The sequence below is a fragment of the Lonchura striata genome, chromosome 11 (assembly GCF_046129695.1).
Source record: "Lonchura striata isolate bLonStr1 chromosome 11, bLonStr1.mat, whole genome shotgun sequence".
NCBI lineage: Eukaryota > Metazoa > Chordata > Aves > Passeriformes > Estrildidae > Lonchura > Lonchura striata.
In genome coordinates this window covers 19,013,667-19,302,024 of record NC_134613.1, presented here as the reverse complement: position 1 = coordinate 19,302,024, position 288,358 = coordinate 19,013,667, and the positions used below count along the sequence as shown (strand labels likewise).

At 41.2% G+C, this 288,358-nt stretch overlaps 1 protein-coding gene and 2 long non-coding RNA genes across 7 annotated transcripts; all 3 read right to left on the bottom strand.

Moving 5' to 3' along the window:
• Positions 1 to 46,327: 46,327 nt before the first annotated feature.
• LOC110474476 (uncharacterized) lies at positions 46,328 to 85,584 on the bottom strand. Of its 4 annotated transcripts, XR_002466080.3 has the most exons (8): positions 85,515 to 85,584; positions 85,215 to 85,347; positions 69,592 to 69,688; positions 61,695 to 61,920; positions 60,635 to 60,725; positions 49,668 to 49,786; positions 48,581 to 48,889; positions 46,328 to 47,133 (listed from the first exon to the last, which is right to left on the bottom strand). It is a non-coding gene; the product is annotated as an uncharacterized LOC110474476 (long non-coding RNA). The 4 variants fall into 4 exon arrangements; XR_002466078.2 differs by lacking the exons at positions 85,215 to 85,347; positions 85,515 to 85,584 and adding an exon at positions 76,495 to 76,854 and having other exon boundaries at positions 46,329 to 47,133; positions 60,635 to 60,728; XR_002466077.2 differs by lacking the exons at positions 85,215 to 85,347; positions 85,515 to 85,584 and adding an exon at positions 76,495 to 76,854 and having other exon boundaries at positions 46,329 to 47,133.
• Positions 85,585 to 88,042: 2,458 nt separating this feature from the next.
• On the bottom strand, positions 88,043 to 97,779 carry LOC110474474 (uncharacterized). The gene is made up of 3 exons (XR_002466076.1): positions 97,647 to 97,779; positions 92,851 to 92,893; positions 88,043 to 88,063 (listed from the first exon to the last, which is right to left on the bottom strand). It is a non-coding gene; the product is annotated as an uncharacterized LOC110474474 (long non-coding RNA).
• A 58,196-nt stretch (positions 97,780 to 155,975) lies between these two features.
• MCTP2 (multiple C2 and transmembrane domain containing 2) lies at positions 155,976 to 273,730 on the bottom strand. 2 transcript variants are annotated; one of them, XM_021537921.3, is made up of 24 exons: positions 273,669 to 273,730; positions 259,019 to 259,116; positions 257,646 to 258,239; positions 252,420 to 252,482; positions 251,209 to 251,317; positions 239,948 to 240,090; positions 239,071 to 239,147; positions 237,534 to 237,645; positions 235,595 to 235,630; positions 227,089 to 227,253; positions 225,622 to 225,752; positions 218,992 to 219,178; positions 218,139 to 218,232; positions 214,339 to 214,441; positions 212,568 to 212,670; positions 203,519 to 203,620; positions 202,505 to 202,579; positions 201,609 to 201,728; positions 178,475 to 178,597; positions 175,570 to 175,611; positions 165,319 to 165,428; positions 162,878 to 162,987; positions 160,433 to 160,530; positions 155,976 to 158,195 (listed from the first exon to the last, which is right to left on the bottom strand). In XM_021537921.3, exons 3-24 carry the CDS (start codon positions 258,174 to 258,176, stop codon positions 158,127 to 158,129), a joined length of 2,703 nt encoding a protein of 900 aa, XP_021393596.1. In that variant the 5' UTR covers positions 258,177 to 258,239; positions 259,019 to 259,116; positions 273,669 to 273,730; the 3' UTR covers positions 155,976 to 158,126. The 2 variants fall into 2 exon arrangements, with proteins under 2 accessions (XP_021393596.1, XP_021393597.1); XM_021537922.3 differs by lacking the exons at positions 235,595 to 235,630; positions 237,534 to 237,645; positions 239,071 to 239,147; ... (4 more) ...; positions 259,019 to 259,116; positions 273,669 to 273,730 and adding an exon at positions 228,438 to 229,604.
• Positions 273,731 to 288,358: the final 14,628 nt, after the last annotated feature.

The following is a 288,358-nucleotide window of genomic DNA, read 5'->3' as shown; positions in this document are numbered from 1 at the left end:
AATTTGGTCAGTTTGACTTTTTCTTTTCTTTGCTCTTAAACCAAAAAGGCATTTTGAAAGAAGCTTTTACAACCAAAATATTTGTCTAGCTGTAACTATTGCTGAAAATGACTGCCAAGTGTGAAGAAATTAAGTATTATATTTTCTGTAATTTCTGTTATTCTTCAAGTCTTTGGTTTTGCATATCAGATCTTGAGTTCTCAATTTAAATGTCAAAATACATTGAAATGAAGAGTGACCTGAAAGAAAATATAGATTGGGTTCTGAGCAACCTCAGGTGCCCTAAGGGGGGCTATATTTGTTTTAATGCGATTCTAGTTGTTCAAGTTTAGTTGAAACTCTGAAAACAAACAAACAAAACCCTTTGTAAGTAGAAAAGTAGTATTATTTGGAAATAACCCTTTCACTCACAATCTGAGGTCTATTCTCTTGTCAGAAAAATATTCCCATTGACTTTATGTTTCTATCCCTGAGGTCCCACCTCAGATGTGATGCTGTCCCTTCCAGTCTCTGTATCATTTTCCAGCCATGCTCTCCCAACAGCTCTCACATCTCCCAATCAAAAGCACTGCAACCTTCAATTCCTTGTTGCATCTCTGCCCCAATCTCTCGTTTCCATTTTTCTGCATCCTGCAATACTTCTCTCTCTTTCCCCAACATGCTGTCCTATCTTTTGCCTCCCAGTCACATCTTGCTGTTGGATCACTTCATGCTGCATCCCATTTGCATACTGAATACCAGCAGAGACAAGGTACCAATGTCGTGGGACATGACCCGCAACATTTAGATTGAGACGCACATTTTTGGATCACTCACCCTAATCCCAATTGAGATGAAACACATCTGAGCCACAACTTTGGCAGATGGCTCACAAATCAGGTGTTTTCAAAATCCCCCCCCACAAAAGTGGGAAGCATTTGTGTATGCTTTGTAAACTCCAAAACTCCCCTGGTGACAAAAAGCCTGGTTTTCTCCTCGGGCATTCAGGCTGGGCTTAGTTTTCAGGGAATTTCCCAAAAAACATACCCTCTATTTTCTGCCTTGAAATTTTTTGGAAAGGATTTTGCAGGGTCTTTTGGGGGAGTGCTTTTTGTGTTTTTCTAGTTTCTTTTCTTTTTCCTATTTAATTTTTGGAGCTCCCCTCAATCTCTTGCTCAGTCTCCTGTAGATAATTAGCTTGAATGCCATTTCCATCCGTTGTGCTAATGTGAAATCAGACAATGTCAGGAACTGGTAGAATGGGTTCTGAAATGAGATTGCTTACTTTGTGGGTGTGCAAAGAGGATTTTTTTTTTCCCCTGGACTTGGGGAGCCACTGGGGAGATTACTTCAGATATCTTTTCACTTACTTTTATTAACTACATTGTAGAGAGTTTACATCAAGTCAAGAACGATACACAAATGGTTGAGAGAAGGGAAAAACAACCCTACCCACTCCCTTCACTCAAAAAAAACATCTGTGAGAAGGTTACAAAGGGTAGTTACGAATCATTTGGAAACTCTTGCTTTTCAAACATCTTTGAATAGTTACTTGTCCCCCTGACAGTTGCTGCCTGCCCTCTTCCCAGTGGTGTCTGTATCAGGCAGAGCTGTGTTAATCAGCTTTATGAAGTTTGACCGCAGCAAGCCTCCTGCCTATACTCGGTCAATCAGTGTTTGGACTGATGGTGCAGTTCTCCTCTTCCCTGTTCCACTGGTTGAGTTCATTGTTCCAATATCCTTGGTGGAGTCAGCCAGGAGGAGATTCTGCATGAGGTCAGGGTGCCTCTGTTTCATCCTTCTTGTAAAGTCTGAATGAAGCTCAGCAGAATGACGCTTCTTTAAATAGTGTCTTGTTATTTCTCTTCTCTGAGTTGCCTCCAGATTGCTGGGAACAAGGGGCTTAAGTCTTGCCCAGTGTTGTAAGTTGGAAGGAACAGCCAGAGAGTTGCAGATTTACACAGGCATAAAACAAGTGGAAGTGAAACCAGAGTCTCCAGTTCTTTTATCCTGAGCACAATGCCCTTTTGCCTTTGCTCTGTCTTCCGCTGAAAAGAAAGATCCCTACACCCACCACCGCATTGCTTTCCTACCACCTCATTACTCTTCTCTGAATGCTTCTTGCTTTACCATTTCAATGGGGAGCGGGTCTGAAAAATTTACAACCTCCATCTTGTCTCCATGGGAGGAAAGGAACCCTGGAAGGTGCTGGGTGAGCTCACCAGCTTTCCAATCCCTCCTATTTCCTGGGGAATGTGCTTAATATCTTCTGGGCTGAACCCCATCCTTGAGCTGTGATCCTGTGTGGGTCTCTGCCCTTGTGCTTGTTTGAAGTCCTGTACCAGAGCGTGTCAGTGCCCGTCCCCTGCCCATATCGTGGCTCCAGACATCCAGCGAGTGTAAACCAATCTTCCCAGCGCGTGATGCATGCACAGCAATTTGTTAAATTTCCACATATGACACCTCCTTCCCCCGGCAGCCCTCCCCACATTTCCTCTCAGCGTAGTTGAACTTTAAAAGGCCCAGGAGAAAAAAGAAATAAGACTTTAAATAATTTATTTTGGAGAAACAGTCAGTGAAGAGGAACAAATAATGTTTCACTAAAAGAAGCGGGACCTTTGACACTCCCCTTTTCGCTCGGGTACCTGAAGGCCTAGCCGGATTGCATTAGTGAAATTTTCATTTGATGGCATTTTAATATTCTGCCTTGATGACTTTTTAGCAACATTTACTTTCAGAGGTCTTGAGTGCTCCCTCGGAGGAAATGAAACATGTCAAAGCCCATTACAAAAATCAAAATTTAAATACCTCGGCCACGTTGGGGCTCACACACAATCCCATCAGCGCTTAAACTGCGGCTCACAACTACTCATTCACTTGCTCAGTTGGTAATGAGTACATTTGATGAAGCATTCTGGGGTCATGGAACATACGCTAGTGATCTAAACTTAACCCATTGATTGCTTATACACAGAGGGACCAGGGGAGGGGGTATTTTATTGAAATGTAATGTTAGAATAATTTCCGTCGGCGCTGAAATATCTTTTTTCTTTTTCCTTTTTTTTTTTTCTATTTTTTTTATTTAACAATTGCTTTGATGAACTGGAATGTTAATAAGCATGATGGGAGGACTTTTTATTTAAGGTGGGGAGGAGGGAGCCAGGTTGGGAATACAGAGCAGTTAGCTCAGTTCTTCAGCCACTCAAAGGCAAGTACAACACTGGAGCTTTCTTTCTATGAAACCTACATTTGAACTTCACTAGAAATCTTCCTTGTTTTACCATCTACCTTCTTTTTTTACTGAAATATTGATTGGCGTGATAGAGGGAAATGGAGATGTTCAACATGATATAGTAGAGTGGTAGCAAGAAAATGCTATATTCTAAATATCTTAGCTAGAATTCAGCATTAAAATTTTCCATAAAGTATCTGCACTTTATAAATCAATCTGTAGATCAGTGTGAAGGTTGCATTTTCTTTCAACCATTGCTCTTTTCTCCTTATTTTTCAAGATGTCTACAACAAATGGCTGAGAATGTACATCTTTCCATCTTTTCTCCTCTCCTTTCCCTCAAAAATGGGAAGCCTTTTTCTGCTGTATGCTAACTTCATCCATGAGTTAACTGTGATTTCAGTACCACAGTACCTTTAGTGTCATCAGCAGCTCAGCAGTAGTTCCAAAAGTCATTCCAGGATTTCCATCTCTAAAGAAGACTGGCTTCAAACTCCTCTTTGGCACCCTTGTACAATCAGCACAAGCTTTCTTGGTTTGTCGAGAAATTTGTGTCCTTTCAGTCAGATCATCTCCATCTTCTTCCTTTCAATTCAGTGGTAAAACCAACATTTAGACAGCAAATAGGATGCAGAAGCCAAAGCTCACTTAGATATATAATAGCTTTTTATTCAGGAAAGGCTACACATCATAAAATCATTACAGACAACTTTGCATCCATGAAAACCACTTTCTTCCTGCCAAACACTTGTGTTCCACTGTTTTGTGGAAGCTCACATTTCAGCACTAAATTGGCTCCTGTACTCATTTTAGATTTGCCTCTTGGGACAGTCCTAATAAGATGCACTACTGATAATTTTGAGGTGTTCAGTCTTTGGCACTGGGGTTACAGGAATAATGTTAATTGAGTAATTTTTTGTAACGAGCTGCAAATTTCTCCATGTAAGGACCACTAAAAATCTGAAATCTGGAGAATTTTTCAAATATGCTGAGCAAAATTCAGGACCCACACTGAAGTTCACAAAGCACAATCACCTTTAGACCTGGCTTGACATATGAGTGATAAGATGTCAAACAGCTCTTGAAGATGAAGGAATGATCAAACTTTGGAAAACAGCTTGGATCTCACCTGAATATCAATGACTCTTTGAGCTGATGGGAGCCTTTCTCCCTCACACACCATTAGATAGAGATTAGACTAGGCTGGCAATTCCCAAAGGCAAAATACAATAAAAACATTGTACATGGGGAAGGTTGTAACCCTTCCTTTTGTTGATGAAAGAGTAGCATAACTCTAAGGATTCATAACATTAAGTAGTTGTAGGTATTGTGAGGAGACCACTATTAAATTGAATCAGGGCCTACCACTATTTTGTTGTGGGCTTTTATTGCTAGGAGGAACACAGAATGCAGGAAACATCTTGAGTGTAAAAGCTCTTTCTGGGATTATGAAGGACAAGTGGTTCAGTGCAATTTATACATGCTATAAATGTTGTCAAAAGTCCAGTTGTGGCCTCTTCCCAATTGCTCTGCCTTCCACTAACCAGAGAGGAGAAGGAAAAATGCTGATTGTTATAAACAAATTTTAGGCGTTCCACTATTCCATTTGCAGTCCCTTCAGATATGACACAATTCATTTTGTCCAATTTAGCCGTAAACTATTTTGAACTTTTTGATTTTTTAGTAATCTTCAAGAAATGTGCCTATAATCAATTTTTTTCAATAAAGAATACTTAGCAGGAGCTAGTTTTAACCACATATATTTAGATAATGTCAAATAGCAGCGCAGGCAGTTAGCGAATGGGGAATTCTTCAGTGGATTTTTGTAATGGACATTTTTAACATTCTATGAAGAGAAAAAGGAGGCAAATTCTCAGAACTTCTTACAGATTCTTCACTCGTCTCTGTTGGTAACTGGGTAAAATCAATACAGTGTGAATGAGGGATCCTGAAATCAGGTAAATGGGACAAATACAAGGAGGCTTCTGAAATTCTTATTCTTGTTGAGCAGCATCAGACTTTTTGCTTCTGCAGAATTTGTCAGTATATCCATTACAGAACCAGGGAGCAGAAATTGATCTGTGAGAGCTGTCCTCATCACACAGTAAGAATGCAAAGCAGAGGACCTCATGTGCACTCCAGCCTTTGACGTCTCCGTGTTCAAACCCATAGAAAACAGCAGCCGAGTGATTTGACTGTTGTGTGATAGATAGTCACTCTGAGACAACATCACCACTGAAAAGCAGCCTGGTTGCATTTGCCCTGGTTCTGCCAATCTGACTCAAGACCTGCCTATGAATTTGTTGACCCATTTCTCCTCGTTCTGGTGCCCGCCCCGCACACTGCGTGTGCAATAAATCCATCGCACACGATGCTGCACTGCTCTTCTGTAACATGAATTTATGCTAATGGCTGTCTGCATATGCTTATATCACATATCTATATTAAACTTAATAGTCTGTTACATTGCTTCTTAACCCTGTGTCCACACATGATTAACTTTTCTGATTTCTTTCAAAACCGTTATTAACACAGTGTAGCATTTCACTCAACATGTCACCAACTTTCCCTGCCTGATGCAGGAGTTGGGGTAATTATGCAGCCCTATAGCTCTGTCAAATAACACTGCACACAGAGAGTTAGGAGTTTATTCAGAGATTTGGGGAGCTACATCAATGTGTGCTTGTGTACACTTATTTTTCTTTAAGGACAAGTGGTGGTAAAGGATGATCCTTCAAAACCCACTTTTCAGCAAAGCAATTATTCATTTCATTCAGTTAAATGAGTTCTTTTGGGTCCAGATGTCAAGTTTAGACAAAAAAGCATCAGCATCCTTACATTTGTAGTGATATTCATGGAAGTCACTTGAAAGCTGGAGTATAGAGAATCATTCAGATGCCATGGAACTAATTTGAAAACCTTCCTGGAGACCTACAAGGAGACAGGGTTGAACCACTTTGACAATTGATGATCACAATCATAAATATTATTTTTATGTGAATATCATATTAATAAAAATTAATTTACATATAGCATTAAATATTGTATTCGCTTTTAGACATATATTTTCATTGGGAACTCCAATGCAGCTCCTCAACTTTCTGCTCAAGGGTGCACTGATAGATTTTCTTCCCTCATTCATGGCTCTGATTGTGACTGTTAAAAGCAAAGAAGTTAGAGCTGGAAGGTTATTCCATATAGCATATGTTCTGAAGTCAGAATTGCAGAGAAAACTCTGCAGTTTCATTTTCATGACACATTTTAAGGTTAAAATGCTACTGTCATTTCTAAGCCTCTGAAATCATGAAGTTGTGCTGGAATCCAAAGGCCTTTGGAAAACTCTGCCTGCTGCAATTCACACTGAAAAGATGAATTTGTTATTTCCATCATATTTTATTTGTGGCCTTTGAATTTTAACTAGTTGGAAGATGGGACAGCAAAGAAAAAAATCACAACAAATTGTATATCATCTGTACCTTCATGCAATGTACTTGCTGCATAAAATAATGGGAGTAACAGGCACAGCCACTACTTTTTCTGGATGAGGGTGATTATTACTAAGCAAGATAAAACAGGGGTTTCTGCACCGATTTTTCTGAATTTCTGATTTTTCCAAATCAGCAGCAGGCATGGCAGTCAGGAGTTTCTAGTCATAGACTCCACACCTCTGGTGGATTTCACTCCCTCTACACCCCAAATTCCCAGGAAAAGGAGGGTTTTTTACAGATTCCAATAACAAAGTGAATGTTTAAGTAGTAATTATAATATGATAATATCTGAAGGTCATGCCAATACACAGATATTTATGAGCCATGTGGAAAATCTTTTAGTGTCTCAGCTCTATGGCCACATTTTTTTCTTCATTCTATTCATCATTTTGAACCTCCTGCGTGCTCATCACCATATCTTGCAAGAAAAACAGTTTTAAGACATTTCCCACAAAACATTGCATTAGCAGGACCATAAGGTTTTACAGACTTTTCTAATAGCTGCATGCTAATTTCAAAGTGTTTTTCAAATTTTTTATTTATCTTGCTTTAAAGCCTTTTGACAACATGATACAGCAACACATAATAGTAATAATAACAATAAAAATAATAATAAAACAAATACTAATACTAATACTAATACTAATACTACTAATAATAATAACCAGTAATGAAATTGGTGATTATTTTAGTGGCCCAAAATTGGACTGAATAAGTTCCTGTGGATGTTCATCCACTACATTTAAACTCACTGCTTATGAACATAAAGGTTTCTTATAACTCACATAAGCAGGTGGTTGTTCACTGGGCTGATAAGACAAAGCTGTTTCAAACACATTGTAAACTATCACAAAAAGGATCTTTTTCATCAGACACTAAACAAGGATGAGCTATCAATGAGTGTTTCTGCTCCACAGGCAGCTTTATGAAACTTTCTGAACGTGTGCTTGATCTGTTTTACTTGTCTACAGAGATGCAGATCCACCTCCAGCTGCAGAGTTGGAGCATGATGCTCTCTCCACCACTGCTCCAGAGCTCATTTCTAGCTCATGTAGAGGTTAGGAGCAGCACAGGAACGTTACCAAGGAAATTCAGTGTCAGAGCATTTTTTCCAAATTTGAACATGACAAAAAGTAGTATCAGTTGACAGCGTGTCCTTACATGTACCATTACTCTGCAATTTTTTGTTGACAACTGTTATCACTGCCTTGAACCCACAGAGCAAGTTAGTGTGTTTGTGTTGTCTATCAGTCTTGATAGATGTGAAGTAAGGAGAAAGGAAAAATGGAAACTAGTGGAAAAGTAGTGCAAATAAGCTCTTGCACCCATGCCATTTTTTATTTCTAGTTTAGTTCAGTTCATACAACAGCTTTATGGAGCTCATTAATGACAATGTTATTTATTCAGCCCAATTTTGAAATCAGAAAAATAGCTATTTTCAGAAGATTAGAACCCATGAAGAGAAATAGATGTTTTTGCTGAGCAGAGACTTGGGAGTTGAATGATAAAACTCCTAGCCTAATACAGTGTGCAGCTTCTATTCAAATAAACCTCTCCAATTCCATGGACAGGTAGGAATGGCAGGGGCTCCTGAGGTGCTTTGAAGGAAACAGCCTCTGACTTGTAATACACTCTGCTTGCTGAGTGGACTGGCATTTTTTACACTTACTAAGGGGACAAATGCATAATTTACTAGCTTATGTGCAAATGTACTTCTAGCTTCTGCTGGATCAGTTCTGGCTCACAAACTTCTGCTCCAGTACTTGAACTTACTTTCTCCTTTTGTCTTTGGCCAATAATTTTTTATTTTTACTGGATGACAGTTAAAGTGATAAAACTCTTTCTCTAGCACTATGTAGAGCTTCACTGGCAGCTACAAAGCTATGAAATAATTGTAATCATTCTGCAAAATCACTGTAAATGTTGTTTTTAACTTTAGTCTATTTTATAAAAGCTTGCCAAGGGTATTTGAGATAGCCTAGATTGAATTGCTCAGATGATAGGTCCTGGCTATTCCAAAGGTTGGGATGTATCTGATTCAGATCAGTGTCATGTTTAAATACAAAACAAGTGGCAGCCAAGTCTCTATGAGCTCTCAAAAATATTGAGCTTTCTCTGGTGTAATACATGTAGCCATTATGAAACAGATTTGGCACTAAGGGGGCAAGACCAGAGTGAAATACCAGAGTGCTCTTGGAATTGATTGTACACAGAAGTGAACAAGGGAAAAGGAAAGGACTTTTGTTAGTGAAAAAAAAAAGTCTTGGCAACTCAGGGATATGTTGTAACAAGAACTTGAATAAAATAAATAGGGAGCATTTTCAGGCTGTGGGGGCTGAATGAACACAATCAATCTTCCCTGGGCTGGAACTGCATCAGTCTCACCCACAGCTCCCTCTACTGAATTAAAATCCCACGGTGACTTTAGTTACACAGTGACACTCTGGCACGGGACATTCACTGTGGACTCCATCATGTGTATAATCATATATGGGATTTCTGAGCGGAAAGTTTTGGGGATGTGCAGCCTCCCACTGGTACAAACCCCACAGACCGTGATGTGGGCATGTTCAAAAAATTCAGCAGCCTTTCTGTTCAGACTGGATCTACATCCAGGTCTTGGCATGAGAATAAATTAGTCATCAAATTAATACTGTGCCTTGATTTTCCATGTCTCCTGCTGACATGCCTTACTCTTACCTACCACTTCTTTATCAGTCCTTTAAGTTCTCCTTGTTTTAGATTCATATTTAAATTGTTAGCTATGCTTTTGCCTTTCCTACTTTAAAGGAAACGTGAAGCAAATACCAGAATCTTTGTTTTAGTGCTCCTAATCCTGTATTCACTTGAGTTGTTACTTCACGATTATTTGAAGAATTATTTGAAGAGTCTTGAATTTTGGCTGGGGGAAATGCTTTTCTCCAAATTTCAGACCTCAGTATGTAACTTCTGAGCAGAGAACCTGAAGTCAGTACTTCCAGGTGTAGATTCATCCAAGTGGTAGATGAGTTTTGATATTGTGGTTTAGGGAGGTATTGTACCCTACTTTCTTCATTTGACAAGTGTCATGTGGCTCTTTTGGTGTTTAATTATTATTATTGTGGAAACACCTAATATGAGCCAAGTTCATGCAGACTCTTGAATAAAAGATTTCATTAAAAACCTTTGTGTGGCTATTTATTATGCTGTTGATCCCTGGAAATAGAAGATGTCATGTGCAGGAGTCAGACCTTCAGCTCTGTAGAGTTTCTGCTAATTAAATTGCTAAGTGTGTCTGTTATTAGGAAAACCATGAGAAATGCAGCAAGGGGAGGGAGAGAAGTGCCCATCTTGTCCTTTCTCTGTGGAGCAGCATTTGCAGAACTCCGACCTCCAGGTCTCAGAGAAGCTGGTTTCTATCCCATCTTAGCCGAGGAGAGAGAAAGGTGATGGGCAAAGAGTCAGGGCTGGGGGAAGTGTGTGGCCAGGAGTTCATCTGGAGACTTTGAGGCAAAACTTGCCCTCCTTAGACACACACTTCACCCTCTCTTCCCCCGGCAGCCCCACGCATCTGACATTTCTGTCAAAAGATACCCTGAGCCACCCCTCCTCCCTCCCCCTTCTTTCTCATCCCTCTGCCCTTTTTTTTGCCCCCTCTTCTTTCCCCTTATATGTGAATAGTGAGAAAATGACTGGAAACAATGTGCCAGTTTGGAGCACTTTACACTGAGGCCCTTTTCTCCTCTCCCCTGACTCGCGAATGACTGAGAGTTGTTTTATTGTACAAAGATTCTCAGAGAAAAGAACTTTTATTTTACCCAATAACACAGGAATGGGCAACGGGCAAACAGTCAGTGCCTTGTTCCCAGCTGCCACTCAGACTGCGGCGGGGGAATCGCTAATGGGGTCTCTGTGCTGCTCTCTCCTCTCCTCCGTCTCTCTCTGTCTAGTTTGGCTCGCGCCTCAGTTGGCTGCCTGTGAGCCAGGGCAAAATGCTCCCGAGATAAGCTGCTCCAGCGGGTTTAATAACTCCACCTTTAGTTTCTCAGGGCGAAAAGATGCTGATTTTTTATCATCAAGACTTGGCAGGCAAGCATACAGCGGGGCAAGGCCGTGGATGGAGTGACATAACTTGTGATTTGTCCCTTAGCACCTTGGAAAAGTGGAACATAAGAGAAGAGCGGCAGCACAGGGTGCCCGTGTTAGAGGAAAAAAAAAGTTACAAAATCATTTCACTAATACTTCAGCTGTTGATTCATAGTTGATATCTAAATGTCAGCCTTTTACAGCTTAATCATGACTTTATTAACCCCTCTTTTTCTTAGCTGAAAGGCAGGCTGACTAGAAGGAAAGAATAATAAAGATTGGAGGATGGGGAAGCTGAAATGTGAAGAGTGAATTAGACTTGTTTAGAAAAGAAAAGACTAGACAAGAAAAGACAAGCTGGGAAAGAAGGGTGTGAAAAAAAAAACCCAGAAAACATCATGCCATTGGCTGTCCAAGTGTTTCATATTCTCAGCAGCAAAGTATGATGCATAGTTGTTGGAGACATTGAGAATTTGGGAAAAAAAAAAGCCTCTACTTAATTTCACCCATAATTCTAAAAGCTCGTCTGTCATTTAAAATCCTTCCAACTTGTTATACACCAAGTCTTTGACTATGGATAGGATTTTTAGAGTCTGATGAAGTTAGGTATTTAAACTCAATGAGACATGAATCGTCACATTTCTTTTGAAAATCCCACAGTTCAGGGTCTGTTTTGATTTGTTTGATTTAGCAGGATGTCATTAGATTTGAAATAACAACATCAGGGGCCAAACATTTTTCACAATGGACTAATGTTTTCCTAAAAATTTCTTGTCATATATAGCAGAAACAAAAATACCTATACTTAAAGATATGAAGCACATTTTTATCACAATATTTTACTTTTGCTTGCTTATAAACACTTCCTAAGTGTTTTTGAGTAAACTTCAGGTTTTAATATTAATTTTTATAGTTTATATTTTTCAGCAAAAAAAGTTTTCAGTCATTTTGTGAGTTTGAAAGGGTTTATATTGCTTGCCCAAGTTAGAGAATATTCACTGTCATCTCCACCTAGACACATGGGAATTAGGAAAATTTTGTGGACATATCTTTGATTATGAAATTTTGTCATGTTCTCAGCTTATTTCTTTGTTGGTAAGAAAATCTTAATGCTTTTCCTCCTGTAGTTCCTAATATGAGCTTCTGCTCCAGATTCTCCTGAGGATCCCTTGGCTTCACTAACAGCCAGGTAGAGGAGGGATAATATCATGGAAATTGTGCCAAGAATAATAAATTACTGGTAATGATTATATCTAATCTATAACTAATAAATAATTATGATATCCTTCATATATTAAGTAAAAAATAATTGACTTGCATTTGCCGTAGAGAATTTAAAAATTAGTGTTAGATCTGTTTGAATGTGTTTTCTAAATCCTGGAAAAACTGAGCTACTCTTACTAAGAAAGACCAGGTGCATTGAAATCAAACTTGCACTAGGCCAGTTGAGACCCTTTCTGTATGCAAGATTGTTTAAATATCTTAATCCATTTTTGGAATACAAAGTAGGTCTTCTCCAGTTTGACTAAAGCCTCGTGTGCTCTGTTCTTCAAAGGTTTATATCCAGGAGTGTTCTAGGGGCCAAGTAGGAAATGTTGTGCTTGTCTTTCATTCTATTTCATCTCATTCTCCCTCTTACTAGGGATAGGAAACATTTTTTTTAGGAAATTGCAGAGATACAGGGAGATTCCTTCGAGTTCAAAGGTATCTTTCCTAAGCAAAATGGAGATTTTAGTCAATATCAGCCTGTATCTGGGTGTATTGTCTCTGCCCAGTTTTTGTTGGCATTGCAGAGAAGGGAAATACATTTCATATTACCTGTGTCAGAATTTCAGCAGTGCAGATCCCTGTGTTCAGTGCTAATGTCCCATAGGCTGTATTCAGTGACAATACACTGAAGAGATTTCAGGAGGCTCTTAGAGAAGGGCTGGACAAACTTCAGTTTCAACATCTTTACAGTTGCAGTGCCAAAATTTCTATCTTGGTGAAGCAGAATACAAATATGGTTGTACGTTGGTCACAAAGCATTGGTCAATGCCTGATTGAAGGCACAGACAGTTCAATTTGCCTTCTGCACATCACTCATTTCAGGGATTTGCAGGACCAAATTAATTTGATATGGTCCATATGGGAAAATTAAGGGTGGGGCAACAACATTGTGTGTAGAGAGCCTGTGAAAATGTCAAATTCCAATTAAATCTTGTTGCTTGGCCCATAAATTTCTCCAGGTAAGTGCTGTAGATTGGCTTAGTCTCCCTCCCTTTCCTGCTCACATTTGTGACAATCTCCACAGTGAGTGTGATCTTAGTTAACTGTTGCTCAGGTTGTAACTCAGAAAAGCAATTCAGGCGGCAAGAGCAACATTTCAATTATACGAATAATCAAATTCAAAATGTTATTTGAATAATTTGAGTTCTTAAATTAAGCAAGCACTTTTTTTGCAAGTGGTCTATAAATTACATTTTCCGCTACATTGGCAGTAAACGGGTAATTAATATCTCAACTTTTCCTTCTTAATGTTGATTTAAGAAAAATAAAATAAGCTTAGAACATAAATGAGCTTTGCTTTCAGAGCTCAAACATTACTGTCCCTGCTCAGTTGGCTGTGTAGCTCTGCTGGCTTTCTCATTTCCATAACTGGATTGATAAAAGTCATTCTGTTTAATGTAAATAGAGGAATTTTAGAACTAAAGACAGTACAACTAAATTGTACTATTTTTTTTGTTGATTTCAGAGAAAATATCTCTTCATCTTCAAAACGAAATAATTTAATTTGTTACTTCATGTCCTGTACCAATCAGGCATTTTGGTTCATTTACCCAACATAAATGATTTGAAATTCAGCTACCTTCCTGAGAGAAAAAATGTATCTAAGTTAAACCATTACAATAAAAATTTAAAATGTCATAAATTGAAAGAATATTTTAAAAATATGTCATCTAACTTCTCAGAAAAGTGTTGTGAAAGTGACTTTATTTTTTATTTTGCTGAAATAACAAAGAGTCATTCAAATGGATAACATGGGTTGAATTGTTAATATTTCTCAACCAGGGAGAAGATATTAAGTGGACCACTGGGTGACATTAAGAAGGGGTCACCAGTGATTATATCCATAGTTTAATCAGTTTACCCTTACTATAAATATTATGCTGATAAGGATGTTTATAAGAAATACACTTGCTCAAAGTGTGAAGGTTAAACACATGCTGTTCCCTTTGTAGGGTTAAAAGTAGTGAAGTTTCAGCTAAGTGACAATAAGATATATAAAAGACAGCAAGGGAGACAAAGAGAAGAAAAAAAGACTGTGTTTCCAAAGCTGCACCTAGAAATAATCAAAAAAATGCAGAGAAATAAAACAATTTGTTTCAAAAGAATTTATATTTTTTTTTATTTAACCAATTACTTTTTTTAAAAAAAAAATATATATATATAAAGCACCTATATTAAATAGCTTTGAAAACAGATATATTTTCTATAAACTGTGAGGAGTTCATAGGAGGCTAATGATAATCATTCTCTATTTGATCACTTCCTTTGTTCATCCATCCATCTTTTAGTGAACTGGCTTTGTTTACAAAATTAAAAAAAACCAACTCAAAATTGACTGAATTCAGATTGTTTTTTTCCCCTCTCAGACTCTATTTCCTCAGTCTCTGCCTGGAGCTACAAGCTGAGCCAGGAAGGTGATGTGAAACTAGTGAAGTATCAGAGAGGAACAGTGAAATGTAGATCCTGGATTGTTTTAATAGGGCACTTGGGAGATGAAGAAGGGCAGAAAGTGGGGGGAGTGTACATAACTGAAACAAAACTTCAAAATACAGGAGAAGCCCTGATATATACTCAGCAGCACACAGCCTTGCTATCACAGATGTCTAAAATCTTTCATATGAAAACAGTTTTATATGGTCAGAGCTTATCTAGATGTGTTCAGTTCTCACATTTGCTCCATGAGTGTCAACCCAGGAAAAAACCTGTTGGCTAATTAGAACAGAACCTGAATTCAGTATTTGTTTGCCCCACTACATCTCACAGGGTTTTGGAAGTCAGAATTTGCAGAATCCTTGGCCACACTCCTGTGTTAAACCCCTGCACAACCCCCTGCAAATCCCACAAGGGAGCCACTGTGCTTCCAGCTGACATCCATTTCCACCCCCAGGACTTATGGAATGTTCCAGAGTATTTAGGTGATTTTCTATGTGTTTCATCAACCTAAGGAGGTATTAGACAGGAATTTTTTTGCTGTTTGAGAAGATGAATAGATGACCAGAAATAATTATTCCATCATTTCCTACTGGTCGGAATTGGTAGTTGGTTAATTATTCAACAGTCCCTGGTGTTGCTGCCAAACCCATGCTTTTTTTCTCAGAAGAAGCAGACAAGCTTGTTAGAGCAGCTTTCTTTGGACTGGCACTTTTATGTTGATATGGGGTTTATTGAGATGCCAGCACTTTAATTTTAGTTTATTTCTTTATTCTCTTGTCTCTTATTTCCATCATTAAAAATGTACAATTTTCCCTGCATATTTGTGTTATAGCTAAGCTACATTCATATTACCTTTGTTATAGTGTGCCATTCTTTTGCAGAAATTATATGCAGGGTTTAATGTCTTAGTGGAATTCTAGAATTAATGTGTGCCTCTTTCCTGGTACCGTATGTTGCTGTTTTCCACTCGTATGGAAATGCAGGTAATCTTATGCCCTCCGTGACATGGGCAAGTGCTTTACAAAAATGCATCTTTGACTGTTATCTTTCACACTTTAACATGACCAAAGAGTGAGGCTCTTAACCAGTAGGCCTTGTACTACTTTGGGATTGGACAAAAGGCAGGAGTCTTGTGATAGTAGTATCCATTTATGAGTTTGTATTATCATTTCATAAGGCAAAACAGAAGGTGATATAAGCCCACTGCCATTCCTTAGTTTTTGACGGAACATATTCATCAAAAAAGCATGCAGTCCCCTGAGCTTGCAGCCATATGCTACAGGAAAATGTCACCAGTTAAAGATGTATTCATTTGCTGTTTTGAAAACTCTGTTTGATATTCATGCATTCCAAGTGTTTTGACCTAGATTTCTGTAGAGGCATTAGATCCAGTACTGAACAGGAAGCTAGACAGCTGTTGCTTGTGTAGTCAAAGGAAGAATTTAAAGTAAGAGGGGGGGGGAAAAAAAGAATAAAAAAATGAAAACATTTATTAATGCATGCCAACATTTTGCGCAGCCAATATGTTTAATACTAGATTAACTAATATAAGCATATGGAGATGCATTTGTTGCAAAGCTTTAAAGAAAAGAACAAAGAAAAAAGTTGGATGTATCTAAAGTTCACAGAGAATAGAATTTGCACTTTATCCTATAAATGAAAGCCTGGTGAAATGGCAACATACTTTAATTATAAGCTACTTGCTAATGTCACAACATTTAAGTTTGGGGGCCTATATTGTAGTACAAACCTCTCAGTGAATGCCTTACTTAATCTAGAAACCTACAGGTAATAATAATACTTCCTGAATTTAGTTGCAGTCTATTTTGCACTGAAGTTGTATAAGCAGTTTGCTTGTTGTAATTTTAGGTTCCTTCCCTGTAAATCCAAGTACAAAACAGATATAATGTAATGTACACATCTAATTATTAAATGCTGGCATTCATTCTACAGCTATGTCAAAGTCTCTGCATTTTGTAATTCCTGAGTTTATACTGATACAGTTAATCTGATGCCTATAGGTCCTTGGCCATTGGGTAACAACTGTTAAATAGCATGGGAAACAAATGTTCTCTTTGAGAGGACCTTATGGGGGAATTCATCTAATCCAGCTTTAACCAGCCAAAATTTAGATGTCAAAGCTACTTGTCCAGGTTGTCTCTTCATAGCTCTTCATAGCACCTACTGCAGATGTCTTTCTTGGGCTGGGCTGGAAAGGAGCCTGTTTCTTTCCTTTGACTGTCAAGGGGATTTGGCTGATTTGTCCAGATCAGGTGCCAAACCTTAAGACAGCTACAGACAAGACATTCTCCTTTAGCAGTAATAAACAAGCCCAAGTCTTTTTTAAGTATTAGTGGAAAAATTTTTAGCTATTACATTCAAGCATTTAACTTTTACATTCTCAATGTGTTACCGATTTCAGCATTTTCTGGCAATGGATTTTATACCAAGCCAGTTCAAAAATAGAGAAAAAAAGTGCAGATATTTCTCCAACCTGAAAACGGTCTTCATTTTCCCAGTGAAAAAAACAAAGATGGATTTTTTTTCTCAATTTCTCTTTTGCTAGGTGTTTATCAAATGCATTTTACCTTATGGTTTATTTATAAACAGTTTAATTTCATTCTTCACAAAGGTGTGGAATTGGTTATTTATTCATTTACTCATTTATGACTGGGTGAATTAAACTTTTTAAACTAGGGAAAATGAATGAAGAATAGTGAAGAAATGATGCTGCAGTTCAGAATTAATAAAACACCATATCTAGATGTCATGCAACTGAATTCTTCAATATCTCTATGAATAGTCAGGGTACTCAAGGAGGCCTGTTGACAACTAAAAACCTGGATATTTCATGAGGTTGTTGAGCTACTCACACACAAATAAATATATGCATTTGGTCTCAAATGATGTCCCAAATAAATGTCCAGTGTCTGGGTTTGGATGTGCTGTAGATGGTGCAGCCTCTCCCCCATTAGATGTATGCCCAGGAGGTGGTGACCTCCTTGCACTCTTAGAAGCCACTTAAGGGAAAAAGACTTTTTGGGATCACCAGTCATCAAATATGATCCCACAAGTGGGCAGAAACATCATGCTACAATCCCAGAAAATGGAGTAACACAATGAAGATAGTTAAGAAAGGCTGTGGGAAGATAATGGCTGTGAGGGGATGGGTTGAACAGTGATGAGAAACATAAGCTTTGGTGGTTGGGATTGCAGGATTTTGCAACCAGAGTAAAAAGAACAAGAAAAGTCATAAATGCTTCCTTTCCTGTTGATTTATGAAAAAGTATCTTCCTGGCTGCTGGAGAAATTTCTCCTGTGAAGTAATCAGTGAAGCACTGGACTTTTTGTCAACTGTGTAACATCTGTGTAACATCTCTGTATACAGTCCTTATTTCCACAGAAGTATATTGAAAATTTGTTCCATGCAATCCTGTTCAGTGGTGATTACTGTTGACAGTGGAGTTAGTTTGATACTTTCCTTTCCCAGATCAATCAACAAAGTTTGAGGTTTTTCTAAGCCTAGCTGACCTACTGGACTAGGTTGGGTGCACAAAAGAAATGTTTGGTTAGTTTGACATATGGTCAGCTTTGACACCCACACAAATGTGCATGAATTCAGTTCTGTCTGGATCATCTAGGCACAGGACCAGGATAAAGCTTGAGCACATTTGTCTGGTAATAAGATGTTTCAATCCTTCCACCCTTGCTTTCCCAGTCAGAAGACAGTCTGCATCTTAAAATGACATATTTTCAAATTTTATAGTCTACTTTTGCAAGATCCTTCCATATGGTTAATGTTAAAATTCACAGAGACTATAGATAGCTAGGCCAGTCTTTGTATTTATCCAAAATGTGCCTGGTTAGGGAATACTACCCCTGTACAACAAAACAGAAACAAATAATTGGTTAGTTCTTTGCTAATAGCATACCTGACACAAAATGTCTTGTTATCCAGCCTGAACCACTTAGGAATTAGCAGTTGCATACTGTGCTATAGGCAGTTTGAACAGATGGATTTAGAACTGGAGACTCAAATATATCCCTTTTTGGAATTTGTCTGCCTAATTTACTCATGTTACTGTTACAGAGATACCAAGATAGCTGCTGCTACTGCTCTGCACTGTATTTACTCGGCTGCATTGCCACACAGAAATGTGATTCATAGACTCACAGGAATTGCAGATGGAAGAGCCATATTAGATCATTCAACCCATCTCCCTGCTGATGCAGAATTGCTCGCTACAGCTACAGTGCATTTTCTAGTGGTTTGTCTGTTCTAGATGTAAAAGTCCCCTGACATGGGACTTCCACTGCTTCCCTTGGGAAACTACTCCACTGTTCATCTTTCAAAATTGGCACTGTCAGAGACAGGCTGGAGAACTAGAGGGACCATTGACCTGTAGTCAGTTAGGAATTCCTCCCTTCCTAATCACTAGATGACCTGCATGAAGATGCTGCACCACCAAAATCTCACAGTGCTTGTGGATGTGTCACAGATTTACAGTAATGGACATTTTGTCTTCTCATTTGCAAGATGCACTTTGCTTTTCCAAACCTGCCAACTTCTGCTCCCTTTTTTATCCCAATCCCTCTGGTGCATCTGCCAGCCCCTAATGAGCAATGGCTTGATGCTAATAATCCATCTGAACAACCTCAGTTCCTGTCTGGATCCCTGCACTTCTCATGTAAAGTTCAAGCTTTTCATGCTCACAGATTCCTGGCCAGTTTTCAGTGCAGGACTTTTCCCTTCTCATACCAATGCTATTGTCCTTCTGGTTGCTTCTTTACTACTACTTTACTACTACTAGCCTTTGGTTTATTCCATAAGAGTAAGACAAAGTAATTTTCAGTTTTCATCTTGTTCAGAAAAAGTCTGGGCAAGGAGGTGGGAACTGTTGTCAATCAACACCAGCAAACAATTTCTCAGAATATCAGAAAACCAAGAAATTAGGGGTTGGGGGGAGGAAAGACTTGTTGATTGAACAAAACATTGCACTTAAAAATGTGAGTACACTGTAAGAATGTAAATAAGTAAAGGAAATATTAGAAATGGACTTTTGAGCATCTCTTGTAAGAATAGTTTATTTCTCTGACTTCTTTATGTAAGGAGAAAAAAAGAAGAATAAAAGTACAGGGAGGCAGTTCAGTTATCTGTATGTATACTGGCTTTTCGTTCAGCATCTCTCTTAAACGAGGTGGTATGACTATCTCCCAGCCTTCCTGATTATCTACTTTCATTATGACTTACAAGGCAGGCAGTATTGAAAGATTTCATTGAAATCAGTGGGCTCTCTGCTGAAAAAGTTCAGATTTCTCTACAGTTCAGGAACAAATAGGAAATGGAGACTGGAGGAAAAAAACTTAAAAAATGAAGAACAATCAAAATTTACACAATATAAAATATACATATCTTTTTTGGTCAATTATACTTTTTTCTCATGTTCTGAGCCAGAACTGGATACACCAAATACCAAGTAAAGGGGCAGTTATGTCAGTAATTCTAACCCATCTGGAAGCAATAACTAGAGTCAATCACAGAGTAAATCCTTATCTGATGAGATTTCCAGCCCAATTCTTTTAGACACCAGAGGTTCAGATAGTTCAGATAAGGTTTGGCAACTGAATTGGTATTTGTCCCAAGCAAACCTCCAGAGGTTCACCAGTCACTGGCAATAAATGAAAGTCTTTATCAGGTGATGGTTGTTTTGTGGTCAGCATGTGATAAATTGGTGGTGCCAGCCCAGGTCCTAGGAGACAAATGTCTCTGTCCAAATGCCATCTCCAGCCTATTCAAAACCCCAGCAAAGGCACTGGCTCCTGAAGGTTTTAACGAGCCCTCCTCTAAAGGGCGGGTGGCTTTTGCTTTTGCCCTGAGGTAGAGTGGGAACCCATCTGCTTTCAAGGGCAGCAGCTCCAGCACGTTCATTCTCTGGAGCAAAAGGCTCTTTGAAGGAGACATCAGTGGAGAAAACAAGCTGCTTGGGATGCAATACACACTGTGAGATCCACATCCATTCCATCTCTTCCCCATTAGCTTCTTTGCCTGCTATGCCAGGTGTTCTCATTAGCCATATGTATAAATATTTGTCTAAATTTTTTTTTTTTAATCATTCTGGTACTGTATGTATAGGAAGAAGTGAAGTCAGTCTGTTTGTGAAAATCAATGTTTGAAGATTTTCTCTTGGCTGCTGGTAGCTGGGGCCTCTTTAATAACCCCTGTTGCACTTGGCTGTTATCTCAGAGCCCCTTTCCCAACTACTAGAAATCAAATTAGAAAAAAAAAGAAAGGATATGGATGAGATATTGACCTTCCACATGTTGTACATTTTACCAATAAGTATTAATGACAAAGGCACTAAGGAGTGTAATCTCCCATCAATGAATCAATACAAATCCCATTAACACTCGATGAGGGGATAAGATAGACTTCAAGAGTTACACACTTACTCTTTGTGTAGGACTCCCTCTAAAGGCTCTGAAAGTCCTTTTTGCCTCAGGACCACCAGTATATTGTGGGTTTAGTGAAACGAACAGTTTGCAAAAGGCCAGGAAACTCAGCTGAACACACCTTAAAAATTCCAAGTCTGCTCCATACAAAAATTGATTGCTTATTTGATGTGTGTCAATTCTTTTAGAATCTGAAAACTAAGAAGCCTATGACATCAGCTGTTCAACTTGCCAGCAAGATCAAAAAACAACAACAAAACAAAAAGAAGAAATTAACCAGAGACAATTAAACAGTTTCAAACTTCTTAGAAATACAAGTTATCAGTTTTTAATCAGCTGTCTCCCAGCTTTCTCACTTTGTGTTTTAACTTGTCCCTCCGGTTTCACAAATGATATCAACATTATATGTAAAGATCCACCCTTGACCTCTTCCCTTGTAGATCTACAATCATCTGCAATAGTGATTTAACTCACAGTCCCTGCACTGTGCAATTTCTGCATCTGCTAAAGCAAAAAACTGGAGCTAAACTTCATGGGAACTTGCAAGAGACTTGAGTACATGGATTTAGCTCACTGAAGATAGGCAAGGATAAATTAGTTAAAGAAAGCACTGATGTTACTCAGGGTAATTGGTTTAGCCATTAGACCTACTGGGCAACTTCTTTAAAAAGTTCTTGAAATGCTTTTGACTCCAACACTGTGGTGGGAATAAGAGGAAAGTTTCTTACATATATCTAAATCCTATGGGCAACATTTTCATACCAAACAGTCTTAATTTAGGCTGATAAATCAGAGGAAAAAAAGAAAAATCAAATTCTGATCTGTATGTTTTGATTTGGAAGGATCTTTTGTTTTTTTCTGTCCTGAAGTACTTGGTGGGGTTTGGTGGGGAAATGTTCAAAGCCTCTGAGAGTAATTTGTACTGAATATTAATTTGAGGAAGGGGGCTTTGAAAGGTTTTCCATAAATCAACAGCAAATTTAGGTGCCACCGTATCAGTGAATTGAATAAAGTAGTTTTCCTTAGTCTTCTACTTACCTTTCTTCCTCCACTCTCTTGTTGTATTTATGTCTCTCTGAAAATCTGGGAAAAAAACCCTGCCTGCAATTCCATTCCTTACTCTGTTTTTGCAATTAGATGTGCAGTGTGTGTTACCAGTATCCTGGGAAGACAACCAGGCTGCCTGCCTCCTTCCTGGTTGCTCTGAATTGCTCCAGCCAGCAAAGAAAACATTGTGGGACTTTGTTCAGAACAGTACGAAACTAAATATTTATCTTCCCTCTTATAATTCATGCAGCATGGGATTAATATGGAAAGTACCAAGTCTGAAAGGTCAAGTGAGCTTCCAAACAGTGTTTCACAATGATATATCATTGCACTTTACCATGTCCTGCTTTCTAGAAAATGAAACACCAGTAGCAGTGATGCACCTAAAGAAATTATCTGAACTGTGCCATGGTCCAGTTTCAGTTATGTATTTGTAGGTTTTATTTAAATTTGAAGTAGAAATTATCTTTGCTGAAAAATTTAAATCTGTGTTGGTACCAAGAGAGTCTACACTTGTGCAAGTTTTGCAGGCACCTGCTGATGTTTCAATTATTCAATGGACTGGCTATGGTATGGAGATTTTATGGTAGTGGGATTTTCTGGTGTTGGACCAAGTCAACACAGCCAAAATTCCTACCTCCCACCTGGAGCAGGCCAAGGAGTAAAACTGTTGACAATTCCTGGCTTTCCTCTCAGACATACAGTAGTAAAAACATTGTCCTTTCCCATGACAGACTTTTAGGATGGACAATTTCCCTTTCTCCAAGCTGCTGGAGTCACAATTTTCATATTTGTACTCAAAGGACATTCCCTGAAATTTCAACAATCCTTGTGCCATTCCCTTTGTATGGCCATTATTACAGAAACTTCAAGTGAGGCCAGTGCAAGCCACCAGCCAGGCTGCAAAATACAAAAATAAAAGGGGTCGATCTCTGGAAATTTCAGTTTTCTTTAGGCTTAAGTTGGTTGAATCAGATAATATCAGTCCTTACTATGTCCTTTAAATTATTCACTTAACTGTGCTCTTCTTCTGAGGCTGGAAAAAACCCTGTCCACAGCATTGCATCACGGGTCAGAACAGCACTCTAGTTTCTACTCAAAAGATATTTTAAGTGCCTTGCTTAAGTTGAATGATCCCAGTGGATGTAGTGTGTTCTCCACTTCTTGAAGCCCTCAAATCAGGAGTGCATGCCTTTCTGAAAGATATCATTTAGCACAAAATTATTTATTAGCCCCACTACAGTGGGAAATGAGTGAAATACTACGACTGGAATTATGAAGCCGCTTAGCATAGGTGACCTGATGACCCTCCCTGGTTTTAAAAATCTAACAGCTTAGCCAAGGATCTGAGAAGTGAATACAGCTTTTTTATAGGCATGATGTAAACAAGTTCATGTGGATGTTTTGTGAACCAGGACTCACTGAGGTTTTGCTAGGTCAGATTTGAAGCACTTTAGAGCATAAGGCCATTTCTTCATGAGTACAGAAGTCATAAAAGAATAATTAAAATAATAATAATACCATAGGTGAGAGCTAAATAAAGCAGTGGCTCAAATCCCTCAAATGTCACATTCTTTGGAAGAAGAGAAGTGGAAAATTATAGATATATGGCCAGAAAAAAGGGAGGGGACATGAATCAGAACTATCAGCCATCAAAATCTTCTGGTTTGCAGATAAGAGGGGAATGAAAGACTTCCTGCACAGAGGGAGCAGAGGCCTGGGGGCCAGAGCCAGCTGGGAAATGCCTAATGCTGTTTATAGAAACCCTGGCAAATAAACAGCTCCTGCCTGGCCCAAAAGTCATAAAAAGCAAAGGGACGGTGCTGGTCCCGACCCCTCTGTGCCTGCCTGGCCTGACAGATTTAACAAGTCCAGCAGTCACATCAAAAACACCCAGAGTCTTTAGATGAATGAGCTGTTTGTTTTTCTTCCCGATGGCTTGATAAGAGGTCACAGGATGTGTTCAATTTATTTTCTTTTTTTTTTCTCTCTCTCTCTTTTTTTTTTTTCTCTTTTTTTAATATATAATGAAACAATAGGTTAAGAGAAAAGCCCCAACCCAGTCCCAATAGGTCTCTCCGTCCCCCGTGCTGCTCCATTTCCTGCCTTTTTTCGAAGCAGACATCCCGCTTTTGTTTTCCTCCGGCCCGGCCAGCGCGTGTCGGCGTGGCGGCCACCAAACAAATGGGTTTTGGCCAGTGTCACCTCCTCGCCCCCGCCTGCCCTCCCACCACCGCTCGCCCACGGCCGGCGGCTTCCTGAGGCCCAGCGGGCGCTGCCGACGCTTCGCCGGCCTCGCAGGAAGAGATGGCGCGGCCTTGGCGGAAGGGACGGGAAATCCCTGCAGCCGCCCGATTGCACGCCCGGCCATGCGGCGCACGGCGAGGGAGCCTTCCTGTTGTTGGCCCGGCCGTGGTTCTCGCCCTGACGCGGCGAGGCCGTGGCACGCCGGCTCCCACACGCACGCCGGGGGAAGTGCTGGGAGCTGGAGATAAGCGCTCCTGCTGCTGCTGCTGCTGCGGCTGCCACCCGGCTCCGCCGCCGCGGTGAAAGTGCGAAATAAGGGCCAAGGCGCCTGGGAGATTTGCTGCGCTCCACCAGAACCTGGAAGGGGACATTGGGTGTCTCCAACTATGGTTTTTGGGAAGGGCAGGAACCTAGCAGATCGCTGGACAGGAGAAAGAAAATGCGCTGGGAACCACCAGCCTCTCAGGAGAGGTGTGGATGAAGGATGCTCAGGGTCAGGTGTTGAAGTTTTCACAGCCCTTGCCAATCTGCCAGCCTGTCCAAAAACTGGGATTGTTTCAGGTGTATATGAATTCTGTGGTTTTCAGGGAGTTTGGTAATATGACAACAGGCCTTCTCAAAGGAAATGTGTCCCTAATCACAATAAACAGGACTGGAATTCAAAAAGTAACAACTGCACTAATTTCTTTTAAAGTTCATACACACCCTATTGTGCCCAGAAGGAGTTGAACAGAAGTGGGAAAAGCAAATTTTCCCTTCTGGTTGGAGCTGCCCAGAAAGAAGGACGATGGCATATGCAGGTGTTGGCAGACCCCAGACACTGTGTGAGGCATCTTCAGGGATGAGCTGCTCCTGTCTGGAACTTTTTCCATGTCAGCCCAACTTCTGATTTTGGTCTAAAATTGTAAAAATTGAAAAAAAATTGCATCTTTTAAACTGCTCATTAAGGTTTTCAATTTTCCACCTACCACCTGATGACCTCTTTATAAATCCCTATGTATGAGTGACCTTTTCTTATGCACAGAGAATGCAAAGCTCATCCACCAGGCAGTGCATGAGTTAAAAATATATTCATATAGACAAATTTGAACACTAAAATAAAATTGTCTTCCTGAGGTCATTGTCTCTGTAGACCAAATTGAGGGAGGAAGTGCAGGAATGTGATGCTGATTAAGATACCACATGCTGGGCAGGTATCAGTTTAAACACTTTAGACTGTTACCTGCTCAGCAGGGGAGACCTGAATCCACATTTGATGATTAGACCATATTTATGTCTCAGCTCAGCGAGTTTCTATACATTGGCCTGATGAGCAGAGTGTATAAAACTCACACTGGTGTCTCCATATTCATCAGAGGCGTGAAAAAAGTAAAAGTTTCCCAGGTATGTCAGATTTCTGCATATGTGGGCGTCCAGGGCCCATTTACCCCAGACTGTATTATAGGGAAATGAGATTCCACTCAGTCTGCCCCTTTTCACATTTGGGATGAATCATGCAGCAAACTGAGTCATCTCAAATTAATACTCATTCACACATGCACAGGCAACAAAACCAATAATGTGCTGCCTGAAGAAGGGGGTTTCTAGCACATGGAAACTGCAGATATAAAGACGTACACAAATATATGCACATCTATCTATAACCTCGACATGCACACCTATATGGGACCTATGTATAAATGTTTTGCAACTTTGCATGACAAGCAGTAGCTGTGTTACTTCACATGGTATTTGAAGGTCTCAAATTCTGATTAGCATTCTTGATGGGTTCTTTCAGCATGGTTTACTCAGGAAGCCAGGCTTATGCAATCACAGTCTGTGTATGTGTGTACGCGTCTGTCACCATTAGACATCAGATAATTTACACAAGAGAGAGGCATTATGAATGTCCCTAGACCAGGAAAAGCTTCCTGGAGAAATAGCTGCTGTCAGTGTTTTCACCTTAAAGAAACAGAGTGAACCCAGCTACGAGACATGCCTCCACTAAAAATCTTCGTTAGGCTATATTAAATCCTGTACTCGTGGAACTGTTTCCTCCATATCTAAAGAATTATTATGAATAAGGAGTCACCAAAGAAGGAAAATGCTTCTCATATTTCTTATTAATCTGCTATATTTTTCACTGCAGGAGATGCACTTTTAAAGGTTCTATTTTTCATCTTACAAAATTCTTCTCTTGGCTATACACAAGTAGGTTTGCAGCTTTGGGCAGAGTTCAGCTTTCAGGATATTGCACTCGCACATGACCCAAACCATCTCACATGACACAGGGACTAATATTTCTATTTGGGAGTTAAAGCTGCCTTCCAAATGTTCATGAGTGATGAGAGGAGACTTTAGCCCACATGCTCTGTAAAATAGAATTCCAGATTAAGGTCTGATTAGCACAACTTCTGCTGGTGGACCTGAGTGCTCCTTCAGCAACAGCCCATGAAGATTAAGCCCCATAAGGCCCAATTATGAATTTAGGATTTAATATGGTATTAAATATAGGACAGTGGTTTAATTTCTTTTCCTGGTGTTCCATGTTTTGGGGATTATTATATATATATATATATATATATACATAACCTTGGCACTGGTGTTCACACAAAAAACAGATAATTGGGCTGTGCTGTTGCTTACACAGAAAATCCAAATCAAACAGCTGTGATTGCACCTGGAGAAGTTCTGGCTCCTGCCAAAATCCATCTCTGGGTTGGAGAGTTTCTCTAGTACCCCGTTAGGCATTTGTGCCCATGTACCCACTGCCTTAGCTCATTGTTACAGTTGGATCACAGACAATTTACTGGGGTTCTTTTGGGACAAATAATCCAGGGATATGGAGAAACCAGAAAGAGGAAGGGAATTACGGTTTGAATTGCTGATATTTCTAAAGGAAAAACAGCAGTTGCCATGACAATGAAAATGTGAAATATTCAAAGAGGTCAAAATTAAAATACATGATTTACTCTTCACAAAGAAAGTGCTACACACACACACATAGCTTGTGGATTTTAGTTTTTCAGATTCAATTTTGAATTTTTTTTCTTTTACATTGAAGAGACCATCTCTTGGAGAATCCCTCACTGTTAATACACCTTCAAACTGACCTCTGCTGTGAAACCCATTTCTGAAATAGGTTACTAGTAATTTCTAGAAAATTAGAAAAATGTGCCAAACATCTCTAGTCCATCTTTACATGTGTGACTTAATGAGTGAACAGGCCTGGAGACATGGAAAATCCCTAGCTGGGAAAAGATGAGAGCATTTTGCTTCTGGAATACCAATATGTTGACAAACAGATGTTTTGGGAAGGACAGACCAACAATCAGTGCTTTGTGTTTCTTTCTTTTCAGATTCTCTGGAAGAGGCAGGCTGATTTGTTTTTTTGTTTTTGTTTTAGTTTTAGCACCCCTGTAGCATATTTCCTATATAGCCACCTTGGCACCTCCTTTCTCCTTACTTTATGCTTCTATAAGGAAGACTAGCTTGTACCAGAAGATTGACTCTGTATCTATATAAAAAAACTGTTCACAGGCTCCATCCACAAAATTTCAAATTTGACCAAAAAATCCAATACTTTTTGGAATACTCAAGATACAAAACCAGATCTTATTTTCCTCCTTGTAGTAGCATACTAAAATGAAAGAAAATATTGCCATTAAAACCAAAACGAAATTAAAAAAACCCAAAAAAATACCCAGAAACTCCTCCTTCCAGGCTGGGACTGATCTCTGTTTACCTTGGGGGTTGCAGACTGGCAGGAGAACCTGCCATCTGAGCATGGCACGTGCCAAGTTCTCCTTGCAGCTGAGTCCTTGTGCTGTAATTTACTTTCCATGGAACAGGGAAGTATCCAGAAGGATCGGTGAGGTGTAAACCTTAAAGTGTACAAGGCCTCATTTGTTCCGAGCTAATAATGTTGTTACTCGTGTGTCTTAGGTTGGAGATGTCCACTGAAGAGCAGCCAAGTCTCTGCTACCTTCACCCTCAGTCATTGTTCCAGGCATAGCAGACAGCAGTGTTTTTGTCCTCAGGACCATCAAGAACAGGGCACTTCAGGAATTCACAAAATCAATAAAGAGTAAAACCATGTGTGAGTGGGAAAAGGGAGGAGAAAGGTCAGCAGAGGGACCAGCCTACCTAATGTCTGGGGCTTGTTCAGTGTAGGGTGGGTGGAATGGGGCAAGGTTTTCTCAGAAGCTTTCCATTTACTGAAATAGGTTGAAGAGGTTGAGGTTGAGCCACTTAAAATCAGGTTAGTTTTAGTTCTTTTGCTGTGCTTGCTCAGGAAATGTCACCAGTGACCCTTAACCTGCAGTGTATTTTGAAGAGGATAGATTCTGCTCTCTGTGGTGCTGCTGGAAATCCCAATTGCATTAATTGTGCCAGATTCCCTTTGCCCAGACCCTTACCAAAATGTACATGGATTTCATTCACTGTCACGGGTAAAACCCAATAGCATTAAAAAGCAATGATTTTGTCTGTTCAGCCTTTTTTTTTTTTTTTTCAGTCATGTAGAAGGCTGATTCCTTTTATTAAGAAGGTAACAATTTGCCACTAGAAACCTTTGAACCATTCATTTAAATTCCTGAATTTGGGGCAAAATATTATGTGCACAACAGACTCATCTCTCCTTATCTCTATAGCCTGAAGTATTCCAAGTGTTACCTGCTGTACAGTGCATATCTCATTGCAGTACATAGGCTCTGAAGTGTGCCAAGTAATAAGCTATAAAGAGAGAAGCAGGACTCAAGCAACACAAGGATGCAAAGCAATATTTTCTCTTGACACCCAAGGTCATGGCATAAAGAAACGTGGAACAAGGGAGCGTCAATTTTCATTGGAGAACAGGGTACAGTGCTGCTGTACCAAGCTAACAGAAATAAATTAATGTGATGGAAAACTTAGGGTATCCTCTTAAAATGTGTTTATAAATGTGTGAGTGTGCATGCAGGGAGATGATGCTGCATTGCTCTGTGTATTTTCATGGATAGCAGAAACAGGCAGCTCAGACTTAAAAAGAAACACTTTTTAAAGATAATCTACTCTGTATATACTATAAATACCAACACACAGTTTTGCAAGGAACTCTGGGTTAAAGAGCTGAGAGGGAAAAGTATGGTTTGCTGCCCAGTGAATTACTCATCAATACAGTCTCAACTTGTTTGCAATTCCTAACCAAAATATTTACCCAATGATAATTTTCTAAAATTGATTATACTTATACCTGGGCCCCTGTAAAGCTGAAAAAACTATTGTTGCATTCTTCATTCTCTTGACTCCAAGGTAGGAACTACCTGTGTATAGGGAAATAGAAGAAATATTGTTTATCTGGCTATAAAGTGGAAATAAGGAGTAAACACAGAATAATAGTTGGGTTTCTGATTGTTCTGTGCCCAATTTGTCCTGTGAAAGCAATGGAAAATCTTCTACTGGTGTAGGAAGGGTTTATATCAGTTCTTTAGACATTATCAATCCATCCAGAAGGATTCATAGCATTCACTCTATGGCTCCAACTTACTTTAATTCTTTACCTAACATTTCTGAAATGCAGACTGTAAGGGAGCATTTCTTTATAGTTAGGAAAGCACACGGTGCTTAATTTTAATGGAAAACTCTTTTTTAAACACAGAAGGATCCTGCTGTGTTTGACAAATATGTTCCAGAAAGAAGCTCAATCTAGATGTTATGTGTAACTTTATCTTATTCCCTTTTGAGCACTACTGTTCTTGCAAAGTGATCTCTCAACTGCCCAAAGTCATTACACTTTTTCCCTTTCACATTGTACCTCTGTAAATGTCAGGCATAACTACATTTTTATTTGCAGAGATACCACTGCTATGAATGAGTAAAAATTTCCTGCTCCCCCGCCTCCTTCTCTTTACCCTGTGCGCTTTCTGCTAATATGATTTGTTGAACAAATTGTTCCATTAATCTGGGGCTGTTTGACAGAGTGAGAAAATAAGTGCCAAAGTGAGAAGATTCACAAGAATCGGAAATCTCAGTCCCTCTTTCTCAAGGTAAATAGTTATTATATCAGGGTGTCAGACTGGTGAAATGGATGTACTTTCATTCTCAGTTTGTAAATGTCACTTTTCCTCAGCCCATCAGGGTGACAAATGAGGTGTGGGTTACAGTAAGAGTTCATTCCTTGACAAAGTTCTTGCTGGCTTATTTCAACGGGAAGGTAACCTCCCCTTTCTGCCCCCCACCCAAAAAGCAGGGGGAGGGGGACACCTCTTCAGTCAGGAGAGAAACAAAAAACAAGGCAACTTGGGCTTGAGTAACGCCCAAATTCCTCCCATTTGCTGCTAAAACATGGTGGAGGTTTCTTCAAAAAACAAGTCGCTTTGTTTGCTTTCCTACTCTCTTCTTGCTTGTTGTTTTTAGCAAAGACCCATATGACATACTTTTACTGGTGCTTATGTCAATATTTATTGAACAAGTGGTCAAGAGAGGCCACTTTCTAAGCCCTGTGCTATCTGCTTGTTAATTACCACACTGCAATGCGTTAATGAAGAAGAACACCCACCTCTTCTGACAGGTAATTGATAAGAGATCAGGAGGCCCAATGACTGAGGAGGAACACGAAATGGCTTCTTTGATTGCCCCAAAGATCACAACTAGCAAGGAGCTCACATGGCTCCTGGGGAAGCACAGTGACAGGGAGAAGAGAAAAAGATGATCTAAACAATTTGAGCACCAGGTCTTTGTGATTTCGGAGTCTCTGATTACCCTCAGGAAAATAAGATTTGCAGTAGCTCATGAAATGCCTTCCAAGGCTGAACCATTATCTTCAGGACATAGACTGTGGGTTTTTTTCCTAATGGTTAAGTAACCATGAAAGAAACCTGTTCCTGCCAGAATTTGCCATAGTGGTAATTCAGAAAGATATTTGTTTGATGGCTTCAACTCTTTTTTTCAGCTTGTAGCAGCTCTTAGCTTTTAGAATTATCAGGTCACTCAATTTGGGTTCTCATATTGAGAATGGTTTGTGACTTTACTGTGCTTGGTGCTCATGAACAAAACTGTTTTGAACCAAAAACATGTGATTTTGCAAGAAAATCAGGAGAAAAAAAGCAGGAAAAAAGTAAACGTGGATGGATTTTTTTTTCTTTTAGTTTCAAAATTAAATAAAATTTTCTTTAAAAATTAGGAAAACAAGCAAGCTGAATGGAAAAACCAGAAACAATCAGCAGACCCCACTTGTATTTTCTCAGAAGCTTATCAAAAGCAATATGTTTCCAAGCAACATTTTGCTTTTAGTGAATCAGCATTTTCTGATGAAAATACATTTTATTGCAAAATGTCTGCTCCATTGGCACATAATCCTGCACATGTCATAAGAAATGAAAAGGGTTGAGGGTAAATGGGAACAGGGACCTCCAGATCTGGATCTACTGCTTGAACTGAAAGGCTCCTAAATGAACAGCTATTATAGACTCCTGTGCGTGCTCAAACCCTCAGAGGGAGATATTAATTAAATGCATGTAGCATGTTTCTTTTCCTGACTGATAAAATGTCAGGCTTTGAATTAGCTTGACGATGACAATGCTTATGATTCAGAAATGGAAATTTGCTTTTCATTATTAAGAAAACCACTGTACTCCAACAGTCACTTGAAAGAATCTATTTCTACCAACACGTCTGCTGTTAAATTCCCATGCTAGAATATTGTTAGAAATTAACATTAAAATGGAGACTACACATAATCAAGAAAAAAATCTAATTTTTCCTCTGTGTGTGCATTTCCAATATATTTATCTCTGTAAAATCCAAGTAGCAGATAATAGTGAATTTTGTATGACATCATATGCATTTCAAACAGATCACAGTTTCATTACCATATGATTATCTTTTCCTAACAAATCAGGGACTAAAAGGCCATACTGAAAATAGAAATTTCAAAAAGTAATAGCAGAGTGAATAAAAAAAACAAATCACTTCATACTGCGACTTTATTTTTTCTTTAAAATGTTCTTCTCTTTTTCTCATCAAGCTTGCTCCTGCACATAAATTGTTCTTTGAAGACCTATTTTCTCTAGTACTGGCTAAAATAAGCAGAACGGTTACAGTCAACAGTATTCTGCCCACTTTGCCAGAGCCTTCATAATTTATGTCTAACCTGGATAGGAAAAGCCCTTATAAATTTCAACAAATGTCTCATTAATTAACACCCCATCTCCCTAAGCCACAGAGCAGCTGGTGAAAGGAATTGTGTAGGTTGATTCTGTAGATATAAACTAGGTCAACAAGAGGGATCCATACTCACTATTGCAAGCTGATATTTCTCTGGAGGGTATTAATAGTTTCTCAGATCTTTCAGCTTAGGCTCATAACTATACAAAGTCAACAGTATAAAGCTGCTCAGCCTATGTACTTAAATTAAATAAAAATAAAATAAAAAAACCCACAATGCATTACAAGGTTTCTTTGCAATGGGTCAATTCCTGAAATCCTTCCTTAGGCCTTTAGCCAAGACAATGGGAGGCTTTCTATTGATTTAAATGAACTTTGTATTCCAAATTTTTTCAGGTTAGTACTTGATCATGCAAATTCTTTACTGATTACCCTATATATTCATGGAGAGTCTGAAGTCCTTAGTCAGACAACTCTTTCTTCTTGCCTGCATGATAAATTATCTAGAGACCATTGTTCTCTGCTCATTTCTAAATACTCCTTTAGCCTATTCAGCATGCTAATTTTAGGGTAATTTATTTTTTCTATAACTGTGCATAACTTTAATAAAATTAAATTAAAAATATAAGGCTGGACAGCAAGGAATTAATATTACAGGTCTATCTAATGCAAGGACTGAATACAAGGTGGAAAAACGAGAGGAAGAAAATGCCTGAGAAGCATTTCCCTTGCTATAGATGTCTTGTATACGAAAACCTTGTCTGAAGTCATCTGAGGAGGCAGACAGGCAATTTTCACCTATTCTTAGTGCTAGTATATATTATATCATGATGGGATGCAGGGAAAGGAGAGGAGAATGCAGTGGCTAGCAGGGAAAGATTAGCATACAAAATTTAAGCAGGATCTGATAGCAGGAGGAGGGAGTCAATGGGTAGGCAGAGCAGAGGAAGACTTTTCCACGCTGGCAGACTCATTTCCAAAAGGTGCAGAACCAGGAGTTCAAGACCAAAATAAACGATAGCAAGAGGGTAGGCATTTATCAGAAAAGAGGGAGAGCAAGTAAGGGATGCAGTAGGATGTGAAAACAGCAAAGCAGTCAGGAGTGAAGCCATAAAGCTCCTCAGAGGAGATAATCCTGCCTCTAGTGAAGTCAATGGGAGTTTTGCCATTGACTTCAACAGGGTCAGGATTTCACCCAGGGAGTGTTAATATGATGTGGAAAGAGATAGGAAGACTGGGGAGATACTCAAGAGAGACAGCAACATGGTCATAGCATATAACATTAGCATATTAATGGCTATGGCTGTTTTATTTTACAGCTCTGTATGAAGCATAGAGACTATAGGAACTTTAAGAATACTAATATGTCCCTCATTATTAACGAATGCAATGTCAGGAATCCTCCAAATACAGATCCCCCACCCACCCTTACCTCCCCTTGCAATATTTCATGAAGGAGCTGGAGTCAGACTAATTTTGGTATTAAAAAAAGTCAGAAGAAATATCATTATGTCCAGTAAGCCAAATTTATTGATTGAATCCAAGCTGACCACAAAATTTAATTGCAGGTCCTGAGTTACTTGAGGTTAGGAAAAGTTACATTATAGTTTCTGAGTTAAGCTAAATAGATCAAGACTTTTTGTCTTGTAAAAGAACAACCTACAAGAGGGATAAGGAGGTCAGAGATAGGTCTTTAACATACTGACTGGCCTGGAAATGGCAAATAGATAATGAATGTTCACTGTCTCTATTAATGTAAGATTCAAAAGTCATCAAAGGAAGCTAGCACGGGGTGCATTCAAAATGAACAAGACTTCTGTCTTTGTAGCACAATGGCAACTTGCAAATTCCTTGCAAAAAGATTTAGGGGTGTTTGTATAGCTTCAAAAACAATCTATGGGGAAATTCATGGAAGAAAAACACATTGAGTGCTATTCAATGCATAGGAGAGATTTTTTTTAAAGGAGTTTCTGGGCCATGGGGATTTTTTTTTCTGAAAAATAGCACAGAAGTTTAGAAAAAATATGCTTGCATTGTTCCCAAGATATCTGCTTATATCCAAATCCAGAGAGCACAAAGGTTTATACAACTCTTAGGTCCAACATGGTGCAGCGATTCTCTATTCTAAGGCAACAGAGGTAAATTTATTTACATAAAGTCTACATTTCTATTTTTTTCCATTTTCTTATTCAAATATTCCGGGAGTACCGGGTGAGGGATAAAACTGACTGCAGGTAAAGTTTGGGTTTGTCAGAATAACTCCACTGGGCAGCTCTGGAGGGTTTAGCTCTGCCACTGCTCACTAAAAGGAGACAAGGGTGCCAAGAAATCAGCAGCTTTTTTGGCTGGGATTTTGCCTTCTACTGGAAATTCACTTAGGAGCTAATCCAAAGCCAACTAAGTCAATGAAAAACTCCCATTAATTTTAATGGGTTTGGGATCAAGCCCTTAAATCATATGTAGGCAGCTAAATCTGCCAGTCCTTTAAAGCTGCATAAATTTACCTGCTATTCCCCAAAGCACAACTGCATCCCTCCAACACCTGTCTGACAGAACTATTGCATATAATAAGAAAACCTTCCAGAATCACAAGTAAGCTGTGAACACCAGCCTGCCACCAATCTCTTCTGAAGCTGAGGTAGTTAGTACCTGAGACTGCTAAAAAACCATAATCAGGGATGGGGCTGAGATATGAAATACAAGCATTCCATCTGCTTAAGCTGAGCAGCTCACAAAACATTAGCCAACTGCTAAGTTGCTGCTTTTCTACAAACTGAGTCATCCTCATCACACATTACACTGGGTTTTAAATGATTGACAGGAAAAAAAGCTAAGAGAAGCAGCTATTTCTTTACATTTAGCTGGTTTGTCAGGGCATTTGAAAACTTCTGGATTAAGGTGAAAATGCTTAAGGATTAAGTGGGGAGTGAAGGGAAAGGGAATGAAAACATTTTAGTGCTGTGAATTTAGAAGTCAAGCAGACACGCTCAGGAGAGCTAGCAAGACCTTTACCAATATGCTGTATCTAATCAACAATATCATTTAGAGTTTTCCACTTTATGGAGGAGAAAAAAAGTAATGTTTGAAGGTTTCTTTTGCCAGCACTCTATCTCATCAGGGCCTTAATATACTCAGCGTGTGTTTTGCAAAATGAGATTTTGCAAAAATCAGGGTCACCCCTTGCACCCAGGCAAGAGGTATTAAAAGATATTCATCTTTACAAAGAGTGTCCTGAAATGATGGAAATAACTATAAGTCTCAAGAACTTTGGAGAGAGTTACCAGAGGTTCAATCACACCAGACAGTTGTGAACCATAAGAGATGTCTGGGAATGTATTATTCAGATGGAAGTGCTGATATTGATAATATTCACATTTAAAAGACTATTGTGAATTGTTTTAATGCTCCTCATCACATGAAAAACAGAGAAAAAAGAGGTACCTTTCTGTACTCCTAATTTCTTTGCACTGTGGTAGGCAAATGGTGGCTTGAGGGGGTCAGGAAATAATGATTTAATTCTTTGGCCTATTGCAAGTCTCTGGTAATGCTTTGAGTATTTGGTTTTCTGTGTTTATTTCCCCATATAATGAATGTTTTTGGGCAAGAAATTTAAAAAAGAGAGAGTTTTTACAGAGTATTGGATAATTCTATCACATAGCAGGAGATTAAAACATCTTCCACTAGCTGTGGAAGCTTGGTTTGGAGTACTATAGGAAAAATTAGGGAAGTTTTTCAAATGCTTGAAGTAAGTTTAAAGACCCCAGAGAGGAAAAAGGCAAGTAGGAAGAACAAGAAGATTTAACATTATCACTTGTAGGAAGCTGTTTCTTTTGCAGAGACCCCCAGAGCAGAAAAAAAAAAGGAAATAGTGAATCATTAATTCTCAGCTCAGTTGTTTTCTTTCATGTTTGCTATTCATAGTAAGTATTTTATGCCCATTCTGGGACTGCAAACGTTTATATACACAATAGCAGCAGCATCAACATCATCATAACTGAATAATTTATATTTTTAAAAAAAACCTTGCATATTTTATAAAACAGTATACAGGTATCACTGCATTTCCTCATGTAAAGGTCCACAGCAAATCCCTGCCTAGAAAATGTCCCAGTGTTTAGGGGAAAAAAATTGTACTTAGCTAAAGACAATTACCACCTATAAATAAAAACTCTGAGGTAATTTCAGTTTATTGGAAAGGATTGATTCATGTAACACACAAAAGTAGCAGTTATGATTCAGGTATCTCTGATTATTTCTGATTTTTTTTCCTGGGGCAATATTTGAAGCTACCAGGCAGCTCAGATTTGGGGTGGTGTGGCTGCTAACACCAGGTTCCAAGGAGCAGTGCTGATTTCCTTTCTGCTCCTCGCAGCCTCGCATGGCCCATGGCCCAGTTATTTCAAGGGTCTCACTGGCAATTCTACTCTCAAGGCAGAGATGTAGAAATATGCTTTAAGGAAGATGAACCCTACCCTGAGGATGTCCCAGAGATGGCATGATCACTCTGAAACCTGCTTCCCTTCAAGCCCAAGACAACAAAAATTCCCTGGCTCATCTCTGACCAACACGAGCTTATGGGCACACCATTGCAACAGCATCCTCCATTGAGCACCAGTACAGGGTCTGCTTTTTCACAAGAGAGGATACAGAAATTACACTGATTCTTCTTCCCCAAAAAAAGCCCATCCTGATATCTGTGTATGTCAATGAGTTTGTTGGATTTAATATTTTCAGGTACCTGCTTAAAATAAGAGGGGCAAAAAAAGCCCATACTAGGGGCTTGAAATATTACATAAACTGGATTTACTAATCATCCAGTCTGCAGCCTTCCAAGCCCTGTAAAGTACATGTAGGTTAACATTATTAAATCCCACTTAAAAATAGGTTGGTTTTGTTAAGTGTGGCATGATTTTTACTGGGTGTTCTGCCTCCTGGATTCTGGACCTCGGGAAGCACATGTAGGCACACATGTAGCTTGCTGATGCAGCCGCCTGGCTGCAACCCTCCATTAGGTTCTTAGCCATTCCCACTTATTAGTAGAGAGGATTTTTTTAATTTTAATCTGCACATGCATTTAATTTTACATAAAAATGCATGCATAATTAGGCATAGCAACGATGAAACATTCCCATTTGGAAATGTCCTGCCCAAACCCACACAATTCAGTGTCACATTTGGTACCAAGGTTTTTTAGTACATGACAGTCCATTATCCATTAGTTTTGAATCTCTTCTGTTAAATGCCTTGTTTCGGTTAGAAACTGCACAGTAGGAAATTAAAACATGTTGATAGATTGGAAAGTTATTAAGCTTCCTTACAGTGTTAAACAAGAATTTACAAGAATTCACTCTCCAGATTTATCAGGGATATATTTACAGTACTTGAGTAAGTGTGAATATTACTCACTGGAGATATTTAGTCACATACTGTATCTCTCTGAAGGGAGACCATATTGCATTAAATGTCTCCACCATGTTCTGTAATTTGAAAGATAAATCCTTGAGTGCTGATTAGTCATATATTGATACAGAACATCTATTATTTTGGGTCTATAAGAAGATTTTCATCTCTGTAATATTAATTTCTTGGCTATCATCATGCTTTTTCTTAGCAACCATCTTTCATTATCATAACTCAGGCCACTCGATATTGTTAAATTTCCTCATGTACAGTGCCAGAAATGGCATTGCAGGTGGGGGAGGTAAATCTTACTTAAATTAAATGGTTTGGTGTGGGCTTAAAACAAGAGCAGATATTGCTAAGGTTTTGTGTGAAGTTTTTCCAGTGACACATTTTGTGGCATTAAGGAAAAAGCTCAGACTCACAGGGACTCCATTTCTACATCGGAAAACTGGGCTGTAATGTAATTTCCCAGTGACATGGAGGCATGTTGTTTTTATTCCCAAATTATTATGTAATATATTAGTTAAAATAGGGTCCAATTGCTAAAATCAAAAATAGTATTTAGCACCTCGACTCCCACTGAATTCAAGTATCTGACTCTGCTTGGGTATCTGGTAAGGAAAAAAAAAAAAAAAGGGTCCTCTGTCTTGCATGTGTATTTCTGTCTAGTTATGAAATACAGGCAGCAATGGTGACCAGAATAAAACTTCAATTTACCAAAATAAAAGATAAAATAATTTTGATTGTTCTGTAGGTAGTGAGAAATATCAACTATCTCTGATACACATGGGCTTTACTCAAAGCCAAAATAGCTCTCATAGTCCCATAGCCCAAAGTTAGGAGCAATTTTTAAGCATTGATTTTTGACTAACCATCAGTATAGCACTAGATTTTTCAATCCTTAAATCACAGCTGGGAATGGTATTCTCAAAATACTAAGGTTGAGTAAGAATCGAACAAAGTTCCATGGAAAGTTACTTTTCACAATGCAATATTGTTCCTATACATTAGAGAAATATCAGCTCTCCTCGTCTGTCTTCAGCCCACTTGTCAGGAAAAAAAATTGTCTTGTTTTCAGGTTTTCTCTTTTTTTTTTTTTTTTTCCCTTTCCATTAAAAAGCAAATAAACAAGATCCCCAGAAAAATAACTGCCCACTAACAAAATCTACACAGGGACCCTAATTTACTTGTCTCCAACATAAATATTTTTCAAGTCTTTTAGCAAGAGGAAGATTTTATATTTTTTTATCCTAGACAACAAACACAGCCAAGGTATTTGGTGCCAGATGCCCTGATACTGCCCTCCTAACACCTCTCAGCTGTGAGACAGAGGGACTCAGACCCAGGATCTCATCCCTGTGCCTCCCCAACCCTCGTCTCTCCGAGGCAGAAACCATCACCACAGCGTAGCCAGCCCCACGTCCTTTGTGATCAGAGAAGCTGCTCTAACACCAGCAATTAATTTCTCCTATTGGGACATCAGGGGCTTCAAACAGTCCACAAGCACGGCAAAATAGATGGCAAGACTCCAATTTTCTTCCATGAACTTTCTAGGTCAGAAATCAGGTTTTAAGGGCACAGGAGATCATACTGTCTGGCTTGCTCTATAATCCTGGAAAAGAGACCTGTCCTAGGCTGACCAGCTTGTGAATCGAGGCCACTGTTTTTCTTTAGTTGGCCCTGCAGAAAAAATAGATTTGTCTTTGGGCTGAATGCTCAGAATTCTTATGGAAATAAAAAGGTGAAAAAAGGGAATGGAAACAAAAAGAAAAGGGAAATGGAGGGGGAAGGGAAAGGGAAAGGGAAAAGGGAAGGAGAAGGTGAAGGGGAAGAAAAGGGGGAAGGAAAAGCTGCTGTGTTAAACGCAGCTGGATATAAGCCTGCCATAATTTCACACACAATCTAAACCTTTCCTTCCTCAACTCGACCAGACTCCTGTAGTTCACGAAATGTTATCACAAGCAAGTTGAGCTGGCTGCACACTCACGGCCCTAGGAGCATTCAGACCAGTATGAGACAAACCAGCTGTGCCAAATCCTGAGCTGAAGCACTGCCATGAGGTTCATCTGGTTTAGATCAAAGGGCTGTAGGGCGACTCTCATCAGAAAGTGCTGGGAATAGGAGACCTTAAACCTTTTGATTCCCGCAGTCCCTCAACCTCCAGATAAATTAAAATATTTAATCAAAATCTAATGGCAGTGATCTTGTTTGTAGAAATGCTTTATTATCCTGTGCATTTTAACCACAATCTGCCTGGTTCCTAATGCGACCTAAAGAACTAGTCGGCATTTATTACAAATGCAAGGCAGAAAGCTTCTGGCTCAGCAATTAATCACTGACATGGAGGAATTTCTTCTCTCCAGGTGGGGAACCCATCCAAAAACTAAGAAAAATAATCGGGCTAATTAATTCTTAACTGCAAAGAGCAATTAGATAAATGACCTAAAAACAGGCCTGTCACCCCTAGTGAGGTGCTCAGCTTCTAAATAGAATAATGTCTCTTTGCCAGGCCATCTCTGCAGTGAAATGGAGATCACAGGGAGGAAGGGGGAAAGATGGCATGTGGGGAGGGAATGGACTGATAGGGGAGTAGGTTAATTAGAGCTGAGACCAGCCATTGATATAGAAAAAAATTAAACAAAAGCTTTGCACTTGGGTAGATTTGCTATGATCCCATCACCTTCACAGCTCTGCCTTTGTGCAGCCAGAGGTACTAAAGAGAGTGAAGCCACGTCTCCAAGCTACTTTTGAAGAGGAAAACCACTCACCAGGCTTGTCCACCACTGCATTGCATTTCACCTTGGTGAGTGGCATCCCTGACATAGCATTCTTATTAACTCTGAACTGTGTGTCTGTGGCATGGAATGATGGTGCCAAAGTGAGATGCAGAGTGCTCTGCTTCAATTAGTTTGATCCAGCAGACTTATTCAGGTTTAGTTAGGAAATTTGCAATGCAAAAACCTTCAGGAGTGAGCCAAATTAATCTAAGCAGCACAAGTGAGAAGGCAGCAAGAGTATTTCCACAGTGGACCTTTGGTCATCTCTGTACCCCCAACAAAATCTTGCTGTCCTTTCAGACGTCTCATAGTCAGGCAAAAACCAGGAGGGTAATCAAAAGAGGAGAGAGAGGGCTTTGGGACACATTAGGATAATATTAAGAATTTTTTTTTGCTTTCTTGTTCACAAATAAGTTCCTCGCTCAGTAGCACAAAGTATCTTTTCCCTGATCCTGCTGTTCTGATCACTTATGTCATGACACCATGGCGTGTCCGATGGCAGGAGACAAAGGGACACATTGAAGTAATTGATTCAGGCTTATTGAAGTATTTACAGAAATAAGCCTAAATGACCAGACATAAACTACTATAGCAGTCAGATTAAAACAATCCACTCCAGTTATAGTTAATCAGGGCTTTAGCCTCCAAGGAACTGATTTGAGACTAACAAAGTGTTTTCCAGCTCCCAAACCCCATGCCAATCACGTTACTCCTGCCTTGGAGCTGTTAACAATACCAAATACAAAAGTAAATGCAAGTCTGCAGATAGTTTTACTGTTTCCAAGATCCAAAGCTTCTTACAGTAAAAAAGAAAGACTAAAAAAAATTACTATCCCCAGGGCTGCAGATGCTGGTAAGAGACCTTTGTCTCTGTCTGAAACCTTGTGTGACCAAGGTTCTTATAATTTATACAAAGCAGATGCCTGCTTAAATGCTTTACTCAAAGCTGTCATGGCCTCTACATCCAAGCAGTTAACAATAAATTACAAGGACTAATGGATTAGATTAAGATGCATGAAAACATTGTATATATTCTGAAGAATGATACTTCACCTACCAAAAAAAAAAAAAAAAAACTACCAGAAAAGAAACCCACCCCTGTGAATGTTTGGAAAGGAGAACAGATATATATTCCAGTTTAGTACTTTGCTGCTTGCCTTGGCTGAAATGCGGCGGCACAACAAAAGCAACCATCTGTGTTTAAACACAAAGGAAGAGACAAGCAAGTCTGTGTCAGTTTAAATTTATATTTTCCCTCAATGATGCTAATGTGAGTTTTAAGGCAGAGCAGAGCCCACAGGATGCCTAAGGATGTTTCTGGAAGATGAATGCATGTGTGGAAGATATACAGCTCAGGTCCAGGTGTGAGCTTCTGCAGGACTGGGGTTGTTCTGGGGAGAGGGTTTGCTGCTGGAGTACGATTCCTTCCTGAGCTTGTGTCCACTTCATAAACTTTGCCTCAATTCGAGAATAAAGATGAATAAGTTTCAGTTTGCTCTTTTTGTTGCATATATTAAAATGGACAAGGCTCCAGGCACAGTCTGTTGAGGGGGGTAATTGGAAGATTGCTCTAATAAATATCCTCTCTTCATTGTTTGAGAAGATGCAGGAGAGTTCTCAAGAACTGGAAACTCAGACATAGCTGCAGTCTAGAGTGGATACTTGCTAATACTGCTGCATAATAGAAGTACTGGGAGAATCTGAAAATAAAACAGGAAAAAATGAAATTTGCAGGCCAATTGGTGTTTTCAGATACAGTATCTTTACAAGAAATGCCAGTGGCACATTATCCAAACTTCAGAATAGAAGGATGGAATTATACAAATCAACACAGATTCACCAATAATTTAATTGAATTGAGTAAAGAAAAAAATCAAAGTCTGAAACATTCAAACTGCAGTTTTCCTGCCAAAGTCCTCCCCTTTTATTTCTGAGACAACTTTGGCTCTATCAAGAGCCAAACCAAGGCTCATTCTTATCTTATCTAGAGTAAGCTGACTGCACCATATTGGTAATATTCATGCCCATAGTAAAACTGGAGCTACAAAAAGCTGAAAAATTTGGGGGCAGCTGGCACATCAATGTCCCCAACCCACCGCAAATATCTGCAAGGGCTGTTTCCTCTATATGCATCCTGTACAAGGATTGAGAGTCATGAGAAATATTCTTTTTTTTTTTTTATCTTTCAACCAACTCACTTATGTTTAATTTATACAGAAGTAGGTACAGCCTCCTTCAGCACCAGAGCATTAGGGTGTTTTTAATGAATAACTTACAAGAAACAGTCACCTGCTAACAGGTCAGCCTCCCTTTTGTGTTTCAGTCTAGTTTCATTAGTAAAGAAAAAAGGGTCTTTGATTGGATTAATGGAAATAGAACCACAGGGTTTAAATTATAAAGTATCCAGTGGTTATTTCTAGTAGCTCCTACTTTTAACTGGGATCATGATTTTTATCATCTCAGGCTCAAAGCTTTTGTATTTGACTGCCTTGGACTGCAACATGGAAAGGTTTTGCTTTAGCAGAAATCACATTTCATCTTTCTCTCTTTAGTGATGCAGCTAAACAGCCTCTGGCTTTAAGGCTATCACCCCTACTTGATCCCTGAGCTGCTGGGCTTGCTCTCAACAGAAACTTCTGAGCAGGCTCCCTTTGGTTGTTTGCTTTTTTCTCCCCTCCACTCTCCTCCTCCTCCTCATATCCCTGCACCACCACCTTCCAGCGAGAGGCTATTTTTATTTATGTATTTATTTCTTTCCATTGAAACTGCAATATCTGGAGGTGGCTACAGGCAGGACACAGAGCCATATGCTCTGCCTAACTTATATAAACAGCGTCCTGGGTGACAGCCTTTCCTGGCCCATCTGCAGCTGCCAGGGAATCCATTATTTTTCTGGTCCCTGGGGAGAAAAAGTTCTTGAGCATCATTACTCCTAGGCAAATGTAACTGACTCTACCATGCACCCTAATTTGCTTGCCATAATTATAGGTCGCTCACCCCCCTTTGCTATTTATAAACCTTTTTTATTTATTTTTTGTACTTATCAATAATGAATGGAGGCTAGTGAATCATGGGGCTGTAAATTTGAATATTATGAAAATGCTAATAACAAGGTATCATAGGCAGCAGCACCCAGGTCTTATCAGCTGGTCAGATGCTCTATTAAGCAGCCAGTGAGGAGTTCAAGCAAATTGGTTATGTTAACGTCCTGTAGTACTTGTGGAAGATGAGGAGTTAGCAATCAATTTTTTTTTTCCTTCTTCTTCCCAGGCTGCAAGCCGACAAGGCAAATTTATATTCCTCCTATTCTATGGGACCCCAGCTTGCAAGAGGGGCAAGGTGAAAATGCAAGAGGCTACCAAGAGCTTTCTGAGATCTAATTGAAAGGTGCAACTGAAAAAGCTGCTGGGAGGGCAAAGGGCTGAGCAAGGAACAAATAAAGAAATATATAAATAAGCAAACAAGCCCCAAAACAATGGGAATGAGGCATTCTCCCCCATTCATTCAGCTGACAGTGCTTTTGCAACTTAAACCTGTTTTATTAATTATGTTTGACATTTCCTTAATTAGTTTCATTTACATCCCATCAGCCCCTACCAGACGATTGCCCCATACATCATTTCACCAGAGGACTGAGATGCCTACAGAATTACAAAAACACCCCCCTCACTGCAACCCTCAGTAACTCATCACTGTATATTTCACAGATTTTGAGAATTAATCTTTTCACCTCCTATTTCTCTTCAAAAATATATGGACATTTCATCTTTTTTTTTAATTATTATTAATTTTTAAAAGGAATATGATGTGGGACTAAATTTCTAGTTTCCTTCCATACATATAGTTTGCTTTGTTTCACAGTTCTTGTGTATCCTGACATTGACAAAATATGGACTCTAGTGAAGGATCCAATTCCATGGACTCTGCCTTGACTCCAGAGCCCTGCTAGTAACCCCAGTGCTTTTCCCAGTTAGCTCTAGAAACTCAGAATATTTTAATTTATGGAGCAATCCTTGCGCCCCATATGCAGGTTTCCATATATTGATTAATTTCTACAGGAGCAACGACAGACTTTTTACAACTTTAGTAAGAATGAAAGGATTTTTTTTTGTTGTTGTTGTTTCATGCCATTGCTCAGAGCTCTGGCGTGTTTGTCCTACCTCTCTCTCCATCCCCTCCAGGGGCTGGTGCGTGCGCTGTCACTCTGCACATCGAGCAGCCAGACACAGGACTGGCATTAGAGGCAGGCATTTTAAAAGTACGCACTATTTGAAAATCAGCTTTGTGCAAAGAGCAGAGCACCTCACAGCTTAGCACGAGGAGCATTTCTTTCTGTCTGGGAGCTGCACAGCCAAAATCAGGCGGTGCTGCCTGAGGAAATCCAATCTCCTGGCGGAGCAGAGCCCTGCGTGCCCGACCTGGAGCCACCTGGCAGGAGGCTGGCGCTGCTGGGGCTGTCAGATGTCTGGTGCAGAACGGGGCTCTGCTGCCCAGCACTCGGCACACGGCGACTGCCTGATCCTGGCTGGGGTGAAGTGACAACCTGTTTTTGCTAATCCCAGAACGTGCTACCCGGAGCTGTCATTTCAGAGTCATCACGCGCTCTGTTGATATCGCTGAAGTTAATCATGCAGAAGGAAAAAGCTTGTATTAAAGCAGATAATTATTCCCCAATTCCTTAATAATACATGCAAAGGAAAGTGATTCTTATTGTCTTGGCAGACTGTGATATTTCAGCACATTTTTTGTTCAATATTGATGCCCAGGTATCTTTCCTCCTTTGCACCACCTGGGTCAGGATTGTTACAGTGTCTGAGAGGTTTTTTTACTGTGAACTGCTACACCTTATACTCAGCCCATACTTACATTGTAACATTGGCACAGTGGGAGCTAATTGACACAAGTAACCAGGTTATCTTGATTGATTTGAGAAGTTCATCCAATTAAAAAGGCAGCTGAGGAGATGTTGTCCCTATCCAACCACCCACCCTTGCAAGGGCTGTCCAGATCTGTGGTAACAGCAGTGCAGGGATCTGCCAGCTCAAGCCCTCCCAATACAAATACCAGATGGACTTATAAGCCCCAATAAAAGAAATATTAATACAACATATGGAAATATATTCACTAAAAGAAACAGACTCAAAGAAATATTGATGTGCTTGCTTTCTCAGTGGGACTCATTTGCTAGGGCAGAGTTTGCTGCAGTCTCTTAACCACATTCTCAGCCCTTTTGGCTCTGGGGCCAGGTCACGTGAAGCCAGGCAGATATTTCTGAGCTTTCAACAGGATCCAGATGTCACAGATGCTCCTAGTGCTCTGTCCTCTCCAACCTTCACATGGATGGCCCTAGCCTGGGTTATAACCAACTGTCTCCTCAAATTAAGTCTGCCCAAAACTTTAAGCCTTCACTTTAATAAAATTCTCTCAGCCCTCAACCCTCGGAGGGGAGGCAGAGGGGAGAAGATGGGGGAATAACGTTCTCGTTTCACCACAGAGGTTATTACATCTGTGCTTTGGGAAGCAACAGACATCAGGGCTAGAGTTCCACAGTTGGACTAGACATAGAGAAAAAATCTTGCAATTTGTTCTGAAACCAGAGAAATTTCATCCTGTTTTGGAAGCCTTCCAGGTAAAAGCCATGTCTGGGACCCTCTCCAGATTTTCTGCAAAGCACTGGCTGTTTCATTTCCAGATCATTTCAACCCTCAAGATCAAAGGGAGCCTGATTTTAAAAGCAGGAATTAAGTACTGGTGAAGAAGAAGAAGGCAGTTTTAACTTCGCTGTAACCATACACACAATTCACAGAGGAGTTTCATCAAAAAGTTTGGGGGGTGCTGGTTTTGTTTTGTTGTTTGCTTCTTGCTTCATTCCTTTCCTTGTTCTCTCTTATCTGTGATCCAAGACACTGCAAGAATATGGGTGTGAGAGGAATATGAAGCAGATTGTAGGGAAAAGGCTGATAAGTCCATTCAAAATTTGCTGGTGTTTTTCTTTCTCAAGAATTCAGCTCAGAAGCTGTTCAGAGGAAATTTGGAGAGATGAAGATGGGGGGTGAAATGCACATCCCTGTGGGACCACAAACAGCCCTGGGTGTTGTTCTTTGGGCTCTGGCTTCATAAAGTGGTTCTTTTTGAGCAAGGTTTGCTCCTTTTTAATAATGTCCTCTTCTGTCATTGATGCTTTTTCATGGCAGGTTAACCTCAAAGGGTTTAGATCATTTCCCAGCTTTCTTGTTTGGATTCCACTACAAACACACGAACACACACCCCAGACCCTCCAGTTCAATTGTGAATAGGTAAAAACCTCTGCTAAAGTAGTTTGGTAGATTTATCAGCTGCTGCTGGGGCTTCAGATTTATCTCAAATAGCATCAAATGACCAAAAAAGAAAAAAAAATCAAAATATTTTTCTGTCACATGCTGTCATACATTGTCAGGGAACCTTGTGCTGTAGCTGCAGTGAAGTTGAATCTGATTAAAAGATCAGCAAACAAGGCAGGTTGAGGGGAATTTGATCTCATCATTGCTATGCCTGGAAATACCTGTCATCTTCTAGGTTGTCCTGCACTGTGACACTCTTTCTTATCCAGTTTGCCAATGGACATTCATGGTGACATTCTCTGCAAGCAAAAAAGGGGAAAATAAAAAGGAAAAAGAGGGATTTGAACCATACCAATTTTATTTTCAAGTTCTGTATTTTTATTCCTCTGAGATCAAGTCTAAACATAAATACCAATTATCAGAGCTACAGACAAATGAATAATTTGTTTTAAAACAATCCTGATTTATTCAAATGAGAGTAGAGGTGAAATTAGAGCTATGCAGGATATTATGTTAAAAAGCACACGCACACAAAAAGAAAACAAAATGTCTAATTTTAACATAGTGTTGTTATCTGTGATTAATGATTTCCGTGGGTGTATAACTCTTATGCAAAAATGCCATGTAATCATGTACATATTTGATTAAATAGCTTAATTTGTGTTCATTTAAAAAAAAAATAAAATAAAGCCAAATAAGCTAGATAATGAGTGGGCGTGTTGTAGGAAAAGCAGATGGGATTTGAGGCACTAGCTGTGTTCAAAGGAAGCCACCAATTTCACTTCAAGAATATTTGCGTATGAAAGCTGATATTTTCTAGAAACATTCATGAGTAGAACACAGAGGGAAATTTTGCCAAATTCTGCTGTTTTTAATGAAGGCAAGCGGGGGGGAAAAAAAAGTTCAGCTGAGCCCAGTTAAATTCCCACTCCATAGGAAGAGCATCTTTATTTATTTATTTTTCTATATTTACTGGCAATGTTTTCTTTCTCTGAGTCAATTATACCTAAAGCATCCTTTTGTTTACTTCTGAGCCTCTGACAACAACCTCCCCTTTCTTTGCCTTCACCTGTGGAATTAAATACTTACTTTTCATCACACAGTAAAAAAGACACCTCCCCAGACTGGAAATAATGGGATTCTTTGGTGGTAAAGCTGTGTAAATCACAGTGTCAAATGAATGGACAAAGCTTTAATGGGGCTAATAAACACGTCCCTCTGTATTGAGCAAGGGGACTTTTTATGAAAATGATCAAATAAAGTAATAAAAAAGAAGGGGCTTCCCCTCTGGGTTTATGAGCTCTCTTGTTACACATCATGTATGACACACTGACTGGCAGAATATATGATGGACTGTCATACATTGCAGAATGACTTCAATTAGGATGATAAGATGACAAGTTCCCATAGTTCATATCTGGGTTGGCTGTGAGGGTTTTTTTTCAACGGGGCTCTTACTTTGACCTCTTTCTTTCTAATGTTTGATATGAAATTTAAAGGGCCGGTTGAGGTCATAGGAGACAAAATATGACTTATGTCAGGGGAGGGAGAGGAAGGCCACTTGTTTCTTTGTTTTCTCTTATATCCATGGGTAGGATCCTGTAATTCAGCGTCTGACTCACTATTGAAAATAATTAATGCCAACAGTTCAACCCACACTCATAACTCCAGAATTATAAACCAACACGTACAGCCTGCCACTCAAAACTGACTGCAAAAATCACTGTAAACCCCCCAAAAACCTACCAGCAAATCTGGAGGCACATCCAACAAGATGACACATGATCCAACATCCACGAGTGTCACTTATTTGCTTTATACTGACCAGTCCTGCATGTGGAATCACACGGAAATGTCTGTATTTCTGCGGGGTTAAGACTGATTTGGACCCATAAAGACACACTGGAAGAAGCAGAAAGCTGAGATAATTTGCATTTCTGGGATTTTCCAGCCAAAACCTTGATTTGAATCACTCTATTTGGCTGATATAGGTAGGAAACTTGAAGGGGTTGTGCCTGAGATGGATGGTGAGGCAATGCTGTCAGCACTTTAAACCTTAGGGAAGAAGAAAAAAAAGGTATAAATTAGGAAGTACTTAGAATTTATGGACAGTTTTGAGGGTCTGAAAAACTTCACATGTTAAAAGAATAACCCCCAAAACAGCTGGTGTAAAAGCCCTCCTTTTAGGGCTATTTTAGGGTTTTTTAAAGGACTATGTTCCAACGGTCATCAAGACCAAATATTGCTCTTGTAAGACCTACATATAATGCTACTGGGTCAGGCTCAATCTCAGACTGCTTCTTCTGTGGCAGGTATAAAACAGACAGAATGAAGATGGAAAGCTGTTCATCCTCAGCAGGGCTAAGCAAGCTCCCTGATATTGCTGATGCTGAGGACCATCATCTGCCTGACCCCAGGGATGCTCCCTGGCTGGACAGCATCTCCTCACCCACTCAGCCTCTGACATTTTACATGGTTGCATGATTTGAAGCAGCCCACCAACCTGGAAAAGGAAAATGCTTTCCAATGGAAGATCGCATATTTTCCAGGTGGCCTATTCTGCGGATTCAGCGTTATTGCAGAGGATTTGCCTTTAAGTCAAAAAATTGCTTGTGTACGAGTCTCAAAAGCGAATCAGTAAGTGGAAGGAGTGGGATAATGGAGGCACTTATCTCTGCACAAAGGCACAAGTTTGATTTGCATAGATCCTGGCAGGAGTGACTCTGACTTTGAAGAATGGCACATGTCATGGAACGGCCACAGCAAAGATTGTAACTCAAACACATTGGAAAAGAAAAGCCTCGCTGGGTAGAAACTGAATAGCAAAACTCACTTCACTTCTCCTTAGCTCTGAAAAGCCACAAATATCAGGAGGTTCCAGAAAGAATTTCCTGGCATCTACTCCTTGGGATAAATCGAGGTCTAAATCTAGGCTAATGTGCCCAGAAGCGCCTGTTGAAGGAAAAAGAGAAAGAGAAAAGAAAGGAATAAATGGGGAAAATTCAGCTGAGTTTAATCTGAAGAGTATATCCATCACCAAAAATGATACAAATCAGCTATTACTGGATCATGCAAAGGCAACTCCACTACCTGTGATCCTTCCTTCGCTTTCTAAACCTCTTTTCAGCCCAGCCTAATGAATTGTCAGAACTGTCAGACAGCTCCAAGGAATGACAAATGTCTATGATTTGCTGCTGCTACTTTGCTGAAAACACCTGATGTATATAGTCCTGAAATCCTCTGGTTTGTATTAAAGGCAAGTGTAAGCTGAAGGAATTGGTGTACATGTGGAGTTATTTTCTTTCCTTTTACATAAATGTAGCTTAACAAAAATAATATGATAAAAGAAAGTTCAGACTGAACATTAAAGTACTCCTAAATCAGGAAATGTAAAAAAAATAAAGCAGAAAATACAGCCTCAACCATGGCCCATTTTGAACATTTTACAATCCCATATTTAATTATATTACTTAATATTGTACATAATAGCTCTCTGTGACCTGATATAAAGCTTACAATGATATATCTCCATACTTGCTTTATGTTTTCTTAATCAGAATTATAGATAATGCAACACAAAGCATTCTAACTCCACAAAGAAATTGTTTGACACACAATAAGATCAGTCAAATAATTAATCTGACAAATATCAGAGTTTGAGTTAAACAGGCTCCAAACATTTATTAACTTGCAGCCAGATTCTGTGAACATTTGTCATTGACTTAAATGGGTCTAAGATTTCACTTCTTGACGAGTGACAGGCCCTGATGGGTATTTAGTAATTTCTGCTATACCAGATTGGCACTGTACTTAATACATTTGCTAATTCTGTCATAGAACTTACTCTCTATAACATTCCCCTGCATCTTCCCTAAAGAAACTCTTGTGAATCTGTCCCTTCAATAACACATACACAAAAAACATAGCTTTGAAAAACAGACAGTACTAGTCTTGCCTAATTAGTCACTTGTCCAGCACTGTAATGCATCTAGAAAAGGTTCCAATTGACTGGGAGAATAATTTTTGCTGGTTCAATGCTTGTTGGATATTTTCACAACAATCACTTTGTTTATATGACTTTACAGGAAGAAGAGAGAGAGACAACCGTGGCACTACCCTTGAAGGTAACAGACACTGAGAGGCTGATCTGAGTAAGGTTGGGAGTGTCACAAATTGTGTTTCTCAGCTGAAAGACTGGAGACAAAACACTGAGGTTTCAGCAAGCTGAACCAACTGTGCAGGAACCAAGTAGAGCTGATCCTTCCTCTCACTGTCACAACCTGTCTGTGACAGGTTTACTGCCACAGACTGAGCTGCCTGGGAAGAGAGTCCAGACTCAAAACACTGCTAAAAGTAGGAATCTGAATCAGAAACATGAGGACATTTTGCCATATTTCTTTAGACCACCTCATTTCCACATTGGAAAGAAAAATCTACCACTGTTTGTAGATTAAAAGGCAATGCCAACCACCCCCCTGCAAGTGTGCACAGTGATCTCCATGAATGGTAGAGCCAAGGGTGATGCTTTAAAGATGGAAAATGAGGTTGAGCTAGGTCTTGATGTTTTATCAACTTCATTAATGCGTCAGGCTCTCTGCAAGCCAAGAGCATACTCAAGTCTTATTTCCCAATGAATCAGGCCTAGTCCAAAAAGAAAATACTTACCCAGCCCTTGTAAGTCTAATTAAAGGGAGGGGTGGGAGAAAAAAAAACAACAAAAAAAAGCCTACAACATTTGAATTGATTAATTGACTCACATGAAAGGCTGTAAAATGGAAGGCCCCTGTGCTGTGTGTCTTATAATAAAGCTCCCCTGGCACACGCTTGCACAGCTGCTACCTTGGTGTGGATGTCTGCAGATGATACAACATTGCCATCTCTCTGGATATCATCCCAACCAACACATTCCTCCTCAAACCACTCCTGTGAGCCACTCCTGTGAGCCAGACAGGGAACTGGGGCTCAGAGAATGCAGATAAAGACCTGCAAGGCATCAAGCTTGCTGGCACCTATTGAAGTCCAGAGCAATCAAGCCTCTAAACGGGGGTCAAGCACTGGAGAATTTCATCTAGGACGCTTTGCCCTCTGTGGTCAGCTCCAATTAATCAGGGCATGGAAAACAGGTCCCCACATATTAAGTGGCTGTCTAAATACTGGCATCCTGCCTCCTCTCCCTTATGAGCAGATGTGGGTTTGGGCCAAGCCTGCCTGAGTGAAGGTATTGGGCTGTCATCCCCCGTGCTGTCACGTCAAAGGACGTTGATGGGACTGTGTGAGGATCTCCCAGAGCATCAGTGCTGCTGGATAACAAAGGGAGGCTGGTGCTTTCTCAGCAATCAGAGATGAGCTCCCAAAAGCAGCCTCAGCAAAGGGCAGGAGGAAGCTCTGAAACACTGCTGGTCCCATAGATGAGCTGCAAATGAAGATGTGTATACCCAGGCAGCAGGAATAATGAGAAATGTATGCCAAGGAGATTACTGGGTTTCTCTGTTAGATTAACTCTAGTTTGACAGTGGTTCGGTTTGGGAAATCCTGTATGATTTAAGAATAAGAATTCTTCTCTAAGTGGCCTAAAACTCGCTGCTATATCATCACTTGCTGTTGTCAAATAAATAATCATGCGAAATCAGCTGCAGAGAAAAGTCTGCTGTAGAAGAGAGTTCATGCATGACATATGATATATCTTTTCACAGGGACAGATACATCTTTCTTACAGCCAGCATGCAGCTTCCTTCACTGCACCTTCCCTCCCATCCAAATCACCTCAAATAAATGTGAGTTCTGCTGTGTTCACAGTAATTCCTTCATTTTTAAACACATAATGGAAATGTATAACTAGTCCTCATAAAAATTTATATCTCAATTCGTCCCTTTAATTTATAACAGGCCCTCCAGGCAGTTATTATTCAAACATTAATAAAATGCCTATGGATCACCAAAAGCATCAATTTTCAGATCCACCTCCCCTCCTATTTGTACATATATAAAGCCAGATTAGAGTTAATGCCACTTCTGTGTCTAACAACAATTACGCCTTTAATAAGATAGGAACAAATGATATATTATCTTAATCATGTTAGGAATTTGAGTTCTTTCCATGAAACAAAGTTGAATTTTTTATGCCCTTTGTGACAATTGTTACTTAACAGCCTATGTGTTTGGATATTGCAGTTTATGCAAATGTTCATGTTCTATAAATTTTAGATTTATCTCAATTTATCATTCCACATGTTCTAATATACAGACATTATGGTTTAGCGTCTGACTCTGCACACAGTCTAAAATATGATTAGAATACCTTTCACTTATTTATAACATGGAAAAAAGCATGGAGCTGGAGGGGGCGGGGTGGGGGGGGGGGGATAGCTGTTTTAGAGGAAAGATCCTCCACTTCCATAAATCCATGTACTGTGCAGAGCTGCAAAAGCCATCTTGGAATTTGGTCTGCCATTAACTAACAGCTGAATTTCAAAGGAGTGAGGTTTTTAAGGGAACTCTTCATTCTGTTCTCTAAAATCAGTCACAAGTTCATTGTATATCACACTTTAACAACTCTTACTCAGGAGAGTAATTATAACTAATATGAGCTTTCCCATAAAGAGACAAGGAGACAACTTGCATGCACAACTGTTTTTGGATTGAAGCCATTTTAGAGGATCATTAGGATCATAAAGATTTGTAGGAAAGAAAGCCCTGGTATTTTTCATTTTTCTGCTGGGAGATGTAAAGCTCCTTGAATTTGGAGAGGAGAGCAAGAAAAGTACATCTTAGGCCATAGTTTCATTCTGCAAAAATCACTACAGTTGGATTGACCTCAAAGAAACAATAGAAAATTATGTAATCTGAGAAGCTGGACCTTTGCACAGACATGAAAAATAATAAAGAAAATACAAAAGACCCCCCCACAAAACAAACAAACAAAAAACCTAACTACACTCTGATTTGAGGTCCAAAGCAGGTTAAATTTACTCTTAGACTTCATCCACAGGAACTCACAGTGATGTTTCAAGTGGGTGCTGAGCTAAGGGGAATTTTCAGGAATGGAGCTGCTGTTGTGGTTTCTTCACACCAACACAGAGAACGGGCAGGAATTCAGCTGTACCATCTCGCCTTCATGATGGAACCTGTGTTGCACCCAGGCTTCAGCTGTCCAGGAAATCTGTGTCCTTCAGAGAGCTGGCAGCATTGACCTGGAGGGTTTTGTGGCGTGTCTCCCCACCCCTGCCAGCGGGAAATTCCCGTTTGTGCACCGAAGGGTCTCTGCATTTCCTGGGCAGTGGAGAAAAAGCTGATGGAGATCCAGGGAGGGACCAAAACTAAAGTGAACCCCATTAAGACAGGAACTGCCTTCCTGTGTGTTTCATTATTAATACTGAGTTCAATTACTCTGATTTCTTCTGTTGATGAATTAGTAGCACCAGAATCAAGTCCCTGGCTGATACCCATTTGTCTTTGCTTATAAGTGCTAATGTGATCCTGTTCCTTTAAAATCAAACCCCTGCTTCAGTCACTTTACATCTTTGCAACACTAACTGTCTTTTCGCTAATTGGTTCTGTGTAAATGAAACAAGCTGAAAAACACTGTGGCACCAATAAATATTAATAAGTTATTGTTTGTTTTCTTTACCTTGCTTATGAATTCATACAAAGACAGTGCTAAGACATTAACTCCAGTCTATTAATTGCCACCTGATAATTGCCACCTGATACTTTTCTCCTGGATAATTAGGTACCCATTAGTTCTAATCAAGTAGTTACTTAATTATTGCAGTAATTAGTCTAATGGACTAGCAAATTGAAGCTTTATCACTTTTGGATACTTAATGTTCCTGACAGAGTACTTCACAAGTGTCAGGGTTCCTGATTCAGCAACCTGCCATTGATGAACCCCCTGCTGCCATCTCCACCCACCCACGCTGCTCCCCGGACACACACAGCACAAGTTGGGTGTGTGAAGCCAGAGGCAACGTAAATTTGAGCCCCTGTTCCTTCTGGTTCCCCTTCCCACCCCTGCCTATGCCTCCCCTCCTGTGCTCTTACTGCTCAGCTCATTCCACGCCAAAAGAACTTTGTTGGGAAATTAAATAACATCTTGGCATGGAGATCATATGCATTAGGCTGCACAGCAGCGTGAGTCAAAGGAAGGAGCTAATGTTGGCAGGTGTGGGAAGAAAAAAGCAACTGTGAGGGGAGAAATAATAAGGAGTGTTCATGAATACTCATATACAGCCCTGCTTGGAAAGGGAAAGGAAGAGGAGCAAAGCAGACTGGTGGTAAATGAAGGCATGGCTCCAAGGGCTGGGACTGGTAATAGGTCTCTCCTTCATCTCCAAATTGGAGGTGCAAATATAACAGGGATTTTTAGTGAATATACAATGAATATACAAATACGGAAAGTATTTTTTATTCTGCCCATGGCCTCTGTATCCCAGAACTGGTGAGCCAGAGGCCATTTCTCTGCCCCATAGTTTTATTGTTAATATCACAGTTCTAACTAGGCTCTCAATCCCACAGTTCTATAACATTCCACTGAGAAATGCCATCCTCACCCCTGTACTCTATGTCCTCATCCAAGCATTGTCTTGTGCACTGTGCTTGCTTTTGAATATTGTGCTTGAGAAGGATACAACATGCACAGACATTTAGAAACATTAAATGTGAATTTATCTCTCCCACTGATCATCTGATGCAGATTCTCTCCTGTTTCTTCATGTCAGATTTGTATCAGAATTGATCATCAAACCCTTTGGCAAGTGTCATCTGTCCCAGACGCTGCAACGTGTAACATATAAGCATTCATTGTACTGGGAAGGGGAAAAAAAGATTGATCCTGACCAGAAATAAAGAGGCTAATTCCATTCAATAAAAGCTTGACAACTTGCTAATGATTAAACTACTTCACATATGTGGTAAGATTATGTATTCTGAAATAGATGTATTTATCTGTCTTGATCAAATAGCTCCTGTTTCCATTGCTGCTAACAGCAGAGCACAGTCTCAGATATTACCCAGAGAAACAGGCTCTGGAACATGCCCTGGGTGGGTCCTGCTGGAGCCTGCTGGGTTTCCAAACAACCAGGAACCTTTTATGGATGGCAAGGTACAGGTTGGTGGCACTGAGGAGAAATTAGTGGTGTTCACCTGGGTTTTGACCTACTATGGAATTGGAACAAGGGCAAGTTGTGGGTCAGATGTCTCTTATGTGTCAAAAGCTGTGTAATTTATAATTTAGGTTACCACACAGAGATCAGAGTCCCCTAGACTACCATTTAATCCATACTCACAGACCAAATTAAACCCTACATCCTCATAAAATAAGGAACTTATTTTACTTATTGACCTATCCTCTGTATGTTCATTTTATCATAGCTGACAAGCCAACAGTTTTCAGGGAAAACAAGTAATTTAGTAACTTCATCTCTCCTAATTCTTCTCACTGCATAAAAAGCAGTGTCCTTTTACAGTTGCTTTGCATTCTTACCCGAAATATGATAGAAAATGACAGAGGTCACTGGCTCCTGAGTTTTCTGCCACAGCTCCACATGCATCCATCACAAGCAGCTGGGGATGTCATTTCCTCTGAAGTTACTCTTGAGGTAACAGTCAATAAAACCTCATGCTGCTGCTGGAAAATCCTGTCACAAAACTGCTTAAACACCTGTGTGGGGCCACTGAGCAATAACAATCCCATGCACTGAAAGCAAAATTAGGCAAAGCATATTTGGCCCATTAAGAAAACATATTGCTTGAAATTACAACGCCCCAGGATGCCTAGATCTTGCTTGTGGTGCTGGCTCCAGAGGAGAGGGCTCCCAGTTCTGTTCAGCAAGGGACATTTATTAACCTGATTTCAGTGGTTGAGAACACTGTCTCTGTCAAAAAAATCTGGCAGAGAAGTTTTTGGTGGTGAGAAGCAGCAACATCCTTGTCCATCAATAGCCCTAAGTTGTAACTGATGCTAAGACAATAAGAAAAGCCACCTGAGGAAGGCAGAAAACTTTGGAAAATCAGCAGTGCTGGATGCATCTGGGCTCCTGAGTACTGCAGGCACCCGAGACCATACACATGTCCCTCAGCATGCAGATGAGAGCAGGGAAACACTGACAGCCTCATCTGATTTCCCCAAATTACTTGCATTTCTTTGTCCCGCTGGAAACAACCTTGGTGCAGAGCAGCTCCTCCATGGGTGCTGCCCATGACCTGGCACTCAGGGGACCATCACAGGGGTCTCACCCAAACTGTGCCAGCTCTGAGGCTGAGCAGAGACTGTCTGTCTCCAGCACTATCGATCCTGCACAAGCACTAAATTCATTTTAAGGATGCTGAGAGACAGCAAGCAAACTATACGTGACAGATGTTAGTCACGTCGCTTAATGTACTACTCGGAGGTGTTCAGATGCTCTCGTGATGAGGGTGCAAATAAAATCAAGGCAGAATAGAGTGAAACAGGCTAAAAAGATTTTTCATTTTGGAAATCTAAAAAAGGTGGGGGGTTTAGCTTGAGGAGAAGTAAATTTCACAGTATTTTTCCCTCTGGATCTGACTTCGAAGCAGACTTTTAGAATTCTTTAGAAATTACACTGCAACCAGCAAATTGGAAGGCAAACCAAGAATACCTTTTATGTTGAAAATACCAGGAAAAACAGTCCAATGGCTATTGAGAAAGATGCAGAACTCATCAAGGCCAAATTGTTCAGAAATCTTATGAAAGAGGAAAAAAACCCAAAATAATAAAGCGAGATCTTTCTTACCCTTTCCCCACTTCTCTCTGTGCTGTTTCCAGCACTTCAGTTCACAGGCTCAGTTGCAATCAATTTTAGCTTGCAACAATTCAGCAGTTTAAGATCTCCATAACAGTTTAGACCACCGCTGTTCAATGGGCTGCACTGCTTTTGGAAAAGCCTGAGCTGTGCTGAGGAGGAGAGTAAGTGCAAAAGGAAGGAAGAATCAGGGAGGCAAGCTGCTTCCAATTTGTCTATCCAGAATCCAAGATCTTTTTATGGAGTGTGGGTTATTATTGGAAAGATTTTAATCTTCACCTCTTTGAGACACTCTCTGAGTGCTTCCTTTATGAGTTTTGTCATTTTCTTGCTTGGAACACATGGAACAAATGCCAGCCTACAGGATACAGGGGATAAGGCAAGATCAAAGACAACCATTCAGCTTTCTGCCACTGAATAAAGCAGGGCTATTTGCCTGGTTGGGAAAGTCAGTAGCAAAGTATCTACGGGGTGACCACTAAGTGTTTCCTCATGAGAACCTCTGGTGAACACCAAATGCAAAACACCTTTCACAAAGGTAATGGGGATTTTGCTTAAGAGAGGCCCCTTGAAGTATTGGTGAGGGGTAACTGAGTCATGAACAGTCTGGCCCTTGCTCCCTTCTTCTGATGGCCACGAGCAGCCACATCCTGGGAAGAGTTTGGCACCCAAGAGATTCAGTGGCAAAAAGCCACTCAAGAAGCAATGGCTGCAAGCAGAATCTGAGGAAAGCAGAGTGATTAATTACTTTGGAAAGACACTCCAAGCCATAATTTCATCCAAGCCATAATTTCAGCCTTCTGGCCATAACCAGGCAGAGAGCAGGGAGCAGCAGCATGAGCAGCAAGGATAGAAAAAGCACAGCCATGCTAATCTGAACCAGCTCCCTAGAAACAGTCTGGGGGTGTTGGATGGCCACTCATTTTCCACTTTAGAGCAGCGAGTTTCCTGCTTTCCTGCTCACCCTCCTCTCCTCATCTACATCATCCTGGTGTGGAACTGAGATGGTCTGAGGGTACCAGTAAAGACAGAAGGACTGATCACTCTGAAATTTGGCTCTATGGGTGTCTGGAACCCTGGATTTGGGGTTCTTTGCTTTCTGTTGTGTTTTGGAGGTTTTTTACAGGTTGTTCTCAGCTGCCTGTCAGACGGGGCCATGATGAAACCCAACATCTTGCAGAGACATAAAATGGAAAACAGGCAACTCATCAGAAAAGTAGCAGCTGTTTTACACCATCACTAAGCAAAATCATCATACACTAAAAACTAGATTTAGCAGTTTAAAAGAGCTACTAACGCAAAATTAGCTGGAGACAACAGCGTGGTTTTGTAACTGACAGTGCTTCACTCCAACACCCTAATTCATGCAAAAACAACTTAGGAAACATTAAACGGCTGATGCTTTTGGAAAGGGGAAGAGCATCCACTTTCAATGGCTGCTTAGGAAGAACATGCAGATTTATTACATCATCTTTTTTCCTTTTACAAATTTTAAATAAGAATTGTGTCAAAACTGCCACCTCTTAAATAACAACGATGCTATAGTCCTCCTGACAGAGGGAGATACCAGCTTTTATTGGCAAGTCATTTGTATTTATGGCAGGTTGAAAGTCAGTAAAAAGGTTGTGCAGAACTTTAACGGTGAATGAGATGGAATAAGAAGGCCTTGAGCACTTTGGATCATCAAATACTTCAATAACTGGATATGGCTGTTCATACAACCATAAATTCATACACATAGAGAGGATATAAAGACACAATTGCCATATGAATGGAGTTTCTGTTGCCTTCTGGAAGCTCATGTGTGTGTGTGATCTGCTCTAGATACAGGTGCCACACAAGCTTTCCTTTGGCCCAGCTGTGTTTCCCATTGAGGATGAAAATTTCCCTGTGTTGTAGAAACATCCTTCCCATAACCAACACATCTTATGAGAATTAGAAATCTGCCTGGCAAGAGATTCGGCTGATCACTCTACTACCAAAGGATATGTGGCTTGGCTGGAGGTCTGTCATCTTGTAACAGTGAAGGGGTGAGTACTGATTGCTTGGGCCCAGATTTAATTTGTCTGTACAATTACTAAGATAAGAACTGGGTTTATTTTCCCATGAAGTGGCTGCCCTACTCTGGCTGAGGTGCTTCCATATCTCCCATATTGTCAAGTCCCTTCATCTGTGTGATCTGACCCTGCCTGTCTTAGGGGATTCTCCCATCAAGTCCCATCAAAATCCTGCCTGAGGGAAGAATTCAGGGCTGGATACAGAGTGAAAAAGGAATAAACTTTTAGCTGAGGTCTGGCTATTTGTTCTGCACAGACAATCTCTGGCCCTGAAGAAGCCTTTTGTTACCTAAAAAATTGTGAGGGTGGGAGCATAAAAAGTGCCCTGTATTTCAAGGGTATTTTTATTTAGATGCTACTCTTCAAAAGACTATATATAGCAGTAAGAGTCTAGTGCAATCTAAAGTTTGAAAAGTTGCAGACTCTTGCAGACAGTCTGATGGATCTAAATTTTTCAGCTAAACAACATCTATGCTCTTGACCTGAGACCTAGATTTCACATTTCAGGAATTAAATGAGCATCATTTTCTAAAAGACATTAGACCAAGGCTGGGCTATCCAAAGGATGGCTTCACGATTTAGATGAAGATGTTGTCATGTCAAGGAGACTTAAAAGCTGACATATCTTTTTTTTTATATTGAAAAGCCAGACCTAGTTTGTTATACCACATTGTAGCTTCTTATATGCAGGAGACAAAGGAAAAGTGGAGGTTGTTCTGGATTTAACATCTCTTAGAGGATTCTCTGCAGTAACAGGGCATAAGACTCAGTGCCCCTGATGATCTGGCCTTGCCTTATATTACTCTGTTTGAAATTCATCCTCAGACTGAGCCAAAACCCTGCCAAAATAGAAAGGAAATATTTGTGACCTCTGCCAAACTGTGAATCTTCTGTGTCTAAGATAACTAAGATGCTTTGATTAGACTGGAGGAGCTTATCCTGAAGAAAGGGGAGTGGGAAATGGAAGGAAAGCTATTCCTTACCTGATGCTGAAGAATTGAGGTGTGTGTCTGAGTACTCATTCTCCTTCCATGCAGAAATCCTCTTTTCTCAGGAAGGTGTTGAACACAGAACCTGCTTTTAAAAAATAAATGAAAAAAAAAAAAAAAGCCAGTAAAGGACATCTTTCTCCCTTGAAAGAGCTGTATTCAACCTCAAGGAATTGGAGCCCTCATTTTTCTTTGTCTGCAAACAGAAAAACTCAGCTTGTGGATCACAGGTACATCCCAAAGTGGGATCCTCTGGAATCTGGGCAGCCCCTAAAGCCACCCAGATATGCCAGATCTGCCACTGCTGCAGCCCTGGGGGGATGGAGAAAGAACCTCCTGGCAAGCAAGGCACAGAGCCAGAGGAGAGATTGACTGATCTTGATTTAGATCAGATGGATGGCTCCAAGTGACCTGTAAAGACACTCCCTGAGCCCTGAGCCACAGCATTAAGAGCCAAGACACCACTAGCACTCCTGAAGTAGTTATTAGTGACTGAAGTAGCACTTGTCAACTGCAACTTCAGTTTCAAGTAATAGTTTAACAGCATCAACTAGAAGAAAGGTTATATCTCAACGTGTCTGGTGTGCTGCTGACACTTAAAGGAAATAATTGGTAGACTTAGAGCAGGGGCAGATGCCAGTGGTAGAACAGGGAAGGAGGTGGGTACTCAAAACAAAACTTCAACAGTATCATGTGATACAAGAGCCAGGAATCCATCCTAAACCATGGCATAAAAAGCATCAGGAAGCTGCAACCCAGCCCGTGGAAAGAGCTCTGTTCATCCCAGCTGAGATTTTTAAAGTTGCAGTTTGCAGCCCTGTCCTAGCAAGAGGAAAGAAAACTTGTTGCCCCTTGAAGCTGCTGGCCAGCCTTTTGGAAAGCACATGTAGTATGATCTCCATCTGATTTTTGGCTTCAGGACAGCCCAAGAGAGAAAGTTTATGTGTGTGTGTGTGTGTGTGTGTGTGTGTGTGTGTGTGTGTGTGTGTGTATTCATGTGTACTGTGGAGAAGACATGAAATAGTGTAGAATGAAGGGCAGAGTCACATCTTACCTGTACTTGGGCTCTGTGATGCTAAAATAGAGGAATTAGCATGCAAATCCAGGAATCCTCTGGCCGTCATCACCTTTCAATTAGCTGCATTTGATTTTGGTGGGTGCTGAAGGATTGTGTCAGCAGGTGAGGTGGATGTCTGAAGGGTGCTCTGGCTGCCACGGGCAGGAGGGTGTTCTGTGTGTGCAAGTTTTTGCCTTGTGCTGGTGGCTGGAATGATGCTGGCCTGCCAAAATAAAAGCACTGCTGTCACTCACTGGCCAGAGGAATGGATTCTGGTCCTGGTGACCCTACATTTCTGCCAACATTGGTGCAACAAGCACAGAATTGTAGAGTATCCCCAGTGGGAAGGGACCCACAAGGACCATGGAAGTCCAACTCCTATTTGATCCACCACTTATCAAGGCCAAAGCATGAGTGTCTCAAATACATAGTTTGGAACTGCTTTTCTGGTTCCTGTCCCGTTCTGCTGCCCTACTGCCATTAAATAACCATTTTCTAATTTATGTTACTGATTACCAGCATTGCACGAGGCATCTCTCAGTCCTCATCACTGAGGTTTGGGAGCTGCTGTACTTGGTGCTGCTGAGATAAAAAATCTTGCTCTTGTCCCAGGAAATGCTCAGACAAAACCAAGAGACGAGGAACTGTCAAAAGAACAGGAGAAACAGCAGGAGAAGATGCACCACCATGAAATGCAGCTGCATCCAGGGAAGAGAAGAAGACTTCTCTCTGTCATGGGGAGACAGTGTGTCTGTCCTAGCCAGCCAGCCTGGCAGGGTGTGCAGGATTCTGGTCCTTGGCTGCCCCTCTGACCTTCTCCTGACTGTGACCAGCGGTGTCTCATCAGAGCAAGCTAAAGAATGAGGCAGAAAAATGCCTTCAAAGGATTAACTTGCATTTGTTAAAACAGCAGGACTACCATGGATGAATATCTTCCTTCCAAGAAGGAAACCAAAACAGCAATACATTGATCACACTGATATGCTGGAGAAATTACATTTCCAGAGTAATTTGGAAAAACACATGTGATTCAATTTGTCCAGAAAAAATAAAGAATGTTTCCACAGATAAAATCCAAGTAATTCTAAACCTCTGTAAGAGTTTCATATGTGTGGAGCACCAGTAAATTCAGCATCTTTTCTATTTGTTATAACTGAAACTCAGAAAGACATAGATACATTCTGTAGGTAATAAATTAGAGGGAGGTGAGCTATATGAAAAAATCCCTTACGTTTGGAGCCTTAGCAACAAATATGAGCTCCAGATCATGATAGGAAAAAAAAAAAAAAAAGAGAGAGAGGCAAAGGTGCTAGATTTTGTAGGGAGGAAACTGGAAATTCACGGTCAGCTTAAGATGACAGCTCACCACAAGTGAGTAAAAGCCAAGGGCACTGCATGAAGTTTCAGTTTTGGACAAAAAGAAACAAGTCCAGAGTAGACTTGTGAGTCATTGTCAGAGCATGGATGCTTGAGTTTGGATATGCAGATCAGGTTGCCAAGAGAAAGGTGGGGGAGCAGAATGGAAGAGAATAAGAATTTTTATTTGTGAAGCCAACATGAAATTGTAGGGTGGGGAAATTATGAAGAGCCTGGAGTCAACCAGAGCAGCATCAATAGAAGACTGAGACCTGGGTGCTCAGAAACAGAATTTATTCCAAAAGCAAGGAAAAATAAGAGAAGAATTTAAGCTGCTGTTAATGACAACAAAATATTTAACTGTGATAAGAATAACAATGGAACTCTGAGTTATACACGTCTGTTTCTTTGGGTTGGATTATCTTAAGAGGGAACATGCCAAAAAAGCTTAAAAGACCCCTGCCACCTTTGGCACCTAGCTCAAATCAGGCCTGCACATCCACCCTGTGTCTCACTGAGACTGAGAGCTTCTGTCCTTGAAATGTTAAACTCATTATCTAGTACGTGTGGATGGTCTTGTGTATCACAGACCCAGGGAGAAATTTGACATCAGCATGTCACAGGGAGGAGAGAAAAACCCAACTCCTGAGAAATGCTGAGAGTGTGTGTAGTTTTGGCAGAGGATACCAGCCAGACATGTCAGCTGATAGCATCCATAGAGCTGGAAGACTGAAAATGAACTGCAGTACAACAAACACAGATTTCACAACTGAAAGCAGCACACTGACATTTATATTAGTTCTGTTTGACATGACCTGATGAGCTTGGCTGGAGCACAGCCTGTCACAGCAGCCACTGTCCACCCACTGCTGGTCCAGCCCTCCAGCCCCCCTGCCCTGTGCCTTCCTCACCCTCCTGGAACAAAAGGACATCGTACCCATGCTGGTGCTCTTTCTTGGAAGGTCAGTTCCAAATGCTTGGCTCATGGGTGGAGGCAGGACTTTTACCTTGTTCTGACTGAGGGGACCTTGTGGCAGACCATGCCCACCAGTGAAAGTCAGGAGGGCTTGACAAGCTCCATCTAGGGAAGAAACGTGGTGGGGTCAGCAGAGGTTCCCCTCCTCCAGGCTGTTCTGCACTGGCCAGAGTGACTCCTTTGACTTTGGTGGAGTTACCTTGATTTTCCAGAAGGAAGTCCATCCCCATAAATTCCATCTGGTTTATGGCTTTGCGTAGAAGAGAAAGGGAACTTCAGACCTGCAGTCCCCAGGGCTACTTTGGGGGCTGACTGTCAAGGTGTGTTTTTTATTGTGTGTACTGCTTGTCTGATGATAGGAACTAAATTGAGAAGAGGCTCATTTCTCACAGGCCACTGAGCAACCAGAATGTGCTAACTGTCATACGTAGGAAGCACTCAGGTGTCGGGATTGTCAAGAGAGAAAGTGCAGTGCTTTTTATTAACTGCAAGAGCAATCAGCTCTGTCTGGGTCTGCTCAGTCTTGTGGAAACACATAGTTCACACTGGGCAATGCTCAGAGGCTTAACACAGGTATCAACACGGTGCCTGCGGTAATAACTTCACATCTGAGCTGTTGCATTACAGACTGCTGCATAGTCACAACTGTACTTGTGGTAGTCTGATCCCTCAAAGGCATTTGCCAAGCCTGAATAGGCTGAAAATTGCACTACTCGACTGCATATTTAAAATGGATTTTGTCTTGCCCTCTCAGGTCTTGTGTCTGTATGCAAAGGCTGTGTGCACCCCTCTGCCTGGTGTGGTCCCTGCTCAGGGGCTGCCTGTGATGCCTCATCCTCAGATCTGAGCAAATGCAGCTGCTTCCAGGGCTTTGGAACAGAGCCATACAGCCAGGCAGGGTGGTGCATGGCAGAGGAGCCCTAAAAAGAAAGAGGGTGATGAATATTCAAGGTCAGATCTGAAAGGGCTTTGAGCAACCTGGTCTAGTGTGAGATGTCCCCTCTGCTCACTGTCTGTCTGCTCATGGACTAGATGATCTTAAGCATCCCTTCCAACCCAACCTATTCCATGTTTCTGTGAAGATGATGTCAAGACACTTGAAACCTCTTTTTCCTCAAATTAAGTTCAGGTCCACTGAGTCCTTCCCTGGAGGATATGAAAATACCCTCAGATTTCAAGGGGAATTCAATCTGATCTTGATTTGAATTTGTCTAACTTGAATTGAACTAAAACTGGGTTAGATTCAAACACAATTTAAAAAAAAAATCAAATTACACATTTGAAAAGTGTTTCTAGCAGCAGCATCAGTGCCGCTTAATGGTGGCAAAAGGGTCAGATGTGGTCCAGGTTTCATTTGCATCCTGACACTGTGTCACTGATGGACTCTGTGAGAGGAGCTCAGGGACTTTCTTTTCTCAGATGGGGCATCTCCAAACATGACCCAAAGCCATGATCACAAGCAGATCCCCACAGCATGCATAGGAAAGAGGTCAAATATCTCTGAAATCCCTAAATTGCCTCCACACTGCCTGGAGCTTATCAGAAACAGTATAAAAGGTTCAATCTCTGTCAAAGAGTCCCTACATCCATAAGACCTGCTACATCCCAGGAAGCTCCAGAAGTGGGGGAAATCTCTAACCTGTTGCCTCTGCTGGGAGTTGTCTGCCTGAAGTGATGGGTCTATTACATTTCCCTAGCATAAAATCAGCTCACAATTAAATATATATGTGTGGGCAAAGTTCCAATCTGTTTACTTCCCCGCTCTACCCAGGGAGAGCCCTGAGAACAGCATTAAAACAAGAGGCCAGCTGGGCCAACAGAAATGTTCACGGCTGGCTGCAGTGCAGCACTTAGTTGCAAACACAGAAAATAGCCCACTACATCAGAGAGAGAAAAATGAAATACACGAGGCACGCTGCAGTGCCTGAGCAGCTCCCTTTCCACATGGCCAGGGGTGCCTGGTGTCCCTCCCTGGTGCCTCCAGGGTTCAACGCTGCCTCGTGGTGCTCGGGGAGATGCCCAGCTCCAGAGCCATGCAGTCCCCTGGGTTACGGGGTGGGCTGCACCTTTGGAGGACAGGCAAAGTGACACATCCTGTCACCAGAGCAGGGTGGGTCAGCTGCACAGCAGCCTGTGCCCTTAGCAGGTGCTTCAATGTCAAAGGTATTAAAGCTGGTTATTTTCAGCGCTGTGCCAAGTGCCGTGCAGGCTTGTTCCTCCCCTACCCCCATTCTAATTAAATTTATAGGCAGCAACTACGAGCTGGGCTAAGAGCGGAGCTGTCAAGTTAAGAGAGAAGCACCAGCACTGCAAAACCCTCCAGCTGGAAAGACAGAGTTTCTGGTGGTTGCTGTATTTTCTGGAAATTATCTCTCCAGTCTCATCTCTCATGTATTTCCCCACATATCTCATCTCCCCCTCTGTCTCTCACACACCCAGGTGCACGCACACACGCAGAGGCACGTGCCCACTCTCTGAGTTATGTGCTGTTTGCTCAATTTGGTGGATTACCCCTGTCTTTACAGGAATATATACAATATAGCTGAGGGCTCTATCCTTCTGCCAGCTACATCAGCATAAGGCAGGCTGTTACAGCAGTGAAAATGCCTCATTTAACCCTAGACACAGGCAATTCTGATTTTCAGAAGTGCTGCTGAGAACAGCAGGTTTGCAGCTCTCAACTGATGGTCCTGTGACTGCGTGGTGCAAAGTTGCCCCAGAGTTTGCACCTCATCCACCACCAGAAGACTTGTTAGAGAAGTGCTATGGGCATGTCCTGGATAAACTGGGGCAATCTTGGTCACTGTTCCAAGATTAATTTCTCCAGCAAGGCAAAAAACTGAGATCTTCACATGTGAACATTTCCTACAGCTTTCAGCTTTACATAAGACCATGCCTGCAGCCCTCAGCATCTCAGAGGAACTCTTTGACTTTGTTTGAGTAGTGCCTCCAGAGACAACAGCACCTTAAGGGATGAGGCAGCCCCAGGACCTACAGATGCTCTTTTTTCCCCTCTTGAATTGTTCTGCAGGGCTTCCCCTGACCTAGACTGGGAGAGGTGATAAGATTGCAGCCAGCAGCAAAATGGCAGCATGCCAAACAAATATATTTTCTGCAGCCCTTTCTGAGGGTCATGTTACTTCAAACTACAGTGTGTTTTTACCTGCACACATGTGGAGTGCATTGGATGGTCCCTGTGTGGCACAGAAGGATGCTCATTCAGTTCATTTCCCTCTGGCCACATCGGAGGAGGACAATTCCAATAAAGCTATCCCATCCAGAGGTTGCACACGAAATCACCAGGGAAGGCAGCTTGGTGGAGGGTTTCAATGTGCTGTTGTACACATTGCATCTGGTTTTGAAGCCACTTAAATAAACTGGAGGATGATGTGATACTGATTGCTACATCTCCTGGATGAGATGTTGCATTGCAAAGCCCAAACCTGATCCCCAGAGCTTTTCAGAAGAAAAACTACCTCAACCATTCTACTACCACTGTAATTCCCAAGATAGTTTTCAAAATTGAGAAAAAAAAAAATCAGACAAAGATGAGGTGAAGGAAAGGTAAGAGATTGAAGGACAAAAATAATTATTTTTGGTAGAGCAGGGAACCTGCAAGAGGTACTGAATGTCCACAAAGAATGGGAGGGAAGATGGAGCTCTTTCAAAGTCAGGCATTAAATTTTCCCTGTTACTATTTGCTGGTTTTGTCAAAGAAAAAAAAGAACAAACTAAAATAAACTATACAAAACTTCATGGCTGATGATGTTTCAAAATCTTTCTCTAGGTGCTGGGGGTGGGTGACAGAGAAGATCAGGTACTTGTGATGCCTTGACACCATCTTTAAATAAAATCTAAGGAGTGGGACTGGGTGCAGTTTAGGTCTCCTCATGAATGGCTTAAGTTTTAAGATGTTTTGAGATGTAACCTGGAAAACTTGGCATCCCTTTATTGTCCACAGAGAGGATAATTAACACTGTAAAATGCAGCAGGTGATGTGTACCCTTCTGATGTCAGGGGCCCATTTTAAGGTCAGTGATTGAAATGCTCTGCTGGAATCAACTGAGCCTTTGTATCTTGTCCTAGGATTTTACTCAGACCATGAACACTCATTAGTTTAAAAGAAGATAGAATTACCCATCCAAGCTCACCATCTTCCATTTCCTCCTAACCTTGCTCACCTAAGTAGGTGGCAGTGAGTGTGTTTGCTAACTGGTGATAAGCTGATTGATAAACCTTCATCAGCATAACTTTTAGGGGAAAAAAGTAAAGTTATTAATGAGTTGATCTTTCACTTCACCATGAGGTAATTTTATACTAACTTAACTTGGCCAATTTATTAGGGTTGGAAAGGAGAAAGAGAGAGAGCTTGTATTCCTTTGAACTCGTACTGCAGCAGAGGCAAACAAATGGGAAATTTCTGAATGTACTCATATTTTAAAATCCACATTAATTATAAATCCACTTATTCTTTGTAAAGGCAGGGTCTGCAGCCTGGTTGGGGGAGGGAATAGGGGGTCATGTATAAATTGTCTCCCAAGGACCCCACTGAAATTTCCATAGCATTCGCCATATGACACTGATGTGTGAAAATTGACATGAAGATTTGAAAATTGGGACCGAGGGAGACCAAGCATAAAATAACTTCAATTTTGCTCTCTCTCTGTCTCTCAGAGGAATAGTGCAGTGGACTGACCAACACAACACAAACAAGTGAAGGGGAGAGAAAAAAATATTCAGGGAGAAGGATAGTAGTTATTAAAGAGAAAACACACTCCTCACTCACTGAGAGAAAGGATGATCAATGGATTTAGTCACAGAGAAATTCAAGCAGAAAATTGCTGCTGTTTTTTATCTAAGAGGCAGAAAGTTTAACCAAACCAGAATCCTCTCAACTCACATCCAAGGCAAACACAGTGAAGAAAACCATTGTGTTTTAGAACAGTGGGAGAATTCTCTTTGTGTGTTTATGTGTAAATTTTTGCTTGTAATTTTACAAGAGTTATGATGCCAAATAAACTGTAAGGTAGAATCCTCACCTCCAGAAAAGAGCTACATTTTATCCTATCTATTCTTTCACTCTTTTTATGCTTCTGAATGTGGTTTTCTAGAACTAAGTTTTGTTATTTTGTAGCCTCCTGCTAACACTTGTGTACACCAAACCCAGATTTAGAACTGGTTCCTTATGTCTCCCAATAAATAGATCATTTTCCAAAGGCAGAAGGTACCAAAACATCACTGGCCTATGGAAATAACACCAAAGTTCCTCTCCCGAATTATAGCTGCTCTTCAGGAAATAGATATCCATAATTTTCTTAGCACTGACTAGATATTCAATAGCTCACATCTTTGGGTTATTGGTCAAAATGTTAACAGGTGAGAAACTCACTTTGGACTCAGCAGGACAACCCAGATCTCCCAGATCTGCGATGTTGCACTGCAGACAAATACCTGCCCTACCTGCAAAACCATGGGGGGTGTGCAGAACTGGATTTTCCATAACCTTGGTCTGAAAATTCCACGTCTGATCTGCTCTACTTTATAGAGACTCTCAACACTCACCATTATCAGGAGCTCTGGAGAAGAGCCCAGCTGCTACTGCTGCTGTTTCTCTTTTGGGTCACAAGTTGTTTGCTGGTCCCTGTTATGCCAAAGACACCTGCAAGGCAATGGAAGTGCAAGTCTGTACTTTCTGCATCATATGTGGATAGAGATAGAGATGAGACAGGCATGCAGACCACAGCTTCAGCTTTAAAACTACCCATGCTCCAGCTGCTGCAAGTCCTGAGGTCATTCTCAGGCTGACAGGATGCACTGTGCAGTCCTGAACACTCAGTGCTCTCCCCCCTGACTATTTTTCTGGGGATTACTTACTTTATTTTATTTAGCTTTGTGGCACACAAGGTTCCTTGTGCTTGCTGATATGATGATCTACAAGAGCAGCGTTCACATGCTATGGATCTCATTTATTACGAAGTGAAGTATATAATAATGAAAAATAGCTGCAGCTATTCCTCCTCTCTCCAGGGTATCCCAGCACCCTTATGGATGACCGCACACACAGTCAGCTCCAGAGAACAAATGGAGGGGAAATGGCAGCACACAGCTCCGAGCTGGAGGACTGAGTGCCTTTGGTCTGGAGCACGCTTGATCCATAGCTCCTGTTGAAGGCACATTACGGAGGGTACTGAAAAAAATATATTTTTTGCAACAGCGTGCCTAGATGTGGAGCAGATTGGCCTTGTAGGAACCGGGGAGCGGGGAGAGAGGAGAATTCTCTATTACAGCAGCCCGTAGGAAGCATTTGTCAATAAACACCTTGAGGATTTTTCTATAGAGTCCAAAGCAAAATGCCCCACGATTCGCAGTCAAACACAAGAGCTGCCCATCATTGACTCTTAATGCTCTGCTGAGCATGAAAACAACAGCATGGAGACAATATGAAAAGGCCTTGCAGGTAATTTCACAGGGTAACAAGAAATGCCAGGCTTATTGTAATTACTGGCACTGGCAACAACAACGGAGTTAGTTTCATTTAAATGCTGGGACCTTTAGGGCAGCTTCTGTGCTTCACACGCCGCCTGGATTTTACAAATTTGGTGCTTTGACTCATCTGATGTAGTTACATAAAATTAGGTGATTTGAGCTGCACTCAAAATGTGCTTTTGAACTTCTTTCTACAACTAGGAAAACTAGGATATTACATTTAAATTAAAAAATAAAAAAATTGGAAATTTACTAGGTGATCACCTGATTCCAGCGTCTGAGGCTTTAAGGAAAATAATGAGAAAACTACAAGAATTCACAATACTAGAACAATAACAATGATGATGATATTAATAATGGTTTATTATCATGTAAATAGAAAATAGAATGCAAGGACACAGTATCTAATGATTTCATTACTTTCTTTTACAGCCTGTTGCAATACACTGGCCATAAGGCAGTATTGACTTGAACTAGAGTTCTGCTATGTGTCTTTTATTGAAATACTTACATTTCTTTGTACAGTGCCTGACTATGGCAAGGTTGATGCCATCTCCCTTTTAATGAACTCATATCATTAAGTTACTTCTAATTTACAAAACTCTGTGATCAGAATACGGCTCAACACTTCCATTAACACTTTTAAATCACTCAGGAAATAATTCTAACAATTATTTCTTCACTCCAATAATAAAACTAATACTTATAATGTCTATGCTTCCTGGGTTTTATTGCAAATACTCTTTAAAGGGCCTGAATTTTTCACCTTTATAACTCCCTTAGTTTGTATGATCTCTTTGGTAAAAACCCACTCATTCCAATACAAAGGTGATTTAAAAAAGATTTTATTTCCTTATTTATGTATAATCACAGCACAGATTACATCAAATGCTTTACAATGTACGTATAAAACACTCCTGGCTGGTTTCACGCACTTGGGAGATAGTCATCTCCCTGTGAAGTTTGAGATGAAATATTCAAATAAGAAGAAAATAAAAAGGATAACACCCACCTTAAAAAGGTCTTCAGAAGCCTGCTGGGCAGAATTTGAGGAGGAAAGATAGGAACGATATAATGCCATTTTTGAGAAGGGATGGAAGAATCACCTCCATTACTACCATGGAGAAATGTTTTCAAGGTTACTTTTAACTCCAGAGCAATAGTAGCAAACACTTTGCAAGCTGTCCTGAAGATTTTAACTAGAAAAGCGATATTCACAGAAGCAAAAAAGACAGTTATAGGCCATTGGGTGCAGTGTAATTGGCACTTGGCCCCAGCCACAGAGGCTGGAAGCTCTCTCTGAGTTTGACACAGGGCATATATTGAAGTTGGAGGCAGTTTAGTGAAAGCTCATTTTCTTGGACTATATAGTTCTGTCAAAATGGAAGTGCTTCACAAACAGCTTCAGAAATAAAGATGGAAGAATAAAGTTCCTACAATTCTGAAATGTCCACGTTTAACAGTTTGGAAATAGAGTTTGAGGTTTGTGTTTAGTTTTTATATATGTGCATTTTAAATAGTTTAATACCTATATATGTGAAACCCCCACAGTTTTAGACCTACAAATATGTAATTTTATATATCTGGTTTATATATATGTGCAAATATATACAGGTGTATATAAATATCTTTTCCTTTATTGGAATTTTTGGAATTAGATTTTTTTCCTTATTGGAATATTTCCCTTATTATAAAATTGTTTTAAAAGCTGAAAAGCAAAATAAAACATGGTTTGTAAAATGGATAATCCAAAACGTCAAACATCTCAGAGGGGAAAGGGGATTAACCTCAATTTTTTTTTATAAGTGCTGATCTACATTGGATTAATCAGACTTTTCCATTTGAAAGCAGAAAGTGAAGTAAGAAATTGTCTGATTAATCTTAAGGTAGATGTCACGGGTAAAATCAACTACGTGTAGAGAAGAAACAGCCCTTCTTGGTTTGTAGGCATCACTTTTTTTTACAGACAGACAAGGCTTCTTAAGGACATTCTTGATATCGTAATACCTCAATCTTGTTCAGTGTCATTTCTGAATGAGACCATTGTTGAGGCAACAGTGAGTTGCATAGCTCCATCAACCTTCTTTAATTTGCTTGGAGATTATGGGAAAACCTCTATAAATCAGTTTTATGACCTCATGAAAAACTTACAGTTGTATGGCATCACTTGCATGAATTATGAGATAGCCACAAAAAGGACCAAAGATGTCAAGGACACCAAAGTGAAGCTTTATGTACCCTGGGACATGGCAGCACATGTCACAAATCTACACTTGGTAGAAATACCAAAGGCAGACGTGGAAGCTTAAACTCTCTGTGCCTCCTAAGCATGAAACAGGACTTGAAAAGGGTAGGAAAGAATTGTTAAAATAATCTTCATGAGAGTCATTAGTCTGAAGATGTAACAATTTAATTCTTCATTAGCATTAAAAAAAAAAAAAAAGAACCAGAATGTGCACAGAAAAAAATATGCTTAATGAGAAAAGAATGCAGGTCAAATACTCTTTTTCTTATTCAAATAAAAAGTTTACATAATGTCTTTTGTTAGGCACTTTATACAGTCTGAATATGCTGCAGCTGTAGCCACATATTCAGTATGTTCACAAAATAGACCTCTAGTTGCTCTTTCCTGGAGTTCCTTCTGCTTTAACATTACATCTCAATGTTTTTTTCATATTTGTCAAAGCCTAATCCAATCATCACTGAACTTTATGTTGCTTCATGCTACTGTAAACCTAAAGAAAAGCCTGAATTTTGCAAATTGAGTTGAAAGCCTGGGAGAGCACCTGGGAGTCAGACTCTTTGTAATGTTAACAGCAGAGACAGCCATACATACCCTGACTATTAGTTAGGTGCTTCCATCAACACTGAAACATTTCATAGCATCAAACTGATTTTGACACTGCTCCTTTTTGGAAGAAAACTAGAAAAAAGGTCCTGACTGTGCTAAAGAACCCATGCCAACTTTTTGAGGGGGACACAACAATATTTGACTTTACATTTTAATTTTCTATCATATAATAGAGAATTATTTTTAAAAAATTAACCCAAGTAAAATATTCTGGTTTTGTCAAAATATTTCTTTCTTTTATTGACACTAAATAAATCTTATGATGTTTCCTGGCATGAGTACTGAATGTTTCCATTGTCACTCCATCCAGAAGGAGCCAGGCTCCCAAATCTCATCCTCTCTGTGTTAAATGAAATGTTTATCCTTCACCAAGAATTGATCAGCCTAAACATAATCCAAATAAGATTTGCCAGGATAGAGGAGGCTGAAGGACCTGGGCTCAGCCAGAGTGAGCCCTGGCCAGGCTGGTGTCCTCTCACTTTCCCTGTGTCCCTGCAGCCTTGTTCTCGGGGAGGGGACACCAATGCAGCTCTGCAGCACCTATGGAGGGAGGATATTGCTGGTGCTGTGTTGGCTGTGCCCTGCAGCCACTGCAGCTGGGGCTGACACTATCTGCTCTCCCCCTGTTTAATTCCCACCTTCTCCCCTTTCTGTCCTCCCTTCAGATTTCCCTGGGACTGCTCTTATAGAGCCAGGCAGACTTTCAGTCCAGGAGAGCAGCAGACTCTGAATACAAGATATCTGTGCCTAGTGTTGTAAACTAAATGGTTCCATTTTCTATTTTAACAGGGCTCAGTGTCTCTGGAACAGAGAGCTGAGATGGAGAGATAGACTTTGCCTTCCTCCCCTCCCCTGGCCCTCTCAGCTTGATGTTCCTACTAATTCTATCACTCAGGCCCTGCTGTTTGAGTCTCTTCTCTCTTTTTCCCCCTCTGCCATTATTTCGGGTGGTTACTCATCCCATTTGACTCCCCCCAGGGTGTCACCAGGCTGCTGCCAAAAGCTCTTCTGTTTCCTCTCCTGTTGTGTTCACTCTTTCTCTTTTTTTAACTTTTAATCTCAGCCCTCGGTGAGGTGTGCTGAACAGTCATGATGAAGCTTTCAGGATGTTAGAAAGTAAACTGCTGGAAGAGGTCAGCAAGAGCAGAAACCAATAAAGCACCAGAAGGAAGTTTGATATGTACGAACAAAGCAATTGGTAATGATGTGAAATAGTTGGGTCAAACAAGGGCTGTGCACAAATGAAAAGATTCACCTCCAAACACCTGAAAAGTTTACCTAACCTGCTTCTCCTTGACAGGAGCTGGTCTGTTGCTGTGAACCATTGCTAACAGCTTTATACCCTGCTTTATTTGCACATCTCAACACCCACATGAGCATCTGGCCATCAGCAGCAGGGTGGATTCTTTCTTCAAAAGAAACTCCTTAAATCCTATAAGCCTCATGTTTCCTTTTCTTTTCTATTCATTGCTGCTTATTATGTGAAAGGTGTGATTTCAGGCTGTTCCCAATACCCTCTCTTAGCACCAGCAAAAACATTGCATTCAAAAGGGTGGCCTCTGATATATGGGATTGCTCAGTGTAAAGGTGGCCTTGTCGAGCTCCTACTTAGTCAGAGAGCAATCAGATACTACAGCTCCTACTAGAGAGGCAAAATTCCCAATTTTCCAGGCAGGGGAGGTTCACTTACAAGTGGAAGATGCTTTTTTAAAATTATTTCATGTCTGAATTCTACAGAATGACCCAGGAAAAGGTAAGGGGAAAACAAATAAACAAACAAACAAACAAACAGAGATACTGAAAGGAAAAAGAAAAGTTCCATTCAGATTAACCCATTTTCATAAAAAAACAAAGTTTTTTAAAATAGATAGTGAAAACCAATAGCAATAGGAGACATTTTGGCCAAAGAATTTTCAGACTTGCATTTTAGACAATTCTGCCATATCCATTCTTTGCCCAGAGCTGTCAATGGAGAAAGAGTTGTGCCTGCTTACAGCTTTAATCCTTCTTTCCTCCCTTCTGAGAGGCCAGCACTGCAAGAGGGGATGTATTTTCCCTCCTTTTACACTTGCAAGTCAAGGCCCTTTTCTGGCTTTGCTCTTGGTACAGCTCAGGGAAAATATTTTAATGAAATTTTCTCAGAAAGTAAAGAAGTCCCTGTTGGTCCCTGCTGTCTCTGTGTCATTGCTGACCTCCTCAGAGAAAGTGTTCTGGCATTTCCACAATGGCTGAGGTACACTGACCTGAAAGGAACAAAATTCTGAGAGCTGGGCTCAGATGGCAAATTGGACAGGACTTTTCCCTTCTCTGGGAAGGCAGCCAGCCTTCCAGCTGCAGCCTGGGCCACTTCAGAGCAGACCTGGAGGGCACTTTCCTAGACCTCAATGAGAGCAGCCTTTATTAAAAGGAGAATTATAATATTAATAGGAGAATTATTTTGCTGCTAATGACAAAGAACTCAGTTTCTTCATACTTGGACACAGTTATATTCCCAACTATGCCAATCTCAATATTATCTCAGATGGATACTTGTTCCCAAGAGGCCCTTAGGGGAGTGACCTTATGTCCCTCTACCTTTGATAAACCACTGCCTGCATGCATATAAATCAATTAACACCATCAGCTTATGCTAATTTTGAATTTAGATGGCATGCTGGAAATAAACAGGGGTGTTTATGCCTGTCTATAAAGAGACCACAATAACAATCTTCCTTCTTCCCCGATGTACACACAGAAATACACCCACACCCAGTGCACACACACATCAGGATCCAGCAAAACCCCAACTTCAAGGAGCCTTCATTTAGCTGCTTGTGCTCTCTGTTTTCTAGGGCAATTTGGACAAACAGAGCAGCCAAAATAACACCATGCAACATATAAATATCCCTTGTCAGCCATTTGCTTTCTGGTTTGCTGCTGTGTCATTCCCATTCCTGCTTTTGTTGTTGCCCTAGTATTGCTTTCTTTAATTTAAGGTACTCTGAGGGATGTGATGGGGAAGAAAAAAGACATTTAAAAGTGGAAAAAAAATTATTCATGAATACAGGTTCCTTTTTATCATAGCCTGACTACCCACAAGAAACGGCACATCACAGCTTCCCCCCACCCCACCACAGAGCATGACTTACTGGTATTAATGGTCAAGAGCCATGCCTGAAGTGTTGGGTCCAGACAACAGCAGCTGGGAACACATCCAGGAGGGAGACAGAGCCTCAGGACACAGAGGATGATCATAGGAGCCCCAACAGCTTTTGTGATCAGACCAAATGATAATTTCCCTCTTCACCTCTCCCCTGGCAGTCTAGTAAAGGATTCATAGATGGTGGCCAAGCCACAGCAAGCAGACACCCAAGGAGCTTTAAGGTCCTCCAAGCTCATCAGAAAAGCTCCTTGTGCTTCCTTCTGAAGGACTTTTCCCTGCCCAGGCTCTGTCTGTGTCTGGACAATGAGTGGAGTATGAGGGTGCTATTTGTAGAGCAAAACACATCAGTATATGACATGTTTTAGTGCAAGACATGCAGAGCTGTGTGCTGAGAATCTATTCTCTGCCATTGACTTATCTCCGTGATAAACATATTCATGAACTAGGGGTAATTTTTATCTCTGATTAAAGCTGTAAGCAGGCACAACTCTTTCTCCGTTGACAGCTCTGGGCAAGGAATGGATATGGCAGAATTGTCTAAAATACAAGTCAAGTTAATTTCCTTGGATCCTGCAGTTCTCATCAACATGGGCATTTTCTGACGATCTGATTTACTTACCAGCAGTGCCCAGCCTCCTATGCCAAGGCAAAGAAAAACAGAGGACATATGCTGAAAAATTTGTAACATGGTCCCCTAATCAAGGGCTGGCTCCATCCTGTATCCTGTTATAAATTGTAATCTACATTGTGTCTACTGTACACATGTCATTATTCTTTCCTCCACTATGCCTGATTGCATTTAAATACTTTTTTTAAGTCATTATTGGTTCTCCTATCATTCATATGTAGCTTGGTTTGGTGGTTCTCTCCTTTTCTTTTTAGCAGAGAGACGCAAGGTTACTTTTATTTCTCATATCTGAGGAGTCAATTAATTTCCAGCATCCCCCAATGCCATCCCAATAAATAGAGGCTGCTCTAGCTGTATTTCCTTCCACAGGGAGATGAGGATGTTGAGCCAGTTCTGAATCCAGTCTTAGCTCTGCTCCATGGTTGAGATATTCAGAGGATGGTCTCAGCTGAAGCCTGTTCACCAGATTACTGTGTGTGCTGCTTTCCTTTTTGCTTTTCTATTACACTCATAGTATCTGTGTTTCACTTTCACTCCCAGCCCATGGGACCCCATTTTTGAGCAGTATTACAATGACAATATCCATGGTTGGAGAGGGAAAGTTGAGGGGGGGGGTTTATTTTTAGTGGGTTTTTAGTTATTTTTAATATTTTTGCCATAGACTGCTATTTTTTCCCTTTCTGTAGACTCCTTACTTCCTCCTTATAAATCCACAAAATACCCTTAAAATTATTCATCTTTCATTTAAAACTGCTGGGGGCTAAAGTGGCCCCTGTGCGGTCTGGAGTGAGGAATTAAAACACCACAGCAGCTTTCATGGGAACAGGTGTCCTAAAAAGAGAGACGGGCACAGGCACGCCCTGGGCACAGCCCCTCCATAAATAAGAGAACTCCAGCCCTCTTAAATATCCTCAGTAAGCCTCCCTAAGAGTTTTAGGGAGACATCATATTCCTTTAAAACTGGGTAATCAAGCAGCTTCCTTGCTGCTTGGGGGCAGAGCGGCATTGCCAGCGTCAGGCACACACAGACGAGTGGTTTTTAGGGTGGCAAAGCGATGGAGAAGCAGCGTTTAGGCTGGTCTCTGCCCTTATACCTCTCTGTGCTCTGTGCCTTGTCCTGGCTTTGCCAGACTGCCACCTTTCAGTGTGGGGGGAGGCGGGGCTGTGCAGGTGGTGGCTGTCCCCAGGACAGGCAGAGGGATGTGGCTGGAAGCTGGCCCAGCCCCGGCTCTGCTTTGTGCCATCCCAGCTGGTGGCACTGGCACTGCATCATCCCTGCAGGGCCGGGCAGGGGCCTTGACGCTGGCAAAGGGGGTGGGCAGGGATCAAGATCCAGTCAAGGTCAGCAACACCAGCAGAGATGCGAAGGGGGAGATGCATCACGGGCAGTGGGGAGCCGGCTCCATGCTGAGCCCAGGAGCAGCTCGGGGAGGATGCTGTGAATCTGGCACTACCCAGCTACAGACACAAAATTGGGCTTTTCTCTCCTTGAAAAACAGGGAGGAAATAAGGCATCCTTCAGGCAGCAAAGCGCTGTTCAGGTCAGGCTTCTAGAGGAGAGTGTGCTAAACTGGAAGGCAAAGAGGTCTGACATGGGCAAAAAACACACAATGAAGGACAAAGTGCAAAATCTTGCTGGCCAATGGCAAGAAAACCCTCTGTTAGTGAAACTAATAGGCGTGTGACACACACTTGGTGGTAGTGGTTGAGCCTTCCCATCTGGCACTACTGATTAATCAAGTGCCTCTAAACCGAGGAAACCTCCAAAAATATCCATCGACAAGAGCTGAGAGTGTGAGAGAAAGTAAGACAACTCCAACTGTGTCGGCAGAGGCTGTGCTTGATGCTAACAGGTGGTGACGAACACTGCGTGATTTAGAGCTCAGAGGGGAATAGGAATCTGAAAGATCAAGTATCATTCCAAAGCACTGACAGACTTTGGGATCTGAACCTTCAGGCTTGAGGTCTTCCAGGACAGAGCAGAACATGAAAATGGGGAGAGGAAATGGAGAAATCAGCTCCAGTTCAGCATTTCCTGCCTTCAAGAACTCTTCATTGTAAATAGCTAAAAAAAGAGATTTGTAGTTCACCTGATATGCTGACATTATTGAGAATGCAGAACAATACAAAGTCTGCTTTTGTTCAGATCTTAGAGCAGCGTTCAGACCCCATTCTTTGCTATCAGTACTACCTTGCATCCTTTACACATTAAGTGGCAGTGACACCTGCACCAATACCCTACACAAATGTTGATTGGCAGGATGAAGACTGGCAAAAGTAGGATCTACAAGTGATTTATGAATGCAATTCAGTGGCTCTTGTTTATAAACAGCCTGGTTTGCTTAACTGCTGTATGCATCATTCCTGCAAAGATACACACAGGTCTCAGGTGCTCTGCACGCAGCAAGAAGTCTGCAAGGCACCAAGGAAGTGAAGGTGCATAGGTGGAGTAAATGAAATAGAAACTCTTGAGAAGAAAAAATTCATTTCCCTGAAGTTGCAAGACTGAAGTTTAGCAATGGAAGGAATTCACTGGCCTGGCAAGTCTGGATGCTGCCAGAGAAAAGCACTTTGGAACTGCCTTAGCCCTATCCCCAATATCCTTAGCAGTAACACACCCTTTTCTTCTCTTCAGGCACAGAGCTACCTTGAAAACAGTTTATCCCTCTTACATCCAGTATTAATCAATAATATTAACCAGCCAAAGCTTTGCTACTGAACCCAAATAAAATGTGACTGGAATTTGTGCTGATGAAGATCTGGTGAGGGAACTGCACAGAGCAGAGAAAGATTTGTTTTCTTTTTCCATTGTGTCAGAATGAGCCCTATGAAAAGAGGACGGTGCAGCTTTAATAATAAAAAAAAATGAAAGAAGGAGAGGAAGAAAAAAAGAAAGAAAGGTGCCTCAGTTGTCTCGGCAGCTGATCAACAAAGGAGCAGTCGTGAGCTGTAACCTCTTGGAGCTGCAGTCTGGAACATGACACATGTCAGGCTATGATAAATGGTGCGGAGTGTGTGCAATTTCAAGCGCAATGCCCTTGAGATGCTCAGGACCCCGATCGCAAATGTTATTGTTAAATTAAACCTTAAAGGAAGGATTGGGAAGGGGAGGGGTGGGTTTGTGTGTGTGTGTGTGTGTGTATGTGTGTATGTGTGTATTTATTTATATATATATCTATATATATATATGGATGTATGAAATGCACAGAAGAGAAGGGGGAAATGGTGAGGTGAGGAGAGAAAAACTTTATATTTCTTTTAATTGAATTGTGCATCTTCTAGGTCTGGTTGAGCTATGGGAGAACTTCAAGCGGGGTTTTTCTATCCTACAGGCATTTTATTACTTTTGCTCCATCACAATTTGATAGCTAGAGATCAGCTAAAGTAGGCAGGTGCAAGATTGGAAAACAGGTATATAAATAAATAAACACATGCCACAGATGTGCAGTTTCTCTAGCTCAAGTGCTCTGCGTCCAGGTACCTTTGAATCCAAATGAGTGAAGTTTCAGAGAGAACTGATCTTTTCAGAGAGCTGATTTTTTTGGGATCTGCTGGTCTCTGAGGCCTTGTTTGTTAGTTGTGTTTTTGTTTGATGGTGTGTGTTTGTTCTTTCTGAGACAAATACTCACACTTAAAAGCTGCTCTGAGAAAGAGGCAACATTTACATCCACATCCCACTGTGAGGAGAGCAGGGACTGAATTTTGCAAGTCCTCCAGGCAGATTTCATCCCCCTCCTGCAAGAATGGCCCTGACATGCAGCTCATTGCTTCTGTGGTGTCAGTGTCCTTTCCCTGTGGTTTTGGAGTGGGAGTGGGAACAGGGGCAGTGAACAGTGTTTTAGACAAGCAATTGCAGTAAAGTGAGTGGTCATGGGGTATGGAACATTGAGTAAGAAACAAAGCAACCTTTCCCACGTGCTGAATAACCTTTTGCCAGGAGAGGTGGCAGGGAGAGCTCCACAAGGCTTACCCTCTGAATTGTGCTTCAGGTGGGTGCTGTGGAGAGCAGGGACTGGATCTCCTGGGTTCCCATCTCTGCAGCTTCCAGCTCCCTCTGAAGAGATGAGAACCAACATGCTCCTACCTTGAGGTTGTCTCTGGTCACCCTGGACCTGCTCTTGAATCTGTTCCTCTTTCCTATTCTACATCTTCCATCTTTTCCATGTGCAGAGGAGCCTCCAGTTTGAAACTCACACAGATTCCTCAGAAGTCCTCTCCTTACTTTCTCCCTCTCCACCCTCCCTCCCCCACCATGTCCATGCTGAGTGCAGTTCGTGTAGGTAGTGCAGGAAACACAGTGGAGAAGGGAGCTGTGTAAACGAGGGGGAGGACACGGAGTGGGTGAGGTACGGGGTGGGGAGCTGGAAAGTGTTCAAGGGGAAATGCTTGCATGGCTCGCATAATTGAAGGGAAGAAAGAAGCAATGAGAAGCAAAAACCCTCCACTGGAAAAGGAGATGGGAAAAGCCTTTAAATCATGATGGAAAGTAAACTCAAACAAACAGTAAAAGGTAACAAAGGACTAGCAGTGACTCATTTAGCAAGATATATTGTTTGTTCTAATTTTTACCATCTACTTATTGCTCCTGGTTGCCTCCATAGTGACTCATTGTCCATTAAAACATTCAGAGTGTCATGACAGCATTAAAACCAAGGCTCAGATTTGGGAAATATAACATATTCAAAGAACATATTAGATACCAAAGTACTAAGATTATTATTTTTAGATGCATCTTATGAACATCCTACATCTTGTTTTGTACTTTTTGGCTACTGTTGCCTAGCGTCCAGGAAAACTCACGTCCTTTTTCGGTTCTTTGGAACATTTTCCCCATGTTTCTTGTTATTAAAGAAAATAAACATTAGACAAAAGCGGACTTTATTGTATCTATAAATAATTTAATGCAGATGGATTCATGGAAAATACCAGCAGGCAGATTTCCAGAGAGAAAGAAAGAAAGGGAATGGTCTAAGGTTAGATGGTGAGGAAACAGAGAGAGTGAAGCAGCAAGAAACTACAAGATGTGAAGAGTAGACACAAACAAGAAGGGAACTAATAAAGGGTAGCTGAACATAAAGATGCCTTGGGAAGATGACTCCTGCTCTTTAAAAAGAGATTATCCTTTAGTAATGAGCTTCCTGCTACCAAGGAAAAGAAGGCATTTGCTCAGTGTCTTGGGAGGGTACCACAGACTTATATTTAATCATCTCTCATACTGACGTGTTACTAACTTTTCCTTTTGGGGACAGGTGGCAGGTGATGACAATGTTGAGATGATATTTAATGATGTATCCCTCCTTTATGACCTATCACAGTATCCTGTGGACTTAGAAGCCTGTGTGGATGGATGCCTGAAAACTTGATGATACTCAGTGTTGTGTCTCATCCTAGAAGAATGCCTGTTGCATTAGAACGTGGGAAGTTATATGAAATGAACATTGAAAAAAAGTTTGGCCTGTAGGTAGGAGGAGCTGGTGAAGAAATGAGTGGTGGGAAAGAAAAAGGGCATTTTTGGGGGAATGGAGCAGCTTTGCTTGATTGCAAACAGCTGTTTCTAAGCCACCAATATTTGCTGATGTTGCACCAGAAAAGCCTTCCTTAAGGTGCTGCTTCTGCCAGGCAAAGTGGAATAAAAGCCAGTTAAGAACTCAGCTGGAGCCATTGAAGCAAACATGAAGCAAAAACCCTCCCTGCACCTTGTAAGACACACGAGGCCTCTTTGTCCAGTCACAGCTTGGACAGGGATTGTATTTTTGTGATCTATATTGGCTTTTGTATCCATGCATAACCAAAAGGCAATGGGTACTGAAGTGGAAGATAGAGGAGCTGTAAACCAGGTCTGTGACAAGAGCTGAACGTGTCTCTGCTCCCTAGGAGTGCTTTTGGGAGAGGTGTTGCAGCACTGAGCTATCTTCTGCAAACACAGGACACCAGGGGAGGGAGACAGGAAGGTTTCCAGGGAAGAGAACCACCCACCCACAGGTGGGAAGAAAGGTTTACTTCAGACATTAGAGAAACAGAAGCAGAAGCAAAGGGAGAAATCTTCTTCTTGCCATTCTGCTGCTTTGCCACATGCTGGGGGAGCAGCACATTGTTCTCCAGCTGAACAATGCCCAGTTCCCACCACGTGCAAAGGGAAAAGAATGTGAGCTTTGCTTTGCTTTATTATCAACTTGTGCAGTGCAGAGATAACTGCACAGGCTGCTCGGTCCCCGAAAAGCAAAGATGAATTTTGATCAAAATTGGATTACAGGGCATTTCATTTTTACTTAAGAATGGTTCTGAATTGGTTTCCCATTTACTCAATATCCACAAAAATAACAAAATAAAAACTGTCAAGACAGAATAATGCTGCTGAAAAGAAAAAATAAAGCTCAAAAATTTGCGAAAAAATAATTGGACTGAAACAGCTCCAAGTCAGATTAACATTAAATCTTCTTAAGAATGATGAAGGCTCTTGCAACCAAAGGCAAGATATTTCATTAGGCTGAATCTGCATATTTAATTCTCAGCATGCCAATTTAATGTAATATTTTTTTTGGTTATCAGGGATCGTTCTTTCGTGATACATAATAATGACATTGCGTTTGGCTTAAAAGTAGAAGTCCACAATCAAGGCAATCACAGACTATTAAGTGCTCAGTCAAATCCCAATCAAATTTTGTTCAAATGGGTTAAAGGGAGATGATCAGAGCTGCCAATCCCAAAATACAGCCCAGCCCTTCAGCCCATCCTGTGGCCAAAGGAATAGTACTCTCTTGACTTCAGCAGACTCTATGATGGAAAATATTTCTGTCCAAAACAAAATTGGCCTGTAATCTGGGTAAGCTATTCAGAGCAAACAGTGGCAAATTTAGCCTTTTCTCCTGTTCACAAATCATCCATGTACGGACTTTGTTGTTTTAATGCCTTTGCATGTATTTGCCTGACAAATACTAAATATAGAAATAGCTCAGCAGCCTGGTGACATTGATTATATCTTGTATTATCTATGGTAGATTGTGGTATATGACTGGTCCTTTAGGTTACACTGCAATTTAGCCATAGAGCAAATATGTTAAAATACCAGTGTAAAATGTACTAAATCAGATCCTCATGAATTTTAAAGCCTGGAGTCTGAAGCTCTTCCTCAATCTGTTTACCAAATCAGTGTGGCTGCTCTCAAATTAAAGTGCAGTGCCCCATAAGCAAGATCAGGCTTATGAGCCATCATAAACTCACTCTGCACTTGTAAATGGCAGCTGATTCAGCTGTAACCTGAAAGCAGCTTTTGGGACCAGAGCATTAAGCATTTCCAAAAGTTTCTTACCATTGTCAGCCTTCTAGACTCTCAAAATCATACAGCGTGCCAGGCTATGGGTTCTGAGTTGAGTGAAGTGCCTGTCCTCAGCAGCACATATTGAAATGCAACAGCAATGTTCCCTTTGTTTCAAAATGTTTGTTTTATAACACACGCTTGTAAATGTGTGTGTTTGTGAAGGGATTGATTGAAAATAAGGTCACAATACTGAAAAAAAGAAAATCTGCCTTTTTGCCAAACAATGTAGAAATGTTGCATGTGAGGGTCAGATACAGAGGCAAATTCCATTTAAAGGGTTCGAGGCTCAGTGTGATGGCACAGAGACCAATGTCAGTGTTTCCTACTCTGAGCCAGATTTTGTCAGAAATTGCTGCTCAAGGACCTCAGGTGTCATCTCTCCATGGAGGACATAATGTACATCTTATGGTTTAGTCTTTTCTCTGCTGCCAAAAGGGCAGAGCCAGGGCTGCAAATGTCTCCAAAACCAGACTAGAGAGGACTGTAGCCTACCTGTAGGCACAGGCTGCCCAGAGAAACTGTGGATGCCACATTCCTGACCGTGTTCAAGGCCAGGTTGGACGGGGCTCTGAGCAATCTGGTCTTGTGGAAGGTGTCCCTGCCAATTCCAGGGGGTTGGGCTGGGTGATTTTTGGAGGTCGCTTTGAACTCAGACCTCTCTGAGAGTTGACTGAAGGATATCCATACATTCCTTATGCCCTGAGTGGATATTCAGCCAAGAGAATACTTGTTCTATAGGTACACAAAACTTATTTATTACCTGTGAGAGATGTGATCCTCAAGTATGTGCCAGGGAAAGGAAAGTATTCCCTGGGTCATGTTGTCTCCTCTTGTCTTGGATGTATTGTAGTATTTCTCTCCAAGAAGAAAACTTTTCTTGCTGATGTGCCAGTCTCTTGGAAAAAAAAAAGAAAAAACCCAAAAAGACAAAAATTCCCCTTCTGCCGACATTCCCTTCCAAGTCTGGGAACCTCTATTGTCTTTTCTCTGGTAATAAATGATAATAATTAAAGGCAAATACACAATAATTAGTCACACTAGGTTTATCCATCTGGCATACCTGTATCTCATCACTGTGTCTTTGAAACAGATGACAAGCACCATATTGCACAACATCCTGCTAATGGGTCTGAGCAGGGAAAAAGAAGGTAAAAGGGTTACCACAAAAAAAAAATAAAGAAAGTAAAAGAAAAAAAAAAAAGGTTAGCAACAGGGACTGGCTGACATTATCAACATTATAGAACATTTTAAAAAATAGTGGTGGCTGACTGTCAAGTTATAAACCACTTAGTGGCAGATGGGTTTTCAACTGGGGGTTAGGAAAACATGGAAATATGCAGCCCTTGGCTTAAACTACCTCCTCCTTAAAATACCTGTACCTGACATACCTACTGTTGAAACAAGGATCACTTCCTGGAAGATTTTAGCTGGGCATGCAGATGAATGAGGAAAACAAGCCATTCTAAAAGCTAAATGAAAATTTTGTTTCATTCTGAGGATAAGACATTATAGACCCAGTAATCAGCTATTTTGGTCCCTCTTCTCTGGGTTGATTGATGCACACCAGGAGTCTCTCCATTGCTATCAGGGCTGCCTGAGAGAAGGCAGAGAAAAATTAATACAGCAAAGAATTTTCAACAAATATTTACTTATTTTTTAAAAAAATGATCATACAAGTCTGGCATTTGATTTCTGGGAACTTGTGAGAAGCAGAGATTTACTTGTATAAATAATCACAGGGAGCCAATTTCAGTCACATGCATTCAGATTTCGATTAAACCTCCACAAGTGCTTCAACTCCTTTTCAAAGAAAAAGCAGACCCTGGCATGCTCTGAGAGCTGATTGTCTGGTTGTAATGATTTTTGGGTTGCAGTGCAGTCGTGCCCAAGACACCCTCTGTGGAGCTGGGCCCAGCTATGTTACCTAGCTGCATAAAAACAAAGAAAGCAAACAAAGGCAGTGCCTGACCAAAAGCCTCCACAACCTTGGTGTAAGATGAGCATTAAGCACAAAAGTGATCTTGTACTTCCCCAGGTCTAACCTTCCTGAACCTTGCTGAGCTGATAGCTCAAAGCTACCAGATGGCACTCTCTAAAGCAATAATATTTTTTTTAAGTATAATAGATTATCATAGATTTATAATAGATTCTGAGGTGGAAAAAAAAAGTCATTTTTTAATTTACACCCACTACTCATCCAAGCTTCATGGCAAAATCTTCCTTCACAAATATCAAGCTGCCCTGTCACTCATACTCTGTGAAGATTTGTATCTGGCTGGGATTTAGGGAACATCTCAGTTCTGCCTTTGCGATGAAGGTGCATCTTCTTTAGGTGTTACTGAGCTGAAGCTCACCACAAGTCAGGGGTGGCTGATGTGATGCCAGAAGCTGTACTGTTTTCTGTCGAACATCCCAATCTCAGGAAGAGAAGAACCATGACCCTGGCCAAACTTCTGTGCACTCAGAAAATGCAGCTAGGTGTTTGTTAAAATGGTAATGGCAAATTGGTTAATTTTCATGTTGTTCTTGTGCATTAGGATCCCTGATCATAAGGAAGATAAAGAAAATAATGGAAAGGGTGAAGGGAGGTTCTACAGGTGATGCTCCCCTAACACCTCATACTAACTCTATCCCTGACCATATTGACATAGGGAATGCATCATTACCTGAATTGGGAGAACTGTTTTTTATATATATATACACCTGGAGCTTATCTTGCGCAACTTTGCCTCTCAGAAGCATTTCAGCCAAGCTAAGCCCACTGGCATACATCACACACAACAAGCTGTGATGCTTTTGCAATAGTCTAGAAATGCAAAAAAAAATTGTATTGGTCTGCAAATGAATTGACAAACTCAATCTGGGAAGAGCCATGAGGCTCTAGGATGGGAAACTTATATAAAACCAGAGCAAAACCATGGAGTTTGTCATTAATTCCTCCTAGGTAAATTAACTGGGGACAAGTTTTTCAAGATACTTCCTGTACATATTTTCTATACAAAGAGACCTTCTCTTGTTTGTTTCTCTCTTCCTCTGGACAGTCCCTAGTGATGATTTTCACAGCTCTTATGGAAGCAGCTCATTGTTCTGCAGAGACTTAATTAAAGTGTACTTCCATGTGAAATTAGGCTATTGTATTTATTTAATCTTTATGGTAATTGCTGTAGAAGGGCTGTGACTGTCTGCATCCTACTCTCACACCCACGTCCCTCCCCACCCCACGGCCACCGCTCCCCGAAGGAAATGGCAAGTTGTTCTGCCCTGCTTGAACTCCTCATCTGCTCAAGTGATGCATTTGAACTTTAACCCACAGACAGCAATATTTGCTCACCATGCCAGCGTCGTTCACAGGCTTAAGGTGTGCTGGAAATGCTCTGCAGAGAGAAACGGGTTTGTGGTTTTCTTCTCCCAGGTATCAGCTGATACTGCATTGACTTCTTACAGCTGTACTGACTTATTAGCAGAGCTCATGTGGTATTTCACACTTTCTGTGCCAGTCCACGGGTCTTTCCTAGGCTGAATTTCATCTTGAAACTATGCACTCCATTGTCATGGGAAAGCTTTTTCTCCAAATTAAAAATTAAAGGTCTGTGACTCCACCTTAATCACCTGAAATGTTAAAAATACAATGCCAATGAACATACAATTACCAGGTATCATTTATGTCCCAGTATTATCCAAGGAAAGTGTAAAATAAAGCTCTGGCACTTGATTTCTATTGTTGGCGGTAGGAGGAACTGTTTCAATTTGTTTTCAGAACATTTCTACAGTGAGATGGGTCTGTTTTCCAAAGAGATGTTGGTAAATTGAAAACAACATCAGGTTGCCTTGACTCCACTGTGCCTGGAAACAGATGAGTAGAGTTGCAGCAAGGAATAAAAATCAAATAAATGTAATTAAAGCCTCCAAATGGTGTGATGCCAGTATGATTGGCATATTTTATTTTGTCCTCAAAGACTGAGCTCCCAAAAAGGTTTGTCCTGAGATGCACCAGCAGACAGGTGATCCAGCCCCCTCTCAGACCATACCTAAAGTTCAAGTCTGACTCAAGAGAGTCACATCACAGGAAGAGGAAAATTGAGGTCTCTGGCTCATCACTGTAAAGATAAAATTGTATTTTCTGTCATACTCTAACATCCTGTTTAAATTACTATTGCTGCAATCCTCTCACATACAGAGAGAGGATTCATATTTAATATATTTTTTTCAGATTGGTTGAATAAAACACAAGAATCCAGCTTTTCATAAATCAGTTGTCTGAAGGACAGATTATAATCCAAAGCATTTCCAGAAATTCTCTCATCTGTCTTCTGCCAGGTGTGTATTTTATGCAATTGATAACCTCCACTTTGTTTCCATATGAACTGTCTATTCTCTTTCATTCTGTCCCACAGGGCTCCGTGCTGGCCCTGGTGCTTCTGAAGCTCTGAATTGGCTTCCTCTTCTAAATCAGCATGAGGAGTGAATTATTATTGCAACATCACATCACTATCACTCAGATTCACTTTGATTTATCTGCAGGCTGATCCCAACAGCCCAGCTCTGCTTTCTTGCTGGGTTGATGCAGCTATTGTTTCAAATCTGGTGGTAGAGGCACTGTGTCTGTGCTCTTTCTTTGCAGTTTGCCTTTCTGGGTGGTGGGCTGTGTAACTCCATCCTGACATAAGGGACACGTCCACCACTTTGGAAGAAGATATGAGAAACCACTCACTAGGCAAAAATGGAATAATTCATCTCCACTGCACTGCAAAAGCTTTAACCTAATCCTTTGGGCACAGAGAATTGCTTCAACTCGAGGTTTTATAGCCATTCAAAACTTTTTTAGTGTTAACCCTGACTATTCCTCTTCTCCATGTAACTATCTGATGGCTGTACAGACCCCCACTGAAATCTGACTCTGGGGAAATCTTCCCACAAAATTAACTTTTCTGACACTCTAATACCTGAACTAGTATTTCTTATTCTGTTTCATTTTTTGTTGCAATGACAACAAGAAGGTAAAGAAAGGATGATTCATAACTTTTGAAGAGGCGTAATATTCAAATATCTGGAACCTCTAGTTGGGGTTTGAGGATGACCCTTCATAGGTGCTGTGTTTGCATGTCAAATGAGGCATATTCCAGTCTGAGAGGTCTTCCCCCTTTAGGAAAACACCAGATTTAGTAGGTACCTAAAACAACCAAGGGTGTTCAAAAATGAGTAATCTGTTCTTTTGCTTGCTTTTCCCTGGAGAAGACTCAGTTTTTAGGTAAAAGGAATCTAGGGTATTGTTTGTGGGACTTCAATTTGTCTTGGTTTTGCTCCATAGCTGTGACCTCAGCTATCTGCAATCTGTTCCTACACATTCCTACACATTCCCCCTTGTGCAGGTCTAGAAAATGGGGGCAGGAGCTCAGCAACTCAAATGAGTTTCCACCTGCAGCCCCTCCCGAGTTTATCTCCTTAGACCTCCACCCTATTTGGAATTCCTTCTTTTCTACAATGCCTCCTCTCCTCAGAGAATTGCTCTTTTATTGAGCTTATTTTTGGACTCCAAAGGTGCTGTCAGAAAAGGCAGAGATGACAGTTCTCTTTGATGCAAACTGGGTAATACCACTGCACTTGTTGGCGTGCTGCACCTACAGGAGTGTAGGGAATGCATTTGAGGGGATGTTTGATCTTCCATGACTATCTCTTACAATCCCTGTTTTTATATGGTTTATATACACTCCACGTCTGTCCAGGCACTGCAGCACCAAGGACTGATCTCAAACAGAGCATGTGTTTAAACTGGCCAGTGTTATCTTCCAAACCCTGAAAAATCCATGGGGCCACACCTTACAGGGCCTAAAGGAAAGAAACAAGGAAAACAAAACAAAAAGCCCAGTGACTATGAACGGGCAGAAACTTCAGCTCCATTATCACTCCCCTTCATCTGCTCAAAAACCCTCACTGCAGGGGTTGTCATGGTGATGCAGGTTTGACCTCTCACTTTTTACTCTTCCAGGAGCTAAAAAGGTAAAAATGAGCCATTCTGTCTCGAATGAAAATCAACCTTCCTCAGTCAAAGGACGCCAAATTGCTTTTTCCCTTTGTCAAACCCGAATGTTTCCATAGGCGACACAGAAATATATAAATAACCAGCACCAGCATCAAGGAGCACCCGTGGGATGTGGCAGTGGCCTTGGTGGACGGGGCTCAGCAGGAATGGTCCATCCCTAAGTTTCCTGGAAGTCACAAGGTGCCACATGCCACAGTCCCCCTTTGCTGCCTCATTCTGTCTCTACAGCCAGATCCTCACTCAGCCACTTCAGCGTGGGGTTCGTGCTTGTGGCAGCTCTAGGGCAGAAAAATCAAATTATTGATTGAACTGTGCAGCAGCCTCATAAGGCATTATTAGCAGCCTGCTATAAGCAGGACCAGAAAGGGTAAAACAATTTATTTTTATTAATATTCTTGAGAGCTGGGCTTTAGCAAACCCGCCATTTCCCTGGGCTGGCAGCAAAGTCCTTGCACCGTCTCCTTGTCCCTGGATGAAGCTGGCAATGCACATGGAGGTCCTTCTGTTTGTCTGAGGGGTGGCCTCATGTATTGGGATAGAGCCCTTCTCTGAACCACCAGCAGAAGTAATCCCCTTCTGTCAATTACTATTGAATCTAAGTCCTCTGCTTTGATAACCAAATCCTTCCCTACTTGCTCATTCCTCCCATCCAGGCTCTCCTCCCACCACTTTCACACAGTGCCAGGGTAGCTTGACATGTGAAACCAGCATGACTTCAAATCAAATATTCGGGTTAACTACAAGCTGGCCTTGAATGAAGCATTTGAAGAACCTCTGATGCTAATTCCCTGATGCTTAACACGGTTCCATCAAATCTCTTCCTGCATGAGACTCTCTCCACCAGTTCTACCTTAAACAAGAGCTACTGAATTTATTTGACAAAATCAAAACAACTTAAGGTATATATATAAATACACACACACACACACACACATATATATTGCATGTGTGTGTGTATTTATATATGTCATATATATATATAAAGTGCCAGCCTTAAAATCCTACTAAACTGCAACTGAAGTCTGGAGTCATCTAAAGTTCAAATATTTCCCATGATTTCTGTATGGCAGGTTCTGAGAACAAGTGTTTTTGGATGGTGTAGCAATATGTCAGAGCACCAGACAACAGGAATTCAGCTGCTCTCCAAATATCATTGTCCTCAAACCAGGGACCATCTCTCTGAAGATCCTTCACTCCCACATCCTTGTTTCCACTTCTCCCTCCTCGCGGATAAATCTTTAGAAAAATGTGTTCAACAGACAGGGTCTGACAGTCCTTCCTCCCACCCCATGTGCACTCACCAACCCTCAGACACACTCCAGTGCCCTCAAAGGTTTTGTGCCTGAACCCCTGAGGTGTTTCAGCAGAATGGAGGCACTTCTGCCTCCCATACACTCCAGAAGCAGAGCTGTGCTGAACACCAAGTGCCTCCAGGCCCAAGACTATCTCTCAGACCCAGCCATGGGACCTTCTTAGACCTTCCCTTTTTCTACTTTGCAAATCAGCCATACACTCATTGAGGCACCAGGGTCTCCTCCTTTCCCACCATCTCAGTGAGTAACTTCAAGTGTTTTGAGAGCTGAACATGGGCAGCCCCTGCCATGACCCACCCTTCTCCTTTGCCAGCCTCCCTGGGGGGTGTAACACCTTCCCTCTCATCCACACAGCAGCCTGGACTGTCCTTGTCACAGGGCTCTTGCTGCACCTCTTGCTCATTTCTGGAAACAGCCACAGACTTTCCCTTCAAATCCATCCAGCCCTAGCAGTGACCAGAGTCACCATGACCTCCTGATCCATTCAGAGGAGGCATCTCATGAAGGGAAACAGCAGATTGCTTCAGATGATGCCCTGAATTATGAAAACAGACAGTATTAGTGACAACACTTCAAGAGAATCTTGTGGAAGGGCATTCCACAGGTTAATTATATAAAGTTTTATATTATATATATAAAATATATATTTATATATATATTATATATAGTATATATTATATAGAGTTTTCCTTTACAACAGTACAGCCCAGTGAGTCTGACTGGCCTCTATAAAAGGTCACTGTCATATCCCACACAAGCCATTTCTCTAGCACAAACAGGCATTCTCTAAGAGTAAGCTTCACAGGGAAAAAATACATATTTTCTCAGACATACCCTTTTGTCTTAATTTCTGTTATGCCAAAAGTAAATTCACCTGTATTTAGACTTCCTTTGGGGTGAGAGGGATTGAAACAGTGCCCTGATCCTATTATTTTTGTATTGTAACACTTTGGATATAAGTGATGGGATGTTACAAAGGTGCTAATTTCTGTATATTTATGCTCAGAATTTCAGCCCTGAAATAGAAATGTAAAGGAACTTACCACCACTTTTTCTCTCTGTGTGTTATCCTGCATTTTCCACAGCCTGAAAGATAGAAGTTATTAGATAAATGACTGCCAGTAGAATGCTATAGCTGCAATGTAAACTATGAAGACAAAATCCATAACAACAACAACAAAAAAAATAAAGTCTCACTCAGAGAAAAGTTCTGCTTTTCACATTTAAATGTACTAGTTATCAGTTATTCCTGTTCACAGAGCATTAAAATACATGTTGTTTCCTAAGCACTGGTGCAGCTCTAACTAGACTCAAGCTTGGAGCTAAAATAGAACATTTTTTACCAAGCAGTATAATGTAAAACTGTTGTCTAAACATCTCTCCTCCTTACTAGGTCTCTCTACATTTTTCTCCAGAGAATCCTGCTTTTTTTTTATAGCACCATTATTTATATCTTTGTTTATTAGTGGAATGAACTTGTCAGTAATTCTCTTCCCACCAGCCAACCTTTGTCCCAGCTCCCTACGTGCTCATCTCTCCAGCTTGGATCAGACACAATGGAGAGAGCTGCTGCCAAAGTCGTTTCAACATCATCAGCTGCTCAGCCCGCTGTGGGGCAAGGAGGTCACCCCTGGATCCTCGCCGGTGGCCTCCGAGCCCAGGGCCACTGTGGGACCCGTGGACACTGACCAGGCTGCAGTGGTCAGCCAGTGGCTCTGGTGCTCACAAGTGGCACTGTGAGGTGAAGGGATCTTGCAGGGAGCCCTGAACACTCAGCCACGGACCCAGCACAGGCATGGAGTGGGAAGAGGTGGCTCATGGAATTCCCAGGACAGGCAGATTCCTTCATGTGGAGTTCCATACTGGGCTGTAAGGTGCTGCCATGATGCTGGAAGCAACTTTAATGCCCCAAACCCCTGAGATATGAGGGTGATTCTCAAATTCCAGGACTCATCTTCTGATTTTACCACTCTAATTCACCAGTTTAACCCAGACACTGCCTGGACACATCCTACAGATGCTCCGCCCTTCAAAAAGACAAAGTTTATCTCCCCCCAATATTTTGCTTTTAACTTAAAACTTCTGCTTTCACGGCTGCAAGGATACTTGAGTCTGTCTTTGAGTCCTGCCAGAGATTTCCTTCTGTGGTTTTTAGGTAAAACAGCTGGGGAAATTAGTGACAAATAAACTTTTGCCTTAAGTTGGAGCAGACGAGCAGCAGAGCCCCTGTGAACAGTTCCTCACCAACGTGGGGATTCGCTGTGGGTTGAGAAGGTGCTGCATGTCAGCTGATCCATGGCAACTGTCTGTCCATGGCAAATGTGAGATAATTTAAGGGAGTTTAATCCTTTTTCTTTGCTAGTCCACATGATGAGTTCGTGCGGGGTGGTTGGTACACAGTAAATTCACACCGTAATTTACTGTGCACTAATTTCCCAAAGCTTTTAATTTCACAGTGTCTCAGTTTCCTCATCTGTAAAAGAGAGATAATAAATACTTCCCTTTCTGGCAGGAGTGCTCGAGATCCTTCAGCAGTAAACATAAAAGGAAACATTTTTAAATAGTTACTTACAGAAACTTAATTTTTAGTGTAAACAGTTATTTGTGTCTGATCTTATACTACAACAGCATGAGACTACATGTAGGAGCAAATAAAATTTGAAAAGTAAATAACTTCTGTTAAAAACAACAAGGATACTGACCATAATATTATTTATATACAGCTGGAATTGCAAATATTTTATTAAAGCTTTCTGTTTCAATCCATCTGTGATTCCTTATAAAGAAAAACTAACATTATTCATTTGCCATAAAGATGCACTAGGCTGTTTTCTTTAAAAAGAAGCAACATGTGTCAGGAAGGCCTAAACCTTGTATTTCTCAGGAGGCCCTAAAACTTCTTTTAGAGGGAGTGATGCATGATCAGACCCAGAAAACAGTGTGGTTTTATTTCAGATTTTTCTAGACTGTAATAGCCCAAGGGTATGTGCTATAAACTGGAGGAGTTGAAGGAGACCTGTTTTTAAGAGGAACATGGTTTCTGTTTCTGATTGGAATGTTTGTTTTAAACTTTTCTTTTAGGGGAACATTTCCAAACTAGTTGCAGTTTCAATGATGACTATATTCACATCACAATCCCAGTCCCTGGGAGTTGTCCTATTCTTCCTGGTGCAGCTGAGACTTCAAGAAAGGGAAATTTGCCTTTAAAATTTATTATTCATGCTGAAATTATGCATATAGTTCTAAAACCTAAAGACTGTGGAGGTCAGGAAGCAAAATGAAAATCAGGAACTTTTTTTCATTAGCATCCATATACTGAAAATTAATATTAACATATAAAAAGGAAACACTTGAAATTTGTGTATATCGATATAGGACTCTTTTTTCCCCCCTCAGCTGCTGAAGGAAACTTTTAGATCTGCTCCTGCTCTAGTAACAAAGCAGTTTAAATTGAAAACGCTTTCCATTTCTTCCTTTTCTAATTCTTCAGGTATTTCTGAGTGCTATTTCACCAGGCAAAGAACAGCTAATTCCAATCAGCGGTTGCCTCCTTGAGAGAGTTACAACGAGGTGCAATCAGCTCTGCTCCGTTCCGTGGTACTCAACTGCCATCCACTGGAGGAGAGAGGCAGAGGCAGGAGCTCTTCTCAACTATTTAAGTCACAGCAAAAATAAAAAAGAAAGTACGAACTTGGGTCGCACTTTCCTTACTTATCTGTTCTCTTGCCTCTCCTTAATGTGAAGAACAATTGAAGTTAATAAGCCAAAGAAAATACAGCTGACAAGAAAATCCTATCACTTTCTCGACCAAGCGAATGCAGTAGTGACTGTCCTTAAGCACTGTCTATAAATCCAGTAATTCTTAGTAGCCATATGAAGAGAAAGAAAAGTAAAGGAGTGAAGAAAAACTACGATTTTAAGATCCGGTCTAGGGCAAGTAAGGATGCTTAGAGCACAGTCTTTTACACTAGAAAGCACACAGGAATCTCCTTTAGTATGCTTATGTAAATGTTAAATTCTCAAAATATCACTGATTAAATAGAAAACACTTACAATAAAAGTCTCTAATTTTTGACTGCAACAAGAGTAGCAGCAGAAAATGGGCTTGCTGCAGCCAAGGGATCTTGTCCATCTGCCCAGCATTTTGATGCCTCAGCTGACTTGAATTAGGAGAGAATAACTTGGAAGATTTTTGAGTGTATCCAGCCCCAAGTTAAGAGAGTCCTCTGAAGCAGTGACTTATATTGCTTAAGATCATGCAGGGAGCTCCCGGTTGCGCTCCTGATGGCTTTATTAGAAACACAGTGGTGGATCTGTGCGATATAAAAACCATCCAGGGGAGAGCTTCAACACCTGACCTCTGCAAGGCACAGAAATATTTGGGTGCGAGGGGGATAAAAAAAATAGCTGTGAGTGCTTGACCGTTCCCGGTACCTCCTGTCACCATGCCCTTTCCCCCCAAGGACGCGCCTCCCATGCAACACATGTTGGAATGAACTTCTGCTCCTCGGAAAACGGGATGACACAGTTCCCCGTGTGTGCACTTCCCGTAGATTCCTGCAGCTCCACACCGAAGGATGCTGTGCTGGATGAGGTTGAGATCCTTGGTACCCTGAGACCGAGCTTTTTGTTCCTGGTGAGGCCCTTGACAGCTGAGATGGGCGGCTCTTGTTTGATTGTCGCTCTCCATCACGCTCAGGGGAAGCAGGGCTGGAAAGATGGGCAGGAATATCCTTCACTGCCTTCCCTTCTGCAGGAGCCTGACTTGTGCTTGACTCGTGTTCTGCAAACGCCGCAGTCCTTGCGTAGACAAAATCCTACCAACTCGGAGGTTTAGTTTGCCTGGCTAAAGGCTGCAGGATTTGACCTCTGGAAGCTCATGCTAAGTCCTCACAGCTCTGATTTTGAGTTTAAGCTTTGGCCTGGAATAACAATGACTGTGAGGGAAGCAATAGGTTATGAGCTGGGTTAAATGATACCTGCTTCTTGCCAGAAAGTCTAACTGTATTCAAGCAACTTCTGTCCTCATTTTCCTTTAAATAAATATATAAAGATGTTCCAACTTCCTATCTGAGCTGCAATAATGAAAATCATGTGCACATTAATTTGTACGGGGGTCACCGAGTCTCCCCAGCTCAACGGTTTTCAAACAGAGTGCGTAGTAAGCCCATAAAACATTTATTTTTCATAATTTATGAAGCATTACATATTGTGAGTCCACAATGCCAGCTGACGTAATACGTGATAAATTTGAAATAACAAAACATTTCTCATGTATTTTCCTCCTGATGTGACAATGTGGGACATAAATTTAAAAGAAAGTTCCCTTAGAAGACAAAAGCAAGGCAAAAGAAAAGACTGCTCTTAAATCAATAAATACTTATATTACACCAATTTATTGAGCCATTTCCCCACTCCAAGGCTGTGGCTCCCAGCTTTTTGAAGCTACCCCTGCTTCAAAGCTGGAATGAAAGGCTGCTGGGGTGGGTCACTTGTGCCCCCCACGAGTCAAGGGGGTGGCAGCGATGCCGCAGCTGCCAGTGCTGCCCTGTCCTTCCACAGCCACCAGCACGGGCTCCCAGCACAGCTGCTCCCTGTCCTGAGCCTGGAAAAATCTACCCAGGAATGATGACAGGCAGCAGGGCACAAAATCAATACCGTGTAAAGGTAATTTTCCTCCGTAACAATTATCATCCCTGTATTCCCAGGAAGAGTAGCAGTGAAAGGCTTTGCACTTTTGAAGATAACTTTCTAGTGCTAATTTAGCAGGCATGCAAATATGTAATTGCAGGATTATAATACAGAGCACAGAGCACTGCTGAAAACACTTAAAACTCACCTACGTGGCTCTGAAAGCCAGCTGATAAATTCTCATATTACAGGAAACACCTTATGGGCTGAAGGTTGAGATTCTCAGCATCTGTAAAATTGCCAAGTGACTCCTACCAAGCACTGAGTACCTGGTGCTGAGCACGATTTGGTTTCATTTTGTTTTGTTCAATTCAGTGCACCAAAGCAATATCTGCTTCAAGAAAATGCTGCAATCCAAGGAAGTGAAAAAATGTGAAAGTTATTTGAATGCATGACGCAGAACAGGAGTGAAGGATGGAGCAGGGCAAAGAGGTTCAGGGACTTTGTCTGGTGTCAGTACTCTGTTTTAGAAATAAACACAAAAATATTTAAAGATTGTGAAAAGGCGGCTTTGCCATAAAATAATGATCTTTCCTTTTAAGTTCAGCTTTTATATTCGTAGAGATTGATTAAACTTTACACCAGAAGCCCAAATGAGAGGGGAAAAAAATTAAAATTCATATGAAAAATACTCAGCGGGAATGATGTGAAGTTCAGTGTGTTGGAAGTCACTTTTCCCAGGAAAAGACAGCACATCCACCACAGCCAGACATGCAGGGACATCTACTGGCAGAGCAGCCAGACCTGGCCTTGATGAGTACAAAAATCTCGTTTTACACAAGAAAACCCATCAGTTTTAGTGACAGCAGAAGGTTTTGGCTGATCTAGTTAGAGGAATGTGTACAGAAAAGGGAGAAAAAGCTACTGGCTTGTCCCAGGGGTGAAATTAAGAATTTGCACAACACATCTCAGAGTGGGGTGTCCTTAGCTCAGCAACCCTGGCTGCAAACCACCCCCATGGTGGGGGTGCTGGACACACAGTCAATCTCACCCTTCCCAACACTATTCCTGCACCCCTCTCCTGCCAGTGTGGCCCTGAGCACAGGGGAACCAAGGCTCAGGTCTCACCACAGAGTTCTCCTGCATTAGCCTCGGGGACAGCAGTGAGGCTTGGCTGCTGTTTCCTCCCCCTACCCCAGGCAGAACATTCCCAGAAGTAAAAGGCTCCTTGCCTCCTCTCTGCCCTTTAATATAACCACAGGAGACAAGACACATTTAATCCCTTCTGGAAAGAGATGTACATCAGACTGATGAAATAGAGCAGGAACCAGCCTGACCCCAACATTTGGAACACTGGCTACCCTTCTTGAGACAGGGTGAGGACCACAAGCCAGGCAGCCTTACTGTAAAGAGATAAGAAGTGTTTGTTTTTCTCATCTCCAGATCAAGACAAATTTCTCAACTCCTTGTAGGAGTCCTGATTCTATAACTCATAAATGGAAATATCTCCCCACCCCCACCCATGGCGTCTTCTCCTCATACTGTTTTCTGCCCTCAGGGTATCTGTTCTATACTTCCAAAAAAAGTCCATCTGGTTATTTTACTGTAACACACTTACCAGAACTGTAAGTTCATAGAAAAAACATTTGAAAAGGACCTCTGGAGGTTTCTAGGCCAGCCTCCTTCTTCTTGGAGCTTCATTAACATCAACACCAGACCAGACCGGGGATGTTTTTTGTGTAGGTGATCCCTGAAAGTCACCAAGGAGAGAAATCCCACCACTGCCACAAATGACATGCCCTAGGGTGGTGCTGCATTCCAGGTAAAGAAGTTTAATTCTAGTTTTAGACATAAGACATTAGTCTTGAAGTGAAACACTCATCCATACTAGCTGAACCTTGTTCAGCAATATTGAAGTTCCAGCTTTTACTTGGATTTCAAAACCACCCTTTGGGTTATTTGCATTACAATTTTAGTTCAAACCATACTTCCCTCCAGCACAGACCCTCAGAAAGGCCACAACTGGACAAAATTCAGATTTCTACTACACCTCCACCAAGCAATGTGGGAATAAAAAGGTTGAGAGGGGTTGACAGATCAGGCAGGAGAGCTGGGAAGCAAGGGAGCATAGTGATGTACACTGACAATGACACAGAGACCTAAGATGGGACTCTTATAAATACCATGGTCATGTGCTGCCTTTAAGTCCCATTTCATCCACCCTAAATATACTCACTTTTACTTTGATTACACAGGGCTTTCAGCATTTTTAGGCTCTTCCCAAAAGCAGCTGCTAAAATCCAACTAAGTGTTTCTTTAGAAGTAAAGCACCTACAAAATCTTTCACTTAGCTGACATTATGAAATCAGAAAATGATACATTACGGTTGCATTCCTTACAGTTTTATACTTCATTTAAAACATTTCACCTGCTTTTATTTTTTTTTTTCTTTCCTTTTTTCCCCAGTCATTACACAATATCTGAAAGATAAGAGAGGGAAATCATTTTGTTACTTTAAATACTTATCTCAAGCTCTCATTTTGAGTACATTGAATACATGTACTGTGCTAAAAAATGCACAAGGGAAAAAATTCCAAGGATACAGCTAAGAGATTGTGAGAAGAAAAAAAATCAGAAAACAACAACAGCAGATCATAGAAGAAGAAGTGTCTAAAAAAATGAGAAACAACAAAAAAAGGGACAGAGCTATAGCATGGTAGAAGAAAAAAATAAATATACCACATAATTTATTGCAGGGAGAGTTCTGAAGAAAATGTCTTGTGAAATAAATATAATGCTCATGAGGACAAGAGATCTCATTCATATCCAATCTGTCTTGTGTAAAGAACTAGGCAATAATGTTCAAGTAAGTGAGTCACTGTGAGCTCTCCCAGTTCGGCTGAAGATTGCTCAATAGAAATAATAACAAGCCTCAGAAAAAAGACAGTGTAAGTACAGGTGGGAAAGGGAGACAAACTCAGAGCAATAAGTACATACAAAATATCGAGATTGCTGCACAAAGTAAAGGCATGATATGTGTCATTCTCTTCCTTCCAGACTATTCCTTCTGTGCCAGTGAAGCTCTGTGCCCAGGCTGACAGCTTCCCTCTGCCCGTGCTTGAGACAGCACAGATGTGAGCAAGTTTCATAAAGGGTGATTTATTTATGGATCCAGAGCCAGGGGCTTCTCAGTAAAGGACCTTCAACTCCATATTCTGTTCCTCATAATGAGCCATGGATGCCCAAGTCCCAGAAAATATCACGTGCCCTCTGATGCCACCACTGTCCTGTTGGCAGAGGATCTGGTGAGGATCAGGAAGGTGGTAGCTCAGGATGCAGACACTTTGGTAAATTAGAATGACATATAATTGCCATGAATTAGCTACATTTAACCTTTATAAAGGGGGATAGTCTTTTATATCCATGTGGTCTTCCACAGACAGACTGAGGGTATTTGAAGTCATGGCCAAGTGGGCAACCCTGGCAGTGCAAACTGCTCTTGGACACATCAGGAGAGCTCTGAACTGACACATCCTAGGGAGAGACTGGCTTGGGCAGGACAGGAACAGCATCACACAGCCCTGGGACTGTCCAAGCACTGCTGGCACAGTCACCTGCCAAAGGCAGGAGGGCCTGCCTGTGTGAGAACAGAGGGCACAGCCACCCTGCTCCCCTGCAAGCTGGCCCTGCCTGCCAGGAGCACGGCTGGATCCTCACAGAGCCCACAGCCCCCATCTGGGCACCTTGTGCAGGCAGAGGAGAAGAAACAGGAACCTTCAGAGAGTGATTCATCGTGCTCTAAAATCTGAGCCTTGTGGGAATGCTTCAAAACACACAAGTTCATTTCCTCCCAAAATGCAGCAAAACTGGATGTTTTTTTTTTCCTTAACTGCTTCTGTCCTCACAGGTCTCTCAAAAAAAGTTTAAGAAAAAAAAGAAAAAAAATTGGATTAGATACTTTTGATGTAAACCTGCTTTGGCAGGTGTGAGGTGGGAAGGGAGAGGGGTTTAACAGGATGGCAGAAAGATCCACTGATGAGTGCATCTGAATAGGGCTTTTTCCAGCCCAGGATTACAGGTTCAGTGAAGAGATCTCCTTGCTGCTTTTAGCTGCTACAAGTATTTGCATAGCCAGGCTAAAATACAGTAGGAAAATTGTTTTGTCTGGTATTGCTTCCACTTCTTCCTCAGTTATTGGAGGTGAGGCAGCAAGGAGACAGCAGCATGTGAAAGTCAGCTGTGGGGAGAGGCAGAGAGGATGCAGGGGATGGGACAGTACTGAGAGGGGAAGGGCACCAGTATCCAATTATTGGACATCTGCAGTGAAACCATCTTCACCCCCAGAGCAAAACACCACTGGAGTACAGCTCTGCCTGCCAGGTGGTCCAGTTTGTCCAGGAGCTCCCAGCAGGAGCCTGAGTTGCAAATTTAAACTCTACAAATTTCTGATAGACCAAACTATTTACAGAGAAAAAGGCTATCGACTCACATTTGGAAAAATGTCCTCTTGTCTGCACAACTCTACATTTTTCAATCTAAATTTGGAGGTTTGGCTACTGTGATTTTTCAGGGTATGAGATGTGGGTGAGTATTTTTGTACAAGATAATGTATATCCAAAATGATACAGACTGTTGCTAGAGCCAGAAAAAAGTTACAATGTCAGAATTGCGAGGAGATCAAAATATGCCTTTTAAAGACTATGAAATAGAGAACAACACCATCTAAGTGACCTGACCGAGGTTAGAGCATGAGTCACTTACGGAGGCAGGTGGGGAACTTGCTTCTGTGATCCAAGTCAGAAGCACTTGGAACTCACTCACTGTAAAAAAAATCTCAACAAGGAGGGTCCTGGGGGTTAAAAAAAACAGAATGGAATGATTTACCATGGTTTATGGGTACAAACAATGGCTTAAATGGACACCCTGATGTCTCTGAAGCACTTGTTAGCCAGGGAATGCATTTACAGCTGTGCATCAGCAAACAGAACTACAGAAGCACTGGACTTTTTAAATATAATTAATTAATTATTTTCCCTTCTATAATTCTATAAAATCATCCATCCTGCTCTCCAACCATTGCAAATGTTTCTCTGGCAGTGGATACATTGCTGTGCTCTACAAACAAACTTTGGCTGGTCTTATTATAAATTCCAAGTATTAGGGGACATACAGTCAGTTGGTGTTGTATTGTAACATCTCAATGGAAGTCAATGGAACTACAAAACTACACAATAGTCAAGGAATTACCTGAAGATATTAAAATCATCAGCCTGACTCTTGATATCATGGAATTAAATGAAAGAGAGGATAAGCATTTTTGAGGTCTTGTTATAAAAGAATATCCCACCATCACCAAGTGACATGAATGCAGGCTGAAGAGCCAAAAAACACTGCAGAAAAAGAAAAGTCTTGAAATTCATTTTAAACATTCTGATTATTCCAGCCTGACTTCATGCTTTTAGAGAGCTCTGTGATGACAATACAAACAGTAGCTCATTTCTCAATCAAATTCCACCCACATCAGTGTGTCACACTTGTGCCTGATGAGCAGGAAAGGGGTAGTGGTGGGGTGCTACATACCCAGGGGCATGTAGATACACAGAAATACAGATACTGCAAGTCTCTTTTCAAGCTTTTTAGTGCCTGCTCTAGTCCTAGATACAGGGCTGGGCTGGCAGCAAAGCAGATTACCAATATTGTTGATAACAATACCAGAACCTTCTGAAATTTCAGAGGGGAAATGTTTACAACTCGCACATTTAATTACACTTTATGATATGTCTCCGAAATAAATTCAGTGCCTGTGATGATTTCTGTCTTAACAGTGGGCAATTTGAGGCTGACTGACCTGATGTGCCCCCAGCCACCTTCTGTGACTGCTGGGGCTGAGCTCTGAGTCTCCCTCCCCTCACACAGTCACACAATGCTCTTTTCCGGGCCATAATTGCCACATCAGTAACGATGAGAAGATTTTATTTGACTGAAAGGCTGCTGTAAGTGCCCAGCCTGCAGGTTACATCTCACCTGCAGGAACTTGGGGGCTGTACAGACATTCGATTTCATGATTCATTTAAGGCGATACGAAATGTTGCTTTGAAGCTCACCCCCCCTCCCCGTTCCCTCTGCACATCCAGTGACTGCACAGCGAGGGGAATTATGCTCAGCATGTCAGTGGACAGAGATGGTTTGTAAAAGCTGATAAGCCTCGTTAGGGTTTGCAACTTTGTATGAACTTCAGTGATAAATACTGCGTTCGTGAAATGCCAAATACTGCTGGAATGTTGGCGTGAGCACGACAGAGATTACAGCTAATGTGGGAGCGTGTAGGTACTCTGAGCAGGAAATTACAGGCATGGTGTGCAGCCACCTTCTGTGGAAAGCACTGGGCTATGAGGCAGGGGTGTTTCCTACAGCACAGTACACAGGAATAGATAGAATACATAGATCTAACAGCTTGGAGTGAAATTAATGAGGTGGGGATGATATGACAAGGATCCTGAATGGATACAGAAGGAAGACACAATATTTGTCAATATTTGTTCATGGCTCTTACTCATGGGTCACCTGCTCTGGTGAGGTACATACCCAGCCAATGGCTAATGGCTGGAGAGACTCCTTTTACCTTCATTTAAACAAAAAAATTACAACTCCCATCAAGAGCAAACTTTCAAATTGTCTTCCTTTCTTTTATTTTTCTACACGATCAAAAGGAATTTCAGAATGATGTCCCGCACTCAGATGAAAGCAAAGTTTGATGTTCTGAAGTGCTAAACTTTTCCGCTTTGACCTGCACGATTGAGATGAAGGAGAAATTTGTCTGTAGTAATTAACATGACAAATAACTGTGAATGGGAACTTGCTGTTCTGAATGACAGCGTTGTCTTCTGCTTCAGAGTGAGAAACCCAGGGCCAGGATCCTGGGGATCTGTCCCTTGCTTCCATCTGACTCATAACAGGTTTGAAAATCTGTCTCTCACCTGATGGAGGCAAGAATAGAGGGTGGTGTGCTGCAGGAGGACAGCACCTTCGCATGCATCCTGCTACATGCTGCAAGATATTTCAGGGATGGGGGGAGAAGAGCTGATTGCCCAGAAAAAGAATAATCACCAGTGATTAAAGGTATTTCATGAGCCCTGCCTTTCATGCTGACAGTTCTGCTATAATCATTCCCAGCATACTGCTCTGCTTCTGTGCGTATTCATCTGTTGCCAATTGCCTTGTAGTTACTTTGTGAGCATGTTAGTTGGGGACTCTTCTCTTGTTCTTTGTTTTCACAGCCCTCAAACACAAGCGATCCTATGAGCAGGATCCTGGATGCTTTGAGGCACCTAATAAATAATTGCTAGCATTCCAATACCTGAACTATGCTTTGCAGTATCAGGAAGCCTGTACAGCAAGGAGATAACTGATATTAGCTAATTGTTATTGAGTGGCTTTCAGGCAATAGATTATGGAGTTTTTCTTTGTTTTCAAGTGGGCTGCTTTTCGCCTTTTTTTTTTTTTTATTATTATATGAAAATGCAATGCATTTATCACTAATTTGATAGTGGATGCCTCCAGCATATCTCCAGCAGAGAATCCTAAAACTTTCCAAGCCACAGAAAGAGATTGAATTGGGTTAAGCTGTATTATCAGTGTGGAGGGGGACGTGTCGTGCTGTCTATGCTACACACACTCTGCACAAGGCATTTATATCTTCAGACATATCATTTTGGCTTTGCTCATCAGATCAGCATTATCTACAGGAGACACTCCTCAGAAATGCAGCGATCCTCACCTCATTCATTTCTCCTTTCTGCTGGCTCGTGCCTGGTGGGAAGCGAGCAGCTCCTGAAACCCTGCCCCGAGCTGCTGGTAGCAGCAGTGGCTGTAGAGCCATGTGGGAGGAGAATCATCCTCACCCTTCCCAATTAAAACTTCATCACCAGCACCAAGATAACAATGCAACAGAAAAACACTGAATGCTGTTCTCACTGGTAACCGACATGACCTCCCAGCTCAAAAAACCCAGTGCCCTCTTCTTCTCCTGCTATTCCCCTGCAGCCTCACCCACGGCGCCCATCAAACAATCAGTCACAGACCCCATCTGTCAACACGGGGTCTGCAGTTCATGGAATCTGCCCGACCGTGGTGTTCTATTACTGAGACTCTCTGTAAACAGAGGTGCTTTGAATGACTTGTCGTCTCTTACAAATTGCACGGGGAGAATGAAGGCTACAGGACTGAGTGACATAATTGTAAGACAAAAATTACAAAGGCTCTTCTTTCACTTACCCTGGCAGTCTTAGAACTGAGCTAGACTTTCACACGCAGTGCCAGGGCCGATCAAAGCTGCCTTGAAAAGTTTTTTCTTGTTTTCTGGTGGGTTTTTTTTTTGGCTTTTTGTTTGTTTTTTGAGGTTTTTTTCTAGGAATCCTTGATGCTAAGTAAATTTGCATCAGGGTTGCTTTGTACATCACAGTCCTGTGTATTGTGATGGCCAAGTGTTCCCCCTCCAATGGCAGTTACTGACCGTGATGCTTAGCATGAAACTTGACAAAATACAAACTCTTAACATTATATCCTGTTGTTTGTTTGTATTTTGTGTGTACACCTTCTCACTTACATGTCTTCCACCTCTTTCTTCATCTCATCCTTTAAACAAAATTTACAGTACCTTGAGGCTCATGTCTGAAGATCCTGGGGAAACCTCTGCTCTCATATTCAGCCAAACCAGCCACATCCTGTTGAAGAAGCTCTTCTGTATCCCAGTCCTGTCCCTGGGAAGCAAAGGTCATGGTTAGACTAAGTGTCCAGATGTCAGAACAAAGGGACAACATTTGTTTAATGGATTATGGAGTCCAGAGAGATATTTGGGATCTAGTGATACTTCCAGTGGGTCATGTGTTCCATGTATTTATCATGTTTTCCATCTAAACAACATAGAGTCTAGTCAGATGCCATTGTGATGGGTGGCTGATACCTGTGTGTAATAAATATTTTTTAAAAAGCAGAAATCAGTAACATTACCAAAAAATGAGTCTGGTTTCTAGGATGCTTTTTGTGTCCTTATGTGTAATTCTGTAAAAACTTTTTTGTTCACATGAAAAAGATTTGAGACTTCTGTAAAGTAGAAATCAGTACCACCAAAGACTTAATTATATAATGTAACATTCTCGAAGCCCTCACATTAGCTCACTGATGCTTAGTGAAAAAAGCATTACCTAGCAACAGTCACTTACAAATCACAGGAAAAGTAATGGAGATTATATGCTATACCACTCCATAGAGTCAAAATTGTTAGCAGGATGTGTTTGCCCTTTCATTTCATGTGGAAAAATCCATTGTCTATAGGCGTGAGGGTGTAAGGGATGCACTTCAGGAGGAAAACAGGCCTGTTTATCCATCATTAAAAAGTAATCTTTAAATGAAGCCCAAAGATGGAGCAAGACACATTAATGTGGCCAGAGAAAGCAAACTACAACACAGACACTAGAAAAATTACCTTTAGTTTTCTTTCTCTTCAAAGAAATTGCTCTTGATATGTCATTCACTCTCAAGTGCTTAATTAAAAAGATTAACCCATTTTTAAGTGCTGACAGGCTTGAGTTCCCCAGCACCAGTGTCCTGCATCTGACTCAGACAAGTTACATCAAGGTGTTCAGCAGTTCCTCAGCCACCAAGATTTGGTGGACATTGCCTCTGTATTTTGTTTCCATCTCACTTCTGTGCACCACAGTGGCAAAAACTCTTAGAAACTGCAGGAGAAATACATTGGTATTTAAGAGACAGAGTTATTAGAACCAGCTCCATATTGCAAATGCAGCTAGCAAAGAGAGAGATGGGTTTTATTCCGAATTATGCTTTGTTAACAAGTTGTTAACTAAGTTCTCACTCCAGAATATTTAGAGCCAGCTAAATAATATGTGTCAAATCATTGATCTGACAAGTTTCACAACTTTTTTTTTTCCACTTTAAATTTCAAATATCTATTCAAAAAATAGCATGTTCAGTTTTTTCGCTCAGTTTTAATTACTGGCGACAGCAGGGGAGGGAGAAAGAACAAAGCTGAATGCACAGATCCCAGAGGGAGTTTGCCATCTCTGACCATTAGGGGAAAAGAGAAAAAACAGGATCTTTTCACTTGGAAACTGAGCCCACTTAGTGTGGAGGTCCTGGGAAGAGAGGAAACACAGAGTCCTCCCAGTGGAAGAATCCTCCTTTGCTGTCACTTTGTTGATCATTCCTGTAGGCGGCTGCTATGGCACAAGAGCTGGTACAACAGCACTGTTGGGCTGAGGCAGGAGCTCTGCAAGGGTGCAATGTTTGTTGAGTTGGGAATTATACAGCTGGCACTGGGGACAAAGGGAAAAGTTACAGCACAGAGCTCTGCTCATTATACAGAAAACTGTTCAGAGACAGGTGGCTTCAAAGGATTGTGATTCTGAGGGATGAAACTTTGCCTTTTGTGTGTGTGTGTGTGTGTGTGTGTGTGTGTGTACAGGCACACGCGTCGATGAAGATTTGTCTCAAAAAGCAATGAAAGTGTTTCTGGTTTCCCTGGGCAGTGCTCAGGCAGTCAGCTGTGGCTCAGAGCAGGCATGTGTGGAGAGAGACCCCCATCTCCCCTCATCTCACTCTCAGTCCAGGATTTTGATGATGAAGTCAAAAGCAATGTCCGTGAGACTGCACTCGAGATTATGCTTTGGGACTCCTCTCATATCACAGAGGGAGTAGCAGGATTTCTATCTAGACCTGGTAAATAAAGATGTATTTTCTAAGTGAAATACCTTAATCTATCTAGCCTAATCCAACTAAAAGCCCATCAGTGGGCACAGCCCATTAGCAGATCCAGCTGGAGAGAAGTTTAGGCAAGGCCATAACTTGCATATCAGTAAAGACTTGTGCTCTGTGACAGTCTTCTTTTCCACTTTTGGAGATCTCAGACCAAACAGGACTGCTGTGGATATGAGGCTGCTCAGTGCATGTTCAAGTAGCACAACTGGATTCCTACCAGCTCCAGTAATTATCAGGTATACACGAAAGAGCCAATCAAGCACCCAAAAGGACAGGCTGCCCTCTGCTCCCCCCGGGTGCAGCTGGCTCCTTATTTCAAGCACAATCTTAAATTACAAGGAAAAAGGATTTGCTGCAGAAGCAATGTTGTTTGGTATCAAAAAAGATTCCTCCTTCCTTCTGCCACCTCCCCCCATCTGCTTTTCATGTTTTATACAAAACTTGCTGCTCTGAACACTCCTGGATTTTCTCCCCTTCTAATAATAAAGAAGCGAATCTGATGTCTCCCACTGATGGCTTTCTAACCTTCAAAAGCATGTGTTTATCATGAGTTTCAGCTATCCAAAATAGTTTTGACCTGAGGTTACCATGCAGGCTCAGCCTGCTTCGAAGCGGGTTAAATGGATGATAAGCAAACATTTCATTACAGACCCTTAGTTGTTGTAAGGATGTGCAAATCCCTGAGAAAGATTTTCAGCATATCCTCCTGAGCAGTGTGGGGCTTTGGACCTGGGAGGTTCACTCAATCAGAGCCCTGCTGTCACTTTGCAAATATCTCCGCTGACTGTGCCCTGCATCATCACTTTGTGAGGCCCTGGGTGAGCCACGGGGCTGGGGAGAGATTCCTCCCACCTGATGCACTGGGAGGGATGAGATTTTTAAGTCTTAATTGAAAACACTCTCTTTTTTTGCTGTCCTCCTCTGGTTTCTGTCTGAGCAGAGGAGTGTGGAGAGGTGCTGATGGAGAGTTGGGTGGCCCTGGGGGAGATCAATCCTCCTCCCAGCCCTTTCCTGCTGCCTCATGTCTCAGAGCCACATGCATCCAGCAGTTCCAAACCTCCTGCCAAAACTATTTTGAGCAGCACTATTGCTGGGTGACCTGTGTGAAGTGAAAATGGTCCAGTGTGGACATCACACAGCCTCATCCCACCAGAAGGCAAACCAGCCCTGCTCAGAAAGCAATGGTTATTCTGCATCTTCCTCAGAATCAGAGATGGCAGCTCTAGTGCCTAAGCATACCCCAGACCCAGAAAGGCACATCTACAAAGCACCAGGTACTTTGCCTCTCTCAGCTCTGTCTCTTTCCTAATTTAATCCACACAACAGCAGCCCTTTATGAGTCACCACTTGCTTTAATCCTGAGCAGGATTCACAGCCCCCGCTGCCCAGCCAAGGGCCATGCCCCATTTTCTTTATTCTTGTCTCTCTTCTACACACATCCAGCTAAAATGTTCTCAGTGAGAGAGCCTGGGCTGGTTAAGGACAGAGAAAGGTGAAGCCTGGGAGAAAATTCACAGTGTGCACCCAAAGTGGGCACATCTCATGTCTCTGCTTCCAGCAGCACAGGGGATGGAGGAGTTCAGGGCACCGTGTGCTTGCTCCATGTGCTCCAGGTTCATTCTCCAGCAAGTGGATTGTTGATCTCAGTTAAGTTTCTGATAAATGCATGAAATATATTGCACTGTTGGGGATGGAGCTTCCCAAATCTCTAATTCCAGCCTACCTGCACCAAGGAAATCAGTACCTCTGCTCTGAAACTGCATGAGTGACATGCTGACATAGCTAAGCTAAGTTTCATCTGTCCTCAGCTGGTCTCCAGAATTAGTTTCCTTCCGTTCCAATCATTCCTGGTGTTGGGCTGTACACATCAGTGTTCAGTACAGCCCCTTATTTCTATGGCATTGCTGGGATTAGCATGGATTTACCTATTTGTTAAAAGAAAAGTGTGCAGGAATACGTCTAATTATGCTTTGCTAAGTATGAAATGTCCTTCTATTTAGCAGATGCTTGGGCCCTACTTTGACCTAACACTGAGTGTTTCAAGTAAACTGCCAGCAGCCCCGTCAAACTGTTGTGGGTAATTTGGAGTATGAAATGTGTTAAATTATTCAAAGAGCTGAATAAGCATAAACAGGCAGTACAACAGGAGAGATATGCATACCCAGCGATGCTGGTGTGACATTTAATACATCATATTAGCACTCCTGTTAGTACAAAGAGCTGGATGCCTAGCACAGCAGCTTGCAAATTCACAGGCAGAGCACAGCCTAGCTGCATTTTGTCCCCCATATAGCCTTCCTTCAATGGTTTTCCTTTGAAAAGCAAAATACTGCTTGTCTATAACCAAAGGTGAAAGTTGGGAAGTAAAATTTGATTCCTTCCTGAAATGCAAAGTGCATGAGGTCCATCTAACCCAGCTCTGCTTCATGCTGGTGTCAATCATCCTGCTGAGAGCAACTGTCTGATTTAGAACAGTGGTGCAAAGACAATCAGAATTGGGTTTAAAATTCCCTGGTGCTGGAAAGTGGAGTCCAAGACAGACAGACCCTGCTTAGTAATAGAGCTGAAGCAGCAGAGAACACACACAGGATCACAACACATGTCTAGCTCAGAAATACATATAAAACTCCATGTCCTAGTAAAAGCTGACACTAATTCAACACAAAACCCTGCCTTTTACCTACTGTGGAAGCAGTCCATTATTTCTTATCCTTCAAAACAAAGAGTGTTTTCAGGTTATGGAGTATTTCTGAGTTCTCCAGAGATTACACTTCAGGGGATGAATGAGATGCTTCTGTAGTCAGGATTTCGTGATGGTGAGCAGCAAGGGGGAGGTGATTGTACTTTGAAAGCTTTTTCCAATTCTCAGAAAAGAAAAAAAAAAATTCAACCTGTGCTGTGGAGAAGTTTGGGCCTGGCAACCCAATCTTTACTGCTTGGTTTGTCAATGAAAATAAAAATAAAACTTAAAAAAAAGTCCATACAGCCAACTCGTAACAAATAAATGGAATGATCTCTCCTGAGAGCAGATGGAAGCCCCACTGATGGAGGTAAAGTAGCCTGGACAAAGCACTCATGGATGTGAAAATACTGTCAGCAGCATGCCTGGATCAGCAAGGGATGGACTAGCTGACCTTAAAGGCTTTTCCTTTTCCTTTCATTTCCCCCCTTTTTCTTTTTTTGTTTTCCTACCATTTTAAGTAAGGGACTGTGGGGCAGTAGAATTCCCTTGTGCCAGGGGGAATTCCGATTTTAAGTGGTTCTGGAGATAATTTGCTGACTAGCATAGTGCCACTAGTTTTGTCCCATTTGCTTTATGCTAACATTTGATTTTAACATTCTCTTAGAAGGTGAGAAGAGACATTGGTACATTTTTTTTCACACTCCTTTGGGACAAATACATTGCAGGGTGTCTTTTGGCTCTCCTCTTCCTTGCTTCCAAACTCCATTTAGTGATAACATGGTATTGATGAGTCTAACTTCATGAAAAATATTTACTAGCTTTGCTATTATGAGTGCTGAGTGATACTAAAAGGAGCATAGCTCAGTTTTCAGATGGTGAAGGGGAGCTTGTAATATAGGCACTTGGAAAAACTCCATTTGAATTTATAATCTGAGCCAATTTTTGTTCCTTTTGGAGTGAACCACAGAAAAAATATTAAATGTCAACTTGCCAAAATCATGACCTCTGCCTATAAACACAATGGAAATGGACAAACATTGTGCGGGGAAATGTCAATTAAAATTCAAATCTTAATATAAATTTGGGGTTTGCAAATACTTCAAGACATAACATTTGCCTGTTTCCCTAGGAAAATGTATCAGTTATTTAGGAGTGGTTGTGAGAAGCCAGCTTAAATTCCTAACAAGACTATCAGTTCAAGAAATATGAATCTAAACATCAAGTTCACTGAGTCGGGCAGCAAAACCAAACCAATCTCTGGATCCAAACTGAACCAACATCTAGAACCACCTACCAAAATTATGTGAGAACCATTTGAAATTATGAGTTGATACTAAGAGTTTTTTGCCTTCTCATAAATATCTCAAAAGCAAAAAGGGTGGGGGAAGAAAGTCTGTATTCTCCATTTCCTCTGTTGCTTACACCAGTCTTTCTGATTTAGGGAGGATCACTTCTCTGAGCCAGCTCCTCTTCCTCATAAGGCAGCTGGGAAGAGGGAAACGTAGGCTGAGTCTATATTTGTATTTCTGTTTGGATTAGAAATGTGCTTTTATCTCCCAGTCACCCCCACAGTCTGCACTGTGGTGCATGTTACACAAGGTCAGATAAAAATAACAAAACTTGAGCCGAAACTGTTGAAGGAAATTCATTTTATGGGACCATAGTGGAGGAAGCAAAAACCAAATCATCCCAAAAATGTGTATAGCACAGAAATCAGGCCCACAGCATCAGCTATGGCCCTCCTTGGAGTAGCTCATAAGATGATGGATGATTTACTGATATCAATGCCATCACAAGGGAGGCAAAACCATCTGGGGAAAACTGGGAAAGGCAGCGAGACCATCTAGGGCTAGCTGTCATAGCTTGGGAGCCAAAGTGAACTTCAAGGTTCATCCACTTCCTAGCACCTCAGCAATAAAAATAAATCCTATTAACTTCCATCCCAATTGAATTCTTGTTCAACACTGCCACAGTAGCCAGCTCTTATTAGAGAGAGGGCACGTCAAGAGCCTGCGCTCAATCCCTGCTCCCAGCTCTGCGTGGCACCAACATCCTCTGGTAGTGAGAGACTCAACAGGCTGGTGAGATCCTAGAAATTGAACTGGTTCAAAGAGGCTGGAGAACATTTTTCTGACTCTAGCTGCCTGCACACAGGAGCTGAGTCCCTTTTCCTTGCTGACTTCACGTGCAACAAATCCACTGCATAAAGGCGCAAGGTATTTATTAAGAAATAAGTAAGTGCAGATTAGTTCCTTCTAAACATTTGAAGCTACCTACTGAACTAGATTTGGCAATAAAAGCTAAAGCCAAAAAACTTGAAAAACTTCATTAAGAGAGAAAAAAATAACTTTAATGGTCATTGCTATGGTTTAAATTAGAAGAATTGGGAGGGTGAGGAGAGATTACTTTGAAGTGCCTTCATCCTCCAAGGAATACGACTGTTGATGCAGTCTTTTACTGATGTTCATGCTCACAAGCCCAACTATTTTGTGAGTCACCTGGAACTGGTTTCAAATTTTAAATATTGCAGTCTAGAAATCTTCTTTCATCTAACCTGCAGCTTTCTTAGTTCTTCTAAATGACTTCTACAACTCTGCAGGGCTTTGTTTTGGCTTGGGTTTTTTCTTCATTTTTTGGTATATGTGTGTGTTATTTTTCAAAAAAGTTCTTCCTGCAAAGTACCTCCTCAAAGCAAAAGTCCCCACCCTTTTTAATTTTTTTCTCTTAGATATTAACATATTTGTGTCATTCTTGTGCATGCTACATGAAATATGATCAAAGAGAAGTCACAGAGCTAAAAAAAAAGTTAACTTTCTCTTTTCTGCCTGCTTTACTTATGTAGTAGATTTTGCAGTTTCTCTGCAATAGCCAAGCTGCACTTACTGTTTTCTTTACTTTCCAATTGCTGATGTCAGTGATGCCTTCATACACACTTCATCTAGCCTAGAAGAGTGCAAGAAGAGCCAAAGCTCAAAAAAAAAATACTGAAAGCTTTCATAATAGCCTTTATCCAGCAAGTTTTAAAGAGGGCTCATTTTGCACTTTCCCTGTATTTAATGAAAACAATTTCAAAGTTGAATTGTCCTCAAACACTTTCAGTTTTGTTTTCTTACTCTCATTCTCCTTTCTTCTTCCCCATCACTGAATGAACTCAATAGCAGTAGAAAGCCAAAATACTCAATCATTGTGCCCTTTCAATGGGCCATAATGATACTGAGGCTGCATAGAGTATTAAGCAATACAGTGTGAATAAACCTCTCTTTTTATATAATAATCTGGATTTTACAGGTCCTTCCTGGGAAAACCATACACTCATCTGTGTAAGTTTTCCACAGGAGCATACAGAGCTGTTACCATTTGCCAGAACTTTCTCATTTTAGTCCTAGAACTGTCATTGTCAAACCAATCCTGTGTTTCTAAATGACTGAGAGGTAGCAAGAATCCATACTGAAAGCTCTCCAGGGCTGTTAGAAGGTTTGTGTGTTTGTAACAGCACATCTATCTAACCTGCAATGGTCTGCTCACTTAAGAACACTAACTGGTAGAGATAAGCACAGGTTTCCAGTTTCTTACCTGCAGGGCAGTGGTTGGGTGGTTTATAGGCAAGATGACCTCAGGTTGTCGCCAACTTTGTCCTGTTATTCTGGGTGCTCACATAAATGTCTGAAGTTGTACATGTCATATTAGCAGCCACCTGAAGGCTGGATGTGCTATCCATTCTCCTCCTGCACAGGAGTGGGGGAGAAAGCAGTGGGAGCACATCCAGTGCTTTCAGGAAGTGCTAAAGGGGAAAGAGGAGAACAAAGCGAGCAACACAGTGACTTCATTAATAGATTTTCATGCACTACATCAGTTTGTCCTCAAGAATCAAGAAGAAAAAAAATCTGAGTCCATGAGCATCATGCAGAAATAGTGCAGACTAGCTAAAGGGATTCTTGATAATTTTAAAGATATTTTGTATAGTCTATTTAGATTATTTAAGAGTTTTCACTAAAGAAAATGAACTGCCTTACCTGATGTGTGATGTTTTCTGATTCTTCACTATTCCTCTGTCCATCCATCCCACCTGTCATGGCAGTGTGGTTGTGTTAGATCACTTCTACATCCAATGCAAAGTTGTTGAATACAGAAAAAAAATACAAAATCAGGACAATCAGGGTAAGCTGAGCCCCCTGAAACCAGCAGCTGGAGGATTTTGTGTTGCTTTCAAGCCCAAGGCAGAGTTAATTTTTTTTTCCTGCTATAATCTGGCCAGGATCACATCAGGCTCTGGTGGCACTTCAGTATCATCACACCACAAATGGGTGACCCTGAGGTGATACAGTTTTACAGCAGGGTGCAAGGAAAAGAGTGGATCTGACTTTAGGGTTTTGCAGCTTTGACACTTAGATCAACCCCCACTCTATTAATAAATGAAAGTTTACCTACAAGAAGACACACCCCACACTTAGTATACTGAGTGTCTGCTTTGCTAATCAAAATTAAAAAGTACTTGTGATTAATTTGGAAAAATAGCATCAGGCAGGTGACTATGGCATCTGCTTGACATATTTCCCATTCCTTTTCTATCACATGATGAAGATTCTCTGTATGAGTAAAGCAAGGTATTATAAATTCAATATCCAAATTTTCCACCACGCCAGCAATTGTTTTAAGCCTGCTTCTTGTGCCTTTTATCTCTCTTACAAATCTTGAAGGGAATCGGATTCATCATTACACAAATGGCCTTTATTTCTGGCTGTTAAAAACCTGATGATAAGCAACATTTCCAAGGAAGAAAAAGCAGTCAATTTCCGAAGCATGTGCAGAGTTAATGTCTGCAGTAATTGCGACTAAGTACGGTAGAGCAGAGATGCTCTGCCAGCTGGAGCCAGGGATTAAAAAGGAAACATCTGTGCTGAGATTATAGGAACAGAGGAAGCTGTGGGAAGGAAGGAAACAAGAATGCCCATGTAGGTCCACCTACCTCATTTGAACTTCTCCTTTTCCCCATGGTTTTGTTTTCCTCTCACTAAATTCTGTGTATTTACCACCATGAGCGCAAAGAAAAGCCTGTCTGATTTCTCTGCTGTTTGACCTTTCCTTTAGACCATCCTCATGGCCACCCATCTTACCAGAATGAGTCTTAAGAGCAGGAGTTGGGCACAGCCTTAGAACTGAGCGTTTTCTGAAGTGATTTGATGAGCAAGGACACCTTTTGAGCATTATGACTTGAGATAAAATTTTGGGCCTCAACCAACAAACTACTTACAAAGGAACTAACTTTAGGCAGACAAGAAACTCCCTTAGGCTCAGTGGGACTATGCACAAACTTAAATTTACATGAGTTTAATTATTCAGCTAGACTAGGAGCTAAACAAGCAGGAAGACTACAGTCCAATAGCAAAGTATTGCCCATTATATCAGAATCAAAATGCATCAGTGTACATATTGAATACTGACTGTATGCTTAATTCTGCATCCAATAAAATATGCTGAATGTAATGAAAGTTGTGTTCTTTTCATGTATCAGAATTTTAAAACCTGTCCTTCCTTTAGGAATTTTTCCCCCTCATTCTTACTTAAATAGTGAATGAAAGCTACAGGAGATGCATTCCAATAAAATAATAAAAAACTCTGGTGGCTAGGTAATATGTTAAAGAATATGAGACACACTTAAAGCAATTTTTAAAACACAGCAAGGAGAAATGTCTATACATGCACAGGCACACATTTAGCTAGTCAGCTTAAATTCTAATGAAATATTTTATATTGCTTTTATCCCTCCCAGTACTGAAGATTTACAAGTTTGCAGCAGATTTGCAGAAATTGCCCTTTGTGCAGGAAGGTCAAAAAGAGATTAGAGAACTCTTCACATTCACAATATTTTGTTTTATTTTTATTTCTACTCCAATTGCCTTTGAACTCGTGTTCCTCTGGTGAGGTGAAAACTCAGGAGTGAAGGAATTGAAGGTGGGGAGAAGGAGGGAGGAGAGGAGGAAGAAAAGCTAGAAGGGAATTACTCCTTTCAAAAATAAATCAATCAATAGAAAAAGCACAGAAGTATTACTTAAAAAAAAAAAAAAAATTCCCAGAGCCAGCACACACACTCCATTTCTACTAATTGGATTGTGATGTGTTTGCCTTTAATATGTGCAGCCAGCCCCTATGCCCTGCCTTGTGCACATGTCATGTCCTTTCAGCATCAGCAGCCACTGGCCTGATTCTCAGTCCTTGATAACATGTTCCCAAGGAGTATCGTGTAACGAGGGGGAACGCACAGGGAGAGGTGGGGGAGAGCAGCCCAGGCCTGCACAAGCCATTGCTGGCCTTGCTGAAATCCTACAGACAATTCTCTCCTAATTGCTGACCCTTCCCTTTGGCTCCAATTCTTTGTTTCTTGTTGATATGTCCAGGAAAGGCCACATCAAACAAAAGGATGTGTTCGAGCACGGTTTTCCCTTAATCCGTTCTTCTTCTTTCTCCCTCACCCTGCTTTCAGCAGATTTTCAATATCATTAATGTCTCTGAGTATTTGCATTTTGTTGTTCTTGTTTAGAAAGGGAGGAGCTGTCAGAGACCACAAAAACTGTATTGGGTTCAAACCACAGAAGTCTGAAATGCTGCAATAGCATTGATGAAATCCTAAAAGACAGTGGAAGAGCACGATGGGCAAGGAGAGGACACTTGCTTGCTCCATCCTCTCTCAAAGTTCCCTCTTGCTACGACACCTTTAGACTCAATATTTTATCTATTTACTTTAAGCAATTTGCTGAAATAACTTGCAAAGGTCCCCTTTGCCTACCTGGTGGGACAACACATCTTCCATAGAGGAGCCCCCGGTGTTACATGGGTGCCAGAAAAATCAGAAAAAATTTATGAGCTGCACTGCCATAATATTTTCCTTTCTTTTCACTCACTAACTCTGTAAAAGGCATTATAGAAAACTTTAGATGCAAGTATTTTGCTAGTTCCTTGAGAAGCAGGTCAGCCATTTAACTCTACTGCTCTTTTAGTGAGATTGCCCAGACAGAACATTCAAAATAAAGAATTTTGAAAATAATTCGCTTCCACCATCTCTAAAAGTGAAATACACTTGAATAACATTGACCTTCTTTTAAAGTGTGTAGATGCTTCTGCACAGGTTAAATGTCAGATTAAAACCTACATGGACTTTTTGACTGGCATGTGAGCAGAAATCAGACAAGACCCAGACACCACAAAACAGACTTTGCACTTATTCTGGGACCACATCTGAGTGCCTGATCATTTTGCCTGATTTTTTTCCATTTGATTTATAAAAAGAGAGCAGTGAAGTTGGGCTGGGATACATCAGACTGCAAATTACTCTGGACTTTGAGGTCTCACTGGTTGACTCTCCAGGGCTTATCTGAACTAAGTGCACATTGGGTTTGCTCAATGGAACCTTCTCCTAAATGTAGTTTCTCACCAGGTTCCTGATGTGTCCATACTGGTGTAAATAAGAGATACCTTCTGGTTCAGTGGAGATACAAGTGTGCCTGCAAAGTTACTCAGTCAACATCTCCCATGTTCAATTTCTGCTTTAAAGTGAGCTAGAGGACTTTTTGGTCTTGTTATTTCCTGAAATCTGAGATCCTGAGTGATGCTTTGCCTTTAATATTAACTGAAAAACAGTTAATAAAAGCAAACTTTCATCCAGTGGGGACCAAAAGAGAAATCAGATTCACAAATCCAAACTAGAAAAGTGAATATACTGCCTTCCTTATTTTAAGTCACAACAAATACCAAACTCTTTATATTCCATCTCCTTAAAAAAGGCCCTATGGCACTATTCCTTGTTGCACAGGTGATAGTGTGCAGTGGGGTAACATAGAGATCAGCCTGCCTTTCCTGTTTTGGATCCTCAGCTATCCCAGATCACCAGCTAGGTGATGGGTACCTGCCCTTGGCATCTCTCATTGTGTTATCTCTTAAAAACAAAAGCCCAGCAGCAGCAGCAGCAGCTTTAAAATTTTGTGAAAAGACATCTGCTGATGACCATCTCTCTGGGCAAGAGCTGGTAATCCAAAGCCTTCAACTAATGACAAACACTACAGAGAATAAAAGGGTGCCAGCAGAGACCATTTCAAATAAAACCAATGCAAGCTTAAAATATTGGGATATGGCATATGGGAACTCAGTATTTACTCACTTTCCCTAATAACAATAAAAACCCCAAATCATCAAGAGCTCCAGGAAAAAAAAATAAATAAAAGCAAAAAAAAAACCCCACATGAAACCACCACCAAACTAAACCAAACAAAACACCAAAAAACAAACCTATATCCTTAAAACACTATGGATCCTGGCTGATGCACCTTAGTTCCCCCCTTGATCTGTGTATGATTAGTAGATGTGCACATCCTGAACTCTGAAACCTCTCCTACACCCTAATTGTGTGTTCCTTCATGCTCCATCCCAGTTTTGCTGCTGTGGGTTTCAGTGGCACTGGCACAAGCTGCTGGCAATCCCTGTACCTGCAAGCTGAGCCTGTGCTGAGCCATGCACCAGTAAGTTGTGCAGCTTACCAGCATGTTACTGCAAGCAAAACCCTGTAATGCAGCAGCTTGGCAAGGGAATAGTTTCCCTTTTATCTCTTATTAAAGGGGATCAGGTGTTTGCCCATGAGAGCTGCACTCTGAGCGACATGATTCTTTTTTTTTTTCCCCTGGAATATGCCCATAAACTAGATATGTGTCTGTTTAAATAAGCATAAAATTATGAGTATCCTGCAGCAAAAATGAGACAGCAGCGTTCAGGAGTAATGTGGATAAAAAAGATCATTCTTTTCCCCTTCCATGACTTTGGGCGTGAACTTTGAGCCTATGGAGAATTTTCAAGGACACAGAAGAAGGGTCCCTTCAGCTGACAAAGCCTTTTTAGAATAAGCTTTTCAATGTATTTGATTGAGAAGCAGCAGTATAAAAGCTGTGATCTGTATTTATGTGCACAGATAACTCTCAGTATGCTGGCAGCTCGCTGTGTTGAGGAGCAGCGTCTCCCTCAGGTTTGCCATAGACCTTCCACTTCTCCAGACAACAGAGAGGACTTTACTGCTCTCTGAGTTGACACCAAAGAGCTTTATTAGTTGCACTGACTGCAGGATTCTCCTGTTCTTGAGCCTTCTTATTTTAAAGCCTTTCATTTCCCAAGACAGCTGAAAGGTGTCCCTTCAAGGATTTTGCTTTTTTGATTTATACTTTTATACACTCAAATCTCAATCGAGATATCCCAGGCTCATTCCACTTCTGACCTCATGCTATCAAACTGGCCTGACCCTCCATCTCTCAGGCCTGGGCTGGATTCCAGCCCAGTTTATGGAAGCACTGGGGCAGAGCTGCCAAGCAACCCATCAACCCAATCCCAGGGAGACACTTCACCCAGAGCCACTGCTGGCCACGTGAGCCCGCTCCACTCTCCACCCTCTGAACTCCTGACTCCTGCCTTGTTTTTCACCAAGGGTTCGTCCTGGGTTCACTTTGTTTTTCTGAGAAAACCCTGACCAAGCTGAGCATGGCGATCCCACAGATGGCATGGAAGTGGATGACATGGGGATGAGAACTGCAGACAATGCTGAGAATTGTCTATTTTGTTTTTTTCTTTCTTTTGCTTTTTGTGTGTTTTTTTTTTTTTTTTTTTTTTTTTTTAAAAGCAGCAATTTCAGCTAGGAGTGAGCTTGTTGGCAGTGAGTTCGAGTTCCTGAGAGCCAAGGCACCTGCTTCTGGTCATTGTTCTCCATCCACCACACCTGTAAGTGTGAGGATATCCAGGTATTCGATAAGCCCCAACCTCAGCCAAGACGATCCAGCCTGCAGACAGGCTACACCCAGGGGATGACACTTTTGTGTCACAAATCTGCAAGTGAAACACACCCAAATGAAATAAATACCTCCACATTACATCATCACGCTTTTTTTTAACTTTAAAAGAAAGGGAAAAAAGGAGATGCTTTACTGGAATAACCTTACTGTCAGTATCAGACTGGAAAAATGCAGCTGCTGCATAAACCTCTTGCTGAAAATCCTTTCACTGTCTGAAAGCCCCTGTTCTGCACAATATATTTCTCTTAAATTAACACCTTAAAAAAAAATCAGTAGAAGTAAGAGAAAAGCAGCTCTTATTCAGGAGAAACTGAGGCAATTCAAGCCAGTATAGGCTGGATTAGCTTCCAGCATAGAAGCCATTTAAATAAACCTCTAAACAGTCCTTAGTACTTGCTTAAATAATAAAGGGGAGAAAAATAGAGGTTTTAAAGCTGGAGGTCTATAAAATCTCTATTCCTGTCCTATTCAAGAGCCACCCTTAGCTGCTGCTGATGAGAGCAAAATTGGGAGCAAATAATACTACCATCTTGCTTCCTCAATAATGCCTTTAAAACATATAAGTGCCAGTTGAATTAGCCTATTTATAAGACTTCTTTTTTCCCCCTGACTGTAAACTCCTAATGACTCTCCGTTACACAATGCAATTCAATATGACTCAAGCTTCCAGGGGTCTTGATCCCCTCTAGATAGTGTACCACAAAAGTGATTTATAAACTACAGTCTGAGAAAGTCACAGAGACTGAAGTGATTTGAGAAAATAGTTCAGGCTTGTAAGTGAATACAAGTGCTATGAATTCCAATGACAGAATAATACCCCCTCCCCAAATCTTTTTTTAGCTCATTTCATACAACAGAGAGAAAGGTAGTGTTGAAGGAAAGAGGGGAAAGGAATAGAAAGCCCAAAGGGGATAAGAAAATTGAGAGCTGTATGGTGAGGGCTAATCAGGCACACACTAAAGTACGATATTTATTTTTTTTTTTTTAGTATGCAGAAGTGTAATGAGAGCCTGTTTGCATTGCAGATCATATCTCTGAAACCAAGCAATTTTGAATGGAGCACTCTGGCTGGAGGAGGCAGGGAAAGAGCTAATGAAAGCAGAGACCACTGATAAGCTGAACTCAGATATCAGGTGTATCATTGGAGGAGCAAAATACATATTTCTCACCCTTCCTTCCCACCAAACAAGTGGGCAGCAAACCTAGGTTCTTGTATTTTACTTCTCAAGAAGGACTCTGTATCTCAAAAGTTATTATTTTGGATTGAGCGGGGGGGGAAAACAGAAAGAATCCCAGAGCACACAGATCCTTCTCACAACACAGATTTTCCTACCCGTATTTCAAAAGGGGCTGTTATTTTGGAGTCTGTTCCCTTCCCCCTCCCCTTATCGCCTCTCCCAGTCTTTCATATTGAGGCGTTTGGTCTAAAGACAACCAGGGAGCTAAATATATATTAATTAGAACTCTTGAGGCTGCCATCAATGAGATACAATTATCCCAAACTGTTGCTATTACAGGCTCTGATAGCTTCATTTAAATTCCTGAATAAAACATGAAATATCTTTAATGAGAAATGAATATAGTTGTCAGGAGGGAGTAGTTGTGATATTGTTACTAGTTGAGATATAGGAGATGAAGACATAATATGAATACCTCCAAATTTATATAAAAATGATGGCTGTTAGCAAAAGACAGATACTCCTTCAGAGACTTCATTTGGGCTGCATATCAAAAAAACATGGAAAATAGAAACATATCTCTTGCAAGGAAACTCTGCTATCCAAAAGGCAGCTGGGACTGCTGTCATGCTGCAAACCATATCAGCTACAAGGTGTAAAACGGGTCTAAAAAAATCTTTACCATTAAGGGAAATATAAACAAATCATGTGAAGTCCAGTGAGATATTTCTTTTGTCTTGTTACTCAGTGGCTGACCAGGGGGCTCAGTGTGGAAAACTCCCACACACAACCACACACTCAGTTGTTTTTCTTACTTTTTTTGTCTTTTTTTTTTTTTTATTTTTAAGACAAATGCCAATGAGGGAGCAGAGACACGGTTCTCTCCCTTTCAAGGCAACTGAAAGGCACAAGGGCAGGCTAGCAAAGAGCAGCTCTTTAAATCACACTGTCAGGGAGAGAGGAGCTGCAGCACCTCTTCATTCCTCCACAGCTGCCTGATGGACTGCACCAGATGTACTAAAAATTCACCCCTAAGCTGCAGCCGAGGTTTCCTCATCTGCTGTTACTTTACTGCATTTAATGACTCTCTCCTCCTTTCCACACTTGTGTATTTGTCCCTTTTTTCCTTAAAGTGAGATCTCCTGTATATTTTAGATTTTTCATGCAGGAGAATTTCTGAAATAGCTCATAGAGAAGGGGCAGCTCTGACTCCACCACTGAAGTCCCTCACTTTCCTTGGTTCCACCAGATGACAAAGCTCTCCCACTCTGGTATCACTCCTGGAAAACAGTGGCTCCTGGGGTGGAGCACAGCAGCTATTTAACATCATGTACCATCACTTACACTTCAGTGTAGGTCGCAAACTGGAGATGATTACCATACTAATTGAAAAGGCATGGGAAACATTAAGGAAGCAGAACATAATTATCCAAACTGGAAATTGCCAGGTCGTTCCCATTCTTGAAGGATCCTCTAGTGACCACAGAGAATGGTCAGGACCTCAATTTAAAGTCTCAGCACAAGTTTGCATCAAGCTTTTTTACATTAAATCAATTAATATGCATGTCTTGACTATTATTTTTGAGATACTTGTAGTGTCTCTGTTTCTTCTACAAGCATTGGTGTTGCCTATATTCTCTAGACACAGAGAGAAAATTATCTCAGGGATACAATTCAATTTCTCTTAATCAACACCTCTTTGCTTCATTGAGTAGAGCATGCTTAATCCATTTAGAGTTAGTTGTCAAGGAACACGCAGTCTAATTAATATTTTCCTGAAGATGTTCATACATGACAGTATAATAAATTAAACAAAGAAAGTGAAGGATTGAAGAGGTCTTAAGTGCCTCTTTCAGACTGGACCAGAAGGGAGACCTCCATGGATTCTGTTTTTTTTCCACGCAAGGTAAGACCTTATAAGAAGTAAAAGGAACTCATATAACCAATATATCTTCTATTCTTGGAAGCTCTCAGGGGTAAGTATGCTGCAGTTATGTCCATGAATTGCTGTGCCTCAAAACATGCTCTTCCAGAAATGGATCAACAATTACTGGCAGATTCGTGGGATGAGAGAAGAGCATCCCAATCTACTGCAAAGCTTATTCGTCCTTACACTTGCTGTATTTGTGATTTTGAAGGCTCACAAGCTGACATGTATGTATTCACACCCCACAGTAAGAAAATGGTTATAATTCAACACTCCAAACCTGGCCACCAAGTACCTTGGAAGCAGAGTGGTGCAGCCACAGGATCAAGAGTACAACACAACTTCAACTGCAACACAACCAAGAGTAAATACAAATACCTGAATGTCAACCTGAATATTTATGCCACGTTCACATGTGTTAGATTTATATGAATAACAACCATTAATGGATCAAAAGCCAGCTCTAAGGTGAAATATTATAACCCAAAAGCAAATAGGTTGTATTAACAAGCAAGTCCTCTTCCTTTATAGCAATTTTGGGGTCCCCTTGAGATAGTCAAGCCTGCTGAAGCAAATACTCACCCCTGACTGCATAAGTCATCCTCAAGGAACAGAATTAAGGGCCTCAGAGCCTGACACTGTGAACATCAAGTGCAATTTACAGCCCTAGAATCAATGGTACCAGAGCGATATCCAATTATACTCATTTTATTTATGTAGTTTATTTCCTCCAAAAATTAATTTTATGTTCCAAAAAATTGCTGGATTAATAGCCCTAGTAACTGAAGCCATCCATCAACACAAAATATACAAGGCAAACAGTGACTCTGCAGATTTTATGTTTCATTTAAAGCAGGACTTGGCCAGAGCACGTTTGGAGAGTGACAAGAACATTCAGAGACCTGTTCAATATTTTCACCCTTTTCTGAGATGACATCTACGGTGCCAGCCAGCTATGACCAGCTGCAGTGGTGTTATTTCTGATGGGAAAAGGCATTTTTTCCAGGAGGCAGCTGACAGCAATGACTTTTTGACTGGCCCCTTCCAGTTGCTCAAATCTTAAGCTGTGTTTAAATGGCAAAAAAAACAAGGAAGAAAAAAGATTTGTGTTACCCAAAAGATGGATGTTTACTTCAAAATCACAAGTTATTTTCTCTCTACACTAGATTTAACCCAAACTCTCCTTTTTTTTCCTCATCCCAGCACTGCTGTGTTTAGGTCCTGGCAGCTTTTGTCCATATTCCTGCTACATCCTGGGCAAGTCAGGGAAGTTTTCTGGGAGAAAGAAACATGAAGATGAGAAAGAAAAGAGAAGCCAGGCTGTGGCACTGTGATCTCAAGCGTGCTGACAGATAAAAGCTAAGATACATATGCTGCATGCACAGCAGCAAATCTGAGAGTTTACCATTGGATGTGGTGACAATAATTTATGTTATTTGTACCAAAATCTTGTCTTCAGTGCTCCCCCAAACTCAGATTTCACTTTCCACACCCATTGCAACCTCTCCCAGATTCACCCCTTGTCCCTGGGGCTCTCTGGTACCAGTGGGAGGGGGCAGAGTGCTCAGATAAGACACCCACTTTTGGCCCCATCTCAGCAAGATGTTGTTTTTCCCCTCTTTTCTTCCACTGTTCTCTTAATTCTTAAAATAAAATCCCTTCTGACTGAAGGTACCAGTTTGTTCCTATATCCTGAGAAGCCTAACAACAAAGCACTTGGAATTACTTATTGTTATGGCTTGGGGACAAGATTACATCTCTAAGTTTATAAAGCAGCAGCTACATTTGCCACTAAATACAAATGATTTTAATAATCAGCATTATATTTGCTTCCTTCAGCAGGGTGCCTTGTCATTACTTTAACGATAATAATACTCGCTTTTCATTTGCTAAGTGTTATTATGATTATTATTCAGAAGCTTTACTATAATTAACTAACTGAGCCTCACAACACCCCTGTGAGTCAGGTAAAGAATTATGACTCCTTGCTTTTTTTACCTGGAATTGCTGCAACAGGAACAGAGAGGAGAATTAAAACCAACAGTTCTTACCTCAAAATCCCATACACAACCCATACCCTGAATTCCCTGCCTGCAGTTCACCATCTAGTGATGCTGTCAATTCAAATTCTCCAAGATGACATTTTGGAGAGGCAAGAAAAAAAAGAAGGAGAAGGAAAAAGAGACGTAGCAATCCCTAACAACGCTGAGACACTTTGCTCTCTGCAGCTTTAACAACCTCCTCCGGCAGCTCCCGCTCCCGGCTGGTGTCAGTTCCCAAATCCTGAGCACTCGTGTTCAGTGCATGCATTACACACATCTGTATCTATACAGGCGACAGCTTCTGTCTATAATAGCCACCTGTGAGACCAGGGGAGGGGCATTAAAAATTAAAGAACTGCAGAGTAGATTGGAAGCCAATCTTGGGTTTTATAGAGAGGGAAGCGTTTGACAGGTGGTCTCTGCAAAAGAAGTGGCCTTAGAGACACATTTCTCTTGATTTTATTTTTTAATTAACTTTTATTCTCAGTATTATCGTGTCCTCCCCACACACACACACTTCCTTCACTTCTCTTTTTCAGCCTGGAATGCTGATTAACTCACCAGACTCTCACCACAGTGCAATTATAGGTACCTTCAGTGTTGAAATCCAGCAGGAACATTTTAAATATCTTTTCATCTATCTACATCCTGATGCCATCCATCTACCCAACAAGCCCAAACACCCTGACAACCACACATAGTCAAACTGCAGTGCTTATCATCAAATTAAGGCAAGTGGCTTATCCTGTAACTCTCTGTACTGACTGTCCAGAAAAGCCTGTAATTACAGGGCTGCTCGGTGATGAGCAATCCAAGCCCTGGGTCAAGCATGTGCCTGTTAAGCTCTTCCACATGTGCCATTCAGACCCTTCCTGTTTGGGTTTCATGTACTGGTTCTGCACCTCTCCCCTCACATAAAACCAGATGACCTCAGAGAGACCAGAAGGGCCATCTCCATCACTGTCTGCGGGGTGGACTTCACCTCCTGCCATAAAAACGCTTCCTCACCTTCCCTCCTGCTCACCCCTCGCATTCCTGCTTTCAAGTTAATTGCAATAACACATCTGCAGCCCAACAACAGAACCCAGTGCATCCCCTCCAGGCCCCCCCTGCCCTCTCCACCCCCACCCCAGCCCCGCTTTGCTTCATTGACTCCTCCAAACCCACCGCATTTCGACAGGAGCACTTAACCTTCTGCAGAATATCTTTATGCTCCATTTTCCTTTCCATTAGGAAGGAGATGAAAGCAAGCAGAGGATGCTTTTGTACAGCTGCTGCTGCTGCCAGCAGATGTGCTCTCCCAAGCCTGTATGTGCTTGAATATTTTGGGGTGTGAGGGGTTTTGGTGTGGAAGGGATGTTAGGAGGAAGCTTAAACAACGCTGAGTTTAAGCCAAATGCAATGACTTACACCCAAATCAGAGTCACTTCTATTCATGCTGTCCTCCACGTCCTTGCCAGAGACTTTGCTAACCAGAACTGCTGCACTTGCTGTACTTTGAGTTTGATTTTCCAATTTCTAAATGCATGAAAACTGAGACTAACCGTAGTTAGTCTTTACCACCTGAGGAAAAGATCTGTTATGAACCTCCTAAGCTTTACCATGGTATTCACTTTTTTTACCAAATGAAAAATCACTTCTGAGCTTTTCTTCATAATTATTAATTCATGGCAACAATAGAAATATATCCATGTGTATATATACATAATATACATATATATATATATATATATACATACATATACACACATGCACACACACACACACACACACACACACACAGATATATATATATAAACCCTCTTTCTAAATAACTTTTAGAAAGATAAAAACAACTCTTAGGAGCTTCTACACAGAGAGAAGAATATCCTGCTCAAGTGACTGATGAGCACCAGTAAATTTTTGTTCATGTGTGCTCCTGAAAGACCCTGTTGCATCCCATTGAGAACCAGTTCTGAGTTAAAGCTTGGAAAGCTCCAAGTGCAGGAAAACTGGCTCTAATAAAACTGTCCAGGTTGTGTCCTCCCAGGAGTCATTTCACCCACCAAAAATGCAAGCACATCTGGGGTAGGGAGCAGCTGAGTATAAATATAATATAGAGGGAAATGATGAGTCTTTTCTGCACCTGAACTGCCGAATGCATTTCAGGAAGATCCTGTTTGGAAGTTGTTCAGTCCCATGTCTACTCTTGCTTGTTTGCCATGCTTTAAAGCATGCCTGGATGTGACCTCTCTTTTTTATCTCAGGTTGGAGGAAGGAGAATCATGTGCGGATGGGCAGGATCTAAGTTTCCCCAGCTCAATCCTTAGCTCTGCACAGTCTTTGTGGATTTCTTGGGGCAAGTCAGTTAAACTCAATTTCCCATCTCCAAACTCACAGTATTATTGCAAGTGCAAACACTTCTGGGGCAGGGAGGAGCAGAGAGGAGCCACTTCACCAGAGCAGCAGCAAACACCATTGTGATAATGGACTGTAAGGAAAGTGTCCCTCACTCCCTAATAACCAGTCCAAGCCAGACTGAGATGGTGGTAATGAAGCTGTAGCACACCCAGGCTTTGGGGAGGGCATGTTCTGGTTATAGATTTCAAGCAGAAGCTGTCTTGCAGCAGGGCATGGGGGGACTGTAGCAAGCAGGGTAGTCAAAGACCCCTCAAAAATCACTTTTGTGTCTTGGCCAGCTCCAACAACAGCAATCACTCTTCACTCCTTAGTGCCATCAGGACCAGATCAAAGCTACATGAATCTCTGTCATTCTGTCCCTTCCCTTATTGAACCAGAGGCTCAGCCTTACCAGTCTCATTGTATTAGTTTGATAAACCACCCATTTACCTATAATTCAATGGACTGTAAAAATCCTTGTGGCTATTGCACAATAAGGAAAGTAAATAATAATATGCCTTAACAAGCATCAGTCGAAATAACCAGGATTTGATGGACCCAGCGATAAACAGCAGATTTACTTCCCCGGGAATGCAGACAAACTAATCAGATTTGGTTGGCAGCTATGAAAACACAACTGATGGGAGGCTCAGCACCAGCTCACACAATCCCCTCCGTCCCTGCGAACGCAGAGGGGCATGAAAGGAACTGACATTAAAAAGATATCGTATCCTCATGTCCCTGTGCTGGATGCAATGCCCTGGCATGCTGACAGCTGGCTGGCAGCTTTCCATCCCTGGGAAGGGGGATCCTGGTCTGCACAGCCCAGACAGCAGTTTAACCCCAGGGTCAGAGGCCAGTCAGGCGTTATCTACCGACTGGGCGCATTTCCTCCGCATCTGTGGCTTCAATATTCCCGAAAAAGACACTGACAGGAGGATGAAAGCTAATGGGAGCTCCTCTGGTATTTAGAAATTTAAAGGCCTACATTCATTTTTAATGACCCTGGAAACTCAAAAATAAATAAATAAATAAATACCTAAAAACAAACAAACAAATAGTCAAAAGCAATTTATGTTTTGTGAGAGGAAGGAAATTACTCCCAGCCTGCCTTCCCTACCTGTTTTTTTCAGGACTTCTGGCTGTTGGATGAGAGGAGAATTGCTGTGTGCTTTGTTAACTAAAACCTAATTTTCAGGATAACATTCTGACTACGAGATGAATCGTACAGCTGTGCCTTGCATGTACACCATTAAGCTTTTATTGCACAGAAAATAATTCCTACCTTAGCAAGGTAAAAACCATCATTATCTCCTCCCTGTTCTTCTGCACAGGTAGATTTTGACAGACCCCTTGTCAGTCTGCATGAGGCATAGGGCCAGTTTTTGAGCTAAGCTCTTATTTGGTACATCTCTGTGATGTTTTAAAGCCACTCTTGCTTTCCAGCTGTCTTGGAGGTGCCAGTGCTGTATAAATTGGAGCAGCCCCTAAATCCGATCACATTTATGGTGCCTGCAAAAGCAACAGGGAGCTGCTCCAACACCTCATCAGCAGGCAAGCAGACGGGATCCCTGATTGTGTCCCATCTGCCAGGCACCAGGGTGGAGAGGGCAGAGATGTCCCCAGAGCCCTCCTGCTCTGCTAGGGACATTCTGCTGGGGGGTGTCCCAGCTACCAGCCCTCCCACCGGGGTGAGACCTTTGTGGCAGCAAGAGCCACCAAACAGCTGCTGATGCTGCCACAGACCAGAGGGCCAAGGTGTGTCAAGAAGGATAAAATAAAGCCTTTTCCCGTTACCCAGGTGGAGTTGAGCTCTTTTTATTGATTATGCTACAGCATTAGTTCTAGAGGAATGCAGCTGAGGATGGAGACAAGATGACTGTCTCCAGTGGACGACGCTCCAATGTGTTTAGGTGTACTGCAATTTCATCTTTTTTCTTTTGTTGTCTTTTATGATGATGAAATCCAAACACTACATGATTGGGCACTATTAATGAACCAAATAGCTTTTCCCATGTGCTTGATTATTATACAGACCTCACCACAAAAATAGTGACCGAAAGACACGTCAGAAGGACCTTTTTTGCCAATTCTTATGAGTCACTGATATTTACTGTCTCCTTCCCAGCCGTATCACAAAACCATCTCTACAATTAATATCTTTACTGGCATCCTCTGTGGAGTGGTAGCCAACACCAACATAGCCTCTGCATTTTAAAGGTGACAGAGATGGATGAGGTCATTTTCCCATCCCTCATGTCATTTCCCTCTCTGTCTACAAGGGTGCTCCTTGGGAGAATATCCTAATGGAGGGTTTGTCTAGACTAGCCTTTAATTGACTCTAGCACAGGACTTCCTCCATTTCTCCAGGGAGATCATTCCACCACCCGACAGCCCTCACTGCCAGGAAATACTTCCTGATATTCACCCCACCAGCTCCTTCCTCAGTGTTATCCCTGGAGCTGTGCTCAGATAATGTTACGCACAACCAAAGCCGTGGACCCCACCCCTCTCACCAGGGTATTCTCACATGGACCACACTTCCAACAGGCCTGATAACTTTCTGCTTGTCAACTTTTTTCCTTTCAAAGCCCTCGATCAACATAATTATTTCAGTTTTCTCTTGGCTGCACATTAATTTGATTAGTTTATGGAAAGGAGTTTTGATAGCAGTGGCAGAGGAAATACCACTTTTTGGGTAGCCATTATAAACAGCCAAATGTTTTTAATTTACAACAGGGACAAAAAGGTGCTTGTGTGTATTCTTCAACGAATTCCAAATTCAGAGTGCAGAACAATGACTTTTCCAAATGATTGTTTAAAAAGAAATCAGTTTAGATTAATTTACTGCCAGAGCAATCACATAAAGAGTGAAGAACACATTAATAAGGCAGTAATATATATATTAATAATGAGTAAATCGATTGTTACAGGCTGTTCAATACTGTGCTTATTAGCCAGGTTTATATTCATCTACACTACTAGAACTGATGAGCTTTAAATAATCTATAACATGTTATTCATGACTTGGGCATTCTTCTCTATTAATAATTTACTAACAGTTTATAAACTATTCATAATTGCATTCTTCATCTCAAAATATGATCTTTGATCTAAAAGTGAATTATGACTTAGGACAGTCTCCACTGGTCTGACCTTACCACGCACAGGGGAACCACCCTGGAGCTGCTGGAGCACCACCTGAGCAATTCCCACAGTCCCCACCACTTGCTTCAACTCGTGTTGTGGCTCTTAGGAAACCTGATAGGCAACACAAATCTGATTTGTAATTTCAAAACTCAGTAGCAAAAGATGCTTAGAGCATGGCTAATGCTCTCATTGCATTTGCAAATCCCTTTTCATCTGCTGGTTTGGAAACATATGAGGAAGAAAAGGCTGAGGGGCTCGCCTAGACTACCATCCAGGTATTATTACTATTATCATTATTATTATTATCATCATTGTGGACATGAGACTTGTATTCATCTTACCAACTCTGTTGAGGCACAGAAACAAGCCCTGCTCTGCTTGGAGCACAAGTTGTGCAGAAAATGGCTGAAGAGATGCCAAGAAGAAATGGTGTTTTAAGATTTGCCAACAAGCAAAGGTCAACAACCAAAGCACATCTGTATTGTTCCAAAGATTCACCAAGTCCTAGAAAGAGTGTTGTCAAACGCTTGGAAAAAAGTAATCCAGTGTGTGCCAACAAAGGAAAGAAAGAGTCTGGCTTATTGGTCATTCAGGGAATGGCTAGCCTGTGTTAGGAGAGGTGTTTTTGATACAAAGCTATCAAAGCTAAAAGATTTGATAAAATCTTGTGGAAATATTTAATCTATTTCTGGTATTCAAGAACGGACAACTTACTGGGACAAGTGCAGAGTAGGGTATAAATATGTGACAGGAATGCACTGGCTCCCTCATGGAGAGGTTAAGGGAATTTGTCTTATTTAAACACCTAAAGATTGAAAAGAGCTTATGATGATTCTTCTTCAATGCATTCAGGATTCAGGATGGTGAGACCAGGGGAAGAGTAGAGAAAGATTATGTAATTTGAAGGACACCATTTGAACTAGATCAGTTAATTATAGATCAACCAGGAATAATCTCACCATGAAAATAAAACAACACAAGTATTTATTATTTGAGTACTGAAACTCCGTTATCATTTTCTAAAATTAAACAGAAGGGAATTGGAACTGAAATTTGATAAGCCTTTGGAAGAGGCTGTATTGTCAAGGAGACATGAATCCTGCATGTCAGTATAACCCCAAAGGGCTGAAAGGAGACTGGATTCTTTATTTGCATTGTATGTATCTTATGCATTGGATTTCTGTGGTTACTTCTGGAGAGCAAAAAGGATTTATCCTCTCCTCACCCTTTTTGTCTTCTGACAGGCCTGTGGGGTTTGTCTGGGTCCAGTTTGTGCATTTCTTTGAGCCCAAATTGCTGATCAGCCATCATAATGAACAGGATGTAGAAAGATGCAGTGATATACTTACAGATCCACATGTCCCCAGCTTAGATGGAGGCTGAAACTGATGGATGAACTCTTGAGAGAGGAATAAAGTTTCCTGAATATACCTAGATGACATAAACATGCTTTATTTCTTTAGATAACTCAATAGCACAATATATGAGTGATGGGGCAAAATAGAAAATGGAAAGAAAATTCTTCTGGGTATTTGTAGTACCTAGATTTGATTTTGAACTCAATCCCCACATGCTTGCTAGATGGTCTGTCTTAGTTTGTGTCTGAATGACCTTTGAAGGCTTGAATATCCTGGACCCCTCAGAATCAAGTTTGGGGCTGACATCCTCCCTCTCTGGAGGAAAAATAATTTCAGAAAGAGCTGGAACAGAAGAAAGATTTGTTATGGCTTGTAGATTGGGTGATTTATCCAGTTTGGAAACAGCGACAAAAGCACTATCTCCTGTTTCCCCAGAATAAGTCTGAATGGTGGAGAAAATTAGCCACCTTTTTTCAATTCTTTTTTCCCCTTAATTATTATTATTGCCAGCTCAGCTCCATCATTTGACTACACTTAGGAGCTTAATTTTTTTTTTTTTTTTTTTTTTTTTTTTTTTACCCAGCAAAGTACTTTCCAACAATACTTATTAATTTTGCTGGAGGAGTGGCCCAAGTAACTGGAGTATTCTCCTGTTCTGTCCTCCCACACACAACTCAATCTTCTCCCGTGCTCGTGGAGGAACAGCAGCCTCCTCTTTCATGCGTCTGTGCTAAAAGTGGAAAGAGAATTTGACTTAAAGGTGCACTGACAACTGGTTTAAAATCTTGAGTTAATTTGGTGTCAAAGTAATTTTTTTAATAAAACTTGGGGGTTTCGTTAGAGTGACGAGAGAGTGAGAGATTTGTTAAATTAAGAGAATTCATTATTCCCAGCCATTACTGAAAATACAAACACAACCTGGTTGCGTTAGAGCAAGTGAAATTGATTTTAAACAAAACTGAACCTGACCATTTGTGTTTCACTGCCTGCTCTGCAGCAATGACAGCCACCCTTCTCCAAGGTGGGCTGGCCTCTCCAAACTTCTCTTCTTTGACAGAATTAAGTATTAATCTGGCCACTTTTAGAGAAAGCTGAATGATAACCCTTTTGCTCAGACTGTCTCAGCTGATTAAGTCTTGTTTCCAAAGTGATTGCGAAGACAGAGGAGGGTGACAAGCTTTTGTCTTGCTGAGATCTTCATGTTCAAAGTCTGCAAATTCTCATCCCTCTCTTACCACTCCTGTTTCTCCATTTAAGCAGACACAAACCTAAACAACAAACCTGAAATTTAGGAATTGAACAGAAAGCTCTAGCTTTTCTCTTCCCCAAAGCCTTCCTAAATATTTCTGGCATGCTTTTCTTAATCTGCCACTTGACGCTATTCCTTTCCTGCTAAAAGGATACAGGTTTTATTGTTGTTTGTTTTTCATGAAAAACATACTATGAGGTCTATTTGCATAGAGAACCAACACAGCAGTAAAGGCAGAGTGGGGGGTTGCTAAATGTTGATGAGAGCTGAGGCATATTAACCAGGTATGAATATGCTGCTCTATTCTCTGGCTTTGAAATCATTGCTAACAGGCTTCAAACCTGCTCTCTCACGGCCCATAAAATAGACAGAGAGGTGCAGAGGAATGTAATTAACTCCTCACTGGCTCTTCCTTGCCTCTGTAACTGCATAAGGAAGGATGGTGTGAGACTGATTCAGTTATTCCATTAAAAACAAAAGAGATGGTGAAATGAAACCTTTCCTGGCAGGTGTTTCCAGCCCCAGAGTGCCCCTTCAGACCACACAGAGACACAATTCCTGCTCAGGGGGTGCTGTGAGGCAGCAGTGGAGAGGCAGCAGCAATGTGGGGTGTGTGGGACGTGCAGGACAAAACCCTGGCTTGGTAACACTACCAGCACCTTATCCATTTCTCCTCAGCCTCCTCCTGCACAAAAAGAAAGAGATGGTCAAGAGGTGTTATCCAAGGCCATGTAAAGAGCAGTCAGAGGAATCTAGAGCTTTGAGGATGGCTTAGTTTGAGTTCATGGCACTCTGCTGGCATAACAACAAATTCAGTGGCCATTGCATCAAAAGAGTTCCAAGGCATCCTGAGACCTTCATCAAGGCCAGGCTTGCCCCTGACAGAAGTGAGAGCTATGCTCCTCACCTGTGACACTTCTCACAAGCAGATACAATCACTCCTGGTAGAGAATTTCACAAAATATTTTCCATTGGGCACCAGCACCTTTTTAAATATTAACTGGTGAGATCTGCTGGCTGCCTCTCTGGAATTGCCATCTCTGGTCCTTGTGATCCCAGTGTGGCAGCAGAAGTCAGCAGCCAAGCCCTGCCTCTCAAGCGGCTTGCAGATGTGGATTTTAATTAAAAATATTTAATTTTCAGCTCTGAGTTCCATTTGCTCTACCTGGCATTACAGTTGGTGGTGCTCATCACACAGACCGCTGCAGTGTTGCTATGAGGAATGCTCCACCCTGTAGCAGCTCCACCAAATGGCCCTGCTGAGCCCTATTTTGTGTTCAGCCATAACAACCAAAATAGAGCTGAAAAAATGAAAATAATTTGTGCCTCACAACCTACCTTATACTGAAACAATTCCCTCAGAGATCAGCAATATGGAAAAAGCACCTTTCTAGTCCCACCAAGACATATCCCTGTAGAATCTCTTTATTGTTTTTCATCTGCAGGAGGCTGAAAACTCTAGGCATTGCTCACTTCTAGGGGAAAAAAAGTTAAATTTAAATTGGCACCTCAGGCTTGTATCACATTCACAACTATCTCCAAAGCTCACCTCGTCCTGTGGCCATTCTTTCTTGAGATGAGATGCTGCATTCCCAGAGCTCCTGCATTTTCCCAGGATGGACCTCATGTGGTCCAGTGGGACCTTACATAGCTCCTTCATTGTCCTATTTTCCTTGTACAAAGAAGTTCAGACAGTTGTTCAGTGAAAAGTTGCTGTTTCACTTTTTATTACTCATCACTTAATTTACCTCTTTTCAAGTTATTTAGTGAGTAGCTTTAACTTTATAAATATTTTCACTAGTACGTTTCTACATCTACAGACATGTAATCCTTAACTGAACATTGTTCAACAGGAGTTAGTGCAGGTCTTACTCATAAAAAACATTCTACCTTTGTCCTCTGATTGCCCCCTGCAAACAACATAGAGAGCATTCTTCCATAGATAAACACTTCTTCAGAATTCAGCAGGGAATTTTCAGGATTTTGAAAATTCTGCATTATGGTCGATATATAACTGAAAACCTATTTTGAGTTTACTGTTTAGGTCCCAGGTTTTTAGGGAAGCATGTGGAAAAAAAGAAAGTAAGAAAACAACTGAAGGGAAAATTAGCTTCCCTATATTAAATATCCAAATATAAATATACTTTGAGGACTTTGAGGAATTTATAATTATTATTAATTTTGATTATGGGAAATATTTTGAAATATTATTGCAGGTTTTATGTCCTGTTTTACCTCCAGTTAGAAGGTTTATGAGAGAAATAAGGAATCCTACACCCTCTAAAGAAATTCCTGTTACAGGCCATGTCCAAGTCAGTGACTGCAGAGCCAGGGAGAGCTCATCCCCAGAGAAAGACTTTGTGAACTGTTTGTGGGAAGGACAGTACGTGGTTGTATGGCACCTGATGCAAGGGAGGCATGACATATGACCCTTACTGCAAACGGAAAAATAAACATCAACAAGACAGATTGAAGAACACATCAGAAACAGTAAAAATAAAGTTAAAAATAATCTCTGATAACATTTAGCCCGGAGTGCTTTTCGCTTTGTTATTCTATATTGACAATCCCACCTACAAACGGGTCTCTAAGACTTTTTGACTTGTAGACAGGCTGGTTTGCTCTGCAGACCCCAATGTAACCATTGTCACCCATGGGAGGGCCCCAGGGCTTTGACTATGCTGCATCTTTGGGGATGGATCAAATGGCTCCCAGACGAGAACAGAACCAGACATTTTCTAACCAAATCCCTCTCAGGTCACTGAGCAATGCTCTGGTGGCTCTGCCTTGCCAGCAAATGCCCATGCTGAGGCACGTCAATGAGCAGCTTTGCCTGAGGAACCTTCCAGCCTCCTCCAGGCTTTCTGTGCTGATGGCAGGAGGGACGTGTGCCCTGCTTTGGCCAGTGCCAGCACGGGCCAGCGAGCCCGTGAGAAACCCCTGACACAGGCTGAGATCCCAGTCTGTGAACTGGGGCACTGGCAGCACAGCACACACTGAGGTTTTGACCCACCAAAACCACTGCTGAGGTGGTGAGGAAGTGAGTGGAACTTCCACTACTTGAGGAAATTAGAGAAGGTGCAGCTGGCTGAGGGAGAGCAAAGGAGGAGCAGAAAAGCTCCCCCAGTTGCCCCAGCTCCACAGTCACTGCTGTGAGCACTACCAGCCATGGCAGGGCACAAACACAAGTCTGAAGGAGTTTCAAACTGGGCTTGGGGGTGAATTGTACCAGCCTGTTGCTGCTCTGAAGCCCCAGACACCAGAGCCCCTGTGTCAAATATTGTAAAGCCAAAACAAAGCCCAGTCCCTGGTTACAACAATTTACAGCCTTGGGACATGCAATTACTCATTCAGATGAAGCTTTGTGTCAAGAGCTACCAGTTTACAAGACAATTGGGTATTGCTGCAGATGACTGCCACAGCAAGGACGTTTAGGAAATCTCTCAAAATCACCCTGTGAGTGCTGCCATAGGATCCAGAGCACAGCTGCTTCATCACTCTGTTCCAGGCTGTCATGTCGAAGGATAGCAGAATAATGTCAAGTAGTTGTTTCTGCTCCATGGAAATGAGCTGAGTTACCTCTAAAGGGAGACAAATCTCTTCTACAGCTGAAGCAGATAGGTTTTGCAGGACTCCAAACCCTCATCCCCAACCATCTCACGTGACTGGACACTGGAAGTTACATGTCCCATGCTCCACACTACAGGATGCCACAAAGACCCTCTGGCAACCACTGCTAGCTTTTCTTTCCTTGTGTCTTCAGGAGTCCACTAAAAGTGATGGATTGGGTGGGCAAAGCTTGTCAAAGGACACTCTGGATGTCAGACACTTTCCTATCCCTTCAAAGTAGCTCCAGAACATAAGCAAAGATGAACTGCCCAAGTCCCTCTATATGAAAGTCTCCAGGCTGATTCCCAAAGATCCTTGAAGCAGTCAAAGGGAAGTATTCCAAGGTGTCAGATGTATAAAAACATGTCAGAGCAAGAACATTCAGGCTTTGCCTGCCTTATCACAGCCAGTGATTTCAGCATCCCTCCTTCCTCACCACCCATGGCATGAGGAACAGACCACGTACCCAGCAAAGCCAGGAAAGGGCAGCCCCTCTCCAAATCCAAGCAGTTTCACCTACCCCAGTCAGAAATGGCATGAGCTGATGGTAATGGTGTTCTGCATGAACTCGTTCTCCAAACAAGGACCAGCTTGTCATCACACAGAAATGGGAAAAGGCTCAACCTTTCCTGCCCTTTCTGCATATAACAATTCCTCCTTTCAGGGGGGAATGGCTTGAAAGCTCCAGTTATCGAAGCCTGTTCTCCACAGAGTGACACCTCCAGATCCAGACTCCTCCTCTCCCTTTTTTAGACTATGAACAAGTCCTTGGTGTTTTGGCCAGGCCCTCTCCAATGCAGCTTCTGTCTTTAGAAAAAGAAAAAAAAAAACAAAAAACGGGGAGGGGGGTTAAAAAAAGAAAAATCTGTGCTTTTTTTGGGAAAGTTCTGCAAATATTGTATGCCTTTATTTTTTCTTTCTATTTTTTATATTTTTTGCCCTTCTTACATTCACACAAGCAAAACAACAAGAGGGTCCTCTGATGAATGTGGCAGATCGCCATGGTTACGGTTCAGAGATGCAGCAAAAAGCAATTATGGTGGGACAGAGTAGAGAAAAAAAGGAACAAAAAAAAAAAAAAAAAAAGAAGAGAGAAATGCACCTCTTTGTCAGAATTTCAGAACAGCTGTAATAACACTTCTGCACCCCAACCACTGCAAAGTAACTGAAATATTGTGGCATGCTAAATGCCAACGCATTAAATACCAGGATTTCAATGTCACATTATTTAAAAAGACAGGAAGCATTAATTTCCAGCTGCACTTTCAGCTTGTTAAGTCATCTAGGGGGAATAGGGAAAAAGGAGCAAGTCCATGGCACAGGGCCTCACATTTTGAGGTGTGAAATAAAACACTGTTCAGCAAGGCAGCGGAATGCACTTGTAACAGATTTAATCTGACAGCAGCTGCGGTTTCCTATTTAAGCTTTGTGTGATTTATTTTTCCCCTTGGTGTTGGAGCTCCTGGAAGAGGCAGCAATGCTCTCCTGACCTTTCCCAGTCGGAGGATCTCAGAACTCTTCACCTCCATGCACTCAGGGGAGCTGGGCTCTCCCTGTCCTCACAGAGTGGGTGAGACTTGCTCAGGTCTGACCTACCAAGGGCCACAGGTGGTTTGGCTTGGTTTGGGCTTCTGCAGTGACTGGAAAAAGAAGGAAATTCTCCTTTTACATGCTGTTGTTTTAATATTATACTGGAAATATAAACTGCATGTCACAAGTTGGGATTATGTGTTCCTAGCATTTATTTCTCTGCAGCTAATAAAAGAGTAAGATTCACCTGTGCTCTCTCTCACTTGTACTCAATCTTGATGGTTCCCATCATTGGTCTTACAGATCTATTTTTGGTGATAACAGCAGCATAAAATATTTCCCTTCCTTTTCATACCTGTTGCATACTGCAGCCTCCAGCTGTGTTCTTGTCTTCCAGGCTATGAATCACACCAGAGATGAGATCCTGCTGAATTTTACACCATGGGAAGAGGCATAAGGTGAGAAATTACTAAAATGGATCTATCTCTCATCCTGTTCACCAAGATGTTCTGCAAATTTTAGTGCCAAAGGGTAGAGGGAATCATGAAAGGGACAAATGGTGCTGTGTTTGGTACACTTTGGGAGCAACAAAAACAAAGGATGGACAGAGTAATACAACGATGAACAGACAAAGCAGCCCAAACAGAACAAAAAATAAACACTTCACAGGTTATTTACCTCTTTTCTGAGTGTTTCCCTCCAGATTTGTTTCCTGTTTCTTCACAGAAAAGAGCTCTCAGGTTAAATATCCTAATTCCAGCTTTCTTCCATCTGATCACAAGAGCAAGCTCCTCCATCAAGACATCATTGATTCAGTCAATGGACTGAGGTAAAAATTAGGTTTCCCCACCATGGCAGAGGTCCACTGTTCCTCTCTTCTTCTTTCTGTTATATTATGCCCAGCAAAATTGAAGCTCCAGACTTGCTTCCTCACAAAAGAAATCTGAGAAAACCTGTGCATGAGAAGAAGACTAAATTTGAAGGAAAATGAAGTATTGCCAAGTCTTGTGGTTATATATCACAAGTCTATTGATATTTTGACTTTTTTAATTGCTTTTTATAGTGCTGTCTTCTAAAATCAAAAATCATCATGAACCTCTTACGAGAACAGCGGAGAAATCATGAATAATAGAAAGAAGGGACTGCTAAAGGTTTAGTAGTGAGAAGGAACCTAAAAAAAACTCAGAGCTTGAAATCCTGTTGCTTTTTAAAAGCAATTAATGATTTAGACAAACCTGTTGCAACTTCTCAACACATGTATACATCATGTTAGATAATGTATTTAGGAAGAACTGGGGTTTCACAAAAAAATTGTCATAGGAGAAAAGCTCTGTGGAGTGAATCTGAGATTGCAGATCATGCCTTTTCTGACTTCTGCAAGAGCAGAGGTCTCAAGGGCTAAACCAAGCCCCAAAGTGAATACTCCTCTAAATGCAGCATTTGGATGCACAGGGAGGCTGTGGTGTCTCAGAGAATTCCACTGCTAATGCATCTCAAGGCTTTTGTTCTCTCAGAACTGGAAATGTAAATCTGAAAACAGAAAAAATTACCTCCAGTTTAATTTTGTATTGAAAAAAAATATTAACAAACAGCCTCAGTTTCCCTAGGCAACTCAAAAAAAAATGTGGTGTTTAAACCCATCAAAGCATTTTCCTACACATAAAATTGAAAAAGAAAACAAAAGGCCATTGGAAACTCTTTTCCAATTAAATTTAATTTTGGTCCAGAATCACTTCAATTGTTAAACTCTCAGAGGAATTATCAGCAACCCACACTCCACGAAGGTGGGATTGACCTTTCCCTTGACAATTCACACCTTTGGAGATTTGGTTTCCAATTAATTTTCTCCTTTCTCAGAGCAGTTCCAAAATCAGTTCTAAAATCAGTTCCAAACCCAGCCTAAGCAGTGGGGCAGGCTGGTTGTCTCTCAGCCAGCCTGGGGCTTCAAGAACGTGGTACATGGGCAGCAAACATCAGAGCCGAAGCCAGAGATGAGGTACCAAGCAGGAAGGGTGGCAAGACAGGTGAAACAAGCTCAGTTTCTATGTGAGACTTCAAGCGAAAGCAGAGACTGTTTGCAGAAATGTGTGAAATTATGAGGAAAAAAAAAAAATGGGGAAAAATAAAAGGCTGGAAGTATAAACTGTTTTAGGAGTTTCAAAATCCACTTCTCTTTCCAAGAGAGGTTAGAGAGCAAAGCCTGGAAACCTGAAAAGTGAGTAATTTAGGAAGCTCTGGTTTTGAACATGGTGATGCTCAGCCCCTGAACCAACCATGGAGAGCTCCAAGAGGGAAGGACCATTAAGGTGAATGAATGCCAAGCTGCAGCTGCAGACCCAGGCCTGCAAGGGGCTGAGCTCCCCCAAACCAGCAGGATCTACAAGCACATGGAGCCATTTCTATCAAACACCCCGTGCCCAAATGGGGAACTCCCTAGGGATGGAAAGATCAGAACAACCAAAAGTGCCCCAACCCTCTGCAGCAGTGAGTGAGAGCCATTGCCAAGGCATCCTTTGTGCACTTGACATTTATATGAGAGAAGATAAAAGAAGGAAATTTAAAACAAAGATTTCATTGCAGATTGCTACTTTCTCATTGCTTTATTATTTGTTATTTGCACATGTCAGATAACTGGACTTGCAAATAGCCTTAATTAGAAATGCAGATTACACTGGGCCAGAGCACAGTGGACACTTTCACTCCAGCAATCCTGCTGAGAAAACACATGACCAGTTTGCTAAGAAACAGACTGAAAGTCAAAGTTAGCTTCATTTTTAGTCTGTGGCCTGCTCATAATCCAGCAGCTGTGAATAATTCTTCATCCTTAAAGAATTTAATTGAAGAACTGTGTTTCCAGTAGAAACTCCCACTCAAAGAGATCTCCTTGTGGTGGTTGTATGTGTTGAGGTAGAATCAGACATGATCAATCCTGAACTTGAGAGCTGCAACCAGAAAACCAGTGTGTTGTCTCAGACCTGACAACAGGCACCAATACTTGAGAGCTTGTCTCCCACAACTGAGAGTAGCATGTCAAATAAAAGGTATTAACTTTCCTCACATCCCTTGGCTTACTTGTTTACTAACACTCCTCCTAAGAGTGGGACTTCTCCCTCTGAACTTGATGATACATCTAAGTATGATTACACAAAAGCTACCAGTTACTGGAATAAATGGTCGTTTAAAATCCTTCTGGCCATTTGATGTTTTGCAGGTGATTTCTTTGAGATTGGCTCATTGCTTCTTTTGATTTTAGCAATGCCTAAAATCCTCCATGTATTACTCGAGTTGTAACTTTTCCCAGCTGCTGCTTTGCAATCATTACCAAGTTCAGAGGCAAGCAAAAATGGGAAAAAATAAGGGATGGAAATAAGATGTTTCATGTCATCACACACACTTCATTATACAGGATCCTCACTACCAGGATGAATTCTCCAGTCCATCACCTGCTTCCAGGCAGAGCTCTTGGCTGTTCTACTCCTGGGCATCAGGTGACAGAGCTGCAAGGTAGGTCCACAAGACAATGAAGTCCAGCTAAACCTGAAGACCAAATCTGGAAAAATAGCACTAATAAAGAGCCTGTAGAAATATGTCTTTAAAAACAAACAAACAAACAAACAAAAAAAATCTTTGGATATGGATATGGGGGATATTTTTGCTGTTTTTAATGTGTGTACTAAGGTGTCTATCTGTTGTAACTTTGTTCAGTATTCACTGAAGAAATGTAAATATTTCACTAAAGACAAAGATAAAAAGTATGTAATGGGTTTCAAATAAACCATTAAACATGTGAACCTGGAAGGAAATATAGATGTACATTAAAAAAAATTGGTGTGAAGATCAAGCCTGTTCTCACAGACTCACATTTATACAGAAATCTTCATCTCCACTGGCAATGTTTTATGGGTTTGTAAGTGGCCAAAAAAAAAAAAAAAAAAAAAAGAATCAGCACTCTGCTCAAAAGGATGCTATCACAGTTACAGAAGGCCACAACTTGATCCCTGGACATGTCACAGCTGTCTTGTGTGGCCTGGGCAATCTGGTCAGATCCATTTCAAGAGGAATTAACCCTGCTGTATCTCCAGCTCCTCAGACAGATATTACAGCCCACACTGAGTTCCCACAGCAGAGGTGTAGACAATGTTTTGACGCTCTCAAGTAAGACTAAAATTCAGGGGAGACCTGGTATTCTGAGTTTATCTAATTTGCACTTGAGTTGATATAATTTTGCAGTCATGAATCAGAGTTTTAAATGTAATGGACTGAATTTTAGACCTGAACCTGGTCAATCACACCTTGTAAATGTGTCATTTAATGCAACAACTGTGAGAAGAGTTGGCAGGTGGACAGAGGGTGAGAAGAGAATTAGCAAGCCTTCTAAAAAAAGAAAAGGTACAAGACTTTCAGCACAGAAAAGAGAGCTGTGAGAGAAAGCTCAAGGATCCAAATTGGCCTTCATGCTCCAAAATACATCCCCTTCCACAAGGCTTTGAAGGAAATTTCTGACTTTGAAACTCTCCTCACTTATTTATTATCTACATTTTTTAGTCCAGGGAGGTCTGTTGAGAGGATGTTCTTGCTCCAGAGCTTGGAAAGGAAAGAACAGAGCAGGAGAAGGGAGTGCAGCGAGCACTGGAAATGCACATTTGAAATGTCATTGAAATCCTGACCTTTCTGACAGCTCCTGCTGCCCCTCGGAGCCGTGCCAGGGCCAGGACCAGCACCTTTCAGCCTCTGCACCGCCTGCAGCACAGCACCAACTTCTTATCATCACTGGCTTCTGTTTTTCTGCATCACCATGGCACCTGGGCAGATATTTTTAGGGGGGAGTGCAGGTAGAGAAAGAACCTCAGCTGCAGAGCTGCTCAGTTTAGCTTAAATGGAACTGGTCTTGTTTATTATAACTCAGTTTCAATCCAAAATCCATCAACAACTCAACTACCCCTCTCTGCTAAGTCAAAAAGTAAGGGGTTAAACATTTCTTCCCCTCAAGTCAATGAAAAAACTCTTTCTGCCTATGGTGGGAGTAAAATGCCATTAAAGTTTTCTAATACTGCTTCTAAGAAAAGGTTTGGGTGGGAAGGATAATTGTTGAGATTTTTTTTTCTGTGATATCTTACATTGACTTGCTGTCAGAACTATTGCACTGTTACAAAATATTTTCCAAAGTCTTGCAATAAACTGTAGCTGGGGATGTAAATAAAACATATAACTAAGTTTGTGACTTTCCAATTTAGAAATGCCATGAAGGCCTCAGCATTTCAGAGAAATGTATAAATTTGTACCACAGCACTTATTATCAGGTTATGAACTGATTTTATCTTTATAAGTATCTCCAATGTATATACTCTACTAAATTTCACAAATTATCAGGTCTAGGTGAGGGTTTTAAACAATGTTTTTTAGATATTTCGAGTCACTTCAGTTGCTGCAGTGGTGCTGATGCATCTTGGGTGTTTTATAGCGTCAATTTTACAAGGAGAGAATTTCATGAGAAATGAGGAAATTTTAGACACTTGGAAAATATGAGTAGCCCCAAGTTAACATCAGTGTCAGAAACATGACTTCAAAAATGTACTCAAGAAATTAAAATCTCCACTAGTAAGAGTCCAATGGATATTACATGAAATGCAAGTGGAATTGGCTATGAACAGCTGCAGAACTTCTTTACCTCAGGGTCCAGGACCATGACATTTCAATTTGCTCATGAAAATCTATCAGGACAAGGTCTCCATGGGACATCATTTAGCATTTTCAAATGTTCATTTGACAAAGTTCTGAAAAATACTTTCCAAGCTTAATCAACTGAATGTGTAGAGGAAAAATCTAAATTACACTCTAATAACTATTAATTTCAATGGACTGTGCCAGCAAACCTGCAGAGTTCTCTCTTTGAACAGGACCACGAGATAGTGGTGGTGGTAGTCATCCTGGCTGGTGATCAGTAATTCTCTTTTCCTCCTATCTGGGAGTATCCAGACCCATTTCTTTTCCAGGAGCTGTGCAGATCTCTGAAGTCTCCTCTGCCACCATCCCTGCTCCCAACATGACCCTGCAAATGAGCCCCAGCAAACATCCAAGTACGCAACTCAAGCAGGCAGACAACATCATCCTATGCAGAAACTCTAATTTCAAGGGAATGTTGAGTTTCTCCCAGCAGGAGATGCAAAACTCTTCTCTCAGCTACCAGCCACATTAATTCTACCATGCTAGAAAATCCTCCATTAGCTTCATAAATAAGAATTAGCCAACACTAAACTATCATACCCCTGTGCGTTAATATCTTTAAAATACACATGATTTTGGCTATCTTCCTGTCCCTAATCTTATATTTACTTCTAAGCTGTGATTTCAGTGTTTCAATAATTCACAAGGAAACCCAAAGTAAATCTGAGGTTTCAAACAAATTATACTATTGCATTAGTGGCATCTGTAAAAGTTTATTTTCAGCAAGATGAAAATCCAAGCATTCTTTCCCTTAGGTCTTAGTGAAGCAGGAAAGAAAGTTTACAATAATGAAGCATTTCTGCTTCAGTGTGGCTTTTCCAAAACCCCAACAACTGATATAAGGCACCTGGCCATGGATTGCCCAAGGCATCAAAGTTTCACTTCTAAAAATGAACATTAAATGTCAAAGCCACTTGATGAGGCAACTTTTTCAAATTTCCAGTCTAATATAGAACTCTGTCATTAAGGTGGCACACTTGCATAAATTTGGTCCCTAAATATTATAACCATAACAGGTATGCAGTTCTTTTTTCAGAAAGGTGACCTCAGTTGGACGACTTTTCAAAGTGTACATTCAAGCTTGTAATTCAGATATTCATGGACTTGATCTAGTGGTTGGAGTAGATGAAATAACCCTTAAACAGTAAAGGACAGTGCAAAAAACCAAAACAAACTAAGACAAAAACCTAAAAAAACCAAAGACACAAGATTCAAACAACAGGTTCTGTTACCAAGGAGAAAATATTTTTTCTCCCCATTTCACACAAAGCCAGATGTGAATGTGTTAGGGATGCTGAGAAAGGAATATTGGGTGGCAACCATCCTTAACTACGCTGGACTTGAAAAACTGGAGCAGAAAAACAGATTGAATCTAATTTTTGGCAGCCCTATGGGACTGTGTCTCCCTAAAGCTTCCTGTCCCCAGCCCTGACCTCCTCAGGGGTTTCCATTCATTTGGAAATCATGGCTAAAACAAGTGCTCGGCGCTGTAGTTTCAGCACAGAACATTAGTGATGTTTCAGTTCACCAGGCTGCATTTTGGTGGCTGTGATGGCTGGGGAGGGAACCACTGGAGCCCTCCAAAGGTTAGTCACCCTCAGCTCCAAAGGATGGGAATTCATTTCTCAGCAGCATTGCTTGAGAGAAAGTTTTGCCCCATGAAGTCAGTTGTTGGATTTTCAGACAACAGGCTCCCCACCTGGGAGGGCAGCTGCTCTCAGCACTGGTATTTTGCTCTCAGCACTGGTATTTTAACTTGTGGAGGATGGAAAACATGCTAGCAGAGAGTTTGTTTTGGCCCCACAATATAGGGATGGCTGAGCTCTGCGTCCAGCAGAAGATTGTTGTTCCAACAATGGAAAGCGGAAGGGGGGAAAGAGATGAACTCAGAGCAGGCAGCACAGCAAAGCCAAAACACACACTGCAGACATTTCTGCTGTGGTGGGATACACAGGTTAAGCCAAGTCAATGCTCTGCAAGTCTAAAAACTCACACTCCAACAAGCATCTGCCCTCGGTAGACCTGGGCAGAGCAGAGGTTTTTACTCTGGCAAAGCGACCAGTTGAGGCAAAGTGTGAGGTTTTTAATAAGTTGCTCCTAGGAAGATTTAATATCATACCTCCTCCTCTGCTGCATTCCCCTCTCACAGCCTACCCCTCCCAGGAGGCTGTGCAGAGTTAAATCATTTGGCTGCGAGACAAAGGAAGAGGAGGGTAAAGAGCAACTGAAGGAGCAGAAGATGAGAGGTGGGAAGACAACAGAGACAGAGGAGAATTCTCTCCCAGGGATGCAAGAGAGCTGCTGAGGGCAAAGATGGCAGAGAGATCACACAGGAGAAGCCACTGGCATTAGCAGGTTGTCCTCCCCCAACTCCACACCTCAGCCACAACACGAGGATGTCTGCAGCAAGGCCCTCTGGAAAACACAGGCACTCACCTGTGGCAAAACCAGAGGAGCTGCTTGTGGCTCACCTGGCTCTGGCAGTGGGAGCAAATCCAGGTGAGTGCAGCCCTGACAGATTGCAGAGGGTGTCAATGGCCAGGGGCTGTGTCCAGCTGCTGGCTCAGCTGCAGGCAGGGGAGGATTGTTGTCAAAGCAGCCCCACCGAGCAGGTCAGCACCCCTGAGCATCTGCCTGCCCCATTCCCCCGTGCAAGCACAGAACAGCAGTGCCCTTGGACTAGGGTATCCAACCTCTCCCTTCCCTAGCTGAAGCTCAAGAGAGATAATTAAAGCAGAACAGTGGGGTTTTTTCCCTTCTTCCTCTTCTAAACAAAGGGTGTGAGTTGAGCCTTAGAAATATAAATTTATTCACCCCAAACACAGAGGACAGGACTGTGTGCATTAGCACTGCACGTACTCTGGATTTTATACCTCACTTCCTTCTTTGCCTTTGCTCCCTCTCTCTCTCTCCTTCCATCCTTTCCACTGAAATCAGCCCTCCTTCTCCCCCCTCTCTCAGAACCTTCACTTTGTCCTCCATGCTGTTACCAAACCTGATCCAACATCCCAGCATCAGCTGAGCACTCAAATATACAACTGTGAATTGGATGCAAACTCAAGCCTGGGAATTCTGCATATCCTCCATGTATTTAGCTTGTATAAACAGCAGTAGATATTTCTGTCCCTTCTACACAAGCACACACATGCTCCTGCTGCTCTCAACCCTACAGGCATTCCCCAAAAGCCATCTAAAAACTATTGCAAATGCAACACCGCATGATGGCTTCTAAAAAATTAAAAAAAAAAGGAGTAAATAAAATAAAACACTAATTAAAATAAAATAAAATAAAATAAAATAAAATAAAATAAAATAAAATAGTCAAGACCTGGTGTACCTCCAGAGAGGAAAGCATCAGATCTCAGTTGGTAAATAAGATGTTACTGTGAAGCTTGTAAAGCCAACGTTATTTCTTCTTTGTAAAGGCTCTACCTGCATAACATGAAGGGGGCTCAGTGACAGACACATTAAAACACCATTAAACTGTGAAATAGAACACAGTGTGAAAATAGATTTAACCTTCACAGCATATTGATCTCTACCCCGCGCCGTGCCTAAGTTCTTGGACAACTGTTTTATAATAGGTTTTACTTATTTTCCTGTTGCTATTCTGACTTCCTCAGAGGAGGGTGTTATTTCTAAAAGCTCCTGACAGCTAAGGGAAAAGTGGGCTTGTTTCTTAGTCATCGCTCAGTGCTCAAGCCTTGCTGCTGCCAGCTGCTCCATAAACAGAAATCAGTTTTGTGCAAGTGAAGGATGGGTCTGGGCAGCAGTGATTGCAGTGGGATGGGAGGAGGAGGAAGGGGAAGCGGAAAGGGAAGAGGAGACGGGCTGTGTGCAAGGACTCTGCTGAAAAAAACTCTGCAGGATGCAGGCAACCAGGCTGAACCCGAAATGCCTCCTGGAAAGGACAGTGCCAAGATTTATTTAAGCGTGCAGGGACACGAATTCTGTTTGAGAAGATAGGTAAAATAATTGTGCACACATCTGCATATTCAGACGGGAAATCCTTCTGATGAATTGGCTGACGCGGATCACGCTGCTGCCAGCCAGTCCTTAGACTTTCACTGGGAGACAGGGATTTCTCACAGTGATGAGTTATGCCACAGGACCTCTGACCTGCCCGTCACCTCCCTCTGACCATTCATCCATCTCCCAGAGCCTTATGCTAAGAGTTCAAACCCTTTCAAATGGCCAGGTATTTTTCTTTTTCACATCAGTTCAACAAAAATGTTCCACCCATCTCTCCACTAGGATTTCCTTTCTGACCACCCCAAAATAAACTCAGCCGGAACATAGGACAGATAATGTCCAGCCACTTCCTGTAGCCCTGAACAAGGGTTTTGTAACATCCATGCAGAAAGCAGATAAATTTTTGGGGGTGTGGAAGGGTTGTATTTACGGAAATATTTCTGATGCCTTCCCCACTGTGGTCATCTGGCAAATTCTGGCTTGGCCGGAGGTCTCTAAACACATGTGAAAGGGAGGCTGAGCCCATCCATCAGATATCCCTGACATGCTGCATAGAAATCAAACCCCTACCCTGGCTGCTGGGCACGGCTGAAGCACCCCTGGAGCAGAGTGTTGGATCCGTGTAGCCAGACCTTGCCAGTAAATTAGCACCATACCAGACACGTTTGCACACACAGTTCATGGGCAATTTGCAAATTATCTGTGAGGCGGCCGTGCAACTGCCACAGAGGTCACCACTCAGCAAGGCTGTCCAGGGCTAATTTCAGAAAAACGGCATTGACTTCAGCAGGACTGGGATGGTGCTCACTGAATTTAAGGCAAATGCCCACTGAAAATCTCAGGATACTTCCCCCTCTGGTTAAGTCATCCAGTTTTCCATGATACTGAGCATTTCAGTGTAGCATGGATGCCAACCATTCCCTAAAAAATCTGCAGTCAACCATAATGTATGACAATGTTAAATTTATCTCATACACCTGAACTCTAATAACAAGGGTAACAAGTGGACAAACTCACAATCTGGCAATAGGAAGAATTATTTCTCATCAAAATTTCTGAGGCTTTTACAGGAATGTCCTGTTTTGAATTACCTTAATCCAAGTCACGCTGTGTTGATGGAAATGACTGAACATGTGAGAAAACAGTAAATAATTTTGGAAAGAGATTCCCTGTGAAGAAGCCTAACACTCTGCATGTGCAGTAGAAAAGTTGCCAAAAACTCACTCCACAGACCCCTCACTTTCTGAGCACGTTCATACCTTGCACCCAGGCACTGCCTCTGGTGGGAAGCAGCCCTGCAGAGCTTCAGAGGACAAACAAAATCCCTCAGGGCTCCTTCCCTCTGGGGAAGGAGGGAGCTGGCAAGTGGAAAATGGGTAAGAGTGACTTTTCTGTTGCATGGGGTAAGCCAGGAACAAGTGCTGGAATCATCCAGGCTCTGCTGGCACAAGCAGAACAATGCTGCCCTTTCTACTCTTAGAGCTCAATGCTGCAGTGGAGGACAGAACAAGCCCCTACTGCAGAATGTGACCTGTGCAGGAGCTCTCTCCTGACTGATTCTATGGAAAGAGGTTCATTCAGAGTGTTCTCAGCAAGCTTTTAACCTAGAAATTTTCAGAAGCCTCCAGATCTTCTGTGCTGCCCCATGCTAACCCTGGGCAGACGCGTTTTGGCTGCCTGACAGGAGCTGCATCACATCATGCTCTGGGCACAGGCACCTTCTGCTGGTTTGTGATGCAGTAAACTCACATAGTGTGGGTCTTCATAGGTCTAAATTAAAGTATTTCCTCTCTCCTCTAGAGGATCTGGGCATGGGGTCTCCTAATCCTAACACTAGCAGAATCATTTCCATGGAACACTGTGTTACTGTGAGGAATCCTCTTTCAGGGCATCACCATCCTCTCAGCCTTAGGGGCACCTAGTATATCAGCAGCAAATTTGGCCACAGTTTATCCCTTTCACACAGTTTTGAAGACTGATACAAAACCTTTGAGCTCCACAGGCATTTGATTTCAGTGCACTTCAGGTGCAGCTCATGAAGAACACTACTTTAGTACAGCATTGCAAGTGCAAAACCTCAACTGGTCATTGCTTTTTCATGCAGGGAAGTGGTTATATTTACCTACAGGAATCCTGACACTGCTTCTTTTCCCTGAGAGGAATCTACTCTTTCTCTGTGCTTTAGAGAGGGCAAACACACTCTCACCAGCACAGCAGCAGAAGTTGTTTCTATTTTTGATGATGCTGGGTCAGAAGGACAAACAATTCAGCTGTTTGACTTAAGTGCGGGGGGAAAAGAAGATTTTCACCTTTCTCTATGCTTCATCCATTCATGGACATTCCCATTCTGCTTACAGAAATTCTCCAGAAGCTTCTGTCTCACTAAACAGTGTCTTAAACAGCCCACAGCTCCTATGGATCACAGGAGGGTGGTACAACCAGTTTGCCCCACAAGCAGGACAAAATGTAAAAGCAATGCAAAAGGAAGAGGACAGCTGAGACTAGGAAAGCCTGAATCAAAATAATCCAGGCTGTTTTTTCTGCCACATACTTGCTCTGTGACCATGGGCAAATGCTCCTTCAGGAAATGGCTCAAGTTTCTCCACTTTCCCTCTGGCCTTCTGATCAAAATACCAAAATCTTCAGGGTAGCACCTGAAGTTTACTCATTGTGTTTGGATCTCAAAGTTTAATCAATTAATAAACCCATTTAACAAACCCATTTAACTGGAATCTCAAGTGCAAAGCCTGAGATGCAAACATGGCATTCAAAACCGTATTTTGAAGTAACACATGGCTATGGAAAGATGATGATAATTGTGACTGCTTACATCAAATGGTATTGCCCAAATTGGTATCATATCCTGCTCAAAAGGTCTGAACAGAAATGTCTGGGCCATCACGGTAGAGTTAAAAACAAGCCCATCGAAAATGGATAAACAATTAAAAATGTATTGAAAGAAAAAAGAAAAAAGAGAAATCATTCCTAATTAATTCCAGTGCCCTGTACAACCCCAGACTATTTGTAATCCTACAGGGAACATCTTTATTGATCTGGGGGACGCTGCAGCAGACTTCTGATGCTTATCTCAGCATAAAAATAGGCTCTTGTGATGAGCAGTGATTTAATTACATGACAATCACTGCTAACAATGCATGGTGAATACCAAAAATATGCAGAGCAAGAGTGGCAGTGATAAATGCAAGGGAATGGCATTGACTTTCAGTAAAGTCGTCTATTGCCAGAGCTGGAGGGAGACTTCACCCCCCTCCCAGCCCTTCTTCTCAGGTTGTAGCTGCTGTGTGGCTGCAGATACTCACTCTGGAACAAGCCGACCATGGGCAGACAGAAGATGGAGGGAGAAAGCAGCCAGCCATGATCAAAGCAAAATTTAGCACACAAGTCACTGAATCTAACAGGCTTTTTTTGTCTGTAGGAACATATGCTCTTTCCACTGTGCATCTCCTCTTGAAAATGAGGATGAGAGATATTCTTCACTTTGGGAGGTGGCAGTACTGAGCAAATGAAAAATATGTGGTTTAGCTGTGTACAGATTCAGGCCCATAAAATCAATTGCCCTATCCCCATATATGAAAACCCACACGTGACTATCACCTTATATGAAACCCAGACCCACACACCAAAGCAGCACAAAATCAAAAAAAAGAAAAAAATAGAAAGCTAAAACACAAGGTATCATGATAGTGAGAGATCAAAGACCAGTCAAATCCCATGTTCCACATACAGCAGCTAGGATAGAAGTAGCAGCATTTGCTCAAGAAACAGAAATAATTTGATTTGTTTCTTTTCACGTGATCTCATTGAAAAAAAATACCGAGGGTAGAAATAAATAGTGTCACTAAGACACTCCCCCTTATATTTGCTTGTTATTTACTGAGTGTGAAATTGAAGTACTCATCGGCATCTCTGAAGGTGCTGTAACATTACTGGCGAGCAGACTTTCCACTGAAGGCATTTAGGTCCTTTGGGACTGAAGGAGAATCAAGGCTGATTGTGCTTTTGGAAGTGGCAGACCCAAGTCCTTCGGTTTTATCACCTTCAGTTTGTAAATGACACTTCAACATTTAAAGTTTTATCCCATCATAAGAGTAACTTACCAAAATACGGAGATTGAGAGCAAAAAAATTCATTCTTTCATCTGCTGAAAGTCTGGTCACAACAAATCCAGCACAGAGGAGAGATTCCCAGCAAAGCAGTCCCTAGGTTCCCTAGCATAGGCTCCTTACCCAAACACATCCATCTACGCCCCAAACCACTATGGGCTGGTGGTTGGGGGAAAAGAGTGACTGAAAGTCACTCTTTAAATGTGCTGGCTGAGCCATCCTAGCAGACAATAATTAAGAGTGAGAAGCAAGATCTGTTGATCATCTAAACATGACCCTCTAAGACCCAGAACTGGATGCATGTACCCTGTCCATGAGACTGCCTCACATTCCTTCTGCAAGTCCTCAAAAGTTTAGATGGCTGGTTGCACTAGGACATCAGCACAAATTTTACACCAAGTCTTCCAGCTTTTACTTTCTTCCCCTGCAAGAGGCACACCATCATGTTCAGCCACGAGGGAATTTGCAGGTGTTCAATCCAACATGCAGGAACTGACTGGCAATGTTCATTAACGTAAAATTTAACAAGAATCACCAGCCCTCAGGTTAAAGCCACGCTGAGAATTTGAACTTGTGCCTGCCCAGGTGCTGGTGCTGTTGCAAACACTGAGATCTGGATGCCATCTCCTGCTTCCCCATGCTCAGTTTCATGATTTATGTCAAATGAGCACATCTTTCATACAAAACAAAATAATCCCCTCAATTCTCATGAAATGCTGTCTTGTTCTCAGTCAAAGCATCACAGAGAAAAGTAGATTGGAAATGCTATAATGTCAATGTCTTTATTCACTCCAACGCTATTTCTAAATTAATCATAAATATATCCTTTGCTCACATTTTCCTTGAATTACTCAATTACTGCTGAGGGTCTTCCCTTCCGAAAAACTCCCAGGCAGATACTTTGTCCCAAAATCATATTTTACCTGAGTTAATTTACCCAAATTCGAGAATGACTAAAGCACTCTTATCTGCAACAAATCAACAATAATTTGGACCATCTCAGCTTCCTTCTGAGTTAGCAACTCTTAGGATGCAGAGGAGCAGATATTCTTATCAAGCCTCTGTGAGATTTACAGGGATAGATACATCAGGGCCCTGACACAGATAACACACAATATTAAAATCAGAACAGGATTCACAAGTAACACATGGCATAGTCTCTAAAGCCAAAGCTAACACTTCCAAAACAGTCTATCAGCTTAGTTAAAGGATGGAAAATCTAAAGGTTAAAGTTTGGTTAGAATGTATTTTGTCAATCTTTCAATTAAGGTATCAGAGAAGCCAAACTCCATCCTGGTGTGAACCTACTGGTCTGATGGGAAAATAACTCCAGTCCCACTTACGGCAATGCCTGCAGAATCAGGCCCACCAAATTAAAAATATAAAATAAAACATAGCCCCATATAGAGCACAGGAAATTAAAAAGCAAGCCTCTGTTTCCTAGTGAGACAGCCCAGTTCAGGGAGTTGTTGTACTCTTACCCCAGGCAGGGAATTAGCAGCAGCCAGTTTAATTTCTAGGGGAGAACCTTGCCCAGGGATGCTGGTCTGCTGGGCAGGGCTCCCCAGTGAGATCCCTGGGTGGCAGGACAAAGCCTGAGCTCTCCTCTGCTTTGTGGCTGGCTCAGGAGGTGACTGAGGGGGAAGCAGAGCTGTGGCTGAAGGTTAAAATCAGAGACTTTCAAGCAGAGAAAAAGGAAAGGTGTGTGGCATTTCCAGCTGTGCTTTACTCAGTTATTTGCTTGCTTCCCACAAAGTGTGTTTCAGTGACTGACTTTTACTAACAATCATCCATAGGGAAGCCAAGTCCTCAGTCCTAGTCATTAATATTCCAAAAAACCAAACCTTCAGCAGCACCTCATGTTTGGGCAAATGTGAGTAAATATTGCACTTACACATACATGTCAAACCCAGTTATCCATACACTGCATCATTAGTGGACATGCTTCATGTTCCCTTATCTCCACAATTCAACAATCAAAAAAATCCAAAGTTAGGCTGGAACTTCTGAATGCTTTCTGCTCTTAGAGGCTTTAGACTGCAAATGCCCTGAAACAAGTACCTTCAAGTAAAAATGTAAATTTTTAATTTCACTTATACATTAAATAGATTAAAAATGTAAAACCTGAAAATTTGCATGGGGAAATGAACACAGAGGGATAGTCTTGCTTTAAAAATCTAATCACAAATCTGAATATCAGAGTTTGATAAGTGGAATGTGCAGTAAGAATACATAACACTCCTTTTCTTGAAGTAGAGCCTAAGAAATCCCACTAAAGAGTTGTAGGCAGGTGAGATGAGGCTTCACCTCATTTCCTGCTGCAACAGGAGACGCACTTACACTCCATGCAAACTCCAGTGTGAATTGTTACACTGCACTGCCAAGGGATGTCCTTGCTTACCTAGTCAGATACTAAATGTCATAGCACAGCATTTTGCAAAGAATGTGAAACATATATCCTAATCCAGACAAATTAAAAGCATCAGCTTAACCTCAAATGTTTATTGCATTTAAAACAGCATTTATCAAAACAAAGAGCTCATCACAACATATATAGGTACTGGGCCATCCAAATCCCTTCATTTGGTATGTCTCCAGCAAAACAATTAACACAAATTATTCTGCAACCCAACATATGTACACCAAAAAAAAAAAAAAAAAAAAAAAGAAAGAAAGAAAAGAAAAAAAAAAAAAAGGAAAAAGAAAAAGGTATCACCCTGTATCCTGAACAGAAATCAATTCCACGTGGAAAAACCCAAAGAAAAACCTCCCAAACTACTAAGGTATCAATCTGAATTTCTGAATAAATAAACAGTTTTTCCTGCAGTTGAATGTTTTCACTCAAATCAGCGATCAGATCCCACACGCCTGCTTAAATATGCCTGACTTTGGTCCTTACAAAATGACAAGATTACAGTATGATAAACCAGATGATAGTTTGAAGCGAGACAATGAGGTATTGTTTACAGAGAAGATTGAGAAACTGGTTTAACAAAAGGGTTCCGTGGACATCTATTGTATGTACAAGAAGGAGATTTACTGGAGATTTTGTAATTTCTACAAGGCTCTTTCCAACCAGCTTCATTAAGTTGAAGTAAATCAAATCATGCAGAGATCTGGCTCAGCCAGAGAGACATGCCGGGAAAGATACAAAATGAAGAAGAACAGACGCGAGATGATAAGCTTTAGAATCTTTGGCATTTTTCATAAACATTTTCAAGGTTTTTAAATCTGTATATTCACCCATTTTCCCCCACACACTCGCCTATAAATACATTATACATGTACTCTTTATATACAACTCTGTATATGCATGGGTACACAAGCACACGTGCAAACAAAAAGGCATTTTTGTGGCTTTTTAAACCAGGATAATCTTTCCTCAATCCTTCCATTTGCAGCTACACACAGCTTTGCATAAGCAAAATACATTCTTTAGCCAATCAAGTGTATGAAAATGTGCCTGTCCTTATTCAAAGGCACAGTGGGACTTCAAAAAATAAACTTATGAAAAACTACTGAATCGGGCTAATAACCCAGTGGAAGATACTCTGCTGTTAGTTTTCCTTCTTCAAATTCCTGGAACAAGCCCACAAGATTGTGCTATAGAGCCACACACACAACTCCATCTGGATCACCAATCCATAAGAAAGTTTTAACCATTTTACTTTTTATTAGATGACTCAAAGATTTTTTTTTTTTTTAAATAATCCTATATCTCAGGTTTCTGTATGTATTTGTACTGTCAATTACCCCAGGGAATGCTGGTGGTAATCCCTGCCTGGGAATCACAAGGAACAAATCCAGCTCTCGTGCTACCAATGACTTGTGGTGACAAGTCACTCCCAAAATATCCCACAGCACCTAAAGGACCGAGGGCTGCAGTATCACCAAAATTAAGCAGGTTTTACATGATTCTGTGTTTTAGTTTCCCCAGTCAAACAACCTGACTAATGCTGGTTTTCTGAAATACATAAAGCAAATGCACAATTGCTAAAAGATTGGTAAGCAAGCAAAAAATCACATTCTCCACAGAACACAAAATGGGGTCCTTTCTTCTGTCTTTCCATTGCCATTTCCACTTGACTTCACTTTTGGGTCCTCTCCTTGTGAACCACCAGGAAAGACTGCAAGAAGATATCAGTGGTAGACCAAAGCCTGCACACTTTTGCACAACAACTTCTTTGGGCACGTGCTCTCTTTCTGCACAAGCACTTGTCTCTTTAAGGCTATAAAGTGTTGTTTTGTTTATTTTTTTTCCTCTAGGATCTGTAGTGTTGACCCCTCTGGATTTAGACAGGAAAACAACAGCTATGCTGAAAATATCTGATGAGATAGAATTATAAAAAGCAAGCCAACAGAGTCTTTTCAGGTCACTGAGTTAGCCTTTTCTCTTAATCCTTTCATGGCATAAGGTTTTCATGCATCCATTGCCAGCAATGGATCTCTGATAATTCCAGTATACAAAGAGTTAACCACAGGCTGGGCTTAAAAAAAAAAAAAAAAAAGAAGAAGAAAAGGGAAAAAAAAAAGGAAAAAGGAGAACCCACAAGTGCTGGATGAAATACTGAGATACTGTTGGAGCTCCTAGCTCTTTCTGCTAATTATGATAAAAAACTTTTTAAAATGTACACTGCTTGAACAGAAGATGGGTATCAAAGACTCGTTAATTCAGAGCTTAAACCTTTCTAGGCACAGTGATTTAACTCAGAAAAGAATAGCTTTCATATCTTAATGTAAATCTGTTGGATATGTTAAAAACTGGTTCAGAGCATCTCCTCACATCAGCTCAGCTGATCTGCTACACTGCAGAATTATCTGTTCCTACATAACACAGGGAGTGCTGCCACATCCAGCCTTGTCTCTGCAATCAAAGGGGGAAAAAAAAAGAAAAAGAAAAGGTGCAGTTGCACCATCCTCTCCCATTCTCCTCCCCATACCACAAAATAATTCACATTTCACTTTGCTCTTTTTTGGGGTTCCGTGCCAAAAAGACAACCCAGGAAAGAAACCCAAGATAGGTGTTTATCAAAAACCACATCTTCCAAGGAAGAGAAAGTCCATGGCAGTGACTCTAGTGTTGATCTGGAGCAAGGAGGGGAGGGGTACAGAGTGTGCACACGTGTGCAGGGAGGGAGGTGCTGCATTCCCAATCCCTGCTGCATCCTAGAGCGCGCTCCGCTTCTTCCTGATGGGGCTGGAGCTGCTGGATGGTTTCAATTCAGCCTGCTGCACCTGTAAAAACAAACAGGCATGACGTTTGCACTTAGGTAACTCTAGCCCACTGCAGTGTGTGTTAATGGCTCCCCCAGGACAAGCCCAGGGAAACTAAGGAAGGTTCAAAAGTAATGAATCATTTTCTAAACACAGGAACATGGGGGATTAATTGCAGGAAGGATTTGAGAAGTCATGCATCATTTCTTGAAACAAAAATATTAAAAGCAGATTTTTTCTAATGAGGTACATGGGGTTCTACCTGATTTCAGCAATCTTTTGGGTTTGTTTTGGTTTGGGAGTTGTTTTTCTTATCTTTCTGGCATTAACCTATTAGTTTAATAAACTTCTCTCAGGAGTCTCAATTCAAGTGGATCCCAATAGACAGTAAGATGACAGTTGTCAAAACCATACACAGACCCTGGGATGCTGAAATACTTAATTTCAAAAAAGGAAAGTATTCTCCCAAACAGAACCTGGACAAAGCTACCTCCACCATTCAAAACAAATTAATACACAATATAATGATTAAAACATGTGTGGTGAACTGTCAAGGATGGTGTAACCTCCAAATTGTCTGTTGTGTGAGACAAAAGTATTCCCACTGAAATCATGGGGAAAATTTGGCTGAAAGTGCCATCTTTGTCACTCCTCCTCTGTCTTTTGTCCAACACATGTGGTTGTAAATGGGTACTGTACAGACAGGAGTAATTTCTAATTCACTGCAACACCCCAGTGAAATGCTGATGCATTGATAGCACATAAAACAAAGCAGACAGAAGGACTTGGAGCTTCCGTGGATGACTTGTCCCTAAAATGTGTGGTTGTCACTATTTTCAGCACAGGTGGAAAACTCCAAGGTTTGCCCCATCCAGGGAACTTTTATCATTCCTCCCATAGAAAGTGGTGATCATTTTCCTTGGAGAGCTCAAAGGATCCCAATATGATAGAAACCACTCAAGGAAATGTTGTAAGTATAAATGTTAAATAAAGCATAAATAGAAAAGCAGCTTATCTTTAAACATAAACACTTAAAGGGCATATGCAAACCATCACTGCAAATCCAGTGGCCTCTACAAGAGCAATGACGACAAATAAAAATACACTGAAGCTTAATGGTTCTATGATTGCTTAGTATTTTTCCTCCCACCAGTCCATGGTGAGATTTCTTTCCAGTTATTAATGCTGCCACCAACCAGTCTGGTGGCCTCTTGAGATAAATGTCACCAGAAGCTTTTTCCAACTTTGCTTCAACCAGATGTCTCAACACTGCACGTGAGCAATTCAGTTTCTGTCTCCAACAGCACAAAGTCACTACAGGTGAAACTGTGATCCCCTTAAAGTCACTACAGGTGAGACTGTGATCCCTTATTCCCAGTGAGCAGCACCTCACAGGGAAAGTGCCACAATTCACAGAGAAAGGTACGATGTCAGAGGGATCCTGGGCATCAGGATCAGGGCCTGGGGACACAGATTCCAGTTAGTGAAAACAAAAGAATGAATCCTTTATAGTGTGTGGCTTCATTACCCAGCAAGACTATTTTCCCTCCTCCAAGAGAAATAAACAGATCTTGACATTCGAAAGGATTTATTGTTCAAATAATTTCCAGGAAGATAGGCGAGATTGCTGAAGACAATGTTGTTGTTTCAAAGAAATGGGAGAAGAGACAAGACTTGACTGAAACTGAGGGAGGATAGATTCCGGTTAGATTAAAACTTATAATTCCATAATGGTAGAAGATTGATCTGATCGACTGTAGAGTATTTTAAACACATGTCAGGGTTTTCTTTAAAGAAAAAGATGAGCAGGGCATTGTCCAAGGGAGGCCTGGAGCTCAAGCACAATGTCACAGAAATAATTCCCCCCATTCCTCCCCCTATCTTGAGAAAAAGGAGAATTCAGCAAATCCTTTTGGATGGTTATCTCTATCAAAGAGACTATTTTTCTCCTCCCTCTGTACAAATACCAGAGCAAAAAGGTGACGAAAACCATAGCTCAGTAACCACGCTGAGTGATTTTCCAGATCATTTTTAAGTAGGTCTTTTCAGGATAATTTTTCCGCAATCATTTTATCCTTCTGACAAAGGATTTTGGCTCCCCTCTCTTCTAACACTCTCTCCCCCTCCCTTTGTGGATTTTCCCCAGATTCCTTATCTGTGTTATTCAAAAGCCTTTGGCATTGTATTCCCAAACGGAGCATCCAGCCGCTCTCAGTGTCACTCCTTGCCTCTGTTGGCCATGGCCATTCATTACTTACCTTTTGAACATCAGATGGTACCCTGGAGAGGAAATCTAGTAGCTCATTATTGTCGATGGCATAGGGATTTCTAAGCTTCTTAGTAAATTTATTTATGCCTAGGATAAAAAAAAAAAAAAAAATTAAAAAAAAAATCAAGGCAAACAAAATAATACAAGCCTTTTCTACTCCCTTCCTCTAAATTCATTCAGGCAAGGTGAAAAAGGGAAAGGGAATTCACAAGTAAAAATTAGTGTGAAAACAGTGCCTCAGACTTAAAGCCACACACATGTTCCCTGTCACGTGGAATCACTCACAAGTGCTTCCTGGAGGAAGTAGAGGACATTATGGATAAAGGTATTTCTCTACTTTGGAGATCGTGTGCCGCCAACAACGTGGTGAAAAGAGATTGAAGCAAGAATTCATAGTGGGGGATACTACAGGGAGAATACACACACTGAAAACCAAGTGTGATGTTAAATCTGCTACCCTACATGACCAACTGGAAGGGTATGAAAGTAATTGGGGAAAAGACTTTTTTTCTTTCTATCCCTACAGAAAATTAAAGCTTTCCTTCCCCATCCCTCATGGCTTATCCCATTTTTGCAGAGCCACACTGGCCAAACTGCCCATATTATGATACTGTGGGACAATGTAAAGCCTTATTACGAGATTTACTTTAGTTTGATCTTTGTGTGAATAATTAGGCTTAACTGCAGAAATAGCAGTCCATCTCCACGGACTTAGTAAAGCTTCATTTGGCAGAGGTGGTCCCTAGTCTGGACAGAAGATCCATGGGACTGTAATGTTCATTTTATTGTGAAGTTCATAAGGTCTTCTGGGTGAAGAAAATCAGCAAACCCATTTGAAAGAATAGCAAAAAAATTCAAATGTTGGTTGCCTCTGAGGATCATAATACAGCATTCAATTCCATCATGCCCCTGTACAAAATCTCATAGTGGTTTCCCTGGAAGTGATTTCAAATGTGCTGGCTGCTCCAGCCTTCTCCTCTCCCTGAAATGTACCTGCTTCACATCTGAGATGCAGCTTTTAAGTCATATACTTGTAGCAAAATGACAACACAATTTTCTGTGTACCTGATTTTTAAAAAACAGAAAATACCATAAGGTCTTTTGAGGCCTTGCCACAGGGTAGTTGTTTAACATGTATCATATTTGAAGGCCCTGTCACTCTAGATGATGTTGAACGGATGTATAGTTTTCATGTACTCGCCATGTCTTCCATACAAGAACAACAATATTTTGTTACTGAACTTTTTACTCCCAGCAATTTCTCCCCTTTCTTTTTGCCCTTTCTTTTGTTTGATTTAATCCTTTATTTCTTTGTTGCTGTTGCCCAAGAATGGCTGGTTTTTTAATGCCACCTTCTCATTCCCTCCCTTTTGCTACACCCAAGACAGCAGCTGATGGCTCAGGCACAGGGGTGATGGGGGTCCCTACAAGGGTCCCTAAAACTCAGAGCTAGATCAGGGCTGAGATTATGCAGGTCAGTGAGGATTTACCTACACTATGTTCTCCACACCTTTCTACCTCAAGGCTGAGATAAAAGCTAGCACCCTAAATAAGACAGGAGGCCATTAGGAGATGTAGAAAGTGTTTGGCACCTGGAATCATAAAATTGTTTGGAGGATGTCTTAAAAAACATCTCAGTCCAGCCCCCTGCCACAGGCAGGACATCTTCCACTCGACCAGACTGTTCCAGGCCCTGTCCAACCAATCCTTGGATACTTCCAGGGATGGGGCTTCTCTGTGCACACTGTGACAGAGCCTCACCACCCTCACAAGAAATAATTTCTTCCTCATATCTAATCTAGACCTGCCCTCTTTGTGTTTAAAGCCAGTCCCCTTAGTCCTATGCCCTTGAATGCCATCTCCTGTGAAAAATGATCTCACATTTCTTCATAACACCACCAGGAAAGTTTTACTTTTTAAAAGCTCCTCTTTTAGTTCATTATGTATCTTCATACAAATACTTTCTGTACTTTCTGACCCATGACAAAAGGAGATGCTCAATGTTTCCCACTGGGCACAGCCTGTCCTGACTGCCAGGATACTCAGACCCAAAAGGCTCCCAGGGTCCAAATCTACATGGTCCAGCTCTGCAAACACATCTTGTCCACTTCCTACCATTTCCCAGCTGGAGGGTTCCAACACCAGGAATATAATTACTTTCCTGCAGAAGAATAATAATACTGAAAGTAGCTTATCTAGGCTAATGTTCTTCTTGTGGTGCTGTTGGAAACTTATAAAGAACCCTAAGAAAAGCAAATTATCGGATAACCCGGGGGGGAAATGGTAATTTTAAGAAGTTCATAACATCTTTATTCACCACTAAGCAACAGCACTTGTTTGTCTGTGTAACAGGTCATTTAAAGCTTGTTTGATTTCACTCTGTAGACGTATATTGTATTTATCTCATAGAAATGAGACACAGTGGAGTACTTACCCCAGATTAAAACAATGTACCTCAGTGGTATAAAATACAAAATAACTGTTGCTGCTGCCAGGACCAAGCAAGCCAGGACAGAGAGGAAAGGCACCGTCCAGTTGAATGTGCTGAAAGGAAAAAACACAATCCCTCTCAACATTTCTATTCTTGGACACCGTCTGTGCTCTGCTACCCAATAATAATTTAATAACCCCTTTGCAGTGCTCAGTGCAGTCAGATATGCTGTAAATGGCAGGCCCTTTGGAAGGTGGATAAGTACATTCCTACATCTGGATGCTAGAATGACTGAGGAAGGTATCTGAGAGGCAGGTATCACAATAAGGAAAGAGAAGAGGAGCCCTGGGGAGCTCAGTGAAGTTGTCAGACATGTAAGTGAGTTGGTTTTTCGCATTTTTTGCTTCTTCTTCTATGTGTGGCACTTGTTGCACATCTCTGCTGGCCAGTCAGCTCTCTGTTATTGATGAGCAGATTATCTGATCTGGAGATGGGGCTGAGCCATCTCCACTGGGTCACAGTGGAGGTGACACGAGGTGTGTGTCCAGTGCACAACCCAGGCGTGGCAGGTAGCCAGAGTCAAACCCAGCAAATAACTTGCATTGGATTAATTGGGATGCCAAACTGTGAAAAAGCACTTCGAGTAATTTCTCTGTATAACATTAGCACCATAGTATTCTATAAATATCTGTCTATATATATATATACATTTTGTCCTGCATCTTTACATTTTCAGCAATTCTTTACTACACTGAGCATAGAAGGCTGGCTTGGATAAGCTGTAATAACCTAGCAGCAGCCCAAGCTTCTTCCAACAATCCACATTGGATTTTTCCCAAGAGGAGCACTCTTGAAAGGCTCAGTTACTACAGCATTTTAGACTTTGGGCACACTGTAGTGAAAAACAGGATTTTATTTCACTCAGACCTCTCTCATCTGCAAGCCAATGATGGACTGAAGGTGAGAAGACAGTGCTACCACATCTATGAAATGACTTTGTCCCCCTATGCTGCTCTAAGACATAACCCTATGCCCTGCACCAAATGCTGAGACACCTGGACTACAAGGATGCCCATTAGTCCACAGGTGGATTTATGGATCTGGGCATCTCTGTTTCACACAATCTGCCTGCTAACTTCATCATATCACAATGATGGGGAGTAGGAAGAAGAGAGAATGAATCTGGACCACTTATCAGGCTATAAAACAAGACAAACTTCCCTTGACAGATAAAATTAATAGGACGCTTCAAGAATTACATTTAAGCTTCAATAGACGTATTAAATATTAAGTAAAAATAGGTGGGAGAGGACCCATCATTATCAATCAATGTAGCTTAAGTTAAAGCAAAAAAAAAAATAGCAAAACAGCTCAATTGAGTTGAACTATGAAAACTCCCTGTGATTGTGTAACTGGAGTGACAGACGGAAACTGTAGCACAATTCAGTCTGTCACTTACAAAAAAAACTTTGATAGCAATTTTTTAATGGCACATCACTGCTGAGCTACAACAGAATCCTTCTGAAATTACATTGGGCATCCACATTAATACCCAACGTATTCTTTAAGACCATTGTTACCAAAATGAATACAAGAATTAATAGTGTTTAAGTGCTTTGAGTCTTCCTGCCATGCAGCTGGGCAGAACAGTGCCCTGTTCATGGACTGGAATACATCTTTGGGCCACTTCCACCCCAGCTGGGGTGTCCAGCATAGCACATGTGGTTGCTGTATTTTTAGCTTGAACCCAGCTCCTCATTAAAGTGAGGCTCGGTCACAAACCATCACTTTGTGTTCAAAACAGACAACAATATGGATCAATTAAGTTCCAACAAAGACTGAGTTATAAAAGGTCTGTGTGTGTTTGTGTGTGGGATTTTCTTTTTTTTTTTTTCAGGCTCTTCACCTCCCTCCTTTGTGAGGTCAGGAATACCCTCCCTTTGGGCTTCCTCGAGGCACCAGCAGGAAGCAGACAGCTCAAAATGGCAAAGACAGAAGAAGATCAATGTGTTGGCCAGGGACACAAGTGACTGGTAACCCCAAGAGCCAGGTCAGGATGGAGAGGGCGTGGGAAAGGCAACACTGACCATTAGTGCCCACTTTTTGTGGTGGCACTACAAAGAAGTGCCTGATGCTTCTGGGACCACATCTTCAAGCAGTATCCGTGGCACCCATGACTCCCCACCCCATCACAAACAAGCAAGACCAGAAATTCAGGCAAATATGAAAGCTAAATTAGTAAGGAACACTACTTCTCCTTTTCTCTATGCTCTGCAAAGATTTTCTGGAAAAAAAGACCAAGAGAAGAAGCAGTGGTGGCACTAGCCAGTTTATCCTGCTGCACCTTGCAGCCATTTTTGGAGCAAGACAATTATTTCACCTTCATCCTCCTGGTTCTGCTTCATTTCAAATCATGGTCAAGGAAGAAAAAATTATTTACTTACTTTTTAATCCTCTCTCCAAACGATGCTATTTCTTCCAGGATGCTTTGAACAGCTATGATGATCTCCTGGACCATGTGGATTCTCTCAATTAGCCCCTTTTTCTCAGATTCCTAATCAAAAGAAACCAGAAAACCAAAACTTTTAATAAATTGCTAGGGTGTTAAAATACACATGGTGAAGCTGAGATTTCCAGCACTGCTGATCCGTCCATGACCTCAGGTATTTCACTGAAGGAAGGACAGAACAAACACCCTGGGTTTATCACACAGAACCAACATTATTTGTATAAATCCCTGTATTTTCTTCCTTTTCCTCAGCACATGGGCAGAGGTTTCTTAATCTTCTAACACAACTTGACTGCAGGATCTCAACCAGGATTTCACACAATTGGATGCCAAAGCACAAGAGGCACTGAGCACCCCTGGTGCAGAGTGCTAGCTGCTCAGTGCTCCTCAAGAACAAAAAATATTCTTGTGCAGAACTTCTAAATATCACATTTCTGAGTTTTAAACCAGCCATGCTGGTTTTTGTATATAAATTAGCAGCAAGATAGTGAATGCAATATTTCTTGAGCATTCTCTATACAGAGACTTATTATTTTACTGGGAAAAAAAAAAAAGGATCAAAGGAAAAAATGTCATTTTCCTTTTGCAGCGGCCATCTCAACTTCATTTCTTACTGCTTATTTTAGGCAACAACATTACAGGACATTACTACACATGTGCAGAAATAAAAAGGAAGCACAGAATGAATTAAAAATCAAAATTACTTAAATCAGGCTTGAAAACCAGTATACAATTATCAGCATTCAGCATTTCTTTGCCAGCAATCTCACACACGTACGGGCATGCAAATTGGCGTGGTTGCAGATATTCTCGCAAGAAATCAGCAAAACATTCACTTATTACAAAATGCAGAACCCTGGACACTGATTTTACATCACATTTTAGACACTTAAAAATCAGTCCAATATAGGAAAAAAAAATAAAACAACAAAAAGCAAGCCAACAAAAACATTTTAAGCTGTTTTAACCAATCTGTTCCCAAGGAAGGGAGATGATGGCAAAGAGCATTTTGTATCCCTGCTCTCCATGGCCCACACCAGTCAAGGTAGAGGAAATTGGTTGGCAATGAGCAAGGGCCAGAGATTTTTGCCTCAGCACTGCTGCAATTCTGCCTCTGTGTTGTCATCCACATTCCTCCTCCATGCAGGACAGGGACAGAGATTATTTAAAGTCACACAAGGCCACAGAGGTGAGGGCTCTTGCTCCAGCATTTTGGCACTACCATGCTGGGAGAGGGTTTGTATGGGGCTGAGACAGGGCACCACTCTGCAGAGGGTGCTGGAATAACCTGTGACCCATCCCAGGATGCTGAGAGGCAGGCATGGGAATACAGCCCTTACACCACTTCCAATTACTTGCTGCCCATTTCTCTTCCCAGCAATTTTTGAGTTTAAAAAGCCAGCCAAAACCACCATGGAGTTATCAAGCTCCAGACATTTGAATATTTGCCTTTAGGTTGCAAGTCAGTGCACAATGAATAGAAGCAGCATTTTAAATAATCACACATTTGGGTGTGAAAATGAGTATTTTTACATTAATAAAACAACCAACAAAAATTAAACCCTTGGGGTGTGAAATAACCCCATAACAAAATAAATAAATAAATAGTCAGTTTATGTGAAAATAGCACCAAAAAGTCATTTTCACACAGCTCCAGTTATAATCTCGTTAGGCTCAAATGTAAATGACACATTGAAATTATATTTAACTATTTCCTCACTGGAATGGCACAAAGTCCTTTAGCCATAGCTGGCTTTTTCCCCACCAAACTTGCAAGCAGAAGTTGAGGAGCAGCTCATGGAAAACCAGACAGTGGGAATTTCATTCTGTCCAAATTCAGGCAGAGGGGTAAGGAAACCACTTAAATAAAGTGATATTGCAGGGCAAGCCTGCTCTTGCTGCCCAGAGCTGCAAGGCAGATCATCTGCCAGCTCTGCCTGCATCATGCTGACTTCATTTACACGTCCTCGATGGAGCTCAGAGATGTGGTGATAACACAGTTTAACCAACACAACACAACACAACTCCTGCTGCAGCCACGAAGCAGAGCCAGAAATTAAACCAGAAACTGCCAGTCCCTAAGTTACCACAAGTGCACGCCCATGCTCACCTGGCTGCATGTTAAAATCACCCCTGGACAACAATGCTTTCAATTTCTGATGCAAAATATGGCCAACCAATGCAAAGACAGAGACAAACTGGGATTAGAAAACCTTGTAAATAAAACCAGTTATTCAAGAGGAAAAATAGGCTGCATCTCTCTGTATGTACAATGGGCATAATTGTTTGAAAGTCCTGGGAATTTGTCAATGTCATTTCTTGGTTATTGTTGTTTAGTTCTGGAAACCTGAAGTCTAAACACATGGACAGGATTATTAGGTCACTGGTTAAGCAACAGAGAAGCAGACAAATGAAGTACAACAAATGGGATTTTCCAAATTATTTAGGTTTTGGAGTGTTGTTTATGCTGTGTGAAGCCAGCACCTCAGAAAACACTGTCAGAAGCAGTAAGAGTCCATCAGGATGACAGCCTGGGCCCTATTTATTAGGAAATGGGCAACTGTCATAAAGAGAGTTGTATTTGGACCTGCCATGTGTCGTTGTGGGGTTTTTTACATGGAAAATGTAAAGAAAGAATCCAAAATACGTCTTCCACTAAACACACTTCCTCATCCATGCCAGGTCCCACCACCCAGACAATTATTCTCCATCCTCTCCAGGTGTCATGCCTTTCTGGTTTCTTCTGGACTCCATGTATCATACTGCTTGAAAACTGGATTTGGATACCAATAGTTTAAGATCGCAGCTCAGAAGCTTTTGCATGAATTGAAAACAAAATATCGTGCCTGTTTCTGGCATTATTTCCCTAAAACCAGTTGTGATAACTTCCATTAATTCAAGGCCTTTGTCTCCTTTTTTTCTTAGCTGATTACAGCACTGTGGGTGGACCAAAACTAGTCTTCAGCCTCTGGGAAAGAATTAACTCCATCAAAATGAATTTACAACTGAGAATTAATTATATAATCAGTGTGTTACTTCAACTCTTCCTTGCATATTTTGATTTAAGAATCCTTCATTTCTACATTAATTGCCTGAACAAAATCACAAAAGGGGGTTTACAAAAGATTAAGCATGTCAGGGGAGGCGGGGAAAAAACCCAACACCAAGCAAGACCCAGCAATTTCAGAAATTAAGTTTTTTATCTCCAGCTGACATACATCAACTTGAACTCAGAAATGAAGACATCAAATCTCTGCTGTACTGCAAGATTCTCCTAGATTTTTCTATTTCTCAAATATGTAACAGTTAAACAGGACATATAAACACACTTAAAGAGCTACCACAGCTCTGGGATCTCCCTTCCCCAGAAGGAACTTATGCTGCTCTGAGACATTCAGGGTCAGTTGCAAAAGAAACCTTCACACAACCACAGCATGGAGGGGCTTCCAACGCTGAAGACTTTAAAGGAGTGGGAGTATGGGGCAGACCAGGACAGGACGTCCCCAGCACTCACACAGCAATTCACAATGGGTGAGCTGCAGCAGTCAGAGCTGGTCTTGCAAGGGAAAATCCTAAGAGTTATGGGGGAAGACACTGAAGGCAAAATTCTTCACTCATCTGCTCTGGAACAAAGGCCAAATGCCACCCATTAGTGCTTCTTCTCCAGCCAAGCATCCATTACTGAATTCAAAGCTTGGATGGTGGAGATCCCCTAACTTCTTTTGATCATTTGTTTCAATGATTAATAGCTTTCATCTTTACAGAAAGCTGTTTCCTATTTTTTAAATCTATCCTTCAAATATTTTTTCCTCTGGATACATCCAAAACAGCAAGCAACATTCCAAATGCACAGACAATTTTTGCTGTTGTTCTCTAAGTGTATTTCTGATGTATATTGCAAGTATCATATGCACACAAGGCTGGAAGCCATGGGTAAGTTCTACATAATACTTGCTCACTTGGATTTCATAGAAAACACTTGCAGAGAAAAATCTTGCATGCAAGTTTCAAACAAGTGGTATTCATCAGCAGATTTCTGGCATGCCAAGGGAAACTCAATATATAAAGCTGAGGAACACTTGGGGGCAAAGATGAGGAAAAGGGGAGGAGAAAACATAAATATGGATTAATGAAAAGGAGGAAGAAAACAGGATACAGGCAGCTCAGTCAGGAATGAAAATCCTGAATCTCTTCAGGGATTGGAAGAATTAGTCTGCCTAGCCCTGGGCTGGCCTAACTTTCAGGATTAGCTTTCTTACAGTAGCTGTCTCATTATGCTACTGCTGCTACAAGCACATTAGGGTGATGTTTTACCAGGATTTATCTAATGTACCAGTTATTAATTCTTCAGTGTATTAGCAACAAACAAGATTGATGGAAAGGGAAAAGAAAGGAAAATAGCTCAGGCATGCATTCTTTTTTGCTCCACTATTATTCTGCTTTAAAAAAAAAAAAAAAAAAACCAAAAAACATGCTGTAGTTATTTAAGGAAAAGCAGAGTTAGGCAAAGTTGGATTTCATTTGCAACTTGCTCTCTGCTGGACTACAAAACTCAGACCTTACCGGTGTCCAGCAAAAGCTGTGCCAAAAAACATCTTAGGGCCAAAACACTTGTCCATGAAGAACTTCTGACACCAAAAGGATTTTATTGGGTATAAACAGCAGCCCACTGGCCTCTATTGTCAGCAGGGAACCCTCCACTGACACTCCAGTCTAGCAGCAGAAAGAAGCTCCTGTGGGAGGTGGCAGCCATGGAGTGACAGACAGAGTCTTGGTAGCTAAAATGAAATGAATTCCAGGCAGAGCTTTGCAAACAGTCACCACAGCAACCTTGAACTGGCTCCTGCCTTCGGTGGGAGCCAAAGGCTGCTGAGAGGAGCCCAGCAATCTTCCTTGCTGAGTCGCTGCCCTGCCCTGAGCTGCAGAGTCTGCTCGGGTGCAGGAGAGCTCCAGGCACTTCCAGGAGGATGGACACGCCGAGGGGACGGCTGCCAAACTCTGAGCAACTGCCTTGTGCAGTCCTGAAACTGTGCATCACAGGATCTTTTTGTTTATTAACACCACGCTGCAAATGTGCCTGCCTGTGGAAATTTAGCGAATCTGAGTGTACTTGAAATAATTACCAAATAGAGGAAATGCAACACATACAGGTCAATTTATGCTCTCAGTTAAAAAAGGTGTGAAATCTGGAATAATTCCACCAGAGCCAATAGAATCACTTCAGACTGGTATGAAGGAGAGCAGCATCAGTCTTAAAAGGACACATTTGGAAAGCAATAGCACATCATCCTACAGCTCAGGCTGGGGAACATTCCCTGAAGGGCCAAGATGACCACTCCATGCCTTGTCCAGCACTTTCTCTGCCTGCATTAGACGAATTTCATCCGTTCACAAAGGACCAGCAAAAGTCTCCTAAGCCAAGCCCAAGAAAAACCTTATGTGAAAAACCCTAGCTCACAATTCAGTTTCTTTCTCTATGCACAGGCATGAAATGCAGGGGGCTTAAGAAGCATTTTCTGTACATGCTCACATTTTCATAGGTGTGTAAAGTAACCCAAAGTGCACTGGTATTGCCACAAGTTTTCAAGCATCACAACAAAATAAAACACAATTCAGGTGAGGAACGCATGCTTAAGAAGCAACAAGAATCAATCCTGAATGGAGATAAAAAGTCATCAGTCATCTTTGATTTAAAAACCAGAAAGGGAAAGAAAATTAATTTTGTCAAAATAAATGTTTTCTCCTGGAAACACATAAGACTTAAGAACAATCACATCGTTATTAGACTTAAAACTACTGGATCATCATCTATAATCTAGGTAATGATCTTCAGCAATTTGGGGTACAGGAGAAGGAGGTATCTATTCATATATTCATATATCTGGCCAATCCAAAATAACAACAATTTAAATAGTTGGAATTTTTAAGGGAGGAGAACTCCCTGAGGCTCATCTGCTAGGTCCAGTGACCTGCCTAGTGCTACTTAATATTTCTCCAGAGATTTAGAGAAATTGCAGTGTTGGCTTTTACCTACATTTAGGTAGGTAATTCTCTTTAAGAGGGAGAATTCTGGAGTGCCATAGGGCTGCTAAGGTTTCTCTGTGTTTCTCTGTGAGGATATCTAAAAGTCCTCTGCAAGAACCTCCTTTCAACCACGCATAAATCTATAAATGAGTGGCTCCTGGCACTGATATAAGAACTGTGCCAATTTATGGGATGCCTACAGATAAGACCAGCCCTAGACAATGCTGCTGTGCAAATAAGATTTAACAAGAGTCCAAGAAACTTCCAGTTCCTTGTACAAAGAAAGCTCCCAGGAAAAGAGCAAAGCAAAACCAAAGCAACCCCTGGGTCTTCCTGCCAATAGTTTTGTGGAGGACATGGATGCTCCTTGTCAGTCTGAACATACCCTGTGTATAATGGGGCATTTTCAAGTCCTTACCATCATTTCTCTTCAGCAATCTTAATGGGGGATGTTGAAATATTATATTGCAATTGTTGTATTGAAGAGAAAAAGAAAAAACTAATGAAATTATTTATACTTCCAGGGAAGAAAACAATGAGATGATATTGTCTTGAATGACCTTTCCTAAGTATGGGGATATAGCATCTTACACAATAGACTCTTGGTTCATGTTTCAATTACTGACCTTTACTGCGGAGAAAATTAATGCAATTTTCATCGTAATCCACCCGTACAAATAAGATCCATACGGAAGGTTTCCACATGCTGAATCTAACTCAAATGGAAAATGTCAGCTCTTTGCTACTGGATGAATTTGACTTTAATTTGTTCAGCTGAAGTCTTTTTGAATTGTGTTCATAAAATTTGTATATCTTCAGTACCTATTTTTGACAGAGAATTTCCTACATTAAAGACATTGAATTTTTATTCTTTGGTGATTTTTTGCAAATTCCTTCTTTTTTTTTTCCCAATACATGAGACACTAAACATTTCTTGGAAGTTGCCAAATAACTTGGCTTAAAGCCACAGGATCATTTGATTCTTCCCTGTTACATTGCACGAGCCAAACAGGACTACACTGTCTCACCACAGGACAAAAAACTCTTAAAAAAAACCCTAAAAGACCAACAAAAAACCCTACACATGAATTGTTGTTGATTTAGATTTGTCTCTGATTTTCTTTTTGAATCAAAAGAAAATAGTAGTAAATTAAGCTTTGTCTGTGGTGGAGGTGTAAACTTTTATTCAGACAATGGAGAAGACTCCAAGGCTCTTTTCAGTCAGATTGTGCCATGACATAATCTGTCACAGGGTAACTGTCTGCTCTTGAAACTCTACAGTCATTATCAGAAATGAGAAAAAAAAAAATAAATAGAAATGGTCAACAATCAGACAGCTTCAACTGAGTTGCATGCAGCTTGTCTATACCTTCCTACTGGCAGACCAAAGATGCTCCAGTGATGTAATTTTAAAACAATCTCTCCTCAGCCTGACAGAGCCCAGAGCTGACAGGACACAGCCTGAACTCCGTGTCCGAGATGGCACAAATCCGAGAAGGCATTTATCCATGGAAGAGCTGTTGCCAAAGGGACAGAGCACTGCTATCTTTTACAGCCCTCCGTGCTGGTATGTGGGGAGGGCAGAGTGGGAGAGGATGGGGGAGGCAGCAATTAAGCCCTGTCATTTAAGACAGATAGTCTAGGTGGAGGGAGTTAATCTGCTCTTGGGTTTTTGAACTAAGTGTCTGTGTATTTATAATTTGTAAACAGTTCATCTCTTCGAGGGTGTGTTACAATTCCCAGAAGCACGGTCTGTTATGTCTAACAGGCAGCAGAACCCAGAAGGGCTCTGTGTGCAAGTATTTTGATACAGCAGGATGACAGGAAACAGAAACAGTGACCTCGTACACCACAACCCAACTAGCAGATTTCAACTTTGGGAGCTCTTGTATTAGGGAGGAAAAAAAATACACAGACTTCTTTTTAAAGTAGACTTGTCTGTTTAAATGTTGACATTGCCATGAGATAGTGTCATAAAATTACATTTTTCTTACACTCCCCAGAGAGCACTGGCCACCCTCAGACTTGGAAAAGTGTCTTAGAATGTACTTAATGTAATTAAAGATGTACCTAATGTACTTAAAGATGCAAGTCATGGGAGTGCAAGCGTGGCCCATCACTGCTGCACACAAGGGGGTACACACAAGGCACAGGAAACATTAAGGCAATTCTGCACAGCACTGGCCATGGGACAAATGTAGGGGCTGGCAATTGTCTCTTCTGGCAACCCTCTGCCAGAATTCCATCCATAACAACTGTAATGTTGGGATGTAAAGTGTTATCTTCATGAGAAAGCCTGCTGGGGGTATCTGCTGTGAGAGGCTTTAGCCAGTGCTAGCAGCTTTCTGTGTCAGAGTCCTGGAGTGAGTGTGGAATGGAGAGAGAGGCATCCCATTACAAAATGGTAGGGCCAAACCATCATCAGCTCAACACTGACTCCCAGGAGTTTTACCAAACCTGCACGTTTTGTTAAAATAAACCAAAAAAGGGAATGACAGTGAAGCTGTTTGGGGGGAGACAAAAACCCAGAGTCATTTAATCCACATTGAAGTGACCCAGCTGTATTTGTACAGAGAGAACCAAGTCACTGGATTTAAATGTAGGGTAAATGTAACCTAGAATATCTTAGCAGCAATGAATCTATTGCACACAGGAAACAGAGTATTTGATACCTATTCAATACAATCCCTTTTCCCACCTCAGCAATTGCAAGGGAAAAAATAGGAGCATTAAAATAGAAAAAAAGTAAATGGGATTGTTCCAGTTAATAAATTGCACCTTTAGGCATCACACAAATAATATTTGCAAGTGTCTAGAACCAAGTGCCCACTAAATAGAAATTATTGACTTCTACAGATACACAGTATTCTTTTGAAAAAGATGAAACTTTCATTTAGCAGCTTCTGATGAGTTTCAGATATTGGTCCATTCAGCTGACAAATTTTATGATGCAAGGAATAAATTATAAATGAGAACATTTAAACAACTACTGTGTGTTACAAGAAACCTGTAATTCAGCTGGATTGCCTAAACTTCACTTTGTAACTTTGATGGATTTCTGGTTGCTCATTAAAATATAAGCACAGCAAAAGAGTAAGTTGAATTTAAATCATTATTCCCATCAATTAGTCTGCTGAGCTTCAATCCTAGGGTCTGTGACTGAGAAGAGTTAAGGTGCACTTGCTAGCTGCATTATTGATTTGGTTCTTAATGATCAACAATTTCACTGTAGCATTTTTTAGAACATAGAATATTCAAGAAGAGTCTTATTAACTTAGTATGCAATTTGAAAGTTTCACATCCCCTCATGAACATTTTCTTCCTAACAGCTAATGTTCCTTTGCATGCTGTTGCTCGTTAAATAATTCCTCACCTTTTAGCTTTAAAGTATTTATAGATTATCAGATCCTCCTTCACTTACTTATGTTTTTTCAAGCTGTATACATTAAGTTCTCTTAATCTTTCTTCATATGTCATGCCCTCTAATCCTTTTATCATTTGTCACTGTGGTTTGATAAACTTGGAAAAAAATCCAATGAATTTTTCAGAGTGAGAAGAATGAGTAAGTATGTTCCAATAAAATAAATAACAGACTTTGCCAATTCCAATTCTTTCCACATTTCAGCTGCTGAACTAAAACTGCTTTTTTTCCCAGGCTCTGAAAGAAATGTTGAGAAAATTCTAACCAGCCCTCCACAAATCACACCAGTTCTGGCCTACTGAAGTGGAAATGCCATATTGTTTGGGGAAAGCCATTAGTAGGGAATGTCAACCAGCAGCGAGGTGGGACTGCACATCCTTGTGTAGATGTTTGTACCTCCTCCTCCACACACACCCCTGCAGAAGCACATTCATGAGCGTGTGCCCACTGCAAGGCCAGGCACAACCTGGGGCTGCTCAGAGTCAGTTCTTGTTCAGGTGTCACACAGGTGAGACTGGGATGTCACACAGGTGAGACTGGGATGTCACACACAGGTACTGCCACTGTGGGATGTGACACGAACCAACCCCTTCCTACTTTCAAATCTGCCAAGCAGCAAACTGCTGACAACTGTTTTCCCAGTTAACACAGACAATAACTGAAGATTTTGGAGAGATTATTTGTTTGTGTTCTCCCAATTTCCCTCTGATTCTAGCCAACACAACTGTGAGATATGCTCACCTTATCATCTTCATCCTCGTCTTCATCCAAGCCCATAAGCTCCTGCAGAAGCAGATGTCCATATTACAAAACACAACACTTATTTTTTTAGTGACAGGCAATGTTCAAAAAGCTTATGATACTCCCACAAAGTTTCACTATACAATTTTCTCCCACTTCTATTGAAAGTCATTTAAAAACCCCACCACTTTCTCCTTTCCAAAACAGTGTTTTATATTCAAGGACCTTTCTTTTTTGTGGTATTCTGAACAAAGCATGCAATACCCTATACAAATTTTAAGTCTAAATAAAGCATTAGTGGCTGTGTCCAGTATTCTGAAGGCGACAGCCTTTCAAACACATTGCCAACTTTTACTATCTGTAAACAGCTTTGTTCTCAGTCTTGCAAATGAACCAACTGGTATGTCAAGGCTGAGGACTCTATACTCAACTTGTTCCATCTCCACTGCCACAATGACTGTTCCCTCCCTTTAGGGCCATTACTGAAACATTAGACCTTAGAAAACACATTAGTATGAACATAATCAATCTCACATAGAATCCCAGTCAGATTTCTATGCAGCATTATTTCCTCCCTTTAACTTCTGTGCTGACAGGTAGGACAGAAAACAAAAGACTTGGCGAAGGCTTGGAATTAGGAGCACTTGGCTTTCAATTCAGGTATTTAATAAACTGAGCCTTTAACAGGGTCCTCCAGGTTTTTTTCTTGGTTATTTAATAGCTACATTTGAATCTGTGTACTACAAGTTTAAATACAGCAGACATGCAAAGAATGTGAAGAATCACAATAAAAAGATGTTTTGAATTTAGGGTTTCTTAGGGGGTTGGGTGTTTCTCTTTTGGGGTTTTTAAATTTCTTTTTTTTTTTTTTTTTTTTTTTTCCTCTGAATAGCAGTTTCATCTAGCACATAAAAGGTACTGGGAGTTCAGATAGCCAGATTTATTCTTTGGCTCTTTGGAATACCCTGAGCAGCTGAATTAACACTGATCATGGTTTAAATTTCTATAGAAGCTTCCCATCTGTAAATCATAAAACATTTTACCAATATTCACAAATTTAGCCTCCTGGCAAGTGGATCAGGAGTACAAGGTTAATACTGTTATTCACATTTTATAGCACAGAAATCAGAGAGAATTTGAGGTTCACTTTTGCAAAGACTCTTGCATTCCTCTGTATACACAAAATGTGTGTCCTGGCACACAAAAACCAAAGGCAGTGAATATCCAGCCAAGGCCTGAAGAAGCAAAAAACAAATAAATGACTGTGTAAAAAGCATTGGTATTCTGAAGAAAACCTTTTCTCATCTGCAGGACAGATGTGACTGGGGCTAACACCTGATTGTCTATTTTTGACCTACAGATGGTTAGAATCATAGACACACATAAAAAAGGAATCAGGTAATATTAAAGGCACTCTTTGACTACTTGTTCCATATGATCCCAATCCTGCAAAGCACTTTGGCAGACGTGTGATTTTGCTTATGCAAAATGCACCCCTGAATTTCATGGCATGGCACTGCTTACAGGAAAAGAGCCAAATTCCTGACAGACCTTTCTTTAGTTTTACCACAATTAGCTGTATTTTTAGAAATAGCCTTTTAGCAGTGTCCATCTAAATGATGCTCTGCTCAATTTTTCTGTCTCATGTGAGACTCTCTTCACCTGAACATGGAACAAACTCGCCACAGGATGAGGGAAGGGGCTGGAAGGTAATCTCTGTGGGGTTTTTTTTGGTTTTTTTTTTTTGGTAGGTTATTATTGTTATTTTTTACTGCCTTTTGTATTAAAAACAAAAACATCTGTTTGCCTGGGATTCTCCCACATGGGAAGTTCTGCTGTTCTTGATGAAATCAAGTAGTCACTGAAGACACACAGTATCTTTCTGCATTATTCTGGACTTGGCTGAAACTGAAGAAAGGCATTTATTTTACCATGTTTTCAAATGAAGTATCCCCTGGTCTGGATAATGCAACTTCTCCTGTTTTCTAAGAACCTTTCCACTTGGGAGTAGATGAAAACAAAACCAGGAGCAAATTTTCACACTGAAACTAAGAAACCAGCCATTGAATTCTTTAATTCTAGGATATTATGCCTTTGGGTCAAATCTACTTGACGCATTCAGGTAAAGGTATTCTTCATGGTCAATTATCAACATCAATTATATTTTAATCAAAAGTTAGAAGGAAGCTTTCCTTTGACTTCGATTTCATTACTGCATTTATTTCACTTTTATAAACAGAATATTATGGATATTCATTAATTTACTCTCCTTCCTAGCTCTAATTACCATTGTTAAAGACAGTGGTCAACATCAAAGAATCATTTCATACCCCAACAGTAGCACTTTCTCACACTTGGTGATTATTTCTGTGTTCAAACCTTTCTTTCTCCCAAGTTAAAAACCAAAGCCTACATTTCTGGAGGAACAAAAAACCCATTTGTCTTTTAAGAGCTGAGGATGGGAAAGACGAATAAAAGCTTCTTAAGACCTCAGATCACAGGACAAGTTTTAAAAGAACTACATCCTCTTTTGGATTCTATTGACTTTCCTCTTGTGTGAAACATGAATCATTAGTGTATGCAGAGTGCAATGGCAGGAAGGGAATGGCTTTTAGGAACTTGCTGCTTTGCAAACCTTTTTTAATTCAACTTTAAAAAGTTTGTAGTTATTTAGAAAGTGAAATCCACCTCCTACACACTCTCATCTTCTTCTCCTACTACTCTGAATGGTTTATTGCTTTAATTGAATAATGAAAATTGAGAGGGTTGAGGTTTCTTTTCAGTAACTTTGAAACAAAAGCGTTGTTTAGCTACACAACCAACTTAACACCGTTAGAACGCGTGACACTTTGCTTGGGGCAAACCGGGGCTGCCAGAAATGTTACTCCACTTCCACTCTACTTGCCTGGGCATCCTGGGCATTGTTGACCTTCCCTGTTTTGATGAGGGAGAAGTTGTATGCAAAGAGCACCAGCAAAGCCAGGGGCACCATGTACAGCTCCACGGTCCAGACGGTGACAACAAATACCTGGGAGAATACGGACAAGTGTGGAAAGAGACAGACACGTAAGAAAGGCTGTCAGTCACGACCACTCTGCACATTCCTCCTTGAATCTCTGCTAACCTCACTCAGATAATTATTATTATTGTTGTTGTTGCTGCTATTTTGGCAAAGAAATCTGCTCCCTCTGTTCTCTGTGAGTTCATTAGGCTGCTGCTCGTTGGCTTCTCCTCCTCTGTACCTGGGGAAGGAGAAACCATGAACACGAGGTCAGCCCAAGGCTTCTCCACTCTGTCCTGGGACCCCTCCAGCGTGAAAGCCTTTTGTCCTCAGTGCTGGTGTACAACAGATGCATTTAGAGATGCTCCACTCATCAAATTCTAGCTGCCAGGGGGTCTTTCCCAGGTCTTTCCCAGGCTAGGGAAGAGAATTTTCCTCTTGTGCAACAGGAGCCATGGAGCTCCCTTGTCATTCCACAGGGGATGATCAGCAAATGCATCTTCACCATTAATCCACCTATCCTCTTGGCACAGCAGCACAGAGAAAGGACTGTCACCTTGCAGGAGGCAAAGCCTTAGCCTGCACATGATTCATTGTTTTGGAAAGGGATCCAGTCAGTCCAGTCTCCATTCTCATACTCTTACCATTTTTAAGCACAGCATATTCTGATTTCAGTGATTATTTGGAGTCTCTTTTCCTAAAAACCAGTATGAGTCTGTGTGTTTGGACTGGTATCTGACAAAACCCACTAGAAGCAAAACCAGAAGCCAAACTGGAACTGAAAAACACACAAGTAAAATAATAGGGATCTATAAAGCACATAGGATTTTTCAAAAAATTTGCATCAAGCCAAACTGCAATCCTATCTTACAAGTACCAACAACACCTGAACAGACTGCAAACTTGGAGGGGTTGGCAATGCAAAGTTAATAAACTAAATCCAGAACTGCCATAAAATGTATGTTGTGATCCTATTTCCTTTTCTACTCATACATAGTGTTTCCAGAAGAACTGCCTAATGCTGGTAGCAACCTGAAGCTATTTTAAGCAATCTCCTTCAAAGACAAAGCACAAACATATTTTTCTGATTTTTCTTTCCCCAGAAGAAACTGGTTTGATCAGAAACAACATCACATTTTTGGAATAATACAGGTAAATGGAATTGAGTCAGATCTAGTAGAAGTATCTCAAACAACAACAAAGGGAAAACTCTATGGGTGATGAGGAAACTAAATCTCTACCTCCCCTCATCCTTGGCTTGCCAAATACTACATATAAAGACAATGCTGGCAGTTGTAGAATGGGATATTTATGGCAATGTATTTTGTGTTATGGACCTGAAAGTGTAACCACACTGTACCAAAGAAACACTTCCCATTGCATTCAGCAGTGTGAGAATTTACACCCCCACAAGACAGCAGCTGTTTTAACTTTTTAAACAAAAAGACTTGTCTGACATCAGACAAATGGCCAGTTAATACCTACCATGGGCCAAACATAAACCAAGAAACAATGTCTGTATCCATAACCTTGCCCAAACAGCACTTGCATTTTCTGGAGTGCACCTGATTTCATGTTAGCTGTTGCTATGCAAGGAATTAGACTGTCATCCTGTTCTTGGCATTTGTTGGCCTGTAAAGCAATCTTCAAGATATATTCATTTATAAAATGGGCTGACATCCAGGAAATATATCCCCATGGTATTGATTTGCAGCACAGGAATGTAGAAGATGATTTGGGTTTGGGGTTTTTTTTCCCTTTTTTGATCCTGTTGTTCGACATACTAAAAAATTAGAAGTAATAATGATTCACACAGACACATTTCATATGTAAGCAAGGCAACAGAAACACATGAATCCAGGCCTAGAACTGGTACTTGATTTGTCTTATAGGAGTCTTGCATAACTTTAGCTAATAAAACCTTCAATAATTTTGATATTCACAGTTAAAACATCCCCCATAAATGAAAAGCTGTAACCTGAACAAGTTCATCTGAAGCTATTCCAAGTCCCTTGGATGAATATATACTTGAATATATATAAATATATAAGACAAAGTGAAGGTGATAACAGCTTCTGTCCTACCCTAATTTTTACTTCGAAGAACAAGGAACTGTCATTGTACATATCTCCACAGGTATCCTTCTCAGGCACACACAGATTAAAAAAAAAAGACATACATATAAACATACATCAAATCCTTCCATAAATTCTTTTAATAGAATATTCGTTCAAAACATTTGCTTCAGCCCATGGGAATGGGTTGCATTTGCAACCTCCCTGGGGAAGGAGCAAACTCAGCCTTCTCTTGATGCAGCAAAAAGACCCCACCAGCAGCCAGCCAGGCAAAGTCCTACAAGGACTCAATGAAGCTCTTGAAGAACCTCTCTTCATTCACTCAATTGCAGGACTTGACCCAATTTTAGTGCATCTGTCACCATCCTATGTGAACATCACCCTGCTCAGCTGCAAGTGCAACACAACCTTGCAATCACAGGTCATTCAGGCAAGCTACAAAGTCAAGACCTTGGTGATTTTAGATCTTACAGTACATTCTGTGTATTATTAAGTTTCAGACCTCAAATAAAACTTCATTACAAAATCTCACTGTAGGCTCAATGGGTAGCTGAGGCATGCTGCATCCTCCTTTCTAATGCTGACTGGGTAATCAGCTGCTGAGTTATAACTCCGACAGTGAGGCTTTGATAGAGCTCCCACATCTCCTTAACAAGAGCTGCTTTGCTGCCATTGCCACAGTACAGGGAACTTTCATTACTGTGACACGACACAGACACAAGACAAATTGATTTAGCTATTCAGAAATTATTTAGCCTCGGAGGTATGGGAAATGATTGCTGTGAACATACAGTACATAATAAAAGTTCAGAGTGTGTTTATAGAGCGAATAGAAATATTTCTGCTCTTCTAACAGTCTTTTGAGTAGTTCTGCAGCATCAGTTTTCAAAGCAGATCCCAAGCAGGCCCATGTCCTGTTTTATCAACTTTCAGGCAGCTCCCTGACACTGACCACAGCACCAGCAGCCCTGTGACACAGATACCCACTCCCCAAATGACAAAGCCCTCAATCATGCATGTTTTTACTCTCTCAGCAGTGATACTTTATGCCTGGGCAAAGGTCTTAAATTATGCTCCCTTCATTATTTTCTTATCAATATTTTTGTGCCAGAACTCAAGAATGCTTCAGCTGCTGATGTAAATAATGGCTAATGTAAGGAAGAGTATCTTCTTGATTTTTTGTCATCCCCAGTCTGTTTTTGCCTGGTCCATAAACTAGAAAGAGAATGCATTAACAGATTCAGATCACTTTCCCAGTGCCACAGAAGTCAGGGACAGAAACCATGGCCCTGCTTCAAATGATCCAGTTTCAACAAACCATTCCTTTTTTCAATGTTTCTTGTTGTTAGACCAAGTTCTGTCAGACACAATGCATTACATTAATTGCTACTTTTTCTGCTGGGCTACACAGTGTTCATGGGAGAAGTTAAAAGCACAGCAGCCAATTTCTAAACTAAGAATTAAAGTAGTAGAAACGAGTTTTCTACACTACTCCTTTCAATGCAATTTGAGAGTATAAAAGCCTATTATAGAAGTGAGCACTTTAATTCACAGCATTCTAAAACAATGATCAAAATAGAAACAGGAATGGGATAGACGTATCTTGAGGGAAAAAAAAAAAAAGAGCTCTTGAAACTAATATTTAGACTAGAGCTCTACCTAGAATACAACAGCAATATCACAGCCTTGGAGAAAGGACCACTTGATTTCAGCTGATTAATGTGTTGCTATTTCAAAGGGCCTAATAACTACAAGTTAAAGCTCTGGAGGTTTGGGAGCCGTTTCATCTGAAAATCATTGAAGAGGGGTCCAACTGTTCCTGTCAAGAAGCATGGAGTTTGAACAACCATGAGAGTGGCCCTTTTGACAGCAGTACAAAAGATGAGAGAAGGCAGTCTCAACTGAAAGTAAAAACAAACCCTTAGAAACACGTTTCAAATCTGGTTTTTCTGCTGCTCTGGTTCCAATTTAGCATCTGACTATTAAGACCAGATTTTAGACGGGTGTCTACTAAAATATGCCCATAAAACATTTGTCACCAGCAAATCCACAGTCATGGGATAGAACAGTTTTAAGAGCCTTAGAAACCCAGCATAAAATAGGATTTTCTGTGTGATTTTTCTACCCAGTAATTACAATTTTTCTAACTGTAAGATTAATAGGCTCTTTTTGACCTGGCAAGCCATTGTGGTGCAGTGAGGGATGCTGTGTTGTGTGACAGAATAAGTCTTGGACAACACCAGTGATGGGAGGAGAGTGATACATTCCATCAGATGGAAGAAATAAAAGTGAAAGGAGATTAAATGCATGCGAGGAACCTATGGTATAAAGTTATTTTCTTGGACAGTGTTGGCTCGAATGCTAATGAAATGCCTCATCAGCAGAGCTGTGAAAAATATTGTTTGAAACTCTAAGTTTCAAAACACACAATTTAACTGAACTCTAAACTTCTAAGAGCTTCATCAAAAGTTTCCTCACAATTTATAAACACGTTCTGCTGTAACTTGCGAAGGCAGGAGAAAAACTCGGGCTGATACTGGTGTGAACGTCCAAGTTTGGTTTTGAACTAAACTACACTAAACCAGATCAGTGAACTTGATTTGAAACAGAAAGACGTGCTCCCCCTTATTTACAGGGGAGAAGAATTTTGTATTTTTAACTTATTTCTGGGCTACACACTTTCAAGCTGCCATGTACACACAAATAAACTCCATAAAAAAAAAGAAATTTTTGAGAATAAATAGTCACGGATTAATTCTCTATTCTTTGGGTGTTTCTAAGCTTTCAGTCCCTCTGCTCCAAACAAAATACAGGATATTAGCCAATAGCATAAGATACTGGCTCCCCAAAAGGGCACTCGAATCCCTTGGAGGCAGTAAGCCTGTCAACAACAAATTATATCTGACAGACACTTATTCCTGCCCTTAGACAGGGAGAGTACAAGAGCAGAGGAGAGAATGAACACACTCACAGAGGGCAGTACATTTGTGTATATGTGCATATATAGCTGTGCATATGGAGACATCTCTTCCAGATATGGGCAATATGGATGGAGGAACACAGCAGTGCTGATCTTCCACTGACAAAAATCAGGTTGCCTGGTGAGGGTCCAGCCTGATTGGAGTGCAGCAATGAGGCTTGTGCTCTTGGGCTGGCTTTGCATGGAATAGTGAGAGTATTAAAAAAAAAAGAAGTTATTAAAAAGAACGGAAATCATCTTAATGCAGCCCCATCTCAAGGCACAGCAAAAAAAGGCTGAGGAAATCAAGTAGTACATACTTCCCACTAAAATCCTCCACCAAAGATGCATTCCAGAGTCATTGTGACTGAAACTCTCCTTCCCACATCTACCTGATGCTCCCTCACCTCACTGCGTGCTCTTCCCACACTTCACAGCCACGAAACTGGAGCTCAAGGAGGGTCAGTTCTGAGCAGAGTCACTCCCTCATTGCAATGCAGTACTGGAGAACGTGGCAGGAAGAGAAATTACACTTAAATAAACCAGCAGTGGCAGAAGAAACCTATTTACTTTCGATTCAATTTGTTTTTTGTGTCCCCGGCAGAAGAACGGGGAGCATCTCAACGGCAGCGCGGAACGTGCGCTGTATTGAACGGCAACGACCAAAATCAAAAATGACCTGAAGGAAGAGAGGGCTTTAAATATTTATGCCACCTTACAAATCATCTCTGCCTTGCTCCACACACCAGCGTACAACTTACTAATTTTTTAAGGGTGTACCACAAGGCAAAAAGCTCTTTGAAGTAAGTGTGAACACAACCGGAATCCAAAAACAAAGACACAAAAAAATCCACTTAAACATCCCAAAAGCCAAACCAGAATTAAACTGTGCCCCAAAAAACCTCAGTCTGCCTAACATGTGACTGCACAGAAGTAGAAATAAAGGCTACATTTGCACAGTTTGTTACCATGTGCATGAACCTAATGGGTTTTTTCCTCACGTAATGCTTTGGCTAACAAACAACAAGCCATGGCTGCCCAACCCAGTTGTCTGCATAAGCTAAAAGACACAAAGCCATGTCCTGCTGCCATATCCATATCCCAGCTCTTCTTTTCCCAACTGCATCTTGCTGAGTGAATGGCCTGGGATGAGCTCAAGGAAGAAAAGGGGGGCCCAACTTGCTGGGAAGTACCTAACTGGTGCTTGACAATTTACATCACGTGTGAGGGTTCAACAAGAAAAAGGAGTAAAAGGATAAAGCCTGTGGAGTCAGCATGGTCACAATTTTACCAAATATTCAAAAGCTAAAGAAAAAAAACAATGTTCCCCACTCCCAAAAAAAAAAAAAAAAAAAAAGCAAAACCAACAAAAATAGTCCCAAAAACATGCGAAAAAACTCATACTGTTTAAGTCAATATGTGTTAGGGCCTTTTTTGGCATTGCCTGATTTAGACTCTTCAGGGGGATCTCATTTTCTCCGCTGCTGGTAGGAAGTAGAGACTCATTTGTGTTTTAAATGAAAGCTGTGATTCATGTGCAATCACAGGACTCTTAAGAAATAGTGCTTTAAGAAGAAGCATGTTCTGCAAAAGTCGCAGAGAAATCAGAAGAGCTGACAATATTGCAATCTGTTCTCCACCATCCTCTTGGGACACTGCCGTCGGAAACTCCATCAGGGAAGGTTGGGATGCTACACTCAAGACTGCAAACACTTACAAAATGTCCCCACTCTGAGCCTGAATTACTGCTGCCATTAACACGTTCAATGGATTTATCCCCTACCCATAATAATGCCTGGAATCAGAAAGAGATAGCAACAAAACAAAAACTAAGCTAATTTAAAAGCGACAGTTTTCTTGTATTCCGATTATTTTCATTACGCTAATGAGGTTACCCAGCCGAGAAAAGTGGAACCAAGATCCGTGGATATATTTCTGTAATGAGGAGGTCAGGGAAGAGGCACTCAGTCTAAATTTATTTCACTGAACTTACACTTGTAAAGTCTGTGTGCAAGTTAAGATTTCTATATCGCATTCCAGCTATTTGACAATTACCTGGCACATTGGTCAGTGTGGATGGTAATTTCCAACATGAAGGGGTGCATGCCTGGGGTGTCCCCTCTATCCTCTAAAATATGTGCATTTAACCCTCCAAGCCAACACCCATGAGTCCAGTGGTGTCCCTGTCCAATTTTCTTGTGGCTCCCGCTCTATCTCTAATCCCTATAAGAGGTTAAACCAGAATCAGCTCCAACATGAGTTTAGGGTTCTATATTTATGTATGTACAACAGTTTTAGAGTAAAAGATTTCAAATCCTTTTAGGCGGCAGACACTGAAGAAATAGCTGTTTGCCAACATGCTGACTGGTCTAATTTTTCCCTCATGCTTTTATCTAACGTATTTTACATTTCCTGTGCCAAGGAAAATACAGTTAAGACCCTCAAGCAATAAAGCTTAAAATCAGAAAGAAAAGAAAAAAAAACTAAAACAAGTATTACAACAGTTTTCTATGTTTTGGGGTAATCCTCTGGGGATGGGCCAGGGGAATAAATCTGCATGCTGTTTCTAGAGGGGTTACTATCACAGACCAAGGTGACTGGAGAGGATCCCAAAACAAAGAGGGGGCGACATGCAAGTTAAAAATAAATTTGTTGTTTTATATCATAGATAAATTAAATAGTCATTTTTAATTCTAATGTTTTGGTGCGTTTATCAGCAGGGTCATAGCTCTGGAATTATTCTCATACACAAAGTTATAATCTATTTGCAGGGAAGACAGGCATTATGCAAGTTAAAAGCCTGATCTTATAGTAAATAATTCATCCAAAAAGCATCAGAAAAAAATATTTGTGCTATTTAAAATGAGACCAAAAAAGTAGGCAAATTTTATTTATTCTGGATAAGGTGAACACCTTAAAAGGGTCATGAAAAAAATTATCATTTGCTGAGCTGGTAAATGTCCACTTATTTGGAGATGTATTTGTTAACCTTTTGAGAAACATTAGCAGCAAGGGACAGATGGTGACGTAATTGCTCAGCAGTGGAAGGAGTGGTGGTGGAAGTGCTCCTAAATTTGGGCTCTCAACTGGCTTCCAATTGGTAACAAATGGGAGTCTTAAACGATATGTGTAAACTACTTTAATGACTCCTCCTTCATGTTCATAATGTAAATTAGAGCTGAATGAGTAAAGGAAAAAGGGCTCTCTAATAAAGCAAACGTTAAATTAGACTGTGTTCAGTGAGAATCACACATAAGGTTACTTCCCTGGCATCTCCAGCTATGGTACAGGGAGAAAAAGAAAAAATCAGGTTTGTAGAACCTGGCAGTAAACCCAGTCAAATGAGGAATAGATGATTGTAGCACCATTGGTGCAAAACTGCCTGGTACCCTCTTTTCCGAAACCTCCAGTCCTAAAAACATTTCCAGAAACAGAGCAAAGGAACAAAACAATAATTTGAAAAAATCCCAAACCAGTAAACCAAGACCACAAACCCAGAAATCTAAAAACACCTCTAAAGTACATATAAAGCTGTGAGATTATATTCTTTCAGGGAAGGAATTCCAGATTATTTATCCTCTGTCCTTAAACTCTACCTGGGATTCCCCAGCACAGCCCCATGCCAGAGCCCAGAAATTCTCTTTATCTGCCTGGGATAGATTTCCCACAGTGAAGAGCAGAAATGCAATCAGAATTGAACCCCAGCCCTCCCCACACCTGACACACACACCCAGGACACCAGGAACAGTGTGATTACACAACACTTAAACAATTCCAGCAGGTTCATCATCTGCAGTGTGACAAAATTGCTGCATTATAGAACAAATGCATGGAGCTGACTGAGGCTCACTGTAATTATACCCTGGATATGTTACCATTGTAAGCTAACAGCAGTGACACACAAAAACACCCCCTGTATATTGACAGCATGACTATGTAATAGAGATTTTCCACCAGCAGACCTGTAGCATCTTCCTTTCCAAAACACAGAATAATCTTGAAAAAAAGAAAAAAAAAATTTAAATCGCAAGACTCCCACAATTTCAGGCAGCTGTTCAGGTAAAACTAAAGCCAGAAGATTGTTTATTTTAATAAAGCTATTATATGTGCAACTCCAAATTAGGAATGGCAGGAGACCGGGGGGGTGCCTAAACCATCACCACCTGTTTGCCCTGAAAATCAATTAAAGTCACACTATCACAGCAATCCCTTCCTAGCTAATAAAAGTTATACAGCTTCAACATGCAGCTTTAGGTGCTTTGAGGGAATGTGCCTGAAATCTAAATCCTGAGTCTCACATTACTTCAACACTAAACACAACTCTGAACCACTGTAAAACTTACTTTTTGGGGGTTAGAGAAGGTGTTAAGAGAAAAGAGATCCCCAAATGCTGTTTTGATGCAGTGGTTTGAACTAATAATCAGTAAATTCTAACGATTCAGCCAAGAATATTATATAGAGTTTGAAGTAGGAGAAAACTGAAGTCCTTTATGACACATGCCTGTTCAACATATTCTGTGCTGCAGAACAGATCCAACTTTACAAGTTGAAAGCAAGGGCAGTAGAGACATCCCAAGTGTTTTAGTAATTAAACGAATATGCATAATGAACCATATGCCCAAAGGGCCTGTTCTTCATGTGGGCCAGATTTTTGTTTGAATTTTTAATTTTTATATACAGATGAAACATTTCATGTAATATAGCAACAGTGCAAAGGAACATGCTATGCAGGAAGGGAAGGAGGAACTACCCATCTGAGAACGATCAGAATACACTTGATGAATTCTGCTCCTCAATTTCCGATTCAGAGCCAAGAGGGCTTTAAAAAAAAAAAAAAGAAAGAAAGAAAAAATCTTTTTCTCCTTTGAACAGCTGTATTACTCATCTGCTCAGAGTCTAGAAAAGAGGCATTGAATATATGTATATTTATATAGGTCATATTTATACATTTATGTGTGAAATTGATTCGATGCACCAACACATTTAGATGCTGCAAGACTAGCAAAACACAGACACTATCAAATTGAAAAGCTTCTGATCCACCACAAAAGAAAAAATAACTCCAGGATGGCTCTCTGGTCGGCAGGACCTGTCACATTGTGTGAACTGCAGTGAAACAGGACACACTCACATCTGTCTGTGAAACAGGAACGGGCATTTTGAAAAAGATGGGTCAAATTCCACTCTTGTTACAGTAATGCTACCCTACTGCGAATGTGAGGATACCACAGCCTTGCTGGAGAAATAGTAAATCTCCCAAGTTCTCCTGGGGTGGAGCCATGCTTCTCCTTCGTCAGTAACATTTACCTTTTCTTTCCATTTTTTGCCCTTAAAGTACTTTCCAAGCAAAAGCAGCATCCTTTGCAAATGAAAGTTATTTCAAACATCTAGACTGGTTCTAGATATATTTGAAATATCTCTATTTCAAATATTTCTACTTCAAATAATAAACTGGTTCTGACCCACTGGGAAAACTATTTTGCTTCAAAAATCCAGTGACACGACCACACTGACAGGTACTTGCAGTGTGGGCATTCTGGTTCAGAAGCAGAAAAACTTTCCTGCCTTGAGCTTTACCAGCTTTTACCTTTGTTTCAGGTTTTATGGACCAAGTGAACTCAAAGGCTAATCAGACTTAGTGAGGGAGAGGAAAATTTTGGAAGTAAATAGCAGTGTCTCACAGCAGATGAGGTGTGGCACTGCCCTGGGATAAACAAGGACTCAGTCCCACAGAGATGTGCTGGGGAAGCACCAGCCCAGCAATAAGGGATGGAGACCATAACATGAACATTTCCCAGATAAAAGAGTGACTTTTCATCAAATTCAGCAGTTAAACTTTTTATGGAACTTCAGGAGCTCCTATAACCAAAAATAAGTGGCTTGGCAATGCAGAAGCAACCCTGGTCTCAGGACTTAAGAGTATTTAAAAGCTGAAATAGGTGTAAATATCAGCATCCATTGCTCTCAGTCCTCACCTGGGGTCTGTGCTTTTGCCACTGCTGGGTTTGCATGATCTAGTGGTCTCCATGGAAAGACAGATAAACTTCAACAGCTGTCAGAAGACAAAAATTGACAAGGAGCATCACCTTCCCTGACTGTTTAAATCCTTTAAGGAAGTGTTGCAGCAATTAGAGAGGGAGTTTAATCTTTGCAGAGTGCATTAACACTCTCCGACCTCCCAGACAATAGATCAGACCTCAGACACATAATGCTTCCCTAAGGCTTTTTAACAGAGCATTTGATCTCATCCCACTCTGTATCTTACTATAGGTATCCGCGTGTGTGACAGAATTCACTGGGCACTAAAGGACCACTGCCTCTGCCAGTGTTCACACAACTTTCAAAAAAAAAAGCAGGAATTGCTTTCATTGCAATACACGCTGCTGCAGAAGTACCACTTCCCAGAAGAAGGAGGGGAAAAAAAAAAAAGAGAAAAAGAAACAAAACAAGATTAAAACCATCCAGAGTAGCTCTGCAAAATGTCTTCATTTTTATTAATCTCATATTTCCTTTCTACTGCCACTGTTTATTTCCCATCTTTGGAATATAAATCTATTTTTTAAAAAAAAAAAAAAAAAAAAAAAAAAAAGCTTAGATTAGTCTCTGTTCACAGAAACAGTTATCTGATAATAATTTCAAAATACTTCATTTCTTAACCCCTGCAGAGGGACTTAAGGGAAAGGGAATTAGGAAGACAGGTCTAGTTTATTAAGGAAATTGAAATATATCACTGCAAATAATTTTCCCAAATGTGTACATGGAAGTATCTGGGGAAGTTTTCTTAACTGCTAGAACAAGTCATCATCTCATTCCTGATGGGCATGTTCAGTTAAAAAAAAAAACTAATATCACTGTATCAATTATGCATTTCCCATTTAATATTCTAAACATTTTAAGAAAATTTGCTTAGTGCAAAATTTTTAATGGAATTAGACTGTCTTGCCATCATGTTCTGACAGAAGCCACATCTCCTATGTCCAGTACATAATGGGAGGGTAAAATCAGCTCACTGGATTCCCACCCACTGCTAAAAAATGGGTGCTGCAGTCTCCCTAAGCACGGGGGGGCTCTCCCCCCCATGCAGTGCATTTGAGGTACCCTTATGGCTAAAAATATTTAGATGAGGCTATTAATGCTTTTCATTACCAGCAGGATTTTGTTTTACTCTTCTAGACCTACAAAAAGTGCCTTTTTGTGGAGTACCCGCATTACAAAAAGGTTTGGCTGCTGTTGAAATGGGTATCTCAAATTTGCCAAGCCAAGTGCATCACAAATGACAAAAAGGTCACATATACCCAGTATATTTAAAAACAAGCAAGCCTTCAAAGTCAAAGTGTAATGCAGTTATTTCTAATCTGAACAAACAATAGAATGCCTCTAATGAAAGCTGACAATTGGCTTTGATACAGAGATGTGCTGCTCTTCTCTTCCATTAAAAGATGAAAGCTGAAGGGAAGTACAGAAGACAGCGACTTCTCCCAAAACAAAAGCAGAAAGTTCTGAACCTGAGCTAGCAAAGTAGCTAAAGACTCTTTTAGTGAAGACTTTTGCTCACCTTTGGCACTCATCCCTCAGTAAACATGCTGACTTTACACGGGTAATGCTAAAGGTAAAATAAATCAGCATATTAGACTGGTACAAAACACTACATGTTTTACATATTTATTAACACTTCTCAAAATCACAGCACTACCTTTAAAAAGGAAAAAAGAAAACACACAGAAAACACCAAAAGAAACCAGCTAAGCTTGACTACAGTGTGGATGCCACAATTAAGAATAACAGATTTAATTATCATGAAGTTGTGGGGGAAGAGATCAAAACTCTATTGATGTTATTGGTAGCAGTGCAAACCTTTACTGGGGAAGCAGTCAAATTTATACATAATTAATAGCAAAGATTTTTTTTAAAAATCAGATTTCTGGGATTTTGCAGTCATCCCACTGCTCCACATTTATTTCCAGCTGAATTTTTTTTTTTTTTGTGTGTAAGGGACACACCTTGATTTAAGGTATTTTTACTATTACTGCTACCCTCAAACAACCCAAGAACTTTCTGGTTACTTAAGAATTACCTCTAAGTTAAAGCACATCTTAGTTGCTAATAAAGTAAAGTTAAATGAGAACAGGATTTTTTAAAAAGTGTATTTGCTCTACAGCTTCTCTACTAATCTCTTTTTATTTCAGAACTTGTAAAGAATCCAACTCTTTCTTATTTAAAAGAAAAAAAAAGAAAAAAAAAAGCCCGACAAGCAAACGCCTTAAGAGAAATCCCTCAAGGTGTATCTGCCTCCCTCATAAAACCAAATGTTGCATTACCTTCAAATAGGAAATTTCTTCCAGTTGTCACGATTTCTGCAACTAGTGTTACATTAGCACTGAGAGAAAGGGTGAATTAAATTAAAAATAAAATAGTTCAAGCAAGAGAAAGAAAACCTGCCAGAAAAATCTGACAAAAGCCTGAATGCCAGAGCTGGCTCATTCCTGAGGGTCCATCGCCATCTACAGGCTTTTCCTCCTCTCAGAAAACATGATTTCTATTCACACAGGGTTTTTGCCCAAAACGAGGATGTAGATTTTTAACTGATATTAAATAACACATGTTTGCTGAAGCTAATGGAGTTACAGTGATTTAATCCACCTACAGATGTGTCTCTACTTATTCCCTCATTTTGGAAGAATAAAAAACTTCCTCTATCTATACTTCAGGGGAATGCAGTGCTGCTCTATAACTGCATTTGTGTTAAAAAAACCCAAAAACCAAAAAAACTACCTTTTTAAAATTAAAAAAAAAAAAAATACCCGCACTGATAGGGGTGTTCCACAAATGACATGGGGGATAATAGTCAATGTCTACAATTTTCCTGTAAAACTGAGTGCTTTAAAGTACTTTGTAAGAGGTGTCAGGTCAAAGTAATGTGAATAATGAAACAAACCCAAGCAGATGCTGACTAAAAGAAAATCAATACACCTGTGGATCTGCGGGGGGAAAAAGAGCACACTAAGAATTTTTAATTTTAATGGAATTTTTCTTCCTTATATATACCTTTTTCATCCTACATGCCACGGCTTTCCTGCCTTTTTTGTTTGTTTGTTTGGGCTGAGCCGTATGTTTTTCCCATACAGCTTGCAGAGTCTAAATCCATGCCAACTTTGGGAATTTTACAAATAAGCTTCTCAAATTCTGGTATTTCCAATAGTGGTGGGTAAGTAGCTTCTGTCTCACACTCCTGTTTAATGAGTCTCACGCAGATGCAACATTCATTCAACTCAGAATACTAATTTCATCTTTGTTTATGCAATTTCTAGTCTATGAATAAAGTGAATTTTCAGGAAAAGCACAGGCAAATTGGGAAAATGAAAATGACTGAATCCTGACATGGAAAATCATCTCTTTAGGATCAGATAGGATAGCAAATTATTGCAGATAAATTTCTCTTGGTTTTCAACGTGCCACTCAATTCAGAAGAATTACAAGTCAGAATCTTGTGATAAGAATCAAAACTTCAGAAGATGCCCATGAGTTTTAATCTGAAATTCCCCTAAAGAATTTAAGTCTGCAAAAATAAATACAGCACAAGAGAAAATCTAGCTTTCAGGCAGTAAGCATGTCAGCCTTGTCCAGATTTTTCTGTGGCAAACTCCTAAAGTCAGAATAGAGGTTTGTAAGAGAACCATAAAAATCATGAATTAAATTCACTTTTGACATAATCCAAGTTTTGCAATTTTGTTAGGAGTAAAGGAACCAGTGCTGCCTTGTTGGAGAGAGAATTTCACCTTTTCTAAAACAGTTAAATATTAACCAAAACTAGAAAAAAAAATAAAATTAAATGCTAATGCGTGATCACTCTCACAGTTGGGAGAACACATAATATCTGAGGCGTTAGATACAGGAGTTCAGCAGTGTTAAATATACAAATAAACTCAGCAACAGGCAAGAGTATTATTTTACTGTGCTGAGCAAAGCAAAATAAATACAAGGCATGCAAAAATAAATAGGAAAAGTACAAAATAGCACAAAGTCAACAACAATCTTTTGCAAAACTTCAGGACTTTGAAAGACACACAATGTTATAGATGAAGGAAAATTTTAAAAAAAAATTAAAAAAAAAATTAAAAGGCTTTGTAATTCAAACAGTGAAAGTACAACACAATATAGCAAACTCCAGCCAGACCACAAAGAGGGTTTTGCTCTTCATAAACATCAGATCAGGCAGCTAAAATTATTACCAAAGCTCTCTTGTAACTGTCACCTGTGGTGGGTATAATTACAGGCTACTGCTGCAAGCACGCCCACGTCATATGGCAATAAAAGGACCTACAGCTTGCCAAGACCAGGCAGACAATGGAGAACACACACCACCTGACGAGAGCCCAAAAAGATCAGCCAGGGAGACTAATAAAAATGACAGCTTCGAGACAAATGACAGAGCTTCAACCACCAAAAAAACCCACAAAAAACAACAAAATAAAGAAAAAAAAAAAAAAAGGTGATATCAAATTAGCTGGAAATGCAAGCACTGAGCAGAATTCCACAACAGGTTGCAACTTGAGCACAAAGGGAGGAAGAAGGATTTGTGGATGCCTTTAGTTCAGGTTTTAGCTAGAAAAAGCCCTTTTTCATTTGCCTTTTTTTTTTTTTTTTTTTTTATTAGATAAAACATTTCCACATTTGATGTTAGCTTTGTGGGCTGTCATTTAATAGCCAAAGAGATGAAAACTACATTTCCAATCTGGTTTGGAAGACTGACAGACACATGTATTTATTCAGCTATCTTAGCACCAACACCTTCTAGGGATAAATCCACATACTAGAACAAAGCTGAATTTCTTTCTCCTCACCTTAATTCTCGACTGGATGCCTGCATACACACTCCTGCTGACCAGCTGCACAGGGGCTTATCCTGCATCAGGACTGTTCTTTTACCCAAATACTTGGACCACAGAGTTGAACACACACAGCCAAGGTATTAAAGGGCTTTGTCATCAATTAAAGCCAACAAAATGCAATTTAAGAGTGAGAGGCAGTGATTTAGGTCTCTCTCATTACCAGGGCTGAGAGAATCATTTAGATGTGATGCATTCACATTTTGAGTACATGACACAGAAAAACTCAAAAATATCAGCACAACATAATTTAAGAGGAAGATCCCCAGCCACAAAATCAAGGGAATTCCTATATAGGTAAATGCTTTGTTAAGCACACACAGAGGAAATAACTCCTCAGATGCAAAACATAGTTTTGCTTTTATTTTTATTTTGGAACATTTCACCGGTAAGACATAAATCCCCAAAACTCCTGGGCTGGAAACATAAGGCCATCCATCTTTTTTTAGAGTTAAAAAGGATATTTGTACTGGTCTCTGCTCAGCTCCATCTCACCCTGACTCCAAAGCTTCAAACTCTGCTTTTTAAATCTTGTTTATTGTGTTGTCAAGGCTCAAAGTGGTTATTTCCCTATTAACTTTGTCCTTGTTTGTTCTTGCATTTTTGAAAGAGCTGGAAATAACATGTGTTTACTTTGCTGTGTGTCTCTCAGCATCGTCAATATCACTGTTGCTATTCCAGGAATTTTAACTGCTGCACCAAAGCAAAGTCTGGGATCTCGAGCTTAAATTGTATTCCCCCTCAACCACGGAAGAATAATAGTGGAAATGTAAAAATTGGAGGGGGAAAGGGTGAAATCATCCCCTTTAATTGTCTGGAGAAGCCTGTTTCTCATCCGAGCAGCCACTTGTGTCAGGTACCGTGCTCCTGACAGCTTTGCTCCAGAACTGGTGCCTTTGCACAGCCAGGGGCAAGTAGGATGTAAACGTTTCCCCCTTCATTAGGATATAATAATATATCTTCTGTTGGGATATAACAGCCTGAAATAAAAACACACCTCTCCACTCCAGCCTTTCCATCGGAGTTCGAGACAACGATTTTAAAGCTGTGCCTCTGCCAGGGATTTGCAGAGGGGAAAAGGGGAAGAAATGTTGGGGGCTCTGAAGAATTACTTACTAGGTGAAATTCTTGAAAACTGCCTCTTGCTGCTCCTCCAGCATCAGCTCTAGTGGACATGAACGAATTTCTGTAGCAGGGATATTTTACAGCTCCCCTATTTAAATAGAAACTGCCTTCCTTCCTTTGCCGACTGCAAAACACAAGCTGCAAATGGGCTGAGAACAGCCCTTAGCAAAAGCTCTACAGTAAAGCGGATGTAAAGAGCATCTCTTTTACATTAATACTTTTTTCTGTCTTCTTTTTTTTGTAAGTTTTTTCTTCTTCCAAGTTCCCTCTTCAGTGTTTGAAGAATACTCATTCTTTTCTCTTTAGGATTACATCGATTCATTTTATTTAGCTTTTTAATGTGGAGACATTTTAATCTACCATTACTTTAATGCTGTTCCCAAACAGTTTGGGAACAATGATTTATATTTCATCTTCAGCTGTGAGGATGAAAAAAAAAAAAAGAGGGGATGGGGGAAGAAAAAAAGACTATACCCTTCTCATCAGTTACACATGTAGTCATGGCAGGGTGGTTTGTGTTTTGTATCAGGGAACTGCTTGTTCAAAATTAGATAATCCACAGGGAAAATAGGAAATATTTTAGGGAAGCTCATGGGAGCACATCTCGCTTCCCCACCCTATAGAAGAGTGAGTTATTACCACCTACTGATAAATACTCAGTGAAATTAAACCTCTCTCCTCTGCTTGGTTGGCCAGAAGTGCAAGAGAGGTTCAGTGACTCAGTCTCTATCTTATTCCATAGCTGCTACTGGTCTCCCTTCTCCACAGACTTCTCATGTTCCCTGTGAAATTTTCATCCCAAGAATTTCCTCTTATTGATCTATAAATCCCCTCCCATCAAGGGAAAAATACAATAAAGTAAATCACTGTGTTGCAAAACAATGCAGGAGTTAAATTGGATGTTTTACCCCTATATTGTTGTCATGTCCAGGGTTGAATTATGCTCAGTACAAACAGGGCTGGAACATTTTGTGCTTTGCTCAGGAAAACTAAACCATAACATGCAGGACACACTTGTCCACATACAGAATGAGAGATTTACCCCAAGTAAACTCCACAAGGCTCCAATTTTGAGTTAACAAATATCTCTCCTGAGGGGATAAAGAACATTTCCCTCTTACTGATAGGCAATTAGCAATTTTAGAGGACACTGTCAACAAGCCAATGGCCTTTTGCCCGTAGTTCATCGCTATAAATACAGCCAGCTCAACAGGGATCAAAAATTGTTCATGTCTAATAAGATGATTGGTATCTTCTCTCTGAGATGAGCTTAGCTGGGCTCGGATCCAGCTCCTGTGTCAGGAGCTGAAGTGCAGAGTGTTCCATCACACTCCCAGCAGAGATGCCCAGAAGTTCACAGGCTGCAGGCTCTGTCCTTTTTCTATTCCTGCCCCAGGTCAGACCTGAAGCAAACTGGCAGAGCAATGCACATCCCTGCAGCCTCACCCAGCCAGCCCTGGGGCTCCTCAGCCTTCCAAAAACTCCCACAGCCCAAGAGGGCAGTGCCCAAAATCAGACATCCTCGAGCTCCCTCTGGGATAAAAGATCTTTGGAGTATCAATGGAGAAGAGTGACAAAATCCCACCTCTGCAGCAAGGGGCACAAAAGTTTACATTTGGGCTGTGCTGCTGCATGCACAACCCCAAGGGCTTCCTCTCTCTTACATCACCCAGCTTCCTGGGAAGCCCAAAGTGCTCCAAAATGACCCCATGCCTGTCATTTTCCCAGCTGCGCACCATTAAATAGCTGCAGGGAGCTTGACCAGAAGCCCCACATTTCCAACACATTATGCTGCATCACCACACACTCCTCCCCTTCCTCCCAGTACTAAGCCACCATAAAATAATTAGTAGACACAGTGCAATGTCACTGCAAAATAAAAAAATACTGCCTGTGCCTGCTGCATTCCTTGTCTGGCTGGTCCCTGCTGCCAGCAAGGGCTGAGCTGGAAAAATCCCTCTCACCTGTCCCCACCCTGGCAGCAGCCTGGATCAGCAAGAATCCTGAACTTGATAGAGTGGGAAACGCTGGCAGTGAAAATGAAGTATTTCTGGCATGGGTGAGTGTGCAGGGACCCTGAAGGAATCCAGCAGCAGCACTACCAGCCACACCTGAGGTGCTCTGGTGGCTGGTTTCCATTCGTTTGCCTGATCCTGTCAACGTCTCTTGCAACTATCATACAAACTTTTAAAAAATATATATATGATAGTAAAAATTCCAGTCAATATATCCTTTTAATTTGCACCAGCTTATATTTTTTTAATGCAATTACTGTAATTTCATTAAATGGCATAATTACCATTAATGCAGAGAAAACTGTCAATAGAAGGTGTAATTATGTTGTATAAAATCACAAGCACAATGTGCAATGATGCATAATTCCTCATGAAAATCATTGTGACTAAAATTAACTTTTAAATATTTAAAAAATACATATAATACAGTAAGAATGATTTGGTTATTACAGACCTCACTTCCACAACCAGCAAAGGGGGAGCAGAGGAGGCAGGGAGTGTTTGCATACAGAAGGAAGGTTCAAAAATTTGGTTTAAATGTGCAACACGAAGGTAAGAAGACAAGTTTTTGTATGCATGAGTGGGAAAAACAAACAGGTTATAATCAGACATAAAAGCTGAGTTGTGAGCAGAACATTTCCCCAGGCACACTGCAGGACACAATCCAACTTTTGGATACCAGTAATGCTGTGTGGAAGTGATGTCTCAATGGAGAAAAGTGTGATGAGGAAGGAGTGAAGAGGACCAGGCTAAAAGTACAACACTGAGACTGCAAAATGGTAGAAAATTGTCCAAGGTAGGATATGGAGTGTGTCAGGCATGAGAAGGACCATACAGGGATGTACTGGACTATGTGTCCAGGTATCTTCAAAAGAACTTTTTGTGACGTATGTTTCAACCAAAACACAACATACTGGCTTGAATACAGAGGTAACTGTACCAGGATTAAAAAGAAAGGGGTGTTTGAAGGTCTTTTTGGTCTTAAAAATCTACAAATCCCCCCAAACCCTGAACTGATGGAGAAGAATACACAAAGTGTTTAAAAGTATCTCTTGGTATATGAACATTGTCAACTCTACAAGGCAACATTTTTCACATGGGGCAATACTCCTGATATTCCCAGGCGGACACAACCATGTGTGGCCATTTTTCACACCAGATCAGTGAAGAGAGGTAAACTATGAAGAACTCAGAAATCCTGTGTGACCCTTTCCTCTGACCCAGGATGTTTTCTCTAGTTTGTAACACCATTTCCACCAAACCCTGTATGCACATGGCCAACATCACCAAAAGTGAAAATTTGCTCTTCATCTTACCCAACTTTCAACCCTCTTTCCTAAACCTCTAAGCTTGAAAAGATACTGATTTTACATGTGCTTCAGCAGAGCCCAGTGTCCTCTGTGCCTATACAATTAACTCAGATGAAAAATCATCAGATTAAAAGCACAGAACGCTGATGAAAAATGTGATTACATTTTTATAGCCCAAAAAAATTCATCTACTCACTTGTTCTTGGGACTGTCTCCTCTCACCATTACATCCTAATAAAGAAATTTAGCCTGGGATGATGAATCTTATAAATGAGGAAACAGAGTGAGAGCATTTTTCTCATTCACTCGTGTCCTGCCTGTGCTGTCCTCTGTTTCCTCCCTCTTTACCTGTCCCTCTTTTTCTCTTACACCCCCAAAAGCAGCTGGGTCCTTGTCACACACACAAGCTGTCACACTAATGGGGAGGGAAAACTGAAACGGGAAGGTGAAAGATTCCATGTTCTTGGCTATTGCTGTCCTCTGACAACCTCACAAATATTTTATCTGTCTGGCAGTGGGTTTTGTCTGATTGCTGAAGAAAACAAGGCTCTCATGATTACACTGCCTGCTTGTCTTCCTCCTCCTCCCTCACTTCATTCCCCCTTGGAAGAAGGGGCATGGGTTGGTTACCTGTAGAGGAAAACCAAGGGAAATACCAGATCAGAATGGTAATTGCCAGGGGCCTGAGGGACATCATCTGTAAGGCAAAATAATTTTTAAAAACCACATTTTCTAGTTTGAGGGCCTAACTGGCATCAAACCCAATAAAGGGTTTCATGAACACCGTTGAAAAATGGGTAAGGAAGCTTTGTGCATCCTCCTCACCTCATCTTTTAACCAGCACATGAGGAGTGGATTTTCCACACAGACTGGGCAGGGAGGGATGCTGCACCTACCGTGCTCTGTGAGTATTTTCAATACTATGAACACTCACGCTGGAAATAGTGAGAGAGAGATATATAATTAGCATTTCATTTTTAGTGCCAGAGCTGAATTATCTCCATGTGAGAAAAATCAGATAGACTTAAATTTTGGGTTGTAGAAGAAGTCTGTGGTAATTATTCTTAGAGTTGAGTATTTTTATTCCTTTCCCATTACCCACTTCCTTTCAGGAAACCATGAGTATTATGGAATCCAGTAAAGATGCTATCAAACTGTAACTGGCAACCTGCTCATACTCCTTTTCACTGGGAATAAATTCCTTTTTCTGTAGACCCATTTTCCCACCTTCTTACTTTTCTGCCTCTCCACCCCTTCCAAACTTTTCCTAGGTTTGGAAAACTGAACTTGACAGCTGTAACTTCACAAGCACTTTGGTGAAAAAGAGCAATCCTTTTAAATACGTGCTTAGATTCCTGCTGTACAGTGATGGCAGCACATGGACACTGGGATTTTATCCTCTCTTTCCAGCCCCAGCATGAAGGACCATCTGATTCCCTAGGACACAATCACAGAACTCTTTTGTACAGCACTCTTACTTCAGTGAGGTACCAACCATGCTGCTCTCCAGCCATTAACTACATGTAATATGTATAATATAATATCTTCTGAATGAACTTCAAGAAACAGGAAGACAAAAAATTAGAGAGAAAAGACCCTCTTCATCCTACCCACTCATCTGTGTGAGCCATCCCTCTAACCTACAGGGTGAAGACAAATCCTCTGTCCTTGTTCTGAAGCTTCTTTCAATCAGGATTGGTCTACTTTACCCATCTGTGGCAAATACTGAAGCGTTTTCCTTAAAAAATCCTTTAAGCATGTTACAAATTCATAGATGGTAAATGCAGGAGAAAATCTTAGTGATGTGGATGTTGTATTGCTTAATAAACACTCAACTCAAAAACTTCCTTTCTGCATGCTGGACCACCACAAAACGATTTTTGCAACCTTTAATGGCATGCCAAACATTTCAAGCATGAAGAAAATGTCACACCGCAGAATAAAGAGCAGGCAAAATCTTTTCGTGCTTGAGTGGATTATGAGAAAACTGCAAATGGGGTGTTTGCTACCAAGAGGAAAAAGGAGAGAGATGAAAAGTGGGATAGGCAGGTGGAGAAGTTAGTTTTTGGTTTGCAGTGACCAGACTTCTCCTATTTTTTTTCTTTCAAACAATGTATTATTACAGTCAGGAGAATAAATTTGCAACAGGCAATGCCAACACAGGCAGGCAGAGCAGGAATTGATACCCTGCAGTGAAGTGATGCCTCAGTGCAATGGAAGATGGAAGGCACAAAACCCATCAGCTCGCTGCACCACTGAGACCAAAAGCATCTCCCTACATCACACTCTTGGCCACCACCTCCTGCCTTTCCTACCCCACAGCTGCCATGTTTCAAATTAAAAATAATCCAAAATTCCAGGGTCGCCACACATTTACAGCCTGTGCATCACCCACCATGGACATGGGCATCCCCAGAGCTCAGTGCAGGAGGTGAATGCCTCTGCTCCAAGACAGGAAAGGCTGCTCCTCAACTCTCATTCCCATCCCCACCAGGCCCAGCGTGGCCCAAGCTGCCCTGCAGCCACAAAACAGCAACAACAGGCAAGGAGAAAGGGCTTCGTGCTGGTGGGGAGGAAGGCACGGGAACACTGATGGGCAGGAAGGCACGGGAACACTCCAGATCTTGGATCACTCAGCCCCAGGCAATAAAAGAAGAAATCCACTTACCACAAATGCTATCAGGCTCTTCACCGTGGACTCCCAGAGAAAGCAGCTCCAAAGGAATTGTATTGTATTCCATATTGCCATGGTGATTTTTTTCACGCGATCAACATTTCTTGATAAGATCTGATAAATATTGAGTGGGAGGAGGGGAGGAGAAGAGGAGTTTAATCAAACACACTAATATCCTACTATTGCTTCAGAAAAAGGGATAATTTAGGCTACAAATGTGTGCCAGGGCACATATCACAAATAAAGCCTTTATTTCAGACACATTCGCCAGCTCCTGTCTGCTTTCTGATTACACCCAAACCTTCCAGATTTTCTTCATCTCTTACAAAAAAAAAATTCAAAAAAAGGCACAAACTGATGCCAAAACTAAATAAAACAGTTATACAAACCTACCTTTATCGTCATTCAATTCTTAAAATACATCAATGTCTCAGGGAAAGGGACAGAGAGAATGTAGTCTGCTCCTCTTTTCTACATGTTTTGGACTAGTCCATAGAAATAAATAGGGATTTTTAGACTTATAAGGCCTCTCAATTTTAGAAAGAATAATGGCCATTGTTCTTAAATCCTATGGACTTTTTACATAAGGAATTTAGCTTTTCTTCACAGAGAATAAGGCTCTCATTGAGCTTTAAGTGCTGCGAAGTGTGCAAAATCCACAGCTATCATTTTCCCCACTCTGAAGCACAAAGCAGAACTACTGATGCAAGCCAGATCAGAAAGCAATTTCATGTTAACACAAACAAACCTTTTAATATATACAGAAATACACTGAATTTACATGTGTTCAGCATTTTATGCATAAATAGGTTTTGTTCTTGCAACCGTGCTACAGCAATTCAAATCTTTCAGAAACAGATGCAAAAGCTTAGCCCAGACCCAATTTTCACCTTTTTAGAAAATTTGCGGTTCTCCTCAATAAAGCGCTTTTCTCGGGGCTTGAATGTTCTAATACTTGCTTTTATCTAGAAAGAAAAAAATTAATAAAAATGAGACCATGTAGTTTTAAAGGAGTTATTTCATTTTCACAGCACCAGAGCTGCTCAGGAAGATTAGGAAATTCAGCATCTCTCAATCTTTCCAGACTTTGTGTGACATAGGAGTTGCTTTTAATACATATTTGCTACAGTGAGGATGATGAGGCACTGGCACAGGTTGGCCAGAGAGGGTGGATGCCTCATCCCTGATAACATTCAGGTGGACAGGATTCAGACCAGCCTGGTGTAGGGGAAGGTGCCCCTGCCCATGGCAGGGTGGGGTGAATGAGATGAGCTTTAGGGTCCCTTGGAAACCAAACCATTCCATGATTCCATGCTAAGGAAAATGCAGACAACTTAACTTAGACGAGGCTGGACTCACTTGAGCATGAGCAGAGCTGTGGCACAGCCCACAATGCCCTTAATAAATAGGAGTTAAACTCAGTAAAAGACTGGAGGGCATGAAGGATTGAGACTGACTCAGCCACCTAAAAACTAAGCACTGTGTCCATGCCTCATTAATTTTCCTGTCAACACCCTGGGAAGAGAACATCCTGGGTCAGCTTTTCAGGGGAGAACTAGGTATTAAAAGTAATGTATAATAAAATGAACCTGAAGCCCTTTTTTGGCTGTTTCAACTGAAGCTGTGGCTGTAGCAATCAGCACCTCCTTCCTAAGGTGGCTTGTGGTTATCTGTCCCTCCAGGAATGCCCCTTCTCTGTCCCATCCACCTGGAGGGGCCACAGCTCAGACAGCACAAATCTTCTTCACTCACAACATCAAACATCCCTCCACCACCAGATGCAACGGGGACAGGACTTTTCTGGCTTGGCTCCTGGTTTTAAAAGCATCACCCCCACCCTCGTCCTTGCAGATTCGCACTTTTCTTACACCAGTGATAAGCAAAAAGAAAATACTTCAACTTACAGGATTAAATAGGACATCCAGCTCCAAGTAAATTACTCCTTTTGAAGCACGTTCCAAGTCTTTATTCTTCAGTGTGTAACAACTTTGTTTACCGTTTCTAATCTATAGTTTGGGGTAGGGAGGGGAGAAAAAGCATAATATTTTCCTGGCTGTAATCCTGAATACAATTTAAAGACACTGCAAACAAATAAATAAATAATTATAACTCAAGCACAAAAGAATAAAAAATAAAAACTTCTCCCAAACCCTGATAATATACTCGGTGCCTGAAATACAAAACAACTGTTGGATTAGAGACCTATAAATTTACAGATTAAATCTCTTATGGTCCAACTTTAATTTTCAGACCTTGTACTTTATAGTAGAGCATTGCACGCAATAATCAGTCTGAAAATTCTGCCCTGGAAGCCAGTGAGTTGATGAGAAGCAATCAGCCTCTGTTATTACAAGTTTAAAATGGGATTTTTCTTCCAAAGTTTAGGAAAAGAGCCACAAACAACAACTTTACCTACCTATTGCACACTCCAGTACACGAAACCACTTCTTAATGCTTAGTTTATTGCAATGTTATCAAATTATTACCCAGCAAACAAATGCAATCCAAAGAAATGAATCGGCTGAAGTGGAGCGAATGCTAATGTAACAAATGTTCAAAATTAACTAATTCATGTAAAAGACTTCTCCCCCCACATCACCCCTGAATTTCAATACCACTTCTCTACTCTGATCAACCCGTTGGTCCTATCTCATTAAGCATCTATTAAAAAAAAAAAAAAAAAAAAAAAAAAACACCAAAAAAAACAAACAGCCCAAAACCAAAATACCTTCCTTGCCATATTGTAAACTATTTGGCTCAAAGCAAAAGCATTCTCTCTTCAAAAATGATGGCAGAAATGTATTTATTACACACAGTGGGATATGTATTGATTAAACATTTGGCTTTTTAGGAAGCAGACCAGTTAATTCTAAACAGCAGTAACACAAAAAAGTGCAGCTTACCAAAAAGCTATATTGAGGGACTGTAATGATCAAAGATTAAAGATAACGGAGGAAATTTGGGGGCATGAAATTGCAACCATATTTAAAATGGCTATTGCTGCTCTGGCATTTAGAAGAGGCACTCATATAAACCATGGTAGAAATAAGTAAGGAAAAAAAAAGGTGTAATAGGAACTAAATGATTTCACAGGACAAGGGAAAGGTCACTTTCTTTCCCAATGTTGCTCCACCCTTTCTATACCAAAACAGCCAAAAAAGGTAGATGGGATTTCTGCCTAAGGACTGCAAGAGAAGAGGGATCTCACAAGGACCAACTTTGTAACCTCAGTGGTGTACAGCCAGGAATTCCAGCTATTTCCTATTTTCTCACCCAAAGCTTTACAGTTACAGAGACCTATGTGGAATTCATTTAATACCAATAAATAAAACCAGTAACACTAAACTGATCACAAAGCACCTCTGCTTTCACCACAAGAGAGCACACACAGTGCTGGGGCTGGCAGCAAATGATGCTGCAGGAAAGGGGCAGATAAAGAAATATTTTGCAGACCTGCAGACTCAAAGCAGAAGAGATGCCAAAGTGATTAAACACTTTCCTAGGGCCAAATGGACTGGCATCAGAAGGTCCTCAGGCCAACTGCCACATGCAGAATTGTCAACCCATCATAACGGTTTCTGCTTTCTCACCAATTTGCTTTTCCCCTCTTCAAAAAGAAAAGAAAAAAGGCAAAACAAATTTACTGAATGAAAACAAAATTTTTTTTGGAAAATAGTGATTTTGTTAAATTTTACAAATTAAAGGATAAATTATTTTACTGATGGCAGGAATACTGAGACAGAAGGATTTGGTTTGAGGTCCTGGGTGCAAGCAGCAACAGGTTTAGCCTGAGCTTTGATTCATGGATTCTGCTGTGACAGGATAGAATGGACTTTATTCCCTGTGTGTCTGCAGAGATGCAGATGTCCAGTATAATTCACAATATCCTAATTCTGGATTCCCCATGGTTATTCATTTTGGAGCTGAATTTCTTTGTTTCAGGTATATAAATTTCTCATCACATTTCAGCCAGTTAAACCAGAAGCAACAGCTAGTAGGAAAGCCTCTTTCTGTTCTTTGGGATCTATTTCTTTCTCACATTTTTCAAGAGCATAACCCACAAGGAAAAGAAATGTGACATAGAGCTAAATTGATAGAAAAAAGGAAAAAAATATTTCTGAGTATTTGAGCCTGATACTGTGGTATTCTGCACTCAAAAAAATACTTTGGGGAAAACACTCTCCATTTGAAGAGCTGGAGCTGAATCAAACATTTTGGGTGTGCCTGCAGGTGTTTTCAAACAGTAAGTTTTAAATCACCAACAAGTAATTTCCACCTCTGTATTTGTAAATAGAAGTTGCTTGGGAAACTTCTTGAATGGTGTCATTATTATTGTTGCTGGTATTCTTAAATTGAACAGGGCAGGAAGCAATGCAGTGCAAATAAAGTTTTACAGTCAGATTTATTTGGCATATTTAATTCTAAGTGTAATTCATACAGATATTTCAGCTTCAGACTTTCTTCAGAAGGAAAAAAGCACAAAAGAATGGCAAGCTATGAAATGGCAAGCTATGAAATGGCCTGTCTCCCCTGCATTTTAATATGGATAAAAAGGAAAAAAAACTGAAAAAAGAAGTCAAAAAAAAAGATTCCCTTACAGTTTTGGCACTGTGCTAGGGCAGTGTGGTTCAACAAAAGGTACAGGGTAATTCTAAGAACCATGACTGCATGGGGATCACACTGGTGGCATGTCCCAACTGTGCCCACAGGAAAACATGCAAAAGAGCCTTGAATACTCCTCATTTTCACTGCATCCTGTTCTTGGGGCAGAGTTCAGATTCTGTTCAGCTTCTCCCCCAACTTGAGAGACAGACAGTTACAATAATTTCATTTTGCATCTATTTCTTTCTGCTCTCTGGGTACTTTCCCCCAGTCTCTGCTGTTCTCAAAGATTGCTTAAATGCTCCCTCCAGGTGTGGAAAAGTGCAGCCAGGGCTGGGGTCATGGGATGAACCTCAATGTCAGAAAGACCAGATTTCTTCTGTCACCCAGACATCTTTTTTCTACAAACTTGATGATGTCACATGGATTTGTCAAAATGAGTAGTTCTGTTATCTGTGTCTCAAACAGCTTAACATCTACTTATGGGAAAAGGAAGGGAAAGGAATATTCAAATTAAATGTGAAAATATCTGCAGGTAAGCACCTTAAAGAGATGTAATCAATATTATTCCTTTATTGATGATGCTTTATATCCTCACTGAGTGCTAATGCCTGCATTCTGAAAGCTTCTTAATAGCTTATTGGGGCTCAACCACCAAGCAAGACTGCCATAACCCTGGGATTAACATAAAGACAGCAGTCCCTACCACACCCACATGAAGTATTTTGCAAGGTCACCATCAGAAAAATAGTCTGGATTCTCATCCTATGGGAATTTCTGATATTTGGGGCATTTCCCTCTTCTGAGCCAACACATAAAGACAAAACCATATCCATATTTTCACAGAAATAACTGTATATTCTATGTCACATCCCTTCTCCATACAGGACCACGAAAAGGAAATTATCAGTTGGAAGAAAAGCTGGAAGTCTTTTCTGCAATAAATATTTCAACCTACAGAGGCACTTGAGGCAGAACACCCCCTGAAGTTGCCTCTAACTGAAGGAAATGTTGAGGTACACAAGACCACCATCCAGTCAAGGTCCAAAGTGCACCAGGTTCCTCTCAAATGAATGAATATATTTGCTAAACTCTTTGCACAGATGTCCCCAGTAAAACAAATGTGACTAAACACAGTATTGATGTAGCCAGCCAATGCTAAATCTATTAAGCAACAACCTTCTGACCGCTTGGGAATTTTAATGAAATAGCAAAAGCCAAGATTGATATGACACAAAACACGGAGAAGACAGGACCCTTACGCAGCAAAGCGTGTTTTTTCATTGCTCTTGTCTTAAAGAAATATGGTTTAGAGGCTTTTTTTTTTACATTGATTTTAAGAAAACTTCACTCTGTATCCAGCTTTGATGCAGATTCAATGTCATATATTGATGGCCTGACAGAAGAACGCTGGGTTAAACCTCTGTACATCAACACCTGTGACGTGTGGAGAGGGTAATGGCCACTCTCCAAGGGTAATTCATCTCAAGCATTTGGGACCTCTGATATTCCTGCTTGAGCTCATTGCTGATGCACAATGTCATCCCATTTGCCCTGCATAACATAAAGCTGTCTTGTAATAGACACACACCTCCCCTTATCAAACAATGCATTTCCCCAGGAAAAGATGAAAGCAAGCCACGTGAATAAAGAGGCTTTTGTTCCTCCCCAGTCTTGCCACATGCACCGAACCAATTTTGTACAAAATGCTTGTTCCTTCGCCCCAAAACTCTTTAACCCAAACACTTCACTTTGAACGACCTCTTGTGGGATCCAGAGTGGAATGGAAATTTGGGTTTTTGGCAGAGGACTGCTATCCAAAGACCAAAGAGATATGGAGCTGATGGACTGGAAGAAAGCAGGCAGGGCTTTCCTATGAGGGCTTTGAGCCAGTCTGAGGAGGAGCTGAAAGCCCTGGGAGCACAAGGATCCTAGGTGATACTTGAGACAACATCCCTGTTGGTGCTTTTTCAGTGAGCAGAGTGGCTGGGGGAGAATCTAATGCCAGGAACAAGATGTTGTTGAGGTGGGGAATTTTTCCCCATTCCAAAAATCCTGGTTCATGATCAGGATAAAAGTCAGAACAGACAGCACACTTCACAGCTGCCTCCACTGCATAAACACAGCAATTTCACTTTTCTCAAACTCTAAAACTTTCTCCTGGAAAGGACTGTGCACTCATGGTCAAGTGCTAAGTAAGTGCAATCGTCAGGTGTTTGCTCTCTGAATCCAGGCCATCCTTCAGACAATCAAGCTTGCCAAAGGCACACTCCTTGTTTTCAGTGTATCATTGGCTACTGACCTTGCCTAGCACTTGAGAATATTTCATAGATCTCTTCTTGTTGGCTGGAAAAAAGGGCAGCTGAGGACTACTCTGACCTGATAATCCAGCAGATAAAAAACATTCCATTCTGCGCTACAACTCCTCACTCAAAAGGCCTTTCTACATGAGGATATTTGATATACTCTGCTTTCAAATTCATTGAAGCACACTATATGCTCCCATGTCTCTAATAACTTGCAGCCTTCTAGGAGATAGGAGTCTCTTGAAGCAGAAGAAAAAAGACAGACCCTCACAAAGACACATGGTTGCCTTGACTAAGATCTAGGACACAAAGGAACACAGAGACAGAAAGGACTTCTTTGATAATTAGTTCAAGTCCCCCAGAACCTATAAAACTTCTAAAACCTATCAAACTTCTTTCTTGAAGTAATAAAGTTTTTGCCCTACTTCTCCACTACCCAGGTTCTTCTCCAGTTTTTGGCACAAAAGCTTGTTCAGTTCAGTGCTCATGGGCTTCCCTTTCACTCCCCACACCCCAAAATCTCCCTCCCAGCCCAAGGCTTACTCTATGGGTCACCTCTAGCAAGAGAAGGATCCATTTGCTGGATACTGTGATAGCACTGATCTGTTTCTTTTCTAGTGTAAATTGTGAATGTGGCTGACCAGAGCAGTGCTTGAGATGAGGTCTCACACTTGCTTTAGAGTAATTTGACAAAATGAACAGGAGAAAAAAAGTACAACAGGTTGATCAGCACAGAAAAGTTAAAGCTAAACTAAAAACTTCTCTCCCTTTGTCCCCAGATTCAGTTTATTGCTAGGAAAATATGCATTTATCCAATTCTGCTTTATCACATCTACCAGATCATGAAGTTTGCAGCTTTATTCATCATTTGTCACCTTAAAACCCTTTTCAAGCTGCCCAGCTTTTTATTTTTCTTATTTGGTTCCTTCAATAACCCTAGATCACAGTCAAGGATGAACAGAAAGAATACATAATTTCACCATCCCTGGATTTTTGAGTCATAAGGTTATTCCTGTGCTAATGTGATGATGAGGGTGTAGTCATGTTTGCAAAATGCCAGCGTGGCACTACTGAACACATTTAACCCAAAATTTGGTGTCATATTAATTAAACATTTCATATCCCTCCAACACATACTTTATTCAAGGCAATTTTTCATTAAGAAAAGAATCTAGTCATCCATGAACAATTCCTGAAGTAAACTTACTTCATGTGCTGACAGCTCACAAGTCAAACTTGTGCATTTTTAACAGGAAAAAAGAATGGCAAAAGCACATCTATTTTCAAAAGACAATTCAATGCCAGGCAAATATTAGGCCTGATTACATACAGAAATTGAATCTACATGATTATGAGGCTTCCTTGAGTCTTTTGCTTTTGTTCTCTTTTAGTATATTTATCTAAATGGTTCAAAGGATACATTCAAAGTCACAGTCAAAATGACAACATACACTGAAATTCCTATTTGAAGAAAAAGATCTTAGAAAATTACAGTTCTCTGTCTAAGCAGACCAAGTTAATAGGTGCAAAATGTTTTTAATCAGAAGCAGAGATGAGTATATTTACACTAGATTTGACTGAAATAGGAGGCAGAGAAGTTTGGATGGGAAGGAAGAAGATCAGTTGGCAAGGGAAAGCATAAACAATTTTTTTTTTTTTTTTTGGTCCCAAACCTTGGACACAGAAAAACCTACACTGAATAGTTTGGACATTACCACACACATGCACTCCCCTCCTCTGCCTTGTTACATGCTTCCTAAGGGATACTTGACAAATGCCTATAAAATCAACAGAAAATCCAAATCTAACATCTTCTCACTGTGAGCCCACACAGCCTGCTGCCGATCATGCAGGCCATTTGGCAAGCACTGGGTCTGCAGGAGAGCAGCTGCTCCAGCCACTCTCTTCCAGTAACATCAGAGATATGAGGACTTGGGGAGAAATTAACCAAGTGATCAAAAATGGAATAAAAGATGTTAAGAGGTTTTTTCCTCCCTGTAAACATCAAATAATCCTCCATGCCCAACTGACTCTAATATTATTCTAAAATAGAAGATATTGACAACTCAAGCTATGAAAATAGATGAACAGTCTGAAATAACCCCAAAAAGATCACGCAGTCTGAGCCACGGAGGGAAGAACATTGTAAAGCTCACAACAGCATGTGGGCCTCTTAGAGCTCAGTATTTACTCCTCAGATCCTGTATCTTAGGCTCTTCAAATCCCCAAATTTCTGGGGTTCCCCTGTTTCAGACACAGAGTGAACAGCACAGGGTGGATGAAAGCATATACATTTTTGTGAAGAGATTCAGAAGCCACAGTGGTTTTAATTCACCTATACTAGAAATACATTTATTAAGACAAAATCACAACAAAACTGGAGCACATAGACCTTTTTCTTTACCACTGTAAAGCACTCTTTAGTTTGGGATCATATCCTCTAAGTCAGTTCAAAAGTTTTCCATGCAGTTCATTATTTATTTGGAAACACCAAATGTTTCAGTCCCCCTCTCTGATCTTGACTGGTCCCTTACCTAAACTGTGTTGATGCTGCAAGGCTTATATGGCCTGCCTTGATCAGATGGGACCTTTGCTTTCCCTCTAGAAATCTCCAATTTCTCCAGTCTCTGCTGGGACAGAGCCCCACAAATCCATCACTGCCTTTTCCTGCAGCAGCTGACCTCTAAAACTCAAACTCCTGCCTTAACCCTGGAAGATGTGTGGCAGCCTTTCTGCAGAGGTGAATCTGCTTTCACAGGGATGTTTCAAAACAAGACTGCAATTTTGCACTCTGCAGTTTCAATCAGGATCTGCCATCTGCCTATTTGACAGTGCTGTTACCCACAGCATCACACCGAAAGCATCTCACCACATCCTGTGCTGCTGGAATTGGGTTATATATGGAGAGTATAAATGTCATCATGAATACCCTAACTTGAAAGGGACTCACAAGGGTCCTTGAGTCCAACTCCTGCACAGGACAACCCTGAGAATCACACCAGCATGTCTGTACAACAAATCATCACCCCACACTCTTGCACAGGGCTCAACTGCACAAATATCTGTCACAGCATCCCCTCAGCACAGGGAACTCCTGCAGAGCATCACTGCCTCCCAACTGCCAGCAAACCCCATGCTTACAGCTGAACATGTTCACACAACTTGGCTAATTTGACACAAGAGTCCCATGATGCTTCAAGCCTCATCTACTAATTGATTTGATAAATCACAGCCTAGAAAGTTCTTCCTACATGTTACTGTAAAAACTACTAGAATCTTTTGTGACACTGCACATAGACATGGAGCTGTTTATGTCTTCTTGATCTGGTTTACTCACTAATACTGCCAGTCTTGTTTCAAAATTAAATCAGTCTTACCAAACACAAAGCTGTTTTTCCCCATTCCTCTATAAAAGTCTTTTAATGATTCTTTCATGTTCCACTCTCTTTAGCTTGGCCTTTTTTGGCTGTTTCTGAAAAAGCTTCAACTCTCCTTAATCTCCAAAGCAACCACTTTCCCCTGAGCTCGCTTTGTTTCCACTTTTGATTTTGCACTCCCATGGTAGCGCTCACTCCTCACGTATTTGTTTACAGAACAAAAGCCACCAGTCTTTAAAAGCACTGTGGAGTGGAAAACACCCCTTTTAGGTAATTTCATTCAGCTGTGCCAACAACAACAGCTATCTCTAGTCAATCCTACTGCAATGTGCAATTACTTTCTTGGAGTAAAAAGAAGCAAGACAGAACAAGGACATGCTTAAAATGTTACCTTCAGAAGATGATGTGGAAACACACAGAACAACTCAATTATGTTCTCAGACCTACGTGGCACTGATGAAGTACAGACATTTCTACAATTTGCTTTCCAATCAACCACATTTGTACCAAGATGGGTGGACAATGCTCATTACACTAAGGACAACTATAAACACTGCCAACTAAGGCATGTATAGATCACAAAACCTGTTTAAATCTGTGGGGTTTTGTGCTAAGGGGAGAAAAAAAAGCAACTTGTTCCCAGTCAACCATGATATGTGATAACTTACAGACAGCAAAGGGATGGCAACTTTTCCAAGGAAATCAGGAGGTTTGTCTCCATCTTCATCAAACACTGTCACTTCCAGAACATCGTGAATATCTTTAATAGGGCTGGAACAAAAAAGTGCAGATGCATAAAAAATAATATTCAATACGCATGCACACAGTCTCCTCCACAAAGATCTGAGACTACTGTTTTACTAATTAAGTTTGTATTACCTTGGGGTATATAACTAGCATTTAATTAAATTCCCCCCCAAAATGAATCAAGTGATGGGTGCTCCCCAAGCTTTCCCCTCATGTTTCAGTTGCATAACTAGATGAAGAAACTACCAGACAGTGACTTTTTGGTATTTTTTGTACTGGTGATGCTATCAATGTAAAGCTCAGCTATCCAACAGAGAATGCTGGCAACTGGGAGAGGTCAAGGGCTGAATTCAAACCCAAGGTTTTTTGCATTAAAACTGCACAGTGACACACACAGATAAGTGTGCTTCAGAAAACCTGAATATAATGGGGAAGGCTTTCTAGTGGTATTGAAAGCTCCAGCTAAAATGGACTCATCCACCCAAAACAATCCACACTGCTTCAAAATAAATCTAAATCATCATTAGTTTATAAGAGGCTTAATTAATTTTTTTTAATGGACAAAAATCTAAGGAGGGAGATGAGAGTACCTGACTGGCTCTGCAGATTTGGTGCTTGGATTAGCCAGGCAACATTAGTAAGAAAGTCAGAGAAAGTCCATAGCTGACATTTCTGAGACCCACAGGAAGTACAGACACAAACTTTCTTTTTAAATAAAATAAATTTGGATTGTTATTGGATTTATTTTTCTGGCTGAACATCCGACAAGACTCATCTGCTTGGCACAGTCTCAGAAAAAACAGGGATGAGTGGAAGCTCCTTGAAAACAAAGTATGAGAAAGGACTCCAAGAGACAAGCATTCAGCTGCACCCCTGAATTAAACAGGAATATAGCAAAGTATTTCTAGTCAATAAAATCAGATAGTTTTTCTTGTGTTCTCATCCAGCCTAGTATTTATGAATGTTGCTTTAGCAAAAAGTTAATAATTTTCAAACTGCTCTTCCAGTGGACAGATGCAAATGTCACAAATGCTTCATTGCCAGCCTTTGCACAGACTACTGCAGTCCTGGGAGACATTTATCTCACTCACTTATTCACAAAAGCCTTTGTCAGCATAAAACAAGATTAAAAAATTGGGCTGACTAAAAGCAATACCTAAATTATAACTTTTATTATTAATAAAGTGACAAATAAATGAATACCTTGATTTCCATAAAAAATTCCATCTGATTTGGAGCATTTGACTAGTTTAAATTCAGCAGACAGACCAACACCAACATGAGCTCTAATTCTCTGCTTACTTCAAATTAAGCAAGGATTCTACTAAGGTTCAATGAAACATATTTTATTTTAAGTTATGGAAAATGTAGGCATGAGTATCTGGTCTCAAGTTTCTGCTACATTATCTCTTGGATCAAACTATGACTCCATTATGTCTAGTCATGATTCTTCCTATAAATATCACAGTAATTTTTCTTTTAATGACTTCTATTAATAAACTCCATGCAAGAACTAGTAAAAGGCAAAAGGCTTTAATTAAGTTATATTTGAGATTTCTCCAACATCCTCTCTGACTATGAAAAAAAATGACATATCTTAAACTTGACCTTTGCATTTCCCCAAAGTCAATAGCTTTCCTAGTTAAGCTTCTAAGTGGAGTTGCTGCATGATTTCCAAATCAATCCACTTACAATGTGAAAACTTTGTTCCACTCTGGGTTGAGGTTCTTGTAAACGGTGTGTGTTTGAAGCATGTCATTTCCCAGCTCCAAGACACAGAAAGGATCACTTTTACCTAGGGAAAGGAAAGAAAAATTAAGTGGACCAGTTATGCTATTTAGTATGCAGACTCTTTCTTTGCATTAGGGCTGAGGAAGTGATTGGTTTAATAAAATTACATCCATTAAAGCAACTGCAAAGTGCCCCGTTCTGTTGGAATGACTTGCCAAAAAAAAAACAGTATCTCTGATCATTCCAGTTCTGGAAACTCCAGCACTTACCTTACAGCTCACTCACTCAGGGGGCTTCACTCTAACACCTGAAACATCAGACCTTCAGTGAATCACCCTTGAAAGATCTGTTCATGGTGCCAATTACTCAGCTGCCCTTGGGAGAGCAGGAGCATTGCTCTGAGCCAGGGAAGGAGTAGTGCTGCAGTCACACTCCCTGTTTTATCCTCTGCTTAGAGCCTGTGGTCTCCTTCAGTTGATTACAGGATTAAGTATCCACATCATGAGAAAAGAAGCACAACACTGACTGAAATCAGAAGCATTTCTTCAATTAGTTCCATGTGAGCAAGTCCTTGAAGCTATGAAGGATCTACACCGTGCCACAGTTGAAACAAAACCCAACATCAACTGGAGAATCCATGCATGATCCAAGTATTGTACTTACAGCAAACAGAGCAAACCCCTCACAACAAAACAAAACAAAACGGCAAAAAAACTCCTCCTCTCTAAAGAAGGATGTCAACATGGAATCTATTAGGTGAACACATGTTCACTAATGTATTTTTTGATCACTCACATTAAATGATTTTGTAGTTTTCCCAACTCATTGCAGCTCAGCAGTTTCCTTTGTGAGAAGAGTGGCCCCTTATCAGCATGTCTGGGTCAGTAACTGAATTAATCTCATCTCCAATGATCATGTACAACTCAGCCACAGACACTCCAGCCTAACTTCTATGTAGGCAAGTAAATATGTCAGCAATGCAGGGATTTAGATATCAGACAAACAAGCTATTTAAGCAAAAGCTGTCCTTTTCTTAATCCTTATTTTCTGTATTATTAATGCAGAGCTTTTAAGGGTCTTACTCTCAGAAGTTTATAAACTAAACAGGAATCTTTTCAGTATGTAAACAGTGGGTATTAACTAGTCAATATTGGTAAAGTTTAAAGACCACGTGTATTACTGGAATCTATTTGTCTTCTCCTTTTCAGCTTACATGCCCATTCCCTGATAAGTGTGGAAAATGCATGTAGCCTTTCAGAGAAACTGCTTGAAATGCAAACTGGTATATGCCAAAAACAATCCCACTGTATAATTTGGTATTCTGAATGCTATTTTTTGGTCAGTGAGCAAATGCAGTGTTTGAGAAGAACTCTCATGCGTACACAGAAAACATCCAACAAAGCAGAAAAAGTCATTTCCACATCAACAGAACTATTATCTAGGAATATAAAAGTATGGAAAGCTCAAACTGGGCTAGCTGTGGGTGAAGAGCTTCTACATATATGATACAGCTGTCTGGAAACCAGCCCAAAAATTTATGTCCAAGAGTAAAATATGGAATCCCAGAACACTCTTTGAAACCAAATCAGATAGTGTGTGTTTTCTGATCACTATTATTACAGCAGGCTAAAAACTTGCAATTAAAATTTATGATGACAACATACAGAAATCTCAATCACACCAAAATCCAATCTTTACAGTGGGAATAAGGTATAAGGTGGCATTACACTCATCATATCCACCCATCTGCAAGATTTGGGGGATTTAAGATTCCTGGCTGCCATGGGAAGGGACAGGGAGGGGACACTACCTGCTCATGCTGCTCCTTTATTAACCCTTGGAAATCTTTGTACCTCTGATTCCCTCTGTGATTTTCCCTTTATTAGATTTTTAGCTGGGACTTTGAATTTACTTTTATCAATAACAATAAATCTGAGCAGTCTCCTTGGCAATGCAGGAAATATGGCACTGCTCTAGGAGGGCTCTATTATGGAAGCCCATAATTGCTGCACTAATCATTTATGAATGGCTCAGAACAGATAATTAATCTTTATGTCTCTCATTTCATGATCAGAAATTATGCTATTTTTACCTAAAATGGCTGCATCCTTTTGCAATTTGGTGGGTCTATTACAGCATAATACTAGGATATTTTCAGCACTGCCATTGAAAAACAATTTGTCATTTGCTTCATGAATCAGGCTCAAAGCCTGGGTTATTTTGAATATAATGACAGACTGAGTAACCTTTTACTTAAGCAGAATTTCATTCTGTGCTATGCACAAGGAATGTGTATCACACACTCTGTATGAAAAGTCTTTGAATTGCAGAATCAAGAACCTGCGTGTCTCTTCCAATGTTCATTATCCACCCACATGCTCCTGTTTGAGTACTGAGGGAGAGGGGGCGAAATCCATCACTGATGCAACTGCTTCAGCATCAGCAAAGTTTTCCAGAGGGTAAATAACCTTCTGGGCTCAGCTCTTTCCACGAATTCTGTCTATATTAAAACTCCACGCATTTCTAGATGAAACTTTTGGCACATGGCAAAGCTGGGGCTGTTCTCCTGTGCTAAACATATCAAATTAAATTAGTCAGCAAGGTGCAGTTACACTCCTAATTCCATATGGACCTCTATATTATGTCAATTTAGATATGCATTTCTTTACAAGTTACTTTCATTATTGACAAGATTTTGTTTGTTTTTTGGGTTTTTTTTCAAATTAAGTTCTTCAGTTCTTTAAAGTACTGCTCTCTGCAGTAAACAATTTTTTTTCCCAATTGAGGATTAGCAGTAAATTGAATATAACCCTAAAATAGTACCACAATTAATAGTGGGTTTTCTCCTTTGCTCCTTTTTCAGGAGCAGCATTCTCTTATGTAACAATGCCTTCACAAAAACAAGGGAATGGGGCAAAAATGTTTTCCCTCTACCATCTTTCATGCCTTTATCAACAAGTTATCTTTAAAAAATTACTGTGTCAGCAAATACACAACACACAATGCTGTGCCTGTGAATTATGAGCTGCTGTGAGATAGAGAGGGGAATTAAAAGGTCTCCAGAATCCTGGAGAAGATGATAATAAAAATAATAATATCCAGGCAGTTGCTACAGAGAAGTATCAACCTCCTAGACTTCCCCCAGAGGCACAATATAAAGTTGTGGTTTTAAAAGGTGTTAGTGTCCACTGCTGTCAGGACCAAGCACAACCTGAGGAACAGCTCAGTGGAAAATCCATACTTTTCATGGAGTAAGAGCACCAAAAAGGTCATCCCAAAGTGAAGCCTCAAATAAGCTCAAAGAGAAAGCATCACACTCGCAGTCCCGTTGCTGACAACTTTTCTCTCAGGTGACAGCCTGTGTGACAAACCCCCACACCCAGCACCACATCAGACTCCCCAACATCTTTCTGTCTTGCCCCAAATTCACAAGACACCTGATAGAACATGGAGAGGCTCTGCTTTGCAGGTACCATCACTGTGTATCAACTCTTACTTTACATATTCCTGATAGAAAAATCACTTAGCATGATATGCTGTCTTAAAGTTATCTGTCAGATTGCTCAGGTCTAATAGGAAATTAAGATATCCATCCACTGGACCTTCCCACACACTTTTGGCAGTCAAAGCCACTTGGTATCTCAGCTCCCTGAGGCAGGTTTCAGTGCTAGAGAGATGATGGGATGATTTAGTTTTCCTTGATCAACTGATCATTTGCAATATATTACAGCATCATATGCTGCAAAACAGAAATAAAATACCTGAAAAATCTGCTGCCATCAGGTCCACTGCTTTTAAAACTTTGACTTGTAAGAAGCCAATGTCCTTTATGTCGCGAAAGGAATTCTTAATACACTGCAAGGAGAAAAGCATAGAGATGTATTTTGCTTGTAATTCAGTAAGACACAGACACTATTGGACCACTAAATAACTTATCACAGAATCAGTTAGGCTGGAAACAACCTCAAAGATCATCCAGTTCAACAACTAACCCTGCACTGCCATGCCCACCACTAAGCCATGTCCCTAAAAGCTACATCTACCCATCTTTTAAATACCTACAGCACTGATGACTCAGCCACTTCTCTGGGCAGCCTGTTCCAGTGCTAAAAACACTTTTGGTGAAGAAGTGTTTCCTAATATCCAATCTAAACCACCCCAGGTACCAATTGAAATACACTTATTCCATCCTGACCAGTTTTTGAGGATGTGGAAGCCATCACAAAGCTTTATCTCCCAACATTTAAAGTCCAGAAAATAACCTTCCCAAAGGAGGGAATAAAGCTAAGTATATTATTATCTCTTCATGATATTCAGTGTCTCATTCCCCATGATACTCTCCTAATACAATTCAAGTTTGCATTGTTTACAACAGTTTAAAACTCAACAAATACAAACAGCCAAATTGCTAGGGTCTATCTGCCCTGCCAATCTCCTTGTCAGTCAACATGCAACTACTCCACTTATTTGTTTTCTTTGGTAGGGGACACGTCGTTACGACTGGAGAATTTCCTTTTTCTGCAATTCTGACTATTTCAAAACAAAAAAAAAAAAAAAAAAAAAACCAGAAAATAAAAAAGAAAATTAAAAAAAATTAAAAAAATACAAACTCACATAACGCTGAGAAATCTGTTGCCGCTCACTGGGGTCTGCCAAAGGACAGACACACAGATCAGAGATAGAAACTCCTGTGCATGGGGCAACAGCAATCAGCATCAGCAGGGACCCTGGGTGTTTCTCCAGAGGCAGCTCCAAGCAGTTGGTCTGCTTTGTTGGCAGGGCAGTAATGTCAACATGGCACCTGGAACAATATTGCCACGGGTTAATAAGGGAAAAGAGATGGTAAAAAAAAAATAATAAAGCAACATTATATTGATTTCAGCAGCAAGCAGGCACCAAAACCTTCTGCTTCTTCAGGATGGAAAGAGTGCAAAAAATTAAAACATCCCAAAATTAAACATGGGAATCCAATTAGGCAGATTCTATTGCCCTTACTGTCAGATTTTGCTTTCTGGTTTGTCTACTGCTAAGGGGAGGTAAAACATTTGGGCTGCAAGTACAGAAGGAAAACTAAACTCTGGCCTGCCTCACTTCCCCTCTAAAATCCCCCAGTGTTTTGTGATAGATTTGAAACACAATTCAATTTCACCTGAGGGAAAGGAAAAGGGGCAAATGCAAAATTTAAAACATTAGCCTAAAATAGATTAGTTGCTTTAAAGTCACATACTCCATTTTATGCTACATTATACTGTATGCCCCAATCTCTTTTACAAGCCTTACAAGAGCTACATTTTCAGTGTACTGTTATATTTCCCAAAGGGAAGGATTGTCTTAAAAGTCCCGTCCTCACCCACTCCTTGCACGTAATATGTATCATTAACCTGATGCTTCCCCCAAAAATAAAAATAAAGAGGATAAAAAAGAAACATTCATAAAGAGACAACAATAAAATATGAGTATGGGCTAAAGCAGAGAGATCACCAGGCAGCCAATTACACATGAAGGGAGTGGTTAAATGCAACAAAAAGTCTAATCACTTGGCTCAGTTAAATGCCTTCTATTTAGAAGTCCAGTAAATGGAGTGGAACTTTCTTGAACCTCCATGAAGCTTGGCTCGTAAGAAGAGGCTGAGCAAAAGTTACAGATGAAAAAGGGCAAAAACCAAAAAAAAAACCAAAACAAACAAACACAAAAAAATAAAAAAAAATAAAAGGAAGGAGAAGGTTTGCTGCCACACTGCAAGAGGAGGAACATTCCTCAAAGGGATGGGCAGTGGCTGATGGAGAGCGAGGGTTTTGCTTCACTTAATGCCTGCCGACAAGTTTTTATTTAAACTAAACTTGTTAAGGTGTTGTCTTAATAGGCTAAAATTCCACAGGGTTCCCCCAGGTGTGTTTCTTCTGGGTAAATGGTGCATGTAGTGTTCCTGATTGATCCCATTCCAGTAGTAGAGCTGGAGCAGTTTATGCCCATCTGCTATAAATTGCATGCTTTCCGCTTCTTAACAGCCTATTTTCTGTGAATGCTAAAGGGGGTGAAAAAAAAAGAGAAAAAAAAAAAATCTCAAAACATTTCAGCCTGAGAACACAAGAAACCATGTTATGAAGTAAAAGCCACTGCTCTGATGAGTTTCTAAGCTGTCCAGTAGCTCTGTGTATTAAAACACAACTCCTTAAGCTTCCTCTGACCACAATCAACGGGAATGACTTTGCCTTAAGTGTGCTCTTATCTCTCCACTGCTCTGGAGGTACAACAGGTTTCAGATTTACTCTTATTAACTGCTTTCAAGTGCTTTGAAAGAGAAGGAAAATAAACCAGGCAGAGTACCAAGACTGCTCAGCACGTAGGCTGCCTCTCAACACCATTTCCAAGTGTGAGAGGTTGCATTTAAAGCTCATTGCTACACCTAGACTCTTCAGAAAAGTATGACAGGAAAAGTTACAGTGGGAAGGAAAACAAAACAACAACAGAGAGAGAGAAAAAGACCTTATTTCTTTCTGAGAAAAAGCCCTTATCACTTCCACACTGGAGGTCAACCTTACCTTGGCTGCATTAACACCACTGTGTCTCAGGCTGCAGCAATTTCAGTGATACTTTGGGTATCAGCACAAAAAGGGGGATGTATCCTTATCTTGGAGTTTAGTTTTTTGTTTTGTTTCTTTTTCTGGATGCAGAAACTGAAGGAAGGAGAGGGGAAATCTCAAGGTCACCCAGCTGCTCTGTGGTTCAGCTGGCAGCAGAGGCCATGTCTCCCACATCAGCATTTCATACACCACCCACTCAATGCAGTCCACAACTGGGAAAAGCTGCAGTTCATTTTTATGTCTAAAACTTTCCATGGAGCAAGACAAAAAACACAACTTGTTCGGACAACAGGGCATCTCCCACCAATAGATAACCTCAAACTCCACTGTATGTCAAAGGCAAAGTTAAATATAATTCTATCTTGTTTTGGCAACTTGGAATTGCTTCTCTTCTTAAAAGAATTTGATTTGCATAAGGTTAAAGAAAAGATGGAGAGCATAAGGGTGTGGGGTTCAGAGGGATGCACATGTGGAGGGGAAAACAGCAGGAGGTGGAGTGTAAATATTTCTTCCTCAAATCATGTCTGATTTCTGTGCAAACTAACTTTCCTTAAAACATCTGTGTTCACTCAAGGTATGCCTATATTTTCTTGTGAGGAGCTGAAAAGAAAATCCACGTTTGCACTGGCAAAATGCTTAAGAAAAAAAAAAACAACAAAAAAAGACAATTCGTTTCATTTAGGTTATACAATCAGACTGCAGAGAATGCAGCTTGGTAAAACAATTAGACATTCAATTTACTATAGAAATTCAGCAATTTCCACACTAACACTTCTACACTCTTAAAACGAGTCTAATGATTTCCAAACTACTTCCCTCATTCTCGTGAAACAGAAACGTTTCCTTTCCTTCTTTCTCAGCCTTCTATCTGCAAGATCTTACTACACATAATTATGTCACGGGAGAGTGGTGAGAGACTCGTGATGGGCACAGAATCAAACTAACAGAGGTAATCCCCTTTTGTTTAAAAGTGGCCTGCTCTGACTGCAAAGGGCAAAACTCTCAGAACATTTGTATTTTAGGTGATACAAGTGATCTCATGAGTTAAATTCTCTACAGTAATCCTGTCTTAGGATACAATAATCCTGCTTGTTGCCATCTTTTGCTGTATTACATATTAAATTCAGACATAATCTTTCACACAAGTGCACAAGCCATAGGGGCTGCATTAAGAATGCATTATGCACAAAACTGTATCACTTTTCTCTCTTTTAACCACAATTAATTAAATGCTTTCCTTCCTCCTCCTGATCAGTATTAAGGTCTACACCTCTGTATTAGCCTCTAGTCCTGTAAAGCTTTAGTTTTCATTTAAGACTATTCTTCTGAGTTAAAGCCCCCACCTGTAGCTTCCTTTCCCCCCATTTTTAAATTCATTTTGCAGAGAAATACTACATGAGAACAGTACATAGTAAATATGGGATTAAAATATTTGTTCATAAGGGTAGCACATGTTAAAATTTCACTAAAAGGTGCCAAGGCTAGCTTCTTACTAGCTATGGGGTTGTGTTTCATTTTCCCAATCACAGTTAATCAAATTATGACAGGAATCTTTAAATATATATAAATACATACGAAAAAATCTGTACACAACAGTGCCAATTTAATCCCTGCAGATTTCTTGAAAGCCCTTCACAAAAGAGATCAGAATCATCAGAAAGTACAGAAAGATGTATCTATGGTTAATACTTGAAATTTCAAATGCCAGGTGTCAGGGAGACAACTAATAAGGTCTTATTATGACTTATTCAATGGACAAATTTTGTTTTTTCTGATTCATCCTACAGCCTGGTGAGATTTAAGTGAAGGTTTTGGTTGCAACCATAATGGGGATTTTACTGCTCCATCCCAACAGCACAGCCTTTAAAACACGGGTTGTTTCTTATTGCAAAGACAGTTTCCTGGAGGCATTCATCACAAAGATATTGGATGCACTCCAGTCTCAGAGCTCATGGTCTTACGTTTAGCAATTTTTGTAAAATCTCTTTCTTGAAGTAAATATGTGAAGGAAAACCCTTCAACATTCTGCAGCATCTCTTTTTCCAGCACATATCCCCTAATGCAGAAACACTCTCTAACAACCCGGCATAAACAATTTAACTCAGCCTGGACAAATTCTGCACACGTTAACACCTTTGTTTATTCATATACATTAACATCATCTCCTGTTTATAGCATGCCTCTTCTCCCAAAGGACACAAAAAGCACTCAATAAACATTACGAACAGTCCTGTGCAGACTAAATAGAGGGATTATTTCAGCCAGCACCAAAATGCAGCCAGCGCTCAGTGTCAGAGCCTGCAGCTGAACCACTCAAGGCTGTGGGATTTTAAGTGAGGAAGAGAAATTGGACCCAGCTGAAACTCTGAGGAGACTGCAGGTAGGCTGAATGTAATAATTTAGCTTGTGATGTGCACTGACAGTGAGGGTTTGTTTAGTGATAGAAAGGTGACATGAAATGTTTCCTCACTAATTCAGAAGCAGACAAACACCCCAGGTGGTTGTGTTCAGCACCAGAGGTCCAAGGCATTCCTTATTCTAGGTGTTCCATGCTCTCCACAGACACTTCAGGTCCTATTTCAAGAACAATATTTTGCCTTGAAAACAAATTGTGCCTGGGAGAAGAACCATATTCCAGAGTCTTAAGGCATCCATATTATCTGAAATCCTGGGTCTAAAGGAGTTAACATGAGTCTTTGTGCCACAAAAGTTTATCAGATTTGACTCTGCTGTGAGCACCTCCAACTTCATTTAAAAATTAAAAACATGCATATATTTAAAGGTTTAACCAACGCAGCTGGAGGTTGAACCGGCTGGAAGGGACCATAATGAATTCTGACTCTATTCATAAATTGACCACAAAATTATTAAGTCAGAAAATTTTGTTTTTTCCTTAAAGCCATGCAAATTATTTGAGGGCAGTTGGCTGCACTGCTGTGTGTAATGACCGAATATAACCCACAAACATTTTACTAAAGAATATTTCTTACAATGATGTTGTGAAATCCAGAAATCTCAAAACTCAACTTGGAAATCATGGAGACAATAAACATGGCACCTCATAATGCTGTTTTTCCAACAGAATCCTTCTCCAGATTAGACTGCATCTGAACCCTTCATAAAATATTATTTATAGGGTGCCAAAAAGTTTCTACACTGTAAAAACAATACTTGTTATTATGCACTCGGTGTTTACCTATTCTTGCAAATGCTCTTCAAAACCTAGTGTATTTTTTTCCTGGTTTGATGCTACAGCCAATTTGCTGTGCTTAAGACAACAAAAGCAAAACATTTTTTCTCCACATAGACATAAAAAATAAATTTAAACATGGAATCACAGAATTGTTTGGGTTGGAAGGGATCTTAAAGATAATTTTGTTCCAATCCCCCTGCCATGGGCAGGGACACCTTCCACTAGACCAGGCTACTCTGGGTCCCATCCCATCCAACCTGGCCTTGAGCACTTCCAGGGATTTACCCTGGAAGATCTACCTTTACTTTAAGGTAAATCTACCACACAGACCTCACCAGTGCTGAACAGAATAAGCATTTCACTGATAGTTTTTGCCACACTAAACACCACCTGCCAGAAACCAGTAGGAAAAAAAAGTCGGGGGAAGCCGAGGGAAAAATTAAAATAAAGGGGAAAAACCTCAGGAAGAATTGTTCCAGCATCAGAGACTGACCTGAGGCAAGCTGCAAACACTGCTTTATTTCTTAACTCTAAACAGAGTATCAGAAGTAATGGAAGTAACTGTGAGAATGGAAGGAACAGATTCATCTTCAGCCACTTCTCCATGTGATGAGCAACAGCACTCAGCCAGAAAGAATTTCCTGCTCTGCAAAACCACAAACATTTGTAGAGCCAAAGGGCATTGTTCTTCTCAGTGAATAGGCTCAAACTATTTGAATGCCTGAAGTAAGAGAATGTTCTTATGAGTTATTTAGTCAGCACATTGTGAAACCCTGGCCAGGTGAGAGCAGCAAACAACTGCAGGGAGGTTTTCCACCCTCAGGAAATTGAGAGTTGTGGCAATGATCCTGCCAGCAGAGGAGCATGGACAGACCAGAGGGTGTCCAGCAGAGTGTGGTGCTGCTGCCTGTCCACAACAGCACAGATGTTGTTTAGGGAGATGGGTCAGGGAAATGCTGAAAGCCAAAGCAGGGAAGAGAGAGGTACTACTAAGAAAATGACACTGTACAAATTCAGATAGAGTGGAATGGAATTAAAGAATCTTAGAAGAACACAACATTGAAGTGCAAAGAGGAGAAAAGGGACACTACTCTCAAAAGGAGCACAAATCTCTGGGCTGGCACCAGCACAGCACATAAAGATGTGGAGCAATAGCACCACAAAAATACAGAAAAGTCCTGCCTCTTGATGCCACTGAGCTCCCACAGTATCTCAGGTTTTAGAGGCAGCTTGGGTGTCTCTGCATTCAGATTTTGGCTAATCAATTACCTATTAACAGGTTTTAATAAGCATAATGTAAACATAACCTGGACATGACTGGAATAAGGACAGAAAAATACATTATGATGCTGATAATGAAAACAAATTGATTCATTTAAGAAAATAATCAAAATAACTTTATTTTTTGCACTTACCCCATTCTGCCTCCCCCCCCCAAAAATAAAATCTAACTCAAACCCAACTTACGTGCCCAAAAGCTCGTCATGCTTTTTGTTATCCTTTCTCCACACTTCAATGTCCAACATATCCTTCCTGTCAGAGAAGTAGTGAAAATCAAACTGTTCCCTCCACTGAGGATTTGCACTCTTACACAGTGTCTAGAAAACATGCAGTTATAATATTTACTTTTCTTAAACAGTACTTATTTTCACAGTATATCAAAAAGAAAAAAAAAATCAATACTACAGAACAAGGCTGGATGTTAGAGCATCGAGTACTAATGTCATTCCAACCAAAGCTCCCCAGCCCATTACATATAGTCTCATCTTCCTAAATATTCTCTTTCCTCCCTCTCAATAACAATAAATATACAGTTGCCATCTGAATGAATGGCTGGGAAAATTCTAAAATACAAGGTAGACCCCCACCAGCTCCACGGTCATCATTCACCATCACACACTGGAAGAAATCAGGAATAACTCTTTTGAGGACAATCACCTAGAAACAGATTTGAATGAATTAAGGAGCCCAAAGCAGTATTTTTTCACCCTTCTGTATCAAGCAGACAGCTCAGTCTTGCAGATTCACAAAACATCTATGGACCATTACAGACACACATAAAAAAGGGATTGCAATGGGAATAACATCTATTTATTCTAAAGTAACTAAACCATTTGTTATTTTTCAAAACTACTTTTCTAAATAAAAAGCATATCATGACCTTGGTTTGAGGTCTGATGTGAGGGACAGAGTGCGGGTTTCAGATGAGCCTACATCCAAATGTTATGTTCCATGAACTTGCTCTGTACATTTTGTACAGGAGGAGGTTTGTTTTCTCCTCCTCTGCACTTCCAGTTCATGACATGCAGAGCTCTTGCTCTCTCAAAAGAGTATTATTTTAATTATAGCCTTTCTTCTTATTAGACTTTCCAGATGAAATGTACATCTTTGGGAACCTCATCCATTTCTTAGAATCTTAAATAACTGAACTGTATACAGATAAATACAGCCTAGAAGAATAAAAATTAGTATCAGAACCATGGAACATTTTATCTGTCTGGGGGGCAGGTTCTGCAATATGCAACATATTTTTCAAAAAAGTACTTTAAAAGAATAATAATTTCCCCGCACTGGAAACCATTTCAGGTCTGCTTTTCCAGCACTGCAAGTCCAACTTCGGTATTGGCAGAGAACAAAACACATGTGTGATACATGTAGCTTTATTTCATTTCATATTAATGTCAAACATCCATCAACATGATGTGTATGTTAAATGCACAAAACACTGATAACACACAATATTATTAACTTCCTCTTTCTCTACTGGCATCAAAACAGAGCAAAATGTTAATGCTTCTAGTCTGGTCTCCTGATTTTGAACTCACTTATCAAAAAGAGTATAATGAATAGTTCCATCTGAGGTAGCAACACCACTAAAAGAAACACCAAGCACCTTATTGACTTCAGACAACTTAAGAAATCCTTAATACTTACCTTGCTCTTGTATCTTTGATCCCCGAGTTTGAGGAGAATAAAAATCTCTGCCAAGCCCCCTCTGGGCATGTTCTTTCCCTCCAAGAGGGTGATGGTGACCAGCCCGTTCCACAGCTGGTTCTTGCGCAGGGACTCCGAGAGCCGCAGGTTCCGCGTGAAACTCGACTGAAAAGCGAGGCACAACACGGAATGTTTCAAGATCCAAACACATTTTCATGCTCACCTTAACTGTGCTATGAAAGAACACCAGGAGTGTAAGAGACACCATACTTCCCTAAGGGTAAGCAGGCAACGGAAGGCAGTAGGATGCTATGGATTTTCTGCCCAGCAGTACTACAGTCCCTGTGAAGGGACGGTGCTCAGTGTCACAGTAAAATCAGCAGGGTTTGCTTAAACCACCAGAGAAGTCACCTTCAGCTACCCTGGCTGAGCTCTGCCTAGAGCAGACCTCGAGCACAGAGAGCAGTCTGGTACCTTGGCTCAGGAAAGGCACAGGAGAGCCATGGGGAACAGAACAGGGGAGAAATTAAAGTAAACTCTTAAAACCTCTCCAGCTATGTCCATAAAATGTGGGTCTGTCCTTTCTGGGGAGGCAGACCTGGATCATAAAGCCCACAGCCAGGTGAAAGGCTGAGCAGCATCTTCCACCTCCCCCCATCACTCAGCCGCCCGCCTTAGCTCTTTGCTAACTTTGCTGTTCCTGCTTCCAGAAACTGAGCCCACGAATCAAAAATACTGATGCCTGCTGAAAAAACACTGACACCACCAGGCTCTTTATCTGGAGTTATGGTTACCTGGTAGCCACATTTGTTACCTTCGCAGCTTCATCTTGTGCAGCACGGCTGCGCTAACAGTTTGCTAACTGGCAATATTTTATTGGACAGAGGATGATTAAATAGGCCTTTATTTGGGGGGAGTGAGCTGGAAACATTAAAACTCAAGGCTATACCCTTCTTCCTGCAGTAAAAATCCTGCCATATTTTATTCTCCTGCAGCAACTTTTAACTCGCCACACTTTGGAGCTTCAATCATGTCATGTACAGGTGGGAGCAAGACGGAGGAGAAGATTTCACAAGTCACTTTAAAACAGGACGTGTTAGCTTTAAAAGCAAGTAAGAAATGTTGTTGCTAAATAAAACGATTGCAAAAGCACCTGATGTCTGAAGATTACTTTTTATGGATCAATTACCCGGCAACAAAATTCTTAAATCATAGGTGGTGAACTCACAAATTTTTTACTTGCTTTTTACTGGTTAAAATACCGAATTCTGAATCCCACAAGCATATTAATATACTTCTATTTAAACACCCTGTTTGGCTTTCCTGGCGCAATGGGTAAAAATTCCTACCTTTAAAAAGAAAACGAGATTTTGATTCATAAATCCAGCTGCAGTGTAATTTCTTTTCTCTTCTTTTTTTTTTTTTTTTTTTAAAGTTCGTCTTTTGGGCCAAAAAGCTAAAGCATGACTGTTCCCATGGACATACTTCAAAGTCCCAGCAGATATACTCCTCCCTAAACACTGCAACTATTTCAAAATCCTTTTTATAAAAAAGGGAGTAATGTCCACAAGGGATCAAAGGGCATTCTACAGTCTGGCAATCGCCTTAGAAAAATGGCAGTGCTTCCATGAAATATGCCCTAAAATAATTTTGCAGCTTGGTATGTCCTAATTTCGAATTGGATGTTTATCTTGGAAAGGCTTCTATCTAACTTGTCCATAAAACAGCTCCACTTAGCTCTATGAGCCCTGTGAAAATGGAATCCAAAGCTGGCTATTAAGGGGGCCTGGAGATTGCTTCCATATGGCGTAACAGCATGGGAGTGGAGGGCTAAGGCCTACAGCAGGCGCTGCTTGGCTTGAGCTCCCCATCTATCCATGGACACTCATTGCATTACACCATAACATCTGGATTATTGCTTGTAATGTCCCTGGGAAATATCCACTTCCCATCAAAGCCTTTATCTATCTCGCTTGTACTTTGAACATTTTAGTATTTAACATAGTCATGTTTGATGTGATGTACTCTGCTGCTTTAGGAGCAAGGATTTTTCCCTCCCCCTCCTGCTCCTTCCTTGGAGGAGGAAGAGGTATTTGATGTTAGTTCACAAAAAAAAAAATTAAAAAAAATAAAAAACAGATGAAGTTTATAATCCACGTTACAATTTCTTTTAAAAACAAAGCATCCAGCTCTCTTCAAAGCTTCCAGGCTGAACACAAAAGACAGTTGTTATCACTCAGTTTTCAAATCAAACTTGGATTCTTTTCTTTTTTTCATCCAGGCCAGTATTTCAGGGAGTCACTCAGCGTTGGGGACCTTCCTACCCCAGCTCTACAGCACACATAACCCCACCCTTGTAGCTGCTGACTTGACAGTTCAAAGGAGTGTTGGGATGCACCCAAACCAGCCTGGATCCCACACAGCCCCTGGAAAAATCAGCACCTGCACTCAGGATTACTGGAACACATTGCAGTGCACCAACCTTGACCTCCCAAAACAGGTGGCCCCAAGAAAAGAGCCTCGTGCACCCCCTGCTCTGGCTCTGCAGCTGCTCTGGGCTCCTCTCAGAAGAGGGGTGTGCTAACAGGACCTGCATGAGATCCAGCATCACTTGAGAGCATCCCACTGCAGAGTGGAGCCAAGATGTTTGCAACTGGTTCAGGGCACGGTGCTGACCTGCAGCAGCCCCAAACAGGCTCCACCACTCCCAGAGCTTCCCACCTCCCCCAGTCCAGCCACTGGCACAGGGCTCTCTCCAAACTGAGCATGGGAAGTCTGCTTGTCTTACACCCCTGCAAGACACGGCACATGAGGAATGCTTTGGATTTCCTGGACATGCCCAGGTCGCCCCCACAGAGCCTGCTCAGCAGGTCTGGCACATTTCCTGTGCCTCGTAGCACCAAAGAGCCCCTCTGTACTTGCTCTGTGGCCACCTCTCCAGCCTCCCCAGGTATTTGGCAGGCTGTTCCTCTGACCACCCTGATGGAAATCCCAGTGAAACAGGCAGTGTCTCAGATTCCACTCACAGTTTCTGGAAGGAAGCACGTCTGGGGAAAATCAGATGTGTGGTAGACCCACAGACCCAGGCCTTCAATGAGTCAACTTTAGTGCTGCCTAGGGAAGTCTGCACTATGGAAAATGCCTCCCAGGTGACAAGAAAATGATATTGCCTTATTTATTTTAGATGTCTTACCTCCTCTCTGATACCCCACACCTACTCATTTCAAACTGATTTACACAGAGCTAATTGATTAAACTTCACAGCCTCCCTCTGAGTTGGCAAAACTACTGCAGAGCAGAGCACAGAGGAGCACAACCTTTAGTCCAACAAAGTTACTCGGGCAAAACAAGCACTGAAAAAAACACCCCATACACTCTTCCTTGCCTCCAGCCAGCCTCCTCACCTGCCTTCACAATGAGACCAGAAAAGCCAAAGCCCTGGTCCATGCTGGCCAGAAAATGAGGACACAACTGCTTAATCAGTGACAATTTTGAAGTGATTTATCTATTCAGCTCTTCCTTTTGATGTTACCTCCCAGGCTCCTGATGCCTCCACACTTTGGTACTGCAGCTCCTCCCCTGCTGAACCTGAGCCCTTTCCAGCTGGGCTCCCACACTGGATGCCAGGTCCTTCAGGCCTCTCCTGCTGTATTTTCCTGTAAGCTCTCTGCTCACACTCTGGCTACATCCCAGACCCAAGTAAAGGTGCCTTGCCGAGGTACAGAAAAGTTGGCTGAAGCTGGGACCAGGCTACAGGGCTGGAAATTAAGAAACAAGTGATTTATGATGGAAGCTGGCACATGTCCCAAGCACAAGGCATTGGACAAAGTTGCATATTCCTTCCCCTCATCGTTTCTGAAATCAAGGTAGCTCTGAGACCAGAATTTGAGGGCTGTCTCTAGACAGAGCTCTGATTTTGGCTGGGCTCTGTGTGCAAATAAGCATTAACACCATAAAGGTCACCTTTATGAGTAGTTCACCGCTGTAAAATGGATAAAACCTGGAACTAAAGACATCCCTCAAACAAGCCAGCCAGGATGGCAACAGCAACAAAACAGCAACAAAAAAATCAGACAATAAGCACAAAAATATCCAGAGATCTTTATTCCTTAAAACAAACTAGATGCTTTTTAAGTCTAAGAACCCATATCCACTGCAGATTTTGGGATTGTAACTCATCAAATAAGTAAAGAGTAATCTCTGAAGAAAAAGCAGAAGGACCAGAAGATGGTTTTTCTCCCAATGGCTTAGAAAGGACATTTGTCCAGAAAACATTCCCCATCTCTGAACAGAAAAATTAAAAATCAGTGCCTCACATCACCACTCTCAATATCTTGTTCCTGGTTTCAAAATGAATATAAAAGTTTCATCAACTTTCAATTTTTTTATCACTTTCAGGTTCTGGTTTAAAATAGAAGAATAAGCAGGTGGGCTATATTCTGCCTTCACAGAGCCAAATACAGGAGCTGAACAAGAATGACAGAGCTTTGGAGGGGAAAGAACCGGCTCATTGACCCAGCTTCACAAAATCCTTTAGGAGCTCCAGTCTCCCTGATAACTCCATTTGTCTATAATGTCCCTCTATAGGCACCCAGCAAATCCCCTCTGGTGCATCAGGGCTGCTTTCAAATCTGTCTCTTTTCCTGACACACACATACATGCCCCAAGTTCAAACTTGTTTTTGAAGCAATAAAGAGATGCAGAAAAATTGTACATTTAAATGACACGGCGAGGTGGCCAAGTGTGAAGTGAGCCCATCTCTCCCATCTTTCATTTAAAAGGATGAGACAGAACAACAGAAAGCCTGCTGCAATCCCTGTGAAGAGGTCAACGTCAAAACTGGGCCACGTAATTTGCCATTTGAGAAAACAACAACACACAAATAGGAGGACTCTTTGGACCTCTCCTCATTAGGCAGAGAAACCACTTCAGCAGAGGCAGTTTCCCCTTGGGAAAGAGGAGAGGGCGGCGGGAAAGGCAAGTGAACCAACACGAGATTGGCACCACGACTGTGACCCTGTGGCGAGCGAGTCCCCGCGCTCCGCGCTGCCCACGGGGGATTGGGGGAGAGAGCCAAACACAACGAGGCAGACAAAAATGAAACCTAACAGCCCACACAGGAACACCAAAAAAAAAAAAGATAAAATAAGAAGAAAGGAGAGTGAGGGATTTTCCCCTTCGATGAGATGCTTGAGGAGCCCTTGGGTCCGGTCAGCCTTTCAGCCAATTTATTCAATCAGCTTAAGCTATCAGGGTGGCAATTCCGTCGCTTTTGTTTCAGGACTGAACTGCTGCAGGTCAATCCACCCCAAGCAGACCTGCTTATCTGCCTCCTGGATGTTCAACACTTAAAGGTTATTCAGCTGTGCAAATGCTGGAAAGAGCGTGCAGGGCACTCAGGGTGAGACTCAAGCCACCCGGGACAAACAAGGGTACTGAGCATCAGCATGCTGGGCTCCAGCAGAGAGCTTCCAACTCCCTCTGTGCCCCAGAAAAAAGCAGAACAGAGGGGAGAGCATGTCAATACACAGACATGAGTGAATATATTAATGCTGCCTAACAGCGTCCTCTTCCCTTTGCAGTGCCACCCTCCACGAGGAAAAGAAGAAAGCCACACTCTTGAGAACAGCTCCCACTGAGGACAATGCTGTTCTCAGCTCCCGTGAAAAATGAGGGATCTGAATGTGCTGCCCATGCCTGGGGAATCCGCCCAAACATGCAATGATTCCCTTCCAGCAGCAGTGAAAAATATATACTCATAATAATCAAGAGACACCTAAATCATACAGTTCAACAGCTCTTGCTCCAAAATGATTTAAAAGACCATACTGAGTTGCTGGAATCCTTCCTGCATACTCCCTGTAATGACCATGAGGCTACTGGAGCTGGACTGGAGATCTTGTGCTGGCACTGTTTTTGCTGTTGTCTGAAATGCAGCTCTTTCTCCAAAAAGCAAGGGAGCTCAGAGAACACACATGAAGAGAGCACAGTATCCACAAGAGCCCTGCTGCCAGTCTGACATGGAGCTGCAACAGGTATCAATGCCATCAACATTTGGGGTAAATTTGGGAAGTCAGCAAGAATCCTGTGATTAATGTGAAAAGACTCATTTAGGACACTGATGTGCCAAATCTGCATTAAGACAACACAAAATGGTCAAATTAGAGGATAATCAGATTTCTTTCATGTAGGCAATACAGATTAAAAAACAGCTGTGAAAGTTATATTCATTTTGTCCATCCTTAAAATAAGTCATTTTCCCTGTATTTATAGAAGAGGAAAAGCTAAATATTACAATAGGGGTCAGCTGCAGTTCAGCACATTAAAAAAAAAAAATCCCAGAAAAACTATTTCAAATAGAAAACTTTTATTTGCCTAAACCTGGAGGGAGGAATGTTGCTCAAATGGAAAGTATACTATGTTTTCCTCCTGCAACACCCAACCAGAGTCAGCTCAGGAGCCAAAAAACAAACAAGCTTGTGTATCCATTACAGAGCTCTCTCCATTTCCCCTGCACTCCTTATTCCTGTATCTTTATCTCGTCCAGCAACATTGTTTTCTACCCCATCATACTCTCTGGCTATTCTTCCATAACCTCTTGTGCCTTCCCTAGACACCTATATTCCCCATGCACACAATTTTTCTTCCTAGCCTTTATGTTCTGCCACAAACTGCTAGTACTGCTTCCACAGAGCAGAGTTTCCTAACTAAAGATGGTTATTGATGTACAGTACTAGTGTTTTAGTGCAGTAGCAGAATCAATAAACCAGGAAATACTGCTTTGTCAGATTTTTTCCGGCGCATGCTGGGAAATATTTTTTACTGCCTTTGGATGGTCACAGAGGTTTTCTTTAGAGATCACACTGGAGCATGAACTGTGTCTTCCCCAGGAAGAACTGAAGCTCTCCTACCCTCTAGTGACTGGAACAGAATAGAGCACAGGGTTGAAGCTTCTTTCCTTTTAAACAATACTTTCATGTCTCCTAAATCAGCTCTACGCCTCAGCAACTTTTAATTTTATTCTGAAAGGTGGTAAGGTACAAGACAGAGTCTTGAGAGCTGAAAGGCTGACAGCTAAAAGTCCAAAAACATGTATGTAAAAAAATTATACAAAATGCACTGAGATACGGCATAAAAGCAAAAAGAAAAAACAAACAAAAAAACCTAAAGAAATGGGAAAAAAAACCCACCCCAAAACTTACAGTAATAGCAACCAAAAGAGAATTTTGGCTATTCTGAAGAAAAAGAACCTGACTTTAAAAACCCAACTCCCTTTCCCAGGTCCCAAAGCCAACCAGCATCCAGAGACAGCTGTGTGAGAAAGATGGGGATCAAGCAACACTGACCGAGCCAGGGCACAGTAATTTCCAGAGTTTTAGTTAAAAACTGAAGTGATAAGCTCTTCAGTTATTCCATCACTGTCTATCATCACTGCATTCAGGCAGTCCTGGCAGCTCTCTGCTCCAAGTACTACAATATCCCTGCAATCAGGGCTCCAAAGGCTGTACTTTGCACTTCTTCTATTGACAAAAACATTCTTGCTGGCACAGTACCTGAGATGGTTGGCTCCTCTACACAGCACACCACAGTTGTAATGAATAAAACAAGAGGAGGTTAATGATTCAATTTATTTAGGCACAAACCGATAGTTACAGAGGGAAAATATCATGAGAACACACTCATCTTAAGAGCCAAATTTTGCTTTTCAGAGGCTGAGACTGTACAGCTCTCAAGCTGGGTAGTGTGGCTTACAGTGTCTGTATCATTGTTATTTACTCAATAGCAAATTAAAGCTTTACAGAACACATAAAAAGCCACAGTCTGTTTCCTGAACAAGTTAAAATCTAATGCAAAAATGATACAGGAATATAAAAGTAATGGAAGCCTGCAGGGATCCTACAGGAGACCAAGGGAAACAAGTTACACGGACATGTGGCAACACACAAATCTTGGAAATCCTGTTACAATGGAGGTAATGAAAACTCCCTGCTCAGCCTCCATCCCAAGAACAAAAGGAATTTCAAAACCCACAGGGGCAACTAGAAGAAATACTGCCTCACAGGATTCCACCCATGGTGAGAGGCAGCCCCAAAGACAGACGGGGATCTGGAGAGCCTCGTTCAGCTCTGCACCAGTCACCGTCCATCCAGCTGTTCTGAAACAACTCAAACCCTCCACAGCTCCTCTCGTTTTGGTTAATTTACACCCCTTTCCTTGGTACAGGAAGTTTTTCTCTCTTTCTACAGCTCTTTGTGAATGGGGTCTTACGTTCACTTGCCACTAGACACTGCCACAGCAGCTACAATTGGGAAACAACAGCAATTTCCCATCGCGATGAACAGAAACATCGAAAAAGCAAAGGTTACCACAGTCAGCACATTGTGACAGGTTACCACTTCTGAGTTTTCCTTTGTTTAGCCTGTTTCAGAGCAGGGCATAAATTACGGGAGGGGACCTTAATTTTCTTTAAGTAAAGAAAAAAAAAAAAAAAAAAAAAAAGTATTACCTTGGATGAAGTTCTTTTCTTTCGACTTGACCATCTCTGTTCATGAGTCCCCATTATTGTACCAAAGAGAACCCAGGGAAAGGAAACAGGTAGGGAGTAAAACGGGGAAAGTGTTTAGTAAAACAATTCAAACAGAAGCTTGTCAAATAGAAAAGCCTATTACAAAATAGAGGGCTAAATCTACAACTACATCTCCATCTACCTTCCCTGCTTCATGGAACATAACAATCAACAAACTCAAAATACCTGCATTGCACCAAAAAAAGAGGCAATAAAAAAAAAAGTAATTGAGAATAAAAAGTGGAGGGACCCAGAGCCATTAGTAAGAAACATGGCTTATACTTTTGCTGCCATCTGGTTCTACAGTAAGCTAATTTAAAAAGGGGAAAAAAATCATCTTGCTGTTAAGTGCTAATGTGGACAGAGCTATTTCACTGTTCTGACTCCTTTGGAAATGGCCGAGCTATCTGCATTTGAAATACGAGGGCTTAAAACATTGTCTTTTAAAAAAATTACAGTGTGCACCAGCTCTTCTATCATCTACACTCTGAATGTTAACTAAGCACCTGAGAGTACCAAAAGCTGCTATTTAAACCAATAAGCTTTGTTTCACTGGCTAGGTCCACTTTAGCCCAGGCCTTAATAAAAATCCCAGAATTCCTGAGATTCTTCTGACTAAACTGACTTTTTGCTAAAATAACTTTACATTTTTGCTTCACCCCTTCCTGCAATTCAGTAACACATGCCAACAATGTTGATTGTACAAGTTAGAGGGGAGTTCACATTCCATATAAAAGCCATCTAAAATATAGACATATAAATACACCATTATTTTAAATATTGTCATTAAGCTTTCAAATAATCACACAGTAAGGTAAAATTAGCTAAATCATTACCTTGTTATTAATTAAGGTTTTACAATTCTCAAAAAGGCATCTATTTTAAAAATAAATAATGAACAGCAGATATCCCACATTAACTTCTTCTCATTTTGCTTTCCAACCCCTTCAAACATTTATGTTTCTATAAATAATCCCATTCAGGCTGGAATTCCACACCTATAATTCATTAATGTGCTGTAAACAGCAAGTTTCATACTCGACTTTGCAGAAAACTTGTAGAAATATTTTCTCTTAATATGCATTACACATATTTAAAACTAAGTCTGGTTTTTAAGACAGTCCAAGTAACTGCCTGATCTTGGGACTCTGCCCCTTGCTGGCCAAGAGCAGGATTAGTTCACCAATATTTGTGTGTGGTGCATGCTTTATACAACACTAGGAGAAAACTTTAAAAATAGAAGAAAAAAGCCACATGCAGGACCTAAAATTAAGAAAAAAAAACCTATCAGCTTCAGTTATTGTGTTCCCAGTCTCTGCCCACCTTCTCTGCATTTCTAATATCACTAATCACCACATTTCTGCATAAGGAGCCAAGTTCAATTAACTCAGTGAAGAAATTATCAGTGGTAAGATCAGGGTTTTACAAGCAACCACCTCCTCTCAGCCTGGTGCTCCTCCACAGGACTGGGGCAGTTTAAGTCTTAACATCCAAGCTCAATTTTTAGATTTCACATGGATAAGTATTTTCATTGTTGATTAAAAAAAAAAAGTATATTAAAAAAAAATATATAACAGCTTTTTTTCAACCTGTCCATTGCAGTGTTGGACACATGCCCAGAGCACAGAGAGTACTGCCACAGTGCACATCACAGTGACAAGACAGAAGCATCCAGCTACAAATGTCTACACAACTTTAACCCAGCTAAATACAAGGCTTTTTTTTTTTTTTTTTAAAGTTATGCTCCATCTCGATTTCAATATTGAGTCTCAGAGGATGAAAATAAAGGTGGCATTTCCCAGTAAATCAGATTATGCCAGCTCTTCTTTTCTCCCCCCTACAAATTCCAGCTATAAATTTGATTTCCTAAGCCACTTACATTTCTCTTGAAGTCTCCTTGCTTGACTGCTAGACTCAGGTTTAATACAATCACTCCCATGTCATCTTCTAAACTGTTGGGATCTTCCAGTTTTAAAACCTGTTCAGTAGTTCTACAAGGTAACAAAAAAAAAAAAATAAAAAAAAAAAGGAAAACAAAAAAGTTGTGCATTTATTGACTCCAGTTAACTCGAGTTGATTATTAAAGGTCAGGTTGAGCTGTGCAAATTTCAGCTTCTTGTCTGAAATTCCCAATATTGAGTTTAAATGTTAAAATGGGAAATCTGGAGAGTTCTTTCTTGGTTCTGACAAAACACACCCCTCTTTTAATAATGCAGCACAGTATTCCTATAGCACTGCTCAGTACTCATAACTCTCCATATGCAGGTACACACTGAATTAAGTTACTACTACCTCTATTACACAGCAAAGAAGAGTGGCAGGGAAACTCATCCGAGTGAATCTTCTAATATTAAATGGTTTGTATTTGACTCCAGAGATACTTATTCAGCCTGCTTTTAATCCCCTTCTATGACTCTGTTCCCTTGCTGAAAACAGGAATGCTGGTATTTACCTGATGGCACTATCTCATGAACAAATGAACATTTCTATAAATTCAGATACAACAGCAATGAGAGCTACAACACCCCCCACACTGAGAAAACTCATTTCCCCCCCAAAAAAAAGTCATCGCACAGCAAGGGAGTATAAAAGAAACAACTAAAACTTGAATTCCTGGCTTCCAGCTCCACACTGAGCCCAAGCAGCAGCAGCAGACAAAAGGCACAGGGCTTGCCTCGGCACTAAATCAGGGCCAGCTGCAGCTGCTGCAGGCAGGGATGGATGAGGGGGAGGCTGGAAAAGGGGTGCTGGCAGCAGCCAGGCAAAAAACGCTCCTCAGCCCCAGAGGAAGGCACCCTGTGGGGCTGAGGACAGGTCCCAAACCTTCTCCCACCTCCATAAACTGTCCTGGTGCAGCTCTCCCTAAACAATGCTGCACACAGAAATTCTTAGTCACAGAACTGGGTTCTGTCCAGGCTGGATTTGAATCCGGTGCATAAAAACGTGTGCAGAAGATTTATCTCAAATGATTTCTCTTGAAATCCCCGCTCTTCTATCAAAAATAAGTTTTCACTCATAGAAAAACTCCAAGCCAGAAAAAAAGCATTTCACCACTTCTCTCTGTTTGTCAATCAAGCTGCATTAATAACCCTTAATTAAATGAACTGTTACCTATTGAGGTCCCAAACCTTCTCCCACCTCCATAAACTGTCCTGGTGCAGCTCTCCCTAAACAATGCTGCACACAGAAATTCTTAGTCCCAGAACTGGGCTCTGTCCAGGCTGGATTTGAATCCGGTGCATAAAAACGTGTGCAGAAGATTTATCTCAAATGATTTCTCTTTAAATCCCCGCTCTTCTATCAAAAATAAGTTTTCACTCATAGAAAAACTCCAAGCCAGAAAAAAAGCATTTCACCACTTCGCTCTGTTTCTCAATCAAGCTGCATTAATAACCCTTAATTAAATGAACTGTTACCTATTGAGTTCAAGTTCAGTGAGAGCCACAGATGCCGAACCCATGAAGTCTGAAGAGGTTAAATCACGATCGTACACCTGGTGGCAAAATAAGACAAATATTTCCAATTTTCACATCATAAGCCAGTTTTATCCCAGGCGATGAAAGAACAGATATTTTAAGCCCTTTCAGTTCAATTTTGTATTTGAAAGATCAAAGCTTAGATATAATTCAGGGATCACTTTCCATCTCCCCGCTTTAATTTGTATTTTTAGCTAAATATTTAACCAGCATTTTGAAAGTATCTTCTTAATATTATGTAAACAGAGACATGTGTGCTGCTATGGGTTGTGCCTGCTCCTTTATACTCCACACGACAGCATAATGAAACGCTGCACAAAAATCAGGTACTTGTGCTTACAGATGTTTTAGCAATTAGTGCTCACAACTGGTAGCTTGTGGTTCTGGTAACTGTAACGTTACTCATAACCAGAAAAGGCTTTGCTACTTGTCACGGCTGCATCCCAGGTAATAATTCTGTGCAGCCCAGCCAAATTACACTCCTAAAACGTGCTTCTGAAACTGCCCTTGGTTTCACTGAGTTTGCACAAGCACAGGGTGGGAGAGAGAGAGGGAGAGAGAGAATTCAGCTTTAAACAGATCCAGTCAAGGAGTTTTATTTCAAACTTGGGTTTTTGCAGACGGAAAGCAAAACATGCAAGTAAAATCTGGGAAAGACATATGTGCTTTTTAATTTGAAATTGCTGAAGCTCTTAAACTGGATTGTGTTTTATGCCGTGCTGCTACGGGGAATAAAAATCAATATGTTTCCAAAGTTGAAAATAATTGCTTATAAAAATATTGGCCAGTCTTTCAAAAAACTGAGACCGAAACTTACCTTGATCCAGAGGTTTTGATCGAGGGTCTGTATGGGCAGCACAACAGTTTCATCCCAAACTGGGTTGAGGTTCTTGTAGACTACCTTACTTTTGTAAAGGGTTTTGCCATTCAGTTTAAACTTCACGTACGGGTCACTTGTACCTGTAATAATTAATTTAAAAATAGATTAGTGTCAGCACTGTATGCAACTCCACAACCTTAAATTATATTTTCATAAAATAATTTAAAAGAGTTAATGGTAATTACCTATTTTACAGATACATGTATATACTTAATTACCTGTATAAAAACTGCTCATTCATACAGGAAATCTACAGACAGAATCAGAAAGTTGCCCGAAAGCAGGCAACAAAAAAATCTTCATTGTTTGCTTGATCTGTTGTTTTATTCTTAAGAACATTAATTGCTGTTTAACAACTCTGATAAAATTTTAATTTGGTAAAAGAGCAAACAAGCATCACTGAAGCACTATTTACAGGCCGACTAATGACACAGTGGAAGAGAGAAAATGTGGTCCTGTGACTAGGAATGTATTCAAAGGACCCAAACTCCAAAGCATCGTAACTGGGATAGGAGCTCCAAGGAAACCAGTAACAATAGCTAAAATACCCGTCAGGATTTCATCACTGGTGTCACTTTGCCAATTTACTTAAAACCCAATTTGAGGTTTCAATGAAAAAACAGCAACGTTATTCATCAGCTCAGGATAAAATCCACACAGAGAACAGACTCTGTAAAAACAAGCACTGTCCAGGTAACATGTTTTTTAATCCAAGTGGCACAATTTGCCATGGCAATAATGTCCCCTGTTTTTATGGAGCAGATGTCCATGGACAGAGCGTGAGGCTCGTGCCACTCGGCAGCAATAGAAAGACTTGCATCTGTCAAAGGAACACAGAAGAGGGAATCAACTTTTTATTATTGTTATTAAACTGGTGGCATCTGCACTGACACCAACCACCTAGTAAGAGGGGGAACAAGGCACAGGGATTTAACTAGATGATGGTTTAGTTACTCATACAGATTTTGCAAAAAAAAAAAAAAAAAAATCTTCACAGGCTGAAAATAAAGGGGAAAAATCAAATGGAGATGTAGCAAGCAGCATCTACAATTAACTGAGCCTAGGTGCCATTCACCTGTCATATCCAGTATTTTCTGTATTTTACGTGATAGCTGGAATTATATTTCCCTCCTAACAATTCAATTTCATCAGAAGGGTAGCAGCCAAGGTGATGGTCCTGGCTGCCCCCCAGCCTGCAGCAAGGGGAAAGGAAAGGACTGATTTCTACAGCAGACTTCAGAGTCAGAAATAATCTGAACCTGGCCTGACAAAGACATGGCAATCCAGGATAACCCGGCCTAACAGCAATACTCAAATCTTGCCAATGATTTGTGCACCTGCAAGGATGGGAAAAATCCATATTTAAACATCCAAAGCTCTCATCAGTGTTATGTGAAGACAAACTCAGGAAAAAAAAATTATGTGTAAGCACCTATTTGTGTAAGTACTGTAAAGAAATGTGCTCCTGAGAGACAGACATATTTCTAAGGATTATAGAAAGTTTTTATTCTGCTTTAATTTCAAAAGGGAAGAGTTGTAGAACCTAGTCCATTCTGCACATAAAGTGTGTTTCATTCACAGAAGGAAAATATCAGTTGGCTTTCAAATACTGTCTGCAGCTGATCCTTTTTCTGAATAATAATTGTTGAAAAAAATCACATTTTTTTGTTGTTTAAAAAAAAAAAAGAAAAGCGCTGCAGACTTCTTAAATGGAATTTTTTTTTTCTTCTCCTCTAAGAGAGACTAATACTAAGGCCCAGATCCAAAGCCAGGAAAGTCAGAGGGCAGCTTCTCATTGTTCCCAGTGAGTTAGGACTAGACCTTTCCCTAAAAATTTCTCAGAACTAATGATTATACTCTCATACAAAGCATCCAGCTTAAAACCAGCACAATGTCCAGGAGTGGGAACACACAGATAGATCACAGCCCCACAGTGTGGGGGGGCAGCAGTCATCAGAAGATGCAGAATTAAGAAATAACAGCACTGAGCTCTTTGGTGTCACTTCAAAAAGATTTTAAAATACCAAAAAAAGACAAAAAATCCCTAACCTTTATTTACTGTGTGAGCTGGACAAAACTGCATAATTAAAAGTAAGAATAGTAATAATAATGTCCACAATCTATTCTGTGCATGAAATAGCAACTGGCCAAGACAAGGAAAGCAAGTGATGAAATGAAAGCACGAAGAGACGATGGAGGCAGGTGGTTTATGGCCATAACTCATCTGCTTTTGGCATAGAAAACCCATAAAAAAGGACAAAACCTGAAAAGAGAGAAAAAAAACAGAGATATAGAAAAAAATAGCCAGCAAGTGCAATACCAACAAGCAGAAAACTCCAAGCCCTTTCTCTGAGGAGGGGAAGCAAGAAGACTATAGCTAAGTAAGCATCCCAATTGCATTATTGCTCTGAAAAGCTTTCCAGGTTGTTATACAGTAAAGGAAAATAAAAGGGAAGGGGGAGGGAAGGGCTGCCCAGCACTGCTCATGTGAGCCAGGCTTTAGCGATCATTCTCACGTATTTATTTTTAATAAACTCTTCCTTTATATTTATGCATATTTATATATAGAAACATACACATCTAAAAGGAATAGATGCAAAAAATATATATATAAAAGGAATATATATTAAAGGAATATATATAATAGGAAAATATATTTTGTTTACGTAAAAGTATATATTGTACATTAAGAGAAAAAAAGGGGGGGGGGGAAGCTACAATAAAAAGAGGCCTTTAATTAAATAAGATTGCCACTGTGGGATCAGGCCTTCATGCTTGTCAGCTTACTCTCAAAATAAACATCTCAAAGCGGGGCCTCAGTGGTGTCACTTACTCCAGCAAGGCAGCCTGGGTAATCCCTCGCTATCTTGACAGCTCCATAATGTTCCAGCGGCTTCACGGGTGAGCGGCGGCACCCGCGCCGCGGAAAATATTAATGCGGCGAATTAACGGCGAGAGAGAGAGGGGGACGGGGCGTACAAAAGCCAAACAAGGGAAAGGTGTCAAGTTAGCACCGGTGTTAATTGTGAGGGAAAATAATTGTGGCGGGGCAGGGGGGTCCTGCGGCGCTCGCCTGTCGCGCTGTCATGGGGGTGACATCTCAACTAGGCGGGCGACACGCCAGTGGTGGGATGGCAGCTCCGTGCCACCCAGCAGATGGATTGTCACCTGCGTGGGGGGACACGGGGCACCTAAGGTTGGTGGTGGCCACTGGGGTGAAGCTGCGTGGCTGGTGGAGTGTCAAAATCAGTGGTGTTGATGATTCCAAGATTGTAGAAAGTCTCTGTCTTTCTGCCCCGTTGCCAAAGAAGAAGCCATAATTGGTCTGTGCTGTTCCAAGGTTGTTTATTCTGTTTATCTCTCACATGTTCTGCTGCCCTGCCGCAGCTCTGTCCTGCAGGGCAGCGTGTGGGGCTCTGCCCTCAGTGGGATGTTACAAACATTAAATACCAGAAACTCCCTGGGCTGGATTTACAATAACGTGCCAATATCTGTCACCTGCGTTGGACAGTGTGTCCCCAGCCTGAACCAACAGAAAAATGCCAACACCACAGTGAGACATGGAGGGCATGAAGAAGGAGAAAAAGGACAAGGCACACCCAATTTCCTCCATCTTGTCCCCTTTGGACCCCTAATCTAGAATCCTAAAATTTTACTTTTGCACCCATGCCACACAATTATTACTTCAATCAAACACTCAGAGCTGGTAATTCATCCTGTAAGGCTGAAAACTCTTTTCCATGGACAGAGATCACAGACAGTGTCTCTGGGGGCTCTGTCCAGGGGGGTTCCTGACCCCTGCCAGGGTCCCAGAACTTCCAGGGCAGCCAGAGGGAAGCCCTGGATTCCCACAGTGGAGAAATGTCAGGATGGACGTGGCACCACGGCCCGCCCAAGGTGGGTCCCGAGATGCTGACATAGCTCTCTGCTGACTGTGGTCTGGTTCTGGTTTCCTGTAAGACACCCCAGATTGCATCCAGATGACCAAAATAGTTGACAGGGAATGAGAAATAAGCCAGGTGGGCAAGCCTCTACTGATGGGACGAACAGCACAGTCTGCAAATCACTGACTGCATTTGAATTCAGGGCTTGAAGCCTCCTGGATTCAAGCTCAGAAAGACGTCTGGGTCTATTAAAAGCTATTTATAAGAGACAATCTACAATCTAGGCAGAAAAACGTAACTTTTTTTGAAAAGAGCCATGTGATGTTAGAGATTAACCAGTCTAAAAAAAGGGTTTTTTGTTTATAATCTTCTTTTAACTGTGACAGAAATGGATAATTTTCTGAAAAAGCCAGACCAATTAAAAAAAAAAAAAAAAAAAGAAAGCTTTTTAGCAGTCATTTCCTAGTAAAGGCAACTGAATCAACAACTTTTAGGCACGTGCATGCAGGCTCTTCTGAAAGCAAGGTCTCACTCACATCAGCTGTAGCAGTATCAACAGGGGAATGGATTATTGTTAAAGCCAGTTGAGAACTGGGAAAAGCAAGGTGCTTTGAGGTTAATTTGTATATTGTGCAGTGAAACAAGCAGGTTCTCACACACTAAAATATATGGACAGAATATATATAAAAAACCCAACATAATCTGCTTATTGGCCTAAAGCAAACCAAATAAAGAATAAAAATGAAGTTGACCTCTTAAAAAACCAAAAATAATTTAATCAGCTAGGCCTCTTCCCCCATGCGAGAAAGAACATTCATCTTGACAGTGATGCTCCCTGGAATTCCTTTGCAAAATACCAATTTCATTTCTATTTTCTCCCACTAACACTAAAAAGCAATGAGTGCAGGCAAACCAGACATCACCTAAAACCTGAGAAAGCTTCAGTAAGCAAAAAGTTGTTGGGACAGAGCAGCAGGAGAGGGTTTAGTAGCCCAAGAAACCAAACTGTTAAAGGTGCTTTTAAATGGATACTGCTGCCCTCTAGCAGCTACCGAGAGGTGAATCACATCCACTGCTTCAGAACGAGGGAAAAAAATAACCCAGCAAACCCAGAAGACCCAATATAATTTCAAGCCACACACTGTTTTATGAGAGCAAACTTACTGGAAATGTAGCATATGAAACAAGTCTCATTCCATAAATAAATAAATAAAAGTGACCACCAAATTGCCTTAAAATCTTGGAAAAAATCAAAGAGCAGTGTGAAATATAACCTAGACCATCTTAAGTTTTGGTTAAAAAACTAAATTTTAATCTGAAGAAGGAAATTAAGGATTTATTTTATAGGCATGTAAAGAATAAATATCTGAAAATCTTCCTAGAAATAGAATTACTGGAGTTATTTACGACAAGGAGTAAAAGACATTCTAAAATAGAACACACATTTTTCTTTTTAAGTGGAAAACCACTACATCCTTGCAGTGAAACAGCCAAGATCAAGGCTTAAAGGGGAAATCAGAAAAAAAAGTATTCTGCTGGCAGGAAATTCAGGTGATTTTGGAAAGTTTTGTTCCCAGCTAGTTTTACGTGGCCAGATGGAAATGAAACATTGCTTGGAAACAAGCAGTCCCAATAGGTTCCAAGGGAAAATAAAACCAACCAGAAAAAAAAAAAAAAAATACACACAAGCCTAAAAAATAACCACAAAAAAAAACCCCCAATAAACTGAAAAGACCACAGAAGTGTGTAGAAAGTGTGCAAACAGTTTAAGGGAAGGTGAAGGTGGGGAAAAATTGCCAGAACTCAATAGAATGAAAGATGCAGATATAGTACTTTCTATTCAAGACATTTCAGAAACACAAAAAAAAAAAAAGAAAAAAAAAAAGGAAAAAAAAAAGAAAATACCATGTGACATACATTAGGGACATGTGACATAAGGCATAGAATTGTCTTTGGTAAGAATTAGTCCAGCTGAACACTGCTTTAGACACTGGCAGAGGCTCCAGGATCTCCCTGGAGCTTTCTCTTCTGCGTGCTAAACAACCCCAGCTCAGCATTGTTTCTTGTATTCGGAGTCTTCACCCAAATAAAATCTTCTTACAAGGTCCCAGAAAGATGCAGTGTGACCTGTTAATGCAGGCAGGTGCCCACAAGACACGGCTCTGACAACTGATGGAGCTAGAATAGTTTAAGAAACCTGCTTTTTAAACTACAATTCTGACACAAGAAGAGTCACGGGGTGTTCTCTGGGCCTAAAAATTCTCTTCCGATGCTATCACTCCAACATTTCCTAATTTAACATTACAAGGATGGGAAGACATAGAAACTGTTTTTGTTTGAACTCCTCCAGACACATAAATTGCTTCTGTTTGAACTCCTCCTGTTTTTTGGAGGTGCAATCTCAGTGCATTCCTTTCCCACACCAGTGAGGCAGGATGCTCACAGGGATCCCTGTGCCCAAGGCAAAGCTTCAGGCACACACTCTGCACCTCCAGAAGCTGGGCTTGGCACAGACAGACTCTCTCAGCACAAGCCCTCGTTCACACAGCCACACAGCATCCAGAAAACATCCAAAGGAGGCCTCAGCACCATCCAAAATCTCAGCACTTGTAAATTAGCCATGATTACGCCTTTCAAAAAGAAGTGCGAGAAGTTGCCTAATACATTGCAATAATTAATAAATCTGAAGGCCTAATGATCTAATTGCAGATACCCTGAAAACAGAGAAAGTCTAAATTAATCAGCATGTTTGCAGAGAGCAATTCAGCCTAATTGCTCTGAGCATTTGCTTTCCAAACAATTACTTGCTCTAAGCTGACAAATACCCAGCAGAGCACACACACATCCCCTCCTCTGGCACTCTGGTATCAGCATGGACCCAGGCAGGGAATTACAGAGTGATAAAATACCCTGAGTTGGCAAAACCCACTGGCATAACCAAGGTCTAACTTCTGGATAGCCCAGAGCTTTGAGTGGTGGGTTCCTGCAGGCTCACTGCTGCTGGAATTTAAAAGTATGGTATTCTACAAGCTTTCTTTCCTTTTGTTTTGTCCTTGGGAGACTGATCTCCAGCACAGCTCACAGGGAGCCCCCCAGGACCCCAGGCAGAGGGGGCTGTGAGATGTGAGAGCAGAGGATGTTGTGCTGAGGACAAGGAAAGCAGGATGCACCCATGGAGGTGTTGCATCTTCTGCACTACTGCTCCTCCCCTTGCACTCTTCACACTGCCTCCATCACTGCCTCCATCAAAGGAAGGAGAGGAAAACCAAAATGCAGCAAGAGAAAACAAATGAAACCTGAAAGGAAGAAACAGAGATGGGGCACAAATGTTCTGTAAAAAAGATCTATGAAACACAAAACCAGGTAGAAAAGGGACACACATGAAGTTCAGGCTGGAACACGTGGTTAAAAGGGAAAGAAAAAGAAGTCACCAACCACAGCCACATCCAAGAACTGTGTTTCTTGTAACTACACTGAGTAACAGATGAAAAATGAACTTTAAAAGCACAGGATTTGGAAATGAGAGGGGCTTCTCACCCTCACAGGCACTCAAAACCCAGTTTCTGTTTATTCTTACAGCAGCAGAGTTGGGTTTGCCACCTGAAGGAAGGTAGCCCCTCCTCACAGCTGTGGCATCGCTTTGTTCACTGCTCTGGAAGGGTGACTCGACCAGGAGCAACGTGCACAGCCAGAGCATCCCAGTGCCAAAGGGGAGCAGGACCTTGGAGATTTCTTCAGGTTGACTCAAACAACCACGAGGCACCACCCTGGCCTGTGAAGTTGAACCAGCAGGTGGAAATGGGCTCCAGCCTCTCCCAGCTCAAAGCGTGAAGCTGGGCTCACAAAGCCCTAAAACCTCTAAGGGTGTCACAAGATGCCAACACTCAGAGCACCAGTGATTTTTTTTTAATGCCAAATTAGATACAGAATAATTATCTCTCTGTTCTGCCAAGCTGCTCCAGTGCTCCACAGATTTTTAATCAAAAAAAAAACCAAAAAAACAAAACACATTTCTGGTTTATTACTACTTGGAGTAGTCAAACTACACAGATGCAAACTCCTTGCCACAAGTGAAACACATCTAGTAACAATTATACCATAAAAAATACATAAAAATACATTAAAAAATCCAACTTCTGGTGCAGTGTATGTACACACATACATAAACTTCAACGTTTGGCTCATCCTCTACAAGAAGTCTAAATGTAGGACCCATGCACTGCCTAACATTGGCCCCAGAGGGGCACACAGGTAACATGCCAAATTTACCATCTGCTCAGGCAGATTCTGCTGTGTGGCTGGGTGAGACTGTAAGCAAGTAAATCAGACTCCAAGCAAGCTGATAACCAGCAGGCAACACCTCTCTCAGCCTGCATCCCTAGGCAGGACACCGATTTTGACTCAAGAAAGGAGTTTTTGGAGCTTCTCTACTTTCCACCAGAACTAAGATCCTGCTCTAGCAGCACCTGGATTCCATGGCTCCGTGTTGCTGTACAGAGGCTTTTTCTTTCAAAAAATAGATAAAAGAGGAGAAGAAAACACTGAAATTCTGATTTATTTTTCTTTTCCATATTGCTGTGCAATTTAGAAGAAGCACATGCATCTCTGAACCAGTCTCCTGGGCTGATGCACCCTCTCTAAAGACAGCAGTACAAGGAGAGGAGCTGCAGAAAGTCAGGGACTGGAGAGACACAAGAGACAGGCAAAAACAATGCAAGAAGTAAAAAGTGGAGGGAAAAATAGGAAAGAGCAGATGTTAACAGGATTCATATTATGAAGAGGAAAAAAATTGTCATTAAAATCTGGTAAAGTAAAGGAGGAATTTATATCACACCAAAGCGAACATATCCTGGAAAGAGCAGTACATAGTGAGGCAAAGAGTCAGAAAAAAATACTGGGAAAATTGGGAAAAAAAGTGAAGTCTGCAGCTCTAAGTAGAACTCCTGCTCACCTTTACTTGGCCAAGCATAATTTATTTCCTAATTAATAAGCATAATATTTATTTATTTATTATATTTACTTCCTAATAATAAACATACTATTAGTAAATTCAGGGAGAAACCTGTGAATTTAATGAGCAGTGCCAGGATGGTTTTAAGCAATAGCTGTTTCCAATGTCAGAAATATTTCTCCTTGGTCACACAGCTTAGATTTATTTTTACATGTACACACAGATAAATACTCCTTACACTGGGACAAAACAGAGGCAGAAACAGACTGAACATGAGCACAGGAGACTTTACTCAGCTGCCAGGAGAGGGCATCACCCACCCACACTGCAGCTCCTAAGCCTGAGCTATTGAAACTTGTAAAATGAAATTAAGGGGAAAAGTGCAAACATGAGAAGGCAGAACACCACACTTAAATACCATTTTCTTTATGTAGCTAAAGAAACTCCTCCAAAAAATGTAAACTGATGGGTTTGATGACTGCTTTGAGACTTTTTTCCAGATAAATCTCTGATTGAGTAATAAATGAAAATTAAAATTTAGGAAAATTACAACTCTTACGTTAATTCTTATTTATGCTAAAGATGCTGGGGCATAAACTCTCCACTCAGTCTCTGTGAATATTTTTCTGAATTCAAATTATTCAGAGCACACTGATACACCCCAGCACAGCAGGGTGGGGGGAGAGGAGGGAAGTCTCTGGGGCTTTCTCACACTGAAGAGATGAGCAGGGCTGACAACCTCCCACTTTCAAAGGCACGCTGAGAAAGCCCAGTGGCTGTAGGTCAAAGCTCAGCATCACACAAAGATGTCACACAGCCAGAGTGACAGCAGAGGCCTGTAACCATGGGCATCCACAGTGAGCTTTTTATTTTTTTAAGGAGCCACCACTGCAGCAATGTGGTGACTGATGAATAATCATTAAGGCACTGCTTTCTCCCCTCCTGCTGCCTGTGCAATAAAAAGCAGCAGTTTTACTGAATTTTTTCACCTCACATACTCAGTTTACTAAATGAGAGGTCATTTGCCACAAAGCAACAGAGACTCAGCAAAAGGGATTTTTTTCCCCCTTATGTTGTTTCACTATGCTGTCCCCTGCTTCACTAAGACAAGCATTTGCTTTCTTACATAACAAAACACAGCCTAGAGCAAAGTATGCTCTGTCTTCTCTAGAAAAACTACTTTGCTGGAACTGCTCATTTCTAGCATCTTTTTCCTAGGAGCAGTTGGATGTGTCCTTGCTTGTGCAACCTGCTAGTAAAATCTGATCAACTGCTACACTGTTAGGAAATACAGGCTTTTTATAACCAGTGAAGATCTTAATCTAAGTACTGGTTCTAAAAACTTCTAAAAATTGGTAGGGAAAACAACCAGAAGTTACTGTTTTGTGAAGCCATGAAAAGTCAGCATGGAAAAAGTTAACTGAGATACCAGACAACAAAATCCCAACAGCACCTCATGGGAGAACCAAAATCAGGCAGGTCCCTCCAGGTGCAAACCTTCACAGGCCTTTAGGCTGTGCAAGCTTATTTTGTTTAAAACCAAATGAATCAACCCCATGGCTTCACCTCAAAAGAAGCTGCTCAGACATTTTGCAAGACAAAACTGCCAGAACTGTTTGCACATGCAGGGAAAAAAATATGAAATCAAGACTGGATATATGGAAGAGCTCTTTGACAGGCTCAGATCAAAGGTCCTGACACAGCTGCTGCCTCAGAGTCCTACACAGAGCCCCTGGCAGGACAGCTCTTCCCTCCACAGCAAGTGACTGGCTGCTTGTAAGCATTTCTCCCTCTTTCAACATCCTGAAGAAAAGCCAAGTTAAGGAATTTTCACATTTTTTTCACAGGAATTCCCTAAATATTTTATAGTTTATTTGACCCATCATCTTGGGGTGGGTTTTGGGTTTTTAGGATGCTGTCATTGCTCAGTCACATCCCAGGTTAGAGAGGATTGCTGCCTTACAGCCCTGCTCATGGGGTTCCCCTTTTATTAACAGATAATCCCAAAAGCAGTCCTAAGAGCAGCTCCATCATTTAATAAACTTCCAATTATTCTTTGTTTTGGGGGGGGTTTTAAGCTCAAATAGAACTCTTTGCAGTTCCTGAATGGGTGCAGGTGCTAAGGGTAGCCAAGAAGGAGCTTTGAGCTGCACAGGAGGAGCAGCAAGCAGAGGGCAGCTCCCTCCCCTGTGTATCCAGGCTGCATAAACCCAACCTTGAGTGCTCTGACCCGCAGGAGAGCCACTTGCTGCACTGCAGGTGAGCAGCCAGCTTGCTGCCAGGCTGAGATGGGTGACAAAGGGGTGAATACAGAGCTGAAGTGTGTGAATGCTGCAGGAGGGCAGGGGGAAGGTGGGGCTCACCACAGCGATCCCTGATGACCAGGTTCCTGCCCTCCCTCAGGTGGATGGTCAGCAGGTAGGCAAAGGGGCTGGGCAGCTCACTCAGGCAGTCGCTGGCTTCCTCCAGAGCCTGAGGAGAACAAAGGAATCAGTCACACACCTCTCGAAGCAGATCTTAAATAAGGCAGGTGTGCTGCTGCAAAGTTCTGCTCTTTCCTTAAGGCTATCTTTTACAAAAAGGAGAAAAAAAAAAAAAAAAAAAAAAAAAAACAGGAAAAATTAAAAATATTTCTTTCCCAGGTTTTACTTCACTATGCAAGTAGCTAAGTATCAGCATCAAATATGTTCAAAAAAGCAAGGTTTTTACCTGAAAATGAGTGGTGGTATAACAATCACAAATGCATGCACAGGTTTTCCAAATCCTATCAGCACATTTTTTTTCTGAGCTGTTTCTCGTGCATTTCTCAAGTTGGAAGAGACCCCAAAAGTCCTTTGTAGCCCCCTGATAACCTCAGGAGGAAGAGCAGGTTTCACACAGCTGCTGAGAGTGAGCACATTCCATTTCACTGGAAAGGCCAGTGGCAGGCAGTGCTGGCTGTGAGCTTTGGCAGAAGCAAACTCGAGAGGATTTTTGCTCATCAGAGGTGCTGCCACAGCTCAGCATCATCCTCCAGCTGGAGCACTCAGTGAAAAGAGCTCTGGCCAGCACTTGAGGGGTTATCAGAGGGCAAAGGTAGAGAAGTTCATCCACAAAGCAAACATGTTTTACATGAGAATAACATGTCAGAACTGCCAGTGCCTCTTCACACTGCCCTAAAACTGATATTGCTATCTGGCAAAGTTTACAGCTGTGTTACTTGCTGTATTTATTTTAATCCAGTTTGTTCCTACACTGTTATTTGAGTATTTATGCTGCTGCTCTCATCAGTTACCAGTACAATATAGATATTATAGAGTGCTTCAAAAAATCCAGAAGGTTTGGTGTATTCAAAACATTAGCAACCCACTTTGAACTACTAAAATCCTAAACAACAAAAACACAAACCTACCACTAAATAAACAAATCCTCCACAAAACTGAAACAACCTCTTCAAAAAGAAAAAAAACCAAAGCAACACTGGGCAAATCTCTAGATTGGTTCTTCACGTGATGAGTTTTTGAATTTTTAAGGAAAGAACCTAAATCTAAAATAAATTGTGTTTCTGATCAAGCTTCAAAATGACAGGACTTACCATTTGGTCTTCAAAGTTTTGAGATGATAGGGAAGAGTCAAAATCCATTTCTCCAGACGGGTACTATAAAACAAAAGATACAATGAATTAGGCAACAATACAGGAAAGAAAATGCTCCTAGCATCAATCAAGAAATTACTCATACATACATGTAATGAATGAAATTATCTTACTTATGCATATAGATAATTTAAATATGTATTTCTTTTGCCTGTTTTACAGTAACTGCTCTTAGTCTCTTGAGTTTAACCCAGAAAAATTAAGTGCCTGCTTCCAGCAAGGAATAAATTTCTTCTTCTCCTCCCCAGCACTGGGTGCTGAAGGTTCTTATCACAAACTCTCCTGATGTCTGAAGGTTGTTGTGTCTGGCTGCCTCACTTGACCACAACTTCTCCTTCACCACCCAAAAAGCAAGTTCCACTTAAAGGTTTCTATAAATCGTGTTTTTCACTCAGTTTGGTGTTTGGGATATTTTTTTTTGTTGTTGTTTGTGTAGGGTTTTTTTGTTTGGTTTGAGTTTAAAAAAAAAATTGCTCAGGGGAAAAGTAAAAAAGAAATTGTCAAAGGGAAAGGTGTCCTTGCTTTGGATGAGTTAATTTTCCTTCTAGTAGCTGGCACAGTGCTCTGTTTTCAATTTAGGGTGAGAAGAATGCTGATTACACACTGATGTTTTTAGTCGTTGCTGGACAAGTACTGTCCCTCTGCTGAGGAACTGGCTGGATATCAGCAGGTGATAAACAATTGCACTGTGCTCACTTGTTTTGAATATTTTAACTGTTGTATCATTTCTATAAAAATATTAATTATTTTTAAATATTAGAAAAATATATAGTTAATATAATTAATTTTTTTTTAATACTTTTATGTTATAATATCTCTATATTATAATACATCAAATATTATTAAAATAATTACCTCTTCCTTTTCTGTCCTTCCTGTCTTTATCTCAACCCACAAATTTTACCTTTTACCCTCAGTTCTCTCCTGCATATGATGGTTCCCGCTGAGCAAGGAATAAGAGAGAAGCTGTGTCATATTTAACTGCCTGGTGGGCTAAACCACGACAAAACAGAAAAAAAATATACAAGTGACATGTATTTCCCCACCTTCCTGCAGTAACTGGAAGATCCAAAGGATTTTTAATCTATGGTAGAGGAAGTCAACCATTTCTTCCTAAACACTGACTCATCCAAAACCTTGAGGCCACGGTGGCCCAGCAGCGAGTCTGTCTGAGGAGATTCAGCAGCCAGGACACCTCTGATGCTCCCCTGGCTGCTCCAGGAGCCCATGACCATCACTGCAGCTGAAGAGGACCAGCGTGCCTGGGAAACTCTTTGGGTCTGATGCAGGGCAACCTCAGCCCAGTCAAACACAAAGATTTCTGCCAAGGGTGAGCTCGGCGTGCAGAAATGCACACAAGGGGGAATTCGATCCTCATGTGAAAGTGTGGTACCATCCAAACCTCTCAGATGAGAGCAGCATTGTGTGCAGCACTACAGAAACATTTAAAAGTCAACCAGCTCCCGCAGCAAAGTACATAAATCTTAGCTGGGCTGACATGCTGAAATAAACCTAAATACCTTTTGTGCAATTCTTTTCCTCCTCTTCCCGCAAATGCATATATTACATATCAGGAAGTACAGTAATCCAGCATTGCAAGTAAGATTTCCCTTTCACGACAGACAAAATCTAACTTTATGGTTCCCACAGTAATCATAACTTGGCCACCTTGCAAAAACACATTAAAAGTGGAAAAATTATCATCATAAAGAGCAGCAGAAGAATTTTCTCACACAATAGAGCTCAGTTACAGCTGCTAGGGGAACCCTAACTTTGAATTTTCTGACTAGTATGCATAAAATCTCACTCATGTGCATTAAACTTAGTGTTTCTTGGAGTCTCTGGCTTCACAGGAATCTCCTTCAGGCACCATCATTGGCACTGGTAATGGTCTCTCTTTACAGCTTGTTTTACACGGCACAAACACGGGATCAAAGAACTGCATTGAAATTATAATCATTTTAAAAGTACTGCCTTGGCTAGCTTGCTATCATTTATAAAAAAAATTACCCTCAAAATTATGATTTTTTCTTTATTCTGTTTTGTTTACTTGCATTACATCCACAGATACAGAACTATTATAATTTTAAATAGAAAAACTTGGGGTTTTAATTTTAGCTCCACATAATATTAATTACTGTTATTCTAGGTAGATAACTGCAGTGAGATCACTGAATATAGATAAAAGTCTTGGTGAAAACATGCTCATGAACCTTGATTTTATCAAACTACAATGACAGTTTTCAACTTTAAGCAAAAGTGGCCACTCCCAGGGGGGTCACAGCCCCAGATATATATGCATGAAAATAAATCAAGCAAGAGTAGATATATGAATATACATAAATTGAAAGTTCTTCCTGACAAGTGTTCCCACCTCCACCTCCTCTTGCTTTCTGCAGAAGGATTATTCAAAATACAAAACCGCTGAGTGCATCTGCAACTGGACAAGGCTTTGGGTTGCCCCCATTTGTCCTAAACCAGGACAGTGACTCCCTGCAAAGTACTGGCAAGGGGATAAAGAGATATCAGAGCATCTCAGCAATGACACGTGGCCATGGACAGAACCCAACGGCAGAAAAAAAAAACCAAAAATGGCACCACAGGAACCTTTTACAACCTGAATCACGCAGGGATTCAACACAACCTCACTTGCTTCTTCAGCAATGAGGAACAGAGAGCAAACCTCCCAGCAAATGGTGAAATGGTCCCTGTGGGCAGAGCCTTGGGGAAGATGGGCTGTGCTGAGCACCCCCAGCTCTGCAGGGAGTGCAGACAAGTGAGAAAACCACAAGCACATGCTGATCTCACCCGCCAGGCCCAGGAGGATCTCACCGTATCGGGTGGCCAAAGACAGCCAGGAAATGAGTAGGTGGCATGTGACAAGTAAATCAGGGGGAAAAGAAGCTCAACCTACATTTCTGCTTTTTTTAGTTTGTTTTGTTCCCGGGATCTGCCTTCTTTCTGATTTACCTCCCTGGGCAGGGAGCGATGCTCACACAAGAACAATGTGAACTCTTGTGCTCCTCAGAGCAACCCCACCCAGCATTCAGGGACCAAAATCCTCTGTAACAAACTATTCCCATCCGAGGTACACACAGCACAAACCCAGTAGCTGTTCAATTAAGTATATGCAAAGCTGAATATTGAAGTTGTCATAGAATCATAGAATATTGAGGTTTGGGCTGGAATGGAGCTTACAGATCATTTAGTTCCACCCTCCCTGACACTGACACCTTCTAATATTGAATTTGTTTCATAAATTCAATATTCAATATTCAAATTTGCTCAGTACTACTTATTCATTTCTACTTTCCTTTGCTTCACTCTCTCCTTTTATTCTCAAGGAAAAATATCTTCATAAGTGGCACTGGAGGGAGATTACAGCAAGGAAGCATATTCACACAGGGAGATGATTTGCCATGCAAGTAAATACCAAATGACTTACACACACCAGCAAATACAGAAATAAACATTTAAGGAAAGATGTAAGTGCTGCAGAAAATAAGCCAGACTCAGACTGTGCATCTGGATGAAACTTGACTTGAGGTTAAGCTATTTCATCATTGTACAGGTACTTCATTCTCCTAGAACACTCAGGTCGCCCAAAATCAAAGCAGGAATTAGTATTAACTTTGTTGTGCTGAGGTAGATTTTAGATTAGGGTTTCACGCTTACAACAGCAGAAAAAACCTGCTGCTATTGTTAAAACAACCTGGAAAAAACTTCCAAAATCACAAGAGTCCACATAGTTAGCCATATACCGAGTGAGGTGCTGCAACTTTTGAGTAACGTTTGAGCAGAGAAACAAAGCACTATACTATTTCGGTCGCTTTTCCTAAGTACCCCTCAAAATAATGAGCACTCCAGCAAGATGAAACCAATTTGTGAATAATTTAGCAACCCTAAACCGCAAGTGATGGTCAGTAACTACCAGTCTGACACTCTGCATCACAACAGACTGGAAGCCAACACCATTTGGTAGGAAAGGACCACTTTCCCCACCCACATCAATGCTAATCATCCTTTTGAATGTGCAGTTAAAAACCAATTAACTTGTGAAATCCCCATTCCCAAGGGAGAACTTGAAACAAAAATGCCCAGTTCCCAGTTTGGCATCTTGGATGACTGCAGAGGCAGCTCCCACAACTGCAACACTCAGGTAATGAAAAAAGGCCTCAGAAAGTTCAAAATGTAACCTTCCCAGGGAAAACTCAACAGGAGCAGATGTATTTCCAAAAAATCTAACTAAAACAAATTTTGCCTGAAGTGTTTCCTGCAGCCACAATCTTCACCTACTGTCTATAAAATGAAGTTATCACTGAGCTCCCCAGGATTCCAAATTTGCTCAGGCCAGGCAGGAATTAGTTTCATGACAGTATTGGTCTCTGATGCTCCTGGGATATTATGTCCACACAAAAATACTGACCACAGAGCAGGGGGAAGGAAAGGGGGACAAGGCAGTGCAGAGAAAACATTTTAGTTTTTCACCTCTTTAAATCATCACCACAAAAACCAGTCCTGAGAAGATTGCGACATGTTCTGTTCCCCATCATGTGCTTGTTTTGGTTAATTCCAGGCAGAGCTCACCTTGCTCACAGCCATTCTTTCACCTATTGCCTTCATCAGAGTCTTCAGTGGGAGGATGGCAAATTGATTGTACTCCATAGAAATTTTGGTAACTATATTAACTAGAAAGCAAATGTATCAGCACCTCAATTCAGAGCTCAGAGAACTGCAACAACTTTTGATTTAAGCAAGCAATTCCCGCAAGTCTGAAAAATCTGAATTATCATTACAAATGACAGAAGAATAATCAAAGAACTAAAAAATTGGAGCAGTGTTATTTGCAACCCCAGACTGACAGGAAGGATAGCTGAATAATGTGTATATAATGTAAAGTTCAGACTTAATTGTATTGCTCATTTATTCCTTGAACAGAACCCCCTCCTCACAGAATGGTTCAGGTGGGAAAGGGTCTTAAATCTCACCTCATCCCAGCCCCCTGCCATGGGCAGGGACACCTCCCACTATGCCAGGCTGCTCAGAGCCCTGTCCAACCCGGCCTTGGTTGGATCCTCCATCCCTTTATGAGCCATAAAATTAAGGAGAAGCACAAGGAGCCCGCAGGAGGTGGTGACAGAACCTCGCTGCTGCTCGAGCACCCACCTCTGTCCCCTCGTCGCTCAGCGCGGCGCTCAGCCGGGAGCTCTGCAGCAGCTCCAACAGGTCCTCGCTGGATTTCCTCTTCCCCTCGGACACGGGGCTGCCCACAGCCTCAGCCCCTCGTGAGGACACCAGGTGAACACCCACAGCTTGGGCATCTGGAGGGGTGACGGTCACCTCCGTCCGCGTCCTCTGCTGCGACGCCCACAGCCAGTCCTCTCCCGCTGCCTTCACCGAAGCGTTCCTGCTCTTCAGGGACACCACAGACCTGGAAAAGCTCTTGGGGGAGCAGCTCGACAACACCTGAGCACTCGAGTAAGTCGTTTCTTCTTCTTCTTCTTCTTCTTCTTCCATGAGAGTCTCCACCTCCAGCATGTCAGGCACTGACACGCTGAGACAGCGGTCCAAGGAGTGCCCCTTCCTCTCCAGCATTTTGCCAGACCTCTTCTTCGTCTTCCTCACGCTCAGGTTTCGCAGGAAGGGCCGGGTCTTCTGCTTCAGGGATCCCCAGACGGATTGTTTGTCCAAGTCCATTGCTGCAGGGGGAATCTCAGCAATGCCTCCTGCACAGAACAGCTTCAGCGATTCCCAGGCTGACTAAAAGGAACGTAGGAAGGAGGCAAGTCAATCACAAAAGTGAACAGCCGCTCAAGACTATGATTCATGTTGTCTCATCTTAAAACTTTCAGTCATTTCTCTGAACAGTTAAAAGGGAGCGTGTCACATTAGTAAGTGCTTCCAAATACAATCTGGTGGGTAGGTTTGGTTATTTAGGAGGAAAACAGCCAGAGCAAGTATTTATTCCTACACAAAAATGCAATGTCTGCCCACTACTTCATTATTTCTAAGAGAGGACATTATATTTCTTCTTCTGATAATCCCTGGTTTGTGAAAACTTGAGGTTTATCCAATTTGAAACTGTTTCTGTACAAAGCTTACTGACGGGAGTTAAATCCTGATAACGCAAGCACACAAAACACGCTGGCAAAGCTGGCACTGACATTTCTGCTGCCACTTTCCCAGGCCATGTAGGGCTTTGTTGGCTATTTCCAAAGCTACATGGATTCTTACAGGATGTGTTGTTGGCAGATATGTAAAACAGCTCCACAAACTAAGTAGCTGAGGCTGAAGAGAGGACATTGTACTTGAGGAATCCCAACTGGGACCCCAAAACACTCCCTTACATTAACCCACTGTCAGTGAAAACTGCAGAACTATTTTTTCTTGTAAAGTGGGCAACTTGAGAGAAAAATCATACAAAAATGGATGGGTGGATCACTTTTGAAAACCTGCTGGTGGACTCACAGCTGATTGACAGCAAGCATTTACACAACTGGGAGGGTCAGGAATAAAAGAGCTAAAATAAAATCACTCACTGTATGTGCATTGTAAGGGAACAGGGACAGCTCTGTGCACAGGAATATCCTCACAGACAGACTCTTCTGTGGTTAACAGCTGAGCAATCATCCTTACTCTGTGAAAAAAGGTGGTCAAATCATCATTAAAACCCAGTAAGGAAAAAGCTGGTGACACCTGCAAAATTACTCCTTTACAGTCACATACACAGAGGTACAGTACATACCCATGTCCTCAGAAATATTCACCCATTAACTACATGAGGACTGTTCCTCAAGCATGTTTACCTTCTAACTATTGTATAATCCACCAAAAATTACTTCCTACTCTTTTGCTGATTACTAGGAAAAACACCAGGACAGGCAACAGAAACACAATTGTTAGATTAATCCACACAGAGAAATTACTGCCTGCTTTCAAAGAAATCTACACTTGCATTCATTAATTTGAATGAGGCTGTATAACCAGTTACTTAATAACTTATTTAAATGACTTTATGACTAACCTCATCACACTTGCAGAGTGTTCAGGAATCTACAGAAAAATTCTCTAACTGAATTGCTGTCTAACTAAGGTGGCACAATGTTCCCCTCCTCCATTTATACTGGCAAATAAAGAATATTAGCATTATTATATTCAACACAATAAATGAATAAGTTTAATGGCACTGTATGCATTCACAAGGCAATAAAACAGGAATGTGTGTTAGTGTAGGTATATCAACTTAACACAGCCACAATATCAAAGTGCACATGGACATACTGGACTTTTTTTTTCCCCTTACAACACCACTGTGTAAAAACAGTTTTGTGAACCTGAGAGAGGAAGATTTCACACAGAAAGCCCCACCATGCCTTTGTATTTCTCAGTGAACTCAGGCTGAAGCACAACAGCATTACAGAGGGAGGAGAAAAGCCGTAATTGCCAGCCCAGTGTGATGGGGATGGCTGTGGGATGCCTGTGCTGGAGCAGCACCTGATGCCCTGCACAGCCTGGATTTGCTCACACCAGCTGAGAGCTTCCACTGAGGCCCTTCCCTGCCTCCACGAAATCTTGACAAGGCAGCCACAGCCTCCCTGGCAGCGTTACTTCACGTGCCAGCAACAGAAGTTATTGGGCTAAACACGTTTGCACAAAACATTATGAAACACGCTGCTGGGAGTCATTTAAACTCTCTGCGTGGCTCGCCCACTTCTGCTGAAACCTGCTGGAGCCAAAATGTTGCAAATAAAGGCAGAGCCCAGCTCAACATCCACTTCCCAAGGCACTTACTGCTTCCCATTCCCTTCCTGTTATTCTCCACCCCTCTCACTTAGAGGACCCACTGCCGTTGTTGTTATTTTGTTTGCTTTGGGATTTTGTTACCAAGGAGCAGAATGGTTCCCGTAGGTTTTTCCAGTTGCTTCCCCCAAGTCAAATGTTCTTTTTCTCAGTTAGATTGCCTCAGCTGCTGATTGGAAATGCCCATTCTGAAAGGATGGTGCAGGGACCACACTGTGTCTCTGGTATCTACCTGCATTTAACCCAGAGTGGGCAGAGTCCTCCTCAAGCCCAGCAGCAACACAGTGGAATCAAAATGTAAAAAAAAAAATTAAAAGGGGTTTTTTCAAGACAGAAGAGATGGCTCCACTGAGCTGCCACCTCACAGCTCCTACACTGGAGCAAATATCAATGATATTTGCTGCACAGGGAGCAGCAGGTTGCCTGAAACACCACAGAAGAAATAAACCCAACCCTGGTCACTGGATTGCCTGGATTAACCATCCTCTGCCTCTGAACCTTTACACCCACATTCCTGCTGCAGCTACAACTTCTCTCCTTTAAGGGTTGTATTTACAAACAAGTTACCCCGAATGATGGCTATGATACACAATTAACAACAAATACACAGTGTGTCCTCATCTGAGAAAAGGGTAAATACAGTCTGAAGGGCAAATGCACTTTGACATCAGGCATCCACTGATGGCCCTTTTCCATTTCCTCAGTTCAAGCAGAAGACACACAGATCAGCACCATGACAAGAAATGTTCCCTAGGGAGATCCCTGGAAGACTGGGAATGGGGTCCACCCTTCTCCCCAGGGCTGCTGGAGCCAGGGGTGCCAGGATTGCTGGGGCCAGCCCATATTCACACATACAGCTCTTCTTTCTTCCCACATCCATTTCCTCTGCTTTTCTTTTCCATACAGAAGAGCATCAATAGAAATACTTTATTTTAAAGAGAGACAAATTCTCCCTTGCATGTAGAAAGTCTGCCCTTGGTACCTACATGTTGTTCATGTAGTCCTTATCCTCCCCAGGCCAGAAGTTTTCCCTTTTCCTTCCTCAGCCTCAGAAGTTCATGGCCAAGTGTATCACCAAATATTCTCTAAGCAACCACAGGAGAAGAAACATATTTTGCCAAATTCTTGGTCTAAGCTTGTCCTCTTTATTCTCCCCCTTTCAATGGCACATTGTAGTAAAAATCTGCAAACAGAAAACTTTCAAAGAGACACACTTCCTGTTATCAATTTAACTCTAACTCTGTTGTTTTTGATTAATTGAATGGCTCCTTGTTCTTAGGTAACAAGAAAAAGATAATGTTTTCAGTCTATCTCCTTCAGCCTTCTCTTTAATATGCTGCCAAATCTCAAATGCTCAGAAGAATCCATATACTTTAATCTCTTCCTTCAGAGACACTGCTTTTGATTGCACCTGTCATTTTTATTATATCATTTTATTTTGCCATCTCCTCTTTTGGGGGCAATGGGGACAAGACAGAAAGGATTATTGACAGAAAAACTGGTCACAGCTCACTATGATTGAACAAATACTTCTAGCATTTTGTCCTCCCTTAAGTATCTTCTAATTATGGTCCTCAGAATTTTTTAATTTTTTTATGTGCTTTGGTTTCTTTCAGTAAAACACTCCATATGCACTCCCTTAAATTCATATAATATTTAGAGATAAATGATTTTTTAGATGTTCTACCAGGTGGCTATAAGAGATATTTCAAATGCCACTGAAAGCCTAGAGAAATCATCCTTACTTCACTTACTGACTTGACAGGAAGCCAGCAAAACCACAAGTGAGAAACACTGCAAGACAGTCTGAAAATATTATAAAAGTGCTCAATATAACCAAGCAAATAGACTGAACAAACCCAAATTGATTTACACACTGTAAGTTATAGAAGAAACTGTCTTTCTTCACTATGGAACCATTCCCTGCACACCCAGAAGTGCCCCAGGCACACTGAAGATGCTTTTGGTTAATATTTTTAAAGTATCACCTTCGAAGTCAGCCAAGATGACAAAAACACATCTGAGCACCATGCCAGCACTATTACAGCTCTAGATTAATTACATCTATTAATCCTTGTACTCATTTGTTTATCCAATGAAGGTGAAAACTTTGGGTCAGTGTGCATGCCAGCCACCTCTAAATTTGAAAACAGTGTGTTTTCAGCTACAACTAAAATGCTAATAAACACTTAAATCCATGGCAGCTGAAATTACCAACACATGCATCAGAGGCTGCCAGGAAGGTGCTCCTCACTTGAATGCATATTAGTATAAGTTCAAATTGGAAGGAATGAATGGAACTCCCTCAGTGTAAAACCTCTATTGATTCTGGCTGTCCTGGAATAAGATATTCACCCCAGTCTCTGCCTGTCTGGCACATTCACTGACTTAAAACCTAATGCATGAGACATTGTACAAATCACAAGAAAAAGATAATTACATTTCTCTTATGCAATACAATATTTGGCTATGGACAGTTCTAATATGAGTTTATAACCTCCATTAGGTTTATAATGTCTGAATTCAGTGCACTGAGAAACAAGGCTGACAAGGTGATAAGGGAGCAGGGAGAAAAGGGACTGAGGACCTTTTTTCATATTCTTCTTTTATCTTTTTTGCTATATATCAAGTCTTCTGGCTCTGGGAGTCATAAATGAAACCATTCCTCCCTGGGAGAGAAAGGAAAATATCAGGGAATAGCTCTCTGCTGCCTGAACAACCACTGCATGAGCTTCTATAACAGAACATACCAATTACCCCAGGATTTTAATATCATTTTAGCTCAAACTCAGCCAAAGATAAACCATTACTAGGAATGGAATGACATTTTCTAAAGAAACCAACACTTCCCTCTTTGCAATGACTTATTTCAGTCCCTTATCTGGTAATGCTTTCTGCCAAGCACCAACAGCCAGAGAGATCAGAAAATATCATCCAAATAAAGTAATCCTTTGTTCAGAAATACCAGTTTGCCCTGGAGCATTCCAAACCCAGCAGCAAGTTATTAAAAGAACAGGGAATACTTTACCAGGGGGCAGGATGCTCCTTGGATCATCAACACCTTCAAGCAAGCATTGTGCCTCCTTTGCAAAAAAAGCCGAGTCCAAAGTGGAAGGCAGAGCTGGGTGTGATCCCAGAAGGCAGCAAGGGACACGGAATTCCCCACAGCACAATGTGGATGAACTGAGACAGCCTTTTCCCCCTGCAGCATGTGGCAAATACCTGGACTTACATTTGATAAGGCACCAGAAAAAAAAGGAGTCTAATCTCAATCTGATTCTGCACAGGCTAATTACCCATGGGAAATCAGTTAGAATTATTTTTAGCACTAGCAAGCATCACAGGGAGTGCACTGATGCAGTGCAGGTAAAATCTTCACTGCACAGGTGATTTGTTGCTAAAGCAGGGTCATGGCTTGGGCAGCTTCCAAATCTTCCCACTGAGCTTAAGCTTCCCTGCAGGGCTTCAAATTATGCCAGTCTGTGGATAAAGATCCTGCTCTTCTGTTGCTCTTTTGTAACAGATCCATTTGCAGAGAGTATCAGGATACTCAACTTAAATAGATAAAATAAAATAAAATAGAGACGCGACCTGTTGCTGTCAGCCAAACTACAACAAGTGCTTCACAAATAACAATTTTACATGCTTCAATGGAAACAAGATAACCAAAACAAACCAGCTTTATATTCTTGATGTGGGATGAAAGAAATCTACAGTCTCTGCAGAAGTAACACCAAGGGTAAATACAAAGTTTAAAGAAAAGCCTATTTGTTACGTGCAGATAATAAGGGCATCTAAAGTAATATTTTCTATTTTAGGTTTGGGGTTTGTTGTTTTTGGTTGGGTTTGGGGTTTTTTCACAGACTCATGGGTTTTTAGATCCTATGCTCAGCTTTTTGATTTTTAATTGGCTCAAATGTGATGAGCTTCATCTTTCACAAACACATGAAACAAGCACACATCCTCCTCCACTTAGCAGCAACAGAGGAACAGGGACACTTTAACTCCTTAGAGGCTCTTTTGCACAATCTGGAGGGCTTTTTTCTCAACATTTATGAGCAGACAGTAACTATGAGAAATAAGAGAACAACCAGCTGCTACAAGCATCTTAAAATAGCATCTGATAGTGAAAGTTACTGAGAAAATACGGTGCACCTGCCTCCAGCTTATGAAAGTATTGCTTTCATTTTGCTTCTGTCTTTTCTAAAACAGAAGAAAAATGATGAGTATGTATAGAGGAAATGAAGGAGGAAGTGTTTGGGTGTATTTTTACAAACATATTTCACAAGTTCCTTCCAGTCTTTGAGCTTCCTTCAAAATATTGTGACTTACAATTGTACCTGTGTAAGCAAAAAAATGCCCTTTCAACTTTTTCAGTCGAATTTGTGGGATTGTACCAGAATGGGGCAATCAGATATGATCTTTACATATGTACATATGTTTATATATGTGCAAACAACATCTGCTGGGCAGCAGAGCTCTCCAAGGACACCTGAGCAGACAGATCTGCTTCCTGCACTGATGACGTGCACCTCAAACCAGACTCCAAGGAAGATCCTGCAGGGGCAGATCCTTCTCCTGGAAAGCACTGTGCCATCTGCTGAGATCCCACCAGCAACTGGGACACTTCTTCCCACTGACTGAATCTGGTTTATCATTTGTCTCCGTGTTCCCAATCCCATCAGAAGATCCCTGGCACCTGGAGCAGGGCACCTGGAGGAGCAGGGGGAGAGGGAAAGCTGGTGAGCAGCAAGGGGAAGGAGAGGTGTAGGCACAAGCAGAGTAAGGATGAGATAAAAAGAGCTCTGAAGTCACTGAACTCACATGAGGGACAGCACAAAACCAGGACGGAAGCAGGTACAGACATGCTGAGGGAGCTGGTCCCTGCCAGAGGAGCTCTGGTGGAATCCAGCCCTGCAGCCTCCTTCCTCCTCACTCTCTCCTTTCAGCCCCTGCTCACCTCCCTCATAACAAAAGGTTTATTTTTATAACAAGAGGTGCACAGAAATAGATCCTCCCTTTCCAGAACTCTCAGGGAAAACAAACCTAGGAAGGAAATCGGAGACTCATTTCCACTGGAGGCCAAATCAACTCATGCCTTTTACTAGCACTTAAATCATATATTTCAATAAAAGCAGCTTGTGACTATACGCAAATTACTTGTCCATGTGCCAGCATTTCTCCCTAAATAACTACTATTACTGTCACTTCTTATCAAATTTCAGTGACTATAGAGGAGAGGTCTATTAAAAGCTCTGCGTGATTCTTTATTTAACATTTTTCCAAAATAACCCAAACAGAACACTTTTGATTCATAAAAATGCCCTGATGACAACTTGAGAAGGACAAAAACCTACTGGTTTTCCTTTTCATTTTTTTTTCTCTCCTTACTACAGCATGCTCCTCTTTCCAACAGTAACATGGCACAAGCCAGACTCAGAGCTTCAGTGTATCCAGGGGTAAAGTGAACCAGTGCTTTGCAGTCTTTTAATTCCCAAAGGGAGGAGGCTGAAGAACTCTAAAGAAAAGAGTTTGGTGTGTTGCAGCATGGCACTGAATGAGGGAATTGCATCAGTAGTAACCCTGATTTTCTGACAGAGCCACAAGCCTCCCTACAGAAAATAACAGCACTTAAATATCTAGAGTTGGGCATCACAGTGAGAAAGCTGGAAGGGGCACAGACAGAGAAAGCCCTTAGGAATATCTTGGAGAAGTGTTTGAGGGTCTCACTCTGGACAATAATTTAGTACTTTAAATATGAAGAAGCCATTGCAATACATCAAAACCAGTCACATTGCTCCCTTGAAGTCATGACAGCAAAGTGTTCAGCACACAAACCCAAAGAATCTCCTTTAAACTTCCTTTCTTTCCAACTGTAAGGACTGAACATGTGCCAGCACATATCTCTAAATGCCAGCATTGAGGTTTCTCTTTCCATTCACCATCTGAGTTTTGAGCCTCCTGGCACTCCAAACCTGCACCTTGTCTCCAGTTTCTGTTACAGCATTGCTTTCTCACTGAGAAGATCAGGTAACATTTGTAAAATTAACTCAACATGGACTGGCAATTATACTATGGCACTTTCAAAGTCTGCCAAAGGGTTTTGGTTTGCTAAAGATGAAGTCCCTAAATACAGGCAGCAGCAACACCATAAGAAAACCACCAACTATGATTTCAGTAACTATTTTAAGCTTGAATAAAAGGGGCAAAAATTAAAGCATAGAAATACTCTGCTGGGGCGAATAATAAGTAACCTGTTCAGGATTTTACTTGCAGAAGTTCAGAGAACCTCAGCTATAGCAAAGCCTGGCTTTGTTAATTCTGGTTCCTGGAAGTGAATCAGAAAAGCTCCACAAAACAGAATATTGTCACTGCTGAGCTAGGATGACACCTGATGAAGCAATTTAAAATTCACTTTCAGTTTTTCTATGATTCAGTATGACAAACCTGCTCCATGAAAACCTGCAGACACATTGTGCAGTCCTTAAAAAACTATTAGGGCCTGATTTATCTGAGGCATATTTGCCATAAGCAGAGTGGGTTAGATTGCTAAACTTTAAATACCTTCCCTTAATCATATTTACAGCTCTTGCTGCCCAACCACATTGGCTGCCCCACTGCTACCACAGTGGGGTTTTTTGTTTTGTGTTTCATCCTCCTTTCATGCACACATAGCTCCAGGAAGGATAGTTTAGAACAGATCAAGCTGACCACTTGTCATTATTTCATTATTTGCCCCATTCACCTATTCTCAAAGTAAATGTTAAGTGCACAAATTATGACTACTTAGCCCCTAATTAACCAACAAAACACTGCATTTATAATCATGGATGTTTAGTTCTGGTGAATACTGACTAAAAGGTATTTAATTCAGCTGTCATAATTATACCATTTCCTGGTTTGGCTCATGGATTAAAATCACATAAAGCTCAAATCCAGAGTTTTTCAGCAGGTGTCAATAAACCCTTTAAAGTTGTAGTAATATTTTTTAAAATGGATTTAAGAGCTATTCACATTCCAGTTCCTCCATCTAGCAGGTATGGACAGGAGTCACCAATCTGGCAAGTGTTTTGAAATACAAAATGCTCCCAGTCAGCTGAGCAGATCTGCAGGTTTTCTGCTTCAAACAACTTTTGCATCCAAGTAGGTGAATGTCGGATCAGCTTTCGTTTGCTTACTATCAAAGACCAGAGAGATTATTTGTTAAATGCTACTGTGAAGCATTTGCTGAATGGGAGGAATGGAACAAGAAGCCTTCCTGAATGCCTGTAGTGAGATTTGTATCTTACAGTTTTACAGAATTGAAGAAAATTCAGCCACTTATACAATAAAATAAATTAAAATCGCACCACAACCACAAAGGCACCATTCCCACTATTTGAATTTGAGTAGGGAGCATTTATTCTAAAATAATTACAAGCAATCCCAAATAGCAGGACTTCTACAAAACCCACTAGAATATATAACTGGAATTAGATGTTTGCATTCAAAAAGGAAAACAAGACAAAACAAAACTCTCCAGTTAATTGTTTCCAAGTCGAAGAAACTGGGAACAAAGCCTGTTATTGAATGAGCATTAATGATCTGCCATTTGGATCTGCAGATGTTTCCCATGAGGGAAGACAGCAAAAAAAACACTCCTCTTCAAACCGAGGGAAGCAGCGACAAGGGGATGAGTTATGTTCATTCATTTGGATATTTTTATTTGAAATTGTCAAAACCATTAGGTTCAATAAGAATTTACTTCAAGGGGAACCTGCATCCAATAAAATTTCAAAGAACTGAGCTCTTAATCTCTCCTCACTTAAACCCAAATGAGTCAGACTTTAAAAAAAAAGAACCTTCACAACCGTGATAAAGTGAGCTGAGAGAGAGACTGCCCCATCCTCGCTGACAGCTCCTGATCATCACCACCTCCACATCAATGGCAACACAGACGAATGCCTGCTCAAATAAATTAGCATGGCCCCCTCATTTCCATTCACCCCCATTAAAAGATTATCAAACAATATAGATTATATACCCTGTCCTGCCTAACAACTTAACTTCTAGAGCAGGGCTTATCTGTTTGGGAGGAGAAAATTAAAGTGGACACTCATAAATCTTAAAGAGATAGAGCTGCTTCTGTGTCTTAATTTTTGGTGTTACGCAAAGCAGTACTGTTTTATTTCTAAACTCTGATCTCAAGGCAGTAAAGCAATACAATTCCAAGAATTCCCAAAACAGTGAAATTCTCCCAAACTTAAAGTTTCCAGTAAAGCAAAATATACTCCACAGTCATCTACAGTTCTAGGAGTGGGCAACAGGAAGAATTGCCAAGGGTACAAGTGCTTCCCAGAAAGGAAGGATATGAATAAGAACTCCCTTTATTTCTCCCTATCCCAAAAGGCCAACAAAACCAAACAAAGATCTCAAAAGCTACGCTAGTATTTAGCTCACATTTTAGCAAGCTGTTTTTGTGGGAAAGTGAAAACAAGCCAGTGAAGGAGCATCTGTGTAAATACACAGGAACCAGGCACCCACCATGCAGGAGGAAAAATCTTCCCCAGGTCACTGCACCCTGCCTTGCACCACACACTGCCCAAAACACCTGGGGCAAGCAAGCAAATTAATTAGTTTGAACTAAAAACCAGCAGAAATTGTTACCAAGAGGCTCTCCTTAAAGGCCAGAAGTGGTCACAGAGTACATCCAACCTGCCCAGCATGAGGATCCTCTCTGGTGGCAGGAGGGGTTGGACACCTACATGATCACACTGGAATCCAGCTTCAGTTCCACAGGCAGACTTGAAGCCTCTGAGCTCCGGGGTCTGTTTTCCTCACAAGTCAATAGGAAAGCACAGACACAATTTGTCCCCATCAGTCCCCACCTAGGGTTTGACAGGAGGCAGTGAAAGAATCAGAGCAAGGGTTAAAGAAATGCCTGAAGGTCAACAGGTTGCCTATGTGAAGGAAAGAACCAAAAGTCTCCTTAGGCAAGTAGTGTGCATTTTAAAAAAAATAGAAATCAAAACTAAAATTATTACATGCTCCAGATTTTCCCACAATAATCCAATTATTTCACAATGGAGCTTTGCAGCAGAAGTGTAGCCTTGCAAAAGGTCAGCTCCATCTGTGTTCTTTACAGATTACATTTATGAATAGCCAGTTAATCAAAACTTAAGGAAACACAGCATACTATTTACATGAGGCTTTTTCCCCCAAGTGTGGAAATTGAAGTTGCATCTAATGTTCACCTGTTTGAAATTATTCCAGACAAAACAGCAGTGATCCCAGGAAAACCCATCCAAATTTCCATCATGCACAGGACACAAGGGAACCACATCACTCCAAATATCCACTTAGCCCAATAATCTCTGCCTCTAACTCTGACCAAAAACAGATGCTCAGGGGAAGACTGTAAGGTCACCAAATCATGCCATGATTCTGCCTGCAAAATAATCCTTGTTTCCAGGAATCTGTTTAGGAGCCGCTTCAACTAAAAATTGTACCTGCATCTTTGTGATTAAGAGCCCCTGGCATTTTCTCTCTTAATTTAACAAACAATTTTTAAAATTCATTTGTATCTTTAACAGGAAGATATTGGAGTATGAACTCCACAGATAAATTATGCTTGTGTTAAAAAAAAGTAAAAGCATAATTTAGCTATGGAGGAATTTTTTTTTTTTAAGAGGATCTTAGGAATAAAACATCTTTGAATCTTGCTCATTTATTCTTACCTCTTTAACATATTGAATTATGTGAAATTATAAATAATTGTTCTCTGTTTACTCCACATCACTCAGATTGTTCTCACTTCTGCATTCTCCTCTCTAATGATCTCTCTTAATTGAAAGAGAGGTTCATTCAAGGAATCTGGTTTATGTTACACCATTCAAACATCTGAACTGGCACACACCACAGGTTTTTTTCTTCCCTCCAAGATAATTGATTTGTCTTAATATATAATGTATTGCAAAACAACCTAAGTTCAAAACCATCTAGGAATGTTTCAAGAAAAGGTAATTAACATGTAATTTTCTACAGTCTTTACAAATATTTTACGAAGTAATTTCTAAGTTGAAAGAATAGTTTAAAGGGTTTGAAAATTACCTCTAGCTGTGTAGCTGTTTAAAGGACTGAAGGTTTTGATTAAGAAAAATTTGTAATCCCTAAATATTAAATAAAAAAATAGAACATGACCCTCCTTTATATCACTCCAGAGTAGGTTTTTGATGAGTTATTAAAAATACAATTATATTCCTGCAAGTGTTTACCCTGGCACAGCGAGGCATGAGGCCACAGGGCTGCCAAAAGTCAAATGTGCCTCAGGAGGTGACATCCTCAGGACAGGACAGACAGATTGCACATCCACAGTGCCTTGCAGCTCACAAGATACCAAATACCCAAGGAAGATGAAGAACACCTAACAGAAACAAAGTCTCCTTTCTTCCTTACTACTGATCCCTAAATTGGACCAAAACCATCTGCCCACGCAGCAACCAACCCACTCCCTGGCTATGCTGGTGAACCTGTAGTTACACCCAGGCTAATTTCCCCAGGCAGAAATTGCCAGGTATCTAAAAAGGTGATCATCATTTGATCTAACATGGTAGACGTGGCCCAGTTTCTCTTATCACTTTTGGTTCTCATTAGAACTCTCACACAGAAGACAATGGGGATTTAATTCTTATGTGGATCACAGAAAACCTTATGTGGATTACAGTGGGATATACAAAAAAAGCCTTGATATTGAGACATGTAAATTGTCCAAATAGGAATATTCCATCTGGTTCTATAGTGATTTTACAGCATCCAACATCTCAGGAAACAGAGGTGCACTCAGGATCAGCTGTTACACTGGTATGTGATTTAAAATCAGAGTTCAAGGCACTCGTGGTTCCAACATCCTCACAATCCTGGAGGGACCAGTTAAGCCTTAGGAAACAGATCCCTTGGACCCAGGAAACATTTAACTGCTTAAGTTAAATAGGAATAGATTGAAGAAAAAATGTTCTTTGTCTTATAAACAAGCTCCTATGCAAGCATGTTATCTAATAAGTACAACTGGAAGTAAAACGGGAATGTGGGAAGAGTGCCAATGTAAATCCTCCAAATCTGAGGAAATCGGGAGCAATTTTCCACTCAAGGGTGGAAACAACACAGAGGAAATGCAGAGCATACTTGGCATGCTTTGCTTTCCTCTGCTGAGGTAAAGCTTCCCTGTCCCCCTGCCCAGGCAGAGGGACCCCAGGTGATGAGACCCCAACTTTGGGAGACTGGAATTCAAAACCTCATACACTAGAATTAGCTCATGGTACCGGTGATGGATGAACAAAGCAGTAAAAACTCAAAATTCTCACAATGAAGTGACAGCACAAGTTGTTACACACATCCTGCCTGAATTTGACAGCCACTGGTGGGGGCCTCATGTCAACCTTCTGCTGTCTGTGAGAAATTAAAGATGGGCAAATGTGCACAGTGTAGACTAAAGGAGGAGAAGCAGACACTCAGTATTGCCTGAAAATGTCAGTGGGAGCAACCAAAAACTTCTGGGGTGAGGTTTATCCCCTGTCCCAAACCCACTCCAGCCACACACACAACCTGACTCCAGCTCCACCAAATCCCAGTGAACTTCAACATACCAGGTGCACCCCCTGTTCTCCTCAGGAGTGTTCCTTGCCTGAGCAGGTAGATTTTTAAAAGAATCATCTGCTCAAATAAGAGGTGCAGTTGGCCCAAAAACAGCTGCTTACATTACCAAATGCAAAAGACATTGGGAAAAAAAAAAAAAAAAAGCTGTGAAATTAGTGACATTGAGCCAGTAATGGTTCTAATTACCTTGAATGACATGGTAAGCAACACTTCTAGCACTGGTACAGCCCCATGCACTGTCCCAGGAGGGGATGATTACAGGAATCCCTGGGCTGTTCAGACACCCACCTTCCTGTCAATGACAGCGGTGCCTCTCCTCATGCCCTTGTTTATAATTGACACCTTAAACCCACACATCTACAAACTATCCCACAGCTCCTTTAATATAATCAAAGTTAAACCTGTCTAAACTGCACAAGATTTACCATTCTTATTTTTTTAAAGTACAGAATTGTTAAGAAATAAAATTATGTTTTCCTCTCTGCATCATTTTTGATTTTTTCCCTCCACGGGTACAGCAAAGTGAAAATACACATACTGAATCCGTCGTCAGGCTACAGCACATGCAAGTTTATTTGCTTTGTGATAAGCTATTTTATGATGGCATTGAGCAGCAGCAAGAAATCAAACAAGATTATTACTCAAACACACTCATTCATCTTGACAGTTAAATTGACTCGCTCACCAGTATAATTTCTGAGAATTACTACAAAATACATGACAAATTCTACAGTTTAATCACAGTAACCTAATAGTAAGATAGCCAGGTGAGAACTTCTATTTTCTTAATGCCACATAGCAGCAATTCAGCTTTCAGTGTGCTCTGAGCAACTGACTGCCATAAAACTAAGGGCACCAAATGGATCCCTGCCAGTTGCCATAGCTGTGCTAGGAGGATATCAATGAAAATTCACACTGTTTCTCATTACAATCTTATGAACAGCTATTAAAAAAAAAAAATCAAAAAACAACCAACAAAAGAAACCCCACCAAAAACAAAAAGAAAAAAAAAAAAACACAGAAGCAACAAACTATGCCTTATGCAATACATTTCCCTCAAAGTTACCCTTAAAACAACTCCGCTATGTCAATGCACTTGTGTGAATGTTCCACTTTGTTGTTTGTTTTTAGTTTAGGGATTGTTTTAATGTTACTATTAAGTGGCTTATTTATTTAGTCAAAGTCCACAGCCAACCAACTCAATTTCAGTCAGCAAGTGCACGTGGGGATGCGTCTGTTCAGTGAGAGGTGGCTGAGGACGGAGAGAAATTCCGCAGCATCATTTTCTCACATCAACAGCAACAAGAAGAACTATCCACACAAGGTGCGAGTCGCTGGAGCAGCATCACAAAAAAAAAAAAAAAAAAAAAAAGCGAAGTAACCCCGAGCCTCCCACGGCAAAGTTCGTTCTGCGGGGTGCCTGGGGAAGCACCAGCGGCGGAACAGCGAGAGCGACCGAGCTGGCAGAAAACGGGCAAAGAAACAAACAACAAGAAAAAATCCCGAATAGAGAACCACCCTCCCCGAATACAGAACCACCCTCCCCCATACAGAACCAGCCTCCCCGAACACAGAACCAGCCTCCCCGATACAGAACCAGCCTCCCCGAACACAGAACCAGCCTCCCCGAACACAGAACCAGCCTCCCCGAACACAGAACCAGCCTCCCCGATACAGAACCAGCCTCCCCGATACAGAACCAGCCTCCCCGGAGCCGCCGGGCTGCCCTGCCCAGGCGCGCTCCCCGGCTGCCTTCACCTGCCGGCCGGGCCGGGGCCGCGCCGCGCCCGCCGCCGCCCATGGGACTCGCTCCGCCGCCGCTCCCGGCCGGGCACGTGTGGCTGTCGCCGCTGTCACCGCCGCCCGTCCCCGTCCCCGTCCCCGTCCCCTCCCGCCTGCCGGGGCGGTGCCGCCGCCGGCGCCTCCCTGCGCGCTCCGCTGCCCGCCCGCCCCCGAACTGCGGGGCCGCCGCAACCCGCCCCGCCGGCATCCGCTGCGCGCCGCTTCCCCGGGCATCCCGCTGGAGCATCCTCCTGGGGCATCCCCCTCATCATCCCGCTGGAGCATCCTCCTGGGGCATCCCCCTCATCATCCCCCTGGAGCATCCTCCTGGGGCATCCCCCTCATCATCCCGCTGGAGCATCCTCCTGGGGCATCCCCCTCATCATCCCCCTGGAGCATCCTCCTGGGGCATCCCCCTCATCATCCCCCTGGAGCATCCTCCTGGGGCATCCCCCTCATCATCCCGCTGGAGCATCCTCCTGGGGCATCCCCCTCATCATCCCCCTGGAGCATCCTCCTGGGGCATCCCCCTCATCATCCCCCTGGAGCATCCTCCTGGGGCATCCTCCTGGGGCATCCCCCTCATCATCCCCCTGGAGCATCCTCCTGGGACATCCTCCTGGGGCATCCCCCTCATCATCCCGCTGGAGCATCCTCCTGGGGCATCCTGCTGGAGCATCCTCCTGGGGCATCCCCCTCATCATCCCGCTGGAGCATCCTCCTGGAGCATCCTCCTGGAGCATCCCCCTCATCATCCCCCTGGAGCATCCTCCTGGGACATCCTCCTGGGACATCCCCCTGGAGCATCCTCCTGGGGCGATCCCCCTGGGACATCCCCCTGGAGCATCCTCCTGGGGCATCGCCCTCATCATCCCCCTGGAGCATCCCGCTGGACCATCCCCCTGGGGCATCGCCCTCATCATCCCCCTGGAGCATCCCCCTGGAGCATCCCCCTCATCATCCCCCTGGAGCCTCCCCCTGAGGCATCTCGCTGGAGCATCCCCCCCTCAGCATCCCCTTGGAGCATCCCCCTGGAGTTTCTTCCTGGGGCATCCCCCTTGGAGCATCCCCCCGCGGGTCCTGTCGCTCGGAGCATCATCCTCCCCTCCCGGACCTGCATTCTGCCCACCCGCTCCAAACCAAGACCAAAGCATCCAAGTCCCACCGAAGCCAACACCCCGAGGACATCGGGGATGGTGGTAGTAAAGCGCAGGAGACTGGCAGCACTGCCCCGGAGAGCCCTGGGCGAGGGTGGAGCTAGGAAGGAAACTACGGGAATGACGACAGGCCAAGGGAAGTGTAATCAACAGCAGCTCTGCTGCCACGTAACATTTGTTCTTGGCTGCGTCTCCCAACAGGTTTGTTTGGCAGCATTTCCAGGTGCCTGCCAAGGGAGCTAAGGGCTGCAGCCACGTTGCAGACAAGGAAACTGAGGCAGGATTGGGTAAGATGCTGAGCTTACCTGGCGTTTCTGCCCATGAAACATGGTCCCACACGTGTTTCTTCATGAGTTTGCCACAGCAGGGAAAGGCAAACGCCTCCCAACAACACCTTCAGTGCCAGGGTGTTTCTGGGGCACGCTGGGTCACACAGCTTCCCTGAGAGCTCACCCAGTCACCACTCCCACCTGCGGTGTTCAACATCCCTGCAGCGTGGTATCACTGCAGCAGGAGGTGCAGAACAACGAAAAGGGCAAAGACAAGCTTGGTGATGGAACATATTTACGCTCCATACGTGTCATTCTGATCAGAAATTACCCCTTGCTGCTGACGTAGTGACACCCATCTCACACCATCAAGTGAAACTTGGTGATGCAACCACCTTGTGTCATTGCAAAACAGAAATGGTCGTGGACCTGTGGGAAGGGTTTGTCACAGCACAAAGAATCGTTCTCTAACCACTGAATAAAAATGTGGGGTGAACATAAAAGCCATTTTTCCAGTTCTTTCAACAAGATCTGGAGAGGAAGAATTCACACCTGTGCAGGGTCTCAAATGGATTCACAAAAAGAGGACCAGGAGCCATCAGATCAGGAGCTGGAAGCTACACATCAGGAAGATTATTACTTGTACACATGAGCAATTTTAGAGGAACTGGATAAAAAAACCTGGCAATGCTTTATTTTGCCTCCTGACTTAAAGGTCATGTTTGAAGGGCCAGATCCTGATGTTCCAGCACAAGCTCAGTGACAACACTGATTACTGCAGACAGTGTAGTGTTATAAGTATACAGCAATTCCTGAATTGCATAAACCTTCCCAAAGTTTGCCTACATGATTAATAGGACGGTTTTATTCAGCTCATGCAATCAAAAATCTAAGGGGAAGTTGGCTGAGATCAGAAAACTAATCAACGATCTCAGCTGAAAACAGAGAAGAAAGGAAACTTATGGCACTAGTTTTTCTTTCCTTTCATCTAAACCAAGAAAAATATCAGCTTCAGATAATTAGATAAGTTTAGAACTAAAACAACACAGCCTTTAAAACACTTTTCTCTTAGGTGTGTGATCCCACAAAATGTGTATCAAATATAGTTCTGTGCATGTTTTGTCAAAGGCTGCAGCCAAGAGAGAATAAACTGTACACATGCCCAAAGGCAATCTAGTAATGGTGGCTGCTGATTTAGGGAGTAGCAAAGGAAAGCAGCTTGTGTGTGCCTCTGCCAAAATGAAATGTAACAGTGCTCCTTGGATGCAAGAGGAGAAAGAGACACAGAAATTAAATTCTCATAGCCAATATCCACCCAAATGAGAAAAGCTTGCCATGACTTAGTGGCAATAAAGAGATAAATTGATTAACTGTTACAAGATTACCCAAATATGGGCTCTGCAAAACATGAACTTGAGAAATTTTCTTGTCTTAGGTATCAAGTAGCTGTATTAAGAATGCTGATAAGGCTACAGAATGCTGAATATCAAGTTCTTTGTTACTGCACTGCTAACTAAGAGAAAAAAGGAGGACAGTACTGGGAAAATCCTTGGGATAGGAACTTTACATCACTGGCAGGTTAAGGGGAAGAGGGGAGGAAACGTGAAACTTTGGAAATGTCACCAAAACATCAATCTGAGGGTATTCTATGCATCTATCAATATAATCTGAAGTCATCAAGATATTGTTATAATAATGCATAAGTCATTAAGTATGACTTAAAGATGAGCACTAATTAAATCCCCCTGTTAAACACTTTGTCAAAAAAAAAAAAAGGCACAGTTAAAAGTACAGCAAACAGAAGCATTTCAGCATGAGAAATTGAAATGTGTATGTCTAAACAAGATTTCTCATTAGCTTTCCATACTCACAAGTAGCCCCTGTACACCTCTTTGTGCACACAAATGTTTTTTTTCTTCTGGATTTTATTAAGGATGTCATTATCAATTCCTGTGAGGGAAGAGAAAATATATAATTGAGAACCATAGTTGGCGTTATCAAATCCTACTCATCTTTTGTGTGAATATCTCATTTTCTCAGAAGGCAAAGAAGATCTGTCTTCTCAGCAAAGAAAAAAAATTGCAACTTTTCTTCTTTGCCTGCATTTTCTTACCCTGTATTCTGAGATGCTGTATTACATACCCTGTATGCTGAAAGAAAAAATTACCTTCTCAGCCTTTACCAAAACCTGGCCAATGTGGTTCAATGGGAAGCTGCTGAAAATAATGAGTTTAGCTCCTTTCCTAATTACAGGTTCAATGTCAGCCTTTCAGAGAGGCAGCAAGTGAAGCATTTCTATCCAGCCCACCACTCTGCACAGCCTGTTTGCAGCAGCATTTCTTTAGGGCTGTGAGGAAGAGACTTGAGGGCACAGGGGCACAAGGAGATCAAATCACAGAAGAAAAGAGTCATAGAATGGTTTGGGTTGAAAGAAAACCTAAGGCTCACCTAACTCTTGCCCTGAGCAGGGACAGCTCTCACTAGAACAAGCTGCTCAATGCCCCATCCACTCCAGCCTGGCTTGGGCACTGCCAGGGATGGGGCAGCCACAGCGTCTCTGGGCACACTGTGCCAGGGCCTCACCACCCTCACAGGAAAGAATTTCTTCTGTATATCTAACCTGAATTTCCTCACATGTAAGTTAAAACTCCTTTTCCTGACCTCGCTGGTAGTGTATCTGCTAACAAGTCTTGGGAGTTCAATCAAGTTAAAAGCTTGTCAGTAATTCCTCCTCTTATCTCACCTGCAAGTGGAAGGTGCTCACTGGAAGCACCACCAGAAGCTTTGAAGACGCCCTTATCAGGATTTTGAGCAATTCTGTTTGCACCCACCTGTTCAGCACCAGCTTTACTGACGTGTTTACAGCACTTGGCTTGACAGATTGCTTGGGACATTTGTGAGCCTGGGACACAACCCCTCAGCTATGCAGCTGATAAAAGCTTTTCAAAACCCCAAAGTGAAGTCTCCTGCAGGAGTTGAGTGTTATGTTTCATGTCTTTTGGACAAGAAGGTCCCAGAGACCTGGTGACCCCAAAATACAGAATAACAAGTCCCTAAGTTGCAGCTTGCAGCTGAGCACCTGGTTTACAGGCAGGATTTGGAGCAGGACCAAGGGTGTGTTTGTTCCCAGGTCTTTGAGTGTTAAGCCATTCCCAGACCACAAACTAAGCCAACTGCAAAGTTTAAGCCATTCTGTGCAATTGCAGAAATAAATGCACTCAAGACTTTAGGAGACTTAAGCATGTCAGTAAGGCTGGGACTAATAAATTAATAATGGTAATTAGTTATGGCTTAACTACTCACTTTCAGCTCCAAGAGGTTACCTTGAAAAACCACATATTTTCAATCCCACTTAACGTCATGATGATTCACCTTATCAGTTAAATGTGTGGTACATTCTTTAGGGCTGGATTCTCTGCTCTGAAATGTCACTGACCATTTTTTTGTCTCAACTGTGGAAATGCCACACGGGCAAACCTGAGCTTAAACTCCACAGAAATTAAACCATCAGAGCCTCAGCCTTCCTCCTCACTTTTTTCAATCCCATGCCCATGTTTGTGTGCAGCCTCACCATTTGAGCATCACTGACAACATTTCCATCAGCTGTACAAGGAAAGAACAAAGATGTGAGACAATTGTTTCAACCACTCAAGATTCATTATTAGCTTTAAATGCCATTTAAGCAGGCTTTATTTTGTGACAGAAATTATAATTCAGAATCTATGCAGTCATTTTCCTGACAATCCATTGAGCAGCAATGCTGGGGACTGTTTCTTGTGTAAACAATGAGCTTTTAGAACATTTGAAAATTCAGCTTCTGATTCATCCCAGGAGTAGAGCAGAGCTGAGCAGTGGGTCTGTGGGCTCCTGAGATCAGCTGACAACTTCTAGAACAAAAGTGTAGTCAGGGATTTAAGTAATTGATTGTATCCAGGAATCTCCAAGGAATTTACCAGCATTAATCTATGCATCCTCATACATCTCAGACGTATTGTCAGTAAAAAAGGCTGATATGAACAAAGTTTTTGGTTTTTTTATGATTGGCTCAGGATTAGACAGGAAACCAGTGAGAGTCAGGGATAAAATATGAAATCTTGATCCTTCCAATAATATCAAAGTGTTTGGTAGGGGAGGAGGTGATGAATGACTTATTTTGGTTGGGGTTTTTCTGCTTGTACTTCTGAACAGGGAAACTGGACCCTGGTGTTGGTAGCTCCCAGCCCCAAGCTCTTACCAGAGCTGCAGTAAGACATTTTGTCCTTGAGGGAGGTTGGCACCTCACAAGCTATGGTGAGTCTGAGTAATGCAAGTAGAATTTTCCCTGAATATCCTTTCCCCATTCCCTGTAACATCCTTGTAATGGTACACCAGTAATCATCCTGTAACAGCATTGTTACAGGATGATTACTGGTGTACCATTAGCTCTGTTTTCTCACAAAGTGATCCTCCTGGGAAGAAAATACAAACACAAACTAGAGATTAATAGTGTGCTCCAGACCTAGTCCTGGATCTAGAGAACAGAGCATGGGGCTGGGAGTGAATGCAAAAAAGACTTTTATGAGTTTTATTCTTTTCCAGACTCTACCAAGTAAGGTATTCTTTTCCTTTATGTCTTTTTTCAGCAAAATGCATGTTCAAGAAAGAGAGTCTTTTCCTACCTTGAACCATGCCTGTTGGAACTGGCATTTGCTCAAATTGTGACCTGGGGTAGCTGAAGGAAGAAAGTTACACACACAGGTTTCAACACAGCAGTTTTCAACAGTGGTTTCTAAAAATTGATATCTAAAACTCAAGCTTTACATTCCTCACAACTTACTTGAATCAGGAAAAATAGCTATTTGCTTTTTTATTTTTCCTACTGTTAGTGTTTTGGGGGTTTTTATCACTTGATAATAGCACAAAACTCTCACTAAGCTGAAATCCATAGCCAAAAATTGGAGTGCAGCAGATCCCATCCCTTTCAGTAATACATATTTCCAGTGCATTTAATCAGAATAACAAAAAACTGTTGCATTTGATCAGAATAACTAAAACTAGTGACACTAAGAGTTAGTCTTTTACATACTCCTAGATGTCAAATGAGTTTTTCAATGTTAAGGTTCATGGATCAGAACAAGTGTTTACATGTAGGCATGGCCACAGATCTACTTAGAGCCTCACCTACTGTTGCTCTCCAAGTATTGTCCCATGAGCAAAGAGAAAAGCTTTGTTTTACAAAACACTGACCTATGGACCCTTCAATTTTTTAAATTCAATTACTTTTTAACATTAAAGACCCAGAAATTACCAAAGGTGAGCTGAGAATTACCATAACTAAGCCTAACTCAGTTTGAGAATGGCAAACTAAAGGTGACAAGCCTGCAAAGCCAGGCCAGGTGTCACATACATCCTTAGAGCCACCAGTAGATAGATCCCTGAGGGTCTTGCTGGAATTGTTAAAGCCTACCATGCTTCCCATGCCAAGGACAGCTGCACTTGCCAAGGAGGTTTTCAATTCCATCTGCACACTGTGCCAAACATTATCACACACAGACCTGTCAGCAGGGCTGCAGCTGTGAGAGCTCATTAATCCTCCTCTGTCAAAATCAACTGCACTGGCAGAGCCCTGTTAATTAAACTCCTTCACCTTCCTCCCCTGGCTGCTGCAGACATGTCCCAGCTACCTCACTCAGGAGCATCTCCAGCCCCCACATCCCTCTCCTGGTCTGGGCTGCTCCAAGAAGGCTGGAGATGACTAAACCTGTAGGAGGGGTAGTAAAACTCACCAGGCAGAGCACAGTTCCTGCACTTTCAGTGTGATATGATCAGAAATGCCCAAAGCCAGCAGTGCCCACGAGCAGGCCCCGTTTGGGCAGGTGCCAGGTGTGATCAAAGGCTGCTGGCACAGCACAGCCCCTCACCCTGCTCCTGCTCCCAGCCATTGCTCTCCAGGACAGCAGCACCTAACAGGAGAGGTGCTCTGCAGAGGGGCTGACAAGCTTCAAAGCAGGTCTGTCATCCAGGCAATCTTCAGAGCAATCTGAGGGGAGGGCAGGAAATGTTGTCAGAACAAGGAAATGATAAGAATAACTGCCTATTTTTGTAACTGTGAATTTGTTGGTACTGGATCATCCCACTGATCCATCCATTTCCCTGCCCTGCCTCTGTTAGGGACCAGCATTTGTCAGAGCTGAGAAAAGTGGAAACCCCACAGAAGGCATAAGGGCAATTGCATGATGCTGCAAGTTCAGGGAATTTGTCCTCAGCAGCTTCAGGAGTGGTTATGTTTGTAAATGAAAGCACAATACCCAGGAGCAATTATTCTAGCTGTGTTTTTCCTACTTCGTCAGTCTGCGTGCTCCAGAACATAAACAGGAATACTCAATTACAGTAACTGGTGACTCTCTGTTTCCCAGCAAGGCCAGTGGGCTCTGTTTCTCATTCTCTTTGCTTGTTGTGAAGCAGATCTGGTGATTTCCCTGCCTACCTAGGAAAACCTACCAGGGATGCAAAGCAAAGAGTTCTCCCTGTGAAAAGGTGAAGATCTGAGGTTATTATAGAGAGTATTGGTGGAAGAGACGCAGGGTGGAGCGTGAAGTGCTGGGGTAAGGCCTCAGCTGCTATGAGTTAAAACAGCCCCTGAGGCTGCTCTAATTTACTTTGGAGCCTTTCCTAGAACAAGGTTGAACACTTTACAGAGAGGACACGAAACACAAAAGCCTTTTGCATAGGCAAAACCAAATGAAACAATCCTTAGGCACAAGTGTCTAATCCATCCTCTTTAAAAGGCCAGGTGTTTTTACTGGGAGTTTAAACCCTTGCTTAAATCAGGCCAGGTGGAAACCCCACCTCTGTGTACACAGCTATGTTCCCTTTCCTCTGGGTTTGACAGAACCCAGCTTGAGTGTAGATAATTAGAGGGGGAAAAAGCACAGAGCAGCCTCTGATATAACATAAAAATAAAAAATGGGTGAATTTGAGGCGTAGAAGCAAGAGGTAGCACTTATCTTTGAGAACACTCATTAAAATTCATCTTCCACATGTGTGAGTTGTTTATGGAGGATCACCTCAGCCACTCAGCCCCGATAAACCACAGAGCCAGTCTGGAGATTTATGGCACTGCAGCCTGAAAAAAAAACCCACCTAACTCTTGTCTCAGCAGTTTGAGGCTGATATACAATATATATGTTAACAAAAGTACTTTGAGCTTGCTTTTTCCCCTGTCTCCCTGATAAACCCAAAAGGTTACTGTTAAGGTTTTTAATATAAACCTAGGGACCAGGTGGGTGAAAGAGCACTAAGAGTTGAGTGATGTTTCCAGGTAACAGCCACAGCTGACAGCCAGGTGCTTTACACATCCAGCTGATAAGAGATAGGCAGGCATCAATAAGCTGAGAGAAAAAAGTGTATTCTGCTTTGCACAGGGATATGAAGGAAGGTTTTAGTACAGAATGACCAAACCCATTTATGTCTCTCCATTTACCATCCTCAATACCTAGAACTAAGATGCAGCAAAAGAAAGCAGAGGAGAAAAACAACCTGTTGAGTGTGGGTGTTTTAAAGGGTTTTGTAATGTATAAATGTATTTGTAATCCATGTATGCGTTTTTGTGACATTTCAATAAACCACATTGCAAGATGTTCCAAAACTGATGTAACCTTTAAGCATCTTGTTGTTAATTTTCTTTATAAATCTCCAATTGATGCAAATAATTTAGCATTGTGAAAGACTAAGCAGCCAATTTGAGAGAAACTTCATTCTTCAAAAATCAGGATTTTTACCACTATTGCAGTGCAGCCTTAGCTGCAAAATGTCTTATTTTTTCTAAACCCTGGGGACAACTGATGCAATTCCATTGTTTGTCTAGTTCAGGGGAAAACAGGGCTGCAAATCCCCCAAGATTCTGGGGAAAGTATTCCTGGATGCTAACTTTTAAAACTTCCTTTCACCACAGACAGCATTTCCATGCTGTGAGCTGTGATCTAACAGCTGGTGAAGGAAGCTGTGACATGATTCCTCTTGCACCAGGGGGAAAACACCAGAGCATTTTACTTTCCTTTTAACCCCCACATGCAGTTTCCAAGCCCCTTTCTGGGTGATGGGAGAGGAGGATGAGGAGGGAAGGGGGAGAATTGTCCAGCAGCAGCAGGAAAGGCTGAGGCTGGCAGGAGGCAGGCAGATCACAGCTCTGCTCCTGCCTGGAATCACTCTGCCATCAAGGCACTCCAGCTGCTGCTACAGCCTGCCTCCACCTATGTTTTCCAAAGGACTAAAGAGAGCAATTCTGTGGGATCAAGGAAGAGGGAAACCAACATAGACCATTTGCAAATCAAATCTCTACAGGGAACAAGGAAAGTTCATGAGTGCTTAAACACCTTTTTCACACAGCAAGACAAAAACAGCAGTGGTGTATGTCTGCCTGAATTTAGTGCTAGAAAGAGTCAAATGATGCCAGTGAAACATCCACATAAATTCCAATCAGCACGTACTATACTCAATATCCTTGAACTTCGAACAGTATAATTCACCAGGCACCAGCTGGTGAGTGCTTTTATTTGTTTTCCTATGAATATTCCTTTCTAAGAGATGAGACACTCTGTTCTGCTGAAGGCCAAATGTGAAATTATAATTGCAATGATGCCTAAGTGGAGCAAACTGGGAATCCTTCCAGACTCTTATTTTGAAAACATGTAAGTAAATTGGAGAGTTAGAGAAGGAACCATGGAGAGAAAGGGAGTATGTACTGGGTAAAGGAAACAAATATTTGTTTGCTTGTAAAGTACAAGTTCTTCTCCCCAGCACCAGTAAACACCTTAAAATTTAGTATAGGAAAGAAGGTTTGCAGTCAAAAGCAGCCCTGGAACAGGTGAGCAACCCAGGGGGATGTCCATAATTTCACTTGCTATCCCAGATGCCGCAAAAGACTCTTGGTATCTTAGGACCAGCCTACATCTATTTTGTAGGAGATCACAAGGTATAGAAAACAAAGTTCTGCAGAAAAACATCCAATAAAAACATCAAGAATATTTTCTTTTTTCCTAGATTCCTTTAACAGAAGATATTTTATACATGAAGATGGTAACTTTGTAAAAATAAGAAGTAGTCTCTGAAAGCAGACCCTTGTGCCACACTAGAGCAGAGACTCTAAAGGTCCATGCCAATAATGGTACCAAACCCTCCAAAAAATGAGCAATATTCTCTGGTCAGTCCCTGAATTATTTCCCATTACACCATTTCTCTGCCTGTGGCCAATACTCCAGAATGTTCCATAACTAGCTGGGGAAGACACATTCCAAGACTGACATAATCCTGATGGAAAAGCAAAGGTACTCTGACCAAAAAACCCTGAAATGAGCAGGGATTCAGCATCCAAACACTTACCTGCTCCACCTGGGAGAGGAGAGAGAACACAGCTCTGAGCACCCAGGGTGTGGGGTGACAGGGACACGCAGGAACAGCACAGGAGTTACTGCAAAACACCTCAGTGCCTTTTCATATGGGTGCACTTGAACCTCATTAATTAGGGGATGCCTTCAAGGCTACCCTCCCACTGCCTCTAATCCTGTACTCAAGCACCCAGCACAGATCTTCCTGCCCCCTTCACTTCCTTTTGCTAAAGAATTACATGCTCCAGAGACAAAAGAAACCTGTTCTAGATCCTTCTCTTCTCCCAGAGTTCTCACAAAAGTCTTCCCAGATAGCCTGGCCTTTGAGTTCTACTCGTCACTCATCTCTGGAAGCCCTGAGGTGCAGTGAGACTCTCCCACTTTGCCTGGTTTTGCATCACTTGGGAAAACCTAAACCAGTTGCATAAATTCAAGTGGTTATTTTGGCTGACACGAGCTGACAATCAGGTTTGCCTGAACCCTTTTCCTCTGTAGCTGTGAAAGAGAAGTTGAGCTTCAATGAATTTTAAACACTGGTTTAATAGGTCTGGTCAGCAGAAGGGGACTCTGCCTCCTCCCCACCCCCTTCAGAGGCTCCTGCCCCTTGCTGCTCACTCAGCTCAGCCCAGCTGGCATCCCATCCCCACCTCCAGCACTGAGATGTGCCATGGGTCACCTGGGAACAGAAATGGTTCCCAGTATCTTAGCTCTGAGGAGAGAACCCCACTGGTCACAACACAGGGCTCATTATGGTTTCTTCAGGTCACACCTTCTCAATAGAATTATTGGTCTTGCCCTGGTTCCCAAAGACAGAGCAGATTAACTGGTTCGGATGTAGATCCTTACACAGCAAATCACTTCCCACCTGCAGAGAATTTCCCTTCTAAAAATTGTTCACTAATATTTGGGTTGAATTTGTCTGCCTAAAAATGGTGCAAGATGAAAACCTTTCCCCTTTTTGGCTCTCAATGCACAGGAAAAAAAAAAAACATATGAGTGTGGGCTATTGTTTCATTTGCCTTTATGAATATTTCACATGGCTGTATTTAACATACCTTTAAACCTTTGTGAGAAGGAGTGGGAATGCTGAGAAAGTCTGATACAGGATAAACCCTCTTAAATCTTCGAGACTGGCTGCAATTTGTGGCCGATCCAAAGAGCAACTGCTGCACCATCACCTTTTGTGCTTTTAGAAGAAATAGTGAAAACTTATCTGAGTATCAAACTTATTTCCACTATTTTTACATAGAAATTAAATTTAAAGGGTCAAAATGTCACAATTTCAGAAGGAAATAAACTTTTTTTTAGGAGTCTGAATATCAAAAAAAAAAAGGTAAATTTGAGAGTAAGGAATGAAGTCTAATCTAAAAGTGAAGGTTAGTACACAGATTTTCAAAATTTCAACACTAAGAATGAAGGAAAATGCTGCTTCTTTACAAGTCTATCACTCCTAACAGCTGATATATCAACAATGTACACTGACAATCTTGTTTCTAAAACTGGTAGTAAAATCGAAAATATCTTTAGGAATTTGCCAAATTTCATTACATAAACCCAAAATGATCTTTATGAGGACTCAATCAAAACTGGGAAAGTTATTTTTATACCACTAGAAGAATTACAAACATCCTGTACAGACTCCAACAATCATTTCCTCCAGTAGCTATAGCAAGTCAGAGGATAAACCTCAAGGATAAAGCTTAAGAACAGGGAAAACAGTTTCAGGAATAGTGCGTGCTCAGAGTTTCACTGTGCTTACAGTAAAACAGATCAACTTTTGAGTCATTCTTTTCCTCCATGCTATTCTGCATTCAGAGCCTGATGCTACCATATGAGTTAGTAAAGTTATAAAAAAAAACATGAAATATTTCTCTCAGGTGTTGACAACACTAGACAGACTTGATGGAAGTCCCTCCTTCTCCTCTGCCTGAAATGAATATTTCCTCTCTCTTCCTTTGCCTCTCTCTGACAGGGAGAAACCACATTATAGCCCTCTTACAGATTATTTCCTTCTGGTTATAGAAGGCCATGGGTTCTGCTGCACATACATGTTTTCACTATTAACTGTATTTCCATTTTTAAATGGTCACAGCATCTGAACTCTACAGAAAAGAAATAGCTGTTATGGTAAAACAACTCAGAGCTTCCATTTGTTTGTCTTGCATAGGAATTGCTCTGTACCTGAATTAAATAAGTTTAATAAGGTTTTTTTTAGCCTATACTAATTGGCATCACCACATTTCTTCCACTTTCTATACCACTAAACCTCATGCCATAGCATTCAGAACAGCACCACTCTTACATCAGGGAGCTAAAGAGAAACACACCTGGAGCATCTCCATCAGGAGGTTCCAAGGCTGGTTTTTGGCTACCTCTACGTTTTGCCAAAAAAAGCCATTTCTGCAGCATTCAGGCAACAAATGGGCTTTGTCTGTCCTTGTCTCAGCAGCACAGAAACACTCCTCCCTTCTGGCTGAACTGCAGGTTTCACCCTCAGATGAGCTGGAAGGTCCAAACAGCAGAGAGAGCAGGTCTGGTGACAGAAGAGACAAAAGGTGCAGTGGATGAGAAAAGTGCAGCTGTGCAGCTCTGGTGCCAAATGGACATTCAGTGTCAGCAATAGAAATGGCAAACAGAAGGAAAAGCAAATAAATAGTCTTCTGGCTTGCTTGAGACACTAAAGATGATCAGTTAACACTCAGTAGATAGAGGACTCAGAGGAAGAATTGTGGTCTGCGAGAAATCCAGACTGAATCAGAAATCAGATGGAAAACAAATGGATGTACAGAATATCAAAAGCTTGAGCTCAAAGTGCATTTGAGGCACTATTACTGTTCAGACTCCATAAATGATTCTATATTCTGAAAACTTGGCTTTCAAGACAGTGTCAGTTTACAGTTGCCTGGTGGGAAGGTGGATAATGTTTAGAAACTTTTGAGAGGAACTGAATTGGGCAATGTGGTACCAGGCATTTTCCATCAGGATCACATCTGGGAATCTTACCTTTGTACAAATCCCAAGTACAGTGATATTTGGGGTGGGGGAGAGGCCAGAAATTAAATCACAAAGTGACTAAATGGAACAAGGGGTTAAGCCCCTGGGAGACCCTGCAGAGCATGTGAAGCACAAGCCCACAGCTTTGAACACCAACTTGCCCCCATCCAGGATTACAGCTCACAAACAGATCCCAGGGCCTTATGCCAGCCAGGAAATATGCTCCTGGTTATGCAAACAGCCAGCAAAAGTTCAGAGAACGTGTGCAAGCAGGAATGACACCAAAGAACAGGATCCAGGCACATTCAGGGAAAAAGCCTGACCACAGACTGACTGAGCTGATGGAGCTGGGCCCTATGCAGGGACAGCTCACCCAACCCTGCTCCAAAGCTGCCACTGAGGGGCTGAAAGTCTGACCACCAACTGAGGGTGGGAAATAAGAGATTTATCATGGAGGTTAAGAGTATGCATAGAAGAGGAAGAAAAAATGGGAGATGTATGAAAATGTATGAGGTGGGATCCAGAGTACCTGTGCCACCTCCTGTAGAGGTGTTTGTACCTTCCCAAGAACAGGAAGAGGATGGTCAGAGGTTCATCAGGCTTGCCTATGAATGGGGTTGTAAGGATTCTGTTCAATTCCTTTCTCTAAAAGAATATACCAACCTTCCAGGTTATCTAGGTTACCTTCATGGTCAGAGTAGCCCTCCAAAAGCTACTTGCAGTGAAATAACTACAGATTCTATGCTAGAACATTCATTTGTAAAATATAGTGGAAAATCATAAGGAGTTTGCAGAGGCTGTGCCAGTGTTCCAGGCTTGTGTTCAGCCTTGAACACAGAAAAGCATTAATTTTGATCAATAGCACCTTAAAGAAATTCCTG

Excerpts from the sequence above, each read along its gene's own strand:
- MCTP2 (XM_021537921.3), bottom strand. The coding sequence starts at position 258,176 with ATGGACTTGGACAAACAATCCGTCTGGGGATCCCTGAAGCAGAAGACC. Across the intron at positions 235,631-237,533 it reads AAGGAGACTTCAAGAGAAAT|AGATGGTCAAGTCGAAAGAA; the intron begins GTAAGTGGCTTA and ends ACTCATGAACAG. Across the intron at positions 175,612-178,474 it reads ACAATGCCCAGGATGCCCAG|GAGCTTATGGGCTTGGATGA; the intron begins GCAAGTAGAGTG and ends CTGCTTCTGCAG.